The sequence below is a fragment of the Polistes dominula genome, unplaced genomic scaffold (genome assembly GCF_049000335.1).
Source record: "Polistes dominula isolate Pdom_NZ unplaced genomic scaffold, Pdom_raw_medaka contig_77, whole genome shotgun sequence".
Classification (NCBI taxonomy): domain Eukaryota; kingdom Metazoa; phylum Arthropoda; class Insecta; order Hymenoptera; family Vespidae; genus Polistes; species Polistes dominula.
The window spans coordinates 6,935,130-7,165,725 of NW_028301152.1; the positions used below are offsets into that span (position 1 = coordinate 6,935,130).

General features: G+C 28.5%; 32 protein-coding genes, 3 long non-coding RNA genes and 5 pseudogenes across 46 annotated transcripts; 20 read left to right on the forward strand and 20 right to left on the reverse strand.

Moving 5' to 3' along the window:
- The first annotated feature begins 20,939 nt into the window (after nucleotides 1-20,939).
- LOC149030695 (RNA-binding protein 28-like) lies at nucleotides 20,940-22,182 on the forward strand. The gene is made up of 4 exons (XM_089178445.1): nucleotides 20,940-21,081; nucleotides 21,157-21,479; nucleotides 21,559-21,832; nucleotides 21,919-22,182. The coding sequence occupies exons 1-4, from the start codon at nucleotides 20,980-20,982 to the stop codon at nucleotides 22,048-22,050; spliced, it is 831 nt and encodes a 276-aa protein (XP_089034571.1). The 5' UTR covers nucleotides 20,940-20,979; the 3' UTR covers nucleotides 22,051-22,182.
- A 1,516-nt stretch (nucleotides 22,183-23,698) lies between these two features.
- On the reverse strand, nucleotides 23,699-25,054 carry LOC149030696 (uncharacterized). Of its 2 annotated transcripts, none has more exons than XM_089178438.1 (2): nucleotides 24,927-25,054; nucleotides 23,699-24,839 (listed from the first exon to the last, which is right to left on the reverse strand). In XM_089178438.1, the coding sequence occupies exon 2, from the start codon at nucleotides 24,660-24,662 to the stop codon at nucleotides 23,727-23,729; it is 936 nt and encodes a 311-aa protein (XP_089034564.1). In that variant the 5' UTR covers nucleotides 24,663-24,839; nucleotides 24,927-25,054; the 3' UTR covers nucleotides 23,699-23,726. The 2 variants fall into 2 exon arrangements, with proteins under 2 accessions (XP_089034564.1, XP_089034565.1); XM_089178439.1 differs by having other exon boundaries at nucleotides 23,699-24,715; nucleotides 24,927-25,038.
- Nucleotides 25,055-31,282: 6,228 nt separating this feature from the next.
- On the reverse strand, nucleotides 31,283-32,328 carry LOC149030697 (uncharacterized). 2 transcript variants are annotated; one of them, XM_089178452.1, is made up of 3 exons: nucleotides 31,929-32,328; nucleotides 31,703-31,868; nucleotides 31,283-31,418 (listed from the first exon to the last, which is right to left on the reverse strand). In XM_089178452.1, the coding sequence occupies exons 1-3, from the start codon at nucleotides 32,093-32,095 to the stop codon at nucleotides 31,413-31,415; spliced, it is 339 nt and encodes a 112-aa protein (XP_089034578.1). In that variant the 5' UTR covers nucleotides 32,096-32,328; the 3' UTR covers nucleotides 31,283-31,412. The 2 variants fall into 2 exon arrangements, with proteins under 2 accessions (XP_089034578.1, XP_089034577.1); XM_089178451.1 differs by lacking the exon at nucleotides 31,283-31,418 and having other exon boundaries at nucleotides 31,425-31,868; nucleotides 31,929-32,325.
- Nucleotides 32,329-32,427: 99 nt separating this feature from the next.
- Nucleotides 32,428-34,258, forward strand: LOC149030698 (RNA-binding protein 28-like). Its single transcript, XM_089178442.1, has 4 exons — nucleotides 32,428-32,769; nucleotides 32,845-33,167; nucleotides 33,247-33,520; nucleotides 33,606-34,258. The coding sequence occupies exons 1-4, from the start codon at nucleotides 32,668-32,670 to the stop codon at nucleotides 33,744-33,746; spliced, it is 840 nt and encodes a 279-aa protein (XP_089034568.1). The 5' UTR covers nucleotides 32,428-32,667; the 3' UTR covers nucleotides 33,747-34,258.
- On the reverse strand, nucleotides 33,766-37,260 carry LOC149030699 (uncharacterized; annotated as a pseudogene).
- Nucleotides 37,261-37,851: 591 nt separating this feature from the next.
- On the forward strand, nucleotides 37,852-40,184 carry LOC149030700 (RNA-binding protein 28-like). Its single transcript, XM_089178441.1, has 4 exons — nucleotides 37,852-38,692; nucleotides 38,768-39,090; nucleotides 39,170-39,443; nucleotides 39,530-40,184. Exons 1-4 carry the CDS (start codon nucleotides 38,591-38,593, stop codon nucleotides 39,680-39,682), a joined length of 852 nt encoding a protein of 283 aa, XP_089034567.1. The 5' UTR covers nucleotides 37,852-38,590; the 3' UTR covers nucleotides 39,683-40,184.
- Nucleotides 39,692-43,186, reverse strand: LOC149030701 (uncharacterized; annotated as a pseudogene).
- A 591-nt stretch (nucleotides 43,187-43,777) lies between these two features.
- LOC149030702 (RNA-binding protein 28-like) lies at nucleotides 43,778-46,108 on the forward strand. Its single transcript, XM_089178443.1, has 4 exons — nucleotides 43,778-44,618; nucleotides 44,694-45,016; nucleotides 45,096-45,369; nucleotides 45,456-46,108. The coding sequence occupies exons 1-4, from the start codon at nucleotides 44,517-44,519 to the stop codon at nucleotides 45,594-45,596; spliced, it is 840 nt and encodes a 279-aa protein (XP_089034569.1). The 5' UTR covers nucleotides 43,778-44,516; the 3' UTR covers nucleotides 45,597-46,108.
- On the reverse strand, nucleotides 45,616-49,110 carry LOC149030703 (uncharacterized; annotated as a pseudogene).
- Nucleotides 49,111-49,700: 590 nt separating this feature from the next.
- LOC149030704 (RNA-binding protein 28-like) lies at nucleotides 49,701-51,639 on the forward strand. Its single transcript, XM_089178446.1, has 4 exons — nucleotides 49,701-50,541; nucleotides 50,617-50,939; nucleotides 51,019-51,292; nucleotides 51,379-51,639. The coding sequence occupies exons 1-4, from the start codon at nucleotides 50,440-50,442 to the stop codon at nucleotides 51,505-51,507; spliced, it is 828 nt and encodes a 275-aa protein (XP_089034572.1). The 5' UTR covers nucleotides 49,701-50,439; the 3' UTR covers nucleotides 51,508-51,639.
- LOC149030705 (uncharacterized) lies at nucleotides 51,540-55,034 on the reverse strand (annotated as a pseudogene).
- A 590-nt stretch (nucleotides 55,035-55,624) lies between these two features.
- Nucleotides 55,625-57,566, forward strand: LOC149030706 (RNA-binding protein 28-like). The gene is made up of 4 exons (XM_089178444.1): nucleotides 55,625-56,465; nucleotides 56,541-56,863; nucleotides 56,943-57,216; nucleotides 57,303-57,566. The coding sequence occupies exons 1-4, from the start codon at nucleotides 56,364-56,366 to the stop codon at nucleotides 57,432-57,434; spliced, it is 831 nt and encodes a 276-aa protein (XP_089034570.1). The 5' UTR covers nucleotides 55,625-56,363; the 3' UTR covers nucleotides 57,435-57,566.
- LOC149030707 (uncharacterized) lies at nucleotides 57,467-60,961 on the reverse strand (annotated as a pseudogene).
- A 591-nt stretch (nucleotides 60,962-61,552) lies between these two features.
- Nucleotides 61,553-69,719, forward strand: LOC149030708 (uncharacterized). Its single transcript, XM_089178274.1, has 8 exons — nucleotides 61,553-62,393; nucleotides 62,469-62,791; nucleotides 62,871-63,144; nucleotides 63,231-63,358; nucleotides 67,040-67,088; nucleotides 68,397-68,719; nucleotides 68,799-69,072; nucleotides 69,159-69,719. The coding sequence occupies exons 1-8, from the start codon at nucleotides 62,292-62,294 to the stop codon at nucleotides 69,291-69,293; spliced, it is 1,608 nt and encodes a 535-aa protein (XP_089034400.1). The 5' UTR covers nucleotides 61,553-62,291; the 3' UTR covers nucleotides 69,294-69,719.
- On the reverse strand, nucleotides 65,039-67,872 carry LOC149030709 (uncharacterized). Of its 3 annotated transcripts, none has more exons than XM_089178437.1 (4): nucleotides 67,481-67,872; nucleotides 67,255-67,420; nucleotides 66,239-66,446; nucleotides 65,039-66,027 (listed from the first exon to the last, which is right to left on the reverse strand). In XM_089178437.1, exon 4 carries the CDS (start codon nucleotides 65,972-65,974, stop codon nucleotides 65,039-65,041), a length of 936 nt encoding a protein of 311 aa, XP_089034563.1. In that variant the 5' UTR covers nucleotides 65,975-66,027; nucleotides 66,239-66,446; nucleotides 67,255-67,420; nucleotides 67,481-67,872. The 3 variants fall into 3 exon arrangements, with proteins under 3 accessions (XP_089034563.1, XP_089034561.1, XP_089034562.1); XM_089178435.1 differs by having other exon boundaries at nucleotides 65,039-66,151; nucleotides 67,481-67,871; XM_089178436.1 differs by lacking the exons at nucleotides 67,255-67,420; nucleotides 67,481-67,872 and having other exon boundaries at nucleotides 65,039-66,151; nucleotides 66,239-66,735.
- A 148-nt stretch (nucleotides 69,720-69,867) lies between the features above and the next one.
- On the reverse strand, nucleotides 69,868-71,721 carry LOC149030710 (uncharacterized). Of its 2 annotated transcripts, none has more exons than XM_089178448.1 (2): nucleotides 71,008-71,721; nucleotides 69,868-70,599 (listed from the first exon to the last, which is right to left on the reverse strand). In XM_089178448.1, exons 1-2 carry the CDS (start codon nucleotides 71,103-71,105, stop codon nucleotides 69,993-69,995), a joined length of 705 nt encoding a protein of 234 aa, XP_089034574.1. In that variant the 5' UTR covers nucleotides 71,106-71,721; the 3' UTR covers nucleotides 69,868-69,992. The 2 variants fall into 2 exon arrangements, with proteins under 2 accessions (XP_089034574.1, XP_089034573.1); XM_089178447.1 differs by having other exon boundaries at nucleotides 69,868-70,683; nucleotides 71,008-71,701.
- Nucleotides 71,722-71,916: 195 nt separating this feature from the next.
- On the forward strand, nucleotides 71,917-74,280 carry LOC107068884 (large ribosomal subunit protein uL18). The gene is made up of 6 exons (XM_089178440.1): nucleotides 71,917-72,071; nucleotides 72,488-72,673; nucleotides 72,755-72,889; nucleotides 73,094-73,296; nucleotides 73,557-73,734; nucleotides 73,975-74,280. Exons 1-6 carry the CDS (start codon nucleotides 72,069-72,071, stop codon nucleotides 74,161-74,163), a joined length of 894 nt encoding a protein of 297 aa, XP_089034566.1. The 5' UTR covers nucleotides 71,917-72,068; the 3' UTR covers nucleotides 74,164-74,280.
- Nucleotides 74,281-75,156: 876 nt separating this feature from the next.
- LOC107073694 (lysoplasmalogenase TMEM86A) lies at nucleotides 75,157-79,013 on the forward strand. The gene is made up of 6 exons (XM_015334388.2): nucleotides 75,157-75,562; nucleotides 76,154-76,317; nucleotides 76,489-76,682; nucleotides 76,749-76,864; nucleotides 77,257-77,367; nucleotides 77,436-79,013. Exons 1-6 carry the CDS (start codon nucleotides 75,542-75,544, stop codon nucleotides 77,553-77,555), a joined length of 726 nt encoding a protein of 241 aa, XP_015189874.1. The 5' UTR covers nucleotides 75,157-75,541; the 3' UTR covers nucleotides 77,556-79,013.
- Nucleotides 79,014-79,502: 489 nt separating this feature from the next.
- trp (transient receptor potential) lies at nucleotides 79,503-87,586 on the reverse strand. Its single transcript, XM_015325801.2, has 16 exons — nucleotides 87,111-87,586; nucleotides 86,898-87,042; nucleotides 86,723-86,818; nucleotides 86,486-86,628; nucleotides 85,316-85,517; nucleotides 85,063-85,233; nucleotides 84,421-84,655; nucleotides 84,160-84,312; nucleotides 83,490-83,635; nucleotides 83,209-83,315; nucleotides 82,353-82,610; nucleotides 82,072-82,267; nucleotides 81,832-81,996; nucleotides 81,540-81,762; nucleotides 80,665-81,099; nucleotides 79,503-80,502 (listed from the first exon to the last, which is right to left on the reverse strand). The coding sequence occupies exons 1-16, from the start codon at nucleotides 87,263-87,265 to the stop codon at nucleotides 79,928-79,930; spliced, it is 3,405 nt and encodes a 1,134-aa protein (XP_015181287.1). The 5' UTR covers nucleotides 87,266-87,586; the 3' UTR covers nucleotides 79,503-79,927.
- Nucleotides 87,587-87,766: 180 nt separating this feature from the next.
- LOC107068883 (uncharacterized) lies at nucleotides 87,767-89,193 on the reverse strand. The gene is made up of 3 exons (XM_015325704.2): nucleotides 88,798-89,193; nucleotides 88,430-88,556; nucleotides 87,767-88,206 (listed from the first exon to the last, which is right to left on the reverse strand). Exons 1-3 carry the CDS (start codon nucleotides 88,920-88,922, stop codon nucleotides 88,078-88,080), a joined length of 381 nt encoding a protein of 126 aa, XP_015181190.2. The 5' UTR covers nucleotides 88,923-89,193; the 3' UTR covers nucleotides 87,767-88,077.
- A 1,087-nt stretch (nucleotides 89,194-90,280) lies between these two features.
- On the forward strand, nucleotides 90,281-93,822 carry LOC107068882 (uncharacterized). Its single transcript, XM_015325702.2, is given in 4 exon segments — nucleotides 90,281-90,553; nucleotides 90,843-91,421; nucleotides 91,496-91,714; nucleotides 91,717-93,822. Coding segments are annotated over 4 exon segments (1,641 nt in total). The 5' UTR covers nucleotides 90,281-90,385; the 3' UTR covers nucleotides 92,392-93,822.
- Nucleotides 93,823-94,127: 305 nt separating this feature from the next.
- Nucleotides 94,128-97,756, forward strand: LOC107068881 (EF-hand domain-containing family member B). Its single transcript, XM_089178454.1, has 8 exons — nucleotides 94,128-94,313; nucleotides 94,546-94,726; nucleotides 94,949-95,075; nucleotides 95,535-95,708; nucleotides 95,798-96,023; nucleotides 96,393-96,585; nucleotides 96,674-96,849; nucleotides 96,938-97,756. Exons 1-8 carry the CDS (start codon nucleotides 94,227-94,229, stop codon nucleotides 97,103-97,105), a joined length of 1,332 nt encoding a protein of 443 aa, XP_089034580.1. The 5' UTR covers nucleotides 94,128-94,226; the 3' UTR covers nucleotides 97,106-97,756.
- Nucleotides 97,757-98,176: 420 nt separating this feature from the next.
- Nucleotides 98,177-99,377, reverse strand: Mpp6 (M-phase phosphoprotein 6). Its single transcript, XM_015325746.2, has 3 exons — nucleotides 99,204-99,377; nucleotides 98,774-98,874; nucleotides 98,177-98,668 (listed from the first exon to the last, which is right to left on the reverse strand). Exons 1-3 carry the CDS (start codon nucleotides 99,249-99,251, stop codon nucleotides 98,374-98,376), a joined length of 444 nt encoding a protein of 147 aa, XP_015181232.1. The 5' UTR covers nucleotides 99,252-99,377; the 3' UTR covers nucleotides 98,177-98,373.
- A 175-nt stretch (nucleotides 99,378-99,552) lies between these two features.
- On the forward strand, nucleotides 99,553-101,873 carry LOC107068908 (uncharacterized). Its single transcript, XM_015325743.2, has 8 exons — nucleotides 99,553-99,761; nucleotides 100,022-100,277; nucleotides 100,379-100,507; nucleotides 100,603-100,705; nucleotides 100,788-100,911; nucleotides 101,042-101,186; nucleotides 101,250-101,378; nucleotides 101,457-101,873. Exons 1-8 carry the CDS (start codon nucleotides 99,645-99,647, stop codon nucleotides 101,630-101,632), a joined length of 1,179 nt encoding a protein of 392 aa, XP_015181229.2. The 5' UTR covers nucleotides 99,553-99,644; the 3' UTR covers nucleotides 101,633-101,873.
- Nucleotides 101,874-101,960: 87 nt separating this feature from the next.
- Nucleotides 101,961-105,170, reverse strand: Hinfp (Histone H4 transcription factor). The gene is made up of 5 exons (XM_015325742.2): nucleotides 103,486-105,170; nucleotides 103,073-103,409; nucleotides 102,657-102,972; nucleotides 102,279-102,576; nucleotides 101,961-102,196 (listed from the first exon to the last, which is right to left on the reverse strand). The coding sequence occupies exons 1-5, from the start codon at nucleotides 103,963-103,965 to the stop codon at nucleotides 102,026-102,028; spliced, it is 1,602 nt and encodes a 533-aa protein (XP_015181228.2). The 5' UTR covers nucleotides 103,966-105,170; the 3' UTR covers nucleotides 101,961-102,025.
- A 214-nt stretch (nucleotides 105,171-105,384) lies between these two features.
- CCT2 (chaperonin containing TCP1 subunit 2) lies at nucleotides 105,385-107,969 on the reverse strand. The gene is made up of 7 exons (XM_015325741.2): nucleotides 107,834-107,969; nucleotides 107,244-107,553; nucleotides 106,716-107,149; nucleotides 106,555-106,632; nucleotides 106,255-106,479; nucleotides 105,801-106,182; nucleotides 105,385-105,712 (listed from the first exon to the last, which is right to left on the reverse strand). The coding sequence occupies exons 1-7, from the start codon at nucleotides 107,834-107,836 to the stop codon at nucleotides 105,540-105,542; spliced, it is 1,605 nt and encodes a 534-aa protein (XP_015181227.1). The 5' UTR covers nucleotides 107,837-107,969; the 3' UTR covers nucleotides 105,385-105,539.
- Nucleotides 107,970-109,851: 1,882 nt separating this feature from the next.
- Nucleotides 109,852-110,444, reverse strand: LOC149030711 (uncharacterized). The gene is made up of 2 exons (XR_016178544.1): nucleotides 110,306-110,444; nucleotides 109,852-110,238 (listed from the first exon to the last, which is right to left on the reverse strand). It is a non-coding gene; the product is annotated as an uncharacterized LOC149030711 (long non-coding RNA).
- A 94-nt stretch (nucleotides 110,445-110,538) lies between these two features.
- insc (INSC spindle orientation adaptor protein) lies at nucleotides 110,539-116,163 on the forward strand. The gene is made up of 5 exons (XM_015325739.2): nucleotides 110,539-111,681; nucleotides 111,781-112,104; nucleotides 114,012-114,389; nucleotides 114,476-114,683; nucleotides 114,768-116,163. Exons 1-5 carry the CDS (start codon nucleotides 111,359-111,361, stop codon nucleotides 115,731-115,733), a joined length of 2,199 nt encoding a protein of 732 aa, XP_015181225.1. The 5' UTR covers nucleotides 110,539-111,358; the 3' UTR covers nucleotides 115,734-116,163.
- A 355-nt stretch (nucleotides 116,164-116,518) lies between these two features.
- LOC107068904 (MIT domain-containing protein 1-like) lies at nucleotides 116,519-118,197 on the reverse strand. The gene is made up of 5 exons (XM_015325738.2): nucleotides 118,061-118,197; nucleotides 117,801-117,968; nucleotides 117,285-117,523; nucleotides 116,796-116,995; nucleotides 116,519-116,682 (listed from the first exon to the last, which is right to left on the reverse strand). Exons 2-5 carry the CDS (start codon nucleotides 117,919-117,921, stop codon nucleotides 116,526-116,528), a joined length of 717 nt encoding a protein of 238 aa, XP_015181224.1. The 5' UTR covers nucleotides 117,922-117,968; nucleotides 118,061-118,197; the 3' UTR covers nucleotides 116,519-116,525.
- LOC107068902 (uncharacterized) lies at nucleotides 118,198-120,790 on the forward strand. 2 transcript variants are annotated; one of them, XM_015325737.2, is made up of 8 exons: nucleotides 118,198-118,337; nucleotides 118,833-119,017; nucleotides 119,099-119,162; nucleotides 119,239-119,348; nucleotides 119,421-119,637; nucleotides 119,706-119,839; nucleotides 120,166-120,330; nucleotides 120,426-120,790. In XM_015325737.2, exons 2-8 carry the CDS (start codon nucleotides 118,836-118,838, stop codon nucleotides 120,571-120,573), a joined length of 1,020 nt encoding a protein of 339 aa, XP_015181223.2. In that variant the 5' UTR covers nucleotides 118,198-118,337; nucleotides 118,833-118,835; the 3' UTR covers nucleotides 120,574-120,790. The 2 variants fall into 2 exon arrangements, with proteins under 2 accessions (XP_015181223.2, XP_015181222.2); XM_015325736.2 differs by lacking the exon at nucleotides 118,198-118,337 and adding an exon at nucleotides 118,361-118,501.
- On the forward strand, nucleotides 120,756-123,655 carry ArfGAP3 (ADP-ribosylation factor GTPase activating protein 3). 2 transcript variants are annotated; one of them, XM_015325734.2, is made up of 8 exons: nucleotides 120,756-120,927; nucleotides 121,251-121,442; nucleotides 121,542-121,673; nucleotides 121,766-121,798; nucleotides 122,169-122,468; nucleotides 122,559-122,833; nucleotides 122,926-123,295; nucleotides 123,374-123,655. In XM_015325734.2, the coding sequence occupies exons 1-8, from the start codon at nucleotides 120,853-120,855 to the stop codon at nucleotides 123,629-123,631; spliced, it is 1,635 nt and encodes a 544-aa protein (XP_015181220.2). In that variant the 5' UTR covers nucleotides 120,756-120,852; the 3' UTR covers nucleotides 123,632-123,655. The 2 variants fall into 2 exon arrangements, with proteins under 2 accessions (XP_015181220.2, XP_015181221.2); XM_015325735.2 differs by lacking the exon at nucleotides 121,766-121,798.
- Nucleotides 123,580-126,273, reverse strand: LOC107068898 (putative protein phosphatase 2C T23F11.1). 4 transcript variants are annotated; one of them, XM_015325728.2, is made up of 6 exons: nucleotides 126,136-126,262; nucleotides 125,815-125,937; nucleotides 125,367-125,595; nucleotides 124,889-125,094; nucleotides 124,577-124,802; nucleotides 123,580-124,505 (listed from the first exon to the last, which is right to left on the reverse strand). In XM_015325728.2, the coding sequence occupies exons 3-6, from the start codon at nucleotides 125,551-125,553 to the stop codon at nucleotides 124,177-124,179; spliced, it is 948 nt and encodes a 315-aa protein (XP_015181214.1). In that variant the 5' UTR covers nucleotides 125,554-125,595; nucleotides 125,815-125,937; nucleotides 126,136-126,262; the 3' UTR covers nucleotides 123,580-124,176. The 4 variants fall into 4 exon arrangements, with proteins under 4 accessions (XP_015181214.1, XP_015181217.1, XP_015181215.1 ...); XM_015325731.2 differs by lacking the exon at nucleotides 125,815-125,937 and having other exon boundaries at nucleotides 126,136-126,273; XM_015325729.2 differs by lacking the exon at nucleotides 126,136-126,262 and having other exon boundaries at nucleotides 125,815-126,105.
- A 127-nt stretch (nucleotides 126,274-126,400) lies between these two features.
- On the forward strand, nucleotides 126,401-136,467 carry LOC107068900 (uncharacterized). Of its 2 annotated transcripts, none has more exons than XM_089178457.1 (2): nucleotides 126,401-126,675; nucleotides 135,875-136,467. In XM_089178457.1, exons 1-2 carry the CDS (start codon nucleotides 126,574-126,576, stop codon nucleotides 136,340-136,342), a joined length of 570 nt encoding a protein of 189 aa, XP_089034583.1. In that variant the 5' UTR covers nucleotides 126,401-126,573; the 3' UTR covers nucleotides 136,343-136,467. The 2 variants fall into 2 exon arrangements, with proteins under 2 accessions (XP_089034583.1, XP_089034582.1); XM_089178456.1 differs by lacking the exon at nucleotides 126,401-126,675 and adding an exon at nucleotides 134,728-135,378.
- On the forward strand, nucleotides 131,385-133,279 carry LOC107068899 (uncharacterized). Its single transcript, XM_015325732.2, has 2 exons — nucleotides 131,385-131,629; nucleotides 132,859-133,279. Exons 1-2 carry the CDS (start codon nucleotides 131,522-131,524, stop codon nucleotides 133,177-133,179), a joined length of 429 nt encoding a protein of 142 aa, XP_015181218.1. The 5' UTR covers nucleotides 131,385-131,521; the 3' UTR covers nucleotides 133,180-133,279.
- A 1,314-nt stretch (nucleotides 136,468-137,781) lies between the features above and the next one.
- On the reverse strand, nucleotides 137,782-139,812 carry LOC149030712 (uncharacterized). The gene is made up of 2 exons (XM_089178129.1): nucleotides 139,203-139,812; nucleotides 137,782-138,361 (listed from the first exon to the last, which is right to left on the reverse strand). Exons 1-2 carry the CDS (start codon nucleotides 139,308-139,310, stop codon nucleotides 137,978-137,980), a joined length of 492 nt encoding a protein of 163 aa, XP_089034255.1. The 5' UTR covers nucleotides 139,311-139,812; the 3' UTR covers nucleotides 137,782-137,977.
- A 1,125-nt stretch (nucleotides 139,813-140,937) lies between these two features.
- On the forward strand, nucleotides 140,938-142,324 carry LOC149030713 (uncharacterized). Its single transcript, XM_089178192.1, has 2 exons — nucleotides 140,938-141,188; nucleotides 141,877-142,324. Exons 1-2 carry the CDS (start codon nucleotides 141,081-141,083, stop codon nucleotides 142,222-142,224), a joined length of 456 nt encoding a protein of 151 aa, XP_089034318.1. The 5' UTR covers nucleotides 140,938-141,080; the 3' UTR covers nucleotides 142,225-142,324.
- Nucleotides 142,325-145,151: 2,827 nt separating this feature from the next.
- Nucleotides 145,152-146,431, reverse strand: LOC149030714 (uncharacterized). The gene is made up of 2 exons (XR_016178458.1): nucleotides 146,273-146,431; nucleotides 145,152-145,431 (listed from the first exon to the last, which is right to left on the reverse strand). It is a non-coding gene; the product is annotated as an uncharacterized LOC149030714 (long non-coding RNA).
- Nucleotides 146,432-149,296: 2,865 nt separating this feature from the next.
- Nucleotides 149,297-219,897, forward strand: LOC107068928 (atrial natriuretic peptide receptor 1). The gene is given in 24 exon segments (XM_089178213.1): nucleotides 149,297-149,537; nucleotides 149,878-150,048; nucleotides 150,162-150,336; nucleotides 150,752-150,960; nucleotides 166,677-166,791; nucleotides 170,781-171,115; nucleotides 171,867-171,958; nucleotides 172,451-172,589; nucleotides 175,497-175,578; nucleotides 181,382-181,517; nucleotides 181,808-181,885; nucleotides 182,312-182,389; nucleotides 183,202-183,306; nucleotides 183,413-183,662; nucleotides 185,224-185,382; nucleotides 202,153-202,173; nucleotides 202,176-202,228; nucleotides 202,328-202,419; nucleotides 208,655-208,804; nucleotides 211,140-211,332; nucleotides 214,566-214,740; nucleotides 216,036-216,134; nucleotides 216,261-216,352; nucleotides 216,685-219,897. Coding segments are annotated over 24 exon segments (3,993 nt in total). The 5' UTR covers nucleotides 149,297-149,311; the 3' UTR covers nucleotides 217,453-219,897.
- On the forward strand, nucleotides 189,033-193,578 carry LOC149030715 (uncharacterized). Its single transcript, XR_016178488.1, has 2 exons — nucleotides 189,033-189,300; nucleotides 193,452-193,578. It is a non-coding gene; the product is annotated as an uncharacterized LOC149030715 (long non-coding RNA).
- Nucleotides 219,898-220,698: 801 nt separating the features above from the next.
- LOC107068930 (venom protease) lies at nucleotides 220,699-224,133 on the reverse strand. Its single transcript, XM_015325790.2, has 8 exons — nucleotides 223,910-224,133; nucleotides 222,994-223,079; nucleotides 222,771-222,907; nucleotides 222,581-222,702; nucleotides 221,871-222,075; nucleotides 221,522-221,766; nucleotides 221,128-221,288; nucleotides 220,699-220,918 (listed from the first exon to the last, which is right to left on the reverse strand). Exons 1-8 carry the CDS (start codon nucleotides 224,007-224,009, stop codon nucleotides 220,757-220,759), a joined length of 1,218 nt encoding a protein of 405 aa, XP_015181276.1. The 5' UTR covers nucleotides 224,010-224,133; the 3' UTR covers nucleotides 220,699-220,756.
- Nucleotides 224,134-230,596: the final 6,463 nt, after the last annotated feature.

Sequence of the window (230,596 nt, forward strand, 5' to 3'; positions counted from 1 at the left end):
AAAATTTTTGGCGGCCATCTAAAGTGTGAACTGTTATTTTCTACGAAAAATTCCGCCTTTTTGTGGGTGGGAAACACCGTTAATGTAAAAAAAAAAATTTTAACTAAACGTTGGGGGGAGGTATTTTATATATAGAAAATGTGTACAAAGTTTGAAATGAATCGGTCAAGTAGTTTTTAAATGGCAGTGAACACGGACTTCGAAAAAGTAGTTTTGAGAAAAACGCGTTCAAAGTTTATGAACTAAAAAAGTGAAGAAAAAAATTGTTTTTTCCAACTTACACAGAATCATCGATTCCAGCTCTATACAGCGGACTTCCTGCGGCATTGTCGATGTCTTCAGCCTCTTTTCAACGTTTTCTGGTACACTTGCACTGGTATTTAGCTTGATTTTCTTCGATGAAGCACTTTTTGTGGTAACCTCATCTTTAATTATTTTATTCGGATTAAACCTTTTTCTTGATCTAGACAAATAAGTCCTTCCACCTTGTCGGTCTTCTCTCGAAACTTTGCATACTTTTAGCATTTTTGTACAGAAAATTTTTTGAGAAAATTATAAAATGACAAGCGCACGGTCGAACGTATAACGACAAACTGACGCTCGTTTCTTGCTTTAAAATATTGTAGTGTATAGTATACATACAAATATAAAATATATCTTTATGGCTTTAGTTACCTGCCTTTACTAAATAAAATATTTCTAAAACTAGATAATGGGTTAGGACAATAGCAATGAATAAACTGTATATTTGTTCGACAGCTGCTCTGCTATCCCGAACGCCCATAGCTTTTAGAGTTATAGCGTTGAAGGCCAGGAGATTAATAAGACAATAGCTTCAAGAATATTGCTTAGATAGGCTTAAAATTTTAAGGACATATTCTTGAAATTTTAAACAATAAGATAAGACAAAAAAAATTCGATTTTTCGAAAGTGAAAACCCTAACCCGCGCCCCTTAATATAAATTACATTAGAATTGAAATATAATTTAAGTATTTTCCTTAACAATTCTATAACTACATGGGCAGGTAAGTGTTATTAAATAAATTGATACTTAATTAAAAATAGATGTTAAGAATAGCGTACGTATAAGACGTTATGTCTTGTCACTCTGCTTCCCCTACTCTTTACCCCTACTTCTCCTACGGGCCGTACAGTCCCTTTTTACAGGGCGCTGGTACGCTCTCTCTCTGTCTGTATCCGGTCTAGCTCTGAGCTAGTTGATCAGTATATTCTTCTTTCACTGTATCTTACAATAAATATCACGTCTTACTTTTTCTATCTTAACTCTGTGTCATTATTTATCAGCCATACCTTAACAGGTTATGAGCCCTAGACACGCTTACACTGCGCAAGTGAACGAGAGTTAATTAGTTTAAAAGTGAATTTTATAAGATAGAAATCTAACCTAGTTATCGCTAGTGTTCCATTGTGTAAGCAAAGGAAGTAAACTCCTGCTAAAATCTCAGCTTCAACTACATCAGAAGCAGCCAAAAAAAGAAGGAGAAAAAAAAGAAAAAATATACCTACAGAAATTCACAGATCTGTACAACTTTGGCACGAGGAGATAAGAATACACAAAGAACAATGGAGGGTGGCAACAACAATGAAAATGCGAACATGGTTGAGACAAAAGAGCAGGGTAATCAAGGGCTACTAGCTAGTCTAGGTGAAAGTAAGTATATATTCGATAATTGTTTTTATCGAAAGTTTGTTTGAATAAAAAAAAATAATAGTAAAAAAAAAAATATTAAAAAAGTACTAGAGAAGGTGTGCAAAACTCTGAGCTCTTGTAAATCTTTCTTTTCTCTCTAAAATCGTGTTACAATTTTGTTGAGAAAAAAAAATAAATAAAAAAAAAAAAACAAAAAAAGGGGGTTTCTGGTCAAAATGTTAAATTAAAAAAAAAAAAGAAAAAAAAGTTAAATTTAGAAAAAAAGGAGAATCTCGTGGTAGTAAATTTTTAATGCCATTTACAGAATAAAAAAATTGAAAATTGCGTCATATAAATATTTCTAGAACAATGAACAGGCATTATGGATACGAATGCTTAGACGTGTTCAAACTTGAAAACGCTGTTTGTTTACACACGAGGGAGAATAAGAGAGGAAGAAAGATAGAAAGAAAGGAGAGATAAAGGATAGAGTTCAAACAAACATCAAAATTATAACAAACGACACAAGAGAGAGCATAGCGCGTTTAAAAAAAAATAATAATAATAATAAATAAAAAAAAATTTTAATAAAAAAAATTATTAAAAAAAATTAAAAAAAATAAAATAATGAAAGCTGATACATTTTAGATGTATAGCTAAATTGCTACATTTTAGATGTATAACACTGCATTTAAATTTTTAAAAGCTGGTACATTTCAGATGTATAGCTGTTTAAATACAGAAAAATAATAATAAAAGTTGAAATCCATTCATAAATTTGTTTAAAACTTGGTTTAAACAAAACTAAAAGGTGCACCAAATTAATTAAATACGTATTTTTTTAACAAAATTGGGACAATTAATTGATTTGTCAAGAGCTTTGCTCCAAGAAGTTGGTACTCGAAGTCAATTTGCATGGCTCATTGCTGATGAGCATGGTTTCTTACTTGAAGATGACAGCGAAAACTGTTGGTCAGTAGATATTGACCAGGTGAACACTGAAGATCAAAGTTTGATTGAAGTGAAAATGGAAATTCTCATGAACATAAGTATTTTACGAGAAGTTCTAATCGACTTAAAAATGCTGAGCAGATTGAAAAAGAATCAGAATTAAAAGGGGAAATTGGAAAAACAAACTCTTCTAAAACTAGTGAGGCTTCTTTAATTACTGATGAAAATACAAAAAAACGTTTAATCTCTGATGTTGCAAACTCTTCTGTAGAAAAGGTACAGGAAAGCTCTGCAGCTGAAAATATAGCTGTGTTAAATAGACCTGATATCTTCAATTCAGTTACGGATAGAATTATTCATGATATTGATGAGATTCCTGAAATAGAATTATCACAAGATGAACTTATGTCCTTGAAAGATTCTAACATAAAAATGAATAAAACCTTGCTGTGGCATGTACGACTTGGACGTGCATCAAGTAATTATCTCAGGAGTTTGCAAAAACAATAACCTCACTTGAAAGATATCAAATCTGCCGAATTTAACGAAATCGTGGATAGTTGTGAAGTATGTAAAATAGCCAAAATTAAACGATTGCCATTTTAAACTGTTAGACAGAGAGCTTCCAGACCGTTGGAAACAATACATAGTGATATTATGGGACCGATAAGCCCAGCTTCTTATCCTAAAGGTTACAGATTTATAGTCGTAGTAATTGATGATTATTCTCGTTTAGCAATGTCTTATCCGATCAAAAATAAAAGTGAAGAGGGATCTTGCATTGAGGCTTTTGTCAAATCTGCCAGAAATATACTTGGTCGAGATGAAAAGGTCTGTCGTTTACGATGTGACCAGGGACTCGAATATATGGGAGGTTATACAAAAGAAGTTCTGAACAAATTAGGAGCAGAACTTGAGCCTGCTAGTCCTGATACACCCGCACATAACGGAGTGGCAGAAAGTTATAATCAAACCATAATAAATAAGACTACATCGTACATATATGATTCAAAATTACCAGAAAATATGTGGGATTTAGAAGTAAGCGCAGCGGCGTACGCGTATAATCGAACACCACATGCTAGTAATAATATGGAATCTCCATTAGATAGATTTGCACCTAATTATAGATATGATATCAATCAAATAACACGGTTCGGATGTTTTGCCTATATTAAAGTCCAACGAAAAACAGGACCGAAGTTTAGGTACGTTGGTAGAAGAGTAATTTTGATAGGTTATACTCGAACGGGTTATTTATTTATAAAGCCAGAAGATGGTAAATTTTATGAGAGTAGGGATGCTAGGTTTAATGAAAGAATTGTTTACGGAGATATTATAATGTAAAGAGTATTAAAAATTGGCAGGATGAAAACGTTGCTATAAACAAAGAAACCTGGTTAGTCGAATTCGATAAAGAAAACGTAGAAGGCAACACCGAGATCTTAGATTCGGAGGGAGCGCCTCCGCAAATTAAAAGAAAAAGAGGTCGTCCTAAAAAGCAAGCTGATAATGCACCTGAACATGCCGAGACGATTGTTGATCCTCTTCCTATGGATGATGTATCAGTGAATTTCGTTTATGCTTTTGATAATTCTTTAGAATGTAAAGTTGATGAAAGCACAAGATTAGAAATTGATGAAAAATGTCACACTTTATTAGCTGAAATCAACAAAGATCCAAAGATCTATAAAAAGGCTATTAATGGTCCAGAGAAAGAACACTGGATAAAAGCAGTTACAGCTGAATTAAAAGCTATAGGTTTACGTAAAGTCTGGACAATAGTAGATAGACCAGGATTTGGTAAGAATAGAACACCGCCAAATATTATAGACTCAAGGTGGGTGTTCAAAACCAAAGTTGATGAAAAAAAGAAGCTTTACAAGGCGAGACTCGTTATACGAGGTTTTAAAGATCGAAACGAGTACGATTTGAAAGAAACCTATGCACCTGTTTCTCGATTGTCATTGGTCAGAGCGTTATTTTCGATAGCAAATGCTTACGACCTTGATATGTGTCAATTGGACGTTAACACAGCCTTCTTGTATGGTGAGTTGGATCAATTAATTTATATGGAAATTCCGGAAGGACATCTACCTGAAGATCAAAGACCAAAGGATCAAGTTTGCAAGCTTGAAAGATCGTTGTATGGCTTGAAAGTAAGTCCGAAGAAATGGAATGAAAAATTTCACTGAAGTTGCACTTAAAATAGGACTTGAGAAAAACTTAGTTGATCCATGCTTGTTCACCTGGAGAGATGGTAATGATTTTGTACATTTGCTTGTTTATGTTGATGACATAATAGAGATAGGTAATCATCCGGGCAAAATGTTAGAAATTAGAGAAAAGCTCAAAGCTGAATTTGAAATGAAAGACTTGGGTAAACCGAAAGAGTACTTAGGAATTAGAATTCGAAGAGATAGGAGAAATAAAATTTTGCGACTAGATCAGGAAAAACTTATTGACAAAATGCTTGAAAAATTCTTAGAAGGAAAACCCTATCCTAAGAGAACACCTATGGTTTCGAATCAAGTCCATAATCGAGAAAGGATAGATCGAGAAGAAACTATTGCTGTACCACTGACAAAACATTTTCCTTATAGAGAAGTCGTTGGAACATTATTGCATATAGTTAACGGTACAAGGCCTGACATGGCGTACATTACTAATGTGTTGAGTAGGCATCAATTAAGGGAACGTTCTACCCTGCAATTTTTAAAAAATTAAATTTTTTTTTACATTTTTCGAATGTATATATATATATATATATATATATATATATATATGTAGAAATATTGTGTTAAAATTTCAAAAAGATCCGATGTCTCTAACTACATTTTTTTGCTGCCTGAACGTTACTATCTCGGACCGCTCTCCTGAGCGTTCGGCGCGCACGGTTCTTATATCGGCTACGAAGACTCCAAGACTTTTAAAATGCTGCTTTATTATCATCCATACGGTGAAGATTTCATTGTTAAAAAGTTGAAGTGTATTTTGCATGTGGCAAAACGTATTTTTAAGCACGTTAATAAGGCAAGAAAAGCTCTCATACAAAAGAAGAAAATTTAAAAGAAAAACGCCGAACCGCCAAAAAAAGAAAATAAGAATCGTAGCAAAAACAGTAGTGAAGAGAAAAACGACTGTTGTGAAAAAAGTTCCTGAAGTAAAAACTAAAAATTTACAATCAAATTGATGAAAGAACTCTCAGAGATCTACGGTTTAGCAGTCAGAAGACCTTTGAATTCTTCATAGGATATGCGTAACGAGATTTGGGCAGGATACTACCACAAAATTTTGACTGATGCCAAGCCAAAGCATTCTAAGTGTTCCATCGACTGGTGAAAGTACCTTAAATCTAAGGCACATGGCACCTAAACACATGTTTAACGGCAAAAAAGTTGTTGAAATTGCGTGCAAAATTTCGGCATGTATCTTCAACGAAGAATTCCGAACCGTGATGAAGATAAAGGAAACGATGGGCATGAAACTTGGGCCAGGAGCGATCGACTTTGCTAAAAGACGCGACGACCGACGTATCGAATCTGCGAACCGTCGAAGCTCTGAGTGCTCAAAAAATGCCAGATCAAAGTGGAAGAAGGCAAGACTGGAAGAAATTAAAGAATATGAACAAGAAGAAGGTCTATTGTACGGTCCAGGCATCGCAGATTAAGTTTAGGTAAGAATTTATCACGATTTTGAGTAAAAAACACTTTAAACGCGTTTTTCTCGAAACTACGTTTTGAAATACTAGCTTCATCGTATCTCACGAACCAGTAAACCTTAATTTTAATTTTTACTATTTATTTTTAGTCAAAAACAACGAAAAAAAGGTCATTTTAACATTTTTTTGTAATTTGTCCACCATTTTTTTATTTATTGATAAAATTTCATATATTAGCGTCACTTTGTAGCTGAAGTCATACAGAATATAAAACCATTTTACTTTTATGTTTCAGGTAAGCCATTCTCAAGTTCTGATGGAGCTACCAAAGCACCAAAGTTTTGAGGTGTTTTTTTAAACTACTGTTTTTGCAATAAAAAATTAATTAAAATAAAAAAACAAAAATTCATTTATATTGTTTAAGACTCAATTTAACAAACCCAACAACTTTTATATCGGTATCTTTTATAGTTTTCTTGGAAAAAATTCGCGAAAATAGCCTTTTTTTTGGGTGCTTCGAGTAGAACGTCCCCTTAAATCCAACTAAGAACGAATGGAATATGCTGCAGAGAGCATTGCGTTACTTACTGGGTACGAAAAGTATGACCTTGACGTTCAGACGCAAAACACAAGAGTTGCAAGCTTATGCTGATGCAAGTTTCTCTGATTGCAAAGGCTCACTAACTACGTGAAGGTATGTAATACAGCTATTTGGTGATACTATTGCTTGGCGAACACATAAGCAGCCAAGGGTTGCTCTCTCTACTTGTCAAGCTGAATACGTCGCATTGAGTGAAACATGCCAAGCCTTGCTATCAATCAGTCGGTCAATTGAGTTGATAATAAAAGGAAAATGGTATCCAATAAGTGTGTTCAGTGATAGTAAGTCAGCAATAGCATGTGCAAAATCTGATGGTAATAATAAATTAAGGCACATGATCGAAAGGAAAGAACACTATGTTAGGGAATGCGTTAATTTAAATTTGGTTAAGTTAAACTGGGTTCCTTCAAATAAACAGATTGCTGACATTTTCACAAAGACATTAACCTTTGAAATACATAAATATCTTACAGATTTGATTATGAATAATTAAATTATTATCTTCTTCCCATTCAGGGAATAACTCTAAAGAGGAACGGTAGGGAACGAGGAAAGCGTACGTCAGAAACTGAGTGAGATAGGAGAGCAATGTAAAATTATTGGAAATATGTGTTGGTGGATTTACACAAAATAATAATGAGAGTTATAATCAGTTAATATGGAAAATAACTCCAAAAATTGTTCCATGTGGCTCTAAAGTTGTTGAAATAGCGGCTTACATTGCAGCTGGAATGTTTAGTGAAGGTATAAAATCATTATTGTACTTTATGAGTGCATTAGAACTTTCATTAGGCACCGCAGCTCATGTTTATGTCGAAAAAGAGGACGCAGAGCGTGTGATGATCTCCGACGCGAGAGCGCATGGGAGCACGCGAGAAGGAAGAATGGCTCGACGGCAACACCAGCTGGACTTATTAGAAGCTACCGATACGGTAAAAGGTTCCTCTTATTGCCCTGCAATAGATGATACTATGTAAGATGAAGAAAAAAGATCTTAACTATGTGTAAACTGCTTTTGAAACTTTAAACGCGTTTTTCTTAAAACGGTGTTTTCAAAGTCGGTGAACACGATTTCTCAGAAATGACTTATCCGATCGGTCTCAAATTTTTATACAATCTTCTTAGATACATTCCTAAGGTGTTAAACGAAAGAAAAAAATGTTTAAAAATTATTACTATTTTTTTTTATCAATTTGGAGCAAAAATTTTAATCAAAAACGAAACATTTTTCATACAGACGCCATTTTGTCAAAAATCAAAATTTTTATTATTCCTTCCTTTTAATACCTGCATTAATCTACCCTTTAAAAGAATCCACCATATTTTTTGATTTCAAGTAATCCAAACCGCCGAAATGGTGTACACCACGAAACGTATTTTTTTGGAGGTCGTTCGGGAGATCATTTACAGGAGCGGTGCACATCAATATTTTTACATGATCGACGCGCTATTGTATTCTTAAAAGAAGGATCTATTTGAATTACCATCACTTGTAATTGATAAATGAAAACTGTTTCTATAAAAAATTCATAAAAAGACGTCTTTTTTGAGCCTCGCAACTAGGTGTAACCCCTCAATAAGTTAACATTAAAAAAAATTACAAGAAGGCCTAAGCTTAGCTGAAAATGTCAAGTTATTTTTCTTGAATACAGACTCTTCCGCTGAAAAAAGTCGAAAATTCAAAAGGGAGCATCAAGACTGTCTAGCTCCACACCGAGAAATTTACAATGACCTGGTAAGAAACAACAAGCAAAGTAATTTAGCATTCTTATTACGATCCTTGACTCGTCCACTTGTACACCCGTGAACAATACATTTATTTACCATTTTTAAATAAATATTACTTTTTATAAATTAAAAAAAACATTAATACAATTGCTAATGATACTGTATTGTCAACAATTGTCAATGAAAAATATGACGTTATAAACTTGACATTAGTAGGGATCATGTAGGAGGGATGCGCCATACATATTCAGCTCATGTGCCATTGGCTGAAAATTTTGGGGGACCGCTTCCGATTCAACGCGCAGCCATGTTTATCTTTAGTATGTATTAACGGCTGTGGTTAGTTTAAGTTTGGAATACTTATAGTTTTTATTGTGATATTTATGTTTAATTATTTTGTTTTTTTTTTAGTAGTTTTCTATAAGTGTAAGTTTAATTTACTCATTTAATAGTTACAAGTATAAATGTACAAACCTAACCTATAACTTATCGTTTGTTTACAGACTTATTGTTTGTGATGAATAATCATGGTTCGACAATGTATTCTTAATTACTGCAAAAGTTCAACAAGAACTACGCAAGACCGTAAATACTTTGTACCATCACGTAGGTATAATCGCAAAAATTTACAAAATTTAAAGCAAACAAATCTCAGTTCGAGTAAAACTATGACCATGTACCACATTGAGAAATAAAAATATGTTAAAATAAATATTTTTTAATTGTTTTATATATTTGTCTTATTATTATTATTATTATTATTATTATTATTATTATTATTATTATTATTATTATTATTATTATTATTATTATTAATATAATATATATAGTAGATAATTATATTTATCAAAATTGTATAAATTCCTACAAATTGTTTTGAAATTTCAAAATACTGTAATGCCTTTTATCAAATCAAACTTAATTAAATCTTTCTTATTGAATTTATAATAATTTTTTCGTGTAACCTATTCTATTTGAATATAAATTTTTAATTATCATTAAATATAGATCATTTTTTTCTGTATTTGATGCAATTTCATAATTATTTCAATGTTTGAATCATTCGCGCGCGAAATCAAGTTCCGGTCCCCCAGCAATGTACATGGCGCATCCCTCCTATAGGATCCCTACCTGAGCCTAAGTTCGGGGCACGCGCGCAGAGAGAGAGAAAGAGAGACACGCACAAACATCGAAAAATTCTGTTGGTTTAAACTAGCATTAGTTCAATTTTTCGTCACTAGAGTTAAGGTTCTATTTCTTACCCCTTAATGAACGAGCGCAGTTAAGTATACAGTTAAGTTGTCGCGAGTATTGACTAATAAGCTCATTTAGTTCCTTCCCTCTCCAAAGGGGTGTAACAAATTTGGATATAAAAACATGTGAAATAAAGTAAGAAAGCGTTTGTTTATAAAGTATATAAATAACATTTTTTGTGATTGGAAAATGTCATTTTCACGAGTGAAATTATCTGCAAGTGGAGATTTTTTTTTATTGACGCATGTAGGTTTCTCTATAGTAAAAGTAATATTAGACTGAATTTTATTTTATTATTTTTATTTAACACGTTGCGTACCAAGCGTTATTACGTTTTGTTTCCTCCGGGCCCAAGATTTTTCTTGGCGCACTAAAACGATAGCGGAGAGATATGCGGGAAAACCAACAATATAACTCGAGTAGATCCATGCATTGTCGATTATCTACATTTACAGTGCTATCGACCTATGTAATTGATACATTGTTTTGTTCCGAAATAATCTTATTGGTAAGTAGCTTATTTTTGATTTGGAAACGTTTATCGCTTTCCCTGGAAAGCATACATCTTTCATGTATAGATTATTCAGTTTAGAAGCATACTTTTTCTGAAACGCACCTCAGTAATTTTTTATCCCAAAAATGTTTATTGGACGTCGTTAAAGTACAATTGAAAGTGAGAGTAGTGATGAAAACGTTGTGAGTTTTAGAAGAAAATTTAGAAATAGAATTTCGTCGAGTTCAAGCTTGGATACTGATAAATCATATGCAAGTGAAGATATTGAAGAATTACTAGAAGAACTGGCTTTAGACGAAGAAGAGAAATTGAACTGAATTGAATTGAATTCGAACACAAAAAAACAACAATGTATTGTTTGAATTGCCAAAAATCGCTACAGATGTGCTTGAATCTCGCTGAATTCGCGGCGTACAACATTAAATCGGATGCCGTAAAGGTTTCAGCGGTGGTAAGGAATTTGGATACCACGCTGATAAGAGAGGTATACGACATCTTAGCATCCCCCCCCCGAGCAATGTACGTACACACATTTAAAAGAAGCATTAATACACAGACTAACTAAATTCGACGAACAACGGCTAAGGCGATTATTAATGGGGATTGAATTAGGAGACAAAAAACCATCCGAACTTTGAAGAGAAATGAAACGCTTAGCAGGTGATAGTGTTAGTGAAAAAATGCTCGTAACTTTATGGATGCAAAAGATACCAACCAGGGCACAAGGGATCCTGGCCATTGCAGACGAAAATACGTCACCCGCAAAGTTAGCGGAAATGGGTGACAAGATTCTCGAGAGAGAGCGTCTGCCGGAAACCGCCGCCATTTCGGAAGAAGCGCCAATAGGAAGTGCCGCTCAAACAACAACCAATCGCGAGGTAGCAGAATTCAGACGGGAAATCGCGCAATTAACAGAGAAGATAGAAAAATTGATGCGCGGCAGAAGAAAATACCGAAGTTTCCGCGGAAGATACCGAAGTCGAAGCCGATCGTCAAGCACTTACCGAAACGATGACGGCCTATGTTATTACCACTGGAAATTCGCCGAACGATCGTGGAAGTGCAGATCCCCGTGCAAGTGGACAGGCCCGGATAAAAGAAAGCCTTCGGAAAACTAGTGCAAGCGTCTCAAATAGAGGCGGTTGACGACGCGACGAAAAACCTGCGCCTCATGGTAAATGATAGGAAAACAGGAGCATGTTTTCTAATAGACACTGGTGCAGACGTCTCAGTGATTCCACGTACTTCGTTAAATGAAACCAAAGACAATACGTGTAAGTTATATGCGGCAAATGGTGCAGAAATAGAGACATTCGGAAAAAAGCTTTTAAACTTAAATCTTGGACTTCGTTAAGATTTTTCATGGAGATTCATTATAGCGAATGTTTCTAAAGCAATTATAGGCGCCGATTTCTTACATTTTTATAATTTACTACCAGATTTAAGAAACAAAAAATTGTTGAACGGCAATACATTGCTTTCTAGGAAAGCAGAATTAGTAAATATTGACGTTCCAACCATTTTGACCATTAATTGTAATAGTCCGTATTTAGAACTTTTTAGGGAGTACGCAGATTTAACGAAACCAACTTCAAGGAAACCCATCAGCCACACGGTGAAACATTATATAATCACAAAAGGTCCTCCGATAGCAGAGAGAGCAAGAAGACTAAATCCGGAAAAACTGCGAATCGCACAAGCCGAATTTCAGCAACTAGTCAACGAAGGAATCTGTCGCCCGTCCAAGAGTCAATGGGCGAGCCCTCTGCATATGGTACCATGGAGGCCATGTGGAGATTATAGACGATTAAATAGCGTTACGGTACCAGACAGGTACCCCATTCCACATGTACACGACGTCACGCAACAATTTCGTGACTGTAATATATTTTCTACAATAGATTTGTCTAGAGCATATCACCAAATTCCGTTGGCTGAGGAAGATATAGAAAAAACAGCGGTAATTACACCTTTTGGTTTATTCGAGTACACAGTGATGCCTTTCGGCTTATCTAACGCGGCGCAAACATTCCAAAGGTTTATGAACATAGTGTTAAGCAAGTTAGATTTCTGTGCCTGTTATATAGATGATATAATTGTAGCGTCTAAAAATAAGGAATCTCATGAAAAACATCTGCGTGCAATATTTGATAGACTTAGGCAATATGGACTAACAATAAACATTTCAAAGTGCAGTTTTTTTCAAAATAGCGTAAACTATTTAGGTTATAAGATAGATAATAAGGGTATAGCGCCGTTGGATGAGCGAGTCCACGCTATACAAAACTATACCAAACCAAAGACTGTTTCAGATATGCGACGTTTCCTTGGGGTAGTGAATTTTTATAGGAGGTTCTTACCAAAGGCTGCAGAATGGCTTGACCCACTTAACAAATATATGATAGGTGCCAAGAAGCACGACAAAAGACTGATAGAATGGAATCAAGCATCGGAAGAAGCTTTCAAAAAAGCCAAAGAAGCAATTGCCACAGCAACGTTATTGGCATATCCAAAAGAAAAAGCAGTATTAAAATTAAAGACTGATGCTTCCGATAACGCAATTGGAGCAGTGTTAGAACAATTCTGCGACAACAAATGGGAACCACTAGGATATTTCTCAAGGAAACTAGAAAAAGCGCAAATTAGATATAGTGTGTATGATAGGGAATTATTAGCTATCTATAAAAGTTTAAAGTTTTTCAGATATTTTGTCGAAGGAAGAGAATTAATAATAGAGACTGACCATAAACCACTGTCATACGCTTTTAAGCAAAATACGGACAAAGCAAGCCCAAGACAAGCCAGACAGTTGGATTACGTAGGACAGTTTACGTGTCCATGTGTTCGGACGACACGAGTCGCTTTCATAGTGTGCCACTTCGTGGCCAACCGCTAACTTCGGTTACACTCGGCTTTCCTCGACATCCCAAACACACGGACATGGAAAACTTTCATTGTGTGCAATCCCAGTGGCACAGGGAGAGGGTAAGATTTACCCACGATCTGACAGCACTGCACCAGGCGCGTGCGCCGGGACCTGCGAAGGTTCGTGCTGGCGTACAGGAAGGTGTCAGCACCGTCCTGGTGAGTGTAGAGGGTTTCTCTATAGTAAAGATAATATTAGACTGAATTTTGTTTTATGTTCTTTATTGTTAGGATGCGACTTGCTTTTCTTTGTTGTACACTTCTCAACGGCTACGCACAGACTGTACTCGTCTGGTGACCACACTTGCTAGCGTGGTTCCCTAGCCTTCTAGTAACTTAGATGGCGCGACCATCGGTCGTACCGCTACATGAGTGTAGAGGGTTTCTCTATAGTAAAGATAATATTAGACTGAATTTGTTTTATGATTTTTATTTAACCAATGCGATTTGCTTTTTTTAGTTGTACACTTCTCAACGGCTACGCACAGACTGTACTCGTCTGGTGACCACACTTGCTAGCGTGGTTCCCTAGCCTTCTAGTAACTTAGATGGCGCGACCATCGGTCGTACCGCTACATGAGTGTAGAGGGTTTCTCTATAGTAAAGGTAATATTAGACTGAATTTTATTTTATGATTTTTATTTAAAGGATGCGACTTGCTTTTCTTTCTTGTACACTTCTCAACAGCTACGTACAGACTAGTAACTACTTCTTGTAAGCCTGGTTCCCTAGCCTCCTAGTAACCTTAGAGGGCGCAACCTTCGGTCGTACCGCTACATTACTTCCTTCGGAGCATTTTTCTTATTACATAAAATGCGAAACTTAAAATTATAGATATTTACAAGTATATAAAAATATAAAAATATATAAAGATATAAAAAATATATAATAATATTGCACTATCTCTATCCTAACTTAATAAGTTTTAATTGGTACATACGAATCGGTATTGCAATCTTTTTCGACGAACGCTGGTTTTAGTCTTTCAATAGATACATGTATATGTTTTCCTTTATAGTTAATTTTGAAAATATTATCTGTAATTCTTTGTATAATTTCGTATGGACCTTCGTAAGGCGCTTCTAATGGTTTTTTTACAGCGTCGACCCTTAAAAATATGTGCGTACATGTATACAACCTATCCTGAATAAAATGTTTCTTTTTGATATAGTGCGCTGTGGGTATCGGTCTGATTTGTCTTATATGTTGTCTTAATTTTTCTAAGAATATGTGTGGATCTTGTAATAGTTCTTTGCTGAGGAAAAATTCTCCTGGTAGTCTAATGTTTTCACCATATACCAATTCCGCAGCTGAAGCTTTTATATCTTCCTTTAGGCTTGTGCGTAGACCAAGGAGCACTGTTGGTAGTATTCCTACCCAGTCTTTTTCTTCATGGCACATTATTGCTGCTTTAAGTGATCTATGCAATCTTTCTATCATTCCATTTGATGCAGGGTGATATGCTGTTGTTCTAATTCTTTTCGCTCCGACTAATTTGGTTAACGCTTCAAATAGTTGACTTTCAAATTGTGTTCCTTGATCAGTTGTAATTGTAATAGGAGAACCAAATCTTGAAATCCACTGCGAATAGAATGTTGTTGCCACTGTATCTGCTGAGGTATCCGGCATTGGAATTGCTTCTGGCCATCGAGTAAACCTATCGATCATAGTTAGGCAGTATCTCATATTTTTAATCGATAGTAATGGACCTATTATATCTATGTGTACATGTTCGAAACGTCCTTGTGGTACTTCTATTTTCGAAGGTACCTGTATGTTATGACGGCTTATTTTGCACTTTTGGCATGCTAGACATGTATTGGACCATTCTGCAATATCTTTGTTCATTTTTGGCCACATGAAGCTTTTTCCTATAAGGTGTTTTGTTACCCTGCCGCTGGGATGTGATAAATTGTGTACGTTCTTAAAAATCTGTCTCCGTAAAGAGACCGGAACGTATGGTCTTATGCTTTTTCCTACTATGTAGCCATATATGTATTTATCAGAGCTATCGAGAAAAATCTTCTGCAGGTTCCATTTTTCTTCTGCCAAAATATTCTTTAGTTCGTCGTCCTCTTGCTGCTTTGCCATTAGCTCTTCTGTTGATACTAGGACTAGCATGTCTATGGTTTCCAGTCTTGACATAGCGTCAGCTGCCACATTTTCTTTTCCAGCAACGTAAAAAATTTTGGAAGTAAACTGTCCTACGTAATCCAACTGTCTGGCTTGTCTTGGGCTTGCTTTGTCCGTATTTTGCTTAAAAGCGTATGACAGTGGTTTATGGTCAGTCTCTATTATTAATTCTCTTCCTTCGACAAAATATCTGAAAAACTTTAAACTTTTATAGATAGCTAATAATTCCCTATCATACACACTATATCTAATTTGCGCTTTTTCTAGTTTCCTTGAGAAATATCCTAGTGGTTCCCATTTGTTGTCGCAGAATTGTTCTAACACTGCTCCAATTGCGTTATCGGAAGCATCAGTCTTTAATTTTAATACTGCTTTTTCTTTTGGATATGCCAATAACGTTGCTGTGGCAATTGCTTCTTTGGCTTTTTTGAAAGCTTCTTCCGATGCTTGATTCCATTCTATCAGTCTTTTGTCGTGCTTCTTGGCACCTATCATATATTTGTTAAGTGGGTCAAGCCATTCTGCAGCCTTTGGTAAGAACCTCCTATAAAAATTCACTACCCCAAGGAAACGTCGCATATCTGAAACAGTCTTTGGTTTGGTATAGTTTTGTATAGCGTGGACTCGCTCATCCAACGGCGCTATACCCTTATTATCTATCTTATAACCTAAATAGTTTACGCTATTTTGAAAAAAACTGCACTTTGAAATGTTTATTGTTAGTCCATATTGCCTAAGTCTATCAAATATTGCACGCAGATGTTTTTCATGAGATTCCTTATTTTTAGACGCTACAATTATATCATCTATATAACAGGCACAGAAATCTAACTTGCTTAACACTATGTTCATAAACCTTTGGAATGTTTGCGCCGCGTTAGATAAGCCGAAAGGCATCACTGTGTACTCGAATAAACCAAAAGGTGTAATTACCGCTGTTTTTTCTATATCTTCCTCAGCCAACGGAATTTGGTGATATGCTCTAGACAAATCTATTGTAGAAAATATATTACAGTCACGAAATTGTTGCGTGACGTCGTGTACATGTGGAATGGGGTACCTGTCTGGTACCGTAACGCTATTTAATCGTCTATAATCTCCACATGGCCTCCATGGTACCATATGCAGAGGGCTCGCCCATTGACTCTTGGACGGGCGACAGATTCCTTCGTTGACTAGTTGCTGAAATTCGGCTTGTGCGATTCGCAGTTTTTCCGGATTTAGTCTTCTTGCTCTCTCTGCTATCGGAGGACCTTTTGTGATTATATAATGTTTCACCGTGTGGCTGATGGGTTTCCTTGAAGTTGGTTTCGTTAAATCTGCGTACTCCCTAAAAAGTTCTAAATACGGACTATTACAATTAATGGTCAAAATGGTTGGAACGTCAATATTTACTAATTCTGCTTTCCTAGAAAGCAATGTATTGCCGTTCAACAATTTTTTGTTTCTTAAATCTGGTAGTAAATTATAAAAATGTAAGAAATCGGCGCCTATAATTGCTTTAGAAACATTCGCTATAATGAATCTCCATGAAAAATCTTAACGAAGTCCAAGATTTAAGTTTAAAAGCTTTTTTCCGAATGTCTCTATTTCTGCACCATTTGCCGCATATAACTTACACGTATTGTCTTTGGTTTCATTTAACGAAGTACGTGGAATCACTGAGACGTCTGCACCAGTGTCTATTAGAAAACATGCTCCTGTTTTCCTATCATTTACCATGAGGCGCAGGTTTTTCGTCGCGTCGTCAACCGCCTCTATTTGAGACGCTTGCACTAGTTTTCCGAAGGCTTTCTTTTATCCGGGCCTGTCCACTTGCACGGGGATCTGCACTTCCACGATCGTTCGGCGAATTTCCAGTGGTAATAACATAGGCCGTCATCGTTTCGGTAAGTGCTTGACGATCGGCTTCGACTTCGGTATCTTCCGCGGAAACTTCGGTATTTTCTTCTGCCGCGCATCAATTTTTCTATCTTCTCTGTTAATTGCGCGATTTCCCGTCTGAATTCTGCTACCTCGCGATTGGTTGTTGTTTGAGCGGCACTTCCTATTGGCGCTTCTTCCGAAATGGCGGCGGTTTCCGGCAGACGCTCTCTCTCGAGAATCTTGTCACCCATTTCCGCTAACTTTGCGGGTGACGTATTTTCGTCTGCAATGGCCAGGATCCCTTGTGCCCTGGTTGGTATCTTTTGCATCCATAAAGTTACGAGCATTTTTTCACTAACACTATCACCTGCTAAGCGTTTCATTTCTCTTCAAAGTTCGGATGGTTTTTTGTCTCCTAATTCAATCCCCATTAATAATCGCCTTAGCCGTTGTTCGTCGAATTTAGTTAGTCTGTGTATTAATGCTTCTTTTAAATGTGTGTACGTACATTGCTCGGGGGGGGGGATGCTAAGATGTCGTATACCTCTCTTATCAGCGTGGTATCCAAATTCCTTACCACCGCTGAAACCTTTACGGCATCCGATTTAATGTTGTACGCCGCGAATTCAGCGAGATTCAAGCACATCTGTAGCGATTTTTGGCAATTCAAACAATACATTGTTGTTTTTTTGTGTTCGAATTCAATTCAATTCAGTTCAATTTCTCTTCTTCGTCTAAAGCCAGTTCTTCTAGTAATTCTTCAATATCTTCACTTGCATATGATTCGCAAGCACCGAGCTCGGCCGCCGTGTATGTCGCAGGTCACCTGGATTCCCTCACCGTTGAGGTGCCGGAGCTTGAGGGAGGTGGATACTGCGAGCGATGGAGAGCTCGTTGTCGCGAGCTTGTGCATCCGCGACGGTCCTCGCCGAGAGCAGAAAGTAGGCTTACAGAGATGCAGGCTGAAGTCGCCGCTGGCCGGTCTGGGACGGGAGCGTCCTCCATAGTCCATGCGAGGGCGTCGGCGACGAGGCTAACTGCACCGAATACATACTGAAACGAACAAGTTAAATTGCAGTAGAAAAGCGAGTCGCCGTTACTGTCGAGGTGAGGCCTTATCCGCGGGTTGGCGAGCTGCGTGAATTAGCGACCGATGATCCGTCACCACTGTGAACGGATGTCCCTTGCGGATTCGTCTGGAGTGATGCACAGCCCGGAAGACGGCTAAGAGCTTCCGATCGTAAGTGTCGTAGCGAGCCTGTGATGATGGCAGCGTCTAGGAGAAGAAACCAACAGATCGCCGTTTCCTTCGTCGACCAGCTGCAGCCACGCAGCGACGACGGCCAAACTGGACGCGTCGGTGGCGAGACGAAGTGGTACCGAAGGCGATAGGATGGCAATTTTCGCGACTGCTGAGAGGCTGCGTCGGGCGCCTTCTCGAACTTCTCGACGGTTGACAGGATGCGGAAGCAAGCCTCCTAAAGAACCAGAGTGGAGAAGGTGTTGGGACGACGAAAGTCACCCGTTGCCCGGAGTCTGTCCGAGAAGGAGAAGCAGGACCAAGGCTGGAAAACAGCCGGATGACTCAGTTGAACAAAGCGGTCGGAAGTAGACTCAGCCGGCGCTGAACGTTCACCGAAGAGGCGACGTGGGCGCACTGAGACAGCGGTCCAATCAGTTTAAAGCCTGGTTAGCCTCGGATTCCCAAGGTTCCCGGAGGAGTTCAGCGTCTTCCTGGAGCATCCTGTGAGAGCGGCCCCCGTGGTAGGACGCCGGCGCAGCGCGCGGCGGGGCTGAAGCAGTAGCCGGTAGACTAGTCCACGGTGGTTGTAGCTCGGGCAGGTTGCTGAAAGCGACAGACATCTGAAACAGCAGATCGATGTTGCGATCTATCGCCGCGACCAGGCTGGCAAGCGTCGAGTGAAACGCCGCTAATTCCGCTGCGACGAAGTCAGGCATGGATCCGGGCCCGTGCGAGGCAAAAGCTGGCGGAGAACCAGCGGCCGGCAGCGGGGCAGGAGGAATCTGCCGGACGGCGGAGACGTCACGAGGCGAGAACTCGATTAAGCTGTCAGCTGTGGCAGCGAGCTTGTCCAGATCAACCGTTCGTAGAAACCGCAGTAGTTTGGAGACGTGAGGAGCAGTGATCCCAGAGACTTCAACAAGATAACAATTTCACAAGAAATGTTCCAGAAATAATAAATAGAAAATTAATGGAGCTTGGATTCGAACTTTTACCTCATCCACCCTATTCACAAGATCTCTTGCTGTCGAAAGACCTTTTCAGTAAATTAAATGGTTCATTAAGAAGTACAAACTTTAGCAATGTCGGAGAAGTGAAAACCTACTTGAAAGAGTTTTTTCATGAAATATCGAAATATTTTTGTTCTATTGCAGTCAAACAATTGCCTTATTTGTGGAATGCAGTGGTACAAAATAAAGGAGATTATTGATAATAACAATATTTATTTGCAAATAAATATTTTCGCAAAAAAAGAAATTTTGATTACTTTTCGGTCCTCAAAACACGTGCATATTAGGGTGGGTCAAAAAAATGGCTTTATTCAAATCACCAAAAGTGTGTAACCTCAAAATAATATTAAAAATTTTATGTTAACAAATAATTGATTATTACATTTGTGTAGTCATTAAATAATATTAATTTCACGTTTCTTAAAATATTTTTTTTCAGAGCTGTCAATAGCAACAAAACTTTCCGCGTAAGTATTTAAACGAGTACTTTGTGAAAAGCAGCGCGCCCTACCGGCAAAATATCTTGTCCCCAGTGATCCCAGAGACAGCTCGTCTGATCGACACAGGGGCGTAAAATTATCGTACGCACCGGAAAATTATCGTACGCCCCGGGAAAATTTGAAATCCGACAATTTCTCGGACGAGATTTTCAAAATGTGGAAAAAGAGTGCAAGTTCCAACATTTTAAAAGTTGATGACCTTTTTTTTCAGAGATCGTACACGGATCATGGTAGGGTGGTGGTGGTGGTAGGGGGAGGTGCTGAACCTTTCCCAAATTTGTTGACTAAAAAAAAAAAAAGGTCATCAAATCTTCGAAATTCCAAATTGGATCCTACACCACGAATTTTGGATCGTACAGGGCCTCAAATTATCGTACGCGTACGATAATTATCGTACGAATGGGATCGCTAGCAGGGCGCGACAGCACCCTGTACTAAGGGACTGTGCGGCCCATAGGAGAAGTAGGGGTAAAGAGTAGGGGTGACGGAGTGAGAAGACATAACGTATCTTATATACGCTATTCTTAACATTAGATAATTTATTTACAAATTTAATCGTTTTCAATAGACGACACTACTTTTATCACTGTAGATAACATCGTTCCAATCTAGTGATGCAACGACGTGACGTGATTTTCTCCCACGTGAGAGCCTTGTGCGCGCGCATGAAAAAGTGCGCGCGCCTAGAAAACGTGCGCACGCATGAAAACAACATTTATAGAAGTATATGCACGTGTTTTTATTATAAATATTATATACAATTAAAAACATACAAAATATTATCTAATTTAATTATAAAAACTATATAAAAACGTTTAAAAACTCTGATATTTTTATATTTTTAACAAGTATATTATTTCAACTAAACAGAAAATCTATAACCTATTCATATAAGTGTACCTAACCTCAAATACTAGTTTTCTTAAGATACATTCTAAATTATGGAAAGAAAAAATATACATTCGTTAAAAAATAAACAAATTTATAAAGAAAATGTTCGTAAGAAGAGAGCAAGGATAATAATAAGAAATCTGCCATTTCAAGTAAGTGGTTTTATTGTATTATTAAACATATCAAATTTATTTTCTTAATTTTAAATATTTGTTGTTATTGTGTAGCTCACAGAGGATAATTTAAAAGAATATTTTAATGAGTATGGTAAACTTGAAGAAGTAAAGATATTAAAGAAAAATGGAAAATCTGTTGGTTGTGGTTTTGTACAATTTGATCATGTACAAAGTGCAGCGAAAGCAATACATCATGCAAACATGAAGATACTTCAAGGTAGATCCATCGTGGTTGATTGGGCGATACCAAAAAGTAAGTATAAAAAAGATAAAAATAACCCTGGAAATATAAAGGAAGATAACATTGATGCTGAAATAAAGATGGAATGCGAAGAACATCAAAATGATGATTCTAAAAACGATTATATAAGTTTGTAAGTAATGAAGAAATTAACTCTTACAAATATATTACTTAAAAAATATATATTATCAATTATCAATTGAAATTTATAGATCGACTGAAAAAAATCAAGAGGATATACAAGATTTATCAGAAGAAGAAGAAGAAGAGGACGACAAAGAATTAATTAGGAGACAAAATTTCAAACGTGAGTCTAATGATGTTGAAGATGGTAAAACCATATTTTTAAAAAACGTACCATTTTCGACAACAAATAATGAACTCAAAGAATGTATGGAAGAAAGGTTCGGTCCAGTTTACTATGCTCTAATATGCATAGACCGTATGACTGATTATTCCAGAGGTACAGCGTTTGTTAAATTTAAGGTAATAGATTTATATTTATTCTAATTAATGAATCATTAATTTAAAAAAAATATAATAAATAAAATGAGATTAACGTTTTTCTTCAGAATATAGAAGATGCTGAAAAATGTTTATCAGCTGGGACTGATAAACTACGTTTAAAACATGAAATTATGGAACCTTTTATAGCATTAAATAGAAAACGTATTAAAAAAAAAAAAAAAAAAAAAATCTTGTAAAAGAAGGATGTAAAAGAAGGTAATTAACATAATTATTATATTACTCTATAAATATATTTTATTATTTAAATGTATTTTCACACACATTCAATGAATAAATACCTTGTGTATGCTTTGTGATCAGAATGTAAATTCAGAATGGCTAAACATAGTGAAATACTAGGAGCATATTCGAATGAAAATTCTTCTCTAATAGTTTTGTTATGTGCCTCATCTCTTGTCAATCTCCAATAATCTAATATTTCACTATTTGGCGTAGATACTCCTCCTTGTGACATATTTATTTGTAAAGTGGTTTGATTTTTACAATCTTCACAAACACGTACAGATACAGAACTTGGATATCCAGGAACTTGCATACGACTTTGAGAACAAACTGCACAAACCACACGACCACATCTACGACAATGATGTCTTCTATTAAACATTGAGAATATCACTGTTTGACAACAGCTACATTCTCTGGCCTGCAATCATTTTTTAATAAATAACATTGATATTAAAAATAAATCATTTTCTATATTATGCTGTTTCAAAACAAAACAAAAAAATACCTTGTCATTAGGAATCCATTCTTCTTTTGTGGGTACTTTAGCAGGCATAATAAATTCATTAGTTTCATTATCCAAAATAGACTCCTGTATACTTCTTGATTTGTTATCGATAATGTCACGTTGTAAAAAAACTCTAAAGTCTAACGCTTTTTTACTGTAAAACCTTATAGTCTCATCAAATTCAGTTATTGATATACCTGTATCTTGCAAATTTACAGAGACTACGCTTAATATTTTTTGAAGAGTTTCAAATTTACAATTCATTAATAATTGTTCTAACATTAAAAGTGGATCCTTTATAAGATGAATGTACAATGATCTTTCTTTTTCTTACAATTCTTTTAAAATATCTATACTGATCAAAGTTCTTTTATATTTAATGATTTCAGTTTTCTTGCAATGTTGTAGGAAATAATTAACGAGGAAAGTTAGTGCACTGGTAGATTCAACCTTTTTAAGTACGGCTTTACATAATTTCATTGCAATTGCATAATTTATGTGGTAACGATTGAAGAAGCTGAAACAAAAATTGATCTTGTAAATAAGAACTTAATAATTCATATATATCGTAATTAATTTTGTTTACCTTTAAAGCTTGTTTAAAATCTTGTTTCTCATTTTTTAATAAACCAATGAAGAAATCTTGCGCAACAGAGGATTGTGCTTCTAATGTAAAAGATTGACACTCGAACCATTCTAAATATAATTCAAATTTGTCAGCACTGATCAACGATTGTATTATATCAAACGGATCAATTTTCTTGGTACAGTATGCCACATCGTACCACATATTATTATTTTCATTTCCACAATATGGTAACATTTTACGGAAAATAGTTATTCTGCGTAATATTTCATTTATTTGTAATTTACAATGTAAAGGTAATTTATTACTATCCGAATGATTAAGTGTATGAATTAAAATACATTCGCATACAGAGGCCTGCCATTTACTAATATTATTTAATATTATTTGGGCTAATGTATGTATGTCATTAATTTGATATAAATATTCTAATGTTTTTAATGGATTCATCATATTTTCTTGTTCAGATGTTAAACATAATAATATCTGCTTCGGAGCTGCTATCCGTTTTTATTTTGTTATCTTCTGAATCGCTGCTATGATTGATTTTGATAAAAAACAACATCGTTGAATCTCTCTTGTGGATACGTTATATTTTCCTTTAATAAGGTATTAGGATTCATTTCACAGGTGTAGCTTTCAGGTAAGCCTACGTTTTTAATAAAATAAGAATTCGTATGAAGATTCAATCTCCATTTTGCATCAGCCAACAATTTGACTAAATTAGATATTCTTTGAGTTAATTCTTTTATTTCTTCCATATACGTTGGATCATTTCTGACTTTCCTTATTTCGATCTCCATATGCGTAATACTATTTTTCAAGTAATATAATAAATCTCTAACAGCGTATTTATTAGAAATAAAATGATTATTATTATTGTGTTTGTTTGATCTGTGAGTAAACGTTGGCTTTTCGTTTGGCACAGCATTCAAATCTTGCAATTTATTTTCATTATTACAAAAATCGCCGTAACTTAAGAAAAGGAAAGAAAATATATTTTCCATTGTCTCCAATCTTAATGTAAATGGATATAAGGTGTTTAAATATGATTCCATGTCGAAGAAACATTTGGTAATATTTGAATACTTCTCATTGTAATTTTTACAAAGTAAAATTCCTTTTAATGCATTTACCATACTGCAATAAGCTTGATAAATATTGTCAGGTTCTCCAGTACGTTGTAATAGTTCTTTGATTTGATTATGATCTATTTCATGAATATTTGTAGCTTCTTTTAATAAATAAAGTACTGTACAATTTTCCAAAAGATACAATAGACGTTTTAATGGTATTGCATGTACAATACTTCTTAATTCTATACCATGTTGCATTTCTTCTTTAACTTCTGAACTTTTTAAATTCAAAATCCATTGAATAATTTCAATATGTATCTTTAACGTGGTATTTAATTTATGAAAAGTATGATCGTTAAAAATACTCAGATTACAATTCTTTAATACAAATTCCATTACTTCAAATACAATTGCATTGTCTGTCCAGTTTTGTAAGTCTTCGTTATCACCTTTCGAACAATGATTTAAAAATTTGAATAACAAAACAATTCAAAAGTTTTTTAATGAAGTACATGACAATATCATTGAGACTTCATTAAAATTACCGGTTGTTAAGAAAATGTAACATATATTCTAAGAAGAAAAATAGAAAGAACAAAATTATTACAACGACTGGGAACAAATATAATTAATTAATAAAATAAAACTATTAATACTTACTAGGATATCTGTTAACCAATGTGATTTTTGTGTCATTATTCTCCTAAGTATTTCCATTTCATTTAAAATCATAACATTATCATCATTTTTATATTTAAATATGTCATTGCATATTCTAATGACATCTTTGGGATATTCTTTCCCTAGGTTACTAGGCGCGTTAAGGCGCGTTCACACCGACGCGAGGAACGGCCGCGGAGAAAGGAATGGGCCTAGGAGACTCCGTGTGGAGGAAAGAAATTCCCGATTATATTTTTGATCCCGTGGGACGATATTTATTTGTCGGCGTGGTGTGCCACGTGGTCACGTACAGAAGATAATGTTTGCACACAGGAGATACTTTTTACACAGTGAGCGCGATGAGAGAAGTGCGACCGGACGGTTCGACTGATGAAGCAGAAGTGATGTGGTTTTTCCTGCGTGTGCACCGCCACGGCGATCCAGGCATGCGGAAGTGGGGAGAGCAACAGTCGCAGTGGTCACTCTTCTGCTCTGACCAACCAAAGGCGTGGTCAGGCCAATCAGATGCCCCTGCGGAACCGCGTCATGAGGTGCTTGCGTATGTTAGTGCTGGCGGCCGAGAGGTGTCAGCACTTTTCCTGCGCGCGCTGCTATAGCTGCGCGCTGTTGGCCGAGAGATGTCAGCACTGCGCTGGTGCGAGACGCCACAGCCACTCCCCCTCTGGACCGGCTGCCGGAGGCAGGCGGAAGGTAACTCTGCGGAGGATGTTGGGCCGATGCTTCTGTCTGGGTGCTCCGCTGTTAGGCATGATGGTGCCTGGTTTGGCGGAAGGCGGTGGCGAGACAATGAGAGGTCTGGACGCCGGAGGTGGGTCCTGAGTCACTGGCCGAGTTTTAGGCGCTGGTAGTGGTGAGAACGATGAAGTCGGCGACCGCGGAGGCGGTGCCGAAGACTGTGTCGCGGTGAGAGCCGGTGCACGGTTCAGATTCTTTGGAGTCTGGGCGGATGTCGACAGTTTCGGAGCAGGCGAATGAGCGGGTGCGTCTGACGGGTGGTCGTCCGAGGTGTCCAGGTATGCTGGCTTCAAGGCGTCTGTAGACACGGACTTTTCAGCGCCGTTCACCAGGATGACATACACTTTGTCATTGATGCGGCGGATGACTTTGTGTGGTCCTGTGTACGGAGGTTCGAGCGGTTTTCTGACCGTGTCGACTCGCAGGAAAACGTGCGAGCATGTTCGGAGGTCCTTGAAGAAGAAAGGACGGTGGCGAGAGTGGTCCGTTGCCGGAGTAGCACTTAGAGTCTGCATGAGTCCCCGTAGTCGGCCGACGAAGGAGGTCGGGTCGACGGGTGAACTGCTGGGCGTGAAGAAACCGCCGGGAACGCGAAGCGTTGTGCCGTAGACCATCTCTGCCGGCGAGGCTTGCAAGTCCTCCTTGTACGCGTTCCGTAGGCCGAGTAGCACAAGAGGAAGTGCGTCGGGCCAAGGAACTCGAGCGCACATTAGTGCTGCCTTGAGTGTTCGGTGGAACCTCTCTACCATGCCGTTAGCCTGAGGGTGATGAGGTGTAGTGCGGATTCTGGTGGCCCCCGAGGCCTGAGCGAGTGCGGCGAAGAGTGCCGACTCGAACTGGGTGCCCTGGTCCGAGGTGATGGTGAGCGGGCATCCCTTGTCCGCAATCCAAGCCGATGTGAAGGCCCTGGCGATGGTTTCTGCCCGGATGTCCTTGAGAGGAACAGCCACTGGCCATCTGGTGAATCGGTCGATGATGGTAAGGGAGTACCGGTATTCTCCTACCTGGGGCAGTGTGATGAGGTCGACGTGCACATGCTCGAATCGACTTTCCGTGGTCTGGAAGCGGGAAAGCTCTGCGCGGTTGTGTCGCGCGACCTTGGAGCGTTGACACGGTAGGCATGCGCGTGCCCATGCGGTGATGTCCTTACGTAGACCGGGCCAGATGAACTGCCTCGATACATCCCGTACCGTTGCGCGGACACCCGGGTGAGCCAGACTATGAATGGCTTCGAAAGCGGCTGTGCGGAGCGAGCGGGGTAGGTATGGCCGTACTCGTCCGTCGTGTATGTCGCAGGTCACCTCGAATCCTTCGACGTTGAGGCGCTGAAGGTTGAGTGAGGTGCGTGCTGCGAGCGATGGGAGCTCGTCATCCCTGGCCTGTGCTGCGGCGATGGTCTCCGGGCTAAGTGCCGAAGGCAAGCTGATTGTGGCGCAGGTTGAGGTTGGCGGCGTCGGCGATGACGTAGTGGCGTTCGTTGGCCCATCCGGAGCTGGAGCGTCCTCCGTCGTCCGGGAGAGAGCATCGGCGACGACGTTGTCTGCGCCGTCCACGTGCTGGAACGTGATGTCGAACTGGAGCAAGAAGTCCAGCTGACGTTGTTGACGTGGTGAGGCCTTGTCCGAGGGTTGGTTAGCCGCGAAGGTGAGCGGACGATGGTCCGTTAATACTGTAAACGGACGACCCTCGAGGATACGTCGGAAGTGGTGAACTGCTAGGAAGACGGCTAGGAGCTCCCTGTCATAGGTGCTGTAGCGAGCCTGCGTCGGTGACAATGTTTGCGAGAAGAAACCGACAGGCTGCCATTCACCGTTAACCAATTGTAGGAGCGCGGCACCAACGGCCGTGCTGGATGCGTCGGTAGCCAGCCGAAGAGGAGCAGTAGGCGACAGGAAAGCGGTTTCCACTGCTCCGGCAAGGCTGCGTCGTGCGTCCTCGAAGGCTCGATCTGCTGCGTCGTTCCAAACCAGCGGACGCCGGCTGCGCTTGGGAAGACCCCGAAGAAGCTGGTTGAGCGGCGCCTGGATGTGAGCTGCATGCGGTAGACTCCTCCTAAAGAAGTTGATGACGCCCAGGAAGCGTCGCAGGCCTTTTGGTGTGGTAGGCTTCTGGTAGTTCCGGATGGCATCGATCTTGCGCTCCGGAGGACGGATGCCGTTGGCGGAGACTCGGTAGCCCAGGATGGTGACGCTGGGCAGTCCGAGCTGGACCTTGTCCACCTTGTAGGATAGTCCGGCCTCCCGTAGACGGTCGAAGAGCATCCGTAGGTGACGTAGGTGTTCTTCGTGCGAGGCGGACCGGATGAAAAGGTCGTCGATGTAGCTTCGGACGAACGGTAGGTCCCGGAGTAAGGAGTCCATAAACCGCTGGAACGTCTGTGATGCGTTCCGAAGACCTAGCGGCATCCTCTGGAACTCGTATAGACCGAACGGCGTCGTGACCGCTGTTTTCTCGATATCTTCCTTGGCCATCGGAATCTGGAAGTATGCCTCCTGGAGGTCCAGTGCCGAGAAAACCGAGCAGCCACCGCTATCCTCGAGTAGGTCCTCGATGACAGGAAGGGGATAGCGATCCGGAAGCGTGACGGCATTGAGACGACGGAAGTCTCCCGTAGCTCGGAACCCGCCTGTGGGTTTTTCCACCAGGTGCAGAGGGCTGGCCCATGGACTCGACGAAGGCCTGATGACTCCCTGACGCAGGAGGCGGTCGAACGTGGCTTTCGCCGCTGCTAAGCGCTCGCCGGAGAGGCGGCGCGGTCGCTCGAAGACAGGCGGTCCGGAGGTTGTGATGCGATGCACCACCGAGGAGCCCTGAAGCGCTGCTCCCCTCTCGGAGGGCTGGGCGAGGTCTGCGTACTCGGCGAGCAGCTTGTCGTAGGCGGTGCGATAGTGGAGATCCAGGGGTCCCGCGATGGCGTCGACCCCGTGAACGGAAGCCTTCCGGTAGTGCATCGTCGCTTCCTTAGAAGAGGCCGGGTCGATCAGTCGTTGCCTTCGAATATCCACCAGGAGGCCTGTGTGGTTGAGGAAGTCCGCTCCTAGGATGGGCACGGGCACGTCGGCGACGGTGAATACCCAGGGGAACTCGCGTTGCAGACCCAGGGTGAGCGTAAGTAGGCGTCGTCCGTAAGTGGGGATCGGTGACCCGTTGGCCGCGATGAGCTGGAGACTGTCCTGGGACAACGGTCCGGAAACTAGGCGGCGCGGCAGGAGTGATACCACGGAGCCGCAGTCGATGAGCATCGCTTGTCTGAGCGAGCTCTCATGAACGTGGAGGCGGAAGTCCGAGAAGGATCGAGCGGCGCCACCGTGTACCGCCAAGTTGTGCGGCGGCGCTACTCGTTTAACGCCCTGTCCTGTTCGTAGCTACACGGTGGGATGCAGTGCAGTGCCCTCTCCTGGAATTTCCGGTGGTAGCGACACCAGGGCGATCTCGTGGACGTGGCGCCCCCCCGGCTGCGCGTGGCCGGGAGCGTGAGCGAGAGCGTGATCGACCGCCGAGGGTGACGGTCAACCGGTGGAATTGGTCGGCCATCCGGTTGAGTATATCGGTCTGCCGGTTAAGTTGATCGGTCATCCGGTTGAGTTGCTCGGCCATCCGATTGTTAGAGAGGGTCAGGTTGGCGAGTGTCGCGTGCATCGCCGTGTGTTCCCCGTCCACGTGGTCCCGCCGAAGTGGGGGCCCGGATAGGGCGGTGCCTGGCGGAGAGAGAGAGCGCCTCTTTTGGGTAGCACAGACACCCGGCGCGAACTCGCAGACGCCGTCGGCCCTGGCGGCGAGCTCGTCCAGGTCCATATTCTGCAGGAGCCGCAGTAACTGGGAGATTTGCGGAGGCAGGAGGTCGAACCATCGGACCTTGATGGCGTCGTCACTGACGTTGTCGCCAGCGAGGTGGCGCATGTGGCGAAGGAGCTGAGACGGCGAGCGGTCGCCCATAGTAAGGCCGGAGAACAGCTTCTGCAGCCGTCTCTCCACCGTGTCGCCCAAACGAGCGATGATGTGCTTCTTCAGCTGCTCGTATTTACCGGTAGCTGGTGGCGTCCTTAGCACATCCTGGAGCTCCTCGACCGTATCCTGGTCCAATTCTGCTAAGGCGACGTAGTAGCGTTCGTCGTCCGAGTGCATCCGGTAGTTCATGAAGATGGCCTCCAGCTGCACGAACCAGAGGTCCGGATGTCGACGCGTGAAGGGTGGATAGCGAGCAGGTCGGCGTCCGGCGTCGCTGGGCTGGCCGGCCTCGGCGTAGGTGCAGGCGGTGGTCAAGACGTCGGAGGTCGGCGTGGTGGCCGGTGCCGTATTCTGACGCTCGGCGTCGCGCTGGGAAGCCTCGGCGCGTGTGGTGGGCATCTTTCTCTCTTTCTTCTCTCTCTTTTTTTTTCTTTGAGGCGAAGAGGTGCCGGTGATGAAGGCAAAGTCAGTACTTACACGAAGATAGGCAGCGCCTGAGAACACGTGGCGTTGGAGAGCACGTGGTGATGAAGAACACGTGGTGTCGCCGAGCACGTGGTGCTGAGAAGCCAGTGGTCTGGAAAGCACGTGGGGCTGCTGAAGATGGTCCTCGGTATCACGTCGGGGTCACCAATTTGGGATATTCTTTCCCTAGGTTACTAGGCGCGTTAAGGCGCGTTCACACCGACGCGAGGAACGGCCGCGGAGAAAGGAATGGGCCTAGGAGACTCCGTGTGGAGGAAAGAAATTCCCGATTATATTTTTGATCCCGTGGGACGATATTTATTTGTCGGCGTGGTGTGCCACGTGGTCACGTACAGAAGATAATGTTTGCACACAGGAGATACTTTTTACACAGTGAGCGCGATGAGAGAAGTGCGACCGGACGGTTCGACTGATGAAGCAGAAGTGATGTGGTTTTTCCTGCGTGTGCACCGCCACGGCGATCCAGGCATGCGGAAGTGGGGAGAGCAACAGTCGCAGTGGTCACTCTTCTGCTCTGACCAACCAAAGGCGTGGTCAGGCCAATCAGATGCCCCTGCGGAACCGCGTCATGAGGTGCTTGCGTATGTTAGTGCTGGCGGCCGAGAGGTGTCAGCACTTTTCCTGCGCGCGCTGCTATAGCTGCGCGCTGTTGGCCGAGAGATGTCAGCACTGCGCTGGTGCGAGACGCCACACATCTTCTACAGTAGTAGCAGACTTCGAATGTCCATTTAATTCATTCATACATAAATTCCATTCATTGATAAAGGCCATATCTTTTCTAGAATATAACGCCAATTCTATATCCCTAATATTATCAGTTATCGATGCAATAGGACATAGCCATTTAAAAAATTTAGTCTTTTTAGATTCAGTCAAGATCATTTTTGATAAGATACATACAAATCTTCCCAAATATTCATTACTAATCGTTATCTTATCACGAATTAAAGACGACGATTCATCATTGTTTTTATTTACAAGAGAGCTTTCATTAGGTATCATTAATTCCATTATTTCTTTTAATGTAATCAAATAAAAATCTAATAATCCGTTAGGAAAAATAGAAATACTGAATGAATATAAACAACACATATTTATAATATTGCAAGCAATTATAGGATTATTTAATAAATATCTTTTTAAATACGATAAAGTTAATTGGAAAAAGTCATTAAATATATCGTTAGAAGAATCTTTTGCATTTACATTGGAACAATATAATAATTAGTAAATATTTAATAGGTAATTATAGATAAGTATTCGATCATTGTAAGAACCATTCATTTGTCAAATCGATTAACTCTGAAAGAAAAAAAAAAACAGAATTCATATACGTTGATGTAATTTATGTTGTAATTTGTTATCGAACAGTTATCAAAATTGTTCTCATTTACAAGGGGAGAGCCAAGATAACAGGACAGTAATTTTTTTTTCAAATTCATACATTGTGCAAGTAGTAAGACCTAATACTCATATTAGATGGACAAATCAATTGTTTAGTTTAATTTTATAATAATAATTTTAGTAAAATATTAAGACTAGAATTAATAGCTTCGACTTTTGAATGGTTCATAGTGTTAACAAACCTTTATCACGTATTCAGGCACATTATTAATCAAATCAAAAGCAACTTGAAAATCAATGCTATTTAAATCTGATGGAATATTTTTATCATAAGAAAATTTGTCAGGGAAAAGTTTACGTAATAATAAATATTCAATCCATTTATAATTATTTTCCTTTTTCATGTCACTAAAATAATAACGAAAATTAATTATTATATATGCATTCATTTTTTTCTTTGTTACTTACATATCAATTTTGATGACAGATTTAAAATCTGTATTCTGAATCATCTCTGTACTTTGTTCCGAACAAATGTTATGATAATTATATGTCCGAAATACTTCGTATGCTATATACCACAATTTCGATGAAATACATTTTTTCACTTCTAACACTTCCATTTCTTTTGACATTATATTGAAAATTAACTATTACACACTTAACTTTTTATAATTAATATTATATATTATACATTCAATAAATTTTTATAAATCATGAAATGTGTATCTTATTTTAACACTGTAAGGCGAACATAAACTGACCATCACTATAAATTACTCCTAATCTTAAAATATTAGATAATTTATTTACAAATTTAATCGTTTTCAATAGACGACACTACTTTTATCACTGTAGATAACATCGTTCCAATCTAGTGATGCAACGACGTGACGTGATTTTCTCCCACGTGAGAGCCTTGTGCGCGCGCATGAAAAAGTGCGCGCGCCTAGAAAACGTGCGCACGCATGAAAACAACATTTATAGAAGTATATGCACGTGTTTTTATTATAAATATTATATACAATTAAAAACATACAAAATATTATCTAATTTAATTATAAAAACTATATAAAAACGTTTAAAAACTCTGATATTTTTATATTTTTAACAAGTATATTATTTCAACTAAACAGAAAATCTATAACCTATTCATATAAGTGTACCTAACCTCAAATACTAGTTTTCTTAAGATACATTCTAAATTATGGAAAGAAAAAATATACATTCGTTAAAAAATAAACAAATTTATAAAGAAAATGTTCGTAAGAAGAGAGCAAGGATAATAATAAGAAATCTGCCATTTCAAGTAAGTGGTTTTATTGTATTATTAAACATATCAAATTTATTTTCTTAATTTTAAATATTTGTTGTTATTGTGTAGCTCACAGAGGATAATTTAAAAGAATATTTTAATGAGTATGGTAAACTTGAAGAAGTAAAGATATTAAAGAAAAATGGAAAATCTGTTGGTTGTGGTTTTGTACAATTTGATCATGTACAAAGTGCAGCGAAAGCAATACATCATGCAAACATGAAGATACTTCAAGGTAGATCCATCGTGGTTGATTGGGCGATACCAAAAAGTAAGTATAAAAAAGATAAAAATAACCCTGGAAATATAAAGGAAGATAATATTGATGCTGAAATAAAGATGGAATGCGAAGAACATCAAAATGATGATTCTAAAAACGATTATATAAGTTTGTAAGTAATGAAGAAATTAACTCTTACAAATATATTACTTAAAAAATATATATTATCAATTATCAATTGAAATTTATAGATCGACTGAAAAAAATCAAGAGGATATACAAGATTTATCAGAAGAAGAAGAAGAAGAGGACGACAAAGAATTAATTAGGAGACAAAATTTCAAACGTGAGTCTAATGATGTTGAAGATGGTAAAACCATATTTTTAAAAAACGTACCATTTTCGACAACAAATAATGAACTCAAAGAATGTATGGAAGAAAGGTTCGGTCCAGTTTACTATGCTCTAATATGCATAGACCGTATGACTGATTATTCCAGAGGTACAGCGTTTGTTAAATTTAAGGTAATAGATTTATATTTATTCTAATTAATGAATCATTAATTTAAAAAAATATAATAAATAAAATGAGATTAACGTTTTTCTTCAGAATATAGAAGATGCTGAAAAATGTTTATCAGCTGGGACTGATAAACTACGTTTAAAACATGAAATTATGGAACCTTTTATAGCATTAAATAGAAAACGTATTAAAAAAAAGAAAAAAAAATCTTGTAAAAGAAGGATGTAAAAGAAGGTAATTAACATAATTATTATATTACTCTATAAATATATTTTATTATTTAAATGTATTTTCACACACATTCAATGAATAAATACCTTGTGTATGCTTTGTGATCAGAATGTAAATTCAGAATGGCTAAACATAGTGAAATACTAGGAGCATATTCGAATGAAAATTCTTCTCTAATAGTTTTGTTATGTGCCTCATCTCTTGTCAATCTCCAATAATCTAATATTTCACTATTTGGCGTAGATACTCCTCCTTGTGACATATTTATTTGTAAAGTGGTTTGATTTTTACAATCTTCACAAACACGTACAGATACAGAACTTGGATATCCAGGAACTTGCATACGACTTTGAGAACAAACTGCACAAACCACACGACCACATCTACGACAATGATGTCTTCTATTAAACATTGAGAATATCACTGTTTGACAACAGCTACATTCTCTGGCCTGCAATCATTTTTTAATAAATAACATTGATATTAAAAATAAATCATTTTCTATATTATGCTGTTTCAAAACAAAACAAAAAAATACCTTGTCATTAGGAATCCATTCTTCTTTTGTGGGTACTTTAGCAGGCATAATAAATTCATTAGTTTCATTATCCAAAATAGACTCCTGTATACTTCTTGATTTGTTATCGATAATGTCACGTTGTAAAAAAACTCTAAAGTCTAACGCTTTTTTACTGTAAAACCTTATAGTCTCATCAAATTCAGTTATTGATATACCTGTATCTTGCAAATTTACAGAGACTACGCTTAATATTTTTTGAAGAGTTTCAAATTTACAATTCATTAATAATTGTTCTAACATTAAAAGTGGATCCTTTATAAGATGAATGTACAATGATCTTTCTTTTTCTTACAATTCTTTTAAAATATCTATACTGATCAAAGTTCTTTTATATTTAATGATTTCAGTTTTCTTGCAATGTTGTAGGAAATAATTAACGAGGAAAGTTAGTGCACTGGTAGATTCAACCTTTTTAAGTACGGCTTTACATAATTTCATTGCAATTGCATAATTTATGTGGTAACGATTGAAGAAGCTGAAACAAAAATTGATCTTGTAAATAAGAACTTAATAATTCATATATATCGTAATTAATTTTGTTTACCTTTAAAGCTTGTTTAAAATCTTGTTTCTCATTTTTTAATAAACCAATGAAGAAATCTTGCGCAACAGAGGATTGTGCTTCTAATGTAAAAGATTGACACTCGAACCATTCTAAATATAATTCAAATTTGTCAGCACTGATCAACGATTGTATTATATCAAACGGATCAATTTTCTTGGTACAGTATGCCACATCGTACCACATATTATTATTTTCATTTCCACAATATGGTAACATTTTACGGAAAATAGTTATTCTGCGTAATATTTCATTTATTTGTAATTTACAATGTAAAGGTAATTTATTACTATCCGAATGATTAAGTGTATGAATTAAAATACATTCGCATACAGAGGCCTGCCATTTACTAATATTATTTAATATTATTTGGGCTAATGTATGTATGTCATTAATTTGATATAAATATTCTAATGTTTTTAATGGATTCATCATATTTTCTTGTTCAGATGTTAAACATAATAATATCTGCTTCGGAGCTGCTATCCGTTTTTATTTTGTTATCTTCTGAATCGCTGCTATGATTGATTTTGATAAAAAACAACATCGTTGAATCTCTCTTGTGGATACGTTATATTTTCCTTTAATAAGGTATTAGGATTCATTTCACAGGTGTAGCTTTCAGGTAAGCCTACGTTTTTAATAAAATAAGAATTCGTATGAAGATTCAATCTCCATTTTGCATCAGCCAACAATTTGACTAAATTAGATATTCTTTGAGTTAATTCTTTTATTTCTTCCATATACGTTGGATCATTTCTGACTTTCCTTATTTCGATCTCCATATGCGTAATACTATTTTTCAAGTAATATAATAAATCTCTAACAGCGTATTTATTAGAAATAAAATGATTATTATTATTGTGTTTGTTTGATCTGTGAGTAAACGTTGGCTTTTCGTTTGGCACAGCATTCAAATCTTGCAATTTATTTTCATTATTACAAAAATCGCCGTAACTTAAGAAAAGGAAAGAAAATATATTTTCCATTGTCTCCAATCTTAATGTAAATGGATATAAGGTGTTTAAATATGATTCCATGTCGAAGAAACATTTGGTAATATTTGAATACTTCTCATTGTAATTTTTACAAAGTAAAATTCCTTTTAATGCATTTACCATACTGCAATAAGCTTGATAAATATTGTCAGGTTCTCCAGTACGTTGTAATAGTTCTTTGATTTGATTATGATCTATTTCATGAATATTTGTAGCTTCTTTTAATAAATAAAGTACTGTACAATTTTCCAAAAGATACAATAGACGTTTTAATGGTATTGCATGTACAATACTTCTTAATTCTATACCATGTTGCATTTCTTCTTTAACTTCTGAACTTTTTAAATTCAAAATCCATTGAATAATTTCAATATGTATCTTTAACGTGGTATTTAATTTATGAAAAGTATGATCGTTAAAAATACTCAGATTACAATTCTTTAATACAAATTCCATTACTTCAAATACAATTGCATTGTCTGTCCAGTTTTGTAAGTCTTCGTTATCACCTTTCGAACAATGATTTAAAAATTTGAATAACAAAACAATTCAAAAGTTTTTTAATGAAGTACATGACAATATCATTGAGACTTCATTAAAATTACCGGTTGTTAAGAAAATGTAACATATATTCTAAGAAGAAAAATAGAAAGAACAAAATTATTACAACGACTGGGAACAAATATAATTAATTAATAAAATAAAACTATTAATACTTACTAGGATATCTGTTAACCAATGTGATTTTTGTGTCATTATTCTCCTAAGTATTTCCATTTCATTTAAAATCATAACATTATCATCATTTTTATATTTAAATATGTCATTGCATATTCTAATGACATCTTCTACAGTAGTAGCAGACTTCGAATGTCCATTTAATTCATTCATACATAAATTCCATTCATTGATAAAGGCCATATCTTTTCTAGAATATAACGCCAATTCTATATCCCTAATATTATCAGTTATCGATGCAATAGGACATAGCCATTTAAAAAATTTAGTCTTTTTAGATTCAGTCAAGATCATTTTTGATAAGATACATACAAATCTTCCCAAATATTCATTACTAATCGTTATCTTATCACGAATTAAAGACGACGATTCATCATTGTTTTTATTTACAAGAGAGCTTTCATTAGGTATCATTAATTCCATTATTTCTTTTAATGTAATCAAATAAAAATCTAATAATCCGTTAGGAAAAATAGAAATACTGAATGAATATAAACAACACATATTTATAATATTGCAAGCAATTATAGGATTATTTAATAAATATCTTTTTAAATACGATAAAGTTAATTGGAAAAAGTCATTAAATATATCGTTAGAAGAATCTTTTGCATTTACATTGGAACAATATAATAATTAGTAAATATTTAATAGGTAATTATAGATAAGTATTCGATCATTGTAAGAACCATTCATTTGTCAAATCGATTAACTCTGAAAGAAAAAAAAAAAACAGAATTCATATACGTTGATGTAATTTATGTTGTAATTTGTTATCGAACAGTTATCAAAATTGTTCTCATTTACAAGGGGAGAGCCAAGATAACAGGACAGTAATTTTTTTTCAAATTCATACATTGTGCAAGTAGTAAGACCTAATACTCATATTAGATGGACAAATCAATTGTTTAGTTTAATTTTATAATAATAATTTTAGTAAAATATTAAGACTAGAATTAATAGCTTCGACTTTTGAATGGTTCATAGTGTTAACAAACCTTTATCACGTATTCAGGCACATTATTAATCAAATCAAAAGCAACTTGAAAATCAATGCTATTTAAATCTGATGGAATATTTTTATCATAAGAAAATTTGTCAGGGAAAAGTTTACGTAATAATAAATATTCAATCCATTTATAATTATTTTCCTTTTTCATGTCACTAAAATAATAACGAAAATTAATTATTATATATGCATTCATTTTTTTCTTTGTTACTTACATATCAATTTTGATGACAGATTTAAAATCTGTATTCTGAATCATCTCTGTACTTTGTTCCGAACAAATGTTATGATAATTATATGTCCGAAATACTTCGTATGCTATATACCACAATTTCGATGAAATACATTTTTTCACTTCTAACACTTCCATTTCTTTTGACATTATATTGAAAATTAACTATTACACACTTAACTTTTTATAATTAATATTATATATTATACATTCAATAAATTTTTATAAATCATGAAATGTGTATCTTATTTTAACACTGTAAGGCGAACATAAACTGACCATCACTATAAATTACTCCTAATCTTAAAATATTAGATAATTTATTTACAAATTTAATCGTTTTCAATAGACGACACTACTTTTATCACTGTAGATAACATCGTTCCAATCTAGTGATGCAACGACGTGACGTGATTTTCTCCCACGTGAGAGCCTTGTGCGCGCGCATGAAAAAGTGCGCGCGCCTAGAAAACGTGCGCACGCATGAAAACAACATTTATAGAAGTATATGCACGTGTTTTTATTATAAATATTATATACAATTAAAAACATACAAAATATTATCTAATTTAATTATAAAAACTATATAAAAACGTTTAAAAACTCTGATATTTTTATATTTTTAACAAGTATATTATTTCAACTAAACAGAAAATCTATAACCTATTCATATAAGTGTACCTAACCTCAAATACTAGTTTTCTTAAGATACATTCTAAATTATGGAAAGAAAAAATATACATTCGTTAAAAAATAAACAAATTTATAAAGAAAATGTTCGTAAGAAGAGAGCAAGGATAATAATAAGAAATCTGCCATTTCAAGTAAGTGGTTTTATTGTATTATTAAACATATCAAATTTATTTTCTTAATTTTAAATATTTGTTGTTATTGTGTAGCTCACAGAGGATAATTTAAAAGAATATTTTAATGAGTATGGTAAACTTGAAGAAGTAAAGATATTAAAGAAAAATGGAAAATCTGTTGGTTGTGGTTTTGTACAATTTGATCATGTACAAAGTGCAGCGAAAGCAATACATCATGCAAACATGAAGATACTTCAAGGTAGATCCATCGTGGTTGATTGGGCGATACCAAAAAGTAAGTATAAAAAAGATAAAAATAACCCTGGAAATATAAAGGAAGATAATATTGATGCTGAAATAAAGATGGAATGCGAAGAACATCAAAATGATGATTCTAAAAACGATTATATAAGTTTGTAAGTAATGAAGAAATTAACTCTTACAAATATATTACTTAAAAAATATATATTATCAATTATCAATTGAAATTTATAGATCGACTGAAAAAAATCAAGAGGATATACAAGATTTATCAGAAGAAGAAGAAGAAGAGGACGACAAAGAATTAATTAGGAGACAAAATTTCAAACGTGAGTCTAATGATGTTGAAGATGGTAAAACCATATTTTTAAAAAACGTACCATTTTCGACAACAAATAATGAACTCAAAGAATGTATGGAAGAAAGGTTCGGTCCAGTTTACTATGCTCTAATATGCATAGACCGTATGACTGATTATTCCAGAGGTACAGCGTTTGTTAAATTTAAGGTAATAGATTTATATTTATTCTAATTAATGAATCATTAATTTAAAAAAAATATAATAAATAAAATGAGATTAACGTTTTTCTTCAGAATATAGAAGATGCTGAAAAATGTTTATCAGCTGGGACTGATAAACTACGTTTAAAACATGAAATTATGGAACCTTTTATAGCATTAAATAGAAAACGTATTAAAAAAAAAAAAAAAAAAAATCTTGTAAAAGAAGGATGTAAAAGAAGGTAATTAACATAATTATTATATTACTCTATAAATATATTTTATTATTTAAATGTATTTTCACACACATTCAATGAATAAATACCTTGTGTATGCTTTGTGATCAGAATGTAAATTCAGAATGGCTAAACATAGTGAAATACTAGGAGCATATTCGAATGAAAATTCTTCTCTAATAGTTTTGTTATGTGCCTCATCTCTTGTCAATCTCCAATAATCTAATATTTCACTATTTGGCGTAGATACTCCTCCTTGTGACATATTTATTTGTAAAGTGGTTTGATTTTTACAATCTTCACAAACACGTACAGATACAGAACTTGGATATCCAGGAACTTGCATACGACTTTGAGAACAAACTGCACAAACCACACGACCACATCTACGACAATGATGTCTTCTATTAAACATTGAGAATATCACTGTTTGACAACAGCTACATTCTCTGGCCTGCAATCATTTTTTAATAAATAACATTGATATTAAAAATAAATCATTTTCTATATTATGCTGTTTCAAAACAAAACAAAAAAATACCTTGTCATTAGGAATCCATTCTTCTTTTGTGGGTACTTTAGCAGGCATAATAAATTCATTAGTTTCATTATCCAAAATAGACTCCTGTATACTTCTTGATTTGTTATCGATAATGTCACGTTGTAAAAAAACTCTAAAGTCTAACGCTTTTTTACTGTAAAACCTTATAGTCTCATCAAATTCAGTTATTGATATACCTGTATCTTGCAAATTTACAGAGACTACGCTTAATATTTTTTGAAGAGTTTCAAATTTACAATTCATTAATAATTGTTCTAACATTAAAAGTGGATCCTTTATAAGATGAATGTACAATGATCTTTCTTTTTCTTACAATTCTTTTAAAATATCTATACTGATCAAAGTTCTTTTATATTTAATGATTTCAGTTTTCTTGCAATGTTGTAGGAAATAATTAACGAGGAAAGTTAGTGCACTGGTAGATTCAACCTTTTTAAGTACGGCTTTACATAATTTCATTGCAATTGCATAATTTATGTGGTAACGATTGAAGAAGCTGAAACAAAAATTGATCTTGTAAATAAGAACTTAATAATTCATATATATCGTAATTAATTTTGTTTACCTTTAAAGCTTGTTTAAAATCTTGTTTCTCATTTTTTAATAAACCAATGAAGAAATCTTGCGCAACAGAGGATTGTGCTTCTAATGTAAAAGATTGACACTCGAACCATTCTAAATATAATTCAAATTTGTCAGCACTGATCAACGATTGTATTATATCAAACGGATCAATTTTCTTGGTACAGTATGCCACATCGTACCACATATTATTATTTTCATTTCCACAATATGGTAACATTTTACGGAAAATAGTTATTCTGCGTAATATTTCATTTATTTGTAATTTACAATGTAAAGGTAATTTATTACTATCCGAATGATTAAGTGTATGAATTAAAATACATTCGCATACAGAGGCCTGCCATTTACTAATATTATTTAATATTATTTGGGCTAATGTATGTATGTCATTAATTTGATATAAATATTCTAATGTTTTTAATGGATTCATCATATTTTCTTGTTCAGATGTTAAACATAATAATATCTGCTTCGGAGCTGCTATCCGTTTTTATTTTGTTATCTTCTGAATCGCTGCTATGATTGATTTTGATAAAAAACAACATCGTTGAATCTCTCTTGTGGATACGTTATATTTTCCTTTAATAAGGTATTAGGATTCATTTCACAGGTGTAGCTTTCAGGTAAGCCTACGTTTTTAATAAAATAAGAATTCGTATGAAGATTCAATCTCCATTTTGCATCAGCCAACAATTTGACTAAATTAGATATTCTTTGAGTTAATTCTTTTATTTCTTCCATATACGTTGGATCATTTCTGACTTTCCTTATTTCGATCTCCATATGCGTAATACTATTTTTCAAGTAATATAATAAATCTCTAACAGCGTATTTATTAGAAATAAAATGATTATTATTATTGTGTTTGTTTGATCTGTGAGTAAACGTTGGCTTTTCGTTTGGCACAGCATTCAAATCTTGCAATTTATTTTCATTATTACAAAAATCGCCGTAACTTAAGAAAAGGAAAGAAAATATATTTTCCATTGTCTCCAATCTTAATGTAAATGGATATAAGGTGTTTAAATATGATTCCATGTCGAAGAAACATTTGGTAATATTTGAATACTTCTCATTGTAATTTTTACAAAGTAAAATTCCTTTTAATGCATTTACCATACTGCAATAAGCTTGATAAATATTGTCAGGTTCTCCAGTACGTTGTAATAGTTCTTTGATTTGATTATGATCTATTTCATGAATATTTGTAGCTTCTTTTAATAAATAAAGTACTGTACAATTTTCCAAAAGATACAATAGACGTTTTAATGGTATTGCATGTACAATACTTCTTAATTCTATACCATGTTGCATTTCTTCTTTAACTTCTGAACTTTTTAAATTCAAAATCCATTGAATAATTTCAATATGTATCTTTAACGTGGTATTTAATTTATGAAAAGTATGATCGTTAAAAATACTCAGATTACAATTCTTTAATACAAATTCCATTACTTCAAATACAATTGCATTGTCTGTCCAGTTTTGTAAGTCTTCGTTATCACCTTTCGAACAATGATTTAAAAATTTGAATAACAAAACAATTCAAAAGTTTTTTAATGAAGTACATGACAATATCATTGAGACTTCATTAAAATTACCGGTTGTTAAGAAAATGTAACATATATTCTAAGAAGAAAAATAGAAAGAACAAAATTATTACAACGACTGGGAACAAATATAATTAATTAATAAAATAAAACTATTAATACTTACTAGGATATCTGTTAACCAATGTGATTTTTGTGTCATTATTCTCCTAAGTATTTCCATTTCATTTAAAATCATAACATTATCATCATTTTTATATTTAAATATGTCATTGCATATTCTAATGACATCTTCTACAGTAGTAGCAGACTTCGAATGTCCATTTAATTCATTCATACATAAATTCCATTCATTGATAAAGGCCATATCTTTTCTAGAATATAACGCCAATTCTATATCCCTAATATTATCAGTTATCGATGCAATAGGACATAGCCATTTAAAAAATTTAGTCTTTTTAGATTCAGTCAAGATCATTTTTGATAAGATACATACAAATCTTCCCAAATATTCATTACTAATCGTTATCTTATCACGAATTAAAGACGACGATTCATCATTGTTTTTATTTACAAGAGAGCTTTCATTAGGTATCATTAATTCCATTATTTCTTTTAATGTAATCAAATAAAAATCTAATAATCCGTTAGGAAAAATAGAAATACTGAATGAATATAAACAACACATATTTATAATATTGCAAGCAATTATAGGATTATTTAATAAATATCTTTTTAAATACGATAAAGTTAATTGGAAAAAGTCATTAAATATATCGTTAGAAGAATCTTTTGCATTTACATTGGAACAATATAATAATTAGTAAATATTTAATAGGTAATTATAGATAAGTATTCGATCATTGTAAGAACCATTCATTTGTCAAATCGATTAACTCTGAAAGAAAAAAAAAAACAGAATTCATATACGTTGATGTAATTTATGTTGTAATTTGTTATCGAACAGTTATCAAAATTGTTCTCATTTACAAGGGGAGAGCCAAGATAACAGGACAGTAATTTTTTTTTCAAATTCATACATTGTGCAAGTAGTAAGACCTAATACTCATATTAGATGGACAAATCAATTGTTTAGTTTAATTTTATAATAATAATTTTAGTAAAATATTAAGACTAGAATTAATAGCTTCGACTTTTGAATGGTTCATAGTGTTAACAAACCTTTATCACGTATTCAGGCACATTATTAATCAAATCAAAAGCAACTTGAAAATCAATGCTATTTAAATCTGATGGAATATTTTTATCATAAGAAAATTTGTCAGGGAAAAGTTTACGTAATAATAAATATTCAATCCATTTATAATTATTTTCCTTTTTCATGTCACTAAAATAATAACGAAAATTAATTATTATATATGCATTCATTTTTTTCTTTGTTACTTACATATCAATTTTGATGACAGATTTAAAATCTGTATTCTGAATCATCTCTGTACTTTGTTCCGAACAAATGTTATGATAATTATATGTCCGAAATACTTCGTATGCTATATACCACAATTTCGATGAAATACATTTTTTCACTTCTAACACTTCCATTTCTTTTGACATTATATTGAAAATTAACTATTACACACTTAACTTTTTATAATTAATATTATATATTATACATTCAATAAATTTTTATAAATCATGAAATGTGTATCTTATTTTAACACTGTAAGGCGAACATAAACTGACCATCACTATAAATTACTCCTAATCTTAAAATATTAGATAATTTATTTACAAATTTAATCGTTTTCAATAGACGACACTACTTTTATCACTGTAGATAACATCGTTCCAATCTAGTGATGCAACGACGTGACGTGATTTTCTCCCACGTGAGAGCCTTGTGCGCGCGCATGAAAAAGTGCGCGCGCCTAGAAAACGTGCGCACGCATGAAAACAACATTTATAGAAGTATATGCACGTGTTTTTATTATAAATATTATATACAATTAAAAACATACAAAATATTATCTAATTTAATTATAAAAACTATATAAAAACGTTTAAAAACTCTGATATTTTTATATTTTTAACAAGTATATTATTTCAACTAAACAGAAAATCTATAACCTATTCATATAAGTGTACCTAACCTCAAATACTAGTTTTCTTAAGATACATTCTAAATTATGGAAAGAAAAAATATACATTCGTTAAAAAATAAACAAATTTATAAAGAAAATGTTCGTAAGAAGAGAGCAAGGATAATAATAAGAAATCTGCCATTTCAAGTAAGTGGTTTTATTGTATTATTAAACATATCAAATTTATTTTCTTAATTTTAAATATTTGTTGTTATTGTGTAGCTCACAGAGGATAATTTAAAAGAATATTTTAATGAGTATGGTAAACTTGAAGAAGTAAAGATATTAAAGAAAAATGGAAAATCTGTTGGTTGTGGTTTTGTACAATTTGATCATGTACAAAGTGCAGCGAAAGCAATACATCATGCAAACATGAAGATACTTCAAGGTAGATCCATCGTGGTTGATTGGGCGATACCAAAAAGTAAGTATAAAAAAGATAAAAATAACCCTGGAAATATAAAGGAAGATAATATTGATGCTGAAATAAAGATGGAATGCGAAGAACATCAAAATGATGATTCTAAAAACGATTATATAAGTTTGTAAGTAATGAAGAAATTAACTCTTACAAATATATTACTTAAAAAATATATATTATCAATTATCAATTGAAATTTATAGATCGACTGAAAAAAATCAAGAGGATATACAAGATTTATCAGAAGAAGAAGAAGAAGAGGACGACAAAGAATTAATTAGGAGACAAAATTTCAAACGTGAGTCTAATGATGTTGAAGATGGTAAAACCATATTTTTAAAAAACGTACCATTTTCGACAACAAATAATGAACTCAAAGAATGTATGGAAGAAAGGTTCGGTCCAGTTTACTATGCTCTAATATGCATAGACCGTATGACTGATTATTCCAGAGGTACAGCGTTTGTTAAATTTAAGGTAATAGATTTATATTTATTCTAATTAATGAATCATTAATTTAAAAAAAATATAATAAATAAAATGAGATTAACGTTTTTCTTCAGAATATAGAAGATGCTGAAAAATGTTTATCAGCTGGGACTGATAAACTACGTTTAAAACATGAAATTATGGAACCTTTTATAGCATTAAATAGAAAACGTATTAAAAAAAAGAAAAAAAAATCTTGTAAAAGAAGGATGTAAAAGAAGGTAATTAACATAATTATTATATTACTCTATAAATATATTTTATTATTTAAATGTATTTTCACACACATTCAATGAATAAATACCTTGTGTATGCTTTGTGATCAGAATGTAAATTCAGAATGGCTAAACATAGTGAAATACTAGGAGCATATTCGAATGAAAATTCTTCTCTAATAGTTTTGTTATGTGCCTCATCTCTTGTCAATCTCCAATAATCTAATATTTCACTATTTGGCGTAGATACTCCTCCTTGTGACATATTTATTTGTAAAGTGGTTTGATTTTTACAATCTTCACAAACACGTACAGATACAGAACTTGGATATCCAGGAACTTGCATACGACTTTGAGAACAAACTGCACAAACCACACGACCACATCTACGACAATGATGTCTTCTATTAAACATTGAGAATATCACTGTTTGACAACAGCTACATTCTCTGGCCTGCAATCATTTTTTAATAAATAACATTGATATTAAAAATAAATCATTTTCTATATTATGCTGTTTCAAAACAAAACAAAAAAATACCTTGTCATTAGGAATCCATTCTTCTTTTGTGGGTACTTTAGCAGGCATAATAAATTCATTAGTTTCATTATCCAAAATAGACTCCTGTATACTTCTTGATTTGTTATCGATAATGTCACGTTGTAAAAAAACTCTAAAGTCTAACGCTTTTTTACTGTAAAACCTTATAGTCTCATCAAATTCAGTTATTGATATACCTGTATCTTGCAAATTTACAGAGACTACGCTTAATATTTTTTGAAGAGTTTCAAATTTACAATTCATTAATAATTGTTCTAACATTAAAAGTGGATCCTTTATAAGATGAATGTACAATGATCTTTCTTTTTCTTACAATTCTTTTAAAATATCTATACTGATCAAAGTTCTTTTATATTTAATGATTTCAGTTTTCTTGCAATGTTGTAGGAAATAATTAACGAGGAAAGTTAGTGCACTGGTAGATTCAACCTTTTTAAGTACGGCTTTACATAATTTCATTGCAATTGCATAATTTATGTGGTAACGATTGAAGAAGCTGAAACAAAAATTGATCTTGTAAATAAGAACTTAATAATTCATATATATCGTAATTAATTTTGTTTACCTTTAAAGCTTGTTTAAAATCTTGTTTCTCATTTTTTAATAAACCAATGAAGAAATCTTGCGCAACAGAGGATTGTGCTTCTAATGTAAAAGATTGACACTCGAACCATTCTAAATATAATTCAAATTTGTCAGCACTGATCAACGATTGTATTATATCAAACGGATCAATTTTCTTGGTACAGTATGCCACATCGTACCACATATTATTATTTTCATTTCCACAATATGGTAACATTTTACGGAAAATAGTTATTCTGCGTAATATTTCATTTATTTGTAATTTACAATGTAAAGGTAATTTATTACTATCCGAATGATTAAGTGTATGAATTAAAATACATTCGCATACAGAGGCCTGCCATTTACTAATATTATTTAATATTATTTGGGCTAATGTATGTATGTCATTAATTTGATATAAATATTCTAATGTTTTTAATGGATTCATCATATTTTCTTGTTCAGATGTTAAACATAATAATATCTGCTTCGGAGCTGCTATCCGTTTTTATTTTGTTATCTTCTGAATCGCTGCTATGATTGATTTTGATAAAAAACAACATCGTTGAATCTCTCTTGTGGATACGTTATATTTTCCTTTAATAAGGTATTAGGATTCATTTCACAGGTGTAGCTTTCAGGTAAGCCTACGTTTTTAATAAAATAAGAATTCGTATGAAGATTCAATCTCCATTTTGCATCAGCCAACAATTTGACTAAATTAGATATTCTTTGAGTTAATTCTTTTATTTCTTCCATATACGTTGGATCATTTCTGACTTTCCTTATTTCGATCTCCATATGCGTAATACTATTTTTCAAGTAATATAATAAATCTCTAACAGCGTATTTATTAGAAATAAAATGATTATTATTATTGTGTTTGTTTGATCTGTGAGTAAACGTTGGCTTTTCGTTTGGCACAGCATTCAAATCTTGCAATTTATTTTCATTATTACAAAAATCGCCGTAACTTAAGAAAAGGAAAGAAAATATATTTTCCATTGTCTCCAATCTTAATGTAAATGGATATAAGGTGTTTAAATATGATTCCATGTCGAAGAAACATTTGGTAATATTTGAATACTTCTCATTGTAATTTTTACAAAGTAAAATTCCTTTTAATGCATTTACCATACTGCAATAAGCTTGATAAATATTGTCAGGTTCTCCAGTACGTTGTAATAGTTCTTTGATTTGATTATGATCTATTTCATGAATATTTGTAGCTTCTTTTAATAAATAAAGTACTGTACAATTTTCCAAAAGATACAATAGACGTTTTAATGGTATTGCATGTACAATACTTCTTAATTCTATACCATGTTGCATTTCTTCTTTAACTTCTGAACTTTTTAAATTCAAAATCCATTGAATAATTTCAATATGTATCTTTAACGTGGTATTTAATTTATGAAAAGTATGATCGTTAAAAATACTCAGATTACAATTCTTTAATACAAATTCCATTACTTCAAATACAATTGCATTGTCTGTCCAGTTTTGTAAGTCTTCGTTATCACCTTTCGAACAATGATTTAAAAATTTGAATAACAAAACAATTCAAAAGTTTTTTAATGAAGTACATGACAATATCATTGAGACTTCATTAAAATTACCGGTTGTTAAGAAAATGTAACATATATTCTAAGAAGAAAAATAGAAAGAACAAAATTATTACAACGACTGGGAACAAATATAATTAATTAATAAAATAAAACTATTAATACTTACTAGGATATCTGTTAACCAATGTGATTTTTGTGTCATTATTCTCCTAAGTATTTCCATTTCATTTAAAATCATAACATTATCATCATTTTTATATTTAAATATGTCATTGCATATTCTAATGACATCTTCTACAGTAGTAGCAGACTTCGAATGTCCATTTAATTCATTCATACATAAATTCCATTCATTGATAAAGGCCATATCTTTTCTAGAATATAACGCCAATTCTATATCCCTAATATTATCAGTTATCGATGCAATAGGACATAGCCATTTAAAAAATTTAGTCTTTTTAGATTCAGTCAAGATCATTTTTGATAAGATACATACAAATCTTCCCAAATATTCATTACTAATCGTTATCTTATCACGAATTAAAGACGACGATTCATCATTGTTTTTATTTACAAGAGAGCTTTCATTAGGTATCATTAATTCCATTATTTCTTTTAATGTAATCAAATAAAAATCTAATAATCCGTTAGGAAAAATAGAAATACTGAATGAATATAAACAACACATATTTATAATATTGCAAGCAATTATAGGATTATTTAATAAATATCTTTTTAAATACGATAAAGTTAATTGGAAAAAGTCATTAAATATATCGTTAGAAGAATCTTTTGCATTTACATTGGAACAATATAATAATTAGTAAATATTTAATAGGTAATTATAGATAAGTATTCGATCATTGTAAGAACCATTCATTTGTCAAATCGATTAACTCTGAAAGAAAAAAAAAACAGAATTCATATACGTTGATGTAATTTATGTTGTAATTTGTTATCGAACAGTTATCAAAATTGTTCTCATTTACAAGGGGAGAGCCAAGATAACAGGACAGTAATTTTTTTTTCAAATTCATACATTGTGCAAGTAGTAAGACCTAATACTCATATTAGATGGACAAATCAATTGTTTAGTTTAATTTTATAATAATAATTTTAGTAAAATATTAAGACTAGAATTAATAGCTTCGACTTTTGAATGGTTCATAGTGTTAACAAACCTTTATCACGTATTCAGGCACATTATTAATCAAATCAAAAGCAACTTGAAAATCAATGCTATTTAAATCTGATGGAATATTTTTATCATAAGAAAATTTGTCAGGGAAAAGTTTACGTAATAATAAATATTCAATCCATTTATAATTATTTTCCTTTTTCATGTCACTAAAATAATAACGAAAATTAATTATTATATATGCATTCATTTTTTTCTTTGTTACTTACATATCAATTTTGATGACAGATTTAAAATCTGTATTCTGAATCATCTCTGTACTTTGTTCCGAACAAATGTTATGATAATTATATGTCCGAAATACTTCGTATGCTATATACCACAATTTCGATGAAATACATTTTTTCACTTCTAACACTTCCATTTCTTTTGACATTATATTGAAAATTAACTATTACACACTTAACTTTTTATAATTAATATTATATATTATACATTCAATAAATTTTTATAAATCATGAAATGTGTATCTTATTTTAACACTGTAAGGCGAACATAAACTGACCATCACTATAAATTACTCCTAATCTTAAAATATTAGATAATTTATTTACAAATTTAATCGTTTTCAATAGACGACACTACTTTTATCACTGTAGATAACATCGTTCCAATCTAGTGATGCAACGACGTGACGTGATTTTCTCCCACGTGAGAGCCTTGTGCGCGCGCATGAAAAAGTGCGCGCGCCTAGAAAACGTGCGCACGCATGAAAACAACATTTATAGAAGTATATGCACGTGTTTTTATTATAAATATTATATACAATTAAAAACATACAAAATATTATCTAATTTAATTATAAAAACTATATAAAAACGTTTAAAAACTCTGATATTTTTATATTTTTAACAAGTATATTATTTCAACTAAACAGAAAATCTATAACCTATTCATATAAGTGTACCTAACCTCAAATACTAGTTTTCTTAAGATACATTCTAAATTATGGAAAGAAAAAATATACATTCGTTAAAAAATAAACAAATTTATAAAGAAAATGTTCGTAAGAAGAGAGCAAGGATAATAATAAGAAATCTGCCATTTCAAGTAAGTGGTTTTATTGTATTATTAAACATATCAAATTTATTTTCTTAATTTTAAATATTTGTTGTTATTGTGTAGCTCACAGAGGATAATTTAAAAGAATATTTTAATGAGTATGGTAAACTTGAAGAAGTAAAGATATTAAAGAAAAATGGAAAATCTGTTGGTTGTGGTTTTGTACAATTTGATCATGTACAAAGTGCAGCGAAAGCAATACATCATGCAAACATGAAGATACTTCAAGGTAGATCCATCGTGGTTGATTGGGCGATACCAAAAAGTAAGTATAAAAAAGATAAAAATAACCCTGGAAATATAAAGGAAGATAATATTGATGCTGAAATAAAGATGGAATGCGAAGAACATCAAAATGATGATTCTAAAAACGATTATATAAGTTTGTAAGTAATGAAGAAATTAACTCTTACAAATATATTACTTAAAAAATATATATTATCAATTATCAATTGAAATTTATAGATCGACTGAAAAAAATCAAGAGGATATACAAGATTTATCAGAAGAAGAAGAAGAAGAGGACGACAAAGAATTAATTAGGAGACAAAATTTCAAACGTGAGTCTAATGATGTTGAAGATGGTAAAACCATATTTTTAAAAAACGTACCATTTTCGACAACAAATAATGAACTCAAAGAATGTATGGAAGAAAGGTTCGGTCCAGTTTACTATGCTCTAATATGCATAGACCGTATGACTGATTATTCCAGAGGTACAGCGTTTGTTAAATTTAAGGTAATAGATTTATATTTATTCTAATTAATGAATCATTAATTTAAAAAAAATATAATAAATAAAATGAGATTAACGTTTTTCTTCAGAATATAGAAGATGCTGAAAAATGTTTATCAGCTGGGACTGATAAACTACGTTTAAAACATGAAATTATGGAACCTTTTATAGCATTAAATAGAAAACGTATTAAAAAAAAGAAAAAAAAAATCTTGTAAAAGAAGGATGTAAAAGAAGGTAATTAACATAATTATTATATTACTCTATAAATATATTTTATTATTTAAATGTATTTTCACACACATTCAATGAATAAATACCTTGTGTATGCTTTGTGATCAGAATGTAAATTCAGAATGGCTAAACATAGTGAAATACTAGGAGCATATTCGAATGAAAATTCTTCTCTAATAGTTTTGTTATGTGCCTCATCTCTTGTCAATCTCCAATAATCTAATATTTCACTATTTGGCGTAGATACTCCTCCTTGTGACATATTTATTTGTAAAGTGGTTTGATTTTTACAATCTTCACAAACACGTACAGATACAGAACTTGGATATCCAGGAACTTGCATACGACTTTGAGAACAAACTGCACAAACCACACGACCACATCTACGACAATGATGTCTTCTATTAAACATTGAGAATATCACTGTTTGACAACAGCTACATTCTCTGGCCTGCAATCATTTTTTAATAAATAACATTGATATTAAAAATAAATCATTTTCTATATTATGCTGTTTCAAAACAAAACAAAAAAATACCTTGTCATTAGGAATCCATTCTTCTTTTGTGGGTACTTTAGCAGGCATAATAAATTCATTAGTTTCATTATCCAAAATAGACTCCTGTATACTTCTTGATTTGTTATCGATAATGTCACGTTGTAAAAAAACTCTAAAGTCTAACGCTTTTTTACTGTAAAACCTTATAGTCTCATCAAATTCAGTTATTGATATACCTGTATCTTGCAAATTTACAGAGACTACGCTTAATATTTTTTGAAGAGTTTCAAATTTACAATTCATTAATAATTGTTCTAACATTAAAAGTGGATCCTTTATAAGATGAATGTACAATGATCTTTCTTTTTCTTACAATTCTTTTAAAATATCTATACTGATCAAAGTTCTTTTATATTTAATGATTTCAGTTTTCTTGCAATGTTGTAGGAAATAATTAACGAGGAAAGTTAGTGCACTGGTAGATTCAACCTTTTTAAGTACGGCTTTACATAATTTCATTGCAATTGCATAATTTATGTGGTAACGATTGAAGAAGCTGAAACAAAAATTGATCTTGTAAATAAGAACTTAATAATTCATATATATCGTAATTAATTTTGTTTACCTTTAAAGCTTGTTTAAAATCTTGTTTCTCATTTTTTAATAAACCAATGAAGAAATCTTGCGCAACAGAGGATTGTGCTTCTAATGTAAAAGATTGACACTCGAACCATTCTAAATATAATTCAAATTTGTCAGCACTGATCAACGATTGTATTATATCAAACGGATCAATTTTCTTGGTACAGTATGCCACATCGTACCACATATTATTATTTTCATTTCCACAATATGGTAACATTTTACGGAAAATAGTTATTCTGCGTAATATTTCATTTATTTGTAATTTACAATGTAAAGGTAATTTATTACTATCCGAATGATTAAGTGTATGAATTAAAATACATTCGCATACAGAGGCCTGCCATTTACTAATATTATTTAATATTATTTGGGCTAATGTATGTATGTCATTAATTTGATATAAATATTCTAATGTTTTTAATGGATTCATCATATTTTCTTGTTCAGATGTTAAACATAATAATATCTGCTTCGGAGCTGCTATCCGTTTTTATTTTGTTATCTTCTGAATCGCTGCTATGATTGATTTTGATAAAAAACAACATCGTTGAATCTCTCTTGTGGATACGTTATATTTTCCTTTAATAAGGTATTAGGATTCATTTCACAGGTGTAGCTTTCAGGTAAGCCTACGTTTTTAATAAAATAAGAATTCGTATGAAGATTCAATCTCCATTTTGCATCAGCCAACAATTTGACTAAATTAGATATTCTTTGAGTTAATTCTTTTATTTCTTCCATATACGTTGGATCATTTCTGACTTTCCTTATTTCGATCTCCATATGCGTAATACTATTTTTCAAGTAATATAATAAATCTCTAACAGCGTATTTATTAGAAATAAAATGATTATTATTATTGTGTTTGTTTGATCTGTGAGTAAACGTTGGCTTTTCGTTTGGCACAGCATTCAAATCTTGCAATTTATTTTCATTATTACAAAAATCGCCGTAACTTAAGAAAAGGAAAGAAAATATATTTTCCATTGTCTCCAATCTTAATGTAAATGGATATAAGGTGTTTAAATATGATTCCATGTCGAAGAAACATTTGGTAATATTTGAATACTTCTCATTGTAATTTTTACAAAGTAAAATTCCTTTTAATGCATTTACCATACTGCAATAAGCTTGATAAATATTGTCAGGTTCTCCAGTACGTTGTAATAGTTCTTTGATTTGATTATGATCTATTTCATGAATATTTGTAGCTTCTTTTAATAAATAAAGTACTGTACAATTTTCCAAAAGATACAATAGACGTTTTAATGGTATTGCATGTACAATACTTCTTAATTCTATACCATGTTGCATTTCTTCTTTAACTTCTGAACTTTTTAAATTCAAAATCCATTGAATAATTTCAATATGTATCTTTAACGTGGTATTTAATTTATGAAAAGTATGATCGTTAAAAATACTCAGATTACAATTCTTTAATACAAATTCCATTACTTCAAATACAATTGCATTGTCTGTCCAGTTTTGTAAGTCTTCGTTATCACCTTTCGAACAATGATTTAAAAATTTGAATAACAAAACAATTCAAAAGTTTTTTAATGAAGTACATGACAATATCATTGAGACTTCATTAAAATTACCGGTTGTTAAGAAAATGTAACATATATTCTAAGAAGAAAAATAGAAAGAACAAAATTATTACAACGACTGGGAACAAATATAATTAATTAATAAAATAAAACTATTAATACTTACTAGGATATCTGTTAACCAATGTGATTTTTGTGTCATTATTCTCCTAAGTATTTCCATTTCATTTAAAATCATAACATTATCATCATTTTTATATTTAAATATGTCATTGCATATTCTAATGACATCTTCTACAGTAGTAGCAGACTTCGAATGTCCATTTAATTCATTCATACATAAATTCCATTCATTGATAAAGGCCATATCTTTTCTAGAATATAACGCCAATTCTATATCCCTAATATTATCAGTTATCGATGCAATAGGACATAGCCATTTAAAAAATTTAGTCTTTTTAGATTCAGTCAAGATCATTTTTGATAAGATACATACAAATCTTCCCAAATATTCATTACTAATCGTTATCTTATCACGAATTAAAGACGACGATTCATCATTGTTTTTATTTACAAGAGAGCTTTCATTAGGTATCATTAATTCCATTATTTCTTTTAATGTAATCAAATAAAAATCTAATAATCCGTTAGGAAAAATAGAAATACTGAATGAATATAAACAACACATATTTATAATATTGCAAGCAATTATAGGATTATTTAATAAATATCTTTTTAAATACGATAAAGTTAATTGGAAAAAGTCATTAAATATATCGTTAGAAGAATCTTTTGCATTTACATTGGAACAATATAATAATTAGTAAATATTTAATAGGTAATTATAGATAAGTATTCGATCATTGTAAGAACCATTCATTTGTCAAATCGATTAACTCTGAAAGAAAAAAAAAAACAGAATTCATATACGTTGATGTAATTTATGTTGTAATTTGTTATCGAACAGTTATCAAAATTGTTCTCATTTACAAGGGGAGAGCCAAGATAACAGGACAGTAATTTTTTTTCAAATTCATACATTGTGCAAGTAGTAAGACCTAATACTCATATTAGATGGACAAATCAATTGTTTAGTTTAATTTTATAATAATAATTTTAGTAAAATATTAAGACTAGAATTAATAGCTTCGACTTTTGAATGGTTCATAGTGTTAACAAACCTTTATCACGTATTCAGGCACATTATTAATCAAATCAAAAGCAACTTGAAAATCAATGCTATTTAAATCTGATGGAATATTTTTATCATAAGAAAATTTGTCAGGGAAAAGTTTACGTAATAATAAATATTCAATCCATTTATAATTATTTTCCTTTTTCATGTCACTAAAATAATAACGAAAATTAATTATTATATATGCATTCATTTTTTTCTTTGTTACTTACATATCAATTTTGATGACAGATTTAAAATCTGTATTCTGAATCATCTCTGTACTTTGTTCCGAACAAATGTTATGATAATTATATGTCCGAAATACTTCGTATGCTATATACCACAATTTCGATGAAATACATTTTTTCACTTCTAACACTTCCATTTCTTTTGACATTATATTGAAAATTAACTATTACACACTTAACTTTTTATAATTAATATTATATATTATACATTCAATAAATTTTTATAAATCATGAAATGTGTATCTTATTTTAACACTGTAAGGCGAACATAAACTGACCATCACTATAAATTACTCCTAATCTTAAAATATTAGATAATTTATTTACAAATTTAATCGTTTTCAATAGACGACACTACTTTTATCACTGTAGATAACATCGTTCCAATCTAGTGATGCAACGACGTGACGTGATTTTCTCCCACGTGAGAGCCTTGTGCGCGCGCATGAAAAAGTGCGCGCGCCTAGAAAACGTGCGCACGCATGAAAACAACATTTATAGAAGTATATGCACGTGTTTTTATTATAAATATTATATACAATTAAAAACATACAAAATATTATCTAATTTAATTATAAAAACTATATAAAAACGTTTAAAAACTCTGATATTTTTATATTTTTAACAAGTATATTATTTCAACTAAACAGAAAATCTATAACCTATTCATATAAGTGTACCTAACCTCAAATACTAGTTTTCTTAAGATACATTCTAAATTATGGAAAGAAAAAATATACATTCGTTAAAAAATAAACAAATTTATAAAGAAAATGTTCGTAAGAAGAGAGCAAGGATAATAATAAGAAATCTGCCATTTCAAGTAAGTGGTTTTATTGTATTATTAAACATATCAAATTTATTTTCTTAATTTTAAATATTTGTTGTTATTGTGTAGCTCACAGAGGATAATTTAAAAGAATATTTTAATGAGTATGGTAAACTTGAAGAAGTAAAGATATTAAAGAAAAATGGAAAATCTGTTGGTTGTGGTTTTGTACAATTTGATCATGTACAAAGTGCAGCGAAAGCAATACATCATGCAAACATGAAGATACTTCAAGGTAGATCCATCGTGGTTGATTGGGCGATACCAAAAAGTAAGTATAAAAAAGATAAAAATAACCCTGGAAATATAAAGGAAGATAATATTGATGCTGAAATAAAGATGGAATGCGAAGAACATCAAAATGATGATTCTAAAAACGATTATATAAGTTTGTAAGTAATGAAGAAATTAACTCTTACAAATATATTACTTAAAAAATATATATTATCAATTATCAATTGAAATTTATAGATCGACTGAAAAAAATCAAGAGGATATACAAGATTTATCAGAAGAAGAAGAAGAAGAGGACGACAAAGAATTAATTAGGAGACAAAATTTCAAACGTGAGTCTAATGATGTTGAAGATGGTAAAACCATATTTTTAAAAAACGTACCATTTTCGACAACAAATAATGAACTCAAAGAATGTATGGAAGAAAGGTTCGGTCCAGTTTACTATGCTCTAATATGCATAGACCGTATGACTGATTATTCCAGAGGTACAGCGTTTGTTAAATTTAAGGTAATAGATTTATATTTATTCTAATTAATGAATCATTAATTTAAAAAAAATATAATAAATAAAATGAGATTAACGTTTTTCTTCAGAATATAGAAGATGCTGAAAAATGTTTATCAGCTGGGACTGATAAACTACGTTTAAAACATGAAATTATGGAACCTTTTATAGCATTAAATAGAAAACGTATTAAAAAAAAAAAAAAAAAAAAAATCTTGTAAAAGAAGGATGTAAAAGAAGGTAATTAACATAATTATTATATTACTCTATAAATATATTTTATTATTTAAATGTATTTTCACACACATTCAATGAATAAATACCTTGTGTATGCTTTGTGATCAGAATGTAAATTCAGAATGGCTAAACATAGTGAAATACTAGGAGCATATTCGAATGAAAATTCTTCTCTAATAGTTTTGTTATGTGCCTCATCTCTTGTCAATCTCCAATAATCTAATATTTCACTATTTGGCGTAGATACTCCTCCTTGTGACATATTTATTTGTAAAGTGGTTTGATTTTTACAATCTTCACAAACACGTACAGATACAGAACTTGGATATCCAGGAACTTGCATACGACTTTGAGAACAAACTGCACAAACCACACGACCACATCTACGACAATGATGTCTTCTATTAAACATTGAGAATATCACTGTTTGACAACAGCTACATTCTCTGGCCTGCAATCATTTTTTAATAAATAACATTGATATTAAAAATAAATCATTTTCTATATTATGCTGTTTCAAAACAAAACAAAAAAATACCTTGTCATTAGGAATCCATTCTTCTTTTGTGGGTACTTTAGCAGGCATAATAAATTCATTAGTTTCATTATCCAAAATAGACTCCTGTATACTTCTTGATTTGTTATCGATAATGTCACGTTGTAAAAAAACTCTAAAGTCTAACGCTTTTTTACTGTAAAACCTTATAGTCTCATCAAATTCAGTTATTGATATACCTGTATCTTGCAAATTTACAGAGACTACGCTTAATATTTTTTGAAGAGTTTCAAATTTACAATTCATTAATAATTGTTCTAACATTAAAAGTGGATCCTTTATAAGATGAATGTACAATGATCTTTCTTTTTCTTACAATTCTTTTAAAATATCTATACTGATCAAAGTTCTTTTATATTTAATGATTTCAGTTTTCTTGCAATGTTGTAGGAAATAATTAACGAGGAAAGTTAGTGCACTGGTAGATTCAACCTTTTTAAGTACGGCTTTACATAATTTCATTGCAATTGCATAATTTATGTGGTAACGATTGAAGAAGCTGAAACAAAAATTGATCTTGTAAATAAGAACTTAATAATTCATATATATCGTAATTAATTTTGTTTACCTTTAAAGCTTGTTTAAAATCTTGTTTCTCATTTTTTAATAAACCAATGAAGAAATCTTGCGCAACAGAGGATTGTGCTTCTAATGTAAAAGATTGACACTCGAACCATTCTAAATATAATTCAAATTTGTCAGCACTGATCAACGATTGTATTATATCAAACGGATCAATTTTCTTGGTACAGTATGCCACATCGTACCACATATTATTATTTTCATTTCCACAATATGGTAACATTTTACGGAAAATAGTTATTCTGCGTAATATTTCATTTATTTGTAATTTACAATGTAAAGGTAATTTATTACTATCCGAATGATTAAGTGTATGAATTAAAATACATTCGCATACAGAGGCCTGCCATTTACTAATATTATTTAATATTATTTGGGCTAATGTATGTATGTCATTAATTTGATATAAATATTCTAATGTTTTTAATGGATTCATCATATTTTCTTGTTCAGATGTTAAACATAATAATATCTGCTTCGGAGCTGCTATCCGTTTTTATTTTGTTATCTTCTGAATCGCTGCTATGATTGATTTTGATAAAAAACAACATCGTTGAATCTCTCTTGTGGATACGTTATATTTTCCTTTAATAAGGTATTAGGATTCATTTCACAGGTGTAGCTTTCAGGTAAGCCTACGTTTTTAATAAAATAAGAATTCGTATGAAGATTCAATCTCCATTTTGCATCAGCCAACAATTTGACTAAATTAGATATTCTTTGAGTTAATTCTTTTATTTCTTCCATATACGTTGGATCATTTCTGACTTTCCTTATTTCGATCTCCATATGCGTAATACTATTTTTCAAGTAATATAATAAATCTCTAACAGCGTATTTATTAGAAATAAAATGATTATTATTATTGTGTTTGTTTGATCTGTGAGTAAACGTTGGCTTTTCGTTTGGCACAGCATTCAAATCTTGCAATTTATTTTCATTATTACAAAAATCGCCGTAACTTAAGAAAAGGAAAGAAAATATATTTTCCATTGTCTCCAATCTTAATGTAAATGGATATAAGGTGTTTAAATATGATTCCATGTCGAAGAAACATTTGGTAATATTTGAATACTTCTCATTGTAATTTTTACAAAGTAAAATTCCTTTTAATGCATTTACCATACTGCAATAAGCTTGATAAATATTGTCAGGTTCTCCAGTACGTTGTAATAGTTCTTTGATTTGATTATGATCTATTTCATGAATATTTGTAGCTTCTTTTAATAAATAAAGTACTGTACAATTTTCCAAAAGATACAATAGACGTTTTAATGGTATTGCATGTACAATACTTCTTAATTCTATACCATGTTGCATTTCTTCTTTAACTTCTGAACTTTTTAAATTCAAAATCCATTGAATAATTTCAATATGTATCTTTAACGTGGTATTTAATTTATGAAAAGTATGATCGTTAAAAATACTCAGATTACAATTCTTTAATACAAATTCCATTACTTCAAATACAATTGCATTGTCTGTCCAGTTTTGTAAGTCTTCGTTATCACCTTTCGAACAATGATTTAAAAATTTGAATAACAAAACAATTCAAAAGTTTTTTAATGAAGTACATGACAATATCATTGAGACTTCATTAAAATTACCGGTTGTTAAGAAAATGTAACATATATTCTAAGAAGAAAAATAGAAAGAACAAAATTATTACAACGACTGGGAACAAATATAATTAATTAATAAAATAAAACTATTAATACTTACTAGGATATCTGTTAACCAATGTGATTTTTGTGTCATTATTCTCCTAAGTATTTCCATTTCATTTAAAATCATAACATTATCATCATTTTTATATTTAAATATGTCATTGCATATTCTAATGACATCTTCTACAGTAGTAGCAGACTTCGAATGTCCATTTAATTCATTCATACATAAATTCCATTCATTGATAAAGGCCATATCTTTTCTAGAATATAACGCCAATTCTATATCCCTAATATTATCAGTTATCGATGCAATAGGACATAGCCATTTAAAAAATTTAGTCTTTTTAGATTCAGTCAAGATCATTTTTGATAAGATACATACAAATCTTCCCAAATATTCATTACTAATCGTTATCTTATCACGAATTAAAGACGACGATTCATCATTGTTTTTATTTACAAGAGAGCTTTCATTAGGTATCATTAATTCCATTATTTCTTTTAATGTAATCAAATAAAAATCTAATAATCCGTTAGGAAAAATAGAAATACTGAATGAATATAAACAACACATATTTATAATATTGCAAGCAATTATAGGATTATTTAATAAATATCTTTTTAAATACGATAAAGTTAATTGGAAAAAGTCATTAAATATATCGTTAGAAGAATCTTTTGCATTTACATTGGAACAATATAATAATTAGTAAATATTTAATAGGTAATTATAGATAAGTATTCGATCATTGTAAGAACCATTCATTTGTCAAATCGATTAACTCTGAAAGAAAAAAAAAAACAGAATTCATATACGTTGATGTAATTTATGTTGTAATTTGTTATCGAACAGTTATCAAAATTGTTCTCATTTACAAGGGGAGAGCCAAGATAACAGGACAGTAATTTTTTTTTCAAATTCATACATTGTGCAAGTAGTAAGACCTAATACTCATATTAGATGGACAAATCAATTGTTTAGTTTAATTTTATAATAATAATTTTAGTAAAATATTAAGACTAGAATTAATAGCTTCGACTTTTGAATGGTTCATAGTGTTAACAAACCTTTATCACGTATTCAGGCACATTATTAATCAAATCAAAAGCAACTTGAAAATCAATGCTATTTAAATCTGATGGAATATTTTTATCATAAGAAAATTTGTCAGGGAAAAGTTTACGTAATAATAAATATTCAATCCATTTATAATTATTTTCCTTTTTCATGTCACTAAAATAATAACGAAAATTAATTATTATATATGCATTCATTTTTTTCTTTGTTACTTACATATCAATTTTGATGACAGATTTAAAATCTGTATTCTGAATCATCTCTGTACTTTGTTCCGAACAAATGTTATGATAATTATATGTCCGAAATACTTCGTATGCTATATACCACAATTTCGATGAAATACATTTTTTCACTTCTAACACTTCCATTTCTTTTGACATTATATTGAAAATTAACTATTACACACTTAACTTTTTATAATTAATATTATATATTATACATTCAATAAATTTTTATAAATCATGAAATGTGTATCTTATTTTAACACTGTAAGGCGAACATAAACTGACCATCACTATAAATTACTCCTAATCTTAAAATATTAGATAATTTATTTACAAATTTAATCGTTTTCAATAGACGACACTACTTTTATCACTGTAGATAACATCGTTCCAATCTAGTGATGCAACGACGTGACGTGATTTTCTCCCACGTGAGAGCCTTGTGCGCGCGCATGAAAAAGTGCGCGCGCCTAGAAAACGTGCGCACGCATGAAAACAACATTTATAGAAGTATATGCACGTGTTTTTATTATAAATATTATATACAATTAAAAACATACAAAATATTATCTAATTTAATTATAAAAACTATATAAAAACGTTTAAAAACTCTGATATTTTTATATTTTTAACAAGTATATTATTTCAACTAAACAGAAAATCTATAACCTATTCATATAAGTGTACCTAACCTCAAATACTAGTTTTCTTAAGATACATTCTAAATTATGGAAAGAAAAAATATACATTCGTTAAAAAATAAACAAATTTATAAAGAAAATGTTCGTAAGAAGAGAGCAAGGATAATAATAAGAAATCTGCCATTTCAAGTAAGTGGTTTTATTGTATTATTAAACATATCAAATTTATTTTCTTAATTTTAAATATTTGTTGTTATTGTGTAGCTCACAGAGGATAATTTAAAAGAATATTTTAATGAGTATGGTAAACTTGAAGAAGTAAAGATATTAAAGAAAAATGGAAAATCTGTTGGTTGTGGTTTTGTACAATTTGATCATGTACAAAGTGCAGCGAAAGCAATACATCATGCAAACATGAAGATACTTCAAGGTAGATCCATCGTGGTTGATTGGGCGATACCAAAAAGTAAGTATAAAAAAGATAAAAATAACCCTGGAAATATAAAGGAAGATAATATTGATGCTGAAATAAAGATGGAATGCGAAGAACATCAAAATGATGATTCTAAAAACGATTATATAAGTTTGTAAGTAATGAAGAAATTAACTCTTACAAATATATTACTTAAAAAATATATATTATCAATTATCAATTGAAATTTATAGATCGACTGAAAAAAATCAAGAGGATATACAAGATTTATCAGAAGAAGAAGAAGAAGAGGACGACAAAGAATTAATTAGGAGACAAAATTTCAAACGTGAGTCTAATGATGTTGAAGATGGTAAAACCATATTTTTAAAAAACGTACCATTTTCGACAACAAATAATGAACTCAAAGAATGTATGGAAGAAAGGTTCGGTCCAGTTTACTATGCTCTAATATGCATAGACCGTATGACTGATTATTCCAGAGGTACAGCGTTTGTTAAATTTAAGGTAATAGATTTATATTTATTCTAATTAATGAATCATTAATTTAAAAAAAATATAATAAATAAAATGAGATTAACGTTTTTCTTCAGAATATAGAAGATGCTGAAAAATGTTTATCAGCTGGGACTGATAAACTACGTTTAAAACATGAAATTATGGAACCTTTTATAGCATTAAATAGAAAACGTATTAAAAAAAAAAAAAAAAAAAAAATCTTGTAAAAGAAGGATGTAAAAGAAGGTAATTAACATAATTATTATATTACTCTATAAATATATTTTATTATTTAAATGTATTTTCACACACATTCAATGAATAAATACCTTGTGTATGCTTTGTGATCAGAATGTAAATTCAGAATGGCTAAACATAGTGAAATACTAGGAGCATATTCGAATGAAAATTCTTCTCTAATAGTTTTGTTATGTGCCTCATCTCTTGTCAATCTCCAATAATCTAATATTTCACTATTTGGCGTAGATACTCCTCCTTGTGACATATTTATTTGTAAAGTGGTTTGATTTTTACAATCTTCACAAACACGTACAGATACAGAACTTGGATATCCAGGAACTTGCATACGACTTTGAGAACAAACTGCACAAACCACACGACCACATCTACGACAATGATGTCTTCTATTAAACATTGAGAATATCACTGTTTGACAACAGCTACATTCTCTGGCCTGCAATCATTTTTTAATAAATAACATTGATATTAAAAATAAATCATTTTCTATATTATGCTGTTTCAAAACAAAACAAAAAAATACCTTGTCATTAGGAATCCATTCTTCTTTTGTGGGTACTTTAGCAGGCATAATAAATTCATTAGTTTCATTATCCAAAATAGACTCCTGTATACTTCTTGATTTGTTATCGATAATGTCACGTTGTAAAAAAACTCTAAAGTCTAACGCTTTTTTACTGTAAAACCTTATAGTCTCATCAAATTCAGTTATTGATATACCTGTATCTTGCAAATTTACAGAGACTACGCTTAATATTTTTTGAAGAGTTTCAAATTTACAATTCATTAATAATTGTTCTAACATTAAAAGTGGATCCTTTATAAGATGAATGTACAATGATCTTTCTTTTTCTTACAATTCTTTTAAAATATCTATACTGATCAAAGTTCTTTTATATTTAATGATTTCAGTTTTCTTGCAATGTTGTAGGAAATAATTAACGAGGAAAGTTAGTGCACTGGTAGATTCAACCTTTTTAAGTACGGCTTTACATAATTTCATTGCAATTGCATAATTTATGTGGTAACGATTGAAGAAGCTGAAACAAAAATTGATCTTGTAAATAAGAACTTAATAATTCATATATATCGTAATTAATTTTGTTTACCTTTAAAGCTTGTTTAAAATCTTGTTTCTCATTTTTTAATAAACCAATGAAGAAATCTTGCGCAACAGAGGATTGTGCTTCTAATGTAAAAGATTGACACTCGAACCATTCTAAATATAATTCAAATTTGTCAGCACTGATCAACGATTGTATTATATCAAACGGATCAATTTTCTTGGTACAGTATGCCACATCGTACCACATATTATTATTTTCATTTCCACAATATGGTAACATTTTACGGAAAATAGTTATTCTGCGTAATATTTCATTTATTTGTAATTTACAATGTAAAGGTAATTTATTACTATCCGAATGATTAAGTGTATGAATTAAAATACATTCGCATACAGAGGCCTGCCATTTACTAATATTATTTAATATTATTTGGGCTAATGTATGTATGTCATTAATTTGATATAAATATTCTAATGTTTTTAATGGATTCATCATATTTTCTTGTTCAGATGTTAAACATAATAATATCTGCTTCGGAGCTGCTATCCGTTTTTATTTTGTTATCTTCTGAATCGCTGCTATGATTGATTTTGATAAAAAACAACATCGTTGAATCTCTCTTGTGGATACGTTATATTTTCCTTTAATAAGGTATTAGGATTCATTTCACAGGTGTAGCTTTCAGGTAAGCCTACGTTTTTAATAAAATAAGAATTCGTATGAAGATTCAATCTCCATTTTGCATCAGCCAACAATTTGACTAAATTAGATATTCTTTGAGTTAATTCTTTTATTTCTTCCATATACGTTGGATCATTTCTGACTTTCCTTATTTCGATCTCCATATGCGTAATACTATTTTTCAAGTAATATAATAAATCTCTAACAGCGTATTTATTAGAAATAAAATGATTATTATTATTGTGTTTGTTTGATCTGTGAGTAAACGTTGGCTTTTCGTTTGGCACAGCATTCAAATCTTGCAATTTATTTTCATTATTACAAAAATCGCCGTAACTTAAGAAAAGGAAAGAAAATATATTTTCCATTGTCTCCAATCTTAATGTAAATGGATATAAGGTGTTTAAATATGATTCCATGTCGAAGAAACATTTGGTAATATTTGAATACTTCTCATTGTAATTTTTACAAAGTAAAATTCCTTTTAATGCATTTACCATACTGCAATAAGCTTGATAAATATTGTCAGGTTCTCCAGTACGTTGTAATAGTTCTTTGATTTGATTATGATCTATTTCATGAATATTTGTAGCTTCTTTTAATAAATAAAGTACTGTACAATTTTCCAAAAGATACAATAGACGTTTTAATGGTATTGCATGTACAATACTTCTTAATTCTATACCATGTTGCATTTCTTCTTTAACTTCTGAACTTTTTAAATTCAAAATCCATTGAATAATTTCAATATGTATCTTTAACGTGGTATTTAATTTATGAAAAGTATGATCGTTAAAAATACTCAGATTACAATTCTTTAATACAAATTCCATTACTTCAAATACAATTGCATTGTCTGTCCAGTTTTGTAAGTCTTCGTTATCACCTTTCGAACAATGATTTAAAAATTTGAATAACAAAACAATTCAAAAGTTTTTTAATGAAGTACATGACAATATCATTGAGACTTCATTAAAATTACCGGTTGTTAAGAAAATGTAACATATATTCTAAGAAGAAAAATAGAAAGAACAAAATTATTACAACGACTGGGAACAAATATAATTAATTAATAAAATAAAACTATTAATACTTACTAGGATATCTGTTAACCAATGTGATTTTTGTGTCATTATTCTCCTAAGTATTTCCATTTCATTTAAAATCATAACATTATCATCATTTTTATATTTAAATATGTCATTGCATATTCTAATGACATCTTCTACAGTAGTAGCAGACTTCGAATGTCCATTTAATTCATTCATACATAAATTCCATTCATTGATAAAGGCCATATCTTTTCTAGAATATAACGCCAATTCTATATCCCTAATATTATCAGTTATCGATGCAATAGGACATAGCCATTTAAAAAATTTAGTCTTTTTAGATTCAGTCAAGATCATTTTTGATAAGATACATACAAATCTTCCCAAATATTCATTACTAATCGTTATCTTATCACGAATTAAAGACGACGATTCATCATTGTTTTTATTTACAAGAGAGCTTTCATTAGGTATCATTAATTCCATTATTTCTTTTAATGTAATCAAATAAAAATCTAATAATCCGTTAGGAAAAATAGAAATACTGAATGAATATAAACAACACATATTTATAATATTGCAAGCAATTATAGGATTATTTAATAAATATCTTTTTAAATACGATAAAGTTAATTGGAAAAAGTCATTAAATATATCGTTAGAAGAATCTTTTGCATTTACATTGGAACAATATAATAATTAGTAAATATTTAATAGGTAATTATAGATAAGTATTCGATCATTGTAAGAACCATTCATTTGTCAAATCGATTAACTCTGAAAGAAAAAAAAAAACAGAATTCATATACGTTGATGTAATTTATGTTGTAATTTGTTATCGAACAGTTATCAAAATTGTTCTCATTTACAAGGGGAGAGCCAAGATAACAGGACAGTAATTTTTTTTTCAAATTCATACATTGTGCAAGTAGTAAGACCTAATACTCATATTAGATGGACAAATCAATTGTTTAGTTTAATTTTATAATAATAATTTTAGTAAAATATTAAGACTAGAATTAATAGCTTCGACTTTTGAATGGTTCATAGTGTTAACAAACCTTTATCACGTATTCAGGCACATTATTAATCAAATCAAAAGCAACTTGAAAATCAATGCTATTTAAATCTGATGGAATATTTTTATCATAAGAAAATTTGTCAGGGAAAAGTTTACGTAATAATAAATATTCAATCCATTTATAATTATTTTCCTTTTTCATGTCACTAAAATAATAACGAAAATTAATTATTATATATGCATTCATTTTTTTCTTTGTTACTTACATATCAATTTTGATGACAGATTTAAAATCTGTATTCTGAATCATCTCTGTACTTTGTTCCGAACAAATGTTATGATAATTATATGTCCGAAATACTTCGTATGCTATATACCACAATTTCGATGAAATACATTTTTTCACTTCTAACACTTCCATTTCTTTTGACATTATATTGAAAATTAACTATTACACACTTAACTTTTTATAATTAATATTATATATTATACATTCAATAAATTTTTATAAATCATGAAATGTGTATCTTATTTTAACACTGTAAGGCGAACATAAACTGACCATCACTATAAATTACTCCTAATCTTAAAATATTAGATAATTTATTTACAAATTTAATCGTTTTCAATAGACGACACTACTTTTATCACTGTAGATAACATCGTTCCAATCTAGTGATGCAACGACGTGACGTGATTTTCTCCCACGTGAGAGCCTTGTGCGCGCGCATGAAAAAGTGCGCGCGCCTAGAAAACGTGCGCACGCATGAAAACAACATTTATAGAAGTATATGCACGTGTTTTTATTATAAATATTATATACAATTAAAAACATACAAAATATTATCTAATTTAATTATAAAAACTATATAAAAACGTTTAAAAACTCTGATATTTTTATATTTTTAACAAGTATATTATTTCAACTAAACAGAAAATCTATAACCTATTCATATAAGTGTACCTAACCTCAAATACTAGTTTTCTTAAGATACATTCTAAATTATGGAAAGAAAAAATATACATTCGTTAAAAAATAAACAAATTTATAAAGAAAATGTTCGTAAGAAGAGAGCAAGGATAATAATAAGAAATCTGCCATTTCAAGTAAGTGGTTTTATTGTATTATTAAACATATCAAATTTATTTTCTTAATTTTAAATATTTGTTGTTATTGTGTAGCTCACAGAGGATAATTTAAAAGAATATTTTAATGAGTATGGTAAACTTGAAGAAGTAAAGATATTAAAGAAAAATGGAAAATCTGTTGGTTGTGGTTTTGTACAATTTGATCATGTACAAAGTGCAGCGAAAGCAATACATCATGCAAACATGAAGATACTTCAAGGTAGATCCATCGTGGTTGATTGGGCGATACCAAAAAGTAAGTATAAAAAAGATAAAAATAACCCTGGAAATATAAAGGAAGATAATATTGATGCTGAAATAAAGATGGAATGCGAAGAACATCAAAATGATGATTCTAAAAACGATTATATAAGTTTGTAAGTAATGAAGAAATTAACTCTTACAAATATATTACTTAAAAAATATATATTATCAATTATCAATTGAAATTTATAGATCGACTGAAAAAAATCAAGAGGATATACAAGATTTATCAGAAGAAGAAGAAGAAGAGGACGACAAAGAATTAATTAGGAGACAAAATTTCAAACGTGAGTCTAATGATGTTGAAGATGGTAAAACCATATTTTTAAAAAACGTACCATTTTCGACAACAAATAATGAACTCAAAGAATGTATGGAAGAAAGGTTCGGTCCAGTTTACTATGCTCTAATATGCATAGACCGTATGACTGATTATTCCAGAGGTACAGCGTTTGTTAAATTTAAGGTAATAGATTTATATTTATTCTAATTAATGAATCATTAATTTAAAAAAAATATAATAAATAAAATGAGATTAACGTTTTTCTTCAGAATATAGAAGATGCTGAAAAATGTTTATCAGCTGGGACTGATAAACTACGTTTAAAACATGAAATTATTGAAACCCACAAAGCATTAAGCAGAAAAAATATAACAATGTTCGGACGACACGAGTCGCTTTCATAGTGTGCCACTTCGTGGCTAACCGCCAACTTCGGTTACACTCGACTTCTTTCGACATCCCAAACACACGGACATGGAAAACTTTCATTGTGTGCAATCCCAGTGGCACAGGGAGAGGGTAAGATTTACCCACGATCTGACAGCACTGGGTGCCACCTTCGTATTCACACCGTGACGCTATCGGCACCTCGATGAACTGGTCACGAACCCACCCGAAGAAACGCTTCTGTTGTGATGTCCGATTCTCGTCGCGACTCAATAGAGTAGAATACATTTGTACAAAGTTTTAAACTTACTTGTAGTATTATTTTTAAAATTATATTTTTTTATAGACTAACGTATTCAAGAATTAAAGAAAATAAAATTGAATATGTTGCATATGGTCATGAACTCGGATTTTTTCCTTCTGGCCCTGCGTGGAAATTTTCACTTTTTTTCCTATACGGAAACACGTAAAATGGCAAATTTAAATAATCCTATTACTTTCTCCTTGAAAACCACAGTTTCGATACAACATTTCCACCTTTTTCTTAAATAAGAGGGTCATATTAAAGATTTTTTATATTAAATAATACTATTTTTTATTTATTTTACAACTTGATCATTTATTTTAAGTTTCTGTACATACAATATTAGCTTATATATTACATTTTAACAAAAGAGTACAAACGTTTTAATAAACCATACATACTTATTTTAACGCTAGGATTTTTTCTGTTCGTTTAACCATTTGTGAATTAGAGTAATACTCGGCAAAGTCATGTTATATTCATCTCGTAAAAATTTATAACATTTTGAACTACGTAGGTAGATGGAAAGTGCAAAATTTTTCTCGTCGTTAGACCAACTTTTTGTTTTCAAATGACTAATTTGCATTTCTATTATAAATAATGATTTTTCATTTTTAATGACGGTATTTGCTAGTGAAATTAGACGTAAATAATTCCATTTTTGTGAGGATTTACGCCAATAAGTGATTTTCTGTCGCAAAGCAATATTTCTTTTTCGGAGTCTTTTAATAACTAAACGTGATCTATTAAGAGCTTTCATTATAACTGTTTCTCTAATAATGTCAATGTTACTTTTTTTATATCCGTCCGATGAATTTTGACATTCATTATTATCACAATGAATATCAACATTCAATCGCGAACTAATAGTATTATTTACATTATTAGTGTTATTATTATGACTATTAGTATTGTTATTTGGCTGACTGTTAATTACTGACGTATTGAAATCCTTGGGTACAGCATTTTTACTTAAAATTGGTCTACATCCTGGCATGTAATCTTGTGGATTGAAGTGGCTAGAACAGATCAAACGATGATTCCACTGTACGTCATCTTCATCAGCAATTTGATGACCGGAACATTGAATCCACATTAACAATCTAATATTAAAATAAAATAATATTTATTCTTAGTAAAAGTTAGATGTTAACTTATTGTAATTTTGTTAAATCTTTACTTATGATTAAAATTCATTTGTTTTTGTATCAGAATATAGGAAAGGTGAGGCATGATTGAGCTTTTTCGAGAATAATTGAATTGATCAAAACATATTTTTGTAGGAAATTGAATTCTCTATAAAATAGGTTTTTTATTTATATATGTATATGTATAAAATATATATGTATCAAAATTACAAATTAATAAATATCTAAAATATATAATATTGTATGCAATTAAAAATTTGTTGAAAAATGAATACTTACTTTTCTTTATCTGAGGGAAACCTGTGAAACACCAAGTCAGGTCGTGATTTTTTCGTATTATTACATCCAGAATAATAACACTTATTATATGACGGCATGTTACTTAATAAAAAATTTTTATCAAAAACGAAAAACAAATGATTTTGATGTTACTTTTTTACAAATTATTAAATAATCGGATTTTACTTTAAAATGATATTTCTGTGACAAATGATTGAGAACAAATAAACTATTGATATCATATAAGAACATAATTACAAGAGCACAGAAAAACAGAACAACGATGATTGTTTTGAAAACCAATGAGAGAGACCTAACATAAAATTACATTTGGACAACCCAGTTAATGTCAAGTTCAAAAACTAAAGTCATGCTTCTAAGAAGAATTACACCTGTATGCATTTTGTTGTTTTATAACCTTTACTTGGGTCAATGAAAGTACTCTTTCCTATATTGATGACACATCAAAGTGCAGGTATCAGTTCAAGTAAATAAATACATTTCCTCTAGAATATAAAACAATTTTATAACTAAAATATCTGGATTATTTTATAAGTAAAATAAAAAAAAGTTTTTAAGCACGGAGGATAAAAAAACTTCTAAACTTCACTGTAAAATAAAGTTCTTAAAGAACAGCAACTACATGGTATTTAAACGTTATCGCGTTAAGTTCCTACTCTCGCCCACTGGTGGCCAGAGTACTAACTAAGATAATTGTGCGCTCCCGAAAAGTGAACTTGTGAGTTTCTATGTATTTCTGTATTATTTGATCATACATTTAAACTAGATTCTATTTATTTTTTTGTATTGTCAAAAATTTAATTTTTATTTCTATATTCTATATATATATATAATATAAATTATTTATATTTTGTAAACTATAAAAAAATTCATCATAGCAGTTATATTCGCTATAAAGAGTTTAGTTAGTGTGGTAACACTGTTATACATTTCTTTTCATTTCTCCACGGAGCTAGTGTTTCTTTTCTCTTTCATTTCTACGAAGACTTCTCGAACGTGGTCTCTTCGGGACGGCTATTTATTTGTAAAAGTAATAAAAAATGGTAAGTGGAAATAATCATTAATATTAGTAAAATCAAAAATTACAGTTTCTTAGTTTGTAAATAAATTATTTTTGAAATAAAAACTCAAAGGATGCTTTTTATAATGATTGATTATATGATTATCGAATAGGGTTAGTTTTACTGGCCATAAGAAACGTGTTAGATTTATATTCATATTGTTTTAAACATATGGAAATATTTTACTTATAATTGTTAAACAAAATATTATTTGAAAATATCAATCTCTATATGCAACATTTTATTTTGTGGATTAAAATTTTTAAATTTTAAATTGTATTTAATAAAACTTTATTGGGGTTATTAATTTACCTTACATAAACTTAACCATACTTGTTTATCGTTTAACACATGTGTGTTTCTGAAAAATTAATTTAATAATTACAATTTTTTTATAGGGTTTTGTAAAAATAGTCAAAAACAAACAATACTTTAAGCGTTATCAAGTAAAATTCAAGAGGCGTCGTGAAGGCAAAACAGATTATTATGCGCGTAAGCGATTGACAATTCAAGATAAAAATAAATACAATACTCCAAAATACAGATTAATTGTTCGTTTATCGAATAAGGATATCACATGCCAAGTAAGCTTAATAAAATATAGTATATTTGGACAATGTTTAAAATTTACATGTAGTATTAACATAAAACTGCATCTCTTATAGATTGCATATTCAAGAATTGAAGGAGATAAGATTGTATGTGCTGCATACAGTCATGAACTTCCAAGATATGGAATTAAAGTTGGACTCACCAACTACGCATCAGCCTACTGCACAGGGCTATTAGTAGCAAGAAGGGTAAATAAATATTATTACTCAAATTCTTTTTTGTATATATTATACAAATTCATATGATGAACCACTCAGCTCGCTTTGATATAAAAATGAAGAAACATTTTGTTCCCTATTTATATTCTGATACATAAATTGATTATTTTATTATGTAATACAATTCAATATGTTGTCTTGTTGATTAAATATATTTATTTTCTTTATATACAGCTCCTTAAAAAGTTAGGCCTGGATGAATTATATACAGGCACTACAGAGGTAACAGGAGATGAATACAATGTCGAAGAATTAGATAAGGGACCTGGGGCATTTAGATGTTACCTAGATACAGGTTTGATGCGTACCACTACTGGTGCAAGAGTATTTGGAGCAATGAAGGGTGCCGTAGATGGAGGTCTTAATATTCCTCATAGGTAAATGATAGTAAATTAATTAAAATTTACATTAGTTAACCGTTATACATATAATTATATGTTTGTGATGATTTTTTGACACATGCGCGTCATCTGAGTCAAAGTAAAGCTTATTTTTGATATTGTGTTTTACAATGGCAATTTATAAGTTTTACAACGGCATAAAAGATTATAAAGTGTCTCTGACTATTTTCAATTATATCTTAGCTTTTTATGCATTAAAACTTATTGTTAATCGTTATTTTATTTTTATTGTACAGTACGAAAAGATTCCCCGGTTACGATAGTGAATCAAAAACTTTCAAAGCCGATGTACATAGAAGACATATTTTTGGTCAACATGTTGCCAATTATATGAAAATTTTGGAAGAACAAGATGATGAAACTTATAAAAAACAGTTTTCTCAATATATTAAAAATGGAATTAGTGCTGATGGTGTAAGTAAATAAAAATTATTATTACTTTTTAGATACTTTTTCGTCCAACTAAAATTACTACTAGATATTTTAAGTTATGTAGTGTCGCCGTTGGACAATAGAAAAAAAACATTGGTTAAAAATGTTTGAATGTATTTTTAAAAGCATTTAGAAACATAATCTATGTTAACAATTTTTTTCTGTTACAAATTTAATAATGCATCTTATTTTTGCACTAATAAACAATAATTTCTTAAACAGATTGAGGATATGTATAAGAAAGCACACGAAGCTATAAGAGCCAATCCGGAACACGTTCCAGTATTAAGGAAGAAAGAACCTGTAAAGCGGAGGTGGAACCGTGCAAAATTATCGCTATCCGAACGCAAGAATCGTGTTGCACAGAAAAAAGCATCTTTCCTCAAAACTCTGGAAGAAATGGAAGCCTAAAAGGCTTATTATTTTGTGTTATACCATCCTTATATCAAACAATATATTCGATTAACAGTACAATTGTGTATTTGATTGAATTTTGCAGTAGAATATAAAAAGATGATGAAAATATTATTTATCTTGTACAAATATTTTTTAATGGAACCATTACTTTTTTATAATATGACAATACAAATTTGATCATTAACGACTATATTGCTTTTGTGTTTATTCTTTTTTATATAAATTAAATGCATGTAGTATTTTCTTAAAATTTTTAAGATGAATAACATACAAAATATTCGTTCTTTAAAATTAGAACGCGTTTGATGAAAAAATTTTGTAAATTGTGTATCAATATAAAAATATTTAAAATATGATCAATAACAATGGTTACTTCGCATGCCCAGAATTAGCACTTTAACGCCATCTATATTCGTATATATGGTACAAGTTCAAATAAACTATAATTTAATTAAAAGATTTACGTTTCTTTCATATATTTCATATTAAGCTAATATTATTTAAGTTGTAATAATTAAATTACATTGTTTAATATATAATAATACTATTACCAATAATTATAGTAACACTCTATTTCTTTCTTAATTATTTTTTACAATATTTTGATACGTTTCTCCATTTCTGTTACATATTACAATAAAATTAAAAGTAATGAGGTAATTAAACAAAATAAATATTCCATTGTTTTTTGTCATTGCTTAAATGAGATAAAAGTCCTTTATATAAAAACTTCTGTTTGATCTTTAGACGTTTGTAAGTAAAATGCGTCATCAAAAGAAAAAATGAATAAGATAATAGATGAAACTTTGATCTTTTATAAATTGAATATTTATGAATATAAAAAGTTGTTGTAATTTTTGTTCATATTGATATTTAGATGAACATTCATTGCTTTTATGCATCTATTCAATAAACTTAGATCTTTTTTTCGCGCGCAACATATGGTAAGAAGAATGATGAAGATGAGGTTGAGGAGAAGGGGAAAAGAAAAAGAAGAGGTGGGGGAAATATTAAAAATATAGATAAGAAAAATGCAAAGTATTGACTTTGTATCATCCGCGGATTGACAATGAAATCTGCCATAATGGAGTTGAATCGGTTTAATCTTGACTTGAATATATTCGATCAAGATGACGTTCGTAATGTTGTTAGTGTGGTCAAGAGAGATTAAGAATGTCATTAGATAATATTGTCATGTTGGACAGTACTCTGGATACCCTGTGTTCAACAGTGTTATTCGCATAGCGCACTGGGAAGCTTCTCTTATGCGTTACTAGCAGACGACATATGCTTTGTATAACGTTGACATTAACAAATATTTAATAATCTTTCAATAATAATCGTATATATATTGCTGATTGGTTCCTGCGAAATGTCATCACCAACCCAAGTGGTAAATACAAATGTATTGCAATGATTTTTGTTTACGTTCCACCAATGTTTTTATCGCGCTATATTTGTATCAGACGCATAAACAAGTTTTACTTATGTCTTTTTATCTTTTTTCATTGTTGTTAATAGCTTTAACAAAGAGATATGCGTAGATATATTTCGATGAAGTGATTCGTTTTCTTTTTTATCGAATTCAAATTTAATTTAATTAATAATTTAATATTCATATTAGAATCAATATTATTATAAGCAATAAATGTGAATTTATTTTTGTTTTTAGAATATTTCTTTCTTTTTCTTTGTTCCTTTGTTTTGTTATTTTCTTTGTCTCTATGTTACCACACTAGCACACATATACCACTTGATTTAACATACTTTAGTATATCAAGTTTGATAAAAATAATCTTTTTTTTTTATTACAGATTAATAGAATCTTCTTTTTTTCCATTTATTATTTAGAATTATACACGATTATAATATTTATAATTTACGAAGAATCTAGTAATATGTTTTATAAGTGAATTATTTTTTCTTTTTTTTTTTAATTATTAAATACAAATATTGTACGAGTATAGTAACCTTTATGTTACAGATTAAAAGTGTTGGCCCAAAATTAGTTCCATTTTTTAAAAGTGTATCTGTATATTTTGTGCTACTAGCACAGCAGCCATCTCTATTAACTGCATGTTTCAAATGTTTGCCAATAATAAGTCTTATCGTCTTTGTTTTGTTACATGGAATTAGTTTATCCAAAGAGTAAGTCCAATATTATTTCATTTTGTATTTATTTGTTATAAATTATATTAACAAATTATACCCACACAATTGTAAATAATAAATGATTGCTTATTATATTATTTATTTCAATAAATGTATTTATGTATACATATATATATATATATATATATATATTTTAATAATTTACAGGTATACCTTTTCTAGACGTATTTTAACTGGTTTAGTCTTCAGTTGCATAGGAGATGCTCTGCTAGTATGGCCAAATTGTTTTACTGCAGGAATGTGCATGTTTGCTATTGCTCAAATCATGTACATTTATGCATTTGGCTTTAAGCCGATAAATTTGCTACTTGGTGCTATAATGTACTCATTCTGTTCCTTAGGTAAAATATCATTTTGATATTTATGATATTAGTACAACATAAAACAACTACATTCCTATGTTTCAGTCATATGTCTTTTAATGCCTGGTCTAAGTGGTATTCTAGTCATAGGTGTTCCAATTTATACACTGTTATTAACTACAATGGCATGGAGAGCTATCGCACGAGTACAATTTTTTGAGGTCAGTATAATCGTCATCTTAAAATAGTTTACGATTTAAAACTTATTTTGAAATTTATTTTTTGAATAGAGCGTTATTTTATTTATTTCTTTAAATGACCAGAGTTATTTGGTCATCATATTGCGATAAATCCAGTAATCCATTATCTTATTACTTGTTATCAAGTGAAGAGCTAGGGTCATTTCAATTGAATCAAAGGTACATGTATTAATAGAATTTATGTTCAAGGTGCTTTTTCTGGATCACTTACAATCATAAAAGTAGACATTTTATAATTTATTATTTTAAAATTGAAAAAGAAATCAAAATTTTTAAACGAATCTAATAATTAATTAATTTATATTTTATTATCATAATATGTATATATAACTGTGAATATTTTTGTTTATTAGGAATTATGGACATGGACAAAACTATGCAGCTGTGTTGGCAGTATATGTTTTCTAATATCTGATACATTACTTGGATTCCATTATTTTCGTAGTCCATTACCTTACTCTCAGGTATGTTTAAACGTATATTCAATTTGTATTAATTAAAAAATTATACAATTATATTTTTTATTTTTTAGGTGTCTATTATGTTAACGTATTATACAGCACAACTAGGAATAGCTTTAAGTGCAGTAGATTCAAAAAATAATTACAATACTGTTGATAGTACAAAGGCTGTTAGTAAAGTTAAAAAATAGAATAAAGTTATCTTTCATAGTAAAAAAAAATAATAAAAATTGGCATTGAATTCTAGAAGAATAAAAGTATTATTGTTGTTTAAATTGATAGAGATAATATATATCTTTCTTATCAAAGACATTACTTAATGTCTGGTAATATTTTTCTCTTTATAAATACTAACGACCTATCACTGCCACTAATATAGGCATGAATTTATCTTCTTTCTCATTTTAAACACATTTTAAATGTAATACCTATACACACATATATAATGAAAGATATATTTGGGAAATATCATTATATTGATATAAATGTATTTGAAAATACTTTTATCCACTAAGTCAATGTAACTATTTAGCGCGTTTATTGTTATGTCCGCATGCACGTATGTGCGTGTATAATTAAAAAAATTGTTAATATGAAACTGTTACATATTGTTCGTTCGTTGTAGTAATAATAACGATCATCTCTCTTAATAAGTAATGTTACTCTCTATGAACTTAGTTTAAGGTTTGATCAATATTTTCTGATCTTTTTCAAAAAATAATATATAAATCTAACAAATATTTTCTTTAATAAACTTGTGTTGTATGTTTTTATGAAAAACACATAAAAATATGCTTATTATTTGTGATCATTGATATTTAACTTTAAGTTATCCTTTTTCATGACAAGATCTCTATAATCGTGTATATCCGCATACAATTTCTTCGGACCAATATCAATGGATGTAATACTTTCTAATATACACAGTCAGAGTTGTGTGCACTTATTTTTAATCCTTGCATGATCTTGAATAATTGATATGATTATAAAAATCAATGTATCGCAATCCTGAATGTTATAAGTCTATGTATTTTAAAAAGAACTTGTTATATCAAAACGTCAGATAATTTTTGTGTAAAATATTTTTTCCTGCAGATATGTATAGGAACAATAATGAAATGAAAGAAGAAAAATATGTTCTAGATATGAAAATTCAATTATATAAAGGTGCAAATAGAGAAAAGAATTGAAGAATTAATCGCCAAATGATAAATTTGTAATTACGGTCTAGCGAATAACTGATTTGAGTCAAGTAATTAATATTCCTAAACGTATATATATATATATATATATATATACATATTGAATAGTATTTAGTGCGAATATTGTTTGAAATATGAAGAATGATTCAATATTTATATGTATGTACATCTTATATACATGTATGTATGTAGTACTTCTGCATGTATTCTACTTCGTAATAACTATTTGTATATTCTCTGTGGTGTAATATATTTGTTGATATATTTATATGTATGGTATAATGTAATAGATACTAATTATTTTGAATAGATAAAAAGGGCAATATATTTTAGTGATAATAAGACAGAGATACTGCTAAGACTTCATACTGTATAAATCAATGTATTGTTGAAAAGCAAAATCGTCAAGATTGTAATATACATATATAATATACATATATATGTATATATGTCAGTGTTAAATTGTACAATTCAGTAAAATCGTGAAAATTCTAGGTTTAACTCGAAATAACTAGACATTTTTATTGTATTTTCTCTGTACTTTGAAAACCTATGTTTTATTAGTCGTACTGCTCTATCGGGTCTACAAATCAAATCTCAATTTCATATAACTACCCGCCTCTTATAAATTCATATATTACCTAGTTGAAGTATGTAATTCTCCCTACCTGCATATTGTAACAGGTCAGTATAGTTATTTATGGGTTTAGCTAGTCATTTCACAGAGTAACGCCAACACACATATATACATAATAGTAACACTGCATATTACAATATAATACGATGTTCATATCATTTACCTTCTCGTTCACTGTTTCATGTCCAACTGCCGTATAATATGTAGTAGTAAATAAAAAACTGGACAGAACATCCAACAAGGTAAAATAAATAAGTCTTCGTGAAGGGTTCGTAAAAACTGTTAGTGTTAAAAACTAATACTATTACATACACAATATATTATACAATAAACACGATTTCAAAAAATTCATTACGACTAGAGAATTTACATAGTTTTTAAACTTACAATATTTTTAAATGACAATAGTGTAATATAGATATTGAGAAAAGTAATTTAACATGAAGTTATAGAATGAGAGAGAAAGAGAAAAAGGGAATTGTAAATATTTGTGTCATTAGAATCATATTATATATAACTATACTTTTTCTTTTTTTCATCAAAACAATATAAATATTATCTATAACTGAAATATATTTTGACTGTGCCTGCTGTAAGATAACGATTCGTATGCGGTTAATGATATCATTGAAATTCAAAAAGATTACGTTAGTAATTATTTGAAAATTACAAATATTGGTACATTAATGTTATCAAGTTCTTAGAAAATTGTTGAAGAAAATATTTAAATCCAGCCTCCCATAATTTGACCAGTTGCTTTAGATTTTCCACGTAACTTAGTTGTAGCAACTGGAACATTTTCTTCTTGTGCCTTAGAAGGTTTCGATGCTACTTTATCTGTTTCCTCTTTTTTCTTTTTTTCTTCCTCCTCTTTCTTTTTCTTTTTTTCTTCCTCTTCTTTCTTCTTATTTTCTTCCATCTCTTTCTTCTTCGCATCATCGACATTTTGATTTTTGGCTGACTCTTTCTGAGGTGTTTTATCTTTATCCGTATCAGTTTTATTAGACTTACTCGCTGAGGTCTGTGCCTCAGCTGATGCTTTGCTGACATCATCCTCTCTCGGATCTTCAGGTATAGGCGTTGGTGCTCTAAATTCTGGCCCCTTTCCATCCGGTGTTAATTTATCACCCGTTTTATCGATACTTCCAGCGCTCATTGATTTTAATATTCCTTTTTTCAAAGATTCTGACAATATCAACTTTGGACGATCACCCTCGGGACCTTTTACCTTCATACTTGACTTTTGAGAGGAAGTTGCACTCTTCCCTTCTCCTTTTTCTTCTCCTTCTCCTTCAGCTCCTATTTAATTATTATTATTTTTTAATTTTTTATTAATTCTCAACAAAATTAGATGTACTAATAAGATGATATTAGGTCGTTCTTAAAAGAAGTTTCTTAGTTTCATTTTACATGCACAAAATTGAATTTATATATATCCGTATGTATTTTTTATTGACTGACCTTCCGCATTTTCAACTTCATCGATATGCCTAACTCGTTTCAACATGAATTTGGCATAAGCAATTCTCGTAGTAGGCGTAACTTCGGATAGATTAGGATTATATTCGACCAAACGATTAGGATCGAGGGATGCTAAATCGGAATTAGAATTGCCTCGATTTCTACGAGAACTTCTTCTCGTTTGTTTTGCAAATGCCTCATTCGAACTACCAATTGGATCCCTAGCAAATGTGTTTTGTCGAACAACAGCATTCCAATCTTTCTTTTTACTGCCACCACTGCTTCTACGACCTATTGCTTTAGCAATTTGACTAAATACATCTTTCGGTTCCTTTTCATTTCCTTGGATAACTGCATTGACAATGCCTTCTACTATTCCAATCTGGAAATCCTTTTGCAATCGACGTTCCATTACACGACCCTTTTTACCAGATACTGTAAACAAATATACATTCATTTATATTTATAGATAAAAGAATACATACAGAATGTATCTAAACAGGTGATACAACTGAGTGGTAAGGTGATGATTCTATTTGTAAAAGAAAACGAGTAACAATTCTTCCGTTTTAAATAAAATGGATAAGAATATACATACATATATCAACAAGGACATCACTTTGAAAAATATCTTCATAGATAATGTAAATAATATTTTAAATATTAATAAATATACCATAGAATTTTCAAATATAATTTTCTCCAAATTGGTGCATTAAACAAAATAAATGTTACTTTTTTTCTTTTTGTCTTATTTTAACTCTTTATAATCATTTGAAACTTTGTAAAACATCCAACATACGGATACATACTATATGCATAAATGTATAAAGTCTAACAAAATAATCAACATTATTATAATAATTTCTACCAACATGCAGCATCCTGTTTATCAAGATTCGGTGTTCGCATTCCATTTTGTCGGAGAATGTCGATTAATTCATATCGTAATGTTGAAATATCTTGTCGAATTTCCATGACGTCGTCCTCGGTGATACCAAAATCATCACGTTTTCTTTGTTCCGCTGTCACGTAACGGCGAATAAGCAATCGCATCACCGTGTCATGTCTAGTCATTGCTTTTTCTCGTGATTTTTTCTAAAACAAAATATTGATCTATCATTATTATCATTATTATTATAATAATGTTTATGAAAATGAACTTACTATCAAGGATCGAGTTGGTCGTGAACCTTTACCACATTTAATAATTTTATCAAAAGATTTACTCGTGGGAACCATATTAAATGGTGGTGGAACGGTGTCACCATCTTCAAAGTAACTCATCCAAAGATGACTTCTTGCAAATTTCCACTCTGTATCAGCCCTTTCCTAAAAATAATAACAAAGTTCATTTAATTCAATAATATAATTCTTTATTTAAGAATTATTATTTTATAACAATACCGAAATAATTTGATACGAGTTTGACATCATGGCAATTAACATGTTGAGTAAGACTATAACGTTGATAACCGAATATGAACCAAACATAAGCAGAGCCCAAAATCTTGTAAAACTTTTGATTCCGGTTAGATCGAAGGATAACAAATCTACCATACCAAAACTTGCCCAAAATAATGATTGTGACGTTTCAAAAAGACTGAAAAAAAAATACACGAATAAATACGTTTAGGGTAAATTATATTTGGTCTTATTTGAAAGATCTTTAAATATCATTGTTATACTTAGCAAATCTTCGCCATATTGAGCAAGCTTTTTCTTGATTATCAAAATCTGGTAATCCGTTAGGCATATGATAACATTTCATTTTTTCCAAATCAGCATAATACCACATTAATTGATTCATACCACAACCAAAAGCGAATAGTACGAGAGTATAGATGAAAAAGAATTTAATAATATCGATTATCATTCTGCCTAAAGATATTTGTAAAGGTCCGAGATGTGGATTTACGCTGAATATGTGAACGAGTTTTAAGAAACTGTAAATATATTAGGAACGTTTAAGAATTATTTTAAAGAAAATTTATAAACTATAATATATATATATTAGGTCGTCCTGAAAATTTCTTCTTTTTTTTGGTGATAAATTGAACAATATTGGATGCTTAACACTTTAATGGCCGAAAATCTACACAGTCAAACGTCGCCAGAAGCCGGTAATATTTTTGAAAAATTAATTTAAAGAAAATTTATTAAATTTATGAAAAAATTAACATAAAAAAACAACAAATTTAATTTTATATAATTATAAATATATAAGAAGTTATAAATAAATAAAGGTTATTCCGGCTATCACACACATGTTGTGCCATTAAAGTGTTAATATACTCTTTTTTGTATTTTATGTTATTTTACTAAATAATATCGATTCTAATCTATTTTACTTTTTTTTATACTTTAAATTATTCAACTTAAAAAATATTGTGCCCGTAGAATTACTAAAAAACATGTATGCAGATCACACGTGTTAGAAGTGAAACCTTCAAAAAGTTTTCACTTTAAAAAGAGACTTTTGTGACGACCTAATATTAATCAAATAATAATTTATTGTGATAATCAATAAAAAAAAGAATTTACCTAAATATCATTCCAGCAGCAAAAGCTCCTTCTGAGAGAAGCATGGGATCGAAAGCATGCCATTTATCTCTTGGATACCAAGGATCCTCACCACTCCAATATTCTCTCTATGTAAATTACAAATTTATAAACCAAGTAAATGGTATTTAAAATAAGAAACAAAAAAGATTAATTAATTAATTAACTGATAAATGAAAGAAATTGAATAATTAGATTAATAAAAAGAAAAATATGATTTATGAATATAACGAACAATTATATGGATCATAATTAAAACGTACCTGTACTATAAACCAAGCAGTCATTCTCATACTTATCCATATAACGTAAAATGTATTTTGTATGAAGTCCACTATGTTCCATAAATCTGATATATACTCGAGTAATCCATCTGACCATAATGATCTTATTTCTCCGACAACTAAGCCTAAATTATTTATAAAACAAATTATTAATTTGTCTTTATATAATGCCTTTATATAAATTAATATAATATATTATATTAATTATTGGTGTTTATATAATAATTATCATTATATAAATACTATATTGTAACTATATAATAATTAATTATATAATTAAAATAATACTTTACTTTATAAGTATTACTAACTAAAAATGGTAATTTACTAATATAATAATTATATTAATAATTAATATAATTATTAATATATTAATAATATATTATTAATTATTGGTGTTTATATAATAACTATTATTATATAAATATCACCATCTTATTATATAAATAACATAAATAATAAATATTATTAATATTTTATTAATATATTATTAATATATTAATTTGTCTTTAAATTAAAATTATAATAATAATTATATCAGATGAATTCTTATGTAAATTGTTTATCTTCGTTATAAGGATCATCAATTCCTTTTTTTTTCTTTTTTTTCTTTTTTTTCTTTTTATATCAAAATAAAATATTGATTTACTTATTACGTAGATAATAACGCCAGATTCAACGAAACCCGGAATGCAACCACGTTCTCGTCTTTTCCATCCTGCAAGTATTTCACGCATCCACGCATTGCCAAATAATTCGATAACCAAATATTCGATTCGTTGAGACGCCATTCCAAGTAACACTGTGAATAATTTTTTAAATATTTTCTTGTTTCTTTTTCTCTAACTTTCCTTTTTTAACTTCTCCTTATAAAATGACGTATAAAGAAAATATCGAAGTGTCTACTTACTGAGAAAGAAAGCATAAGAAGAAGAGTGACAAATAAATTTGACAAATGGTTTTTTCATAAACAAACCCATTTGGGATGTAGGAGACATCATATAAATTGAACTGTAAACAGGAAACATAGCACCGAGTTTTCCAACTTCGATTAATTGACCGATCATACTTTTTCTACGAAAACCAGGTAGACCATCGTACCAAATGGCTGCTAATAATTGTTGCACATTCGGATGAGCTACGAACTGAAAATAAAATGTATATACAGTTCAAATTAATTTAATTATAATAAATTTGTTTAAGACATTTTAGGATCTAACATTCGATATTTAATAATATTTGAAAAAGAATGATTGTGCCCTTTACGATAGGCAACACTTTCATACATGCATGTATAAAACAAAATATAATATAAGGGTATTGTAAAAATCGTTTTATCAAATTAAAACATTAAAAATTGTATTTGTGATAAGTATTTAGATGGCAACAATATTATAACTAATTAATTTATGTAAGGCAACAATATTATAACTAAAAATTAATACTTAAACAAAATATTCTCACTCTGTATTAATAAATCAATTTTGATTTGTTTAATATTTTGAACAATCAATAAAACAACTTTTAAGACATCCTTTTATACAACATTTACCTGTTTTTGTTTATATTTAATAGCAAGTTTTAATCGTTCTAAAGTTTGACGTTCTCCAGGTTCCCAATTATCTCCAGTAGGATTATAATTGAGCATAATTTCTAATTCATATGATGTACGTGCATGATCTAATAACGACGTTGCAAAATGTTGCGTTTGTTCTCGCATTTCCTAGATGAACATATTTTCAATATTTTATGATAAACAAAAATAAATAACATTATTTTACAGAATATTTAATAATGAAATGTACATTATACTCAAATCGAAATTCTTGTTCCATTCGACTGAGACGACGTAATTCCCATGAAAGTTCGAATGCTGTTAAAAGTGGATCTCTCGAAGATAAAGCGATAAGGGACGGTGATGTTAAAGCTCTGTATGCGTTTATACGAGATTGAGAATGTCGAAGAGAATCTTGTTCACTCGAAGTTACACACTCGTCGCAACCACATCTAAAATCGTATAAAGATAGTATTATAAAAAAAGTTAAATATTAAATCATTTTATACGAGATGTCAGATTTTTAATTTAATGTAATCGGAGTAATTGGACGTTTTATATACTTAGACTACTGTGGGCGTCTATAGGCGCTTATAAATTTTACTTTTGTAACACTGATAGTGCTTATAGTATTTATAATAAAAATTTAGTTAAAAAAATACAAAGAAATAAATAATATAATAATATTATACTATATATATTATACTACATCCCACATAACATAAAAACTAACTAAAAACTTTCTAAAACATTTCTTGAAAAGCTTTAAACCTTTCAAAAAGGTTTCTAAAAAATCTTTTTACAAGGTGAAAATGTCCGCGTTAAGAGACGCAAAAGATTACTCTATCAGTAAAATATTTTAGAAATGTTTTAAAAATATTTTTGTAAAATCTTTTATGAATCTTTTTCAAAATATTTTAGAATGATGCCTGCAAGGTTTCTGAAAGGTTTTTTGGAAATATTTTACGAAACTTTCGCTGAAAGATTTCAAAACTTATTGTGTTATGTGGGATATATGCCCATAATTATTATAGTGGTCTAAGTCATGTATCTCTTGTTTCGAGATATTTAAAGATTTCTATTTAAACACTGTATGAATCCTATGTAATATTGAAAAAACAAATATTATCTGACGATTCATTTTTGACAATATCGTGAAAATTACATTGAATTTATTTAGTTTAAAATAATGTGGTGCTAAATAACTAATAAACTCATTTTTTTTTAATTTTAACTTAGACCACTTTCATAATTATGGGCACGTATTATATTATATTATATATTATACTATATATATTATTTTACGTCATATTTTACGTAATGAAATTCAATATATCGATTATTGAAATATATTTTACATACAAAAATGCATTCCTAATAAAAATTTCACCATCTCAAAATTTGATAGAAAATAAATTACCTGGCATCATGAGGGGTTGGTAAGGTCGCTCCACGATCTAAAAGTATTTTCAAAATTTCATAATTATTTTTGTGTGCTGCCAATACTAAAGGAGTTATGTCAGGAGTAAAATTAGATGATGATCTATCTACGGCTTCCCAACTCTGAAATAAATATCAATTTTTTTTATCTATCTATCTTTTAAATATAATACAGATAGATGTTTAGAAAATTGATTTAACTTGTTCTTGAACTTACGTAAGGTTGACCTGCAACATGGATTCTTTCTTCCCATTCTAACAAAATCTCCACGGCTTCCACGTATTCCTCTTTGATGGCATGCAAAAGTGCATCCTGCAATAGTAATGTAATATTAAATTTAAAAAATGTATTAACAATTTATTGAATTATTATTATAATTTTTTCTCATCACCTTAACTTGTATTCCCAAATCCAACAACAATTTAATAAGTTCGATATTCTCATTTTCAATCGCTGCTATTAAAGCTGATCGATTTAATGGATCAACGCAATTTATATTCAAGATTTCTGGATGATCTTTATTTTCTTCCAGCAATCTGTTTTAATATCAATTTTATTACAGTTATATTTTTATAAACGTTAAATGTGAATTTTGAAATTATACCTTTTGACGGTAGCACAATCACCTCTCTCAGCACTCAATAAAAAATGTTTTTCAACCGGTCCGAGAATATAATCAGCCGGTGGACTTAATGATTGTACCGAGGGTGCTCTAATTTCATTACTAAGAAGATTCTGTTGTGATTCAGATGGATTCATAATTCACGTCCTGCAAGCTTGCCGTTGAAACATAACAGAATTCATTCGGGTACTTTTTTATATCTTGCGATTTTTTACTTTATTTGTTGTTCTTATTTTATCGGAAAAACTATTACCGAACTATCGTACGAGGATATAATTTGTTTCTTTCAAAAAAAGATTTAAAACAAATTTACACGAGATTTGAAATCTATGTTTTTTACACTTAACTGTTGAACAATAATTTGTTATACATATATGGAATTATTTATTAATTTATAATGTTTTATATTTGATGGCACACTTTGTCAAATTTTATAACTCCATGAAAACGTAATGGTAACATGCAAGACAACGATTATGAACTGTACTGTTATAGTAAAAGCACGCTGAGGCTTACTGAAACCTTATATCGTTCAGTAGTTGGGGATCTCGACAGCGGATTAAGTTCAGATATATAGAATACAAGAAAAATATTCTGATACTGATTTCTACCATTCTAAGGTATAACAATTTATTCATTGTTTTTAATCCCTATTGCATACATATATATATAAAATTCAGTATATGTAGGTCGTAAAACTTATTTTTAGGATTAATAGAAAGTTGGATCAAGAAATAGGATTAAATGATTAATTTTATACAAGGTCTTCAAGTGAATTTCATTTCAACGAAGCTTTCACGTTGTACCATAATCAATTTATTACATTTTTATTCTTGCAATTAATGTTATTTCTTGTCGAAAAAATATTTTCTAATATTTTTGAATATTTTATTAGAAACAATTTTGTATGATTTGCATGTATTTAATGTTTTTTTTGTTTAGAAAATTTTTAAATGGTATTTGATTTTTTTTCTAAATCCAAATTTTCTTTCTTTTTCGGTTTATTCTTTTTCTTCGTTTCTTCTAACACTGGTAAGTTCAGCGGACAACTATCCTTCTTTGGTTTCTTTTTAATTATCTACAAAAATATTTCATTTAATATTTTTAATTAATTGCTAATAATGTTCTTGTAAATTATAACAGTGATTTTAATGCAAAGTAAAATGTATAAATTCATTTGATTGAATTAATAAATCATAAAATGAATTATTCCAATTGTTTGAATTGAATTAATTAAATTCATTATTCCAAGCACATAATAATAGAAATTTTATTGATCAAATAATTAATTTAAACATTACCATTCTTAATAATAATTTTTTCTTGGTTGTTGTTGGAACGACTGCTTTTTCCCAACTTTTCTTTTCTCGCCACCAAATTCTTTGATACTCGTTCGATAATAGTAACTCGATGCATGGTCGTCTTTCTCTACGAAAATATAACAGGTCAAACAGGACAATATATATACATTTTGGGCGTGGTTCCGAAATCGAGATCATCGAGTTGAATTTGCATAATCATTCGAGTGTTGTGTCACACTTTGCTCTTTGCTCAACTCAAGCATCAAAAATTATACGTAAATATGCATGCATACTCTTGATTTCACGTTAAAACCAAACGAAAAAATATTGTAAAATAATTCAAGGTCAATATATATATAGGTATATACTTTTCATAGGATGGTATAAAAGCCTTTTTCGTAGAATGATCAGATGAGATGATATTATCTTGAGTTTTGCCAGATTGAGAAGGTGTCCAAGATTTGAATTTAGCTTCGGTACCAATAGTAACCATGTTACTTATCCTTTTTTATTAACTTTGTTATCCGAAAAAAATGTTTAAATATTTATAATTGGGAATACACCCCTAACCCACCCCAAAAATATTTTTTTTTAATTACACTAACAATATTATAAAGTATAAGAGGTTATAGGTCAACAAATGATTGATTTTATTTATGTATCGTTAAAAATAAAAGAAAATCTAAATAAAAAAATAAACGATATTAATTCGTTCATAAATAAAGGACAAATTGATTAACTTTTCTTTTAGAATGTTTTCTAATTTTATTATCAAAAAACTTACATAAATATTTAACTTTTTATATTGTCAAATAATTTTCTTAATAATTACACATTAACAGTATTAAATGGAAATATTTTTTATTATTGTTTAATAATAAATTAGACTTATTTATATTATTTTATAAACTTTTCATTATTATATATTATTTTTATTATACTTTTGTTATATACTTTATATTATTATATATTATATTATATACTTATACTTATTTGATTAATTTTTATCTATTTTTTATTTTATAGAGTTAAACTAAACGAAGTGGTTCAATTAATAATTGATCAAACTTCAATATTATTTTATTTGAAAAGATTGATGGAGAGATTAAGATCTAGATTAAATTCTAGATTTGTTGTTGTTTTATTGTTCTTTTTATTTTTCAAATAAAAAGTCATTTAATAATGTAAAATTTGTTTATTTCGAAATTACACGAATTATATGGGGGACTAGGAAGGGTTGCAAAGAGAATGGGAGAGGGTAAGGTAAATATGGTAGGAGACAAGTCACACCTTGTTTTCTCACTTCATTCAGAAAAGATCGTATGAAGAAAAGGTAGTCTCTCCTTCAGTCGGACGGTCCAAAGTCTTTCGGATGTTAGTCGTCAATTTCAAGTTACAATCACCGTTGATCATTCTCTTTATATCATAAGATAACGTGAATCTGTGAATAACAAAAAATCAGTGTATAAAAGGTGCCAGATAATGAAAAGTATTGTATTATATAAATTAGAGTAAAACTCAATCAATCGTATTGACGATAAATGACGATTATAAAATACATTACATCGATAAATAATGAAAAAGTGAAAGGAAAAGAAAAAATTGAAAAATCGATCAACGATCGATAAGATTTATTGGCATAATAAATCATTAGTGATAAATAGATCGATTACGAATACTTAAAATCAAATATAACAAGGTTTTAAGAAGAAATTTGTTTAATGATTAAAAAAATATTATAAATAATAATAATATAACATAATATAATTATATATAATAATAGTAATATTATATTATTATTATTAATAATAATAATAATAATATTATTATTTTGTTATATATATGTTTTTCTTTTTTTTTTTTAATATAAATTTCTATAGTATCGATTATCTATCTGCATCTATATTTAAAAAAATTTGTTGATAATAATAATAAATTATAATAAATTAATAAACGATGGGAGAAATTATATGTCTTTATGGAAAAACGTTGCCGGATATAGAAAATTTTTTAAAAGAAGCAACACCATCCCGAACATTCGCAGACGTCGCTCTTTGTTGCTTCGGTGGTGAAAGGTTTTTGACGCATCGACTCGTTCTCTCAGCTGCTAGTCCTTACTTACAGGTTTGATTTTCTTTTCTTTTTTTTATTTGTCAATTTTTTATCTTACTTCATTAAATCACGTTATGTAATTTTTTCCCGTAAGCTTGATCGATCGATAAAGCAACAACAAAAAATCCCCCATTAATTCTCGTTATTATTACAGCTGTCAAATTGTAATTAAAAGGAAATAAAAAAATAAATTATATTTATATTTTCACTTGTATATATGTTTAACAGAAAATTTTGCAAGTTGTAATTAAAATTTTGATAATAAATTATATTTATATATTTATTTGTATATGTTTGACAGAAACTTCTGCATGATGATGGTAACCCGTCGAACAATCAAGAACCTATAACAATCGTATTAGAAGAGATCGAATCAACCGAATTATCAGCAATATTAGATTTTATCTATACCGGTCGTACAAAAGTATCACGGACAAGATTGAATGCGTTTCTACGAACAGCTATGATTTTACATATAAATTTACCACCTTTACCTGCTGCTATCTTGTACGATACATTCGATCGAGATAATAGATCGTATACCTTCGATTTCAAGGCTACTACAAATCATACACCTTCTAAAATGTCTCAGAATTTGACTGGAGTCATTGAACGTCCTAAAGAATTTAAATTTCGTACAAAGGACTCTTTGTTGGAGTCGCAATTATTTACGTCATTTAAATACCAAGACATGGTGAGATCGTCTAACAAAGTGGATTACTCGTGGATAAACAAGGACTTGATTTACCCTGAAGAAAGATGGCGGAAAACGTGGAAGAGACAATTTTGTCACGTGGCAAATCGCGTGACGGCATCACCTTGGCGTCAAATTGTCAGACCTCATCATTCGCCTAAATTACGATCAAGTATGACAAATTTCGTAAGTATATTTTCATTTAATTATCTTTATTACTTTATTCAATATTTATTCATAATGTGTGTGATGATTTACAGAATACCAATAGACTTACGGACAACAAAAACGAAGAAAATAATATCGATAGAATTTCATATGGCGTTGAACAGTACGATTCTATCAAACAAGATTCTTTCTTCGAAAGTAATGTAAATTCAATTGAGAAAACTTACGTATCCAAAGAGAATGCAACATCAGGGAAGGTTACAGAGAATTTCGAATATCCTCGGATGAATCCTAATAGGAATTTAAAGGAAGAAGAAAAAAAGAAACGAAAAGGGAGAAATGTTTTCGTTGTAACGATTGTGGTAAAGAATTTTCGCAGTTGCGCAATTACAAGTACCATCGTAGCATTCACGAGGGTACAAGGGAATTCGCGGCCAGTTGCACGGAATGCGGGAAATTTTTTAACGATCGTAGTTACCTTAGTTCACACATGAAGATCCATCGCAATCGTAAGGAATACGCTTGCCTTGTATGCGGTAAAAGTTTCAATCAACGAATGGCATATAACATGCACGCCAAGATACACACCGGTTTGAAACCACATAGTTGCGAACAGTGTGGCAAAGCTTTCTCGAGGAAAATGCTTCTCAAACAGCATCTCAGGACACATTCTGGGGAACGACCTTATAGGTGTCACATTTGTCAAAAAGCTTTTGCAGATAGATCGAACATGACACTTCACACGAAGCTTCACTCAGGATTGAAACCTTATCAATGTACTCTTTGTTCCAAGGCTTTTACGAAGAAACACCATTTGAAGACTCACCTCAACTCTCATACTGGATCCAAACCTTATTCTTGCTCAAAATGTGGCCTTCATTTTTCTCAGAGTAGTAACATGAGAACACATTTTAAAAAATGTACATATCAGATTAATCCAATTGTTTTGACTAATGATTCGAAAAGTGGGGGAACTCTTAAGGGTTAAGTAGAATCTGCAGATAGAAATCTCAAAATTATCTATTGTATAATTCAACGAGAGTTTCAAATGATTTTTTAATTTTATGTATATTTAATTATTATTATTATTATTATTATTATTATTATTATTATTATTATTATTATTATTATTATCTTTTCTTGATAAACCAAAATACAATATTTGTGAAAATATATTGTCCTTAACAAAGAAAACTAAGCAGCATGATTTGAAATCACATAGGATTATGGTACATGACCTTTCCCATGACTAGGAAACCTCATAATTAGATGTCTCTTTAATCTTCTAGGCGTTTAAAACTACCGTCCATTCGCTTTATGCTCTTATCTTGAAATCTTTATCCTTAGCTCGTGAATAGGGATCATCTCACACAGATGTATCAAGAAAGAGAAAGGGTCTTCGCTATAAAGATAGCGAATGAAGATTCTGGAAAAATATCTCTCGCTTTTTAAAAAAATATTTAAAGCTTAACCACTCATATTTTTCAAAAACAAAATGTACCTGCGTGAACATTCAAATAACCATTTTATATCTAAGTAACGATCTAATAATTAACTGTTAAGTATACGGTGTTGTTCTTGGTGTTGATCTTCCGGACGTTTTTAAATTATCACCAATTCATTTTTATCTTTTAATCTTACTACGTAGAAAGAGTATTACCCCCTAGAAAAAGATTCATTAAATGGGAAAAAGAAAAAAGAAATGAACGAATAAAGAAGATGAAGATTCTTCTTGGTTGAAGAGATGAAAAAATAGGGCTGAATTTTACGTTGTTGATGTTGTTAAGTGGTTAGTTCAACGACGCAATTATGTAGTCTCGTAATTAAGTCAGTGTTATATAAATATTTTTGAATGTATATATATACTCGAGAGAGATGTTAACACAGAGTTCTTCGAACATGTTACTGTGATCTTTCTCATGATCTTTCTTGCACTGCTAACACAAATATTTCTTAGTTTTAATAAAACACAAGCTTAATTGCCAACGATAATTAAGTGACACGAGAGAACACGAGTTCCAAGTGAAGCTGCTGAACCATTTACGTGTATATATATGTATATGATATGCGTAAAAATAAGATGTATACACCTGTACTGTAATGAAAAAATTCGTCAAAAAAGGATCTCACGTTATTTTGCTAGCTTTTTTTTTGTATTTTTAAAACAATTTGACTACGTATCCTTTTGTGTTCATCCTTTGATAGTTATGTGATCTTTGTCATTGATCGAAAAAACACAAACCGGTTTTATAATTTACTTTCTTATTTTTAATTCATACGCACGATTCTTTTTATTTATGTATTTTTTTGGCAATATATTGCACAACCAAATGGTTTTATTTTTACTAAAAATTGAAATCTGTTGTACTTCTTACGGTTAGTATAAAAAAACACCCTGCAATTAAGGCTTCTTTTCTAATAGCAGATTTTATTTTACAATTAATACTAATCAATAATTTTGATCTCTTTTTTGATTTATAATACATATTGTATATTTTAATTTTGTTTGATTATTGTGTATATATATATATATATAATAAAAAGCAAAAGAGTATTACGTTAAATAATTAAATAAAAAGTATAATAATAATAATTATTAATAAAATATAATATTAATTAATAAAAAGTAGTACATTAAATAATTATAATATAATTCTAATTAACATCTATATTCAGAATAAAAGACCGAATTAAAAAATAATACGCATTATCGCTTATCAATGTTTCTTTCTCTTGTTTTGATAAAATATTATCGATCAATTTACTTTTATAATATTCATAAATATTTTCTATTAATTACCATTTAAAAAAATAAATAAAATAATGGCAAACTCTAACGCTAAATCGTTTTATTCTTCATCGGAAAAATCTAATTCCTTATATAAGAAAAATTCGAATTCTAACGCGACCGTAAGTCTCACAATCATTTCTAATATAACACGAATTATTATAATATCATAATTTTTTATTTTCTAACTCTGTTAAAAGTAAAACTTTAATGTCTCTGAAGAAGCGAATGCCTCTAACTGTAGGTGAAACCGTACAATAAATTACATTATCGAATATTGACCACATGAGATTATATACGGTTAGGTTAGGATAAATTTACAGAAATTGAAATAATACAAATGTTAATTCGTAGGTAAAAGACTGTTTACAATATCAATTATTAACGCCATTCCAAACACTTGTCATGGAGTTGAAAAATACTGTAATGAAAAGTTATTGGAACAAAGAAGTTGGAAAGACTCAATATTTAGTACCTCATCTACCAGTTGGTATGGATCCATTAAAAACAACTTTCGGGAAAAAATATAAATTTGGTATGGTCCCCCATTAAAAAAAATACTTTTCAAACCAATTAAAAAAAATGATTTTATATTAATTTAAAATTGTTTTTATTGTACTGCGACAAAGATGTAATTCAATTTGATTGAACGCATGATATTATTATTATTATTATTATTATTATTATTATTATTATTATTATTATTATAGTAGAAAAAAAATAGAAAAATAAAAAAAATTTATTATCTATTTACCAGAAACAACAATGGCAGAATTAATAAATCCTCCCGAAATTGATAGTAAACCGATAATGCATGCTGATGTTGATCACTGTAGATTTGAAAACATTAATCAACAAAATGAAGGAACACAAACTACTAGAAAGTAATATTATCGATATAATTTTAGAAAGTATATTTAGTCACATTAAAGTCAAATAATTCAAAATCCATCTTTTCAAAAAATATAGACAACTAGGGAACCAAATTGATAGGACATTGATTTTTTAAATACTACATAGTTGTAAGAGAAACCACACATTATACAACCCAGTAAAGTCCAATACTAAATCGTTTCAAAGAAAACGAAAGGAGAAGTTTTTACATGCATTCTTATATACCTGTTCGTTTTTATACGGAAAAATAAATTTTTTTACAGCTTTATGATTTTTTACATCGTGTTAGACTCAAAACTTTCCAACCCTCCTCGTATTGAAAGATTGAAAACTTTGAAATGATATTTATTACGTACTTTGATATTTTATATATTATTAATATTATATAATCATGTTTTATATATTAATATCTTGAAAAATTAATTAAAATAATTCTATTTTTTAAATAGTTATAATTGCCATTTTAACAAACATACTTGTTTCGGAAAAAAGAGTAATGCCGATGAAAGAGGATCTAGAATTAAAAAGATTATACAAAATAAAGATTATAGTAGTACTACATTAGTCAATCACATTCAAGCCGATTTTTTAAAAGACACGCAATTACTTCTTGGACAAGTAAAGTAATATAAATAATATAATTTATTATAATAAAATTAATAATTAAATATAAAAAAATAATGTATAAAAATATGATGGAAAATTCATAAAGAAATCCGAAAAGAAAATGTTTATCTTTAACGAGTATATATGGGAAACCCCCGATAAAACAAGTAGATTCAGTAGCAGATGCATTGCAAGAATCACCTATGGACAATACATTGATCTTAAAATGGAAATATTTACAATATCTGAGAATGTTGCGTGATAATCTTAAAAAATATATTCCCAGTAACGATTACTTTGATATTTATGAAGATTTAGTCTGTTTGGATAAGGTAATGATACTTGTGTGATTATTTATAATTAATAATAACATGAAAATATAATTCTGGGAACAAACATACTATGTCATGTCATATCTTAAGAGGTTTCGATTCTTGCTATTGTTCAACAGACGACCTTACCTTTGACAATGTCGAACTAGACAAATATTTACACTATCATCAAAAATAGGCCAGGAGTCTTATTCGTTCATTTTTCCTTTCTCTTCTTCCTCCTCTCACTTTCCTTAAATAGGAAGATTTTTTTCCTTTTCACTGACGTGAGACCTAGATCCGCAGGTTGGACTTCAGCATCATAGTAGGAACAATTAATGTTTCAACAAAATACACATTAGGTACATTAACTTTCTCTGTTATTTTCAGGAACACACTGGTATTTTATCGGAAGAAGATGTATTTACAATTTTGAAGAACTACAAGATTTATCCTAAAAGAGAATTATTTGACGGATTGTTAGATCTTTTAGGATTTCGACAAAATAATAAACTTTTTTATAACAACGTAGTGGACCTTCTAAATTGGAAACGTCCATTTCCTATATTTCCAAAAATAAAAAGTATTAATAAAAAATTTATATTATTTACATGTGTATAATGTTAGCTATAAATAATTATTCCATTAATAAAAATAATTAGATATTTCAGAAAATAAGGAAGAAGTAATATCAAATCTAAACGAAGATGAAAATAAATCTTCCGTAACTCCGTCTAAATATTATCCTTGTAATGAAAAGTTATACTCAAAGATTGACAATGCTTATGCTTTAATTTTTCCCAGTACTTATACAAAATATAATTTAAATCATATAGATTTTTTCAAGGTATTGGTAATTAAATTATAAATTTAAAATTGTATTATGTTCATTGAACTTATTTTATTCGTAATATCTAATAAAAATGTTTATATAGCTTCGAAGTAAAGAAGAAATACAAAATATATTTGAAAATATTGGAATTAATTTTCCTGATAACACTTTTGATATACTTTGGGAGAAAGCAATTCAAAAGGATGGTAATGAAGGTGTATGCGTTGATACTTTTAATACTTTGTTAGATGTACCTATAAATTCTTTGTAAAAAATATATACAAAATATCAAGTATATTAATAATAATGATAATAAATCTGATACTTATAGAGAATGAAGTTATAAAAATATTATTTAAAAACAAACAATTTTAATCAATCTCAGGCTTATATTTTTAATTCGGTTGTATAAACTTTACATTATTTTAATAAATTGTCTAAACTTCTATTTTATAATAAAATAAATAAATCTTAGTAATTATGTCATACTTATTTTATACATCGATACATTTTACTGATTCCCCAAAGGGTTACACTCCTTTTACACTTAAATCCTTAACCTATCTTAACACTACTCTCTCCTTCGCTTCTCCTTTCCTCCTTTCCCCCTCCCCTCGTCCCACAACCCCGCTTCTCCATCTCTTCCCAACTCTCAACAACCTCCTCCCTGTCCTGCACTATCCTTTTTTTAAACCTTTTCCTCCCTTCTTCCCATTTTGAAATCTCCACTTCTCCCCCCTTTTCTCTCTCCCGCGCCTCCTTCCAGCATTCTCTCGCCAGCTCACTTCCTTCTCCTCTCCTTAGCTTCTCCTCATACTTCCAAGCTCTCTTCGCTGTTCTTGTTCCCAGTTTATCTCTTTTTCCTTCTTCTCTTATCATGTACCCTGATGTCCTCTAATCTACTCCCAGTGTCCATCTCATATACCTTTCCTGTACCCTCTCGATCTCTTTCCTCTCCTCCCACCTCCATATTTCCGCTCCGTAACTTAACACCGTCCACACCAGCGTGTCGGAAAGCCACATCTTCCTCCCCCTATTCTTGCTAAATATTCTTCACCCTAATCCCCATACTTGCCTCATTACTGCCCCTGCTTTCTTTACCCTATCCCTCATACTTATTTTATACATTTATACATATTTACAGTAACTTTGGTATAATACAATAAAATTTAGTTATTTAAATATGTATTTTACTTAATCTACATATTCAGTAATCCCTTCATTTAGATGGTCTATATTTATGCAGATACACTTTAATGCACTTGAAATGCACTGAGTTTAATGAACCAAACTTCATATGTCACAATAAATGAGTTATGTAAAAAGAATACAAATTCAGAAATTCTATGGTATAATTTATTTTGTTATTACGTATACTTATTTTTCTATCTAAGTAAAAGTTAAATACATATTTGAAAATTTAGAATAGATTCTTATTTTAAATGGCTTTTCATGGATCTATTTATGCATTGCTTTCGTGAAACCAATGACCATGTAAACAAAGAGAATAAAATATTTATTAATTTCTAAAAAAAAAGGTTAATCAACAGGTTTTAAAAATTTTCTTTTTTTCCTCGGATTTTGATCATTATTATTAACTTTCTGTTGTTTCAGCCTTTTAAAGCTTCTTTTTCCCTTTCTAAGCGATAACCATTTATCTGCCATTTGTTCATCCGTTACATCTGTTTCTTGTTTTTTCTCCAATTCCATCTGTTTATTAATTTCTTCCATTTCTAATAATTTTTCTAATTCAGGATTCATACCTTTGAAACTTAGTCTACCTTCAATCAATCCTTCACAAATCACAAAACTAGGTTCAATAATAAACTGATCACTAAAATAAAATATAAAGTGTTATTATATATAATCATCGTATTGTTAGAATATATATAAATAGAATAGAAAAATTATATTGCAATATATATTACAAAATACATACGATTTACTGCTCATTTTAACTGAAAATTGACCACCAAAGTAATCTTCTCCTTCTTTCTCTATCATCTGTTTTTCAACTTTGTCTTTTGTCCTCTTCATAAACTGTAAATATTATTTTTAATAAATATAAATATACATAAAACATATCATATAATGTATTCAAATGACACTGCATCATTAATAAATGAAAAAGAACAATATAAATTAACTAATCTAATACAAATAAACAAAAAAATGAGATACGTATTAAAAAAGAAAATAATTAATATGGAAATCAAAGTTTAGGTTAGATATTATTATATTAAAAAATGAATTGACATAAATAAAAATAATTCAGTTTTTGTAATTCAGGTATTGTACCATGTGTAGACTCATTCAATTATTATTATTTAATACATTTAAATATAAAAATCATAAAAAATCTAACATACCTTCATTTCTAAAATACTCTTTGATAATGTGAATTTATTAGGATTCATCTTTGTTACTTAAAAAATACCTTGCACTATTAAACTATTATTTATGAGATCAACTTCACTTATTGCTATACATATAGCTGCACATGGCTACCATTCAACTATTTTTGCATTGCACCAACTATACTTGCAGCTAAGACTAAAGCCCCTAGATGTTTTAAGATGGCGTTAGCAATCACTGCAACATCTACTGCTAGGAATTAAATTTCCCTAGAAACGTACATATTTACGTAGGAAAGGATATGGAAAGGGAATTTAACAATGTAAATCTTTTTTCAAACTGTACTTGATAAGATTGCGTTCATTATACGCATGCGCAACAATTTTGTTCAAATTTATGAAGCTAAAATAATGCTCGAATTTTTCGCCAACACAAGTTGTTAAAATCAAGTAAATATGGCATTTCCCATAGAAATTTGGGAACAAATATTTTCATATATTGATCCAGTAAATTTAACTAGAATAAAAATTGTGTGCAATTTTTGGAGAGAAATTATTAATAAAATTTTCAATGTAAATATTTATCTTTTTAGTAAATCAAAGTTATTATTTTATAAGAATGTTTATGTTTAATATAGCAATCAAAATTCGGTGTCTTGATATTAAATTGATTGCATCAAAATCATCAGCTTTATCTTCATTAAGAAATTTACTAAGAATAAATACTAAATTTTTTTAAAAGGCATCGAATTAATTGATAAATCTAACATAATTTAATAGTAATTTCACTATACGTACAATAGATAGTACTTTTGTCAGGTTGATTATTTTAGGAAAGTGATGTGTGGTATACAAAATGTAAGGAAGAAATACCAAAAAATCAATGGAAATTGCTGTTTGAAACATTATATCCTAATAAATTATATGTTGATTTGATAAATAAAAGAAAAAAAGGAAAAATATGGATGAATATGTATAAATGGTGGTTTAAATGCAAACAATTAATAACTTGTAATATTTTTATTGATACTTTGTATCCATTATCAAAAAATCATTATCTAGAATTTATTACCTGTATTGCAATATTAGGTAAAATAATATATATATATATTTATTTATTTATTTGTGTGTGTGTATGAAACAATTTTTCTATACTTTTTACTATTTTAACAGATAATTATTTTTTCTAGGAAATATTTTAGCTATAGGAACATCAAAAGGATATATTTATTTTTTCAATACTGATGATTTAAGTAAAAAACCAATATATGTAGCAAATCATATGGAATTTGTAATTAATGTTAAATTTTTGAATAATAGTATGTTAATATAATAATACATTATATTTTCTAAAAGTATTTGTAATTATTATAATTATGTATAAAACTTATTCATTTGTAATTGTATTTTATAGATAAAAAAATTGTTCTTGCATCTTCTTGTACAAATGATCATATCAAATTCTGGGATTTTCAATCTAAGAATCTTATTATAAAGGATCGTGGAAAATTACTATGGTAAGAAAACTTATTTAATAATATTACAGATATAAAGATAGATCTAATGTTTCTTCCACTTATTCGCAATATCTTTATACAGTACTAGTCAAAGTTACTGCTACTCTATTGCAAAGAATATTTTAAGTGTCCAAGGATGTATACCTAAAACTTTATATGAACTTCCCGTTAATAACATTGTTGCTGGTACTGCAGATTGTAATAAGGTATTTAACAAAGATAAAATATCTAAAATATGTATATAATATATATTTTGTACCCTATGAAATAAATTTTTGAAGTATGCATTACAATGTTTTTCAAACTTTGTTATTTTTATAAGTATCTTATTAATAGGTTTGCTTTTATACAGAAGAAGGTAATTTTTTCTATGGACTATTGGCAGGAGATAAAGAATTATTTATCACAAAATTTATACAACCACCAAATATATCTATTCAAAATTATTATATGTTTACTGATATAGCAGTATGCATTACAGGTAAAGTTGATAAAAATAATTAAATATATTATCAATGAACTTATTTTTTTTCATTATTTTCAGAATATGGATCCATAGGATTTTCTATATCTGGTAAAAAATGGATATTTTTCAATGCACTTTCCATATGTCATGGAAGACCCACTGCTGTTCTTATTTATGGAAGTCTTCTTATATTAGGTATAGGGACAGGTAAATTTTTTTTTGTATTTGTTAAAGTATGGTTAATGTATTTTGTTAATTCTTAAAAAATAAAATATATATTTTTAGGTCGTGTTTATATATATTATGTAAATAATTGGAACAAGCTAAATTTGCAATCTAGTGTAGCAAGAGTAATAATAGTAGATAAAGAACCAATTGTATCTTTAAATATAAGCACACATTTCACAGATTGTTTAATTGTAGCAAGCAAAAGGAAAGTTCACTTTATTCATTTTATGTAATTTGTTAAAATTACTATTATAAAACAACTTTTGGATATCAACAACTAACAAATATATATATATATATATATATATATACAATATATGAAACCAGAAAGTTTTTACGTTTTTGTTATAAAATCTCAAATATAGAAATATTTAATCAATAACATCATTTTCATTTGCTAACTAAATTTAAATTAAAATTAAAAACCCATGTGCTGTAACTATGGTAATTAAAAGGTTCAAAATACCAAAACTTTTCGGTATCTCTAATATATTTAAGAAAAAAAAATAACCATAAATTATTTATTTTAAGTTACTATTTAAAAAATTTATTCATTAAAAATTAGCTATCAGATTAAATTTTTATTTATATCAATTCTAATAAAAATTGTTATGATAATTGTTATTTTACATACTTTGAGAATTTATGATTCTACTTTTTGTTATGTTTCCTTTTTCATCTATTTCATCAAAAGTTATTAAAATATTTGATATAACAGGCATTGATTGATCTATATCAAAATCTGTTATAGGTTTTATCTGTAAATCTTGCACATCTTCCGTATCATCTTCTAATATCTGAAAAAATTTAATTTTTTTATATTTGAAACTTATTATATTTCAATTACAATGTATAAATTGATCAACAAATTATTCTTACTTCTACTTTTACCAATGATGAAGATTTGTCTAATTTAAGTTTATAATTTTTATTTGTAATAATTGGTTTTTCAATAGATGAAATATTTTCTTCATCTACTGTTTCATATCTAACCATTTGAAGTTTATAACAGCCATCTTCATCCTGTACATATTGAAATCGTTTATGACCACTAGGTAATTGTAAATGATGTGCTTCCATAAGATGTTTGCTTAAACGATAACTTTTTCTATATTTAACAGGACATTCATGACAACAATACCATCTTATTTCTAAACTATGAACGCGTTCAACATGCCTAAAATAATGAACATTTTTATATAGTAGATATGATTTTTTTATTTAAAGATATATAAAATAATATAAGAATCAAAATACCTGTCTAATGTATAAGCACCTTTACAAGTAAAAGAACAACCTTCAAAGTGACAAGAAAAATTAGGTCCATTTGTATGAACAGACATATGAGAATCTAAATCTTGTTGAGATTTGGCAGCATGAGAACACAATTGACATGGAAAAGTTCTTGTTGATACATGTCGATATCTCACGTGCTTTGCTAAAGTAGCTGGAGATTCACAACTCATATCACATAAAGTACATTTATAATTAAAAACATGCAATCTCATATGATTGCGAAGAATCCCTTCTGTTGGGTAGAACTTATTACAATGCGAACATTGAAATCCTTGTACTAAAAAATAAATCATTAAAGTGATACGATAAAGGTAACAAAATTAATGCAAAAAATATTTAAAGAAAATGTGAAGTAAAAGATCTGATATTTGTCTTACTATCTATAGGAATTTGTCTTTTACAATGAGTATGAAATTTTGTATTGGAAGCAAACATAGTACCACAATCTGGACAAGCAACTATTTTTTCTTTGGTATGGCATCTCAAATGATCTCTAAGTTTATATAAACTAGGATATTTATTTTTGCATCCTGTCCATTTACATTCAACTCCACCTTCTACTTTATTACCACGTAGATTAGTATCCAGGTGAGTAACTATATGATACAAATACGTCTGATAATTAGAAAAAATCTTTAAACATTCTTCCCATCTGCACATATGTGGTGATGGTAAATCAATAATATTCTTCCAATCTGTATCTCTATTACATTTCTGTAAAAATTTTTTTATTTTATTATGACAAGTTTATTTGATTTTATTGAAATTATTTAATTATCATTATACTTACAGGTAACTTGACCCTTTCACGAATATTTGATCCAATACATTTTAATTTAGTATGATAAGAATGATAATTGACATGTCGTGAAATTTCATCAGAAATATCGCTTTCATATGAACAATTTTTCCATTGACATACATAAACCTCTGTACCATCTTCTTTTACCTTTATTTCTAAATTGCTCAAATGATTAGCAACATGTCTTGAAAATACTTCCATGTATTTACTATCAAATTTGCAATTTTTCCATTCGCATACTAAATGTAAAATTTCATGTTTTAAATATTTTCCTATTCTACGTTTTTTACCACCACATTCTGAAACTGAATCAAACTCAGAATCTGTTTCATAATCATTGTAATTATTTTCTATTTTATTTGTCGATGTGTCTTCAGAAAACAAATGTTCATTTTGTGATTCCACCCAAATATTACATCTTTCTTGTAATTCATTAGATGCAATCGATGGTGTAACAAATTCTGTCATATTGTTTGCACAATAATAATGGAATCACGATATTTTATTCTATATTAAAATTATTAACACAGAGACTTCTATTATTTCACTAACAATGATTCTTAACCTGTCCCAACTGTCGTATGTATTAGTTCAAAATTATAGTCAAATTTTAAAAATAAATTTAGAGTATATTATTTTATTACTTATAGATCTTTAAGTACTTGTTAATCTACTATTATGTCCTATTATTCATTTCGAAAAGAAGTGGACAAAATTACTGATGAATTCACACAGTCACTCTTTATATTGTGTTATACATTAATATTATTCGATAAAATTTCTTGGAATTTCACATTGTAATAATTTATTTATAAAGTAATAAATATTAATTCTAAGAGATAAAAACATTTCCAATATACTCACAAAACGTGATAGAAATAAAACACAAACTATGTTGTTTTAGTTTATATACAAACTTGTACATAACAAGCCTATTGTTCGCGCGTTAAATTCAAAATTATTTTTAACATAATATATCTTTATATTATTTATTTAATTCAACTTGCTTATTGAAATTTCAAATTTCTAGCAATATTTTACTCTAATAAAAAATATTTGTATATTAAATCAATTAATTAGAATATCTAATAAATAAATAAAATATCGAAAGTAATTGCAGCCATTAGCTCGACAGTACTTGCATTATTTACAATATAAAAGAGAATTATTTTTATAATTCAAGTAATATGGATTGCCCAAGTCTCACCACGTGGAGGTTGCTGCATGTGGAGACTTTTATAAATAATAATAATTATAATTAATCCATTTTAATTTATCTCATCTGAATTGAATCAGATTTATTTAACAACTTTCTATTTCATATAAAAGAAAGTCTAACAAAAATATAACTGTCACATCCTCTTGTGTCTACCTTTATTTTACAGTTTAAATAAATATATCATATTAAAAAAATTGTTTCAATTCGGGAATAATTAACAAAAGAATAACTAGTCCAGTGTTATTGTGCTCTGATGTTTTTAGAAATTTTAGGTTATGTTGAATCGAATCCGATCGCTTGTTTACATTTTTGATGTTCTATTATTATAATTAAGTATTACAATTATTTTTCAATTATAATAAAATGAAATTCTAGTCATAGTATCAATTATCTAAATAGGTTATTATTTTCTAATTTTTATTGATAATATAGTGTTATGTCATTGTCTATAGTGGTAAAATGGCGGCTTATTCAAAATATAAACAGAAACTACATGAAACTTTAACTCATTTGTTAAGTGTTTAAAAGATTATTTTCATAAAATAAATTTTTTTATAAGTATAGATTACTTAAAAATACTGAAATAAAAATATTATGCGAGAGAAATAGATGTTTTGATAGTGTATCTTTTTTCTTTTTTTTTTTAGAATAATTAATACACCAACAGCTTGTAAGTTGTTTGAGATATAATTGTATTAAATAATAAAAATGGGGATGTGTGTGTAATACTTAGTTTGAAATATAAGTAATTCGATATAATGCGCGTATTACAAATTAGAAAAGCAATGCAAATAATGTAATAGCAATTAAATTATTTTCATTATTAACAACGTCCACGGTCCTTAACACGCTTCCTTGGTGCAGCTCTTAGAATATCATCCACACGTAGAATCATTTCTGCTGCTTCAGCAGCACTAAGTAAAACTTGCCTTTTTACCACCCATGATTCTGTAATACCTAGTCGTTTCATACAACCAATTCTTCCTGCTTCCATATCTGTGAAAATAATTATAGATAATATTTATATAAATCTCTTTTTTTTATATTGGTATAATCTATTTTTTTAATTTTTGTAAAAATTCACCTAAGCCCATTGTATTGGCTCCAGAATTATGTGCAGCTCTTAGTTCGCTGACTAATTGAGCAGAATCATAACCAGCATTATCAGCAATAACAGTAGGCAATTGTTGCAAAGCTTTAGCAAAAGCTTCCATTGCAACAGATTCTTTTCCAGGAGTTGCAGCTGCTGCTTTCATAACAGCACATGCCATTACCATTTCTGCACAACCTCCTCCATAAACAATTCGGGATTCACGAACTGTTGCTGTCAAAACACAAAGAGCATCATGCAATGATCGCTCAGCTTCGTCAAGAATTTGTTGAGTAGCTCCTCGTATAATGACAGTACACGCTTCTCCCAAAGCAACACCAGAAAATCGAAGTAATGTATCTTCACCGATCATTACCTGTATAAAAATATAGTGTATATCATATATACTCATAACTCATTTATATATGTATGCTCAACAAATACCAACCTGTTCAATGAGCTCGCATTTACCAAGTTTTACCAACTCAGGATGATCAAATGTACTGACTATCTCTCCACCAGTAACAAGAGCTAGTCTTTCAATTCCGTCAAAATCAGCATGTTCAATTGCCATAATTCCAGCATCAGCAAATAATTGCTCAGGATAATTATAAATTAATTGTCGATTTATAAAAACATTGCAACCATGCTTAATAATTTTATCAACTTTATCCTATATAAAATATATTATTTGTTATTGATTATAATGTTTCCATGAATATCTATTTATTTTGTAATTTATAATCACCTTCATTTTTTCCTTTTCTGCTACTTCCAATTCAGCAATTTTGGCCATAGAATCAACACGAACCCTGGAGCCAAATACCTAATGCAGAAGATATAATTATCAATTAATATCAATATTTTTATATGCATTATAATGTCAGATTCAATATAGCTATTCTGTACCTTAATTTTGTCAGTATCCATAGGAGTATTAGCTATGAGTATTTGTGCATCTGTTATTCGTTGAGGTTGATGAAGACCAGGTTTCTTATCTAACAAAAAGCCCTCATCAAGAAAAGAATCTAAAAGAGTTGCTCCACGCTTTTTAATAACTTGAATAGCTGACAAATTTCCAGATCCCTTAAGTCGCAATACTGCATCTACTGCCAACTTGCTGAAATGTTCCTTATGTTGAGACAAGATCTTTGAACTTAAGGTTGTACGTGCAATATTTAATAAATCTTCACGAAAACGTTCACTATCTGCAGAGTTGTCTGCAGCTGCATTTTTGAGCGCTTCTCTTGCTACATTAGTAGCATTTCTCCAACCAGAAATAATAGTTTGTGGATGAATTTTTTGTTCTATTAATTTTTCGGCTTCTTTCAATAATTCAGCAGCTAAAGAATTTTAAATGCATTACACAAAAATGAAATATTTCTAACATTGAGTCAATAGGAATTCAATATTATATCATTATACAAATGTACAAACCAAGTACAGTAACAGAAGTTGTCCCATCTCCAACTTCATCATCTTGAACGCGTGACATGTCAACTAAAATCTTAGCGGCAGGATTGTCAACGCCAACGCTTTTAAGAATAGTTGCTCCATCATTGGTAACTTGCACTTGACCAGCTGATCGTCCATGAGCTACTAAAATTTTATCCATACCCTTAGGTCCTAATGTTGATTTTACCAAATCTCCTATTGCTATTGCTCCCACGAATAAGCTCAATCTAGCAATTTCTGCTTTTTCCTCCTCTGCCTCATTTTTAAGAATCCTTACTGGATTTAAGGAAACCTAATAATAAACAAATATAATTGAAGTAATATATAGGAGAAAAATTAAAAAAATATATATATATATATATATACATATCGTATATTTTGATTAATTAAAAGAACATTTATAACAAAATTAAAATAATTATTCTAAATATCATTCAGCAATAGCACATGTGCGCCATTTATTGCATTCTCACGTAAGCTATCACCGGTTTCATTTTATCTTTTTAAAACTAACAATAAACACAAATTCCTCATTTTCATCTTATCATATAATAATCAGAAATTTAAATTACCATCGTGAAAAGTTTTGTAAAAATCTATTTCCGAATCCAATATCAAATATAATTCTGACTTCTAGGAAAACGAAAGAAACGACAAACGTAAGGAGTTTTCCAGATAGAGTGGCGCTGCGATCGAATATACAACAATTGTATTCTCTTTTCTTATTGGACAATTATCACAAGTATCAAACGTAAGCCAATGAAAAGAGATTGTTATATTTTTCTATATACTAAAATACCACTTGTAAAGTTGCTACAACGGAAATAATACTAATGATCTGAATTGTATATTTACAAATTTGATCGCTAGAGGGTGTTAAGAACATTGGCTGAGCTTTAATGACTTCCAATTTCAAGTCCTTTTATGGCTACTTGTATGGTTTTTTTCCTTTACAGGTTCTCTTGTAGAAAATATGCACACAAAGAACTTCGTTTGTATATATGTATACGATGATTGATTTTTCTATGTATTTCTAAATGATTTTATTTATCTTTGTTGATATATGCAATATGTCGATATAAAAAAAATGTCTATAATATTTATCAGTTTTGACATATATAGGAAAAGTAAACTTTCTTACACTTTTTAACGCTACGCATACTATAAAAGATGATATCTTTCGTTCTCTTTCTTCTTTACTTTTATATTCTTCTAATATTCAAGCGTAAATATTGAACTCGAATTTGAAATGGGTTCGGCGTCGTGTAAAAAGTTTTATTTAACAAAAAAATAAAAATACTTATGTATAATTAAAGCTGTTTATCATTTTTATGTATTTATTTTATAAGAAATAAATAATAAACATAAAGAATAAATACATTGTGGTTTGAAAAAGAATTGCATTTGAGGTGAAGGGCACAGAAGGATGCGCGGCTCGCTGTTTCAGCCAATTCAATCAAACCACAATACATAATTAGTAGACTCTGCAGCATATTTTGACCATTACTCATTCTCCTTTCAATTTTCTAATATTTACTTGAAAAATTAAATATCAATTAGCCAGAATCAACATTACATCTATTGATAATAAAACTGAATCATCTGAATTTCATCATTACAATACGCAGAAATATAATTCACTTGTATTTCAGACAAAGGACTTGTGCTCACAAAAATGGACATTATATGATTATAATTAAATATACAATAAATTTAATTTCTATACTAGCTTATTTATTTATTATTTAATTTAAAAATTTGCTTAATCCTCGAAAGATTAATTTTAATATTTTATAAAAAAAGTAATAATCGTATGAGTTTAATTATGCTTTATAAAAAGCCGTATATGTGATACAATAGGAATAATATATTAATAATGTGATGAATATTTTATTAATGAATAGATTATTTTATATTGTTAATATAAAATATGTTAATATACTTTTATATATATATGCATATATAACGATTATAAAGATATAATATGCATACAAATTTTAGAATAAATAATATTTACAATATATACATTTGTATTGCTTCTTAGTCTGTTTATAAAGATCGTAAAAATAATTATTAAAGCTTTTAAAGATATAACATTAGTCATATTGAAAATTTAAAAGCTTAACGATCAATCTGGACGAGAGCACGCGTTTAAATAACGGTCTATCTGCAGCTGTCCCTTCGATTTCACGGCACGTATGTATGTAAGTAAGTACAATAGGGGTTGTACAAGCGCTAGCATACCTTTGTATGTGTAATACATAGCTGCATATGGACTTAGTATACCTTTCAAAACTAAACAATAGAATAAAGTATACCGGTAAGATGGACTTATTCGATAGAATGGTCAAAAAGAATCAATTAGACATTTGAATATCTTTATCTTTCAGTTTTGTAACTTTCAAAACTTTGGAAACAAAAAGCAAACCAGTCTGGTTTTTCTATTCTTTTTAAAAAGTATGAAAGAAGCGGAAGACGAAAATTACAAAAGAGTATCTGTAAAATATTCAAACATTTTATTTATTTTATTTCTATATTTAAATGAAACAGAAAATATAATTTTTCATTTGTATTAAAAATAAAATCAAGGTTTCGCAACAAAAAAGAGTGCAAAATTTCCAATTTTCTGAGTATCAGTAATAAACATACGTATTTATATATATACACAGCATGTAAATAATAAAGTCTAGCAAAGCGTCAAAAAATCACGCCAATGGAGAGAGAACTTTTAAGGGCCAGGTGTCACTATTCTCGTTTTCTGTCCCCTTTTAAAAAACCAGAGGGGGTCGTAGAGAAAATGACTCGTGCAGACGTGGTTGCCGTTGCGGAAGCTATGCATAGGGGCGTCGTATTGGTTCGAGGGCACGCGCCGTACGGGGCATCTGTGTTAAAATGCCCATGGTGATGCATGTTTCGTCCCCCTTTTGGCCCCATGGATGAGTCATTCACGCACGAGCGCACGCACGCACGCATATACCTACGTAGGACAAGCGACGATAAGGAATGTGATGCATACGTATGTATATATATATATAAGTATGTACATAAGTATTCGATGCAATCCGATGATAAATAAAACGTTATGAAATGATAGTAATATTTATCTTTATATTACTTTTATCAATATAATCTTCTTAAAGGAGATAATTTGTCAACCTATAAAAAAATAAAAACGTTTATAATGAAGTTTTATTTTATTTTACTTTTATACATTATAAAGAGAAAAAAAAATTTATGATAATGAATATCGATTATGCGATAAATGAAAAGAATTTATGGTTTAACGGTCATAATGTGCTACCAATACATACAGCTTGGGAGTAAACGAACATTCATGGATGGGGGTAGAAAAAAGAATTAGAGAGAATGGTAGCGCACCCCAGAAGAGCGACAAAAGAGAAGGGGAGGAGTTCCAGTCTCACAAACTACTTGGCTTATGCGAGGACGAAAAAGGGAGGCGTATCGAGTTAGGCGGAGAAGTCGGAAGCAACTCGATCGGAGTCAGTCGTTTGCGGCACATCAACGCATAGTGATCGGTATCGCTTAGACTTGACGACTTTCCTCATTTCAATTTTATCCTTCTGTTGATTTAAGTATGCTCGGAAATATTTTTATTTGAAATAAAAAATAAAAATATAAAAGAAAGTAATAAAAGAAATGTGGATTCTTTTTACAACCTTGAAACATTACAAGAAGATCGAAAAATAAATTTTTCAAAGTGTTAACGATTGTCTTGTTCTTAAAATGCACGGTTAACGGGAGTACTCTTCATAGGGGTTCAAACGAAAAAACCATCAGGTGTCGTCCTGAGACCAGGCGACCCGTGGGAGAACCATTGTTCCGCTCTGTTGAATCGTGAAACCACCCTTGTGCATCCAACGAAGAGACCAATAGTGAACTGTGACCACTGCTGGCACGCGCTAAGAAGGAAGATACCTTATTTATTAATACCTTTTCTTATTCTTCTGTGTGGTTCTTTTTTCTACGACAATACACGTTATATAAACTTTGTATTTTCTTCGTTATGAGAAAAGAAAATTAAAAAATAAGACAAGATTTAGTGAATTAATCAAAAATAAAATAAAAAAGAATACAAAATGAATACCTTCAAGAGATATCAAAGCAAAGTATTTTGGGAACAAATGTCATCGCAGGATTTAAAGAAAAATTCGACGATTCGTAGAAAAGATCCCGTTGAGGTACTTCAATTTCCTCCTCCTCCTCCTATTGATACAGATTATCCTTCAGAAAATGAAGAAGAAAAAGAAGAAAATCAATCCTCCAGTTTACGCGAAAGTCATTTCACTAATGTTGATAATGTAACTGTCATACACGTTTGTTCGGTAGTTAGTGAATCGCAACAAGATAAGACCTTCAATGATGTATCGATCTGTAAAGAAAATTCAACAATAATTCAAGGGTAAGTCGTGAAAATTGATTATATACATGTATTGTGAAATCTACTGACAACGAAAGACATTTCTTTTTATACAATAAGAATTTTTAATATTATTTGTAGAAAAAAAATGGATATTAATAATGGTACACAAGAAAACGAAGGAAACACCATAGTTTCAGAGATCAGATCCCTCAGTCCTCTCAGTCAGGATTTGAAGAGTTTAGATTCTGGTTTCTCCGATTCCGAACGATCTAATTGCTCGCAGACTATAGAAGACGAAAGTCCTCAGAGACGTAGACGACGACGTAAAAAAGCTAAAGAAAGAAATCATAGAATTCGACATAAAATTAGTCCGCTATGGCTCGGAAAGGATTTAATACCACGACCGACTTGTACTTCGACTCCAAAAGATTCCAAAATACGACATTTTCAACGAGACGAAAGGTATGTTTTTCAAATATTTATTAACAAAAAAAATGGTAGAGATTTAGAAAATATATTAAATAGTCTAATATCTACCAAATTATATGAAATAAAAGTGCATTACGATCTTAATGAATGCTATGAAATTTGAAAATTAAAAAATCATTAATAAATTTATTTGATATGTTGAAATTTGTTCATTAACGATAAGACATAAGGAATGTGTGGGTTTTATGAAAGAAGAGTGAATCGTTGCGATAATATGCCTATGGTGAGCCAAACCGATAGGAATGTGACGCGTAATGAACTTCACCTTATTATTCTTATGGCTTTCGTAAATAGATACTATTGCACGAGTGTATGAATGCAAGTGTATACGTCTTTTGTGTGGTATAACTTCTTTTCGCGATATACTGAATTAAATTATTAGATAAATATTATTTGTTAGGGGTAAGTATATACATTTATCGATTCTAAAGCTATATTGAAAGTAGCGCATCATATCTTTGAACGCATTGATAGGCATGTCGTAATCTCTTTCGATACACCAAAAGACACGTACGGTGCGAGTAAAAAAAAAACAATCCACCTACTGACATTGATGTTTAATATTCCGGTATAGCCGAGGAATACTTTATATGCACAAGTTGTCTCATAATACGGAAGGTCTTGCCTTCTATGAAGTTACAAATAACAGAGATACTCTGTCAGTCTAAAGAAGAACGGAACATTTTCTAAGGATCAATATAAATTTTAATTTCTTACGAAGTCTATATTCATTTAATTATATACATATAAAAATATAAATTGTATATAATAAAATAATAGAAAATAAACTTTCCGCGCGGGTAATCCAATATATTCGCTACAAGAAAGAATATCAACGTAAATGATGATTAATTTTCTTAGAGGGGGAAAAAAATGATTTGTTCATCCGTAGGATGTTACGAGATTAACATTGAGTCACTTTTTTTCGATAAAAACGATGTTATGACGTCGTTCGACACGCATATTGTTTTTTTCCTTTTCAGCTTGATTTACTTTAACTGCTTTAATGTTTAGTATAATACATCGTATATAAATTGAATATGTCACGGTACATATGAATGTGAGTAAAAGAAAAAAATGAGAAAGTTGATTTCGATCATCTCATTTCGAGGGACAACGTATCTCAAAAGAATTTGAAGTAATATATGCGAATACAGAACGGGTGCAGGTGTGATCGTATAGCTGCATAGCTCTTTATAAGAAACGAGATTAGTCATCCTATTCAGAAGAAAATTCCAGTTCCGGAGGTGGTCGATTAGTCAGTCTTTATTCACTATCGCTTCTCTACTTTGATCCATTATCCCGGAAGACGGACAAAAAATCGAAAGTATTTCTGTATCTTATCGAACGAAAGTAATATAATGGTTTTGTTATATTATGAGATTTCAAAATTCTAACATATTTCATTATGTTTCATTTAATGTAGTATTTGGAAATATAAATAAAAAGATAAGAGAATACATTAAACTTCCGGATAACGCGATTAATATGTCAAGCGTTCTATGAATTCACGTTTTAGGAAATATATATTTCCTTCGAGATAATTTATAATGAATTTATAAAAAATTATATATTAAATATAAATATTAATAAAACTTCTTATTTTGTAATAATACTAAAATATAATGAAGAAGAAATTGGTAGTGATAAAGATAACTTTTTAAATGCGGGGATTCCCGCGTTTAATATTATTCCGCGTTATAATGAGAAATCGTATTATAGAAAAATAAAATAGTTGGAAATTATAAGCACGTTGTATACAGAAACTTGTACTTTAAAAACTCACATTTTACGGGAGTCTATTGTACAAGATAAAATAACAAAAGTATAATAATTAACGTAGGCGTGTTCGTAATATGAATGATCTCTTTTTTTTCCAGAACGAAGATCATGGTGAGTGGTTTGCCTAGTCTTTCATCTAGCTCGTTAGAAGATGAATCATTAAATTCTACGAAAGTAACAAAAATACTTCCAACAAATTTCTCGTACGATATATTCGTCAATATTTGTAAGAACATTGATGGCGAGATTGCACCGCCAGTAAAGACTTGGTTAAATGACCTGACAACAGAAACGTCGAACGAATGTTATATCGCTCTTCAAAGTAAGAGTTTACCACGACGAAAGCACAATGAACTGATATCCGAGGAGGATCAAATGAAAGATTTGAAGATATTATCTTCTTTGGCAACGGCTGCTGCAAGCAAACTTCTCGTGAGAGCTGAACAATTTTCACGTCATTATCAGCATATTTTAAAGTAAGAATATTTTGTAATATTTCTAAAAGTAATAACGTTCGACTAATTCGTTAAATAAGTTAACACGATACAATCTATATTTTTAGGGAGATATCGCATTCGAAAAATGGTAGATCACAAATGGAGCTTTTACGTGCCATCGAAGATAACGCTTTTCTAGTCTTATCGAAATTAGGAGCACCGCCACCTCGAAGAATTCAACAAACGAATTTAAAGGGGATTGTCATGCAATTAGAAAGCATGAAAGATTATGTAGATAGTGCCATTAATACTCGTTTAGATTTTTATATTGAGGTTTGTCATCCTTTTTTTTTTGTTAAATAGAACCTATACAAAAACATTTATTCGTTTTATTATTAACGATAATTATTTTTACAGAAAATAGTAAGATGTTTGGAAGAAGCACCGAAGGAAGACAGTAGCGTGGCTAGAGGGGCTTTAGCAGCTCTCACTGCTTTAGGTTTAGCTGGAGCTCGAGCGGGCAGTAGTATCGCGAGATGCTCAGGAATTAGGGCTCTCTTAACTTATCTTATTTCTGCCATTAGGAAATCAAATGATTACGTAGCTACGTCTCTACGCGCTCTCTCGAGCGTGTGCTGTTCGAGAACAGCAATTGAGCACTTCGTTAAAGATGACGGGCCGGAAATCGTGATTGACCTCTTGTCCAGTCAAACGTCCTCGGAAATCAATAAAATGGAAGCTACAGCTTTAATAGTACAAATAACTGCACCATGGACCAATGCTGTAGGCTTACCACATGTTGAACCATTTGCGGATACATTAATTATTGCTTTAGGAAATCTTATTGAAAATGTTAGTTCGGAACAAACGTTATTGTTGACAGCTGCTGCGCTAAATCAAATATCTAAATCCAGAAAATGCGCTGATATTATAATAAAACGAGATACAGTTAAGAAACTATTGAAAAGCGTAAAAAAATCAAATGGAGGAAACGTTTGGTTGATGCAGCAAGTGGCTGCTCTTATTAATGAATTAGCTCGTTTACCAGAAGCTCGTGAATATTTGGCTAAAGTACGAGCATCTGTTGCATTAGTTTGTTTCCTTAGAATGAGACCTCCAGGTTTGGACGTTGCATATCAAACTTTAGAGACCACAGCTGCAGCTGCTTTGATAAGACTTTGCGTAGATCCAGAAATAGCGAGACAAGTAGTTGCAGTTGGTGGTGCCGATTGTCTTCCCACGTATGACGTTAACTTTCTTCTCACCGAGGATGAGGAACAAATAGAAGCTGGACTTCTAAAGTATACAAAATCTTTAAGACGAGCATGCAAAAAAGCTGTGAAACAAATAGATGTAGCGAGAGCGCACGATTATTTTAATTAATTGAATTAATTGAATTAATTGAAGCTGTTCACAGGCCAATTCGATTGACTCCGCTTTTAAGATCTTTTTAAATTTTAATACCAAAGCACTTAATTGATGCTTAACTTTGTAAAACCATTTAACAACAAAATGGGGTTGTCTATTGAATAATAAATTATGCGATAGTATTTTTAACTTTATCAATTTTCTCTATTTTTTATTTTATGGAATTAATCGATTTGGATAATGAACAAATCAATTTTCAATATACATTTAATTATAAGCACAAATGGCTGAAAAAAGTTTGTAAATAATGTAAATGTTTTATAAACAGAAAAATGAATATATTTACATATTTATATATATATATATATATATATATATATATACAAAACAAGAATGATATATATGTAATTTATAGTAATTAAAAAAAAATCATATCGAATAAAAATTTAATATACTTCGCAATATTAAATAATTATTATAAAATATAACTGTTTATAATGTAAATGAATAAATGATATATTATAATTTTGATAAAAATATAAAAAGCATCCCCCATTGATCCGCTCGCGACCAAAGAATTTCATATAATAGAATATAAACAACCCTTATAAAATGTAAATAAATAGAATTAAATTCTTAAAAAGAAAAACTTTTTTGTTTAAGAATAAAAATCTATTAGTCAAAGTTTGTCACCATTTCTTAGAAAGAAAAGAAAAAGATTCTATCATTTCTTCTGATCTAAACATTAATACTGGTTTGAAAAGAAAACAATTTTTCAGTCTGCAATGTTCATACCTTACTTCATAATTACTTTGCATTTAATTGACTACTATGAAAAATATCTACTGTAGTTTCCTGACATGATCTTAATTCAAGATCACAAGAACCCAAAGCAAACTTTCCAGCAGGTGCTTTAAAATAATCTAAACCACGTCCTATCTTTATTATCCATCCATTGCTAAGTCTGTAAAAAAATATGTGAATATATATATATATATATATATATATATATATATTAGATATATTATATACATTCTACCAAATATTTAATCAAATTAAAATAAGTAAGTATCTTACATAATTTGTCTATCATGTAATGTATCAGAATACGTAATTTCAAATGATACAAGATGAGATTGTAGGCTCTGCTTCGTTTCTTCAAGCCTTTTAGATTGATTTTTAGAATCATCTGGATCAGATGTAGTAATGAGAGATATTTTTGATAAAGAATGACATTTTTGAACTGCCAACTCACACATTCTTACTAGATTTTGACACTGTAAACAAAGTAATCAGTAATATATATATATATATATATATATATGTTTCTTATATTATATAAATATAATATCCTTAATATACTAAAATAATAATTCTTTTTCTATATAATGATTTACTTGAAATTAATGTTTATTACTTAAATTTATTTGAGCATGTACATTATGACAATATGAAATATAATGTTGTCAGAGTTAATTTGAGTGTACACATTTTAGCCACTTTCGTTTACTTTAATTAACTTCAATGTGTGCAGGTTAAAAAGTTAAATATTAAACATTAATATACCTGATGAAACGTTCTTATATATGGATCTTCTATCTGAATGAATGTAACCATAGCATCCAAAAATCTACCAAAAAGACTATTATATCCATAACCGGTTGCACCATCCTTAATCTTTATTAATTCCCTGTATGTACCTAGTGTTTTCTTCTGTTCAACTAATTGCTTTACCTTCTCCGCTCTATCCAAGTATTTCGATGCCATAAGAGTAAAATGTTTGTTTTTAACTGGGTCCTGTGTCTCTACATTTTATTACTAATTTCTTAATTACAAGAATTTAATACGCATGATAAAAAATATATTTAAAATATTTATATATACAGGATGGTAAAAAAAGGGCCCAATATTTTAAGGTCAACATTCAATACATTGCTAAGAAACTTCCTTACAATATTGAATACCCATAGACAATTAAAGTTAATTTACTCCTCTTGATAAGTACTGTAACCTCTTAAAATATTGTACTTTTTCTTTTTATTACCCTGTATATGTATGAAATTGTTATATTATAGTCCAAACCTTTTATAGTATCTAGAAGTATTTGTACACCTTCTTGATATAATACAAGGGACATTGTATATTGTTCCTCTTTATCTTTCTCCACTGCTCGTTTCAAAATTGAAGCTGCTGCAGTTTCCATTATTTCTATTAACCATATAATTCCTTTACTTGTTTAATATTATAATCCTTGAAATATAAATATAAAATGTTATAATGCAGTATACGTAATAATTTATATATATATTTGCTATTTTTTCTCTAAACAATTACTTGCTTACCTTTATTTTTATCCATATGCATTATTATTATAATTGTCAAGCGATATCGATAATCGAGAAAATCGATATTTATTTTTTAAGTAATACCTTCAGAACAAACAATAAAATACGAACAAAACGCGTCGCATGGATTTTATAACCTATTACAATTCACAATTACGTCTCGAATCGTATAAAGTAACGCATACGGTTAAGTGTTGTTTTTGCATTGCATTGGAAATATTATCACGAGAAGGAAAAGTTATCATTACGGTGCAAGATAAAGCTGAAGTATTTTGTAAATAATACTTTTTTTTACGTGCATATTTTCTGCTAGGTTAATGCAATAACATTGTAGTTTGCATTATCTGAAGTTTCAGCACTTTACGCGGGATATTTTAATATAGAGTGAATCAATACTATATTGTTATTATTCTTATTTCGAATATAGTTTTTTATATGGTACGTTATTCATTGTTCTTTGTTTCATTATAAAAAATATTACAAAAAATTAAAATGTCCATAATTTATTTGTATGATGATAATACATTTGTAAAATGTCCATTAATTTTTGTATATATTATTATTATGTATATTTTTTAATTTTATTATATATATACTGTGTATCTGTATACAGTACAAGTATAGTATACTATTGTATTTGTACAATTGCACAAGTATTGTACAGTATACAAATTTATATATATATATATATATATATATATATATATATATATATATATATATATATATATGTTATAATAATGTATATTAATGAAAATATTTTTGTTAGGAAATGATGAAATCTAGCAAAGCTCATGGAAGTCCAGTTTTGTGGGGTGAATTGCCTCCTAAAGAAACTTGGAAACAAGAAGTAATTACACCAGACATTATAGAAAATGTTTGGAGACAAGTTATGGATGAAGCAAATAATACTGATTGTGATTATCAGATTGATCGTCAACCAGAATATATACCGTAAGAATATATTGAAATAATACTAAGATGTAAAGTATAATTTTAATATTATATAATAATATCAAACAATCATCTGTTTAGACTTCCTATAGGAAATCTTCATGTATTAAATACAATAAACTTTCATCAACAATTAAGATTGATGGTAAGTAACCAAACTATTTAAATAATCAATATTTCATAGCGGTGTGATTTAAATTATATAATTTATTTTTAAATAGGATGAAGGAACAGTATTAGAAAATTTATCAGTGATCGATGGAGAAGATTCTCAAGAAGAATCTAAAGTACCATCTAATCTTTTTCGATTCTTACCTGCAGATGTTGAAACGTATGTATATAATTGTTAAGTAATAATATTAATTTATCACATTTGAGTTATATGTTGAAATTATATTTTTAGAGATACATTCAAGAATTCTTCTACTGTTCACCATTTAACACCAAAAACAGCGCATAACTTGTTGAGACATGCAGTTATCGTATTGTTAGCTCATATTGGTTTTGAATTCTCATCGGATCTAGCAGTAGAGATGCTTACTGACATTGCTGATCATTTTTTGAGAAGAATGACTCTTCTATTGAAAGAAGCTGTTGAACAAGAAGATCATGGATTCCCAGTAAAATAATTATAATCAATTTAAGAGAATATAATAATTTTATATTTTATACATATATTTTATTTCAGGATGCCATGGAAAGAGTCTTGTTAGAAACAGGAATAGGTGGAATAACAGCTATACATGATTATTATCAGGAATATATTTTAAGATTTGAAGAAAATATGAAAACACAGGTTGAAATAATGATGGAAAAACAAAGGTAAATTAAATTTTATATCGAGTAATTTTGTGAACTATAGATGAGCCACTCATTTGCCAAATCAATTAACTCGACAAAATAAAAAGGAGAGAAAATTGATGAAGTTCATTATTATATTAGTTATTTTTAATTGGTCATAAAAATCCTTGTCATTTAGTGATGTTAAGCATAATTATTAAGAAAATTTATATTTGTAATAATCAAGTGTTTTGGTAATAAAATTTTACAAAATTCTAAAAAAGTGGAGTTAATCTTCGGCCTGTGAACGGCTCAAATAATAAATTGAATCATAATTTCAATACTATTATTTTGGCTTTAACTTATAGAATAGTTTTGGATGAAGCAGCTAGTAAATTGCAATTAGATGAATTAGATGAATTTGGTAATGTTTATCGTGAAGTACCAACTCTTCAACTATTAGATCCAGATATGGGATTTCCCCCTAGTCTTGATGCCGGTTTTCAAATGCTTTACAGTCTAGAACAAGATGAGTAAGCTATTCTTTTTTAAATATTGTGTATACAATAAGAGAAATACACTGTTTAATTAGATAATATACAATGTATTTTCTTATTTGAATACATAGACTGAACAGTTTGGAAATAGAGGAAGAAGAAGTTAATGTAAGCGATTCACCAAATGTAGGAAGATCAGATGTATCTGCTGAGAAAAAAAATAATAAAGTTGAAGATAAAGAAATCGTTTATTTACGATTTGCTATTCAACTTTTTTAAAAATAACGATTAACTTAATATTTATTAATAACATAGAAATGTAAATATTGATGTTTTATTATTTTTTTTTATTTATTTATATTTGTATATTTATATTAGAATTGTATATGTAAATATTATAAATTCAAATTATACATACATATATATATAAAATTATATGATATATATACGGTGTAAATATATAATTTAAAATAAAGCGATAACAGCGCCAAAAAGACACTGACCGTTTTCATCGTTCCCCCACAACTCTTTGCAACGTCATTGACAACACGTCAAAAAATGGCAGAATTTGGTCCAAGTAGGAGCGATATTGAAGACATTTTTAAAAGATTACGTGCAATTCCAGCTAATAAGGTTTGATTAATATTCTTTTTCAATTGTATTTAAGAAAAGAAATATATAGCAATGTGTAGTTTTTCAAATAATTAAATCTATTTAAATCACTACACGTTTTATTTATGTCCCCAACCTGTTATTATTTCTGAATATTCACTTTCTTATTTGATGATTATAGTAATTATCGAAATTATAAATTTAAAATAATAATAAGAAGAAGAATATTAACATTAATAAACTAATTTTTTTGTATTGTGTTTAATGAAAATTATTCTTTTGTTTAATAATTTTATAAATTATTTTTAAATAAACGTTTAAATGGCAATAATTAATCGTTATAGACATGTTTCGATTGCAATGCAAAGAATCCAGCATGGTCCAGTGTGACTTATGGAGTTTTCCTTTGCATCGATTGCTCTGCTGTTCATCGGAATTTAGGAGTACATTTGACATTTGTACGTTCAACTCAGCTTGATACAAATTGGACTTGGTTACAATTAAGGAATATGCAATTAGGTGGAAATGCTAATGCTGTTAGTACCTTTCTCTTACTATTTTGATTTACTTTTATTTTGTATCTGTCATAAAATTGTATTTTTGTTAATCATATGCTTCTTTCCTATGTTTCACAGAGAAAGTATTTTGCTGAACATAATTGTATTACAACGGATGCCCAACAGAAGTATAATTCTCGTGTTGCAATGCAATATAAAGACAAATTAGCACTGGCATCTGCACTTGCAATGCGACGTCATGGAACAAAAGTAAGAATTTTAATTTTTTTAACTTGTTAGTAATTGACATATGGTACCACCATCCAGTGAAATAGTTATAAATGAAAATATACAAATTGTAGGTTTTTCTTCCTCCAACACAAAATAAAACAATGGTGAGCTGTGAAAACATTTTCACAAAGCACTATTTTCATTTTACTAATCTTTGCTTAACACTGTTCTGAAAAAAAAGAAAATATGAAAAAAGATTGCTTACAAAAAAGATATTGTCTAATTTTATATACATCTCTCAACAACATTTAAATTATTGATTCATTCATGCATTTGAGATGTTACATTTTATATAAATGTTTATTCATTTCACATTAAAATATATGTAAATTCATATCATATGTTTGTGACCAAAACATATGCTTATTGCAGTAGTTTAAGACGAGCTTGCATTATATGTTCCTGTATGAGGTTGAGTGTTTAAAATAATTACGATTACACCAGTATGTTTTATAATAATAATTTTATGTGCAGTTGCACTTAGAGGAAAATATGGAACCGGACACAGAAGAATCCAAAGAAGTGGATTTCTTCCAAGAACATGAAAATTTTGATCTAAATTCTGATGAACCTAACATTACAACAGAAGAAAAAATTGTATCTAATTCTGCAGTAAACAAAGAAAATGTAAAGAAAGATGAAACAAGTGCATCTTCGGAGATTGTTCTTAATACTGTAGGGCCATCCGTAAGACTATCAGAGTCTGCTTCATCTGCACAATCTGAAAGAAAGTCTACTATTGGTGTTAGGAAAGTTCAATCTAAACGACCAGGTGTAAGCACTAGTATATTACTTAAATGTGATATATTACAGTTCAAACTTAATTTTAGATATAAATGATCATTTTATATTATTTGTACGTAGTTTGGAAAAAAAGCTGGTGGATTAGGAGCACAACGAGTCAAAACTAATTTTGATGAATTAGAAAAAAGTGTCGTAGAAGTAGGAAACGAAGTAAATGAGACGGTAGAAAATGAAGGAACAAAGGAAAAACGAGATGAAATTGCGACACGATTTGCTTATCGTTATGAGCAAAATTTAAGTCAACAAGCTAAGAAAGTGGAAGAACGAACGAAACAATTAAATCCATCAAAGGCTGGTCAGGCAGAACGTCTTGGAATAGGATTCAACGCACGCAGGTATTTTTATCAACTTATTATAATAATATGAAATTATTTGGAATTTTTAAAGATACTACTACACTAATATAAATGATTACTTTTTTTTTTAGTGGTGCAAGTCATTCGGCTTTAGGTGATATGAAGACAATAACTCAAGAATCTTCATCCAAAAATATTACAGCTGCTGAACCTAGATCAAAAAATACTGATGTTATTGGTGATTTATTTATGAGTTTGGATGAATTTTATACAGCTTTATCGATTCCATATCCTAATAACAATAGTAACAAAATTAAAAGCGAAGAAGTAGTTGTTATTGCAGAACCGGAACCACCAAAACGACAACCACCTGTGAGTCGTCAAAATAATAGTAAAAGTGACAATAAAACATCAGATGAAGGAGAAGCTCAAAAGAAATTTGGTAGCGCTAAAGCTATTAGTTCTGATCAATATTTTCAAGACAGTAATTATGATGACTCAGTAAGTAAAAATAAACGTTATTATGATAAAAATTTGACTCTATTATATATTTTATCTGTTATTTTTATTGTTTCATAGTGGGAACGTAAAAGTAACCTTCGTCGCTTTGAAGGCTCATCCAGTATATCATCGGCAGATTATTTTGGCACAGGAGATTCTTCACCGACTTCTTCTGCTGCTTCTTTATCAGCTCGCTTTAGCGGAGGACGTGCTGGTGTAGTTGATTTGGACGATGTACGCGAAAGTGTACGTCAAGGTGTAAATAAAGTTGCAGGAAGACTTAGTTCTCTTGCAAATGCAGCAGTTTCTTCTATACAAGACCGTTATGGACTTTAAATATAAAAATCTTACAATCTTTTATTGTGATTGTTATTCAAATTATATTAGAATATTTCTCGTCCATTCTTCAGATTGTAAATAAAAGCTTATAATTGAGCTGCTGTGCGGCATTTTCCAAAAGTGTGGCTTGAAGAATCCATAATTGTGTACATAATGGAATTCATATGATTACACATGGAAAAAGCATAATTTCAAGACGTTAAAATTTACATTAAAATCAGAGATAATGTTTTTATAAAAGCAATTAGTAAATTTTATAGTTATTTAAATAGATCTATTAATATATCTACAACAGAGGCCTCTAAATTTTTCACAAAAAAAAAAAAAAAAGAAAGATGCTTATACTTAAAAATTCAACCTTTTCGTTTTTTCATCCCCACTTCGTAACATCAATACTTCCTTAATAAACACTTAAGTTTTGATATAAAGAAATTGCGTCATAAGATAATGATGATAGTGACGATAGTTCAAAAAAATAACAATTGTTACAGTGAGAAAGATAAAGAAAAGGAAGAAATATCAATATACCAATCTGTAAATGACTAAGAATTTGTACTAGATTTTTGACAGCGTGAAACAAGATGTTCATATGGTTTCCCGTGAAGAAAGCACACTAATACAACTGTCATATTGTCGCATCCAGTACCCATTAAAGCATCTGGTGCAAGACAGTAATTCATTAATTCTTCGCATATTTCTTCAGGATCCATAACTCTTTCCCTTTCATTTCCTACAACTTTTGGCCAAGTTAAGCGAGACCTTACAAAATTGACTACTTCCTCGCTCGTCATTACATCCCAAATTCCATCACATGCTAAGACAACAAATTCCCAATCTTCTGTTATAGGAAATTGTTGGACTTCAGGAAAAGCTAGAGAACATATTTTATGCATTTAAATATGTCCTATTTGTATTATTACAATTATTTATAATAATTCTTACCTGTTACAATCTGTTTTTGTGGTGACAAGTAACTGTTACGTTTAAACATGAAGTCTCCAAGAGCACGGGATAAAGCAAGGTGACCATTAACACGATTGAATTCGACCCAACCACCTGCAGCCTCAATTCTTTCACGTTCGTCTTTCAATGTAGGTTTATGATCTCGACTAAGTGGAACTGCATTCCCGTTAATGCTTGCTACTGCTCTACTGTCGCCTGCATTAGCCTAAACACAATACAAAATATTTATGTGTGAATTAAAAAACTAGATAAATATATATTGCAAATAGTTCATAAACTATAATAACTTACACTATACAAAATATTATCTTTGATGAGCAGTGCAATAACAGTAGTTCCTGATTGTTCTTCTCTAAGTATTGCATCATTTTGCATTTCTTTATCCAATTCCAAGAAACCTCGTTCTATAGCCTGGACAATATTTCCTGCCTTATACTCACTTCGTTTAGCGATGTATCGATGAAGGTACTTTCCAGCATCTTGAGCTATCGCTGCACCTATTAGTTTTAACTTTGAATGCAAATAACTTTTCATATCATTCTACAAATATTAAAATTAAATTTAAATTGAATATATTAACCCTTAACGCTCCAAGTGTGCCTCCCAGGCACCACCGATGTACGGAGCTTTATTTCAATTGTAGAACAAGTTGAAGTTGCTGGTAGATAACCACAAATTACCGTCGGAACGTTAAGGGTTAATTACCTTACCTAAATCTATACTTTTATTTATTGTATGTCACTTAAGTAAAATAGAACAATATTATTACCTCCATGACCATCGTATACTGCAAAAAAAGCAGTGCCTGGGTCATCTGGTAGAGAGAGGATATGCACATGACAATCTTCCATTTTTATTCGCCATCCTTGCATACAAGAACTACCCACATAGTAATTGTAATTTCGACAACATGCTGATTTTTTAGTTGTCACTGGTTCGCATAAAGTTTGACCCATTGTATTTTTTAATTCAGCACTGTTATTGTATTGAGATCATATCTATAAAAATGATATAATACTTTTGATAATTATTTAAAATAATTAAATAGTAATAACAATGCATAATTCATTAAGTAGAATTGTCAGACTGAATATATAACATATAATTGTCATACTGAAATAATATCATATGCACAATGTAGCATTAATAACACAATTAAAATTACAATACTTTCCTGATATATTTACATATAAGAAATTAGTTTCATAAATTTTTACCCTTTTTCATGTGTATTGTTTTAAATGTTATCTTTAGACTGAGTTCTAAAAAATATTGTTATGATGCCAACATTAAAATATCTTTCTGATCTTGATGTTGAGCAGGAAAGTATTTATGTAGAGCTAAAAATATTATTATATTACTATTATTTTCTCTTTTAGTATGTTTTTTCTGATATGATAAAATTAACAAAATTTTTGTTTGTTTTATTAATTGAACGCATTTTTGTTTTTTTTTCTGCTATAATATTGTCATCTTTATTATATTCATATCCAAATTTTTACACTAAAAGATTTTTTTTTTTTTGGTAAGATACTAACCCTTGAACTAAACTTGTCAAAAATGGATCCTGTCATGAGCGAAAAAATAAATGTAAATGAAATAATAAGTGAGTTTACAAGTGACCAAATGGACAAATGGGTGTGAACCAACTGAATGTGTGGACTAATAGGGAGCTGGACAAATTAGCTACTGGTGGTAATACTCCGCTACTAACATGGTCATAGATTAGCAGCTATTTCTTGTGACTGTCGCGAGGTGGCGTAAGAATAATTGACGAGCTGCTAAATATATATAGAGTCATCTAACTTGTAAGAAATTACTTTGAATAGTAGGGAATTTGTATATTTCAAAGGTAGCGTTCGAACTAGTAGTAACGGAAAATATTTAAATATTTTATAATTTCGAATTTTATTCTGCATATATTTTTAATCAGCAAAAATCTATTAATTTTTGTTTGACCATATTTTATTTTAAACATGGAATTTGGTGATGTATACTCCCTGATTTTGGTTATATTATTATTTATACTTACTATTAATTTTCTAATGATGAAAGATCTCTACGCTACAATTCAAAAGGTAAGTGGAATTTGAAATTACGTGTAATAAGGGACCGTATAGTCCGTTTTCATCAATATAAAATTACTGAAAAATTTTTAAACGATTTTTTTATCGTGTATATTATGCTTGCTTTGGGAAAAATATAATAATGGTGAATATGTTACAGAAATATTTGTAACGTAATAACGCAAATTTAATTTAAAAATACAAAATCTAATCATATATAACTGTTTTTATTTATTAATGTTTTCTTACATTAAAACAATCGGTCAGAATAATACAAATTCAAATTATATTTATTTGTTCAAACTTTAATATTGATGAAATCTCCCGAAAACGAAACCTTAGATGAACAAAGAACAAAGAGTATATCAAATATTTTTATTATTATTTCACGTAAAATTATTACGGCAATGTTTTATTGTCAGCATTGTATATAAAGCCTGATCGAGTAGGATATTTTTAAATTTTCATTATTTTTTTTTATTTATAATAGATTGAAATCACTATACGCGTCCTATACACATCACGCGGAAGTATATTCCATAAAATGGATGAAACCTTTTGGGCATTCAATAGAATGACGAAGCAATCTGTGAAACATTTGCTGACATATATATAAACATTGTCCTATTTATATGGTCATTCTATATAATGCCCGAAATATATACATTACCCTTATCAAAATTATTATTTATCAAATATCACTATTAATGTCGTCTTCTATCTTGTTTATATAGAAACAGTAACTTCTAAAAATATTCGGGCAGAAAAGTTACATTGAGGGTTTAATTTTGGTTATAAAGTAATTATATTAACATTATTGTTTTTAGCAATAAATCATTCAGTTATTTTTTAAACAAATATAAAATTTATTGAAAAAACTTGCGACGTATATTATACGGATATATAAATAATTTTATTTCAGAACATGTCTATATAAAAGTATCAAGCTAAAAAAGTCACCATATTGAAATGTCCGAATATTTTTTGTGAGCAACTATTTATAGTACATCGAAAGAAATGGAAAATCGGAAAATCTATTCTTATTTTTATGCCGTCCATAGAATATTTTTCTAAGCTTTACAAATCAAATAAATTACTAATTAAATATAAGCTATTTTGATTTTTTATACTTAATTAGTGATTCTTTTATTTTTTCAAATGAAAACATGAATTCTTATTAGTATTTATCAAAAGAAATTAGATACTTACAAAATTTTATTTTGTTATTATCATTGATTTATGGAAAAAGAAACTGTTTTATTATACTTTAATTTTTTTTTGTATACTCGTCATGTACTCTCACATATATTTTTTGTTTATAACTATGTTAACAATTATAGTAGCACACACAGGTCTGTTTATTACAGAAATGTTTAATTCTGTAATTTGACAAGGACAAAGCATGTACTATTTTCTTAGATTGTTTTGAAATTTAATATATTTGTAGGGATCATTAGAACTATACATACGAACCCTAGGAGTTGGGTTAATGTCCAATCGTTTCCGAGAGAAGTTTTACTAATATTCTTATATACCAGTTCATTTCAGTTGTTAATATGAGCCAGCGGTAGCGTAATGTGAATGAATAATGAAAAAATATGGTTTTTTTATATTATTATTATAATTAATTGGTGTTAGGAATTTGAAACTTGATTGTTGCAAATACTAAATCCCGCCAGTGTTCCTGTCCTTGAGCGCAACCCTTCCATCAAGGTTATCGTAGCCTATTTTTTTAAGATCCTTTCTAATATTGTCCTCTCATCTACGTTTCGGTCTACCCAGTGGTTTTTTTTCGTTCAATATAGCTATCAGTATTATGTCAGTGACCTCTTCCCATCTTAAATGCAATAGTAAACTTATACTTTATATATGTTGATTGAATTTGATTTCAGAAACTGATCTGTATATTTTGTGATCTTATCTGAGATAGTTATTAAAAATATTTTTTTAAAGCAACCTGTGTGTGTGTGTGCAATTCAGATAATTTACAGTCTTAGAACTTCTAGAAGTCTATACAGAGCTCAGAAAAATGTTTTCCGAGCTTAGAATTATTGATTATTTAAATATATTAACACGTTGTTGCAAATGACGGCTATAGCTGTCTTAATATCTTTGTATTTCTGAGCACGATCGTCAAATTAAAAGTGTCCGGCAACGTGTTAAATTATTATGATAAGAAGATAAAAAAAGATATTTTTATTTTCAGAAAACAATGATACCGGAAACAAAGAAAATATATTTTAAGGATGATGAAATAGAAAAAAGGAATTTAAGAGATGAAATATTTTACCGTTACTTTAATCCATATAGTTGTAATAGTTTAACTAGATACAGAGCAATGTTGAATTGCCATTATGAAATAAATAAATTGAAAGGTCAAGAAAAAAGGACATGCAAGCAAAAATCGATAGCATGGTTGAAAATCATAATCAATTTCAATAATAAAATGATCAATTTTTTAACACTCAATTTGTATGTCTTAATGACAATTATGAAACAGTATAAATCAATAAATATTTATTTTTAAATGAAAATATACAGTTGTAACACTGATATCGTTAATATCATCTACCATCTACCACCAACAGATAACGCTGGATCATCATCGTCTTTACTCCCTCCAAAGTCCAATTTATAAGGAGACATTATGGGATGTTCCCTTCTGATTGGTATAAGACTTGGTATATCAGTACTGTACTCTTAATCTTTTGTTTGCTAACAACGTCTTTTGATGTTATGTTTATTTGCTATCATCAACTTTTCAATAATTTACACATTCATGGTTTTTTTATACATACATTTCTTATTCAGAATTTGTTGTTAACAAAGAATGTAGCTGTCCTAGTTTTTCTAAAATTGACTGTCCTATTCTGTTTCTTATTTATTTTAAAAGTTCCTATATAACATTATAATTTATCTATCAAAAAAGTTAACATCCTGTATAAATCACAATAACTGCTGTCGGCACCTTTCTTCTCTTTCTTATCTGGCTTCGAAACGTACAAAAACACTTCTTCGATATGAAGAAGGAAAAAAGAAACTAAGGATCAATTTTAGTTGGTTGTAAGTGTATTTGGTTTTTTGTACAAATATTTACAAATTAATAAATATGCTGCCATATAAAATATACAATATACATACCAAAAAAATGATGTCTTAAAACGTTATAAACCTTTGGCGACTTTTGTTTTGGTATTTTATACGAATGGTACCAAAATTATAGATTCCTGGATAATATCAACATAATTTGTCATAAAATAAAATATATCAGCGTTTTTAAATCATTAGTATGAATTTAGGGAAGATTTATCACGTTCCAAAAGTTTAATATTAACAATTTTGAAGCACATTTATTCATATTAATGATTAAAGATGGGCAGATCACGAGACGCGCATGATGGAGGATCGAACGGCCCATAAAATACTGGTTGGTATACCGAATGTAAAAAGACCACTAGGTAGACCTAGACATAGATGGGGGAGGGGGACAATATTAGAAGGGATCTTTTAATGAAATACGCGGTTACGAAGACCGCGAATGGAGGGGTCGAGCTCAAGGACGAGAAGATTGTGGTGGGATTTGGTATTTGCTAAAGAACTTTCGAGTTCCTAATGCTAAATAATAATAATAATAATAATAATAATAATAATAATAATAATAATAATAATAATAATAATAATTTTTCTTATTATTTCACATAGAATCATAATTTATCAGGTATTACTATTATTATCCTGCTTTATTTCCTGTTTATAAAGTACAGTGACTTCTAAAAGTATTCGGACAAAAAAGGCAAGTTTATGGCTTAATGTTTCTGTTTTTTTTTAATTTTTTTTTGGGCAGGTTAATGTTTTTAGCAATTAATCATTCAAATAATTTTCCAAAATATATACAATTTCTTGAAAAAATTTACCTATATAACACAAATACAATTATTCATTATTACTATCACATTGCTTGGTATAATAGTATTCGGAAAATTTCATTTAATATTCAAATAATATTTAGAAATCTTTTATTTTAGAACAAGACATGTTCTAAATTTATTTGAAATATTCTGTATAGTTTTTGTATAATATTCTATATTTTTGTTCATTTATTATTGAGATTTAGTATTATTCAGCTATTTATATAACAACGTAATTAATAAATAATTTGTAGTATAAAATACAGAATTATGTGTGTTGCTTAATATCTAATAAGCCTTACTATTAAAATTTATCATTTATCTTAATCAAATGGTTTACCTTTCGTATGTTAAAAGTTTTCATTGCTTTTACTAAAAGTTTGCTTTATTTCAATATTAAATTTGACTCGTAGTTGAAAAACATTTTCTTTTAAGAATATATAAAATTTATTTAATTTTTATTTCTAATGTATAAGAAGACTACGATCATTACCATACAATTTATAATACTGTAATAATGAAAACAAAATAAATCACATTAAGGTTTGAAGCAGTTAAGGGTCACTTGAAGAGTAATATTTTCTCTTTGTAAAAGAAAATTCATTAAAATTCGAAAATCGTTTTAATTTATGTAAGTAAAATAATTTCTTATACCTCAGAAAACATACAACACTCAACATATTATTTGCCTTATGCGAAGTTCTAGTATTTAACTATGTTGAATGTCATACATTGTAAATAAGAAAGACTCGTTGTGGTAAATACGAATATAAAGTTATCTCATGTAGATGGAATTTCTAGAATAGTGATACACTTATGTAGTCTAAAGGTATTATTGGAACTAACAACAAGAAATATTTAAATATCAGATCTCTTCTTCTAATTGAATACTACGTTATTAAATTTATAATTGACTGTAGATTTTTATATAATCATATCAACGTTAAAACATGAAAAGTGTTCAAATAATGGAAATATTAGCACAGTATACACAATATTTCTTGCCCTGTATCGTAGTTAGTTATTTGATAAAAAGAGGCTATAGTCAAATTTTTAAGGTGAGTGGCACAGAAATTATACATAATTCAAAGTTGTAATAGTTCGTTTTGATGTTGATATTCTTATTAAGAATATGTCTACATGTGTTACTTGGTTTAAGAAACAGACAATTTGGGTGATGGACTTATTTACAATTCCCTGTAATGTAACGATGCAAACAATATAAGATTTGATAATAAAATTGAAATTTTTTACCAAGTTGGAATAACGTTCAATTTGTTCAAATTTCAATATTGATCTAAACTTTTAAAAACCAAACTTAGCATAAATAGTAATAATATAAAATATTTTACTTATTATTTCACATAGGATCATTTCTCTTCGATTAGGTCTTATTACATTTACCACACTTCCTTATCAATGAAATATACTTCTAAAATTAATAGGATAGAATTCTATGTTTGTTTCATTTAGATATTAAATTTGAATTTTTAAAGTTGAAAACCCTTCGTTTACAAATTTGAAATCTGTTGAATCGTAGCTTCCATGGTATTAGAAATTTCTACGATCATTACGAAATTATTCCAAACACTACAAAGATAAAAACAAAACAAATCACGTCAAGGTTTGAAAAAGCTAACGGTTACTTCAAGGCCAATGTTGACTGTTATATACATTTATTAATTCTTACCACCTAAATAATTTCGAAAGTATGATAACAGCAATCATACGATTTACATTTTTATCTGCAAAATCAACTATGAATAAAATGAAAGTTTTTCAAATTTTCCTATCTTATTTATATCATGAATTTTCAATTTTAATCACTAAGGTCTAGTGATTATGATTGGAAATGAATATTTCAAACATGTATCGTATATTATATTTTTCCCTTGTTCTTAGGTTTCTTGTTGATAAAATTTAAAAATATTATCAATTGCCATTATTTGAGCCATTTGATATAGATTCTTATCTATGTAACATAGTTATTTCCCTGAATTTTAAATGAATATAACATGAATTTATTATATTATACAAATTTTAGTTCGATTTCATTTTAGAAGCTGATGTGTTGTATTTTATTTGTATTTGTAATAGTTTGTGATGTAGTTTTTAAAAACATTTCATTTAAATTCCTGATATAAGTTTGATAATTTGTTATCTTTTGTCTATGAAGAGTTCTGTTGAATGCTTTTATACGTTTATGATTAGTATGTATATTTAAATGTAACAAAATATAAATATAATAAAATAAAAAAGAGCTATATATATATATTATTGTTTTCAGAGATTAACTGAAAGTGAGCGAATTTCTAGTTCGTATACTAAAGATCTAGAGAAAATAAAAGAACTAATGCAACTAAAGAGAACTAGAAAGCCAGATTATTATTTTAAAGACGATTTTTATAAACTACTTCCTGAATTCGATCAAAGTTTTCCAAATGAGTTTGAACAATTTGGTCAATATATAACATTGGAATTAAAATGTTTAAAATCAGAAGAAAATAAAGAAAAATTAAAGAACGAGATAAGAAAAATAATCCTACGAATTGCAGAAGATGAAATACATAATTTAATAGATGGTGATGCTGACAAAGTACAGGCTTAAAACTACGTTGTCAAGTAATTATTTAATTAAATGAATTCAAATTTAAACAAAAATTTAGAAATAGTAGAATATTCAAAAAAAAAAAAAAATGAAAATAAAAGGTAATACTTAAAAATGTGCCTTTTTATACAAAAAATATGATACTAAAGGTAAAAAACAATGTGTAATAACAAATTGAATTAATAATTTTTGAGTTCTAATCTTTGATATTGTTTAGACCAATAATAACTTTTTTACGATTAATTTTTGAAAAATTTTTCGTAAAAATATTGAATTATTCGAAAAGTTCATTTCAGTTTACAAATGTATTAGATCGATGTATATTTTAATTTTATATTTATTAAAAAAAAAATTTATATATATAAATAATTTATTTTTAAATAAAAAGCTTAAATTACATTATGTGAATAAATATATTTTTTTTTGGTAAGGTAGCACGAACTATCAGACAAATCCAGTAATAATATAGAATCTTATTAATAAACTAATGTTTCATTTTTATATATTATTAAGATTAATATTCATTGAATGTGATTCCTTATCGTCATTTATAGTTATTGTTTTATTCTATCTATTAATTTTCTTTTTGAAATGAAAAACCAAAGAACCTACTCAGATAGAAACCGAAGAACCAACAATTTTTTAAGAAAATGTGTATTTATCGTTTTAAATTTATTTTTCTTTTCAATTTTAATAAAGTTTTTATAAACATATACATATATACATAATTGTTCTTACAAATAAAAAATAAATAAGAACATAAAACATGAAATATAAAAAAGCATCGTTTAAAAAATATGTTTTTTGGACAAAAAGTAATCAGATAAGGAACCGAAAAAGAAATAATATGATCTCCTATATTATATAATAATTAAAATAAAACAAAACGTAATTTATTTATTGAAATTTATTCCTTTTCATTCAAAATAATGGTTCGTAATTACAGTAAATTAATTTCAACGTTCCTTCTGTCTTTGAAACAATCAAATTGGTGCCTTTAATCCAGGATTAAATCACCTAGTTTCATACGGTTGAATATGTGGCGAATATTATACTTGTAGAATGGTTTGTTTTTGTTTAATATTAAACAATAAATTGATAAATAATTATTTTACTGCGATGGTGCATTATAGAAACCATGAATTATTTTATCATAAATCAAAACGTTTTATTTTCGAATGAACTCATGCAAATGATTCATAATACCTAAATAATATCTTTTATTACCTGTTTTATAAAGCTTTCTAGTTTATATAGTTATAATATATAGTTATATAGTTTCAAGTCTTTGCATTTATTTTATTTTATTTTATTTTATTTTTCATAGTTTTTTCGAAGTTCACTTGCTTCGTTTCATTTCTTTTTTTGAGTATTCTATATTTTTAGAACAACATAAACAGCTAACCATCCTAGTGTGAGTATATACGAGTATATAGTTATATTACAAACATAGAAGATATATAGCAATAGTAAAAGTAACATATTCGATGCCAAGCTATGTAAAATAATATTCTAATAGTAAAATGTGTAAATATGCATTTAACATAAAACTGCCTCATGGAAGGAAAAGTTGAAAATGTAAAGTATTATGTTACAATTGTCAAAGCTTCTAAAGTTATTACCTTATATGAGCATAAATTCATCACATTTAGTTTTTATAAATTGAATGAGATAGCTTTTCAAATAAAAGGAATCCTCCTCCCCCCTTATAAACAAATAAAAAAGCATTTGTGCTACAAAAAATATTAAAATTAAATAGATCATGCAATATAAGACAATTTTTCATATAAAATTATTTCATACAATATGGGAACATATAAAACTCAACGTATTTACTGTTTCACGAGGGGTTTGTCTAACAGTGTTTTGAATGTCATACATTCTAAATAAGAAATACTCATTAGTAAATACGTATAAATACTGTCATTTAATTTATGTATAACGTCTAAGATTGTAGTGAATTAATATATTAGAAAAGCAGCAATATATATATATATATATATATATATTTAAATATTAAGTAATTTATTCTAGTTTCATTGAATTCGTAATTAATTGTTAATTTTTATCTGACCATATTTATTTTAGAAGATGGAATGTGTTGAAATGAACAAATTAATCGTGCAAATTGTATTCTATTTATTTTCTACTGTCATAGGATTTTATATTATACACAAAATCGATAACTATTTTTTTAAGGTATGTGGCATCAAAATCATAGATTATTAGAGCAAATAATAGTTCGTTTTTATTACTCTTATATTATTATAAAATTATAACATTATATTCTTATCAAAAGTCATTGTTTATCAACACTTTGTTGGCCAGCAATTTTTCTTAAAATTTATCTTACGTCAACGGTTATTATTTCAGAATTAATGTGGAATAAAACAATGTAAATAAGTTGTTTTATAACGGTCTATTATTTATATGAATTTTATTTAACATTTAATTTGTAATACTTCTTTTTGGTATGATAAGTCGTGTAACAATCACCTATGTATATTAATAGATCAACAGGTTTTGCAAATACATGTGCCCATAATTATGAAAGTAGTTTAAATCATATATTTTTTTGTTTCAAGATATTTAAAGAATTATATTTGAACATTAATATAGATAAAGATATTTTTTGTAGCAACATGCGTAATTCTGTTAATTAAAAAAATAAAAATAATGTATTATTGTTTTTCAGGAAAAAGCTATGAAGAATAAGAAGGAAGATGAAGAAAAAGGACAAGAAAAGAAAAAGAAATTTCCCCCCAATTTAGAAGATGAAGCATTTATCCTTGCATCGGCGAATGATTTATATAAAAAGAAACAGGGAGATGATACTTATTTTACAGATGAATTTTATAAACTCATGCCATATTTGAATCCACCAAAGGAGGATTATTTTCGACATTTTGGCAAATACGTATCCATGACACTGACCTGCATGAATTCAGAAATATATAAAGAAAAATTAGTAAGTGAAATACATAAATTAATTGGACAGATTGTACACCTTGATATAGAAGAATATCTCAATGAAATAGATGAACAAGAAAAAGAAAAAGAAAAAGAAAAAGAAAAGGAAAAAGAAGGTATTCAAAAGGATTCAGTAAAGAATTATATGACTGATGAATGGGTTCAAGAAATGATTAAATTATCCACTAAATAAAAATATACAGTATAATATTTAAACATTTATGTTTTTGATTAAATATTTATAAAAGCATGCTTTTCATAAAACTTTTGTTATTATCATTTTAAACATTATTATTAAACGGTGTTAGTCCCTACAAAGTTGAAAGCTCATTGCTGTAAATAGCAAATCCCGTCAATGTTTCTGTCTGTGGAAGATCTCTTTGTTGAGATCTATTCTAATATTGTTTTCCTACCTAAGTCTTGCTTTATCTCTTATGGTAAGTATTTTATACACTGCTCGATCCTTATATATATACGCCTCGTAATCTGCTCATCTTAATCATGCGATTTTATGACATAAATAATATCCAGAATACTGTATAATTAGCGTAATTACAATTATACGATACTAAAGTTAAAGATTAATTTAAAAATAGTAAATTTAATTAAAACAACTATTTTAATTAGAAACCTATATATAATATTTCTAATATGAACCGATTTATTCGTAATTATTTATTTATATACAATTGAAATATTATATATTTTTATATAACTTTGTTTTCTAAACTACATTTTTACGTTGTGCGCATATTTCTTCAACATGGAATACTCTGGCGATTGTGATGAGCAATAATGAGGAAGAAAAAGGGTTAAAATAAAATAAGAAATAAAACATTTAGTTGAGCCAATACAAAATATAATACTTTACCGGTTGATAAATTTTATATTATAATAAATGGCTTCCAACCAAAGATTGAACAAGTGTCTAATCATTTTTACATAATTAAAAAGAACAAAATATTACTATATAAACAATTTATACATATTGATATTTAATTAATTTATTAGTTGATCTGATTGTGATTTAATGGGTATGTAAGTTAGAAGAGGTTAATACTAGCTAAAATATGATAAAAATTGTTTAGTAGAAACATTATCTAAATGTAAAAATTCAGCACCTGTTATAGTACCATGTCGGGATGTAGAAACAGTTTACAGTTTGGTATATATGGTAACAATATTATAATAAATAAATTCTACAATTAGCTTGCTTCTGGTACATGGTTTTTTGAAGCTTACAGTTTGGTATATATAGTAACAATATTATAATAAAAAAACTCTACAATTAGCTTGCTTCTTGTACTTTGTTTTTTGAAGGTTTCACTTCTAACATGCGTGATCTACACACAAAATATTTTTTACTATTTTGCGTTTCAAATCCCAGTTCTACTTGTTTAATTACATATTTGGTATCATTCAACAGCATTTTTTAATTATATATGTCGTATTGAATAGTTTAAAGTGTTTAAAATAATAATTTAGGCACAAAGCATCTCCGACTACGGCCTTGTATAAGTGGCATCAAAAAAAATCTTCCAGAGTCCAAATAAATTTAATATAACTTTTTCATTACTGTGTAAAAATATAATTTTATTGTAAAATATCTATTATAATAATTTGACACAAAGATATAAGATAAAATATCCATTATGACAGCCCGATTACAAACAAATCGGTTGACGTGGGTCTTAAGCAATATTAAAATTTAAAATTGAAACAGTTTTATTATTTTTATCTATTATTTTTAATTGTTATGTAGATTTAATATCATATACTTGCATAAAAGGATATAAGTTTATTTTTTTATTCGTAGATATACATTATTTTAATTAACAATTTGTTCTATACAATTCGATTCTGATTCGACAAGAATGTTTGGCATTTGCGCTTTTTTAAATAAATTACTTGATAACAGGTTCGTATCCTGGTTTGTAATCTGTTCGATTACTTTACTTATTTCACTCTTTATTATTTTCTCATCTGGTTCGATTTTTAAATTTTTCAATAGCGATAAAACGCATTGGCTGAATAAATCGAAATCTTTTGGCGAAAATTCACCGTATTTTGCAATGAAATTATAAAGTTCGTCTATAAGATAATAATTTAGTATCTCTTTTCTTGGCAATTGCGTCAAGACTGATTTTTCATTCTTTTTACATGAATTATTGTAGGATACAATATTTTTCCATTGTTTACCAAAGACTCTTTCCTAAAAAAAACATACATCATTTTTATTCTTTTATAAAATAAAAATTTGTTTAAAAACAATAAACAGTATTTGAGGTAATGTGATTCAGTACGTTTGTTTAATAAACAGATGCTTCAATTCGAAACGTTTCAGAGAAAGAAAAAATTGCTCATTGCATCGGTTATCTATACATATCATATTCAAAATTATTCTTCAAGTAATCGTTAGATGCTTTGAACTCCAAGGTAACTTGTTTTGTTTTCATTTTTATAATATGGTAAACTATATCGTAATTATTGTAGACTTCTTAAACTTTAGTAGTTATAATTCAATAGACATTAAATTTGTTCAAAGAAACGTTTTTATGCAAAGTTTAATATTCAAATAAATCAAACTATTATAAAAAGCAACGAAAACTTTCAACGAAGCATTCTATGATCAATTTTCTACACGTTTTTTACAGTAGACATATCAGTAAAGGCAAACTGTAAAATCTTAAAATTTGCGGGTGACACTGCAATGTTTGCCATAGACAAAGATTTGCAAACAAGCAACTAACGCATTACAAGAACAAATTTACTTTTTTGAAGAATGATTATGTGAAGATCAAATTAAACTCTAACAAGTGTAAACATATTAGGTTTGCATTAAAGAAAAATCAAATACCGAAACTAAAATAATATAACATAGAAATTCCGTAAATAACTACAGTCAAGTATTTGGGATTATATTTAGATTTAAAATTGGAAACGACATTTAACTGCTAGGATAAATTCAATTCAACTAAAGAGGAAAAGAATAGCTTGGTTAAACAGTAAAAATTCTAGACTCACTTATTATTTATAATTTCTGTTCCACTTACCTTATAATTCAGTTTATCCATATTTTTCATTGCTGAAATGACTATACTAACGAAATAGAAAGAAAATAAAACCTGCACTAATAATTGTAACATTACAGTAACTTCCATGTTTCTAGTTTTGTCATATAAAAATTAAGAATCAATTTTCGATGAAATATGAGTAGAAAAAATTAGTATAAGAAATGTGATATTTAAATATTCCTTGTTGTTAGTTCGAATGACGGTGGTAGAAATACAGGAGAACGAACGATACAGGCAATTTGTAACATTCTTCGTCCTCTAAAAACGTAAGAGATAACTAATACTTATTTCTACCAGTAGGGCCACTATGAAGATGAGTGTGATCATTGCTTGGGAAGTTTAGAAGCTGATAAATCATCTGACCGAGATCGAGTCATTGATTTGATGAGCGAACATATATAATCTTATTAAACAATTAGAAAATGTTGTCTTGACTGTCGTTGGGACTAAAACTATTAGATTTGATACAATAAATGAAATTATTGATAATGTCGGTAAAGAAAAAGCACTGCCTTTCGTATGCTGCAAGGAACACCAATCAAAGTTAATGAAAAAAATATTACATTATTTTATTACTATCCTAAGTCACTTTCTTGCTAACCATATAAATAAAAATAATAATAAACAAAAAAATTATGTACAAATGATTTTATTTAACACATTAAAAACATTTAAAGCCTGAGCACGAGCCGGCGCTTAAGCGAGACTCCCCTTAACAACTACAGCGCACTCTGGATTAAAACTTTATTTCTTCTACATTTGGCGGACATTTTTTTTATACAGCTTTCGTTCTCCTTAGTTTCTATCTCCGTCGTTCTAATATTCTCTTCAGATTACATTAATCTTAGAAATTTTATGTATATAAGATAACTTTATATACATATTTACCAATGAGTTTTTCTTATTTACAATCCATGACATTCGATAAAGTTAAATACTGTACAGTAGACCTCCGCATGAGACAAATAATATGTTGAGTTTTGTATATTTTCGGTTTATAGGAAATTATTTCGAATGAAAAATTATCTCATATAATATAATCTATTTAAAATTATTACTTCTCTTAAAATAAAATAAGAACATACATTAATTAAAACTCTTTAATGCAAACTATATAAACTAAATATTAAATTGTGATGAATTTTCCCTTAGATGAGACCAAAAATGAAGAAAAGCTCATATTCTCTGTTTTAGGTTTTCCAACTATGATGATAATATTTGACAATTTCCAATAGATGTATAAACTAGCAGAACGAAAGTAGACTAATGTAAAATTTAAAAAAATTTTATTTACGTTTTCTTTTACTTAGTATGGTTATCTTAAGCAAATAGGGAACCACGTCCACCATCTATTTTTGAACATTTGTACTAATAACAAGGAATTATTTTAAATAAAAAAGAAGTATTCTAATCTTCCTTCCGTACCCCTCATTTACTGAACCAATTACTTCCTTGTGTAAGGAATTATTTCTTGAAAGATACAAATTTAATTCCTTATTAGAAAGGCACATTAACATAATAATGAGTCTCCTCTACAATGTGTTGAATGATACACATATAAATAAGGAAAATTTATTGGTAAATACGTATTGGAATCTCTGGCAGGGGCGTGGCGTAGCAATTCGACCTATCTACTTTAATTTTGAATTTAGCCACCAGATAGCGTATTCAATACAATACAGTCATCTGATTTATACAAAATATATAGGATAGTGATAAATTAAGATAGTCTGAAGAGAGTGTCGTAAGAAGCAACAGTGGATATTTAAATATCAGATCTCTTATTCTAATTGAATACTACGTTATTAAATTTATAATTGACTGTAGATTTTTATATGATCATATCGACGTTGCAACATGGAAGGTGTTCAAATAATGGAATCATTATTACATTATATAACTTATTTAATGCCCATTGTTATAATAATTGTTATGATAACAAGAAAATATAACCAACTTCTGAAGGTAAGTAGCATAGAAATTGTACTTAATCAGAGTTTGTAATAGTTCGCTTTCATTAGTTTCAAATTATTGAAGAGTACTTTGTTGATGTTCTTCTCAAAAGTATGTTTACATGTTACATGCTTTAAGAAAAAAACAGTTTTAATGGATTTTTTCACAATTACATGTTACGCAACGATGCAAAGTTAATTAAAAAATACAAAATCTGATAATAGGAATGAAATTTTTTATAAATATTAATTGATATTAAGATAACAGTTTAGAATAACGTATTATAGATCATATTTATTTGTTCAAACTTCAATGTCGATCTAATCTCTTGAAAACAAAACGTTACACGAGCAAATGGAATATATTGTTTGTCGTTATGTTTAAAATAAATAATTTCTTTAATTTTAATAATTATGAATTTATTATAATATACAAAAATATGAATTTGATTTCAGTTTAGATGCTGAGTTTTTTTTGTTTCGTTTGTTTGTGATTGTTTTCGATGTAGTTTTTAAAAATTGTTTAATTTAAATTACTGATGTTATTTTTATAATTTATTGTTTCTACTTTATACAGAGATATGATAAATGTCTTTTTAATTTTATATATATTATTTATTTATTTATTATTATATATTATATATTATATATAAGTTATTACGATAAAGGAATTAAAAAAAATATGTTTTTTTTTTTTTTAGAAAAATGTCAATTCTTTAAAGCTGAAAAAAGATAAATCTGAAAATGAAGGAGAGTTAAAGAAATTCAGGAAACTAGTGGATCTTGCAAAAGAGCAAAAGCCGGATTATTATTTTACAGACGATTTTTATAAATTATTTTCTGACATGAACCAATCTTCGTCAGATGATGTTGAACAATTTGGCTCATATGTAGCGTTGGAATTGGATTGCTTAACATCTAAAGCAAGTAAAGAACGATTAAAAGCTGAAATAAGGAAAGCTATCATAGAGATTGCAGAAGATGATGCCAAGAGCTATTTAAAAAATACTATTGCAAACGGAAAAGTTTCAAATTCTGTAGTTAAGTAATAATGTCATTAAATGAATTCAAATTTATACAAAATAATGAAAAAAAGCATTAGAATATTCGTAAAAGTATATTTGAGAATAAAAGAAAAAACTTACAAATTTGTCCATTTATATACAAAATTTATAATAATAATTTTAAATAACTATTTGTATAAAAATAGTTTTTTAATATATAATAAGTAAATAATTTTTGATTGAAAAATTCATTAGCATTTATAAATATATTAGATAGATATACATTTTTATTTTATTTTTATTATTGAAAATCCAAGTGTTTAAATAACATATTTTTTAATAAAGATATATCGCAATAAGGGAAATTAACTCTATTATAATGTTTCTTAATATTTAAACGAAAAAAAAATATTTCCGGAAAGTAATAATATTTCAAAACAAAATTTCATTTTAATTCGAGTTTCATGTTGTAATTTATTACACATTAGCAAATGAAACATAGAATTTTCACTATTATAAAATAGTATTAATGATACGATATATATGTCTTTAAGAGATTCTCCAATTTCAAGTATATTAATTTGGAATTTAGTATATTCATCCTTAATAAATAGAGTAATAATATCTTTATCATTATGTCAACTTATATTTTTGACCTAAGTCAATGATTTAATAAATTTTCCATAAAATTATGTCTTCTATCATTCTTTTTAATTGATGTATTCTAAACATTTAAACAATTAATTAAATAGTATTTCTTTAATGCTGGAAATGGGTATTTAATACTGATTTGTTTTTAAATGATCCCAGAAAAACATTATAATTATACATTTGAAACTTTTAACACGCAGCAAATAGAAAACAATGAAGAATTTTTAATTAGCAAACCAAATATTGAAATATTTATTTAATGTATACTCTCATGTAATTTAGAATTATTAAAAAATTATTTACATTAATTATATGTGATTTTATTCCTGTTATTTATAGAACTTTTTATAAGATGACAAATAAATCAAGTCACAACTTTTTCAGCTTATATACGTATGGTTTGTCTGTGAGCAAAATCTATTTATAATGTAAGCTGTAAAGTTTTGTTCATAAACGTATAGTATAAAAATACACACTAGTTCATATGTCAGATAATACTAATGATAAAAGATAATAAATTGTAATATTAAAAATATCACGAATAATTAAATTACCAGTCTTGAATTCTTCAATTAAAATTTTTGCATAAAATAATATTTTTTTCATTTAATTTTACGGTAACTACCATAATAAATGTTACAATATTATTTATATAATAATTTTAATAATAATTAATTAATGTAAATAACTTTAATAATTAGTTAATACAGTTTCAAGTCATTGCACTACAATTTGTATGCAAATGTGAAAGATATGTTTTGTTAAAATTAATACAGTTCATTTAAGATATACTTTTTATATGACAAATAAAATTACATAAATACACATGATTATACATACATTATATTAGATTTGTATTAAAAAATAGTATTGATATATTCTTATAATATTATATATATACATTTTTATTACTTTATTAATTTTGCACTTTAAAGTGTTTTTTTATGTAACTTTTTCATTCCCACTAAATCTTCTTTTGTTATTTCCTTATGTTATTCTAGGTATTGCAGAATTTGACTTAAAATTGCAGCACTTTTCTTATGACTTATTTATTTTATTTTCTTAAGTGCTTTTTCCATTTTCTTGTGGTAGATTTTTCTACAATTTAATCGACAGCAACTGATTTTACGAAGCCGGTTGTTGAATTTATTCTTCTTATTGCATCTACTTTTTGTTCTATCGAAAGTACAACTCTTTATCTCTTGGAATTCATTTCTGCATTCGAAATAATATTTCAATAACAGTAGATACTGCCAGCGGTAATAGAAAGAAAAAGAAAATTGAGAACAAAATTAAAATCAACATGAATACATATACACCAATAAAAGCTACAAATTTATATACAATTTTCATACATACATATATCATACTATAAATCTAATTATGTAATTATGAATTACTTAATATGTATGTACTACACCTTTAATAAATTGGTAATTACTTTTAAATAAGGGTACTTCTTTTTGTAATAAAATTGTAAATATTTTATCAAAAATTAATTAACATTTGATAATTTTTAAATGTAAAATATTTACGTAAAAAACATTAATTTTTAAAAGAATGAATTTAATTAGCATATACAAATAAATAAAATAAATAAAAATGAATAAATAATATTAAATAAAATCAAATTTCTACAAATGACAAATTTTTAATAACATGTTAAACGAGTATATTTTGCATATTGTGTAAAGTATACATACTTGTCAATAAAGATTAAAAGATTAAAATAATCATACTGTCAGATTCTTAAATAATCTAATTTTTTAGTTTTCACACGATTACTTCCAAGGTCATAGAAGATGCTATTAATGAGATGAAACGTACCACTTGTTGCCTACTCGTTGCGGATGCGCATACTGTAAGAAACCTTCCCTTTTTTCATCAGTCTAGATTTTACTTTCATTGAGTGTAGAACTTGTGTTCTTTGATTGATACTTTTAAATCAAAACCTACCTTCAAGTATGTAGTTTTGGTATCTACTTTTATATAATCTTACCTGTTGTCTTCTTTTATTCAACACACTGCATACAATAAAAGTATTTTATATAAATTTGGTTCGGGGTTTAAAATTCGGAATTTAGTTTCCTTTTTTATATTAAAATTTTTACATAAATATTCAATTATATTAATATGACAACTTATTGATAAGTATAAATATAATTTGTTAATTTAATATTTTATTATTTTTAATATCATACATACTAAAATTTTTATAATATTATGACATATGAAATAAGTTTTAATTTGATAAATAAGAACTTTGTATTTAATGTTTTACGATCAATGGTTTTAACATCTTATACAATTGCTAAAAGTTTATCATTGAATATTATTAGAATATTTGGCAGTATAAGCCTGTATAAAGGTTTTACATTATAAATTAATTTTTTTACAAATAAAATTTATCCATTATGAATTATACTCGCTCGTTTGTAAATCAAAGTCATAGTATTTTGCAATGAAATTATAAAGTTCGTCTATAAGATAATAATTTAGTATCTCTTTTCTTGGCAATTGCGTCAAGACTGATTTTTCATTCTTTTTACATGAATTATTGTAGGATACAATATTTTTCCATTGTTTACCAAAGACTCTTTCCTAAAAAAAACATACATCATTTTTATTCTTTTATAAAATAAAAATTTGTTTAAAAACAATAAACAGTATTTGAGGTAATGTGATTCAGTACGTTTGTTTAATAAACAGATGCTTCAATTCGAAACGTTTCAGAGAAAGAAAAAATTGCTCATTGCATCGGTTATCTATACATATCATATTCAAAATTATTCTTCAAGTAATCGTTAGATGCTTTGAACTCCAAGGTAACTTGTTTTGTTTTCATTTTTATAATATGGTAAACTATATCGTAATTATTGTAGACTTCTTAAACTTTAGTAGTTATAATTCAATAGACATTAAATTTGTTCAAAGAAACGTTTTTATGCAAAGTTTAATATTCAAATAAATCAAACTATTATAAAAAGCAACGAAAACTTTCAACGAAGCATTCTATGATCAATTTTCTACACGTTTTTTACAGTAGACATATCAGTAAAGGCAAACTGTAAAATCTTAAAATTTGCGGGTGACACTGCAATGTTTGCCATAGACAAAGATTTGCAAACAAGCAACTAACGCATTACAAGAACAAATTTACTTTTTTGAAGAATGATTATGTGAAGATCAAATTAAACTCTAACAAGTGTAAACATATTAGGTTTGCATTAAAGAAAAATCAAATACCGAAACTAAAATAATATAACATAGAAATTCCGTAAATAACTACAGTCAAGTATTTGGGATTATATTTAGATTTAAAATTGGAAACGACATTTAACTGCTAGGATAAATTCAATTCAACTAAAGAGGAAAAGAATAGCTTGGTTAAACAGTAAAAATTCTAGACTCACTTATTATTTATAATTTCTGTTCCACTTACCTTATAATTCAGTTTATCCATATTTTTCATTGCTGAAATGACTATACTAATTATGACTATAGTAAAGTAGATAGTAAAGTAAAAAAACAGAGCATGTAAAAAGAACTAACGGCACTAAATATTGTATTATTTTAGTAACTTCCATGTTTCTAGTTTTGTCATATAAAAATCAAGAATCAATTATCAATGAAATATGAGTAGAAAAAATTAGAAAAAGAGATGTGATATTTAAATATCTTGTTGTTAGTTCTAATACCCTCTTTAAACTACATTAATCCTAGAAATTTCATGTATATAAGATAACTTTATATACATATTTACCAATGAGTCTTTCTTATTTACAATCCATGACATTCGATATAATTAAATACTGTACAGTAGACCTCTGCATAAGACAAATAATATGTTGAGTTTTGTATATTTTCGGTTTATAGGAAATTATTTCGAATGAAAAATTATCTCATATAATATAATCTATTTAAAATTATTACTTCTCTTAAAATAAAACAAGAACATACATTAATTTAAACGCTTGTAAATCAAAGTTATAGTTCTGCAATCCAAGCTTTTTATAAAATTTTGTTTTAAGCTTTTGTAATAAATATAAAATTTATTCCTTTTTTCAATTTTTCTTTTATTTAATACAAATATTTATATAAAATATTTATTTAATAATTATTATTAATTAATTACAGACGAAATTTTTTTTTATTACATTGTATTATTTACAGTATTGTGAAAATAATTACTTATAAATTAAATATTAAATCTTCTAAATTTTTTGCAACAAAATATAAAGTCAAAATAAATATATTTATTACAAAATAGTAATCATGATTTTATTTATTAGTTCTTTGAAATTTTTTAAAATAATTATTCGTCAAAAATATGGATAAAAATTAAAGATCGTAAATTGGAGTAGGATTACATTACCAATACTCAGCTAAAAATATTGAAATGACCTACGACTACGTTAATGATATTCATCTAACAATTTTAGAATACGGTAAGATTGTGTTACATGTACACAGCGAAAAATTCTAAAACTAAAGTAGAATTCTACATCACGGTTCTCAGTTTAAAATTTTTCAACTTCCATGCAAGATTATGTTACATATAGTCAACGAAATATATTTAAACGACGTAGAACAACAATATCTATACGCGGTTACAAATATTTTCAATTAATATATAAAAAATATTATAAATAATAAAATATAATATATTATAAAAATATTCATTAATAATAATTAAAAAAAGAACATAAAACAACAATTTCAATACCCACAATCAAAGATTTTCAAATTATATAAGAAAATGTTATCAATATATTTAGTACAATAGTTTGAAACAATGTTAAACAATATTATAATAATTATAATAAAATAAAAATAATTAAGTAATTAATTTAATAAATTTTAATTAAAATAATTAATAAATTAATTAATAAGATATTAAAATAAAAATTCTTCATACATAAAACTACATGATAAGTGTATAAAAAGATGAGTGACATTGTTAAGAATAGTAAAGAGAGAGAGAGAGAGAGAGAGAGAGAGAGAGAGAGAGAGAGAGAGAGAGAAGAGAGAGAGAGAGAGAGAGAGAGAGAATGAGATGGACAAAACAGAATACCAGTAAATAACCGAATCAGTGATTTATTCAAATCTGTCATTACGGAATTTTCGAATTGTTCGTTAATATGATATCCTTTAAATTTTTGTTTGAAAAAAAAACGTTATGTTTAAAGAAAATGAACAAACTGAATGGCAGAGGAGAGGGGTTAACGCACGTAGGAGATTTTGATAACTATTATCAAACGCCACGATATAGACAATCAGTGATAAGGTAGCGCAATTCTGAACGCGTGTTCATCGTCATCGTCAAGTCAACTTTTTTCCCTCTCTCTCTCTCTCTGACCATTCAAAGTGTCAGTAGGTGGTACGATCTCGAAGAGAATCGTGTTGCACAAGGTACGTTTCATCGATATTAAAATGAAAATCACCTGTAATCATTTATCTAATACTCTAGTACATTAATAATTGTAACATTTAAAACTGATATTTTCAATGACTTATTAATTAATATATTTGTTTTTTTTTTGTTTTAAGGATAATACAAGAGAAAGAGTGAAAACAAGGATAAGGAAGATTCAAACGTTATCTTTGACCATATCATTTGGAAAGTATAATAATCATTACCAACATTAGAAATCATCATCATAATCGTCGTCATTATTATCATATTTAATTTGGAGTACAATTCGATGATATGGAATGAAAGAAGAGGAATGAAGTAAAAGCAAAAATGCTATTATATGTTACTCACCTAATTGCGTATTTATTAATTACGTCTTGTTTATTTATTTGAGAACAAGAAAAAAGTGTTATCAGACATATCTTGTGTATGAAAAATAACATACGTTTACTTTTGAAAGTTTGTTAATATTTTAAAAATACTTATTTTGAAAATCTTACACGAAATTTTAATAATTTAAAGAATCATCAGGATAAATGATATTAAATTAATTAAATTTTGCAATATAGATGTTCGATATTATATTTGTTGATAAGAGAACAAAAAGTGTAAACTTTTTCCGACACTCGAGAATGATCGAGAAAACGTCTGGATTACGATCTTGGTTGTGTCACTATGCACACGAGATCGATCGTGCGTCTGGGGGTTATTACAACTTTCGATTAACTTCCTGAAAGAAGTCTTCTAATTGGTGTAAAATATAATCTAAGAAGAATAACTCGCTGAAAGAATATAAATAGAATTGAGAAAACAGGCTAACGATCAAGATAATCTAATGGTGATAGCGTTAAATGGGGTTATCGAAACGTTCAAAAAGGTGGAAAATCAGTGGAAATGAGTATTTAAAACAGAAGTAACTAATTTACGATTAAAGAAAATGAAATGATCGAGCAACTGTCAACAGTTAACATCTACATAATTTTAATATTTTATACTATTTGATTGTTTTTATTGGTGTTTGCTGTATAATTATCAGCATTGAATTAACACGATTAGCTCGCATCGATGGGGATCTCATGTTGGATCTCTACATTTATAACAATTTTTTTGTTCATGCGACAAACCACAATTGGAAAGAGCACTTGTCGTGAAATTGAATTGCCACGAGATTGCGAAGCGCTTTGTAATACGAGTAGAACTGGTGTTGTCTCTTGTGAACTTCGTGTCGTTGTTATGTTACCTGCTGACCCTCAATATGAAATAGCTTTACCTAAAGTTTTACCTGTTCTAGGTAAGATCAGCATTTTAAATCCAATTTAGAAAGATTAACTGAATATTTCATAGAATTTTATCAAATTCATAACTAAATATAAAGTTCTACTATATTTAAATGAAGATTATACGAATATGTAAACCATTTATTGCTTAAAATTTTTCTCAAAATATTTATTGTTGTAAATACTAGTAGAAAACAATGACGATTAATTTTTGTTATCAATAATTAGTTATAAATTCTTAAATAACGTAAGGATCGTATTACTGTTCGCGAAAGTGTTAAATAAAATTTATTTCTAAATTCTTTCCACATCTTTATTATTTTGTTTTGATTGTTTTCTTTTCTTTTCTTTAAGATTTAGCAGTTTACAGTGCCAGAACTCAAAATTTGTTGCCACATTGGTTAAATCTAAAGTTTTTATTCGAAGACGACCGGTGTGATGCGACCTATGCGCAACGTGGTGCGATCGATAGTTACTCAAATTGTGTTCATCTATTTCTAGGACCAGCATGTGATTATTGCGTCGGTAAATGATCTTTCTTACTTTTTTTTTAAATTTAAAATTGTCTTGAATTTGTTTTCTTTTAACTTTGAAAAGTAAGAAAAACCAAAAGCTAGAAAAACCAAATTATTTTTCAGCTAACGTTGGAAGAGTGGTGAAATTTTTCGGTGCTCCTTTGATCACAACAGGAGGATTAACTTTCGATTTTACAGTTCCAAAAAAGGAATGCAAGGATGAATATTTTATGACCACACGTGTGGGGACTGTATCATTCCGGGATATATCCAAGTTTTTTATAGAAATCATGAATTAGTAAGTACAGTGTCAGATCGTTTTACATTTAATCATTTTATAACATGGAATTCTTATAAAATACAGTGCAGACATTTTTTAGACGGTATTTATATATAACACAATTCGATCAATTTGAACAACCCTCAAATACCACATATTTCATTTTCTAACGACAATTTATTATATGGTTTCCATATAACACGATTCAATTAATTTGGAATACCCTCAAATGTCAAGAATTATATTCCCTTACAACAATTTAATACGTGATTTAAATCGATACTGTATTTTGGGTAATTAAATTAGCATAAATTAACATAATTTTTATATAACATGGAATACATTATAACCGTGTTATAAGAGGATTGAATATACCTGTTTTACTATACAGATTTGATTTTTTTTGTTAAGAAATATGTTTGATTTAATTTAGTCATGAATGGAGAAAAGTTCATTTGCTTTATGCAACGAATGGTCAAAGACAAGTAGCTGGCCGACATACTTGTCAATTAATGATGAAATCATTGGTCGAATTTATCAGAATGGAACCTAATTTTACCTATGGCAGTTTCGGTTTTGAAACAATTATGCCGGAGGATTATTTGGAAACCTTGAAAGTTCATGTTGGCAACTCTTATGGCGGTAAGCTAATCAAATTTCTTTTCTTTGTTATTTTTCTTTTTGAAATGAAACTTCTTAGGTGACGGTAACAACAAAACTTTATGAAATTACATTAAAAAGAGAGAAAAAATAGAAGTAGGGAGACAGAGATGACGAACGAGTGTTTAAAATGTTTTATAAATTATAAAAAAATTATTTTCCAAAATATAATCAAATAATTCAATAAACTAACCTAAATAAAAAACTTAAGAAGTTTCATTTCAGTTGTGTGTGAGTTCCCGCCTTTTTTTTCTTTCTATACAATCATCTTCATTTTTCACATTATTAAGGAGGATTAAATTCCGTTGACTTTCGTCTCGATTTCCTCTCTCTCTAAAAAAGGTTTTTTTTTCCAATTGATGCATGTATGTAAAAAGAAACCTATTTTTACGATATTTATCTCGCTACTTTCTTTTTATAAGAATGGTATTAGTCTTTCTTTGCCGATTTTTATAATAGTTCCTTCCCTTATTCTATCTTTGTATAAAAAACTACTTATCGCTGGAAGTTGGCAATTTTTCTTGACATTCACGAAGATGTTTTACGGTTTTTAAGAAGTTGAGAACTTCAAGAACGATTTGTATTACATTTTAGAGAAAACAATTGTAGATTTATGAAACCTTTGGCAACTAGTCAAAACAAAAACTATTAGTAAACAAGATAAAAATACTTACATATTTGTTATATAAAGATACTGAATTAATTTTTATAAATAATATATTTTCTTAACAATAAAATATTTGTTTTGCAGCAAAATTTATATCAGTTTAAAAGTTTAATAATCTTAAAATAATTTTCCGTGTAGAATTTTGAAACATTACGTCGCAAGCATCAATTATTTCAATATTTACAGTATAAGTGGGGATGAATATTCCTATGACTTACTGTATATTATTTAAATATCGAATTACAATTAAATGATTAATATTATATTCTTTTTCAACTTCTCGAGTTGTTTTAGATGACTATAAAGTCATAATTAAATGTTAATAATTAAAAGACTTAGACAACCCTTCTCATCTTTAAAGCTTTTCTTCCTACTATGAAATTGTTCGAATTATGGTTTAACTGTATATTCGTTAATTGTTTTTTTAGATCATTTGCCATGTACATGGTAAATCAGAGTCGTTATTTAAACGTTGTTTGGATTATACGTTTATTTCTTAGTATATTTATTTAGGCCAACAAGATAGAAGTGGACCGTTAATATTTATTCATATTTATCTGTCATTATTTTCTTATAAATGATAAATTAAATTCCCCCTTCTCCTCCTACCACCCCTTGAGGTAATTAAGATCACTTGAAAAAATAAATGACTTGCCAGTGTCTCGTTTTATTGTCACAGATTTTCATGACACAGTACGATTTCTCTTAATATACATTAATCATCTCGAGTGGATTAAAAGTAGGACCTTTTTTTTCATGTAATACGTGATAAGGGGGAAAGTAATATCTAAACAAATAGGAAATGATGCGCATTTGTTTTTTTCCGTCTTTTATATCAACTCAAGTGAGATTCCCAAGTTGGTAAGTTGTCATTAAATGGGAGTAGAGATTTACCAAAGAGGTTTATAGCAAACACGTAGAAGAGATTAAAATAACACAAGTATTTAACGGTTACTAACAATATGTTTAAACTCTTATCAAATTTTCTATTTCAGTCAGACTAACATAAGTCGGTGTTATCGTTTCGTTTACTTTATCGGACATCGTTATCTCGCGTAGTGGTTGAACATCTATATTATTGATACCTTTCGATATCAACTATCTTGATACGGCATATTTTATACGTCAAAAAATCTATATTTAAACGTTTCCTTAATGAACTCGAATAACATGATGTACACTATCATTATATTGACGTGCTTACTTTATTTAATGTTTCTAGAGAAACATTTTCTTTTAACAATTATTATTATCTTATCGATCAGGTATTGTTTTTATCAATAGTCGATAATATGTGTGTGCTTTTGACCAAGAAGATGATCGGTCATTTTGGGATTAAGTTTATCGACTGCCAAAACGTATTAATTGTATTTTTAGTTGATCAAACAAATATTTTTTCTCTAATTTGTATATGGTGGTATATTAAAAATAGGTCAGATGTTTTATTGTATAAATTATGTCTCAATTATATCTATAATTATTTATATTATATTATTAATTGTAATTAGGGAACTTGAAAGTTCATTGCCGCAAATAATCCTGCCAGTGTTTTCGTTCCTGAACGCAATCCCTTTATTCGTGATCTTCGTACCCTATTTCTTTAACATCCCTCCTAATCTTGTCCTCCTATCTATGTCTTGGTCTACCCAGTAACCTTTTTTCGTTCGATATACAGATCTGTATTTTATGTTCTGTTTGTTTTTTTTCCAAATGCTTTACATGGCCTGCCCATTTTAATCGGTGTAATTTTACGTCGTTAATAATGTCCGGTTTTTTATACAATCGGTTATGTATAATTATTTAAATATATAAAATAAAGTTTAATATAAATAAAAAAGAAAATATGTTGAAATTTTGCTAGAAAGTGATTTTGAACAAAAATTGCTTCCCAATTAATGTGCCCCTTTAAGAAAGTTTAAGTGTACTGTAAATATTTTCATTTACATAAAAAATGAGGAAAATTTTTTACTAAATAAATTAACTTTTTAATAAAATAAATTAATTATTAAAAATAAAAATTTTTTAATAAATCAGTTAATCAATAAATTATCTATATAAATGAGATAAATATTTTTTGTTCATTTGTTGATATTTATCTTGAAAACGAAGTTAATCACGAAATGTTAAAAAATTGATCTTATGAATTATTTTAGATAAAAATTATTCATATTATAAAATAAATTATAAAATGATTTGTTTGAATTTTTTTTAACTTAATCTACTTTAAAAATTATGAAAACGATTGTCAGTAATTATCGGCACATTTAGAATTCGATGAATGTTGAAATTACAGTGGAATACATTTAAATAACAATAAAAATTAGAAGACTTGTAAACGTTTTGCAAAATCGATTTAGTTTGATTCTGAATTTAAAGTTAATTTCCGTTTGCCCAATCAATAGTTAAACTACGCTCATTTAGCAAGCAAAAGTTTACAAGGATCGTTCGAAGCTTAACGTAGATATAAGCAACTTTGTTTATAGGTTCTGATCTCATATATGTCATTTTGAAACTTAATTTAATCAAATCTCAGAGTGCGTATATAATATGTTTAAGAGGATTCTTTCCATATACTTTTTGCATGTTAGGAAAAATCTACAAAAAAATATCTGAAAAACAATTCTGAGAAATTTGTTTGCACCAGATCCCTTTAACGGATATCAAATATGTCGCTTTAAAACTAAGAGAATCAAATTTCAATGAATAAACGCTAATGAAAATTCCTTACATGTTGTTTTCTTTGTCTTGAGAAAATATCTACTTAAAAATATATGAAAATAATTCTAAGAAATTTTTCTGCGTACATATTCATAGCTGATGTTGCATATGTACAATCATTTTTATTATTTCATTAGAAAAATAAGAAAATTCAATGCAAATTTTTTTATTTTAAATTAAGAATCGACCATTTGATTATTCGTTTTACGTTCATACGTAAGAAAACAATTCAAAACAATTTTCTTTTTACTTCAATTTTTAAAGCGAACATAACCTATGTTACGCGTTGAGACTTACAATTAATTAAATTACATTTTTGTAAGTTTAACATTTAAAAAAAATTTTTTTATTTTAATTTTTCATTTTAAGATAAGTCTGTTTGAAAATATGTAGGAAATAATTGATAAAAGTTATAATTTATTAATAATTGTCAATTTGTGACTACTCAATTACGATGAGAGACAATCTGTAAATACAAATTGTAAATACAATAAGTAAATATATAATGCAGATATATATAAAAGAGTTTACCACTGCCGATTATCATTTTTTATTCAATTTTCTACTATTCCCAACAGACATTTTATTTCCTATCGTTTGCGTTATGAATTCTATAACACGTACGGAACAGCAATAGCATAAAGAAACGCTCGGTTTGAAAATACAAACAGGTTAGATACGATTAAATAGATAGAGAAAAAATTCAATTTATTTATTAATATTTTAGGTATAGGAAAAAATAAAAAATGTTATGAATAAAAAAATACACACTAGTTCATATGTCAGATAATACTAATGATAAAAGATAATAGATTGTAATATTAAAAGTATCACGAATAATTAAATTACCAGTTTTGAATTCTTCAATTAAAATTTTTGCATAAAATATTATTTTTTTCATTTAACTTCACAGTAACTACAATAATAAGTGTTATCAGATTATTTATATAATAATTTTAATAGTAATGAATTAATGTAAATGACTTTAATAATTAGTTAATATAGTATCAAATTATTGCACTAGAATTTGCATGCAATTGTGAAAGATATGTTTTGTTTGAATTAATACAGTTCATTTAAGAATGTAATGTGTATATGTTTTATGCAAAATAAAATTACATAAATATACATGCTTATACATACATTGTATTAGATTTGTATTAAAAAATAGTATTGATATATTCTTATAATATTATATATATACATTTTTATTACTTTATTAATTTTGCACTTTAAAGTGTTTTTTTATGTAACTTTTTCATTCCCACTAAATCTTCTTTTGTTATTTCCTTATGTTATTCTAGGTATTGCAGAATTCGACTTAAAATCGCAGCACTTTTCTTATGACTTATTTTCTTTATTTTCTTAAGTGCTTTTCCCATTTTCTTATGGTAGATTTTTCTACAATTTAATCGACAGCAACTGATTTTACGAAGCCGGTTGTTGAATTTATTCTTCGTATTGCATCTACTTTTTGTTCTATCGAAAGTACAACTCTTTATCTCTTGGAATTCATTTCTGTATTCGAAATAATATTTCAATAACAGTAGATACTGCCAGCGGTAATAGAAAGAAAAAGAATATTGAGAACAAAATTGAAATCAACATGAATACATATACACCAATAAAAGCTACAAATTTATATACAATTTTCATACATACATATATCATACTATAAATCTAATTATGTAATTATGAATTACTTAATATGTATGTACTACACCTTTAATAAATTGGTAATTACTTTTAACTAAGGGTACTCCTTTTTGTAATAAAATTGTAAATATTTTATCAAAAATTAATTAACATTTGATAATTTTTAAAATAAAATATTTATGTAGAAAATTTTAATTTTTAAAAGAATAAATTGAATTAGCGAAAGGTGTTTTTGTCTTGTAAAATGATTAATTTTATTTGCAAAAGTATACTTTAGGAGTAAAAAGTCTATTTTATCAAATATGCATTCCATAAGAAAATTGATCAGAAAATGATTCATATTTTATTTCGAATAATTGATAAAGATAACCACAGCTTATAATCTTACAATTATTTTCTCAAATAATATAAATTGTTTTAGATAAACTTGTAATAAATTTTATTTGAAATAATATCAAATGTATAAGTCTAATCATAAAATAGATATATGATAAAGTAACATTGTAAAAGACAAATTTCCTAGAGAAATAAAAAATGAATGATCGTAAGGTATTGAAGTGTAAATGTGAGAACTTTGACAGGTTGGAATTGAACAAAGTATAGAAAAAGGGTGCGTCGAAAGTACGGTGAGATTTAGCCGGTGGGGTTTCCTACCTTTCAATGGAAGGGTGGACAACATCAGACGCATGCGTTCTTCCATTTTACTCGTCAACTACGTACACAATTGCGCCAACCTTACATACGAGTAACTGTAATATATATAAGTGTGCGTAATATTTTTTTTATCCAAATATTTTTGTATGTAAAACATGTGCATTAAAATATCAGTCTGAGGAAATGTGATTTCTATAGATTGCATTTGTATTTGGTATTAGTGTTGATGTTGATGTTCGATATTGGTGTTGGTGATAGTCGTGGTAATGGTTCTAGGTATATACGATGGTAGTGGTAGTGGTGGTGGTGGAGGTGGAACGATCTCGTCGACTTCGAGGGGCAATTCAGATCCCCGTGGTATCTTTCGCCCTCGTCAGCTCTCAGTTAGTAATGCGCGCGCGTTCCGAGCGCATCTCGATCCATTATTAAAATAATTTTGATCGATATCTTAGGATGCTTACTACTAGATCCTTTTATTTTCTCTTAGAATTCTAATACGAAATTTGTTTGAACAATCAAATTGACAATCCCATTTAATGATCATACGATGAAAACATAATACAAAATGTATTTACATTGTAATCATTATTAAAATACATAACAAAATAATATTTAAACTTTGAATTATTATTCGTTTAATTTTATTTCTATGTTTTTTGTTTGTTAAATTGCATTGGAGTTTATTTTTCGCATGAAAATAAATAGTAGAAATGAGAAGAGTACGACAAACTGTGAGTATTGGAAATTTGTGTTAATAAGGGATAAATACATCGAAAATTATCTTGGTAGTGTTTGTGCTTATGTTTGTGCTTGTGTTTGTGATGTCTATGGTTGAGATGCGTCCTCCTCGTCAGCTGCGAAGCACGTGACGACGAGGAGTGAATTCTATCTCATAAAGCGTGGGTGGGCATCGAGAATATATAGGATTAATGAGAAAAGGAAGGAGAACGATTAGAATTGAGAAAATCTGTGATCCATCTAGACAACTGTTTAAATCGTTCTCTATTTGTGAATGATGCCACGAATATTCGGTTACGATAAAGGGGAGAAGGGAAAAAGAAGAAAGTGGGATTGTTCGACGGGAGTAGAATACACGCGATCGCTCGATCAAACTCGGTGGGGTTATTGTAAGAAAATAAGATAAATATATCTACAAGAAAAAAGAAAATAAATCGATCAATCAAAGAGAGAAATCTTTGTTGATACAGCAGATATGGCAGTGAATTCGTTTACACGAAAATTCATTGGCAGTCTTGATTCTTTTCTTTTTATAATACTTTACACAACATTGATTTTAACTGCCCTTGACACGTTTGGTGATGCTTCTTCTTCTACTACTGTTGCTGTAAATGAAAGAACAATAATACAAAACTCGAAGGAGTGTTTTGGTGTTCGAAAACAATCGAAGGGTGAAGTGAAACTCGCCGTGATAGCTCCTGGTGATCCGCATCACGAACAAAGTTTGCCTCGGGTATTACCCGCTGTACTTTTGGCTGTGAAAGCTGTTAGCTCGGCAAAAGGGCCCCTACCAGGATGGAACATAAAGGTCGATCATCGAGATTCGCGTTGTTCCAGCACTTACGGACCATTGGCTGCCTTCGAGTTTTACATCAATCAGACAGCAGGTCTCGTTCAGATCGTCCACTTTCTTCTTATCCTTTATCTTCGTCCTTTCGTCATTTTATTTTCTATTTCTTTTTTTTTTCGTCTTTATCGCGTCTTGATCTTATCAAGGCGTAACTCGTTTTAGTAAATTATCATCAAACTGTAAAGAAGTTGCTTTCGTAGCGTAAAAGTCACTCTCTCTCTCTCTCACTCTCTCTCTCTCTTTCTCTCTCATTATTCTAATCTTATTTTCTTCCCAGAGTTTTCCTGTAATCATTGACTATGTTCATTGGATGCTTGTCACCCGTCACTATAAGTTTCTTCAACATAGATATATCAACAAGAAATGCATGGAATAATTTCGTAGAAATTCTTTTTTCGTATTTACATAAGTAGATATGTAGGTAATCCTTACGGTATAATATCATTCGTAACATAGCGTATAAAAAATGTTAGAGTGTTTTGGACGGACACGTATGGAAAAGAAGTTTAATGAAAAAAAACTGTGGTACTTGGGGTATCCTCTACATTTCCCTTTGAAAGTAGTGCAATTTCACGTGGTTATCAGGACGAACGCGTAGGTAGTTGAGGTGTATATATATATATATAGGATTCCGTGTATGTATTACATATGTATCTGTGCATGTATGTATGTATATTTAATATAGGTATATCTATATGATACATTCATAGGTTGACTCGTTTTAACCGGGTGTATATCGCGATGAAAATAACGTTTATTGTCGGCGATCTCGTTTGCCCGATGATTCGGTGCAGTAACCCCAAGAGAGATCGTTAGATATACTACCGAGCTGATCGTGTTGCAGTAAAAGAGTTGAGGAGGGGGGTGGCAGGGAGAATATACCGTGCTTTCGGACCCCGATGTCAATTAATTCGTGCCGACTGATGTGCATTGTCTGCCTTTTTACTTTATTTCTTCCTAAGAAGTGCAATTAGGTGGAGAAAGATAAAGAAAAATAAATAAAGGGGAACAGGGAAAGAGGAAGGTTAACAAAAAAAAAATGAAGAGAGAGAGAGAGAGAGAGAGAGAGAGAGAGAAAATAAATGTAAAAGAAAAAATCAAGAAAAAGATGAAGAATATGATGATCCAAAGGCAGACGAAGATGAGTCCGTTGCGTTTTAATTGCTCCTCGTTCCGCGTTTTAAAGCCGTGCCACGCGTAGCAAACTCCGGCCCTATTTTTATAAAGAACTGACGTCATTATAAGTCCATTTCATCGGTGGGTTCGCAGCTGCAGACTGTCTCTTTCGAGTGTAAGTAAATTCGTAAGCAACAATGAGAAAGAAGAGGAATCGGTCAAAGAGTACGTAACTCTACAAGATGGTTGTCCGGTCAATCAACCAAAGCCGAGTTTACTCTGACATGAGAGAGTCTGGATAACTTCGGTTGACCAGTTGCGCTTGGCTATTCAGTATATATTTGCTTGGTTATCTAATTCGCGACGACGACTACCATTTTCTTTCTTATTATCGGCACTCAAATTCCTTCTCTTAATTACGCTTAATTATTTCGATCCCTTGAAATGCCCCCTTTGGTATATGCGATGAAGTAAAGGTCTCAGTACTTCTTCTTCTTCTTCTCCTTCCCTCTTTTCTTCTTTTCTCCTTCTCATCCTTTTTCTGTTTCGCTTTCCCCTCTGTTCCTCCTCACATCCCTACCGGAGTCAATTGAACTCTCACCCTTTTACATTCGTCTTCTAGTTCGAGGGTGCCTTCTCGTTTATCTCTCCTCGTTGTCTTCAAACTTTAACGAAAAATTCTCTCCGTTCTTCGATTTACTTAACGATTTTTCTCAACTATAGTGATTTTTTTATCAACAAAAAAAAATTTCATATTTTCTCACTTGGGAAATACTGATGAAAAATATGTATAGAGAATAACCTGCAGTTTAAGTGTATATATGAAAATATATAATATATGGTGTCACAAAAATCTTTGATTTAAGAAAAGTTCATTCTAATAAATTAAACTATTTATATTATTACACAATTTCTAAGGATTCTATACAAGTTAATAATAATTTTGTTAACGATAAGATAATTTAATTTATTTACAATATAATATTGGTCTTTCTTTCTAAAAATTGTTTTTAAATTTCTTCTTGAAATTTTCAAATGAAAACTCTATTTTGGTTTTTCTTCATTTTACTTTGCAATAATTATGGTTATAAAGATTATCTTATTTATTATTTTAGCTAGTAGCAAATTATTGAATTATTAAATAACTTTTATTAAAAGTCGATCATTTGACGTTGGTTGAAATAAGCTTTTGATAGATTTAGTATTAAATTAATCCTATAATAAGAAATCCACAATTAATATTTTATTATTTACTAATTGTTCTACTTATTATTTAATCCAATACTAAAATTAATTAATATTTGTATTCAATTATAAAAAATTCAAATTTTAATAAAGATCTGCCATTTTTACGGCTACGATATAAATACATCTAAAAGGATTTTAAGTCTAGTATTAAAATAATTTTATAAAAGGAGTCCATGTGCTTTCAATGTGATAGTCATTGTATGGAAATATGAAAAGATGATGAATCAATTAATTTTAATTAAGGATTTCTATTGTTAGAAATAATCTTCTTTATCACCTCTTTTAGGTTGATCTATGATTTTTGATATACCTCATATGTATATAGGATATACTACATATGTATAGGGTACACTATATATATATATAGAATCGAATTTGTAGATATAGTTCGAAGGGTGCACGGATTGAATAACGATTTTGTTCGATTTGCTGGTATAAATTGACGGTACGGTATCTAAAGAAAAAGAGAGAATGGAAAGTAGCAAACTGCAAACGAACTGACTAATCTGCGTGGGCATATTGATGAATCGATATTACAAAATTAAAATGTATGATGTCCCGATTTTTTCGGAAAATAAAACAAAAAAAAAGAAACCACAAAAAAAGGAAATTTTTCAAACTATCTGACAATCAATATCGTATTCGTAGAATAATATGTTTTTTGTGTATGTATATGTACATGCATTTTTTGTTTTGTCAGAATTGATGGAGACAGAAAATTCATCGACAGTATGTACAGTAACTCAAGAAAATATTATAACACAATGGACTAACTTTTTGACTTCATATTAGGGTTGTTTATAAAATGAACACTCTGGTTATTGTTTTTAGCAATAGATCATATACATTTAAAAATTATTTTTTTTCAAATTTCTAACATAGATTTATTATTACAATTGTAGCTTCAGTTAAGTAAACAGAAGTTTAATTTTAAATACAAAGTAATTTTAATCGGAAGGAAACCTGATTTTTCTTAGGGATTATTCAGAACATGCTATATGACCCTTAACAAAGTTTTGTCTTATTGATCAATCAAATAATTACTGAATAAACAATTGAGTTATGAAACCATAACACAGTGCTACTATATCGTTTGTTTGATATCTCATATTGTTTTAAACAACACATGTAATTTTTGAACGAAGAAAGATGATATGAGCTTGAAACAAGCTATAATGAGATTGTGCTGGAAGAAGGTATACGTGAGAAAAATGTATTATCCTTATCCCAACCAAAAGGTTGTTTTTCGTAAAGAAGGGTTGGTTAGTGTAGGTTACATGCTATACACGTATGAGAAGCTTTAGACATGCAATATTTTATGGTATATGTTCCCTCTACGACATTGTGCGATAGTTTATTGTTCTTTCCCCGAAAAAAAACCAGACAGAGAGCACAAAATAAAAAGGAAAGAACAGGTGAGAAGGAGGTGAAAAGATAAAAGTATCATAGATTCCAAAGTAAATGTAAAATGATGAGGTCTCCTGCAAATAATAGAATAAATATGGTCGGTTATGTTAATGGAAGATATTATGTTTATCTTAAACCTAAAAATTTATATATATATAATATAAATAATATAATACTAGTATAATATAATATATAATAAATTACTTTAAATATAAAATATAATATATTAAACATTATATATATATATATATATATATATATATTGTAATATAATGTTTAATTGTTAAATGAAACAATGCAATAATACTGAATACAGAATTTTAATGTAAGATCTAAAATCAATTATTTGACCAGTCATAATATAATACATTTAGTTTTAGGGAGGTTGGTTAGAAATAAAAATAATTTACAGAGAAAGAGAGGAAAGTTTTCTTGATAAAGCTAGTTTATAAATCTTGATTACATGTAATGAAAGATAGGTAAGAAGAGTTAGCAAGTAGGGTCGTTCTATCTGGACAAAATGTGATTGGTTATAAGAGGGGTTGTTGAGTTATACCTATTTGTTCTTGTATCACCGGGGCCAAATAGCTTGACGTACATTAATCGAGCATAAACCACTTTGTGCCGAAATACCTAGCCGCAATGATGTCACTGAAGCCAATACGAGCTTCGTTGTGGATCACATAGAACGATCGATGAAGATAGAAACGAGCTTAATTGGATACATTTCAAAGACCTTATTGCACTGTTTCCACACCTTATATAAAATATTATAAACCGTCTAGATAATATTTTCAACGTTGGCAGCGAAACGCGATACAAAGACCTTGATTTTAATTAGGAAGAAAAAAATAATAAGAAAAGAAATACGAAGATACTTAATTAAGAAGTTTTCCTTAACGTTGGCGTGCTTAACTTTCTTTTACAATTTATTATATGATTTCCTTATCTTTGGAAGACTTTCTGCATATTGCTTTTATCTACCTGAATATTATACTGGGTGTACTTTCAAATGTGATTTATTAAACCATTTTGAATCACAATATTTATATTAATATAGATAAGTTTCGTTTTTGAACGGTTGTAGTATAATAGTTGTTGGGGTTCACTTAAAATATGTAATGTAAGGTTTCATTACTATAATTCATGTTTTAAAATAATTAATAGGTTCATAGAAATAAGGGTCTAGTTCTGAATAATTACAGTATAATAGCTGTTGGAGTTAGAAGAAAATAGATAATGTGTAAGATTCCACCACCAGAACTTACATTTTAAGACAAGAAAACCTCTAAAATCCAATTCACGTTTTTACATTTCAACACTCTAGTGTTCTTGATATCGAAGTGAATGATAGTTGGTATTACTTTTTACTTCAAGGGATTATTGCACTAATGTATGAATTGTGCGTATATAGTTCAAAAGTTCAAGAGTTCATTATGATCATTCCATATACAGTGTCCGGTGTCCAAAATACGTTTGATTAATGCCTCTCTCGTTTCAATTTTTCTTTTGTAAACCAGATTCTTCATTAAATACTATAGACAATAATTTCGGAGGATTAGATTTATGGATTTAGTCGTAATAAATAAAGCTTAGAATAAAGTGAAACAGTAAATAGGGCTGCGTGTGATAGCTTTTAGTGTTTGTTCTCGTACGCAATAAAAGTGTGAGTAAATATGAAGCCAGAATCATCAAACCTATTTCAGAAACCATACTCCAAAATGTACTCTTTAATTTATAATTAAAGAATAAACAATTTCTGTCTGTAATTAATAAAATAGTAGACTCAGAATATATGGATCACTGTAATAGGATCAAAATAATACTAGGTCTTGTATAAAACAAGTATTAATTATGTGATACAATTTTATTCAATATGACTTTAGAAATCATATCCCAAATCTTTCATTTCTTATTGACGGGTTTACAATTTCGTGTGTGTAAATAATAATTTAACGAAATTATGAGCTCAGTATATGCGGATTACTAAAACTGAGTTAAAACTACACTAGTACTTGTGTATACCAAGAAAAACTATTCTATACTCGTATTATTAAATATTACTTTAGAATTTCTTTTTATCTTATGTACAATAATCGAAAATTGCTACATAATTTTTTATTACCCTAAATTAATGACCTTTTTTTGTTTATCGTATCATTCACTTCTATCCTATTTTCAATTTCGAATCCAAAAATGATTCGAATGTTTGTTTTAATTTTTCAAAAGAAAGAGAGAGAGAAAGCATTCTTTAAAGCAAACAGGCACGAACTATAATCTAGTCATTCTCGAATTCTTGATGAGTTAGTTTTTAACAAAAACAGATGCCTTTTTGGGTCCTGTTTGCGATTATGTAATCGCACCGGTTGCAAGATACGCTGGCGTATGGGGGATTCCCGTGCTAACGGCAGGTGCTCAGGCCGAGGCCTTTCGTCACAAGGACGAACATTATCCGACCTTGACCAGAATGATGGGCAGCCATCGTTTGGTCGGTGAAGCACTAAGACACATTCTTCAACGATTTGGTTGGAAAATTGCTGGATTGTTATATCATAATCATGCAATGGCAAGCAGTCGTGGTAACTCCGAGTGCCATTTCACATTGGGTGCTGTCTTTACTGCTTTAAATCAAACACCAGCTCACAGAAGTTTCAATCAGGAAAAAACTAATGCTGAGGACTACAGGAATCTTCTTCTTTTCGTGTCCAAATCTGCCAGGAGTAAGTGTTCCTCGTACCGTTCCTTTTCATTTCTTTTCATTTCTTCTTTATTCACATACTCAGCTTTGCTTTTTTCCCTTTCTTGCGGTTTTCCTTCACTTCAACATTATTTTACTTACATTTCGCCTTGGTTTACTCACCACGGGATATATTTATTTTCCCGAAGCTTTCGTAAAATGAATGCAGTTTATGCTAGCGTAAGGTGTTCTTTATGCACGTTTCTTTATTATTAAACAGCTAACTCGCTTTACCTTGTGAGTTACTTTCGATGGGAACGGTATCTCTACCACAAAGGGAAGCTAGAATTTAAGCCATCTGTGTAGTTTCAAAACATGAGAGAGGGATCTTAGGTTTTCTCAATTTTCTATTGAATCACAGGGATGAAACTTTTTCTTTTTAGATTTTTTTAGTTTTTTTTTCTATCCACATAAAATTTGTTTGTTTTCTTACTTTATCTTTAGTACCAACATCGCACAATGTTTTGATCAAGTATTTGCAATTAAAATTAACTAATGCAATTTGTAAAAAGGTTTAATCTAAAATACTTTCCTCAACTATAATTTGTATTTAATTTTATTACATTTTACTTTCAATTTTATGAAGTCTCTGAACATGTTAAAAACAATATCAAATTTTTAGCTATCAATATGACAAAGTTTTATATTTTTTAGAATTATATAAAAATCTTTAATTCAATTGAAGTTAATAAACGTTTCTAATGAATAACAATTTCCATTATTTTATGTTTATTTTGAAGAAAATTTAAGAAAATTAATTTATTTCGAATGTAGGTTTAATATGTCTAGAAGTAGTGCATAAAAATGATAAAGATATTTATGAAGTTTATTTTTTATTTTATTAAAATAATTCATAAATTTTAAAGTTGATACAGTGTTAACTTTTTATTAGTATCTAGGAAAACATTTACCTAATGTAAAATTTATAATGCAATTTATATTAACATAATTATATTACACGGAGTATTACTTATAGTTGATAAACTAACTTTTGAGATATAACCTAATTGTAATATTTTTTTCCTGAGAAAGTAAAATAAGTTCTTTAAAGTAAATATAGATATACTAGTATAGAATACGTGACTCTTTAAGGGTATATAACATTTTAAACATTTTTTTATGGGTTAATGAGTTAAACTAAACTTACAATTATGAAATTAAAAAAAGACAAATATTTTCTTTTTTATTGTACGCATTTTAAATAAAATAAATACTAATATGAAATTTAGTGTTAAATTTCATGATCCAATTTTACCAATTAATGTTCATGAAAGGTTAAAGGTGAATATGAAATAATCCGTTGATTTTTCTATTAAACTTTTACCCTTCAATTTTATCAATAAATGGACATATTCATTAAAAGTTATAAACTGATATGGAATACTACATTGATTTTCATTATAAACTTTACTTTTTTCAATTTTATTATTAGATGGATGATATATTTTTTCAAAATTCTATATAATATTAAGAATTATGCTATATATTTAGTTACTAATATTTCACAATCTAAATTTGGTCTATTAAAAACTTGAAATTATAAATTTTCATCGATGAAACGAAACACTCTGCATCGTTTTGAAAAGTTGGTTTCTGATCGGGACCGATATGACATCAACAATCATAAAATGCCTTTACGATTTACGTACGAGTAAATGTTTATAAAACGTACGGTGACTTGTCTAACTATTACGTCAGAATTCATCTTGATGTATGATATATGATAGCGAGATATCGATTTTTCTTATTTCATTATACTTTTAAATTGTTTTTTGTTTCTTTCGAAAATCGATCAAGAAAAACATTAAAAAAAAAAAAAAAAAATTAAAAAATTTCTCTCGTTGATATAAAATTTATCAATAAATTCTAATGATGCTAATCGCTCGTTAACCCAACTTTTGTTTCAGTTGTAGTCATGTGCGCAAACTCAACCACCATCCGAGAAATCCTACTAGCTGCCGAGGAACTAGGAATGGTTGATTCAGGAGAATACGTATTTTTCTCTATAGAACTTTCATCTAGGTAAGTTGATGTAAACTTTGTCCAAGATAATAATGAAAAGTAATATTTTTTTTTGTTCTTCTTTATGGTATTCAATATAAATGAATTTATAAGATCTCTTAGTTATTAAATTGTTTTGTGCATTTTACTTCTTTTCAACGAGGACAAAGTAATAACGTGAACAAGCTATTTTCCATGCTTTTTCATTTTCAGCCCAGTATATTACGTGGTATTTTATAACTCTTGGCATATTTGTCATTTTACGAGCTTTTAAAAAAAGAAAAAAGGTTAAAGATTCAGAACGTTGGATGATAATGGCCGTTTCGAATCATACAAGCTTGTTATTATATGATCCTTTGCTATCCTGTGTCATTTTACGATCGATTCTCGATACTTCATAGAGTTTTCTTATCGAAGTTGTCTGTTAGTATTAGTTAGAACGTTCTGTTAATTCCCATAATATATGATATTTTTCTTATCGAGAAAAGAAAAATGTATAATGACTTCCAAAAATATTTGGATTCTACTCTATAAACAGCTTTATAACTTCATATTTCCGTTTTTTGTTTATAAAACTATCATCTTAAAATTAGTTATTGTTTTTAACATTTATTGATCTTTATAATTCTAATAATTATTTCATAAATATATATGTATTATATAATAAAAATTATTTGGACGAAATAATGATCTATTTTCGGTTCATAAAAATATTAAGGTTATGTTTATATATTACTTTTTACATATAATTTAATATTTATAAAATAATTTTAATATTTCGTTATAAAATCATTTATTTCAGAACGTGTAATTTGTTCGAATTATTATTTATAATTTTTTAAAAATGTTTTTATATTTGATTAAGTTTTTATATTTGCATATTATTTTCGAGTCTTTGTTTTAATTCAGCTATTATCAAAATTTAAATGTTTCAAATTTTCCTATTTATTATAATTCATGATAATAATTTGCGTAGTAAATTCTAACCAGAGTCAAACGATTTACTTCAAAATAATTGAAACCCTATTTAACAGTACTTTGTTTCAACTTTTGGCTTTTCTTCAGTTGTAATAACTTCTATAATAAACAATTACGTTTATTATCACTTAATTTCTTTGATATAATATTCCTTCTGCTTTGCAATCCAACGCTACTTGGTACTTACGTATTAACGCCACCGCAGCAAAATTCCGCTAATGCGCCAATCTACACCTTAAATTGTTGCGACAAATCATAGAATAAAAAACTTTATTTAAAATCAATATACTTTCAAAATCCAAAACATTTTATTTGGGGCCGAAAATGGGCCGATATAGAATTTAACATAGATTCAAAACAGTCTCTATTTTCTTTCACCTGATGCTGTCGCCATAACCCTGATGTAACCCCGACGCAACCCTGACGGTTGTTGTGTGCAAACAACAGGTTGTTGTGTGCGAATAACAAGATTGCTCTTTATTGGCGCATTAGCGGAATTTTTGCTGCTGTGGCGTTAATACGTAAGTGCTCGCTACTTTATTCAAATGATCTATTTCTTAAAAATAGAGTGTTTTATTTTATTTTACAAAAAATACAATATTTTTCTTAAGAACTCATTACTTAATAAAAATTAAATGTTTGTTTCCAAAAAAATGCAAACAGTAATGTTCTTCGTTTTGGCTATGCGAACAATTTCATTCTCAATACAAAGTTGAAGAAACAACATCGATTATTCTTCGATTTTGTATATATGATAAAAAAAATCACTTATTATTATTATTATTAGTATTTTATATTTTTATTTTTGAAGTAAAACTTTTTCTCAACAAGTAAACACGTGACAAATGAAACGGAAATATGATACAAGTTTGATGCTAAAAAAAGGGGTGAGGTATATAAAAGATAGAAGAAAAAAGTAAGATTGAGAATAAGTTTGACATTTTTTCTTTTTTCCTTTCATTTTCTTTATGCGTAAAAAGAGAGAAAGAAAAAAAGATAGAAAGAGATAAGATGGAGAACAAAAAAAAGAAGCTTTAAAAAAACAGGATGAAGAAGAAAGAGTAAAAGAAGGAACATAAGCAATTGTGTTTGCTTCTTCCTTATGCGTAAGAGAAAAAATAAGAGAATGAGAGAGAGAGAGAGAGAAAGAAAGAGAGAAATCAATAGAGAGATAGAGAATGAACCTTCCGTGTATGTTTTCCTTTTGCGTAAGAGAAAAAGAAAGAAAGAAAGAGAGAGAGAGAGAGAGAGAGAGAGAGAGAAAAGGAGAAAGTGAAATAGAGCATAAACTGCTGTTTTTCTTTTCTTTTCAGTTTTCTGGTACGTAAACTAGAGATAAAAAGAGAAAGAGAGACAGAGTATAAAAGTGAGAGTGTGAGTAAGATAAAGCATAAGAAGAGAGAGATACATAATGATAGAAAAAAGAGTGAGACCATGAATAACTTATAAAGTTTTTGTTTTCTCTTTGACTTGAGTTTTGTATAAAAATAGAAAGAAAGAAAAAGAGAGAATTTTTGGTATGAGAGAGAGAGAGAAGAAAAATAGAAAAGTGTTGGTTAGAAGAAGAGAGAAAAAAGAATGGATTGAGAAAGAGGGAGAGAGAGAACAAGAGAAAGAAAGGAGACAAAATGAAAGATACGAAGTGGAATCGAAAAAAAGAGAAATAATAAGAGAAAAAAGTGAAACCCAGAGAGAGGGATAAAACATGAGATGGAAAGCATATAGAAGTAGGAAGAAAAAGATGAAGATGACGAATAATATTTCTTTAGTTTTCTCAGCAATTGTACATAATAGTGCTTATTAACCCTTTGACTTGCACGCCGAAATCATATCTTGTCTAGGATGCTACGACATTATTTTTATTACTCAAAGAATATAATGGAAAAATAATAATAAATTAATGTTGATAAAAAATTGTAATTGTTCAATAGGGCATTTTTTATTTCAAAGTATATTCTATATATCGGTCATATTCAAATACATTAACTTTCAATTTTCATTTAGTTTTTTACAATTGTACATTAATAATTAATTACATTATATGTAAATTGTACATTAATTGTATATTAATTGTACATTAATTTATTATATTATATCATAAAATTGTACATTAATTAATTAGTTTTTTTACAATTGTACATTAATACATGTAATTTACAATTGCTTCGGTCACCAATGACCAACATGGCGTCTCAGGAGAAACCGTGGCCGGTCATATATGATCAACATGGCAGTCAAAGTGTTAAAATATTCAAATAATTGTTAATTAATCAATGCAAGTGTCTATTGTTACCTAAAAACTCGGAATATATGATCGAAGTACCGTCCTCTTCGAAATTCACCTTCAGACTGGCACGTTGTCCTCTATCAAAATTCATATATAGAAAGTTGTTTATATGACTTTCCGAACATTTCGCATGTATACAACGGTAATAATATTCTTAATAAAGAGAATTTAAGATTATAACGTTCTGATTTTGTCTATTTTTTTATTCTAATGTAATTATTTTATGGTTCTTGTTCAGTGATGACTCTGAAAACAAAATATTGCTGTAATATAAGTAAAGTGTATTAATCCTTTGACTGTCACGCCGATATCATACGATGTTTCGTAGCTTCCCCATTTCTTGACTACTAACTATAAGCGTTGTACACATACATATGTGGTTGTGTGCGTCTACATATTACGAATCGTAGACTCATTTTATCTCAATACAGCATATTTAAAAACATAAGGTAGTTCATTACTAGTTAGTCCTATACATAATCAAGTATCTGTTAAATTTAAGTTTAATTATAAAAATGATACAATAAAAATAGAATATCATATAAATAATTTGATTTTTATATTATTAATATATTTAATATTATATTTATATTATTATTGCATATTTGAAACGTATCTTCGTATCTTTTTATAATTTGAAAATTTCGTTGATAAAATAATCACACAAGGAAATAACTAAAAAAATTGGTTTCACTTCTATTGTGTTACATTATCTGATAGTAATTTTATATTTTGATATTTACAGCGACAACAATTCAATAGAACCATGGAGATTGGAAGGTGACACGGATGAGAGGAATGAAAAAGCCAGGAAAGCATATCAAGCACTCTTGACAGTAACAGCACGTACTCCCGATAATCTAGAATATTTAAATTTCTCGCGAGAAGTTAAATCCTTGGCACAAAGCAAATACAACTTTACATTTGGTAATAGTTCTGTTTCCACGTTTGTCACAGCATTTTACGATGCTGTTCTTCTTTACGCTCTTGCACTTAAAGAAAGTCTACCGGAAAAGCCGGGTGAGGTTGATCTTGATGGTGGTAATTTAACAAGAAGAATGTGGGGAAAAAGTTTTAAAGGTGAGTCAATATACTTGTGAGATAGGGGAAAAAAGAGGGCTGAAGTTAGGTTTTTTTTTAAATCAAAACTTTATAAATCATCTTGAGATAAGATATTTCAAGAGAAATATTTTAGAAGATTTTATTGAGTTATACTTAATAAGTAATGTTAGTTAATGTTAATTTTGAATATTTTGCATTTTATTATACTTGAAAATATTTAGTATTTTATGTTTAAGTAAATTAACAGATATTATTATAATTTATATGGAATAAATATTTGACATTTTTTGTTTAAATATTACTAAAAAAATAATGAAGTATTTTTTTACATCTACATATAATAAATAATATTAGCATTTTTTAATTAAAGATGTTTGGTATTTTACAATACATCAAAATGAATAATAGAATTTATTATATTTTTTAAATAAATAATACTACAGAGCATTATTTTTAAATATTTGATATTTTACATACAACTGAAAATAAAAATTAACAATGTATAATATTTTATATTTAAATAAATTTCATAACAATTAACCAATTACTAAAGATATGTTTATCATTTTATATATAAAAGAATAAAATCACAAAGCACATTTTTATTTAAAGCTTTTAGTATTTCATATCGAAATAAATTACATTATAAAGTATTTTTTTTTATTAAAAATTGTTATAATATTTAAAAGTGTAAATAATCTGACATTACTTATCAAACAAATATATTTCAAATTTGATAATTATTATTTTATTTAAATAATTATTTTAGGAATTACCGGAGATGTGAATATCGATGATAACGGCGATAGAATTGCGGATTATTCTCTTTTAGATATGAATCCGGAAACGTCAAAATTCGAGGTAACATATATACATTATTATCTTACTAACATAATGAAGAACAAATTAATTCATCATAATGATCAAATTTCTATGATAGAACGATAAATAAAATCAATGATTTTTGTATTTAAATAAAAAAAACCATTATTCACTAAAATTCTTCTTAATACTTTTTAATCATTTATTGAACAATTTTTTTTATCGTCGTTAATACATTTTTATTTAAAATTGAAATAAATTTCATACAATTGGACGCTAACATCGATTGAAAATTTTCTTGCTTACAAGTTTATACGAGAGCTCAAGCGTTTATATGAGATTTAATTTGTTCAACGTGACTGAAATAAATAGAAGAATTTTCATATATTTTAATTAGATTTAACGAACGAATTCTTTCGAAGAATATTTTATAAATGTAAAAATCATTAAAACCGAGCAAAAAAGATTTTTCTTTCATTTCTATCTTTGTCTCACTTGAATTATTTTTTTTTGTCGTAACGTTCATTATAGATCGTTGCAAATTACTACGGTGCGAACAAAACATTGGAGTATATAACAGGAAAACGGATTCATTGGTCCGGTGGAAGACCAGAACCACCCCCGGATACACCAACTTGTGGATTTGATGGATCACTCTGTCCAGACAATTGTAAGTTTTTTAATCAATTTTATTTCTTAACTTATTTGTTAAATACGTATGCTATTTTATTTTCTTTTAAATTGGTATAGGTTCATTTTCGTCAAGTTTACGTTCGTATTGATTTCAAAATTTGTTCTGAATGTTAATGAATTAAAATAATATCCATAATAGCAATCTTTTTGTTATGGAATAAGTTTTTCATCTAACAAAAAAATAATTCAGGTAACTCTTGTATAAAATGACATTTCTGTAACACGGTTAAGTTCTAACACGATTCGAGAATTGGGGAAAATCCTTGTACAATACTGAATTCTAAAACAAAGTTTTACTATGACATGGTTTGAGAATTAGACTAATCTCCGAATAACAAAGATATAAGAACAGGCAGAGTAATAAAAAATGAACATGAGAATGTATATAAAAAAGGATATAATTAAAGTAGGAAGGTTTAACGAATATAAATATACTTCTCAGTAGAAAGATAGTCCAGGTATGCTAACTTTAATTTTTTTTATGTATGACAGTATTTAAAATTTTATATGTGGTATGAATAATATCAAAATATTACGAGTTTAGAGTATACGGTTCATTAGAAATAAATTACAATAATGTATAAAAATTAAAATTGTTTTATTTTAAGAACAAAATGATAGCAATTTTTGTAGCAACACTATTTTTTTTTTTTTTTTAAATGAACTTATATCATATTCCTAAAAAATACATTTATACATTAACATTTAATAATAAAACGTTATCTGACGAATTCAGAATAATATTTTATTGTGTGTGTGTATGCATTTACTTTTTTATTAAAAATAAGTTCACATAACATCACGTCTAACTGAAATTAGTTTTTATTCAGTTTTGTTTTCAAAATTTATATCACTTTAAAAAGAACAATGGCACATATGTGGGGGGAGGGGGGAGGAGGAGGGTTTTCCAGATAATCTGTTTCTTTTCGCGACACATAAAATATTGTCCAAACTTCAGCCACTCCAATTGCATTCAGTGTAATTATTTGCAACGATAACTGTAACTTATCATCAAGCTTGAAATAATTTTGCATGCGTTTTTAGGAGGTACGTAAAAAAAACATATAGCAATTAACAATAAATTCCACTTTTTATAATTGTTCTTCGTACGTTTCTTGTCATGGGTTGTTCGTATTTTTAGTTAAAATTAAAATTTTTAAAGGAATTTTATAATTAGATTAATGCAAAAATAATTATAATTTTTATTATTTTTAATTAAACGCAGATTTGTATGATTAAATCTTATCTTTGTTATGATTATATAATATTATCAGATGAAAATGATGCTATTAATTTCTATCTCGTATATTTAAAGTATCTGACATTCAAATAAATATTTTATAATTGAAAATATTAATTAATAAATAATAGATATTATTGTATTTTGTATTGAACAAATGTATACATTATTTATATTAATTTAAGTCATCAAAATTATCGTAGAAAAAAATCAATTCGCATAATTTTAATGTATGATTTTAAACAGTAAAAACTGTATAAAATCAAAATCACGTTTTTGGTCAAAAGGCAATTAGCGAATGTTCATTTTAGTATTACTTCTACAAATTTCCTGATGAAAACCAAAACCTTCAGAATAAAAAGGTTTGTTTTGAAGGGTTGGGTTGAACATCTATTGACAATAACGATTTAATAGCTTTTATTAAAATAAACTATTATAAAATCAATCAAAGGATTATAAAATAGCTTAATGTTAATCATTCAACAATTTGTTGACATTTAAATCACATGCATGTTTTTAAAGTTTAAAAAAATGTAATTACTTTTCTACTAAACTAATAAAATCAGGGATCGATCGTTAATTAAATGTCTCACATTTATAATTTTAGTAAAATATTTCAAACTAGGATGCAAATAAGTTGAAGAAAACTAAATTTCTGTACAGAAATGGATAATACATTTTTCATAACCTATAATAACTGAGAAGTTATTGTTCTAAAAGATGGTATTGAAATATAAAGTTATTGTTTTTAATTGAATATTCTTTTGAATTATTTTTATTATTGTATGAAATATGCATTACACTTATGTCGCAATAAAATTTGTTATTAATGATTTGGAAGGTATTGAAGTATTAAGATTTATGCTTGCTACTATTGATTTTATACGATGGTATTCCATACCCATTTCAGTGTCATCAAAATAAATGAATATCGGAAAGGAAGTCCTATTTGATCAGTTATGCTGAACCTTGTGATTTGACCACAAACGGTAAAATACTAATAGTCGTAATGTTGTATGGGTAACAACGAACACCTTTAAAATATGAGTTGCATAATTCAATATACCACAAACTATTGATGATAGTAGATTTACTCAATGTGTAAGCAATTTAAATGTTAAACACGAATAACAAAATTTATGAACTTACTCCATTTGATACAATGACATTTTATATCCTAACATTATTTTCATTTATATGTAAACAACATTTTGGTAATCCATATTTTATACAATGACAAAAATAATCTAAAAATTAGACATATCGTATTAAGAAAAAAAGACTCTGTGCATTGTAACGAACTTCGTAGTTATGAATGTAGTTAAAAATAATTTGTTAATTGCTTTAATAAGATTATTTATTATTAACCCTTGTAAATTTTTAGTTTTACAAACAAAATATTTTGTTTTATCTTTGTAAAGACGTTTATTACACTATAGCATTGTGTAACCCACTTGTTACTTTATTCCTAATGCTATTTCACCCATTTGTTACTTTATGACGCTATTTAACCAAAGTTTTGCAAACTTGAATATATTATATGCTATAAGAAGAAACAGGTTATCTAGGACATATATATTAACTAATGTCGCGTAAAATGAACGACGTTACATTTGTTTGGCATTTTGTTGGTTTCTTTCGTAGCTCTACCAGGATACGCAATTCTCTCGATGGTTCTCAGTTCGATCGTAGTGGTTCTCGTTGTGGCTTCGGTTTTTATTTATCGGTAAGTTAATCCTTGCGTAAATATATTTTCGATTGGAATAAAGATTATAGTTTAGAATAAGATAAGATTTTGATCAAATGTTGATATTATTTTTAAACAAATTAAACTGCGGTTTTCTTGGTACAAATTTTTCATTGTAATTTTTAACAGTGATAATTTGACTTTCAATTTTTATTTATTTAAAATATACAAAAATTATTTAGAATTATTTTTCGTAAAATGTGCAACTATGCATACAAAAATATATGTTTATACATGCATACGATGTTATACAAATATGTGTTTGTACATGCGCATGTATGTAAAAATGTTGTCTAATTTTCGTTGTTTAATGAAATCTGAGTTCATATACATCTTAAATTTATTTTTGTTGTGTTCATTTCTGTTTTAAATATAATTTTTTACTTTCGATCTATAAAAAGAAAAACTGCAGAAATTTCAATTAAAATAGTATATGGTGCACTTTTGTAAAATCTCATTCAACATATTTGTAACAAATATATCTTTTCTTTATTAATGTTTCTTGTTATCTGTTTTTTTTTTATTTCATGTAAAATGAATATCATAATAATCCTGTGGTGTATACAGGAAAGTATTTTTTCTTTTTTTTCTGTAGAAATTGGATTTACACCAATTACATAATCAATGGTTACGCAATTTCTTTTACCGTTCAGTTTTCAATTAGTATTGGCATTTTTTAAGAAAATACTAACAAGTTATAAATAAAAAGCTTACACTCTAAATTAAATATAAATTACGTGATATTTTATCATTTTTTTTTTAAATGTACTTACACCATTTTCAAAATAAACGGTCCATATAATGTCCCCATAATAAAATCATGTCAATTATTATAAACACTTCAAATATCGAACTTCATTTCTTTATCATCCTGTATAAAAGTATTGTTGCAAAATATTTATAAAAATTCGCGTTATACAAAAGTTTACAGTAAATTGATAAATTTCATTTTTAAGACATTGCAATAAAAATGATAAGAAGTTTCTTTAATTTAAGATTATATTAGGTCGAGTCATAAGTAACTTCCGATGCGTCCATGTAGAATCTATTTTTCGTATTTACCTACTATAAGTCACCGAAACAAACGGATTTTCGATATCACTGTATAGATGATGATTCAGTTAGTCTTCTGTTAACTTTTTTATGCAGTCAATGTTACATTTAACAGTTTTTCTTAACCTCTGAAGTGGATAGTAAAAAGTGCATATTTGACATGTAATGCTTTAGGAATTTAAACAAGGCAATAGCCCTAAAGTGGCAGTTGAAAAAATATGCAGCGTAAACGATGCAGGATTGATAACTGATAGGGCAGTCAGAAATTGGTTTGTAAAATTCCGTTCTGGAGATACGACTTTAAAAGACGAACCGAGTGCAGGACGTCTTTGTAACTTTGACGAACCTTTTAAAGGTAATATTGGAGCAAAATTCAATAGATACGTCCAACAAATACAAAGAGTGCAAAAAAAAACACCATGAAAAGTGTCGTGCACTTATCAGTGGCAGAAACACCATTCTTTGTCTCATAAAAAATGGAAGTTATTTATGACTCGACCTAATAATTTTATGTCATTTTTAAATGTTATTTTCAAAATTAGTTATTGTGATTATTTTGATATAGTTCAAGAATTAAATATAATATTCCACTGATCACACGTTATAATGAAACTAATCATCTTATAGCATAATATCAATAATTATTCAAGCGTATTAAGAAATTTTAATTAGTGGTAGTTATATTATAATAATAACTTATATTAATGAATAATATCAAGACAATACTACTTAATTGATATATTTATCTTGATTTAATATATTTATTTCAATCAGTAACATATTATAGTCTATAATTGGTGAAATAGATATTAACCAAATTTAATATATGATGCTGAAATACAGGATGTTCTAAACTTAAACTACCAAATTGCAAGTCTATTATTAACTTTCTATGAGCCCACATAAATTACAATATCTCATATTTCATATCTCAAATATTTATATTTAAATATTTTATTACATAATTTAATGTTTTTCTACAAAATGGTGTATACTTCTTGTTACTCTTATCTCTTTATTAACCTCAAATATTTTTGCTAACTATTATCAGCTTTAACCAGAAATTTCAAAGTAAATAATTTTATAAGTTGTCTGTGCAGATCATCAAAGTCAAAGGAATCATTTTATGTAATTATTATTATTTGTTCTTCTATTGGTGTTTCTGAAACAAATTTCCTCATCAATCTTGTATAAGTTTTATTTTCTATTTAGTTGTAGATTACAATCTTCTAACTTTACCTTATAAGTTTGGTATACTCTATGTACAATACATATACACATTGCATACGAATCCACAATTTTGTAATAAGTAATCGGTAAAGTTTAACAAATATGTATGTTATACAGTGCGAACAATAGAAGTTGGTAAATAAAGCAGATGAAAGTTATTAGTAGATATTATCTAAAGGAAAGCTCATTGGTATGCAGTGTTGACTTGGAACAACCACTGAGATCCAATAATAATGTCAGAATTGTATCTATATATGAAAACAAATAGTACAAATCCTACTAGATCAACCACAATAACTTGATGAGAATTCTAGGTAGGAACATTCCTAGTTATCAAAGCTCTAGGTATCATATAAACGAGTAGTAATTTTATTGTAAGGGAATATGTTTTATGAAAATCATATTCAGTGGTTTTATAAGGTTTTTGAAACTCTCGTGTTTAAATTGAATTGAAATGATAAAATGAAATGGATACGATTGATAAATTATTACTGGCTTTTTCCTTTGTTGTAATGAACTCTTTTAAGGGTAATTATTGTATATATTTCTGATGTCGGACGATTCCTGCTATTTATTCGATCAGTATTTTACCAGATATATTGCCAATGTAATTGTATGTATATTTTAGTTTGTATAAATAATAATTTAATAATATTATTTCAGTTTTTATAATTGAGATAGGATTGAGTCAGGATTGCACAATTGAATATTTAATTATAAATATTAATTATCTTATTTAAGAATAAAACTATCAAATCAAAAAGAGTTTGTACTAATAGAACCGTAAAAAATTACAAAATTTCAAAAAAGGTCTGATTTTGAATAATTATTTAAATATTAGATGTGCCAATAAGTCTGTGCAGGGTTCCTTTGAGTAAATAATTTCTTAAAAATATTTTTTATAAGTATAGTTAGTTAGTGTATGCGTGTGTGTGTAATAAATAATTATTTATTTAAAAAACTGATGAATAATTTTTAAAAATTTGTTTAATAAATAGAAAAAAGTGTTGAAACTAAATATTCTCAAGTTACGTCTATTGATTATTACTGTTCGAATTACTAGAAAAATTTGGACTAAGAAAACCATAAAAAAAATGTGAAAAAAATTTCCCGTAGTGAATAATTACTTAAAAAAATATAAATATAGAAAACACAATTGATAGTAATATTGTCTATAGATATCATGACACTACTTTCCTTCTCTAGCTCAGTCCAGAATTCAGAGTTTCCAGGTATGTGCTTATGAGGAACACTGGAACGTAATTATGTAGCTAGTTTGCAGTTACGCGAGCTCTCCATCCATAAGTTCTCTCGCACTGAAATACCAAGAACAGGGAATGTACTCCCTTGTGCTTAGGAAGGTTCATGAGTCCAAACGAGATGTCCTTAGCCTGTTTTTACTCAAGAGATCAACTTACTTCGAATCGTATAATAAGTTTGCTCTAGTAAATGGCTTAACAAATAATTGTCATAAAAGAAAATTAGAAAATAGTAATAATCCTAAAGTTAGAAAGTACACGTAAAGTTTAAGGAAATGGAAAGTCTGGACATTGGTGATTCCCACGCGTCTTTAAATCATTCGACTTATTCGACTAACCCAAAACCAACTTTCAAATCTTGTTACAAAACTTATCGTTCTTTTCCTTCCTAAAGCTTATCGACCAAGAAGTTATCACTTATGTACTGTACGTTGTAGAGAAGAAAACTTTAAGGATGTTCTCACTTTTGATACTTTTCAACTTATCAAAGTAGAATTTTTGTTAACATAGTCATATTTACTTCAAAATTTATAATACCGTATTACGAATATTTATGCTCTTCAAATATAATGTAAATAATTAATAGATTTTTATTTTTATTCTTTTTTTTTTTTGGGTAATTTTTGTTACTTTTGTTTTTAATTGCTATAATACAATTATTTACACCTTTGGTAATGGTTAATATAAGATCGTGTACTTTTCGATACATTTATTGATAATCACTGAGTAAAGTGTAGTAGTGTTGGAACTTAAATTTGTAAATGTGTAATCTTAGGTATTTATTCTGGGAAGATCAATGGGATGTTTTATTTATGTTTTATTTTTAGTTTTTATTGGTAGATTTGAATAACAGTTTTTGCGAGGGAGTTAATGTTTTTATTTATCTTGAATTGATAAATCTTTGATAGTTTTAAGATTTAATTTTTTACTGATGGTATTTTATTTTTATTTCGCAAAAAATTTAATAACAATAGCAAATTTATTTATTATTAAATATGATTGTAATTCTAACTATTATACAATCAAACTAGAAAGATTTTTTTTATTAATTGTAAAATAATTGATAAAGTTTATTAAGTACAATGAATTTAAATTCTGAAAAAGATTGCTCGACATCTCACGAACCGATTGAAACGTATTTGTATTCAATTCAAAAACAGTTTTAAATTTGCATTGACTTCTCAACAATCTCATATTATAATTATAACAAATTTAACCAATTTGTGTAATAATGTTTTAAACCCGGGATATATCTTTTTAAAATTGCATTCCATTTTTAGATAAAATGTTCTCCAATATTTCCAGGTATAATTCTTACACTTGATTCAATATCGTGTAATTATTTTATTCGAATTAGTTAATAACATCCCACTCGTCTTTAACTATTTTATTTTAATTTAAATTGTTTTAAAGTAAGCTTTTTATTTATATACATTTTTGTATAACTGGTTTCTGTTGAAGGATATTCTTTGCTAACTTAATTATGGCTAGAAATTCGGTATTAAATTATTTAATTATTTATTTTATATTATTTTTCTAATCCTTAGTAATGCATTTATTTAGTTATTTAATTTTAGTATTTGAAATATGTAATACCATATATTTCAAAGTTACAATCGTAGATAAAATAATTTTTGATTGTCTATGTAAGAGGTTCTCATTTTTTTTTCTTGTGATTCGTATAATTTTGTTTTTTATATTTAACGGATCACATATTTGACCACATATTTAAAAAAAAATATCACCAGATGCATTCAAACATTAATGTGATCTTTGATTATATTTATAATCCCAATGGGTCCCGAATTGGTCAAATAGCAGGTTCCAGGTTGAGTATGGTTGGTTTACGCCAATGCTTTTCATTCTACCCTATTTCTTTTCGACGTGTTCTATTCTCTTTCGTTTTTTGTTACGCGTCGGATTAGCAGATGAGATCTTTTTTGCCAATAAAGAAAATACGTGCAGTATAGAGTTACGTTAGAAAAAGGGTAAGGTTAGAAGCAATTCGTTCCAACCAATTAGATCCCCTTTTTCTAAGGGTTTTTCTTCTCGAATACGTACAGTACTTGCATTATGTTTTCTATTTTATTGAATTTACATTAGACTGGTCCCTCCCTCGTTAGAAGTGTTTTTACTCAACACACTACAAGTCAAAATGTTTAACATCCGCAATTTCGGATAATGTTTCTTTTTCTTTTTCTTTTCTTTTTCTTTTTTTCTTTTCCTTTCCCACTTTTTAGGCACTTCAAACTAGAAGCAGAAATCGCTTCCATGACGTGGAAGGTACATTGGGATGACATCATTTGGGTACATCATGCGAAAACTAGAGGATCTATGTACTCCTTAGTTGCAAACAAATTTCGCAGTAGTCAACTGGTAAGTATCATTTTACAATTTTTTTGTAATTCTTATTAATATCAAGTCTTGTATTTCTATTATTTTTTTTATCAGAAAAGCTCTAAGTTTACGTAGAATGTCATCGTTAATGTACATCTTTTAAATTCTTCTTCTTGTTGACTTAAATCGTTTTACTTTTCTAATCAAATCTCGAGACTTCTCGAAATTTGTCATCTAAGATAATGGAAGATGGATTTGAATGTTTAATCTTTTCCGGTTATTTTATTTCTTTTTATTCTTTCTTCTTCTTTTATTTTCTTTTTTTTCAGACTGTATACTCGGACGATAATGTTAGTCTACCAGAGGGTGTGGACAAACACGTTTATATTCAGACAGGATTTTATAAAGTAAGTTTTTCAGTTTCCTTTAAAGATGTCTTTTCTAGAGATCAAAGTATTCATAGAACATCTCTGATGGGAATATTTAGTTTTCCGTTCCTTTACTTTAATCTTAATGTTCTTCTTTCATTTCCCTTAAATCCTATCACCTTGAATTTGTTTTTTTTATTCTAGCAATATTTATTTCCCAACCCTCATTTCTTTACTTTGGCTTATTAGAAGAAAAAAATGATAAATGTAAAAAGAAAGATAAAATAATATATTTACATAATAATATGACGAAAAAGATGAAGACGATAAAATTTGTTATATCTAGTTATGAAACGTCGGTATAATAAAAATTACTATGTAAAAAGTCATATCTTTCTTTTCTTTTCTCTCATCATCAATTTATAAAAGAAGATCAAAAGAGGAGTATTTTGAAATTCATTGCAGAACTCAAAGGTTGCCATAAAATTAATACCTAGGAACAAAGTGGAACCATCGAGGCCTTTATTGCTGGAGTTAAAACGGGTGAGTTATCGATCATGTGCACGCCGTTTCGGGGAACAATTAACAAGGCTAAAAGTTGATTGTTATAATTAAGCGTTTTTCTTAATACGGTGCTAACTCCGAAATACATTCATTAACAAACAAAATGAAAATAAAATTTTTATTCCTAAAAGAATATATAATAAAATTTGATGATTTATTAATAATTTTGCTCATTTTTGTTAACAATATTAATATCAATATTAATATTGATGTATTATTTTATAATTTTATTAATATATATATATATATAAAATAATAGTTATAAATATAGTTATAATTTATTATATTATATAATTATTTTTATAATATAAAATAATATAAAAATATATTATAATAAAAATAATATAATATAATATAAAATAAAAAATATAAATTATATAATAAATTAATAAATAATTATATAAATAAAATATATAGTATATAATAAATTATATCATAATAATAATATTATATATAATATATATTATTAATATGTAAGTTTATTAATATCTACATAATATGAGTTAAATTTGTATATATTACATAATAAAATATATGTATAATATTAATCTTTATTTTTTCGGTACTTCGTATAAATTATTTTAAATAAATTGTTTTGAAATGTGTTTAAGTAAGGATTTGTATTTTTAATTATTAGATTAATTATATTTTTAATTATTTAATTCGAATTCAAATGACGAAATTTAATCTCAGAACATAGAGCCATAAATTTAATCGTATAATTTTTAATCGTTATAATTCTGTTTTTTTAAAGATTATAAAATAAAAATATTGAATTTTTATTTTTATAGATGAAAGATCTTCAACATGATCATTTGGTACGTTTTTATGGTGCCTGTGTCGAACCACCACAATGTTGTTTATTGACGGAATATTGCCCTAAAGGATCTCTTCAGGTTAGATTGTAGTAATATCGTTTAGAAAATCTTATTTATCCAAGGGGAAATAGAGTCACTGATTGGATGTAACGTTATTGTCAGTTCTGTTTTTATCGTTTCATAGGACATACTGGAAAACGAACAGATTAAACTCGATCGTGTGTTTTGGGGCTCCCTTATCCACGATATAGTACGCGGTATGGCTTATTTACACGCTTCCGAAGTGAAAAGTCACGGAAATTTAAAGTCGAGCAATTGCGTAGTAGATTCTCGATTTGTATTAAAAATCGCTGATTTTGGATTACACGAATTGAGAAGGTCCAGTTTGATGGAAGAGGAAGAATTTGATAAAAGTAGCTACGCATATTGGAGACGTAAGTAAAATTAATAATCATTTACTCTGTGTATCATAAAAATAAAGACAAATAAAGGAAGAAATATAAATTGGTCAAGTTATGAAAAAAATTATCAACTTTACATAAGTTAAGTTTGAAAAATTTTCATTTATTTATTTTTTATATTTCTTTTTATCAAGTTTTATTGATTTATATTTTATTTCTTATTTTTATTGTGTAATATGTTTTAATGGGATATTTAATAGTATAAATAATTTATATTTATAGTATAATATATATTATTATATATATTATATCTATATTATATATCTATATTATATATATATAGTATAATATATCTATTTTTATATATATAGTATAATATAATTTATTATACTTATATTATAATTAATATTAATTTAATATAATATAAATAATATATATAGTATAATAAATTTAATTTATTATACTACATTATTTATATTTATAGTATAATATATATCTATAAATATAGATATTTTATAGTATAAATAATGAATGGCTTGAATACTGTATTTTAATTCTGCCAGATAATTATAAGCTTAAAATGAAACTGTAGCTCGTTAGTTTTAATAGTGGTTTAATGTAATATGTAAATGAATACATATACATGAATTGTTTAATGTGTTTGCCATTTTTTGCAAATTTAAATTTCATTAAATTATGAAATCAGTATTTAACTAATTTTGTATTATTTCAAGTGTTGTTTAAATTTCTATAAAACTTAACTTAAATTTAAGAATTGTTATATATTAAAAATGTTATGCGAAAAAATTAGTAGGATTCTTTTTGTGTTGTGTATGAATATATGTCAAAGAATTTAGATGAAATATCAAAAAAAAAAAAAAAAATAAATAAAATATGCGAACAATGTTCGGATTTCGATAAACAGAAAGTTTTTAAAACTAAAGATACACACAGAAAAAATGATGACCTATTTGATAAAACTGACGGGCAAAAATTTATCGACATGTATAGTAAAGAAGAATATATTTGAATTACATTTTTTTGGTCAATTTGTTAACGTTATTTTATTTATTATCGATTTTACTATCGAATTGATTATTATCTGTGCTCAATTATAAATAAGTATAAATGTTTTTTTAGAAACTGATCATTTCACATTAGAAATATCAATACATGAAGTGTCAATAGGTTTAATGTTAAATGTAAGATTTTTTTCTATGAGTTGATAACATTTTACTAAATAAAAAATAAGAAGATAGATTCCTATTTCTATCATTTTGATTATTTTAAAGTTCCTGCATAACTTGACCTAAATGTGAGAATGGTTCTAAAGTCTAGTAATTTTTAATATATATTATTATTATTCATATTAATTATATATATATTTACTAATTAATATATTTTATTAATATAATTAAATGATAATAATATAATATAACATAATAATATATTATTATTATTTTTAATAATACATTAAAAATTACTATAGACTATGAAACATTTTATGTTTAACTAACTTTCTATCTTTTTAATTCTTTCAAAGTTTCTATATAATTTGGCTTAAATAAAAGATAAATATGTTATCTATTAATAGGACAACTGTGGACAGCACCAGAATTATTAAGAATGGAAAGGCGACCACCCGAAGGTACTCAAAAAGGTGACGTTTACAGTTTCGGAATAATCGTACACGAGATTGTCATACGGAAAGGTCCTTTCTATTTGGGGGATAATTGCAATCCAACGCCTAAGGGTGAGTTTTCAATTCAAAATCATCTCATAATCGTAATCGTAATCGAAATCGCAATAGAAATAGCAATAGCAATTGCAATCGTAAAAAGTAATGGTCGTACTATGCAAGTTAACTAGTTGCTAAATTTTTTTAAGCATAGGTTTATAACAACTTACGTAAATGGTATCATTTCGTTAACCATAAGATTAATCCTCTTATCTCTCTTTTTTACCACTACGTAACTACATACACTGTGTGTGTGTGTGTGTGTGTGTGTGTGTGGTGTGTGTGGTTGACCTTAAAATGATAAACTTAACTTTGAAATTTAATAAGAAAGTTTGTAAGAAAAGTTTGAATCTAATCAAAAAGTGTTTATTACAAATTTTTATCTAAAAATGTTTTCTTACAAATATTAACACTGTTTATAATTATTTTATACATTTTGATAAATGACAGAAAATGCATGTTTTTTTTTTCTATTAAAAATTATAAATAATTTTTCTTAAGTTTAATGGAGTTTTATAGGTTTTCAAATAATCAATTTTAAATATACATCAAAGCTTATTTTTTGTATTGAAAGTAAGAAAAACATTTTTGAAAATAATTTTTTATCTTTAAATAAAAATTTCTTATAAAATATTAAAATATTTAACCGAATATTTTCGAATCTCTCCCAATAAAATTAGAAAGTTATTGCAATCAATTTTTGAAACCTTAATCTCTAAATCCAATCATTGGCTCAAATAATTTTCGATAATTTCATTTTCGTTGGATCGTTTAGATGGAATCATGTTTGCATCAACCAGAAATGTTGTTTCGTCGATACTCAGATTATATCATTTTCATCCCAACTTTAGCTTAAAGCTTAGAAATTCGAGATATCTAAGTTGTTCAGTATATTTCTTGTTACATATAAATCTTAAGAGGAATTTAACAATTGAATTATAGAACAGAAGAGATTCGTAATTAAATAATATTCAAAGCACAAATTGATAATTCGTGATTATATAAAGAAAGAAATTGAAACCTCGAAATTGTACCTTTTATTTTTACTCATTAAAAAAATACGTTTATTTTTTATTTCTTTCTCTTTGAAGGATATTACAATAAAGTAACCAAAGATCTGACGGATTAATTTTACGTTGAGAATAAAGTACCACTTTCTTTGTAAACATCTCTTAATGCATTTTATTCTTATCGAATTAAAATGAATTACGATCGATATCAGAAACAACATCCTGTTGATGTTTAGAATGTTAAGGCTGTTTTTTGCAAAAACAATTCGTCAGATATGGGTCAATAATTTGAGTTTATTTTACAATTAGAACGAAGATATTTGAAATGATAATTCTTCTTAGATCTATGCAAGGTTAGTAATGTCAAACAGCACTACTTTCATGCTAAAAAAAATGAGAAAATTATTATAAAAGTATAAGAGTACGTGAAAAATAATTAAAAATATAATTCAAACTTTTAATTTATAATAGCAATCTATATTATCATTGATTGCTACTATCCTAATTGATATTTACATCATTTCTTTTTCAAATTTTTTTTAATTGTTAGTTGTTATGTGAACATCACACTAATAGTTAATTTATTTTGAAATAAACTTTATTACAAAAATGAAATTTTTGTCGATTTGCTTGTCATAAATAGGAACAGAATTTTTTCTGTTATGATTGGATCGGTTTCTCTTTTGTTTTATTTAATCGTTGAAATGTATTCAGCCATTGTTCTGTGCATTTTGTTGATAATATACATAATTACTAGATTCAATTTCTGGAAGAATGCTTATTTCTTCTTTTTCCATGTTTTCCATTAAAAATATTTCATTTTCCATTAGAAACTCTAAATGTAATCAGTAAATGAATTATTAAATGATTACAATGATATAATAGAACAGATCTTTCATTTTATTCATTTCAAACATTTAATCCCTCATTAGAAACATTAAAAATAACCATTAATTAAATTACAAAATGATAACATTGGTGTTATCAAATTTATTGATTTATTTATTATGTATTTCAACAATATTTACAACTAACTGAATTCAAAATACATCAACTTTTTCTATTTTTACGATATTCAATAGATCCAATGATAAATAGTGAGATTATTTTAATCGAAAAGTAACTATTATTGTACTTGTCATTCTTTTAAAAGCTTCAACTGGCGCCTCAGCTAAAAATATTCTGAAACAGCAAAATATTTCTTTTCGGTCCAGACATATAAATAACTATTTCGAAACAAAAAAAAAGATATCAAATGAAAAGACACGTAGGTTAAAGAAAATATAAAATTATAGTAAAAATAGAAGAATATGAGTCATCTTAACCCCAGTGAACATATAAATTGATATAAAATTTTCCAAATTAAAACATTTCACTGTTTCTAAAACAACAATTTCTTTTTTAAAGAAAATTATTATGCGATTTTTTACAGTCAATCGTATCAAGAATTGGGCTGCTTATTTATAATATTTCTTACATAGGTAGATTTATGGGGATTATTTATTTCATCTAATTTTTATACGTAAAAGAAAACCACATAATTGAAGTTTCCAATAACACAATAAGAATATTAAAAATAAATCTGGAATAAATTGTAAAAATATTAATTTCATAGATAAAAATTTGTTGATTTAAAATCAGAAAAATGAATCAAAATAAATTTGATTCGTTACACGTGTCAGTGTTGTTATCTAAACTGATTTTTTTTCTTTTTTATTATTATTACGTGTTATGTTTTTATTGCTTACTATGTTTTTTACAAACATTCGTTATAATGCTAATGTACAAAAAGGAATTAACTGATGGAGTAAATTGAAACCGCGTAAACAAAAAGATTATTTTACCATGAATAACAAATACTGCATATTTTGAGAAATCAGGGTATTAATACATTTTCAATTTCGTGAAAATAAATACGAACAATTATTCTTCATTGAATTTTATTCTGCTTAATATTTCTTTTTTATTTTAACATAAAAATAATTTTTATTTGGTATTATTTATTCATTACTTTTCATAATCTATAAATAAAAATCAACGATATTATCGATCATTGGTTTCGTTTAATAATTTAACTGCATTATCATAAGAGTCAAAAATTTTTGATTAACTAAAATACATAAATCATTAGTCAATAAATATACAAAAAAAAATAATTTACTATAAAACCAAAGAATACAGAAGTACATAAAAGCTCACAAGTCCCGTTTTTTATTTAGCTGGACTTATTTTACAATTATTTATGCACCGGGATCACCAGTGAGCGATAGTAGAAAGCTATGTTACCGATCTATGCTAATTATTATCATCCATCGATAAATATTTTCTACAAAAAATAATTATCTGATTTGTTGTGATATAATAAATTAAATTTATTATAAGATTTGTAATTTTTTTTAATCAAATTATTTGTACTAGAATTTTCAACCACTAATTATTTAACAGAGAGATAACTTACCGACAGAGAAACAAAATTCAAAATTTCTCTTGGTAATGAAATATAATTTTTAAAAGCTTTTCTATAACAGTTTCCTAAGTATTTCGAGTTATCGACAAAGTCGGTAAAAAAATTTCGTAAGCTCGAGTATCCATCAAGCCAAAGGATCGATCTTCATAATTCGGAATGAGAAAGTCGGAGTACAATCGCGAGGAAGCTGTCGGCGAAAGCTCAGTCGAAGCTTTAACGCGTCCTGGAACACATTTCGCGCGCGCTCCTTTTGTAGTTTCATTTTCTTTCTCTGTCGCCTCGAGCACTGCTTCGTGCTTTGTCTCTCTCTCTCTCTCTTTCTCTTTCTTTATTTCTCTCTGTTCTTTTTATTATTAATTTTCTAATTTTTTCTTTTTTTTTGTATCTTCTCTTTTGTGAAGACACGTGAAATAAGTGAGATATGTTAAATGTTTAAACATATTCATTTTAAATTATGTAAGTAAAAGATTAGAAGAGTTCTAAACAAGGCAAATTTCAAATCAAATTTCATATTTATTTCATTTGTTTATAAAAAAATCGAATTTTATTTCGATATACTTGTGAACAAGGGTGCAGTGTTCTGCTCTTAGTTCATTTTATTTATTTCTAATTTCTCTTCCACTGTTTCTTTTTTATTTTGTAAATCGTTTCATGCAGACATGTGATAAAAGTGAGGAACTCATAAATGTTTATTTAGATTTATTTATTATTTAATTGTATAAATGAGAGATTGAAAGAGATTTTATAGAAACAGTTTTGAATCAAATTGGAAATTTCTTAAGCACGTTTACATGATCGAATTTAACTTTAGTGTTCTCGGGAACAATGTGCAGCACATTGCACTTTTTTTTACTTTTATTCTCTATTTCCCAATTTCACTATCTATCTTTCTCTTTATTCTCGATCTTCAATTTACCTATCTCTTTCTCTTTCTCTCATCTCTAATCTCTAATCTCATTTTTCCAATTTCACTATCTGTTTCTCTTTCTCTCTTGTATTCTCTTTCATAAAGACACGTGAAATAAGTATACCTTATAATTATTTATAAATTATATATAATTTATGTAGTAATTCATTTTATCTTGGATAGTAACAATAAATAATAGGTAAATTATATATTTAATTATTATTATATATAATATTTATTATTATTTATAATATAAAATATTATATTATGAATTATATTTATTTAATAATATTATAAATAATAAAATATAATAAAAATATTAAAATAATATACTATTTATTATATTATATTATTATATATATATATAATTTTATTATTATTTATTATTACTATTCAAGATATACTATTACATAATATATATAACTATTATATATTTTTATATATAATTTAATTATTATTTATTATTACTATCTAAGATAAAATGAATTACTACAATTATTTAAGATAAAATTTTGAGAATTACAAGTAAAGTTTAAAATAATCGTAAAAATTTATTTAGGTATTAAGAGATTTATTTACGTAGGATAAAATTTTCCTTTAATGTTCTCGTAAACGAGTTTTAGAGCACCTTATCACTATCTTTGTTTCTCTATTTTCTAATTTCACTCACTCACTCACTCACTCTTTCTATCTCACTCATCCTTTTTCTATCTTATTTTGTGAAGACACGTGAAATTAGTTCACGTTTGCTAATTTCTGTCTAGATATAATTAATTATTAATAATTAATGTCTAAAAATGATTGATAACTGACTATTAATTTAAAAGTTTTAAATAACAATAGAAATTAATTTTCCTTCAAAATTTCTCACAAACAAGGTGCAGTATAGGACACTGGAATTTTTTTTACTTCGTTTTTTTTATTTTGTCTATTTTAATATGATACTGTAAGTGCAATTTGTTTAATGTTTTTTTAGATATATTAATTTTTTATTATGTAAGGGGAAGTTTCAAAGAAATTGTGATAAAAGTCTGTGGAAACGTTGGACATTTATTTTATTCGGATAATGGATCAAAATTTTCCTCGAATGTCTCGACGAGAAAGGTTTAGGGCAGCTCATTTATCTCTCTCTTTCTCTCTCTCTCTCTCTTTCTTTTACTTTATTTCGTTGAAGACATGTTGAGATAAATGTAACACACTAGATACAATTAACTAAATAATAATAATGAATTATTTTGTCTTAGCTTTGAAGAGATTTCGGGAAATATTTGAAAGTAACAAAAGTAATTAATTTCGTTAGTTTACAGAATTGAATTTCCTTTTGAATAATTTATAATATAATATTTATTATTTCTGTCCATCTTTTAATTTTATTCTGCTTAAAGAAGAAACGTGAAACAAATTATTAATTAATGTTATTCAAAAAGTAATAATAAATTGATTAAGTATTACCTTTTGAGATATTTCAAGTAAAATTGAAATTAACTTTCAAGATTAATTTAACTTACACACAAAATTGAATGTTTTTTTTTAACCTTCTTGCAAATAAATTGCAGTGTAACACACTTTGCTTTTTTCTCTCTTTGTTTATTCTTTACATTTCAATCTAATTATTTCTTTTTTTATATTGTCTTGTTTAAGCAACGTTATATATATATATAGATAATTAATTATATTATATTATTATTATAATTTATATAATTTATATAATATATTATTATAATTATTATATTATGACATTAATTATAATATTATTATATTAAAAATATTAATAAGTTATTTTGAATTTATTTTTGATTAAATTTGGAATAAAAGTAAAGAAGATTAATTTATTTCTAATTATTATTATTTAAATAATAACAATAAATTATGAACTGTTAGAAAAAATTTTGAGGAATTATTCGAACTATTCTTTGAGATTAATTAAACCCATTCACAGAATCAAATTTTCTTTCAATGTCTTGGCAAACGAGTTGCAGGGTAGTGCAATTTACTTGATTCTCTCTTTCTCTCTCTCTCTCTCTCTCATTGGAGTTTTTTTTTTCTAAATTTTCTTTTTTGTTTTTATTCTTTTTATTTGTAATCATTCATAGAAAAAAAGGATATCACGATTGTAGGAAAAGATGAGAATAAGACCGATTGATGGGTTAGGAATAATCGATCGGAGCTGTCATTGCACTCGCAAAATGCTTTCTGCCTTGTATCCGTTTCATCGGAACGGCTTGGTATCGTAAAACGTAAAATGGCCTATTCGAGTAGTTTCTTCGAGATATTCGATTCGTCGTTAAAGAACTTCAAGGATTTAACTTCATGGAACCGATTTCGTTTTATTCGTCAACTAAATGTCAATCCAATTACTTCATATTCATGAATGGTTTTATATTTGCAATATATATTGGGTTGAAAGTAAAAAGTTTCTACATCTTTTATTACAAATGTTTAACTAATTCTTTTTGTTTCTCATATTTTGTATCCAAATGATTTTAAACAATTTTATGATCAATTTTTAATTCCTTACCAATAGTTAATGTGTCGCTTTTTATCAATTTTCTTCAACATTTCATCGACATTTCCGGTGATTGAACTCTGACGTAACTTATAACATAACTATAACGCCATCTATTGGGAAAATACAAAGAAACTTTTTATTTGATTCAATATAATATCGAATTAAAGTATTAAATTTAAACAGAATTAGGAAAAATATTGGGTTGTTCGGAAAGTTCATGCCGATTTTCGGTAAGTGGCATAGAGTTGTTTTACTAAAAACACCTGAGAAGTTCTGGAAGGACGAAATTTTGAAGTTACCCATAAAGATGGAGAAAGAATGTAGAACAGAATGACACTTATATATAATTTAATAAATATACTTCTACCAAATAAAAAAACTTAAATGTGTTGCGTTTCAATCTTTCGTCAAAATCGGCACGAACTTTCCGGACAATCCAATATTATTTTAAATCATAAATGTTAAATAAATAAATTCTTTTACATTTACATGTGACGAAGATGATAATGATGACATTTACATGAATGATTATATATTAGTTTCTTCTGTTTTATTATAGTATTGTTTTCCTTTTTCTTATTTATTTTCAAGTACTTATTAAAACTATCTAAGCACTCCAAATTGATTAAACGTATTCTAATAAACAAATTATAAATCATTTTGACATTTCAAGAACAACAAGAATCATTCTAAACAAGAAGAATTTCTGTAAAACATGATTTCCTATAAAATATAAACGTATTATCTGTATTATATTAAGTAATTGCAAAAGTTCGTGAAAATCGGGCACGTATTTTTGCAATCATTCAATTTAATACAAAAAGGGGTTCTACAGTTTAAACGAAGATAAATTTGATGTGCATTTTATATTCAACGATTTTGGATTTCGTTGCTATTCTATCGTCGTTATTTTTTTTTTTATCGAGTAAAGAAAAAAAAAAGATCTTATTACGTATATATGTGAGAGAGAAAGAGAAAAGAAGAGATAGAAGAGAGAAAGAGAGAAAGAGAGAGAACGTGGAAACGAATTTAGTTTGCGTGAAAGCTCGAGTCCCAATAGGGTAAAGTTCAAAGGAGATAGTCTCTCGATGGAGAAAGCTCACGTTATTTTCTCTCTCTCTCTCTCTCTCTCTCTCTCACTTTGACTCTTTCTCTTCGTTTATTTCTATCTTTCTTTGTCGATTTCCACAGTCAATTTATACCATGGTAGATGTACGTTAACCCTAGGAAGAGATCCCTTTTTTGAAAATAGGATAAAATTCATTTTTGAATAATAAAGAGAGAAAGAAAGAGATATATATATATATATATATATATATATATATATATATATATATATATATATAAAATAAAATAATAACTGGAAAGGAAATGAAATAAAAAAGAGATCTATTTACGAAGAACAGTAGATGGATTTATAAAAACCGTATCGATCGGAGCAATTTAGTGCTCTTGATCGACCTAACATAATCGTGTCGGAAAGAAAAAGGGAATAATAAAGAAAAACAAAATAAAAAGAAAAAAGACAATATGGCGGAAAAAAGCAACGCATCGAGTAGCAGCAATCTGACATTACCACAAATCCCGGGTACGAGTCCTGAGGGTGGTGCGAGTCCTAGAAGGGCTGTAAGTCCTCTCCTTGAGGTCCGCAGACCTCACTGCACCCTTAACTGCGAGTCCTGCAACACTTATCTGGAAGACATCTACAGGCACAGTAGGTTTCCTTCATATGTACGTTTGTACGTTCATTTGTTTTGTACATTGGACAATCTGTCTGACCCAACAAGTACTTTTACTACTACAAGAGTGTTGTTGAGTTTATTGGTGTGTTTAAATAATTGTATGATAAGAAATTTAGCCACAGTGGTTACAGAGGTAAGAGGAAAGGTTTGTTTATTTCCATCTTTAACTTTAGGAGTTCATAAATTATTATTTTACGGAAAATCTAGAATAAATAAAACACTTAGACGACGGTGAAACGTTTACGTTGATGTTTGATCATTCTGTTCATCTTTTCTGATTTGTATTTTAAAGTATTTCGTTTTCCTTGTTTATTTTTCTTTACTTTATACATCAAACTAGTAGATACAAATATTTTCTATAAATAAGAAAAATATGTGTGGTATTAAGTTGCGTTAAGGAATAGTAGGGCAACGTTTTTTTCAATGCTCCAGATTATTTTATTGGCATCCTTTCCGAGGACATGCTTTCCTTTTTAGGTTAGAGTACTTTATATAGGACAATTTGATTTTAAAATCATGCCAAATGTCTCTACATTTAAAAAAAAATAAAGTTTCAATTAGAATATGATACAAATAATAGTTTTTTGTATGCTAATAGTTAATCTTATAAAAGTTTAGATGTTTTATGTTTAAAAAGTCGGAAATAATAAGTTGAAAATATGATACTTAAAATAAAAAACTTAGAAAATTTGTAGATAAGATTGATACAAATTTATTTTTATCATAAAAAAAAGTTTATTTATTAATTTAATTTTTTTAGTCTATTTTTTTTACCATAATTTCTAAACACCTAAACTTTTACGAAATTAATTATGAACATATAATCTTATTAGTTAATACATTATAATATTATTATTTTATTAATTAATTATTGAATTTAAGTTTAATAATGTAATAATTTATTAATTATGTAATTAATAAATTATATACTTATATCAATTATATATTATTTATATTTTAAATAAATTTTAAATTTATTTCTCTTCAAATAAAATGCAATTAAACAAATATCTTCCAGTCTTTACATTTATTTTTTATTCAAATAATTTCTACCACTTTTTACACGTTTGTCACATGAATGATACCTGAAACATTACATTGTCCATGACCTCAATAAAAACAGTGAATAGAATATCAATTTGTGACTATTATTATTATTTTTTTAATTGCTACTAGAGAAAAAGAAATAAAAATTTAATATCATTGTTATTAGTAATACGAAAAAAAATTATTTATTCTACAAAAAAAATAAATTTTTAAAAACAAACATTTTTCATGATAAATTTAAAAATATCTAAGAAATTTCTTTTACTGAAAAATTGAACTATTTCACACGCGTACCAAAAACTTTTACATATTTACGATCAAACATAATAATATTTCCTTTTTATTAATTAATTTTAAATAAAAGTTTTTTTTAAAATCTTAATATGATTATTGTTTTTTTAAAAAAAAGAATATAATATAGCCCCCATACGTGAAAGAAATGAAATTCATTTTTCATGGAAAATAATCAATTGATTCATATATACAGAGAATGAACACCATTACAGTGCGTTACATGACAAAATAAGCACTGTTGTTAACCATATAATACAAATATTTTTATTATAAATTACAAAACCATTCGATTGAGTCAAAAAGACTTTAAAAACTTCAAAAGTACTTTTCTTTTTATTACTGTGCTGTCCAACAATCGTTTTTGTCATTTGTGGAGAGTAAATACGAGAACGGATCAATTCTCTTCAATGTGATGACATCGTATTTCCTTTTTGTGGTCACTGTAATATCAAATACACATGCATTAATACTTCCGGTTTTACTCCTATTATTATCCTGATTGTACTAGTTCGAATACGCTAGATTTCATTGTTCCAATTTAGGCTTCGCAGACGGTTTTTAAACAAAAAGAAACTGAATAACTATTAGCTATTCTTCTTTGGTGCAAATGTAAAAAGAAAAACGTCATTATTAATTTTTTTTTAACTTTCATATGCTTGCAGATGGTCCTAAAAATCCTCTTTTTTTCTTAGGTTTTTCATTTGCAATATTTTCTAATTTTATGTCTTCTTACAAACTTATGCAGAATAAGTTGGGGGTGTTTCTTCCAAACTAGAAGTGTATTACACACATAAGAATAATTTTTAAAAACTCAAATTCTTTACATACATTTTTTTAATTATTAGGATTTGTAAATAAAATTTCAAATATATTCTGCTTCGTTTACAAAGGTAATCCATTGCTCTTTTGATTGATTCGTATTTTTTTTTTTATATCTGAATGTTGAATGTCAACTTTTACTTTGTATACTTCTTCTTTAAACTACCCCCATAAATAATAATTTAATGATTTGAGGTTAGATAAACCTTGAAAATTAACTATATATTTTTATAATTAACTTGATAATGAACTATAATTTAAAATAATTTATAATAATTATAACCCTTGATAATTAACTATATATTAGGTCGAGTCATAAATAACTTTCGTTTTTTATGAGACAAAAGAATGGTGTTTCTGCCACTGATAAGTGCATGACACTTTTCATGGTGTTTTTTTTGCACTCTTTGTATTTGTTGGACGTATCTATTGAATTTTGTTCCAATATTACCTTTAAAAGGTCCGTCAAAGTTGGAAAGACGTCCTGCACTCGGTTCGTCTTTTAAAGTCGTATCTCCAGAACGGAATTTTACAAACCAATTTCTGGCTGCCCTATCAGTTATCAATCCTGCATCGTTTACGCTGCATATTTTTTCAGCTGCCACTTTAGGGCTATTGTCTTGTTTAAATTCCTAAAGCATTACATGTCAAATATGCACTTTTTACTATCCACTTCAGAGGTTAAGAAAAATTGTTAAATGTAACATTGACTGCATAAAAAAAGTTAACAGAAGACTAACTGAATCTATCATCATCTATATAGTGATATCGAAAATCCGTTTGTTTCGGTGAACTACTTATTACCTACTACTTATAGTAGGTAAATACGAAAAATAGATTCTACATGGACGCATCGGAAGTTACTTATGACTCGACCTGATATATATAACCACCACGATGTTTCAACTAATTTTGATTAAAAAGACATAATGATAAGAACAGTAGGGGTGTTCTCTTTGACTCACCCTATATGTGACATAGGAGAAATGTAATAAAACAAAATGGATAATATATAATTCAGTAAAGTAACATAAAGTAAAAAATATTGTACATGTATTTAATTCATTGTTGAGAAAAGGACAAGTATTTTCGGGATGACCTAATACTTACTGAAATGTAATTTATGTGAATTGAAAGCGTCTCTCACAAATCGATACGGACATATAATTAAACTCGACATTCAGAATTCGTATAGTATACACGCTTCAGTATTTCTGTCTTTTACCAAATTTTCCAATGAATTTGATTATGATAATAACATTTTTTTTTAATTATTCATTCTATATTAATATTTATTTCCAAAATTATACGTATATAATATAACTTTAATTACAAAGTAAAATATACATATAATATTTAATAAAGTGTTTAATAACAAAGATGAAATTAATATCCAGTATTTGTATTATATTTGTGATACATTTGAATAGACAATATTATACATATTACTGTAATATATTTACTGTAATATATTTTAATTTAATAATTTTTAATAAATTTATATTTTTATTTAATTTATATTATTAATTTATTAATAATAATATAAATAATATTATATTATCAATATAAATATTTAATAATAATAATAATAATATATATATATATTTATAATAATTATTACATAATTATCTGCTATTTACTAAGATATTTTTTGTATGTTAACAATATTCTCAAGTACCAACGCATTAATATTTATATTTTATTTATATATATAAATATATTAATAATAAATATATTTTAATTTATTAACATTTATATTTAATATTTTGCTGAATATTCAACTTTACTTTATTCGATCTAAAATGATTTTACTCAAACAGTAATTATTTAAATACAGATTATTTATAGAAAGTAATAGGAAAGAAATAATTAATTATTAAAGTCGTGAAATTATATAAATAGTTAGTGGTTTGAAGATAAAAAAGAAAAATAGCAGAAACGTAGATACGCCTTGAGGTATCTACACTTTTATCGCACACTTGAGAGTTCTCATACCTTACTTATTATTTCGGAAACTTGTAAATTTCACGAGGTATAATTCGATCCATAATTTAACTTAAGGATAAACTTTCCCTCGTCACAGATCATCTCGCTTTTCAAGTACACGACCTGGACTCCAAATATTTTAGTGGTCCTGCCACGTGGCAGTTCATAAGGTGATGGAGTGCTGTGACCTGGGGAGATGAACGCTAGGTAGCTGGCATTCGAGGGGTTGCGAACATGGGCTTAATTTCGAATTATTCTTGAACTATATCTTACGACACAATCAGCTTTAAGCAATATCTTCGTATTGCACACCTTCGCACTTAGAATCTGCACAAGAGCAGTCCTGATATACGAAAACGAGCCGAGTCAAATCGTTAATCGCGAGATTTAGAACAAAGCCAATATGGTGTAATTATATCTATGCATAAATGATTTATATACCTAACTGTTTTACATGGAAGTGCATATGTGTCCTGCCCATATTCATGGTCCAACGCACGACACCCAGCTCTTACCCTTGCACACCCTCGCAATTCGACTAAAGCCACATCTATTAAAGCAATTTGGCGTGAAGTACAAATTCCTCCCTACGAGTTAAATAACCCGAACATAGATACATCTATATATGCTTTTCATGTGATCATAAATTTTTCAAGAATGTACAGTAATTTTAAAAAATATTAGGACACTATCGTATAATCAAATTTATGGCTTCATATTTCGGTTGTTTATAAAGAAATAATTTTGGTTATTGTCTTTAGCAATAAAATTATTTAATAATATCAATAAAAAAACATATAATTTATTTAAAAAATTATATATATTGCATAATAAAAATTACAAAACCTAATAATGTTATATCTTTTACTACGTTGAATCCATAAATGTGCTGGACATTATAGTGGCAGACTAATTGCAAGTTAAAAAATGAAAACAATTGATGTTATGATTTATTTTATATTACAATTATTTAGATTATAAAAAATTATTAATACTATTTATTTATATATTTATCATTTATATTATTTATATTAATATTATAAAATTATAATACTATTATAATAATTATTAAAATAATAATAATTATAATAAATTAGTATATATATTAAATAATATATCCTATATATATAATAATCTTATGTATTAAATAATATAGGATAGATATAATAAATTAAAAATAATAATTTTATTAATAATTAACACATTCGCGACCGGCATATTTTTTCCTTTTTTAATACTGAGTATCGGCAAAAATTATGAATTATTTAAATTTATATTAAAATAATAAAATATAATAATATAATAAAATATAATTTTTTGAATATTATAAAAATTTATTTATATTAAATTTTTAAAATTTTTAAATGACGTGAATTTTACATCAGCGGTAATTAGAAATAGAACTTGAAAAGACGTGAATTCACGTCAGCTGTCGCGAATGTATTAATAAAAATTTATTTTAATAAATAAACCTTTTTTTCTAAATTTTAATTAATTATTTATCCTATATTATAATTATTTGTATTATAAAATAAATCATAAAATTAATCTTTTCCTATTTGTAGACTTCCAGTTTATTATCATAATGATCTACATAATTATTTGCTATTTACTAAGATATTTTTTATATGTTAACAATCATCTCAAGTATCAACGCATTAATATTTATAATTTTCCTCTTATCACGATTATAAATGAATAGTTTCAGTCACTGTCTCAATAATATTATAAAAGTCTTCTGTACATTTTAACCTCTGATACAGACAACAAGAAACTGGTAACAGTTATTTGCTCTTCTTGTTCTACGTGCAAATGTAAAGCGTAGTGGCCATTGTTAATGTCACAATTAACAGAATGTAAGCATGCTGGCGTGTTAAAAGCTGTACAACAATAATAGGAGTAAAACCACGAATACTAATGCACGAACACTTGACAGTACAACCACTCTACAACAGAATACTGTTACATTGTGGATAATTACCCTCGTATATTCTTTTTTTTTTGGACTGAACTGAACGATACTGTAACTCCCATGTGAATGACGTAATTAGTCTTTACGTTTTGTCTACCCACTGACTTTATACAAAAAGTATCGCATTCAACCGAGGTTGTCGTAATATGGGAGATCAGTATCTTCATACATTATTTCATGAAAATGATTGCTTGAATTCTTCCATTGATTTACATATACATATTCAGAATTTATTATACGTGTATCAAAATATGCCTATTTTTTTTTCAAATTAAATTTGATGTTATGTACGATTTCGAGATATTAATTTTATTTTAATTGCTACTTATTGAGTCAATATTTTAAATAAATAATTATAAAATAAATATAAACTACGAAATTTTTGGTTACAATTAGAAATTAAATTACTAAAATTTATTGTATATTATTTTAGGAATAAATAAATATATAAATAATTTCAATAATAATTTTAACATATAATTTATCATAAAATGTAAATATATAATATTTAAGAGATTAGTATTTCTTTCACAAAACAAAAATATTATTTTAGTATTTATATATATTTAAAATATTATTTTGTGTATAAATATTGTTTTGTATTATATTGTGTTGTGTTATATGTGACATAGACTTGACACAAGTCTAATTCAAACCTACCCCTAATACAAATATTTTGACCATGCATATAAAAGATTAATAAATTCCTTAATTATAACAATATTTAAAAAAATTGAATTTATGAGTTATTTTATAATTTGTTTGACAAAAAAAGTGGCATAAAATCTTACAAAATTCTAATGAAATAAATAGAAATATATCCTCTTGAATTTTAACGAAAGTTATTTCGATTACGCAAAGAGTAATTCATTACACTATCTACTTCCAATTAAAATCGCTGTATCATATTAGTACAATCTTGTTAATAAGAATCAATCAATTGTTAAGTGTAAGTCGTAGTAAGATAGAAAGGGAATGATGTACTCTCTCAGCCAATTCGAAACGTCAATTACAGTATCTCGCGGGTAATTAGCATAACGCTTGGCTTAAAATCGATATTCTCTTGGTATTACGTGTATTCAAGCGTACATAATTCTATTTTGAATATAATGTAGTACTTATACTATTATATTATAGTATTTACTTTTTGTTAGAAATGAATGAATTCTCCGTTCGATAAAAAAAGAAGAATTATATTAATACAATGGAGATTTTCAGTATTTAATAATTTAGTATTCAAAAGTTTTAATATCTGAATACTTAATGTATAATACTTTCCTGTTTCTACATATATTTTACTATATTATTCTATATATATTAATTTATATAATAATGTTATATAAATTATATTATAATTAATATAATTTATATTATATAAATATAATACACACACACACACAATATATATTACTGTATAATATATATATATATTTATTATATTAGTTACAGTATATTATATATTATTATATATTATTTATATTATACTAATTACAACTGTAACTAATAACTCTCTCTAACTCTATTATATATTTATTATTTATAACTATATATTTATTATGTAATACTTTATATTTATATATACTCTTATATAATATAAATAGTATATTAGTATACAATAAATAATATATATAATATTATTTAATTTATATTTATTTATTATTTAATATAATATAGATATAATATATTTCTGTATAATATATATATATATATATATATATATATATATATATATTAATTATATATTAAGTATAATATAATAATTATATATTAATTTCATATAATTACTTATATAAAAATATATTATTATTGATCTATTGTTATATATATATATATATATTAATTATATATTAAGTATAATATAATAATTATATATTAATTTCATATAATTACTTATATAAAAATATATTATTATTGATCTATTGTTATATATATATATATAATATATTATATAGATATATAACAATAGATCAATAATAATATATTAATAATCTATATAATCATTTCTACTATATTCCTTCTTTTTCTTTTCTAGAAATCGTAGAAGGTGTCAGGAAAGGGGTAGTTCACCTTTAAGACCAGTAATCGACGAAAGTGCTGTTGAAGAAGAAGTGAGTCCCTTTTAAAATAATCTTTTTTTTTAAGTATATATCTTTGTAAATAGCGCATGAAACATGCTTTGAAATAAATTTTAATCCCTCATCTAACAGGTAGCTACACTAATGAGACGATGTTGGGCGCAGGATTCAGCCGATCGACCTGATTTTCCCGCGCTAAAGCAGACTATTCGCAAGATCAACAAGTAAGTCATTTGTTTAAAATATATTTAACATTTTTTGCTCGTTTATTTTCTTTATTTTTTTCTTTTATATTCGCAAATAATAACTTTCCTTCGTAATAATAACTTCCTTCACAATAATAATGCGTTACAACTTTATATTGTAAAAGTCACGTACGTAAAGGTGCGATTTAAGCGTGAAGCATAGAATTCTAACCAGCTAGTTTATACGAGTTGACGTATAAACCTTGAGAAGAAGAAGAAGAAGAATTTTCACCAAATCGATCATCAGACTCCCCTTTATTATAAAACTGAAATGTTAAGTATAACTCGAGTGGTTCGTGAAAGGATAACTTTACCAATTAGTTGGATCGTTGTGTATCTACTTGGCCTCGTAAACAATGTCTTTCCGTTCGTTCGAATTTTAATGAAATTAAGGATGCTTTTTCTGTTTTTATTTTTTCTTTCTCTCAACGATTCTCCGATTATTTTCAAAGCTTCATGCGAAATATCTTCCCTCCTATCTTTTTTCTCCTATTTTTGTCTTACTCTTTGCTCTTTCGAAATCGTTCACCCCTAATATTGGCATAGTTCTCGGCTTTCCAGGAACGCTACTACCACTCCCAAAAGACGCTTTTCCTCGAGTATAAGACTCGAGGAATTCGAAGAGTGCACACACAGTTGAGTTCAGGTCGAGTAACTTGGTAGGTCAATACCTGAACGTGGAAGAGTGGCCCTTGCTTGGGTGGTCAAGTGTAAGTGAGAAAAAAACTTCCGTAAACTGTAGAAAAAAGAATAAGAAAAAGAGAAAGAAATGGATCAGGGAGAAGGGAGAAAGACAGAGATAAAGATAGGGGGAGAGAGGACAGAGAAAGAAAGAGAGAGAATACGGGGTCTTCGACGTTGCTCGATGGGATTATTTGGAACATTATGACTCTTGGAAGGGATGTTTCTGAGAGATGTGGATTTCTTCTTATAATCCATGAAAGAATTTGTTCCAGTCTTGAAGTACTTTACAAGCAGAGTTTAGGGAGGTACCAAAACGCAATATAAGTTTTTTTTTTTAAATAAAATAAATTCTCGAAATATTTGAAATGTGTATAAGTTTTTGTTATTTTATTGAATTCATGAATAATAACTGAAGTGGTTTTTAAAATTCTAAAGTTGATTTTAGAATAGTTTAGTTAGGTCAAAAGTTAAATTGTATGGGTTTTTAAAAAATAATATTTTAGAAAATGATGGGAACTAAAAAAGGATCTGCAGAGAAGAAGGAAAAATTGACAGAAGTAAAAAGAGTTCTGTAATGAAAAGCAGGTGTTTAAATTTATTTAAAGGTTAAGCGATTTTTTCGAAAAAGGGTAAAAATATTTCCGAAATAAACAGAGAAAAAGGAAGAAAGAAAAAGACAAAAAAAACAAAGATAAAGAAGGAAATAGAAATAAAGAGAGAAATAAAGGAACACCAATACCATTAAATGCGTGTGGGGGATGATAATGTGAATTTCGTTTCGTTGATATCCTATTACTCCTATGCATTGGTAGAGTTATCGAATGCACGATTGACGCGGATGTACGAATGGTTGCCTACGTAAAGGCGTTTACGAGGGTGGTAAAACGCATATTGAAAAGCACTTGAGATATCTGCGATTGTCAGCGGCAGATTAAACCACACATCGGAACTTACGAAACGATCAAATTCCGTTGATAGAAGAGTCCTATGTAAAAAATATCATATTATTTTACTCTTTTAATAAAAAGAAATGAAATAAAAATAAAAATATATAAAAGAAAAAAAAAGAATTCATTTCGTTCTTTTTCATTTTCGGAATAATTTTGTCGAAATAAAAGAACAAATATAAATAAATGAGTGTTTATACATAGGGAGCATAAAGAATAAAAATATAAATAAAATAAAAATAGTAAAAAAAGATTGATCAGAAAAAGAGTTTCATTCATTTCTGTTTATATAATTTTGTCGAATGAAAAAGAAAAGAATTCTTTTATGATTATTTGACACTTTAAAAAATGTGAAACTAAAAAGAAACCATTTGATTCCTCTTCCGGAGTAATTTAATTGAAAGAAAGAAAGAAAGAAATGAGTGTTACGATTATTTCTGTGCCTAAGGAACATAAAAGTAAAATGAAAAAGGAAAGGATAAAAAGAAGAAATATGAATGTTACGATTATTTCACATTTTGCCATTAGAAACATAAAAAAGAAAACAAAGGGATTAATTGCAACCCTTTCGAAATAATTTAATCGAAAGAAAATTAAAAAAGTAAACAGATAAATATAGAAGTGTTACGATTATTTCACATTTTATTGTTTATAATATAAAAAGTAAGTAAACATGAAATAAAAAAGATTAATTAAAAAACAAATATAAATATTACGATTATTTAACACTTTAAAAATATAACAAAATAAATAATCCCATTTTTTTTTAAGTAATTGAACTTAAAAAAAAATAGGAAAAATACATAAACTATTGTTTTGTTACGATTATTTAACACGGTATATGATACACCTTTCACGATTTTTCGTAGAATTTAATTTTCTTCGTTCGTTGATCTGCGGAATTGAATTTTTCTCTCCCATTTAGAATTCGAAAAAATTGTCTTGGAAATCGACGAAAATGAACGGATCGGAAAAAGGGTAAATAGGCTTTTCTTACAATCAATCGAACAACATCCTCCTCGCTTTAACTTGTACAATAAAAAGCTTATTTCAGTGTGAAATTCTGATAAAAGATAATAATTTGTTAGGTTAGATTACTAAAGATTTAAAATTCGAATTAGTCTGCGTAGGAGTATTAAAAACTGTGAGTTTCAGATGGAAACTTGTCAAACGAATAAAAAAGGATAAGAGGTGCTCAAATGATTTTCAAATTTACATTTTAATTCTTTTCCTATTTATTTCATTTATCTTTTCTTTTTCTATTTTACATCTTTTTTTTCCACTTCTTCTTACCATCATCTTCCACGTAAAACTCGTAAAAGCTCTACCCTCTTGTTTCTTTAGTAGAGAAAACTCTTTGATAAAACTCGAAGAGAATTCATTTCTTCTAACGGAATCCTGGAGTCGTTAGCGAAGTACCTAGATTAACTCGACGTAACTTTTATGACTTTTATTCATGACTCTCCAGGTTAATATCACGTTATCGATTGCATTCGTATTTTCTAAGGAAGAAAGAAGATCGTTTAATATTTTCTGTAGTTCGGTTATTAGATACATCAAAGCATGTCACACGTACTCTTTCGTTAGCGTGAGAAAGATTGATAATACGATTAGATTAATTAAATTTCAACGAAATCCTCTTTTCGACCTTGGGATAGACGTACTATATATATATGTATATGTACATCTATCCATGAATATACGATGATTCGTCGAATACACGAACGGGTTCGTATATCGTTAGATACGCTCCTGATGGATAAACGCCCCAATACAATTTCTCTCTAGATAATATAATTATTGCATGGTCTCTTTGAAAGAGGTGAACTAGCAAAACGTGTATTACGTGCAATATAGTTACATTGCATCCGTTTTAGATGGGGTTAATCGTCATTTAAATTTGAATCGACATACGCGATTCTCTCTTTTCTCTCCCACGTAAACGTTTACTCTATGTAAATAATATTTCAAAAAATACAAAAATGTTCATATAACCAGCTCCTGAATTTTATAGAAAAAGTGATACGAATATGGGATGTACATTTTATTTTTTTTTAGTATAAAAATCTCCAAGTAATAATAAATGACATATTCGAATGAATTTCATACGAAATGTATTAAGCAAGGATCAATATCGTTGACCTAGAAATTTTTTGATTTTTGGACTTTTAAACGAAGCTCAATCTGGATTAATAGAAATTCAGGTAGTTCAAACAAAATTACTGTCATGTTAAATAAATTATAAAATTATTAATAGAAATATTTTATTATTGCAAAAGTATAAAAGGGGAGAAAAATAATATTAATTTATTTTACAATAATCATATATGCAATATGTGCAACTTATTCCGTGAATTCATAATTGCAAGAATATACCCTAAATTAAAAATTTGCCTTTACAATCTTCAACAAATTACTTTTTGCAATATATGCACATTGTGTCATTTGATTCCTGTTGGATATTTAGTGAAACCGAATCATTTAATGTTACATTTGATTTCAGATATTTTCGACTAGTAAAATAAATGTTTCAGTACTGTATATTCCCTATATCAAAAAAAGCATTTACATTTTCTGGAATAAGGTCAAGACTTAGGTCAACAAACGTGTCTGTCGATTTTCTTAATGAAATACTGTTTCGATGATGTACAAGAAAACGATCTATCAATTCTTTGTAAAATTCTCAAAAAGATGCTCAATTCTATTTACTAATAGCTAATTAGTGAGCTATTAGTTTTATATCATTGACTGCAATTCCTAAGAATTTTGATTCTATTTTTAAAATATAATTAACAATTGATTTTCGAGATACTCTTCTAAAATTGGTTTTTGCCCTAATTTTGTAAAAGCCACATTTTCCGCAGTGATATCTTCATTAACTTTAGAATACTAATGGCTAGGATAGATTATAGTACATCATATATTTTTTGTACCATTTAAAAGTAGTATTGTACATTTTTAAATATTTATTATTATACTAATTGTAATATTAGAAATAAAATAATTTAATTTTTTTGTTTCTATCATATTAGGTTATTAACTATGAAATGTCTGATTACTCGGATTATTTTCATCTCGAAATTAGACATTTCATATTTAATGACCTAATATAATATCACAAAACAAAAAATCAATGTAAATTGGATTCATAGAAATTTGCATAAAATCTTTTAAAATTAATAAAATAAAAATACGACGATTGTTAACTTCCGTTGTAAGATCTATCACAATTAATTAAAGATCAAATTTTACCTATTATTTCATATTTATATATTCTCTTTTACTGCTCTTTAAATGTTTTCTTAAATCATAGTCAAACTAACAAAATTATATGCAATCAAAGTTCAAAAGTAAAATACAAATTTATTTAATTTGCTATGAAAATTCGACACTTTACACAATTTTACAAAAGTTAAAGTAATATCGCTTTTTAAAAAATCATACAAAAAAGTTTCTATAGTAATATTAAAGTAAATGGATAAAGTTTCTAATGTTAGTAGACAAGTTTCATACATGTTCCTTTTCTTTATAAGATTTGCGAACAAATCTACACGTTACATTCTGGTGTTATATTATTTTTACGAGTAAATTGATACATCAATCATTTTAGATCACGAAAAGTGATGTAAATGTTGAAAAAATGCAACAGATAACATCATGAACAATTAAATTTATTATTATATTATTATAATTATTATTTTTTATAAGATGCAATGCTTTAATTTGATCGTTTACGTTTCGTTTTTTTTCTTTTATAATAAAATTTTAATATAACAGGAAAAACAAATGTTATTCTGTCTGAATATTAAAGTTACTCACTGTACTCACATTCCATGACAAAACTATATGACATGAAAGAAGTAAGAATATTTGCTGAACATTTTATTCTTTTTTCATTTCTGCTTCTATTATTTACTTTCTATAGCAGTACTTTCTGTAGAGATCTACCTTTTATCTAAAGCTACAATTCCAAGAATTTAAATAAGATGAAAACAAAAATTCTTTGATAAAACTTTAAGGAAGTTTGTTTTTCTAAACAGTTAAAACGATCTATATGAGATAAGTTTTTGATGTTACAATGTGTATATTTATTTTTATAAAATATTTCTTAAGAAAAATGAAACTGATATAAATTTTAATTAATGTAAAGTCATTTATATATTTGTATAATAAATTTAAGTGGAATTAATATACATACTGCACAAGAAATAAAAGATTATTTTGAGAATAAAACAAAGTTATCTGAATGTAGCCCGCAAGATATTTGGACTTTAAATATTGTTGACAATTGTCAGGAAATACAAGCAAAGGGAATATACAGTAACCAGAATAAATGCTCTGATGCAATCTAATCCGAAGAATTATTACCATATAAAGTTAGTGTGAAAGTAAAGTATTGCTATAGTCATAAATTTAAATACAAACTTTAAGGAATTTATTATTTAAAAAATTTATTATGTATGAACAAACATTTGTTATATTTAAAAAAAATAAATGTTCAAAAAAAAGCTATACAAATATTTTTGAATTATTTGGAATAAATTTGACTAAAAAGTGATTTTTTATTTATATATTTTTTGTAGAGATTACGAGAGTAGCAATATCCTGGACAATTTGTTGTCTCGAATGGAACAATACGCAACGAATTTAGAAGCCTTGGTTGAGGAACGTACTGCAGATTACTTTGAAGAAAAACGTAAATGCGAGGAGCTTCTATATCAATTACTGCCAAAGTAAGTCTATTTTAAGTTACGACTTTTTCTTAATACACTAATTGTAAGTAATCAACTTGGATTTATTGGAGTCACGTATCTCTCATTGCTTTGTTTCTATTTAGCAACCTTCTTTACATTGTTCACAATTCGATTTCTATATTACTGAAACATAATTTACTTATCTTTTAATACCATTTGCATCATAAGGAACGTGACAAATAATCCCTAGTAGTAAAAGAGATTCAATGTTTTTTTAATATTAAATATATATGTATTCAATATTTTTAAATATTTTGTGCTACTAGGGATACTATTACCACTAATTTTTATTTTATTATATTTTAAGTAGAAATACTATAACAAGTAATAAAGAAATATATTTTTTAGTAATAACTAGAGGGATTGCTTTATAAATAATTAAATTATAAAACCAAAAAGAGTTACTCATTCTTAAATGTTAGAATATATTTAGAAATAGCTGTATATCGATGTAAATTGTGAATGCTGCAATTCTGCAGTCGGCCCCATTCCTTGTAACATAAATAGATATATTATTTAAAAAAATGTGTCTCTTTTTTTGGCCATGGAATAGGGCCAAAACGGATATAATAAGGTTTTAATGTTCTATAACGGATCGTAGAATCTTTTATTTGGCAATTGGCTCATCTTTGAAAAGGTTAAGGATTAAACCTCAATAATACTTTTTCATTTATCAATCGGTCTTTCTATTACGTCAGTATATTTCTTACAAAAAAGAACGTTATTTATCATTTTCTTGGAAATATCACAAGAAAGGTATTAAAAACGATTACTCTTTCTAATAAAAGTACGTGGATCGTACTTATAAACGTTATTAAAGCATAAAAATACAATTACATATATATTTCCTAGCTTTCCATTAAATGAAAAAATGCATTTTATTTGTCCTACTCCTACTGGCAAATTTTTCTATACAATTTTGAGCCTTGGTAAGGTGAGTACGTGAGTTTTAACACACTTTAACGGGATTTAACGAGCGGCCGGCATAAAACGTGACGAAAAAAAACTTGGATTTATTTTTCTTTTATTCTGTTAAATCAGATTGTTAGTAGAGACGAGTGATATACGTAACTTCCACTTTGTATCTTTTTGTTAGGGTTGTTATTTATTCCATCCATATTTTGATACATTATTTGTCAGTATTCTAAATAAATAGCACACACACAGTGTTTACAATTAGTTTGTAATATGAAAAATCAATATTGGTATTCATTGATATAAAAACTATTAATCTTATATATAAAATATTTGTAAATATAATAATTGTTAGAAAAATAGTCAATTCTAAAGTTCATTTGTGTTTATTTAGGTCCTGCAATGATAACATAGATTTTTGATTGAAGATATCAATCTAGTTATACTATATCATCTATGCTCAGTCAAAAGTTACTAACTACACTTTTGACTCCAAATTACTCGTGTAGTTTATAATTGTCTAGAATTTCATAAACAAATCGAGTAAAGTTCATTATCTACCCTGTTACATAGAGAAAGCATTAACAAAAAAGCATACCTTGCCAAAACCAAATTTCTCTCATTAGGAATTATTTCTAACGAAGAATAATTCTAACTCAAATTAACATAACTTTTGGTTAGAGACTTTTGACTGAACAAATATTATATTATAAAATTACCCAGTTTTATTTTTCCATTTTTTTTCGTCGGTTTTTATCTACAACTACCACGCAAGAATTTATTACATGAATAAAATAATAATTTATCAAAATTTTAAATGAATGATCAGTGGGCGGAGTTCTTCCTACACAGAAAAATGTCAATTAGTTGAAAAAAAATTATCAACTATTTAATCTACTCATTTGTTAATTATAAATGGATAGGATTAATTATGAAAAGTAACTAATACATTATAAAAATATAAATTATTATGATAATTTATAATAATTATTATATATATATATATATAATTGTAAAATATAAAGTATATTATAACATTATAAAAATAAAAAGAGAATTGTTAGTATATTAAATAAATCATCAATGTTAATGACAAAATATTAGTATTAATCTAATCTTATATTAACTTGTAATCTTTACATAATCCTGATGTAATGTTAAACCAACCCCTAACGTTATTGTTATTATTAATATTCTAATAAGAATTCTGACGAATAATTATTGTTATTATCACTACTTTGTTTAAATGTTTATATGTACTGATACCAAATATTTAAAAATACTGACAAATAAAATATTGAAAAAAATAATTTTAAAAAATATTAATCAAATGTTTCTTTTTATTTAAAATTATAGGATAATGAATTTAATATTTTATATAATATATTTTCTCTTTCAGATCTGTTGCATCTCAGCTAATACTTGGACAAAGTGTAATAGCTGAAACGTACGACCAAGTAACCATTTACTTTAGTGATATCGTTGGTTTCACCAGTCTATCGGCTGAGAGTACGCCACTTCAAGTAGTCGACTTGTTGAACGATCTCTACACCTGTTTCGACTCCATTATCGAAAATTTCGACGTTTATAAGGTAAGTGATATTACTACATTTATTCAATTACTTTAATACATGTACCTATATAACCGCGAAACTCTAAATCATTGATTAAAAGACAACATTTTTTTTTATTATTAAACATTAAATATACACAAAGTGTATGAAATTTGATTTCGTAAAATATGCAAATTTGAAACAAAAATATGCATATGTGAGCCATTTATATTCGAATCGAAATTTTGAAAGATTTACATCGGATTAAATTTAAAAATATAAATAATAGATGACACAATAGAATAATGTTTTTTTGGTTTCTAAAGATGTCAAATTTATTATCCAAATTAGCATAATTAACATTATTTAATAAATATTATGTTTTTGATGGGTATGATTGAACTTAAGCCACTTTCAAAATCAATAAAATGATGTTTTCATTATTAGTGTAATAAAGCAATAAAAATGTTATAAAACATATGCGTAATATACATATTTATAGGAGAATTTTATTGTCAATAGAAAAAAAACGTGTTTGAAATAATTTTACTTCAGTCTCAATTATCCGTAGAACCTCAATTTATCCGCATCGTTTGTTTCCTGATCACGTTAGTTAATTAAGTTCCGTCCTACTGTATTAGTTCTTCTTATAAACAGTAAATAATTCTTCCGTTGACATTTTATACGCAGTTTCAATTTACAAGGTCAGGATTTTATCATGGTTTTGTCAGGGTTGCACGATCAGAAAGTTTCTTTTATACAGGATGATTCATGAATTATAATCAGCTGTTATTAACAGTCCGATTCAAAGTGTCGGTTTTATAATTTAGTATTTTTTAATTTATATCGATGAAGTTTATTAACATATTTTTTTTTATGGAATAGAAAAATAGAATTGAATGAATAACCCGAGCAAACTGATGACGTGTAATATTCAATGAATAATATAATAATCAAATGAACTGTCTTCAAGGATAATGTTATTATTAATTTATATCAAGAAATTCTAATTAGTTATAATAATAAGCAGATTATATAATATAATACTATTAAACTATGTATATATATATATATATGGATGTAATAATACGAACTATATTATCTAGTTTAATTTGTGACGTATAATTATCTATGATCGTAATCAAATACGATTGAATAGATTCGAAAACCAAGTTTCATCCTCTATTGACCGATCATGAATTTACTCGTGTTGATATATCCAATCAACTTAATTTAATTATAAATAATTATATAAATTGTAATTGTAATATTATTTATTGCATTTGACAAAATTTAATCAAATTTAGATAATACTAATTTGCTAGAATATTTCATATTTTAATTCAATTATTTATTTAATCAATAATGTAATATGTTAAGTTACAAGTTTTATGCATAGTAGTCGGTAATGTGTAAACAGACATATGTATGTATAGGTATTTTTTAAATGAAAAATACAAGACTTATGTAATGTGAAAATTAGTAATTATATTTCAAAATATTTTTTCATTTCAGATATTAAGATCAATTTGAAACAAAGGAATATTATATAATAATTATTTCTTATTTTAATTGAAACGATGTTCAATATAATACTTGTCTATCAGCTATAAAATACTTTCATTTACAATAAATAAATAACAAACAATTTTGTTCCTGATTATTCAAGCATACGATTCACTGTCGCATTTCTTTTGACATTGTTGAAGCTTTCGATATTATTAGATGTTTTTTCAATATTCAGAAAAATAAGTGTAACAGTATTGTATAATCGAATGACAGACTAAATCAATACGTATATTTAAATGAAAATAAAGTCTAATAATAATCTATCTATTACATTGAAACGTAACGTAAGGAGAGATGAATATAACGATCACCAATTTCATACAAAAAAGTAAAATAAAAAACAATGAAATTCCCTGAACAAACTATAGCCATACAAAAAATTGTTTATCAAATTTTTAATAAATACAAACTGAACAAATAACATCTTAATAAATATTTTATATTTATCTAGAAATAAAAGTGAAAATAAACTTTGAAATGTTTTGAAGCATAAAATAAAATTCTAGTAAACAATAATCCCATTAAAACTTTTTCACGAACAATTTTATATCAAAATAAAAAAAAAAAAATAACAATTTCCGACAAGAGCCATTAAAATATAGAATTTGATCACGTTACGTGTTTCATGTGATAACCTCGAACATATAAATCTTGATGAATAAGTAATCATTTCTATTCCATCAGAAATTATTCTTCACTTAACAATTATACGATCAATTAATCGAAGACTAGTTTGAAAATAAATACAAATTAATGGATCAAATTGTCAGGGTGTTGAACTCTTTGAATATCTTCTCGAATATTTCCTGAATCTATCGGAAATATCGGCTAATGATGCCGTCAATGGAAAAGAGTAAGAAAAAAAGTAAAAGAATTAAAAAAAAAAAGAAGAACAAGAAGAAAAGTAAACGAAGATTGTAGTTATACCTTCGGGTTGTTTAATTACTTCCGTTCACGGCTTAGGGATGGCATTTCTCGTGTTCGCCATCGATCCAGTGTCCAATTGCACCTCGCCTACGCGCTGTCGAAACGTAAATACTAGTTTCCAGTTTATACAAGAACGTTCGAGTTTAATAAAATAATCCTTTTACACAAGGTAGGCAGGTACTGGACATCAGGTTGCTCGACGATCATCATCCTTGAGAATGAAACTTAATTATGTATTCGTTAAGACGATAAAAAAAAAAAAGAAAGAAACTTGATTTAAAGTTAGGTAGATTACTATCATCTCAGCTAGCAATCAGTTAAAGAGTCGTTCTAGATAAGCAGTACACAAAGTATGAATATTTTCCTCTAATCTTTTTTCAATCAAAATAATAAAGACATGGTTTGAACAAATTAATAAAAAACCTGTTAGAAACTTGTTCTCAAATGTTTAACCACTTGCCCTACGATTTAACTTCTCAGTTGCGGTGCCGTGTGCTACAATATTGCACTTGTCGAAACAATTTCACTGAGTTTACTATTATTTTCCATTCTACAATATTGATTGATATGATGAAAATAATATAAATCTATTTACCACGTGTTCACCACGCCTATCGACATGGTGTACACGTCACTCGCAGTTTTGAAACAAAATCATCTCGACGTGCATGGTACGTCTTTGTAGGGCAAGTGGTTAATCATAATGATCCCCTTTCAAGAAAATTGAGTATCTAATATCTTAGAAATGTCTTTTTTACTGTCTGTTTAACAAAAAGGTTGAGACAATTGGAGACGCTTACATGGTCGTTTCCGGATTGCCGGTGAGAAATGGCACGAATCATGCAAAGGAAATAGCTAGGATGAGTTTGGCATTGAGGGACACCGTTATGACATTTCGAATCCGTCATAGACCAGAAGAGAAGTTGAAACTTCGTATAGGAATGCATTCTGGTAAGTGTTTTTTTTTATATTTTCATTTTTATTTTACTTTTTGTATGTGATATCACTTTTTTTTCTCTCTTTTAGTCTTTTTATTTTTTGAAAATGATGATTAAAACTGTCATCCTAAATTCCATGATAAAATGAAGTAAATAAAGACGAGCAAGTATTGTTATTAGAAAGTATGTATGTGTTTGAATGTATGCTCAGGTGGTTATATTTTGTGGCTCTATGTATGTTACATGTGTGTGAATTGATATTCGTTTTCTATGGTTCTATATGTATTCAATATAATATATACGAGTGTTGAATATATGTGCATGCAGGTAGTTATTGATATTTCTGCATGTGGAAATTCGTGTTCGATGTGTGTGCACTGATATTCGTATGTGTTCTTATATGTATGAGTGCGTACAGTTGTTCGTATTTTTTGTTTTTTTTTTGGTATATCTGTGTATTCACAATTGTTATATGTATATCGTGTATATGTGATTAGTTATATTTTTTGTTTGTGTGTATATTCATAGGTGAGTATGTGTATGAACAAGAGAGATCAAAATTTAGAAAGAGAAAGAGAAAGACAGAGCTTGTTCAAGGATGAATTTTAACGAGAAAATACTTTTGACGAATTTAGGAGAGATATGTTGCACGTCTCTTTTCGATTCGATATGCACAGTGAATTAATTGCTTTTTAAATTACCTCAAGATCGTCGAGTTCGTAAAAAAAGTTTGAAAAAAAAAAGAATGATTCGTGAAAGTTTTTGCATAAATCAAAGACGTTTTTCAGTGTTCAATCTTTCTATAAAATGTGTCTATTGAGTAATGGATATCGATTTTTCTACCTCGATAGAAGTGAACGAGTGAAACAGGTGTCTTGTTATATGGTAAAACTTCGATTAAATGAAAAAAAAAAGTCAAATCGATATCGGATAATCCGAACAAAAATAATTTTTCTATTACGTAGAGCGATTAAAAATTTAATTCAACTATTCTAGAAAAATTTGAAATCGTATTATCAGTGAGATTAATTTAATAGATTATTTTTACAATCATTTTTTTTTTATTTTTATTTCAGAAAGAGGTATATTTTATTTATTATTTTTTTATTATAGTATCTATAATAATTGCAGGTTAACAATTTAATTTATATTAAATAGATATTTTGTTCTAATTTTTCTATTAAAAATGTATTAAAAATTATGAGATGATAATTAAGCAAATCATATTATATAATCGATGAAATTATAATTATTCAGATAAAAGGACGATATAAAAATAAATAAGCAATTTCGTTTGGTTCGTTTCAGGACCTTGCGTAGCGGGTGTGGTTGGTTTGAAAATGCCGAGGTATTGTTTGTTCGGTGATACTGTCAACACTGCATCCAGAATGGAAAGTAACGGAGAAGGTAATTGTTATTAAGCCAACAAAAGCATATACGTTTGACAATCAAATGTTTCATCGAGGATTGCAATTTTCGATTAGGTTTAAACTCATTATTTTTATTTGATTGAATAATTTTTGTTGAAAACAGCATGGATGATACACGTGAGTCCAAAGACAAAAGAAATTCTGGATACTTTCGGGACATTCGATCTTGTTTGCAGAGGAGAGGTTACGTTAAAGGTAAGATTTATCTTTTGAATCAAAGTATTATGAAATAAAATAATTTGTAGCAGGCATGCTACTAGGCCTGCTTTAAATCCAGGTCAGAGTTTATCGATCGACCGTTAGTACATTATCATGCAAACGTTTAACCAAAGAAACGTTCGTATTTTCAAATTTGTTTGTTCAAGATTAATGAAAATTTCACCAATAAAATCATTTTACGAAATAATTATTTCATTGAGCTTACACGGCATTCTGAAATCAAATTTTCTTTCGTTTCTGCATACGTGAATAGCAAATATCTGTTCGTTGTGCTAATTTTTTTTTTTTTTTTTTTTCATGAACCACAGGGTAAAGGTACAATGACGACGTATTGGTTGATGGGTGAAAAACCGATAAACAATAACGTTAAGCAAATTTGCACAACCAAATCTACCAGTCAACTTCCACCAATTTCCAACGAACCAGTGACGCAGCAGTTACAGCAACAGCAAATACAACCAATGCAAAATAAGTCAAATCAAACGGAAACGGAAACAAAGAATCAAACTCATTCAGTTCAATCCAAAAATCAGCCTCAGGTGGAATCATCTCAAACACGTCATATTCCAGTTCAAGATATTTCAATCAAAAATCAGTCTCAAAATAAACAACAACAAAACCCACCAGCATCACAACAGCAACCGCAACAGCAACAACAGAAACCACAACAACAGAAATCACCGCAACAAAAACCACCGCCACCACAGCAGAAACTCTCACAACAACAACAACAACAACAACAACAACAGCAACAACAACAACAACAACAACAACAACAACAACAACAACAACAACAACAACAACAACAACAACAACAATTGCAAGCATCGTTTCAAACTAATCAAAATCGAATACATTTTGGTAGCAGTACATGTAACATCACGGTAACAGGAAATGGTGCACCAGCCAGTCGTATGCCATCAAGCAATGTTGTCTCTCCAACTCACGTACGTGCAGTCCCAGTTCAACAAAATCGACAAGCGTATACTTACTCGGCGGAAAGTATGCCGAATCATACCGAGAGTGGTCCAAATACGCCCCTTCTTTTACCCGCAGATTCGATGCCTCGGATTTAGCTCTCTTCATGTGTCTCTTATCCTGAGTTTGATAATTCGGATAGGAACATCGAGTATGATGATATTTCTACCCAACCAAATATCCTGCCATCTGTACATGCTACTCGAAAAGACTAATTATTCAACAACAACAACAACATGAACAAATGGAAAAAAAAGAAATTCCTAAAATTGGAATGATTTTTCTGCATTTTCTTGCTTTTCTATAAATGTACACACACACAGATGGTGTGATATTTTTAGCAAAGTAGTTGGGTACCAGCGAACATTTAAATCGATGGTAAGTCGTTTATAATACAATGTATACATATGTAATAAGACAAAGTGATCTCTTTCTAGATGTTATTACAGAACCAATAATAGTCAGTGTTGATTTTATGCATCTGACGATATTTAAATTAAATAGCTACTTTTTTCCAAAGCTGTATGCTACGTACTTCTTTGACGGATTCCCAAGATTACATGTTTAATGGGTCTGTATTAAAAAAAAATTTAAAAAAATAAAAATAAATATTAAGTACGGAATGAACACATAATATAATATATTATATATATATTTACATCGGGTAAATGATTCAGTATTTAATGCCGACTTGCCCGAATCGACCAGTATTAGACAAGGTGCTGTTAACGAGAAAGTCTACGATGAAATGGGCAATCGTTTGCTCGTAATTTTCTAAGCAGCTAATTGCTCATCTTTCTTTTAACGACGAAACCAAGCATTCGTTAGTTTCATTTTCTTTTTTCATCAAAATATTCTTACATTATAGAATTACTTTCTCGTCTTTCTAAACTATATATTTTAAACTTGCAAATACAACATTTAACGACTATACTCACAAGTCGTATTATTATCGTAAATAATTCTTCTTCTTTCTTTTGTATTTAGTTTCATGCCAAATAATAGTATATCATTGCGAGTGTGTGTATGTGCGTGCATATGTGAGAGAGAAATAGGACCAAATTATAACTTCGATCTGTTTTCCTCAAAGTTTTCATGGAGATATCATTTTTCCATTAAAATAAAGTAACGAGGTTTAAGTGAGTAACTTTAATGGAAGGGTGAACTTTGTCGTTAACGATGTACAAGATGAAAATACCTGTTCAATGACTCTAATGAATTTATTTGAAAAAAAAAAAAATATATCAAATATGTAATATTAATGAAAAAGTAAAAAATACAGGGTTATTCAAAACTGATAATACCAAATTAAAGCTGAATTATTATTTATTCAATTGATATACCCAAACTACAATGATTTGATAAATGCATGCATAAGTTTTATGTCCATAATTTATACTTCTGCCTGTGTAGATGAGTAGAAATAGATCCATTTCTTCCTAAACACGTTCTTGATGAAACCCTTATACAAGTCAGACACGTTTCAACATATCCTTAGTTATTTGCTCCATAGCATTAAAGATACGGTTTTTCAAATCTTCCCTTATATGACTGATCTAGCACACTGTGTGGTTAGTACACAAATGTTTACGAACGGTACTTTGGAAATGTGAAGGAGCACCGTACTGTTGAAGGATAAGATTAGAATAATCTTTCTCTAGTTTAGGCATAAGCCACTGTGTTAACATGTCCAGGTAGGTGAAGCCAATAATCGTTGATTTGACAAACAAGAAAGATCCATACACTTTGCGTTTGTTCTTTGCATAAAATACTCAAGTACGTGAATACAGACACACACATACACACACACAATTTAGGAACACAAGTTTACGATGTTCGTCAGTCACTGTATACCATTATGCATCGTATATGTCACTTTACAAACAAATAATTCAGCTTTATTTTTCTACTATTCTTTTTGAATAATCCTATATTACCTACTTGCCAGATATGCTCAACAAAATAGAGAAAGATGAATAAATAAGTACATAAATAAATATCTATATATGTATACACGGGCTAAAGCACAAACAAATAAAAACATATATATTATATGTGTGTGTATGTATGTATTTACGAAATAAATAGATTATACGTGTCTGTCTCTGAAGAAAATTAGACGGCATTAGGAGAATTGATGTTCAGCAAGCAATTTCTAGTAAGGAGAGGCTGGGCCTTTCACAATTATGTTAGAACAAAAATAACACTCAAGAGAGAGAGAGAGAGAGAGAGAGAAAGATTGTGTGTGTGTGTGTGTGTGTGTGTGTGCTTGTGGTATGTAGAAGTATACATATGAAAGAAAGGAAGTAAATAAGACATATATATGTATAAGATGTGTACGAGAATTAGTATATATGTAAGTAAGTAATATTTTATGTGATGGAAGAGCGTGTTGTCTGTCAGTAAATGACGCGCGTTTGAGAAGTCAATCGTTTCCTGGCTTAATGAGAAACTTGACAAGAGGAAGTGAGAAAGCGTGCTTATTGTGTATATTGGGTATATATTGGTCGTAAGAAATAAAAATTATATTTATGTTCAATTTATTTGAATGATGTAATGATCGATATATTCCAAAAATAAAATTTCAATCGTTTTCAGGAGTATTTCGTTTAAACAAAATATAATGGAATCTTCAATGTTCGACGTGTATGATCGAAAACTATCATAAACTATTAACCAGTATTCAAAGTTTGCGTCTTAATCCTGTAGAAGTTTGCGCTTTAATCCTGTAGGGAATTCCGAAGCGCTAATATTCACACCTCCCACCACTTGTACCCCCACTACGTACGCCCTGCTGGGCCCATTAGCAAAGACAATCATCCTATTCTTCCACTGGATGGCTACGACGGGATATCTTAAGCAACAAAGAACCAACGAAAGGCTGGTAAGGAGAAGATAAAGGACTAATAAAGAAAATGAAGTACCACTATCCTTTATATCACCACATACAAGGTGAGAAGTATTCATATTTGTATCTAACGAGATCGGCGAGCGAGCGAGAGATGAGCAACATTTTCAATCTTTGGTTGGAAAGATTCAAGAATTACCAGAGGACTCCATGTTTGAAGAATCTACTTACAATACATGACGATCTAGTATTCAAATATTCTATTATCCCGTACATTATGTGTACACTTTCTTGTTTATGTTATCTACTGTAAAACAAATATTCGAGACCTGATATTTCTTTTTATAATATTATATTTTTCATATTTTTTTATATTATTATATTAAGTTATGTCTTCCTATTAATTCGAATAATGGAGGTTCTACTTATATGAAAACATTGAAATTGTTCATTGCTAACAGACACATTTAAAAATAATTATCATTGATCTGATGCACATAGGACAATAAATTAATCGTTTATTATCCCTGCATACAATTTTAAGGAAGATTTTATTAAAATACTGCATTCGCGAATATCCAATCGAGATAAAAGTTTACCCGAGTATAAATTCCAGGATTGTTAGGCTCACCACAACGTATACCCCTGGAAACTATTCCAATGTTCACCCATCTGCCGTTACCTAGTTGATGAACCAAAGGACCACCGGAATCTCCCTAATAAAAAGAAAGGGGAATAAAATAAAAAGAAAAATATATAACGTAAATCAAACAACTAACAAACTTTTGATATCTATGTATATTTAAATCTCAAAATTGTAAAGTTCAAAGTTTAGTTTAAAGAATAAATTGACGTTAGTGTCTGAGTTACGTCTGACCCGTTCGATTTCTTGTACTTTCGATTATGTAAGTCTTTTTATCCTTACCTGACAAGCGTCACGACCTCCTTCATAAGCGCCTGCGCACATGGTAGCCCTCGTGACACGTTGAGTAAAGCTCCTAGTGCACATTTCTTGCGGCCATATCGGTACTGCAACCTCCATCAGAACGGTACTAGCTGGTCCACTATAATACTGCGATCCCCAGCCTGTTTAACACATTCAAAACCGTCAACGTAATCATTCCTATGTTATTTCAAATTCTTTAGTTGAATATGAAATGGAATTTTATTAATCATACATGTGTACATTAATTTATAAAAAAAACATTTTATAGTAAATGCTCATTTAAACGATGCTTTTACATTTTGAGTGCAAAATGGAGTTAAAACATAGACGTATTTCAGATTTAATTGTTAAATTATACGAGAATTATGCTAACCAGTAACAAAAGCAGTCTTGTTTTCAAAGGTTTGATCGATTGGTGGTAAACAAATTGGCCAAATGTAACTGTTGAATGGCGTAGGTCGATATATCTTGATAATAGCAATATCATTTTCATAAGTAGTTGAATCAAAATCCTGATGCACTCTAATTTCCGCAACTGCAAAATCCAACTCTCTGGTTTCATCGGTTCTGGTAAAATCATATTCACCCAATCTAACACGGATGTCTCGTGGTTTGAAACTGATAAAGGAGAAGAGTATCGTCATAAATCTCACCTAGTAGAGTAACAGTAACTGACTGGACTTGTAGTAAGGTTTTTCTTCTTCATGACATTCACGACTTACTTTCGAACGCAATGGGCAGCTGTGAGTACGTGTCTGTCCGTGATGAGAACACCTCCGCAATACTGAATCGCGTCTTTTCTAAGTAATGCTGCCATCCAAGGCCATTCTCGGGGATCAGCCGGTCGTCCACCTACGATTCTAGTACCACTTTTAATGTTCGTTCCACATCCTCTATGTCCTCTACCTTTTCTTCTGTCTTCAGTAACTTTAAATAAAAAACTTAAATTCTAGTTAAATTTGTAAATAACTGTAATAGAAATTATATATTGAGTTGGCAAGAAGGTAATTTCGGTTTTCTAATGTGAAATATTACTTTCTTGCCAACCTAATAATATTATATATATATTTACTTAATACCGAAATTACTCTCTTGCCAATCCAATATATAAATAATATTATTGGATAATAGTATAATGATAATATGTGATTATAAATACTGACACTTCTTTATAAATTAGTATTAATTGTTTTAAACTTATTCTGAACATTGTTTAATACAGAACACTTTTATTTCATATTGATTTTGTAGTATATATACTGACCCAATAAATAGAATCCTTTTAATAAATTATCATATTTTTTGATCACAATATTATCATTTAATATGTTAAACTTTCTTTCTTTTTTTCTCCAAAGAAAGCAAATGAAAAATTAAACCAAAAAAATAGACTATAATATACTTTGAAACTTTTCACATTTTGTATTTCTACCTGGATTATTTCCCTTTTCGGTATAGAAACTTGCTACTGCGGGTAATGGGCCAAGCAAACTATCCACGAGTGACAAACTAGATGAACTTAGTGATTTATTCGGACAACAAATTCCAAGTTTCCTACGAAAAATATCTTGTTCAATGGTAAAGTTACAGTTAAACACTAAATTTTGAGAAACAAAACTTACGTGCTATTAAGAATACAAGTATAATTTAAAAATTGATTCAAATTGAAGTAGATGTTGTCGTGTACGCATTCGTTGATTTGTTTACATTGGCCCTCTTTTTTAGTTAATGTCAAACAAGCTTGAGAGATTTTGTAAATCTGAAATAAGCAAAAAAAATTTTCTTCTTTACTGTACATTCTGTATTAATTACATTATTCGTGATATCGTATAAATAAAGTTTAACCTTCTTTTCAGGATAATCTTGATCGTTTACATATTTTCTTCTTAAATTTGTAGATATAAATGTGTTTATCAGTTCTTCATCTGGATCTTAAAATAATATGTTGCATTAGTATTAAATTAATACAAAAAATATTTAAAATTGAGATTAAGATTTGCTTACATATTTTCTATAAATTTGTACTAAACACGAATTTAAAAGATAGAAAGTGTACTTGAGTTAAAAGAAAATTTGAAAAAAAATTAAAATGAATAATATTATTTTTTAGAAATAATTATTACAATTGATATAAATAATTTTGAAATTTGATTAATAATAAACGAATTATGTTACGTTAATTTTCTGTACTATTTAGATAAACAATTGATCTAAACAAACATTACGATCAACTTCAAAAGTAACTGAATAATAACATTATTCATGATTAAATTACAATACAGTATCGTAAAAGAATTCTTTAACATAACAAAACACTTCAGAATGACCCTTCAATGTTTAGATTCTTCAAATTTTCTTTTATCGGGAAAACATGTTCTTTCAAAACAGTGTTGAAACATTTACACTTCCAACAAATTTGTGATGCCTGCATTCAATCGATTTCCAATTCTTTATTTTATGTTTTTGCTTGATTTGGATAAATTTAAAAGTCGTATTTGAAAGATTCTCTCTATGCCAAGGCTTTTTTACCCTTTTATAAAACAACATCGTTGCGTCAATGTTGCGCAATTGAATATAATGCATAAATTATTGGGCACTTGCTTGCATTCAATTTTGATGCGGTTTAACCAATTCTGATTCGATTAAAGATATACGCACGATTGAACTATTCCTTTAGTTAAATAATAATTTTCTGTATGAAATTAATCAATAAATCGTTAGGATTAATGTTTCAGAATTTTTGAAAAAACAGGATACTTACTCGTAAGATTTTTTTGATCGCTAGGAAGGCAGTGATTACTTCGAATGACAACCAGGAACATCGTTAATGACGTTGAACTAAAGATCCTTAAATTTGACATTTTAAACACTCGTTTTCTGATCGTCGTCGTTTAAAGTGTTCAACGATGGTTGTAAGAATTTAAACGATGTCGAAGGAGAAGATAGCGAAGCACCAAACGCGCTAGTGAACCACGAACGACAACACTAAAATACCAAGAAACCCAAGCTTAAATAGTAATGCCTGTAAAATATGCAACCGGTTATACATAGAAACATTTCTTTTTGCTAAATGACAGGTGTACAAATATATTAATTTTTGGTAATAAAATATATTTTAATTTTTTTTAAACAAAACATAATTGTACAGATAATTATGATAGTAGATTGTAACGTTCAAAATGAAATAATATTAGTTCTAAGAACAAATACGGCCAGTTTGATGTTGAAAAGAAGTTAAAAGCCAATATTGATAGAATATTTATAAAATCAATATATATATATAAATTTACCCACCTTTTTTTTTGTTTTTCTAACAAGCCTTACTTTGAAATTTTAAATAGTACCCTTCCTTTGTGATACAACATCAGGTTATAAAAATTTGCATACCTAAAAACGTAAACAAAATTGAATTTGTTTATGCATACCTAAGGTAAAAGATGTAAAAATAGAAACTTTTATAAAAATTATTTTTGTATTTTGCCCTCGATATTTATTTTTCTTAAAAATTAAAATAACTAAAAATAAAATATTATTTAGAATTTATTCTATAAATATTTATTTTTCTTTCTTTCTTAATATTTAAATTAAAATATTCATTTATTTTAATTACTATTAAAATAATTATTTTGAGTTGGAAGTAAATAGACTTTCTACTTACTACTTCCAATTCAAAATAAAATTAAAATATAAAATAACTAAAAATAGAATATTATTTACAATATATTCTATAAATATTTATTTTGTATTTCTTTCTTAATATTTAGATTAAAATATTCCTTTATTTTAATTACTATTACTATTATAATTAGAAATAAGTAGGCTTCCTACTTACTACTTCCAATTCAAAATAATTACAAATCGAAAAGATATAAAATTAATGATAACAAGTTTGAAAATGATCGCATTATATTATATAATATGACAACGAAAGGTAAAACGAAAATGAGCGTACCGTAACTTGAGAAATATTCGATTCCATTTGACGTTTCATTAACCGCGCTCGAAGCTCGCCGACTATTCTTGTCGTTAAAGCGGAACGTTATAAGAGTTATATGAAAAAAAAAAGAGAAAAAATAAGAGGAAAAAAATATATATATACACATATACATACATAGAAGGGGATATACAAGGATAAAAGAAGAAAGAAGAGAAACGAGTCGGAGTTGAAAAGAAAAATATGGGAGGAGACGAGAAAGAGCCACCATTCGTGCTCGAACACGTAGTACCACCTTAACGTATAAATCTATCTAGTCTTCTGTCTTCTTTTCTAAACGGACATCACCCACATACCTGTTCAGTTCATTGCCTCTTCTTAAAGTCTCACGCGTTTAGAACGTTGCGTTCGAGCTCTTACTTCACAGATATACGTATAGAACTTCCCCCTCCCCTCCTTCCCCACTTCCAACTTTCCTATTCCACTTCATCCTTCTTCTCCTTATTCTCTTTCTAATCCTGCTACTGCTACTGTTGTTGCTGCTGCTGGTTCTTGTGCTGCTGCTGATGCTCTTCCTCTTTCTCTTCTACTGTCCTACATTTCTTTATTCTATCAGAATACGTGCAGATTAGCAGAAATCTAGAAAAAAAACATTAGTAAAAAACAATTGGTGAACAGTGGTATTATTAGGAAACTTAACACTGTATGCGGGACACGTACTGATTTACAGTAACTCCCAAAAATAATTTGACATTACAACGTGACCAGACTAATGGATTTATATTTCGAGTATTTATAGAGCAATCAATTTGGTTATTGTTTTTAGTAATAAATCATTTATTAGAAATTATGAGATATACTAAAACAAAATTTTAGTATGTTCTCAATTAGTCTTAAATAAGGTCAGGTTCCACTTTAATTAAGAATACGCTTTTGTCTTTTTTTAAAATACTTTAACGTATTTTATTTAAAAGAACAACGTCCAAGTTAACAGTAATCCGAGAACTGGACTTTAGTAAACTAAATTATATTTTTATTTTTTTTTGTACAATAGTAATGTATTTTATTCAGAAACTTCGTAGATTATTTAACAAATTTTTAGTTTTTATATCTTCTATTTAAGCTTCTAAGTTCTACCTAAGTTTCTGAACAAAATAAAATCTCTTCTACAAGTTTAAATACCTTAATTTTATACTATTAAATAAAAGTTTAATAGTATAAAATATTAGTGGAAAACCATTTTATGTATATAATAAATAATAATTATTAAAATTATAATTATATATAAAGAAGATTTAATTATTATATAATTATAATTTATATAATTATATTATATTTTTATCATTTATATATTTCTATTATTTTCTATATATTTTTATATATTTTAAATATAATTCTATTATATTAATTATAATAAATAATTAAATCTCCTCTACATGTTTAAATATCGATTTTTAAAATATTAGTGAAAAACTATTTTATGTATATAATAAATAGTGGTAAAATGTCTTATAAAAAAATTTAAAGCAATATTTGAAAAATTTCACAGCAATATTTATAAAATTTTCAATTTCTTATCTTCTATCTCAGCTATCCTTCAAAAATTTCAATTTTTTTTTGAAATATGGATGTCTATAACTTTTAAAATGATGTATCACCAGTTTACTAAAGACGCTATTGAAAATTTCAAAGTAAAGATACCTAAAAGTTTGAAAAGAATAACAAAAAAGATACGTGGAATGTTTTTAAACATTTGTGTAAATATTATTGGTAAAAGTTAGTTAGAAAGATTGACAATTAGATGAAGTTGGTTGTGCGTTATCTGGTTTGTGTCGTCCGTGAAAAATTGTCATCACCCACATACATGGAACGTCGTTCTCGTCCATATAGAGGCCGTCTGACCATTTTGCTCTTGTAACACAACATTTACCGTTACGTTAGATAAGTAAGCACTTCCTAACCTACGTTTTAATTAGTTGAAAGCAACTATTGTAGAAAAGATACCATTCAATGAAATCATTTAATTGTAAATTCTATCTAAGATAGGATGTCCAATCTTTTTACTTCCTTGGTCCAGATTAGGAAAGACAAAAAATAACAAAACAAAATAATTTTCTCAAACCATATAATGCCATATAAATGCCATATAAATTAAAATTTTATATTATATACATGTGTATAATTATATTACATGTTTATATTATACATAATGTAAGATTAATAAAAATAAATTAATAAAATGAAATATAAATTTTTCTGATTAAAGATAAAAATATTACAATATCATATGAATTTAAAAAAATACTAGTATTACAGTATTACAGTATTTAAGTTAAGTTAAGTTAATTTAAGTTGTAGTAACTTTTAAGTAAGTACTATAAAAAAATGTCAATATTATTTAAGGAAAACTATGTGAAGAATTTAAATTTTTTTCGTATTAATTATGTGACCCTACAGGGCTGCAAGTTGATAAGTGTTGATTTAAGATTTATCTTAAAGATATATTTCTATCGGAATCAGACTCGATTGTTAGATATCAGAGAAGAGAACACATGAACGCAAGTATACTTAGGAAGTTCAGGGGGACTGAGAAAGAGAAAGAGATAAGGAGAAATCCGTCCAGATCGCGATTGAGGGCAGAGCTGGGGGCATTACCATTTAAGGCACCCCATATATATATCCCTTGACTTCGACTCTCTTTGCTTCTCTCATTTGGCAAGTATATATGTATTCATACATGCATATATATGTATATACATGTGTGAATGTATAATCGTAAAGACTCTGTTCGCAAGCTAACGAAACGTACCTTTTTTGTACTTTCCATTCCTTTCCTCTCAACTTGAATGTTACACCGAGGACAACTTGAATAAGATCGTGAGACTATCACGAAAATGAACATCGCGATTAACATCTCATATGTATTAACGAGTACTTGGATAAAAAGGGGTCAAGAGAGAGACAAAAAACTTGCATTCGTTCAAATAATTAGACAACCCTTCTATTAACCACTTGCCCTACGATTTAACTTCACGGTTGCGGTGTCGTGCGCTACAATATTGCACTTGTCGAAACAATATCACTGAGTTTACTATTATTTTCCATTCTACAATATTGATTGATATGATGAAAATAATATAAATCTATTTACCACGTGTTCACCACGCCTATCGACGTGGTGTACACGTCACTCGCAGTTTTGGAACAAAAGCATCTCGACGTGCGTGGCACGTCTTTCTAGGGTAAGTGGTTAAACGATTTATTGGTATTACGTTATATGGAAAGTGTGTTAGAGTTAGTACAAATTAATAAAAATCAGAGATTATTAACCTCTTAATTTGTGCTCTCAAGTTAATTCGAGCGTATTAACAGGCCAAACTGTGCACACTCGAGATAATTCGAGCGGCGTTGTATTTTATGCTCCTGTAATTTTTCACACTTGAATATAATCGAGAATTGTACAATAATATTCAGCTTTTTTCTACAATATTGATCCAAAATTAAACCAAAAACTAAAATTGGAATAAAACTTTTAATTAATTTTGTATTTTTTGTATTTTTTTGCCAAGACATGTTTTTTTCTTGGTCGGTTTTCTTAAAAAAAATTTGTGCGTTAAGGGGTTAATAAAATACTTAGTATTCGTACAAATCAAAATAATTCATATCAAGTTATTTATAAAGTATATTAGAATTAGTGCAAATTAATGAATATCAAAACTATTAAAACTCAGATTAATTCTTAGGATATTATATGGAAAATGTGACGGAAAACTTCCATTAAAGAAATAACCGATGTCAACAACTGTTTCTAGACACATTGATTCAGTCGTCATATATATACTACCTTTATCAAACTTATCAAAATTAAATAAAGATTAAATACTTTGGTATCTCATATTGCTATCGTAAGGATAGATAAAGTATAGATTACTTAAAAAAAATTACAAAGGTCAATAAAAGAAATAAAAAGAGATAATAAATATGAAATATAAGATTCGAGGTTTAAGAAACAATGAGTATTAGGTTACGGTAGGGTAGTTACATAAGAACCATACTAAGAAATGATTATAAGTGTCAAAATGAATGAAAAGAATGAATGAATAAAATATAATAGGAAATGCAAACCAAGTCTAATTTATCGGACTTAAATTTAATAAATACTAATATTATAATTATGATAAAATAAGGATGTAATTTATTGGGACAGTATTCGTAAGCACACAATTTTTTTTTAATAATTAAAATAGATGATTAATCCTAATAATTAAATATTGTAATTGAATATTAATATTTATATCGATTAGTAAAAAAATACTATTAGTATTAATAACAAAAAATCAATATAATATATAGTATATATTGATGAGTAACACTGTCGCAACTCTGACGTAATTCTGTTTTATCCCTAACATAATCCTAAAGCGATTATGACGCAATCTTGTTTATATTAAGAATATTGACCATCTATTTATAATACTTATGAATATTATTTATATTGAAGAGATAATTATGTATATACAATAATTAACATTTATTTTATAGAACGTGATAATAAATATTTACAAATACTGTCCAAATAAATAAAAGTAGAAAATTAAATGAATTATAATGAAACAGCGAGCTTAATGTTAACACCTACCGTAATTGTGGGTGTTAAACCTTTTTATACTTATTGTTCGTGACAAGATTTATAAAACATTATAAAAACTTATTAATGTTACATCTCACTTTTAATTTAAATGGTCTTTGTTGTAGTGCATAAATTTTGTTTTATATATAAATAGTAAAATACATAAATTTTTGAAGATGGATGGGTAATTTGGGTCGCTTTGATAAAAATATATATACGTGAAGCATCTTCACATTTATTATTTGTATTTGTATTTGTGTAATTAGGAATACTAATATTTCCTAACTAACTTTATTAATATTTAATTCAAAATACTAATTAATATAGTATTATTATATATATAAAAATTTATTATATTATGTAATATAATATAATAAATTAATATAATATTATATATTATATATAAAATAAATTAATAAATATATTATTAAATATATATATATATAAATATTTATATTAAATAATTTATACATTTAATAATTAAATTATATTCTATTGGATTGAAATAATATATAAATAAAAATTAATAAAATCTAGCCAACTATAATCCCTTAAATTTTGAAACCCTTTCTTTTTTGTTACCTTAAAAATATATTTGGTGAAAAATAATTAATAAAATTAGCTTGGTATAGTTTAATTCATTAAAACTACGCCCATGGTTTCACGCTCATTTGTTTTAAGTGCATAATGTCTGCATTTGAAAAACTTAGCCGGTCTTGTTTTCGCGTCCCATCGAAAGGAGATCTCGTTGTAATACCCCCCTCTTGTAATTTGCACATCGTTCCACCTGGCGACGCGCCATTCTTTATTACCTCGGCCCTTCTCTCCTTTTTACAAATTTACGTCCGGCACCCCTTACCTCTCGACGTCTTTTCTCACGTCTT

Coding starts and splice junctions, on each gene's coding strand:
- LOC107068881 (XM_089178454.1), top strand. CDS start 94,227: ATGGCAAACTCTAACGCTAAATCGTTTTATTCTTCATCGGAAAAATCT. Junction 94,727..94,948: donor CGGGAAAAAATATAAATTTG/GTATGGTCCCCC, acceptor TCTATTTACCAG/AAACAACAATGGCAGAATTA. Junction 95,709..95,797: donor TTACTTCTTGGACAAGTAAA/GTAATATAAATA, acceptor AAATTCATAAAG/AAATCCGAAAAGAAAATGTT.
- LOC149030696 (XM_089178438.1), bottom strand. CDS start 24,662: ATGGAATTTGTATTAAAGAATTGTAATCTGAGTATTTTTAACGATCAT.
- LOC149030709 (XM_089178437.1), bottom strand. CDS start 65,974: ATGGAATTTGTATTAAAGAATTGTAATCTGAGTATTTTTAACGATCAT.
- LOC149030708 (XM_089178274.1), top strand. CDS start 62,292: ATGGAAAGAAAAAATATACATTCGTTAAAAAATAAACAAATTTATAAA. Junction 63,145..63,230: donor CAGCGTTTGTTAAATTTAAG/GTAATAGATTTA, acceptor GTTTTTCTTCAG/AATATAGAAGATGCTGAAAA. Junction 67,089..68,396: donor AGAGCCAAGATAACAGGACA/GTAATTTTTTTT, acceptor GTTATTGTGTAG/CTCACAGAGGATAATTTAAA.
- LOC149030704 (XM_089178446.1), top strand. CDS start 50,440: ATGGAAAGAAAAAATATACATTCGTTAAAAAATAAACAAATTTATAAA. Junction 50,940..51,018: donor AAAAACGATTATATAAGTTT/GTAAGTAATGAA, acceptor TGAAATTTATAG/ATCGACTGAAAAAAATCAAG. Junction 51,293..51,378: donor CAGCGTTTGTTAAATTTAAG/GTAATAGATTTA, acceptor GTTTTTCTTCAG/AATATAGAAGATGCTGAAAA.
- Hinfp (XM_015325742.2), bottom strand. CDS start 103,965: ATGACAGAATTTGTTACACCATCGATTGCATCTAATGAATTACAAGAA. Junction 102,973..103,072: donor AAGACAAATTCCTATAGATA/GTAAGACAAATA, acceptor TTTATTTTTTAG/TACAAGGATTTCAATGTTCG. Junction 102,197..102,278: donor CATCATTGGTAAAAGTAGAA/GTAAGAATAATT, acceptor AAATTTTTTCAG/ATATTAGAAGATGATACGGA.
- LOC149030712 (XM_089178129.1), bottom strand. CDS start 139,310: ATGGAAGTTACTGTAATGTTACAATTATTAGTGCAGGTTTTATTTTCT. Junction 138,362..139,202: donor TGGATAAACTGAATTATAAG/GTAAGTGGAACA, acceptor TGTTTTTTTTAG/GAAAGAGTCTTTGGTAAACA.
- LOC149030702 (XM_089178443.1), top strand. CDS start 44,517: ATGGAAAGAAAAAATATACATTCGTTAAAAAATAAACAAATTTATAAA. Junction 44,619..44,693: donor TAAGAAATCTGCCATTTCAA/GTAAGTGGTTTT, acceptor GTTATTGTGTAG/CTCACAGAGGATAATTTAAA. Junction 45,370..45,455: donor CAGCGTTTGTTAAATTTAAG/GTAATAGATTTA, acceptor GTTTTTCTTCAG/AATATAGAAGATGCTGAAAA.
- ArfGAP3 (XM_015325734.2), top strand. CDS start 120,853: ATGGCAGAATTTGGTCCAAGTAGGAGCGATATTGAAGACATTTTTAAA. Junction 121,799..122,168: donor CAACACAAAATAAAACAATG/GTGAGCTGTGAA, acceptor TTTTATGTGCAG/TTGCACTTAGAGGAAAATAT. Junction 122,469..122,558: donor TTCAATCTAAACGACCAGGT/GTAAGCACTAGT, acceptor ATTTGTACGTAG/TTTGGAAAAAAAGCTGGTGG.
- LOC149030697 (XM_089178451.1), bottom strand. CDS start 32,095: ATGTCAAAAGAAATGGAAGTGTTAGAAGTGAAAAAATGTATTTCATCG. Junction 31,869..31,928: donor TCTGTCATCAAAATTGATAT/GTAAGTAACAAA, acceptor TTATTATTTTAG/TGACATGAAAAAGGAAAATA.
- LOC107073694 (XM_015334388.2), top strand. CDS start 75,542: ATGTCATCACCAACCCAAGTG. Junction 76,318..76,488: donor GGAATTAGTTTATCCAAAGA/GTAAGTCCAATA, acceptor AATAATTTACAG/GTATACCTTTTCTAGACGTA. Junction 77,368..77,435: donor GTCCATTACCTTACTCTCAG/GTATGTTTAAAC, acceptor TTTATTTTTTAG/GTGTCTATTATGTTAACGTA.
- LOC107068902 (XM_015325736.2), top strand. Junction 119,163..119,238: donor ATCAACAATTAAGATTGATG/GTAAGTAACCAA, acceptor ATTTTTAAATAG/GATGAAGGAACAGTATTAGA. Junction 119,840..120,165: donor ATAATGATGGAAAAACAAAG/GTAAATTAAATT, acceptor TTTAACTTATAG/AATAGTTTTGGATGAAGCAG.
- LOC107068898 (XM_015325731.2), bottom strand. CDS start 125,553: ATGGGTCAAACTTTATGCGAACCAGTGACAACTAAAAAATCAGCATGT. Junction 125,095..125,366: donor AGTATACGATGGTCATGGAG/GTAATAATATTG, acceptor TAAAACTAATAG/GTGCAGCGATAGCTCAAGAT. Junction 124,506..124,576: donor ACAAAAACAGATTGTAACAG/GTAAGAATTATT, acceptor TATGTTCTCTAG/CTTTTCCTGAAGTCCAACAA.
- LOC107068904 (XM_015325738.2), bottom strand. CDS start 117,921: ATGGAAACTGCAGCAGCTTCAATTTTGAAACGAGCAGTGGAGAAAGAT. Junction 117,524..117,800: donor ACTTCTAGATACTATAAAAG/GTTTGGACTATA, acceptor AATAAAATGTAG/AGACACAGGACCCAGTTAAA. Junction 116,683..116,795: donor TTACATGATAGACAAATTAT/GTAAGATACTTA, acceptor ATTTTTTTACAG/ACTTAGCAATGGATGGATAA.
- LOC107068899 (XM_015325732.2), top strand. CDS start 131,522: ATGAAAAGTGTTCAAATAATGGAAATATTAGCACAGTATACACAATAT. Junction 131,630..132,858: donor GCTATAGTCAAATTTTTAAG/GTGAGTGGCACA, acceptor TATTGTTTTCAG/AGATTAACTGAAAGTGAGCG.
- LOC107068884 (XM_089178440.1), top strand. Junction 72,890..73,093: donor GGCTATTAGTAGCAAGAAGG/GTAAATAAATAT, acceptor CTTTATATACAG/CTCCTTAAAAAGTTAGGCCT. Junction 73,735..73,974: donor ATGGAATTAGTGCTGATGGT/GTAAGTAAATAA, acceptor TTTCTTAAACAG/ATTGAGGATATGTATAAGAA.
- LOC149030706 (XM_089178444.1), top strand. CDS start 56,364: ATGGAAAGAAAAAATATACATTCGTTAAAAAATAAACAAATTTATAAA. Junction 56,466..56,540: donor TAAGAAATCTGCCATTTCAA/GTAAGTGGTTTT, acceptor GTTATTGTGTAG/CTCACAGAGGATAATTTAAA. Junction 57,217..57,302: donor CAGCGTTTGTTAAATTTAAG/GTAATAGATTTA, acceptor GTTTTTCTTCAG/AATATAGAAGATGCTGAAAA.
- trp (XM_015325801.2), bottom strand. CDS start 87,265: ATGAATCCATCTGAATCACAACAGAATCTTCTTAGTAATGAAATTAGA. Junction 87,043..87,110: donor GATTGTGCTACCGTCAAAAG/GTATAATTTCAA, acceptor ATATTAAAACAG/ATTGCTGGAAGAAAATAAAG. Junction 85,234..85,315: donor AATTTCGATTTGAGTATAAT/GTACATTTCATT, acceptor ATGTTCATCTAG/GAAATGCGAGAACAAACGCA.
- LOC149030695 (XM_089178445.1), top strand. CDS start 20,980: ATGGAAAGAAAAAATATACATTCGTTAAAAAATAAACAAATTTATAAA. Junction 21,082..21,156: donor TAAGAAATCTGCCATTTCAA/GTAAGTGGTTTT, acceptor GTTATTGTGTAG/CTCACAGAGGATAATTTAAA. Junction 21,480..21,558: donor AAAAACGATTATATAAGTTT/GTAAGTAATGAA, acceptor TGAAATTTATAG/ATCGACTGAAAAAAATCAAG.
- LOC107068930 (XM_015325790.2), bottom strand. CDS start 224,009: ATGTCAAATTTAAGGATCTTTAGTTCAACGTCATTAACGATGTTCCTG. Junction 223,080..223,909: donor CGATCAAAAAAATCTTACGA/GTAAGTATCCTG, acceptor TATTATTTTAAG/ATCCAGATGAAGAACTGATA. Junction 220,919..221,127: donor GAGGTCGTGACGCTTGTCAG/GTAAGGATAAAA, acceptor TCTTTTTATTAG/GGAGATTCCGGTGGTCCTTT.
- Mpp6 (XM_015325746.2), bottom strand. CDS start 99,251: ATGAATCCTAATAAATTCACATTATCAAAGAGTATTTTAGAAATGAAG. Junction 98,875..99,203: donor AGAGTATTTTAGAAATGAAG/GTATGTTAGATT, acceptor TAATATTTACAG/TTTATGAAGAGGACAAAAGA. Junction 98,669..98,773: donor GTTAAAATGAGCAGTAAATC/GTATGTATTTTG, acceptor ATTTTATTTTAG/TGATCAGTTTATTATTGAAC.
- LOC149030713 (XM_089178192.1), top strand. CDS start 141,081: ATGGAAGGTGTTCAAATAATGGAATCATTATTACATTATATAACTTAT. Junction 141,189..141,876: donor AATATAACCAACTTCTGAAG/GTAAGTAGCATA, acceptor TTTTTTTTTTAG/AAAAATGTCAATTCTTTAAA.
- LOC149030710 (XM_089178447.1), bottom strand. CDS start 71,105: ATGCCGTCATATAATAAGTGTTATTATTCTGGATGTAATAATACGAAA. Junction 70,684..71,007: donor TTTCCCTCAGATAAAGAAAA/GTAAGTATTCAT, acceptor TTTTAATATTAG/ATTGTTAATGTGGATTCAAT.
- LOC149030700 (XM_089178441.1), top strand. CDS start 38,591: ATGGAAAGAAAAAATATACATTCGTTAAAAAATAAACAAATTTATAAA. Junction 39,091..39,169: donor AAAAACGATTATATAAGTTT/GTAAGTAATGAA, acceptor TGAAATTTATAG/ATCGACTGAAAAAAATCAAG. Junction 39,444..39,529: donor CAGCGTTTGTTAAATTTAAG/GTAATAGATTTA, acceptor GTTTTTCTTCAG/AATATAGAAGATGCTGAAAA.
- LOC107068908 (XM_015325743.2), top strand. CDS start 99,645: ATGGCATTTCCCATAGAAATTTGGGAACAAATATTTTCATATATTGAT. Junction 100,706..100,787: donor GATCGTGGAAAATTACTATG/GTAAGAAAACTT, acceptor ATCTTTATACAG/TACTAGTCAAAGTTACTGCT. Junction 101,187..101,249: donor TATAGCAGTATGCATTACAG/GTAAAGTTGATA, acceptor CATTATTTTCAG/AATATGGATCCATAGGATTT.
- LOC149030698 (XM_089178442.1), top strand. CDS start 32,668: ATGGAAAGAAAAAATATACATTCGTTAAAAAATAAACAAATTTATAAA. Junction 32,770..32,844: donor TAAGAAATCTGCCATTTCAA/GTAAGTGGTTTT, acceptor GTTATTGTGTAG/CTCACAGAGGATAATTTAAA. Junction 33,521..33,605: donor CAGCGTTTGTTAAATTTAAG/GTAATAGATTTA, acceptor GTTTTTCTTCAG/AATATAGAAGATGCTGAAAA.
- LOC107068900 (XM_089178456.1), top strand. CDS start 135,271: ATGGAATGTGTTGAAATGAACAAATTAATCGTGCAAATTGTATTCTAT. Junction 135,379..135,874: donor TCGATAACTATTTTTTTAAG/GTATGTGGCATC, acceptor ATTGTTTTTCAG/GAAAAAGCTATGAAGAATAA.
- insc (XM_015325739.2), top strand. CDS start 111,359: ATGAATACCTTCAAGAGATATCAAAGCAAAGTATTTTGGGAACAAATG. Junction 112,105..114,011: donor CATTTTCAACGAGACGAAAG/GTATGTTTTTCA, acceptor TTTTTTTTCCAG/AACGAAGATCATGGTGAGTG. Junction 114,390..114,475: donor CATTATCAGCATATTTTAAA/GTAAGAATATTT, acceptor CTATATTTTTAG/GGAGATATCGCATTCGAAAA.
- CCT2 (XM_015325741.2), bottom strand. Junction 107,150..107,243: donor AACTTCTGTTACTGTACTTG/GTTTGTACATTT, acceptor AAAATTCTTTAG/CTGCTGAATTATTGAAAGAA. Junction 106,183..106,254: donor AATGCGAGCTCATTGAACAG/GTTGGTATTTGT, acceptor ATTTTTATACAG/GTAATGATCGGTGAAGATAC.
- LOC107068883 (XM_015325704.2), bottom strand. CDS start 88,922: ATGGTTACTATTGGTACCGAAGCTAAATTCAAATCTTGGACACCTTCT. Junction 88,557..88,797: donor TTTATACCATCCTATGAAAA/GTATATACCTAT, acceptor ATATTTTCGTAG/AGAAAGACGACCATGCATCG. Junction 88,207..88,429: donor AAAAATTATTATTAAGAATG/GTAATGTTTAAA, acceptor ATATTTTTGTAG/ATAATTAAAAAGAAACCAAA.